Consider the following 288,358-nt stretch of genomic DNA (forward strand, 5'->3'; position numbering starts at 1 on the left):
AGTTTGAGGGAAATGGCCTTCACCCCACAAAAAATGGACTGTGACCACAAAGAACCTTCCCTGGAAAGGCCACCGGGTGAACTAACTCAGCGTGAGTTGCTCGATGCTGGCCTAGCAGGAAAAATGCACGCTATGGGTTTTTTTTGGGGGGGTTACTCCCTTGTACGTCTCCTCCTAGACAGTAAGTTCCTTGAAACAATTAGCTATGCATTTCGGTGTACATTTTATTTAAATCAGATCCATTTAACTAGGCAATATATAACTACCAGTTGCTATAGAGTTCATTTTCACTGGTGATACCCCCCTTGTGTCCAAGTAGAACGGAGCTCCGTGTGGTTCTTCAGTGGCTGATGTTTCTGAAGACAATCATTAGGCCATTCCCCTGAGGCGCCTCTGAGTGAGCTTGATACGCTCACTTTTTGATAGTAGCTGAGCAGCTTAACTGGATGCACCACCAAGGGACAGGAAGTACATGTGAAAACCCAACTGTGATTGAACAAGAAGGTAAATAGTCGCCTTCCCATCCCTGCTCCCACCCCCTACCTTTACCTCTCCAGAAACAAGGCTATCGTCTGTCTCTGGAGAGTCCCAGTCTAAATCATTGTGGGGTCCTCTTCAATACTTGCCCCCCCAGGCTCCCCCCACCCCAGGCTCCCTTCCCACTTCTCCTCCAGCCCCTTTCCCCTTCATGGCCACGCGTCATGCCCAGCATGGCTTCTTTGGAGGCAGAGTGGGCTCCCTCTTTAATGCCCAACATACAGTCCTCTGGCATCAATGACTGACAAGAGAAACTTAGTGGAAACTAATGCAGAGACACCCTCTGACAAAGGACACGTGGCAGAATCTGAAGAACTGATCAGATTCGTAAGATGGCACAGTAAGAAGGACTGATCAGACTCGTGTGAAGACAAACACTGTCAGGGGCTGTATCTGAGTGGCAGCTAATAAGGAGGTGTGGAAGTTCTTTAATTTTACTTACTTTTACTCTTAAAAAGGCTTAAAATAAGTGTAATCCTTAATTCAAGTCCTAACCTAAGAATAATTAGTTCTTATGACACAGTCCTGATGGATGCTCACTCTCATGAAGAGATCACGGAAGATATGGTGTTCAAGCAAAGCGTGGTGAAGAAACTAGATGGTGCTCAGCTATCAGAAGGAATAGCATCTGGAGTTTTGAAGGCTCGTCTTCAAACAAGCAGACATCTACATGGAGCATCAACTCAGTCAAGATGGAAAAAGCACACCAGATTGTGTGATCCAAGGATTGTACAAATATAATCCAAATCTGAAGGAGGGAATGGCATTAGAGCTTACATTGCGAACACCTAGTTTGCAGAAGGTTGACAGAAGATGACAGTGAAAACCCAAAATCGATTTGCAGCACCCACACATAGATGAAGCCTCCGGTGAATGCCCTCTGAATAGTTAAGGGGTGTGACGAACCCTGTCAGTAGACAGAGAGCATTGCAAAGTGGATTATGGCAGACGTTGTCAGGTGAAAATTTAATATCATTTGATCTCCCTTTCGATCCATTCTAAACTTGTTTTAATTAAAAACAACATGAATGGGAAATACACACGGATGAAGCCCCTGGTGAACCCCCCTGACCGTCACAGAGCAGCAATGTGAATAACTGTGCTACCATGCAGGATGCACGGAGAGCGGGTCACTGCAGATGGAGTTAGGCTAAAATGTAACACCTTCGCACAAATAGAGAGAAAATGCTTTGAAAACGATGATGGCAACATATGTGCAAATGTGCTTGAGACCATGGATGTATGTATGGCTTGTTATACGTTGTATGAGCCCCCAGTAAAATGATTTTTAAAACATAATTTAAAAATAAAAAAATTCAACACCTTGTCATTTTATCTCTCTTATGATCTATTTTAAATTTTGTTCTAGTTTTTATTATGTTCTGCTTTCTCTTTGGTTGAGATTTTTATCTGTTTTCCTTTGTTATTGCTATTAGTTTGGTTGTTGCCTTTGGTATGTTTTTCCTGTATGTGAAATCTAATATTGGCAAATCTGTAGAGGCAGCAATGGGATGAATGGTTTCTTGGAGGTATGGAAAGGGGAGGTTGGGGGGAAATGGGGAGCTAATACTGATGAGCACAAGAGTGAAGAAAATGTTCTAAAATTGTGGTGATGATTGTTGAACGTTTCTTGATGTTATTAAATTTGATGTCAGGCTGGGTTGACCAGAGAAACAAATACACACACACACACACACACACACACACACACACACACACGAAAGAGCTTTATAGGAAAGAGTAATTGTATATTAAGAAACTATCCCAGTCTGATACAGATCAAATCCATAAGTCTGATAATAGTCTGTAAGTCCAATACTAGTCCAAAAATCCTCCTTCAGACTCACACAGTCACAGGCAATGATGCTGAATGCAGGAAGATCACAGGCTGGTGTGTGGAAAGTCTTGTGAATACAATGGCAGTGGAAGCATCTCTCAGTGCTGGTGCGGGTGGGTTTCCATGGCTACTGGATCTCTCCTCACGTGGATCTTCAACAGGAAGGGGAAGGAGAGAGAGAGAGAGAGAGAGAGAGAGAGAGAGAGAGAGAGAGAGAGAGAGAGAGAGAGAGAGAGAGAGAGAGAGAGAGAGAGAGAGATGCATGCTTGCCTCCAGGGAAAAAGAGGGAAGTTCCCAAAATTCTCACGAGAAGGTCATGCATTCAAGGAGGCGTCATCAGGCTGTGACCGGATTGACAGGCTTGACTCCACCCCTACACTTATTTATCAGGTATTCATGAAACTATGTAACTACCACATTCTATGATATGTGAATTATATGACAAAAATCAAATGAAAGAAGTGTAATAAATGTATGATTAAAAAAACATTCTTTAGGGCCAATGGGAAATTTTCTCCAACTCAGGCTTCTTCTGGAGTCTTACCTACAAAGAAAAGAAAACTAAAATAAAAAACCCCAAATCAAAAAGCCAACTGCCACGTTGGTTCCCACTCACAGAGACACAGAGTAGAAAGGCACTTGTGGATTTCCAAATTTGTATCTGATTTTTTTTCTTTAATATTTATTTTTTACTCTGTCCTCTTTCATTTTCAGAAATAAATTCATATGAGGCAAAGCTATAAAGGAGAGCAGCAGAGGTGAAAATATCATGAGAAAGGCAAGCGATTTGACTAGTAAACTCATCGGATTGAGACTGGTGTGAAAACTCATTACAACCTGAATTTCTCACACACTTCGGTTTCTCCTTCCTCTGAAAACTTTCTGATAGAGACATCTCCTCTTTCTCTCAGTGAGCGGCTGGGGGTTGCGAACTTTTCGTCTTGCTCTTACGGGACCAGAGAGTAACCCGCTACAGGAGCATGGCTGGTTAACAAAAGGACATTTAAATGCCAGCGGACTGTTGCTAATGATGCGGTAGGCGGCTGCCACCTGGCGGACGAAGATAGAAATGCAGCTCCCACTTTGCTGTCTCCTGAAGGCTCCAGTGTTTTTCTTTTTTCCAACTAGGGCTTCCTAGACTGGGGAATTCCCTTAGCTCCTGAGCGACCTTGGAGGAAAATCATTTTATTGGGGACTCGTACAACTCTTATCACAATCCACCCATCCATCCATTGGGTCGAGCACATTTGTACATTTGTTGACATCATCATTCTCAAAACATTTTCTTTCTACTTGAGCTCTTGGCATCAGTTCCTCATTTCCCCCATCCCTCCTTCGCTCTCACTCCCTCACGAGTCCTTAATTATTTATAAATTATTATATTTTCATGTCCTACACTGTCTGACGTCTCCCTTCACCCACTTTTCTGTTGTCCGTACCCCAGAGAAGGAGTTATATGTAGATCATTGTAATCGGTTCCCCTTTCTGCCCCACCTTCCCCCTCCCCTCCTGGTATCTCTACTCTCATCATTGGTCCTGCGGGGTTCATCTGTTCTGGATTCCCTGTGTTTCCAGCTTTTATCTGTACCTGTGTACATGATCTGGTCTAGCTGGATTTGTAGGGCAGAATTGGGATCATGATAGTGGGGGGGAGGGGAGAGGAAACATTAAAGAACTGGAGGAAAGTTTTATGTTTCCTCATGCTCGACTGCATCCTGACTGGCTGTCTCCCTGGAGAATGTTTCTGCTGGGTTTTCTCCTGCTTGAAGGCGGTGTTCTGTTTGGTCTTCTCTCTGCTAGCAGGTCCAGGGCAGAGAAGTGGAATGGAAAGAACACACTGTTGTAATTCATAACTGCTGCAATTCAGAACTGTGCACTTGGGTCCTTGATCTTCCGGGGCCTCAGTTTTCTTGCTGGTAAAATGACAGGGCTGGATAGAGAGGAAATGGCAGGATCTCAGCCCTAGGTGGCTGTCACTGATCCTACCCTGTTGATTCTGAGTCCCATGTTTGGAATGAAGTCCAGAATCTGAGTTATTAGCATTTTAAAAACCTTTTCTTGGGAATTAGGGGGAGGCTTACATAACAGACCAGCAGTTTTATGTTCAACGCTTCATATGCATTTTCTTCCAGCTCCCCCCAGTGTACCTCCAGGAACCCCGCTTCCTCCCTGTGTTTCCTGCGTCATTTCCTCTTCTTTCCTCTGAACTTGTTTTTCAGATCAGTGCTGCTGCTTTGACCTTGATTATTTTATCGGGGAGGGGAGTAGCAGTCCAGACCTGAAAAGTGGCTAAGGACCTGAGGGGACCTCTGGGAGTCCCATCAGACTTTGGGCTCTGAGTTTTTTAAAAGCTGAAGAATCAGGTGAAGAAGATGGGACTGAATGACAGAGTCCAAGCACAACTGACCGTTTCAGTGGAATGAAGCTCTCTAGTGGAGTCAATACTAACTAAGAGCCACCTTATACATCAGAATAGAACTCGCCTGGTGGGTTTCTGACAATGTACCTTGTTATGGGCAGAGAAAGCCTGGCTTTCTCCTGAGGGACAGCTGGTGGTTTTGAACTGCTGACCTTGCAGTTAGCAACCCAATGCATAACCACCAGGGATCCATGAATGAAGCTCTCCCACTGTTGTATTAGTTATTGGCTGAGGATAAGGTTTGTTTTTAAGGCAGTAAGATCTTTGAGGAACCTCTGAGGTTAGTTGGTGCTTTCAGAGGCAAGGCAGAGGGTCAGAGAGAAGGGTGGAAAGCTGGGTTTGGCTCTAAGGATCTTATGCAAAACCAGACAGCAGACAATGTACAGAAAGAGATAAATTGGCCAATAAAGAAATGGAAAGTGTTCAACATTACTAGTAACATAAATGTGCAAATCAAAGAAGACATTTTTGGATATCAATCCAGCAGAAAACAATCTCATTATGCACCACGTTGACAATGGGTAAAGAAGGGGGCTTCCCATACACTATAATCAGGAACACAAATTGGTGTAACCAGAAGGCCATTTGGCAATATACATCACAAGCCTTAGAACTTGGGGATCCATTAACACCCCCCCCAATTAAGTTTCTTAGAATTCACCAAGGAAAGGATCAGAAATAAAGGACACATTGTCTACCAATTTGCTCCAGCAGTGTCATTATAATTGTTTCCGACAGCCCTTGTATCATTCTTTATAAATTTTGCTGTTTGTGATGGTGGTAAATTGGAAACAACAAGGTTTAATGGACTGGAAATGGCCAAGCTAGGAAGCTGTGCAGTGACGAGAGTGCTGCCCGCAAGATGTTTCATGGCATGCCACATTGCTTGCTGTAAATTAAGGGAAAAAAAGCAAAATATACTTTCTATTATTAGCTGCGCATCTAAGACATGTACTCAGATTGTGAGGATATGTGTCCTCTACCCCCTAATCCAAACCCACTGCTGTTCAATCAATTCCAACTCATAGGAAGTCTATAGTACAGTGCTCTCTAGTATACTGCTCTGTAGTACAGAGCTCTATAGTATAATGCTCTAGGACAGTGCTCTCTAGTACAGTGCTCTCTAGTACAGTGCTCTCTAGGACCCTGCTCTCTAGCACAGAGCTCTATAGTATAGTGCTCTATAGTACAGTGCTCTCTAGTACAGTGCTCTATAGTACAGAGCTCTATAGTAGAGTGCTTCTAGTACAGTGCTCTCTAGTACAGTGCTCTCTAGTACAGTCCTCTATAGTATAGTGCTCTATAGTATATAGTGCTCTATAGTATTTAGTGCTCTATAGTATTTAGTGCCCTCTAGTATATAGTGCCCTCTAGTATATAGTGCTCTATAGTACAATGCTCTCTAGTACAGAGCTCTCTAGTATAATGCTCTAGTACAGTGCTCTCTAGTACAGTGCTCTCTAGTACAGTCCTCTATAGTATAGTGCTCTATAGTATATAGTGCTCTATAGTATTTAGTGCCCTCTAGTATATAGTGCTCTATAGTACAATGCTCTCTAGTACAGAGCTCTCTAGTATAATGCTCTAGTACAGTGCTCTCTAGTACAGTGCTCTCTAGTACAGTCCTCTATAGTATAGTGCTCTATAGTATATAGTGCTCTATAGTATTTAGTGCCCTCTAGTATATAGTGCTCTATAGTATTTAGTGCCCTCTAGTATATAGTGCCCTCTAGTATATAGTGCTCTATAGTACAATGCTCTCTAGTATAGTGCTCTCTAGTACAGAGCTCTATAGTATAGTGCTCTATAGTGTATAGTGCTCTATAGTATATAGTGCTCTATAGTATTTAGTGCCCTCTAGTATATAGTGCTCTATAGTACAATGCTCTCTAGTACAGAGCTCTCTAGTATAATGCTCTAGTACAGTGCTCTCTAGTACAGTCCTCTATAGTATAGTGCTCTATAGTATATAGTGCTCTATAGTATTTAGTGCCCTCTAGTATATAGTGCTCTATAGTACAATGCTCTCTAGTATAGTGTTCTATAGTACAGTGCTCTCTAGTATTTAGTGCTCTCTAGTATTTAGTGCTCTATTACAGTGCTCTCTAGGACAATGTTCTCTAGTACAGAGATCTATAGTATAGTACTCTATAGTACAGAGCACTATAGTATAGTGCTCTCTAGGGCAGTGCTCTATAGTATATAGTGCTTTATTGTATATAGTGCTCTCTAGTATTTAGTGCTCTATAGTATATAGTGCTCTATAGTACAGTGCTTTCTAGGACAGTGTTCTATAGTACACTGCTCTCTAGTATTTAGTGCTCTAGTACAGTGTTCTCTAGTATAGTGCTCTTTAGTACAGTGCTCTCTAGGACTGCTCTCTAGGACAGAGCTCTATAGTATAGTGCTCTATAGTTTAGGGCTTCTATATTACAGTGCTCTCTAGTACAGACCTCTATAGTACAATGCTCTCTAGCACAGAGCTCTATAGTAGAGTTCTCTCTAGTACAGTGCTCTCTAGCACAGTGCTCTCTAGTATAGTGCTCTCTAGGACAGTGCTCTATAGTACAGAGTTCTATGGTAGAGTGCTCTCTAGGACAGTGCTCTATAGTATAAAGTGCTCTCTAGTACAGAGCTCTATAGTATAGTGCTCTATAGTGTATAGTGCTGTATAGTATATAGTGCTCTATAGTACAGTGCTGTATAGTATAGAGTGCTCTATAGTACAGTGCTCTCTAGTATAGTGCTCTATAGTACAGTGCTCTATAGTATATAGTGCTCTATAGTACAGTGCTCTCTAGTGTAGTGCTCTATAGTACAGTGCTCTGTAGGACAGTGCTCTCTAGTACAGAGCTCTATAGTATAGTGCTCTCCAGCATAGTGCTCTCCAGCATAGTGCTCTCTACTATATTGCTCTATAGTCCAATGATCTCTAGTATAGTGCTCTATAGTGCAGTACTCTCTAGGACAGTGCTCTTTAGTACAGAGTTCTATCATACACTGCTCTGTAGTACAGAGCTCTATAGTATAGTGCTCTCTAGGATAGTGTTCTATAGTACAGAGCTCTATAGCATAGTGCTCTATAGTACAGTGCTCTCTAGTACAGTGCTCTGCAGTACAGAGCTCTATAGTACAGTGCTCTATAGTACAGTGCTCTATGGTAGAGGGTTATCTTGTACAGAGCTCTATAGTACAGAGTTCTATAGTACAGTGCTCTGCAGTACAGAGCTCTATAGTATATAGTGCTCTATAGTATAGTGCTTTCTAGTAGAGTGCTGTCTAGGACAGTGCTCTCTAGTACAGAGCTCTCTAGTACAGAGCTCTATAGTACAGTGCTGTATAGTATATAGTGCTCTATAGTAAATTGCTTTCTAGTAGAGTGCTCTCTAGTATAGTGCTCTATAGCATAGTTCTCTCTAGGACAGTGCTCTATAGTACAGTGCTCTATAGTATATAGTGCTCTCTAGTATAGTGCTCTATAGTACAATGTTCTCTAGTATAGTGCTCTGTAGTACAGTGCTCTATGGTATATAGTGCTCTATAGTACAGTGCTCTCTAGGACAGAGCTCTATAGTATAGTGCTCTCTAGAACAGTACTCTATAGTACAGAGCTCTATAGTATAGTGTTTTATAGTACAGTGCTCTATAGTATATAGTGCTCTCTAGTAAAGTGCTCTATAGTAGAGTGCTCTCTAGTCCAGCGTTCTCTAGTACAGAGTTCTATAGTACAGTGTTCTATAGTAGAGAACTCTATAGTATAGTGCTCTATTGTATATAGTGTCCTATAGTAAAGTGCTCTCTAGTACAGAGCTCTCTAGTACAGAGTTCTATAGTACAGTGTTCTATAGTACAGAGCTCTATAGTATAGTGTTCTATAGTATATAGTGCCCTATAGTATAGTGCTCTCTAGTAGAGTGCTCTCTAGTACATAGCTCTATATTAGAGTGCTCTCTAGTATAGTGCTGTATAGTATAGTGCTCTCTAGGACAGTGCTCTATAGTACAGAGCTCTATGGTAGAGTGCTCTGTAGTACAGAGCTCTGTAGTACAGTGCTGTATAGTATATAGCACTCTATAGTAAAGTGCTCTCTAGTAGTGGGTTCTCTTATATGGAGCTCTATAGTACAGTGTTCTATAGTACAGAGCTCTATAGTATAGTGCTCTATAGTACAGTGCTCTATAGTATATAGTGCTCTATAGTAAAGTGCTCTCTAGTAGAGTGCTCTCTAGTACAGAGCTCTAGAGTGCAGTGCTCTGTAGAACAGACCTCTATATTCAGTGTTCTCTAGTACAGAGTTCTATAGTACAGAGCTCAATAGTAGAGTTCCCTCTAGTACAGTGCTCTGTAGTAGAATCCTCTCTAGTACAGAGCTCTCTAGTACAGGACTCTCTAGTACAGAGCTCTATAGTACAGAGCTCTCTAGTTCAGAACTCTATAGGAGTGGTCTCTAGTACAGAGCTCTATAGTATAGTGCTCTCTAGTACATAGCTCTCTAGTAGAGTGCTCCTAGTACAGTGCTCTATAGTATAGTGCTCTCTAGTAGAGTGCTCTCTAGTACAGTGCTCTATAGTATAGTGCTCTCTAGTACAGTGCTCTCTAGTACAATGCTCTCTAGTACAGAGCTCTATAGTAGAGTGCTCTCTAGTAGAGAGCTCTCTAGTACAGAGATCTCTAGTACAGAACCCCTAGGGTCTCTGAGACTGTCTATCTTTGCAGGAGCAGGCAGGCTGTTTTTTTCTTCTTGGGTCTGGCTCTCTGGCTCGACTAGCCAGGTTAATAATGATTTACCATGGCACCAGGAGAGCTTTTTTACCAGACTGAAGAAGGATATGAAATTTGCATGTTAGAATAAGGACCCGATTGCTATTTCTTTTAAAAAAATTTTTTTTGATTGCTACTTCTTTATACAGAAAATTAGCAGGAAATATGGCACAATATTAAGGAGATGGCTTATGAATAATTTCCGTTTTATTTGTATTTTTCTGTATTTTCCAAAATTCCTGTAATACTTCATTCATATAAAGTCACATACTTTAATTAAGTCTGTATCACCTCCAATAATATTTCCTGACAGAGTGCTTCCCAAAGATTGTGTCAGAGTGTCAATTTGGTGTCCGATGCCCAGTACCTTTGGAAATCAGAACGCTAATTATGCTAAACACTGCAGGTGATTTCTGCTTCACAGAATGGCAAATCTGCACTCTGACTCAACTGTGCTTTAAAACTCACAGAAACACGTTTGCAAACAAAAGGGTAGGAATTGGGAGTTTCTTCCAGTGTCCACAGTCAGAAAACGTTGGAAGTAACCTTGATCGCACCTGACATCTGGCGCCGAAAGGGAGGGGCTGCTGTGATTCTTAGTATCTGGGGCCTTATAAGCTCTTTTCTACTTGTATCCGCCCCCACCCCCTCACCCAACACACACACTCATACTTTTTAGCTTGGTTCCCCCCCCCCCCCCCCATGCTCCCCGGCCCCCATTCTTCCCATGACTCTCTTAGGCTCAGCTTGACAAATCTTTCAGGACCAGAATGTTCAGTTAGCTGTATAGAAACTAGAATCTCAGTTCAGAAACTCCAGGCTAGAAAATCAGAAGAGGGGGTGCCCCATGGTCCCACCCTGTTCTCCATGTGGTTTGGGGGATGCAGGGTTGTGCTAGGAACTACCTGCTGCGCAAGATACTTTGATGGAGGCTGTGAGAAAGAACAACCCCTAGTGCGCTTCCTTACGACATGTGGTAGGCGACTTCTGATAGGACTGAAATTTAATGCTGCTTCCTGATAGTCGTGCCTTAATTCAATTCTTTTCCTTAGAGTATGTACAGCCCCTATCAACTTACTTCGGAGATTAGGTTACAAGAAACAATGGCTTCCATCTTGCTTGCACTCTCTTCTCGCTCTTGCTTGGTCTGATGGTAGCCAGCTACTATGTTGTGAATAACCAGTGGAGAGTCTCACAGGACAAAGGACTGGAACAGGCCCTTCCTTTAGAAAGAAAGTGGGGCCCTCCATCTGATTGCCCACGGAATACTGACCCCTGCCAGTAGCTTGGTGTGAGAACTACTGGAAGTGAATCTTCTGAAACTGGCCGCCAGTCATGTGAGGGAACTTGGAGTTTGGCCAACACTTTGACCATAGCCTCTGAGGGACTCTAAGCTAGAAGACCCAGCTGAGTGCTGTAGACTCTTGACAGATACAGTGAGATAACAAATGATTGTTTAGCGATTCGTTTTCAGGGAAATTTGTTAAGCAGAAATAGGTAACTACATGTTCCTTGAGGCTAAGGATTTTATCTTACAAAGTCAGTAAGCATTTGTCAATCAATCATTCAATCAATCATTAAATGCGTGGTATCAGGCTCGAGATTCAAAGAAGAGTTAAGGCATGTGAATTATTACAGATATGCCAATAAAATTATTGGGGAAAAAAGAGTTAAAACTGCATCTTTGCCTGAAAGCCTTACAGTCTAGTGAAGACACCAGACACGAGTTTTAGGACCGCGGTACCCTCCTCAGGTTGGAGGCAGGAAGGTGGGCCGTAGCCTTGTCACATGCAATGTGGAGATAAAACAATGGCATCAAGTATTTTCATTTTTTTATCCAATTAGAAACCAAACTTCACTTGCGGATTAGTTATACATACTAAGGGGCTTCAAAGAGTTTGTGAAAGTGCCATGATCATTAATTCCATTTCCACGGACTTTCGGAAGTTCCTCTGTATAACTTAGTGGGTTACGAGTTGGGCGACAGTAGGAAACCACCAGTTGCTCTGCAGGAGGAAATGAGGGTTCCGCACCGGTAAAGAGTTACAGCCTCGCCGATGTACAGAATCCACCCCACCCTATCCTATGAGGGCATGGCAGTGAGCGAAGGAGGAGTGAGTGAGTGAGTGAGTGAGTCAGAGAGTGGTGGCACTGTTGGGTAGGCACTGGACTGCTAACTGCAGGATTGGCAGTTCAAACCCATCAGCCACTTAGTGGGAGAAAGACGAGTTTCTGCTTCTGGAAAAATTGACAGCTTCAGAAATCCACATCTGCTCTGTTCTACCTGTAAGACTGTTGAATTTGTATGATTTATGGAGAAATACTTGCATATGGCAGGGTAGTTAAAAAAATCTTTTCAGCTGTTTTATTAACATATAATCTGTGTATCATACAAGGCAATGGTTTGATTATATTAGAGTTGTACAATCATTAGTAGAACATTGCCATTTTTTGCGCTCATTGTTATTAGCTCCCCATTTTCCCTAACCTTCCCCGCCATAACTCTAAGAAACAATTATTTTAGTTACTGGCTCTATAAGTTTATCCAACTTGGTGCTGTAGAGGTTATGCGTTGTGCTGCTAAGCAGTTTGAAACCACCAGCCACTCCACAGGAGAAAAGGAGGCTGTCAACTCATAAAGTCTCAGAAACCCACAGGATCAGTTCTCCCCTATCCTACAGGGTCACTGAGTCGGAATCAATTCCATGGCTGTGAACTCTTGTTTGATAGCCTATATATCATATAAAGAAAACAATATAACCTCCCTGCCACCGCAATATAGCAGTAAAGCACAGAAAAACTTTAGTCCCAAGGAGAGCAGAGATTAATAAAAACAAGAATAAATTAAAAATGGGTCAAAAGGGAAAACAAATGTTAAGATATTAATTTAATTTAACTCTATCTGCATTGATTCACTTCCTGATGCACTCTGAGAGTAAACACATTCAGAGCCCTGAAGGAATTCAGTGGAGGCTCAATCCCTGTGGGGCCTCTGCAAATAGATGTTGGGTGTTCACTTTATTCATAACTTTCTGCTAACAGGCACTCAGAATGTAACTCTCATTCAATTCCCTAGGATTTTATTATTTACCATCCTTGAATCACCCAGGCTGGTGTGTTTCCATGTGGGCTTAGCTAGCACCTGAATTAGATGGCTTCTTGTTTTAAGGCAAGTTTTTAAGACCCCAGATGTTCTTCCTGATAGCCAGGCACCATCTGGTTTCTTTACAACGTTTTCCTATAGCGCCCATACCTTCAGTGATCCCTTTGGGTAAGTATCAAGCAGGGCTGCATCATTAGAAAGGATTTTTCTAAGATTAGAGTTTATGGTTAAGAGTGAGCTCAAAATTCATGAATCTATCTAAGGTTGGCATCTGTCCCTGTTCCACTTTCTGATGCATTAATTCACTTTCTGATGAACAATTAGGGTGAGGTTATTTACTTTCCTGGTCATTAGTCTTAGGGAATTACATGGAGGCTTAATCCCTATGTGGACTATGTAAATCGATTTTGAACTTTCACTGTCAACCATAGATTCTGCATAGTGGTAGCATTATCAGCCTTTGAAAGATAATATATGCAACTTCCATTGGGCCTTTGGTAATTCTAATAATAGTATCATTAAACTAACCAATCGTAGAGAATTTTAAATACCAATGAAATAGGGGGATCTTCCATTGTGAATGAGGGGAAATACGGAGTGGAGACCCAGAGCTCAGCTGTTGGCAACTGGACATCCCCTTACAGAAGGGCTGTGGGGAGGAGACGCACCAGTCAGGGTGCAGTGTAGCACTGATGAAACACACAACCGTCCTCTAGTTCTTAAAAAAAATAATTATATTAGGGGCGCATACAACTCATCACAACCCATACATACATCAATTGCATAAAGCATATCTGTACATTTATTGCCCTCATCATTCTCAAAACATTTGCTCTCTACTTAAGCCCCTGGCATCAGGTCCTCATTTTTTCCTCTCCCTCCCGCTCCCCACTCCCTCATGAGCCCTTGATAATTTATAAACTATTATTTTTTCATATCTTGCCCTGTCCGACATCTCCCTTCACCCACTTTTCTGTTGTCCGCCCCCCAGGGAGGAGGTCACATGTAGATCCTTGTAATCGCTACCCTCTTTCCAACCCAGTCTCCCTCTACTCTCCCAGTATCACCATTCACACCCCTGTCCTGAAGGTATCATCCCTGGATTCCCTGTGTTTCCAGTTCCTATCTGCACCAGTGTACATCCTCTGCTCTATCTGTACTTGCAAGGTAGAATTTGGATCATGATAGTTGGGGGGTGGGGGGTAGGGGGGAGGAAGCATTTAGGAACTAAGGGAAAGTTGTATTTTTCATCGTTGCTACATTGCACCTTGATTGGCTCGTCTGCTCCCCCAGAATCTTCTGCAAGGCGATCTCCAGTGGATGACAAATGGGCTTTGGGAACTCCCCCACCTCATTCACCATGGCAAGATTTTTTTTCGTTCTGATGATGCCTTACACCAGAGCCCTTCAACACCTTATAATCACACAGGCTGGTGTGCTTCTTCCATATGGACTTTGTTGCTTCTAAGCTAGATAGCCGCTTGTTTACCTTCAAGCCTTTAAGACCCCAGACGCTATACCTTTTGATAGCTGGGCACTATCAGCTTTCTTCACCACATTTGCTTATGCACCCATTTGTCTTCAGCAATAGTACCATGGAGATGCACACCCAATGATATGATTTTTTGTTCTTTGATGCCTGATAACTGTTCACAAAGGCTAGTGTGTTCATCCATGTGGGCTTTGTTGCTTCTGAGCTAGATGGCCGCTTGTTTACCTTCAAGCTTTTAAGACCCCAGATGCTAAATCTTTTGATAGCCGACCACCATCAGCTTTCTTCACCATATTTGCTTATTCACCCCCTTTGTCTTCAGTGGTTGTATTGGGAAGGAGAGCATCATAGAATGCCTATTTAATAGAAGAAAGTATTCTTGCATTGAGGAAGTACTTGAGTGGAGGCCCAATGTCCTTCTGCTAGCTAATACTAAACCTATAAATATATGCACATAGATCTATTTCTCCATCTACATATATAAATACATTTGCATATGTACATGTGTTTATCTAGACCTCTACAAATGCCCTTTGCCTCCCAGCTCTTTCCTCGATTTCCCTTGATTTTCCTACTGTCCCACTATCATTCTCAGTTCCCACCTGGGTTTCAGGAATTCCTCTTTGTTACATTACCCTTGATCATGTCCTACCAGGTCTCCCACACTCACCTCACCACCAATTTGGATCACTTGTTGTTCCCTTGTCCCTGGGTTTGTTAACACCACTTCCTTTACCCCAACCTCTCCCTGTCCCATGCGCCCCCCGGAACTGTTGGTCCCATTGTTTTCTCCTCCAGATAGTTCATCCAGCTTCTCTTATTTAGACAAACCTGTGGAGAAAATAACATGCACAAAAACAAGACATAATAAAACCAAGCAACAATATACAACAAAACAATAACAACAAATCACTGACAAAGAACAAAACAAAACACAATGAGAAAGAAAAGCTTGTAGTTAATTCAAGGATCATTTGTTGGCCTTTAGGAGTGTTTTCCAGTTCAGTCTGTTGGGGCACCACGCCCTGGCCCTAAAGTCCACCTTCAGCATTCCTTGCCACTACATTCCCTTGCTGTTCCACTGCACTCCCCTGTGCTTTGCCTCGATGTGGTGGGATGAGATCGGGGGAAATTCCCACACTGTGTCTCCGGTGCTCTCCCCCGCAGGGCCATGGGTCAGTGATGGAGTCATGTCTCATACTGGGGCTGGCCATGTGGTCCTCTCTGTGGACTGGCTGCTCTAATTGGTGTCATTGTCCTCAAGACCTGGTGGGCCAGGATGTGTTCCACTCTCTCCTCCTCCCCCTTCAGCTGCTCCTGTGTGCTCTGATCAGACATGTATGTCCCTCTCCTGGAGCTACAGATTCAATGCTGTCCTTTGAAATAAATTCTTCTGGGGGGAGGAGCAGGCATCCACTTAGTATTTGGGACTGGGGCCAGCCTCCCAGACCTCTCCACTGGTTCCTTATTCCACGCCAGAATGTTGCATTCACACCTTGGGGCACTGGGTTGAAGTCTGGTTCCTCTTTCCCTGTGGAGATATAAACAATACCCTCCCTTTGCGTGGGTCAGCGCCCCGTGTCCCCGCTACTTATTTGTTCCTTATTTTCATCAGTTTTTCTCTTTTCCCACCTCCTCCCCAGTTGTCTACCATGTGCATTCCTGCATTTGATCTGGTCCCTGCCATACCACATGGTCCTCACCCCAAGAATACAGTAGCTTTTTCCCTATGCCCCATTTGCATTTTTTAAATGCGTACCACAGCGGACTCATGTTGTTCTTGTCCTTTTGTGCCTGACTGACTTTGCTTAGCATGCCGTGATGTGCTTCATACGATCATCAATGCTTGTTAACGATGCGTAGTATGTATATACCACAGTTTAATCCAATCGTCAGTTGATGGAAATTTGGGTTGCTTCCAACTCCTTGCAATTGTGAACTGTGCCGCAATGAACTCTGGAGCACAGATGTCTGACCTTGGTTTGTTTCTTGGCTCTTCTGGGTATATGCCCAGTAGGGGGATTGCTGGGTCGTATGGTAACTCTATTTCCATCTGTTTTAGATATCGCCAGATCGATTTCCATAGTGGTCGTACACACTTACAAGTCCACCAACTGTGGATGAGAGTTCCTGTCTCCCCACAGCCGCTCCAAAACTTGTTGCTTTCTGATTTTTTGATTTGGGCTACCTTTGAGGGTGTCAGGTGGTACCTCATTGTTGTTTTAATTTGCATTTCTCTTATTGCTAAAGATTGGGAACATTTTCTCATATGTTTGTGGGCCATTCGGATTTCTGCCCCTGTGAAACTTCTGTTCAAGTCCTTTGCCCACCTCTCAAGTGGGCTATTAGTTTTTTTCTTTTTGGAAGCTAGCAGAGTATTGTAGATTTTTGTAATAAGGCCTTTGTGTGATGTGCCATTGCTAAAGATGTTTTCCCAGTCAGTGGGCTCTCTTGGTGAATACTTTCGATGCACACAGGTGTTTTATCTTCAGTATATCCCATTTGTCTGTTTGTGCCTCCTGTGTGTTTGTGTCCTTCCCTATTTCTGGTAGACTATGTATTCCGTGTGCCAAAATTTCTCAAGTTGGTCCCAATTCCCTCATTGATGGCCCTAATAGTTAGGAGTTTAACTTCAAGGTCTGTGATCCACCTTGATTTTATTCTTGTGCATGGAGTGAGATAAGGGTCTTGCTTCCTTTTTTATGCAGGTAAATATCCATTTTTTCCTGCACCACTTGTTAAAGAGGGCATCTGTTTCCCATTTGATATTTTTGGGGCCCTTATCAAATATCAGTTGTCTGTTTGCTGATACTTTTATTTCTGGATTTTCAGTTCTTTTCCATTGGTCTGAGTATCTGTCATTGTACCAACACCATGTGGTTTTGACTACTGTGGCTGTATAGTATGTGCTAAAGTCAGGTAAAGTAAGCCCTCCATTGTGTCCTTCTTCTTGAGGAGTTCTCTGCTAATTCTGGGCTTCTTCCCTCTCCATATGAAGTTGGTAATCAGTTTTTCCATTTCTTTGAAGAAACGTGAGGCTAGTTGTATCAGAATTGCATTATACTTATATAGTGCCTTTGGCAAAACTGACACCTTCACTATATTGAGTCTTCCAATCCACGAACATGGGATATTCTTCCATTTGTTGAGGTCACTCTTGGTTTCTTGTAATACTGTTCTATAGTTTGCCCCATATAGATCTTCTGTTCTTTTAGCCAGGTATATCCCTAGATATTTCAATTTGTATTTGGCTATTGTGAAGGGTACCCCCCTTTTGATCTCTTTTGATCTATTCTGTGGTCTTAACCAATGTGTATAACAGTCCGATGGACTTCTGTTTGTTGATCTTGTATCCTGCCACTCTGCCAAACTCCTCTATTCCTTCCAGTACTCCCCTTGTGGAACTTTTGGGATTTTCCATATATAAAATCATATCATCCACAAATAATGATAGTTTCACTTCTTTCTTCCAAAGATGAATACTTTTGATGTCTCTTCTTTGCCATATACTGTTAGCTAAAATCTCCAGCACGATGTTAAATAAGAGTGGCTACAAGGGACATCCTTGTCTGGTCCTCTTTTTCAGTGGGATTGTGTTGGTCTTTTCTCCATTGGCTACCACGTAGGCTGTTGGTTTTTCATATACAGCTTGTATTGTCTTGAGGAACTTTCTTTCCATTCCTCTCTTCTCAAGTGTCTTAAACAGGAATTGGTGTTGGATGTTGTCAAATGCTTTTTCTGCATCTATTGATATTATCATGTGGTTCTTGTAGTTTTTCATGTCAATGTGACGGACAATACTAATGGCTTTCATATGTTGTATCATCCCTGAATCCCTGTTATGAATCCCACTTGGTCATGTTGAATTATTTGTTTTATTTACTTTTGTATTCTGTTGGCTAGTATTTTGTTAAGGATTTTTGCATCGATGTTCATTAGGGATATGGTCTGTAGTTCTCAATCCTGTGGGATTCTTTCCCGGTTTTGGTATCACAGTTATAGTAGCTTCATAGAAGGAGTGTGGGAGTTTGCCATTGTTTTCTATGCTCTGGAAGATTTTGTGTAGGATTGGTGTTATTCTTCCTTAAATACTTGGTAGAATTCTCCAGTGAAGCCATCTTGTCCAGGGGATTTTTTTTGTTGGTAATCCCTTGATAAACTTTTCTATTTCTTCTATTGTTATGGGTCTGTTGAGATTCTTGATGTCCACCGAGGATAGTCTAGGGAGGGATTGTTTTTCCAGGAATTTGTCCATGTCTTCCAAATTGTTGAATTCATTGGAGTACAATCCTTCATAGTATTGTGTAACTATCCTTTTGATTTCATTAGGGTCTGTTGTAATGTCCCCTTTTTCATCCCTTATTCTTGCTATTGAAATTTGTTCCCTCCTTTTTTTGGTTAAGTTTGCCAGTAGTCTATCGATCCTGTTTATCCTTTCAAAGAACCAACTTTTTTTTTTAACCATCCTTCTGGTTTTATTTTTATTTATTTATTTTTTAAACATTTTATTAGGGGCTCATACAACTCTTATCACAATCCATGCATACACATACATCAATTGTATAAAGCACATCTATATATCCTTTGCCCTAATCATTTTCTTTCTTTCTTTTTTTTCCTTTCTTTTTTTACATTTTATTAGGGGCTCATACAACTCTTATCACAATCCACACATATACATACATCAATTGTATAAAGCACATCCGTACATTCCTTGTCCTAATCACTCTCAAAGCATTTGCTCTCCACTTAAGCCCTCTGCATCAGGTCCTCTTTTTTTCCCCCCTCCCTCCCTACTCCCCCCTCCCTCATGAGCCCTTGATAATCCACAGATTGTTATTTTTTCATATTTTGCCCTCTTCGGAGTCTCCCTTCACCCCCTTCTCTGCCGTCCATCTCCCAGGGAGGAGGTCACATGTGGATCCTTGTAATCAGTTCCCCCTTTCCAACCCACTCACCCTCCTCTCTCCCAACCTCACCCCTCACACCCCTGGCCCTGAAGGTATCATCCACCCTGGATTCCCTGTGCCTCCAGCTCCCATATGCACCAGTGTACAATCTCTGCCCTATCCAGTCCTGCAAGATAGATTTCGGATCATGGTAGTTGGGGGGAGGAAGTATCCAGGTTCTGGGGGAAACGGTGTTCTTCATCGGTACTACATCGCACCCTGACTGACCCTTCTCCTCTCCTAACCCCGTCTGTGAGGGGATATCCAGTGGTCGACACTTGGGCCTCGGGTCTCCACTCTGCACTTCCCCCTTCATTCACTATGGCATACACACACACACACACACACACACACACACACACACAAAAGGCAATGGCAGAAGATGTCCCGAACATAACAACATATATAAAAGAAGCAGACATTGAGCTGCCACAGAAAAAAAATTTCAGAATGCTGCTTGGAGTCATACAGGATATGAGCGAAACAATACAGAAAAGGGATGAAATGATACAGGAAATAAAGGCCATACACCAAAGGGAAATACGGGAGCTTAGGGAGGAGGTAACAAAAACCAGTCGCAGAAACACGGACCCCGAGAATCGACTGGAGGAAGCAGAGAACTGCATCAGTGACTTGGAGGACAGCCAAGCAGACTTTAACAAATGTGAACAAAAATCTAATAAGATCATCAGACAAGCTGAAGAAAACCTAAGAGCTATGTCTGATGCTATGAAGCAGAACAACATTAGAATAATTGGATTACTGGAGGAAGACACAACAAAGAAATCACCTGCAACAATAGTGAGAGAATTCTTGGAGGAAAACTTCCCCAGCTTAATGAATGAAAACCAGGCAACCATTCAGGTGACTGAAAGAACACCAACTAGACTGAATCCCAAGAAGTCACCAAGGAACATAATACTTAAACTATCCAACTTTAAAGAAAAGGAGAAAAACCATGAGAGCAGCTAGGGAAAAGCAAGCAATCACATATAAAGTGTCCCTAATAAGAATAAGCTCAGACCTATCAGCAGAAACTATGAAGGAAAGGAGAGAGTGGAGTAACATATTCCACAAATTGAAGGAAAACAATCCAAACCCAAGAATACTGTACCCAGTCAAATTATCAATCAAGATAGATGGAGAAGTAAGAGTCTTCCCAGACTCTGCTCTAGTTGTTGTAAATTTTGTGCTGCATATCAATCATGAATCTCTCTTCCTTTCTCATGTGTGCATGTATTGTTATGAAACTTCCGCTGATGACTGCCTTTGCTGTGTCCCATAAGTTTTGATACATCATGTGCTCATTCTCCTTGGTTTCTAGACATTTTCTAATTTCATCTCTGATCTGCGCCAGTATGCACTCCTTTTGCAGTAGAGAGTTATTCGTCCTCCAATTTTTGCTCTTGTTTTCTTTGTCGTCCTTTTGTTGATTTCCAGCCTTAACGCACAGTGGTCAGAGAGAGAGGTCTGTAGTATTTCAATGTGCTTAAATTTATGTATATTCACCTTGTACCCCAGCATATAGACTATCTTCAAATATGTTCTATATAGGCTTGAAAAGAATGTGAATTTGTTTGTATTTGAATAAAAAGCTCTGTAAATATCTATCAGGTGAAATTGTCTAATTGTGGTGTTTAGATTTCTAGCCTCCTTGTTGACTTTCTTTCCCTGTGATCTATCTTTCTCAGAGAGTGGTGTCTTGCAGTCACCCACTATAATTGTTGCGGCTGTGATTTCTTTTCTAATCTTTCGGAGTGTTTGGTTGACGATTCAGCCAGTCTCTCATTCGGGGAATATATGTTCACAATTCTTAGTGGTTCTTTGCCTACCATTCCCTTGAGCATTATATAGCGTCCCTCCTTATCTCCTTTTATGGTTTGCCCTTTGAGATCAATTTTATCTGAGATTTGGATTGCAACCCCTGTTCTTTTGAATTGCTGTTTGCTTAGTATGACTTTCTCCAGCCTTTGATTCACAGCCTATTTTGTCTGTGGCCTTAAGATGTGTCTCCTGTAGGCAGCAGATTGATGGGTTGTGTTTTCTAAGTCAGTGTGCTAGTCTCGGTCTTTTAATGCCTTAGTCCAGGCCATCGATATTCAGGGTTATTATCTTCATCTGCGGATTCTGTGATGTCATCTTATACATTGTGTTGGGAGTTTTCCTACTTTCCTTTCTCATCAGTGTGTTGTACATGTGTGTGTGTGTGTGTGTGTGTATCATTCTTGACTTATTTCCATCCTTAAGCCAATGCTATCTTGGGGTCTGTTTTCTCTTTGTTGCCCTCTGGGTGAGGTTGTTCTATGTGGAGGTCTCTTATTTATACTTGGTGTTCTTCTCCTGCCTATATTGGGTCGGCAAGAATCTTTTGTATGGCTGGATTTCTTCTAATGTATTATTTGAGTTTTTCCTTGTCTGGGAAGACTCTTACTTCTCCATCTATCTTGATTGATAATTTGACTGGGTACAGTATTCTTGGGTTTGGATTGTTTTCCTTCAATTTGTGGAATATGTTACTCCACTCTCTCCTTTCCTTCATAGTTTCTGCTGATAGGTCTGAGCTTATTCTTATTAGGGACACTTTATATGTGATTGCTTGCTTTTCCCTAGCTGCTCTCATGGTTTTTCTCCTTTTCTTTAAAGTTGGATAGTTTAAGTATTATGTTCCTTGGTGACTTCTTGGGATTCAGTCTAGTTGGTGTTCTTTGTCACCTGAATGGTTGCCTGGTTTTCATTCATTAAGCTGGGGAAGTTTTCCTCCAAGAATTCTCTCACGATTGTTGCAGATGATTTCTTTGTTGTGTCTTCCTCCAGTAATCCAATTATTCTAATGTTCTGCTTCATAGCATCAGACATAGCTCTTAGGTTTTCTTCAGCTTGTCTGATGATCTTATTAGATTTTTGTTCACACTTGTTAAAGTCTGCTTGGCTGTCCTCCAAGTCACTGATGTAGTTCTCTGCTTCCTCCAGTTGATTCTCGGGGCCCGTGTTTCTGCGACTGGTTTTTGTTACCTCCTCCCTAAGCTCCTGTATTTCCCTTTGGTGTATAGCCTTTATTTCCTGTATCATTTCATCCCTTTTCTGTATTATTTCGCTCATATCCTGTATGACTCCAAGCAGCATTCTGAAAATTTCTTTCTGTGGCAGCTCAATGTCTGCTTCTTTTATATATGTTGTTATGTTCGGGACATCTTCTGCCATTTCCTTTTGTTTCTCCTGTTTTTTTGTTGAGGTCGTTGGGGCTGATGGCTGTTTGCACTTCATTGTTGTAGAGGAGCCCAGTGCCATTTTCCAGGGAGTTGAGGAACACTGGCTCTCTCTGGGAGACTTGTAGGAATGCTTCTTTGAACTGCCTACAGATAATTTTACTATGGGATTTACCTATCACTTGATCCTCCTGTGGCTTCCCTCTCAGGGGAGTAACCCAGAAGCCTGGTAGTTTGCCTGCTTTGGTGTTGCGGAGGTTGGGCAGAGGTTCCTGCAACAGCTTGTAATGTTGATGAGTGTTGGTCGAGCTGCCTTATGCCCCCAGGTACACAGGCAAGAATTCCCTGTGAGAAGTTGGGCAGAGTATCAACTGGAGGGAAAGCAGGGCTCTCCCTAACCTTGGGTTACCTGCACAGGATGGAGCTCACCTACCTGGGTGTAGGGCATGCATAAATGCCCTAGGCTAAGGGGTAGGGTCTGGAGGTCAGCAGTGGAGTGTGAGAGCACATGAAAGAGACAAAGAGGAGAAAAAAAATGAAAAAGTAAGACCATTTAGACTGTGTTGGAATATAGGGAAGAGAGGGAAACAAAAGCTACTATGTCGCTGAGTCCCACTCCCCTCCCATGGTTTAGTCCCTGCCCTGAGGCAGCAGAGGCAAGCCACAGCTGAGCTCAGAAAAAGCCCCTGCACAGCCCTCAAAGACCATGGGGGACCGAGAGTAGAGATGTAAACAAAATCAACAATGTAGCTGAACCCGATCCCTGCCCGTGGAGCTGCAAGGGTTTGGGTTTAGTCCCTGCTCAGACACGGCGGTGGCAAGCTGTGGCTGTGCTGAGAAAAAGCCCCTGGGCAGCCCTCCAGGACTGCGGGGGAACAGAGAGCAGAGATGTATACAGAAGCAACAATGTAGCTGAACCCTGATCCCTACCCGTGTACCTGCAAGGGTCCTGTCCCTGCCCTGAGGCAGGCAGGGGCAAGCTGTGGCTGTGTTGAGACCAACCCCCCCCCCCCATGGGCTCCAAATGGTCCCTGATCCAGCAGAGACAGTGGAGAGGTCAAGGTCAAGCCCCAGCTGGCTTTCACTGAGGTAATCCCAAAGCCCCCAGCCCCTCAAAACCCCATGGGTCTGTGCCTACTTATCTTTATGATGCTCCTCCTGCGTTCCAACTGTTTTAAAGTTCCTTCTAAGCAACTCTCCTGGGTTGGATTCTGTGGAGTCCCTCTGGTATGTATCACTCCATTGCCATCTTCTTGGAAGTCTCTTTTCAGGTCTTTTGCCCATCTCATCAATGGGTTGTTTGTTTTTTTTCTTATTGTAGGCTAGCAGAGTATTGTAGACTTTAGTAATAAGGCCTTTGTCTGATGTGTCATTACTAAAGATGTTTTTCCAGTCTGTGAGCTCTCTTATTACTCTCTTGATGAAGTTTTTAATGGACACAGGTGTGTTATCTTCAGTATTTCCCACTTATTAAGTTGTGTTTCTTCTTTGTTTGTGGCCTTCTCGATTTCCAATAGCCTAGGTATTCCCTGCACAAAAGTACTCAGGTTTATCCCAATTCCCTCATCGTTGATCCTACTGGTTTGGGGTTTTACCTCAAAGTTTGTGATCCACCCTGAATTTATTCTTGTTCATGGAATGAAGTAAGGGTCTAGCTTCAATTTTCTGCCGATAAACAACCCTTTTCTCCCCCAGCACCACTTGTTGAAGAGGGCTTCTGCTTTGCTTTTGGGGGCCTTTATCAAATATCAGTTGTCTGTAGGCTGATGATTTCATTTTTAGGTTTTCAGCTCTTTTCCACTGGTCTGAATATCTGTCATTATCCCAGTACCACACTGTTTTAACCACTGTGGCTGTATAGTTAAGGCTAACGTCAGTTAAACCAAGCCCTCCAACTTTGCCCTTTCTCTTGAGTTCTCTACAAATTTTGGGCTTCTTCCTGCTCCACATGAAGTTGGTAGTCAGTTTTTCCCAATTCTTTGAAGAAGGATGTTGGTATTTGTAATAGGATGGCATTAAAGTTGTACAGCACCTTGGGCAGGACTGGCAGCTTTACTACATAAAACCTTCTGAGACACGAGCATGGGATATCCTTCCATTTATGGAGGTCACTCTTAGTTTCTTGTCATAGTGTTGTGTACTTCTCCTTGTACACGATTTTTTTGTTTTTGGTTAGGTACATCCCTGATATTTCAATTTGTGCTTGGCTCTTGTGAAGGGTACTACCTTTTTGATCTCTTCCATTGACTTGTCCAATGTATATAGTAGTCAGCAGTTTGTTGATCTTGTATTCTCTCACTCTGCCATATTCCTCAACTCAGTGAGTCTGGGTTGACTAGGGAAACAAATTAATTGGCACTCATATGTGTATACGAAAGAACTTTATATGCAAGAACAATTAAATATTGAATCTTGTGGATCCAGTGGTGGTGGAAGCATCTCAGTGCCGGTGTGGGTCTCCACATGGTCTTGTAGCTCTCTGGTTGTGGCTCTTCAGCAGGAAGATGAAGGCAGAGAGAGAGGAAGTTCCCAGAACCCTCACAAGAAGATTATGCCCAGAAGGAGCATCATCATCAGACTGTGACCTGATTGACAGGCTAGCCTCCATTCCTTCATTCTTAATACCTTCAAGTTGACACAAGATTATATAACTACCACATTGATAAACAAAGTCTGCTGTTCAGGTTACTATGTCAGGTCCACAGAGTAGCTTAATCGATAAAAGCATATGAGTTAGCACCACATCTCTGCCACATATTGCATGTGCCACCATGGGATTGTTGTTTAACCTCTTGCTGCCATCTTTAAATTGAAGATAATAATAGGTCTCACCACATGAGGTCATTTTGAAGACTGGGAAAAAATGATAGTGAAAGACAACATTTAATTGGGTTGGCTCGTTACATGTGCCAGGACCTGTTTAACTAGATTCTATACCAAACATTTATTAATGTGGTCCCTTTCTATGTGGAGTAACACCGTGTGCCATTGGTGGCGACCCAGATTGTGGTTCATGACATTGAAACGGAGTCTATGGTCTCCATAATGTCCACTCTTGTTGAGTCTTTGACAGAGCTTGTTGGCAATATTTTCTCACGTAACTTTTCAGCCACACTGGGAGACAGGCTTTGAGCCTTCCTATATCATAGGTCAGGAAGGTGAGACTGGGAGAAGTGAAGGGAAACAGCCTGGTGAGGAAGCATCAGAGAATTATTCCCAGACTTTGTGCCTTGAACCTTTTATAGATCCTCTCCAAGAGAGTCACAGGACAGAGGCCTGAGTGCTGACCCTTTCTCAGGAAGCAGGGCGGGAACCTTCATTTCTGGTCTTCAAAAGCCACCACATTTGACCTGACTTGGGTAGAACCTGACTCCTGCTGTCCTCTTCACAAGCTGTAGGCTCAAGGGGCCAAATGCCATTTATATAAACACAGCTGTGAGATTTAAAAGACTGGCCTTATAGAATTTGGAATGGGCCAAGGGTGCAGGCTTCATTTGCAGGCATTTAGATTATGGCTGAGCATTTAATGAAAATGTAGGGGAAGCTAATGACCAGCACTTAGGAGGCAGTGATATTAGCAAGAGGTAATTGTGTAGTGCCTCCAGAGAGAAGAAATTATGGAAGGAAACCAATCCAATACCTTGAGGTGAAAGGTGTTTGTAGAAAATAATGAAAAGGCATGTTTACTGGGGAAAGCAAAACTGTTTCTGGCTTGCAAGGGTGAGTTGCCTTGCTTTTTATGTCTTCCCTGGTTGTACTGTGACCTGACAATACTCTCTTGGGAGCTGATAGGCGCTATCCTTCTTAGCATTTGCTTGTCTGGGTCATAAGAGGCTCATGTATTTTTTCACTCATGCATTCATTCACCCATTAAATATGTACAGAGGCCTGAAGAGAGGCCTACTTCTGAAAATTCAGCCACTGCAAATCAATGGGACATAGTTCTACTTTTACACATGTCGTTGTGAATTGCTCTTCTGGGCCTGGCATAGTGTTAAGTGTCAGGATTCTCCACACAGTGTCAAAGGGGCATTCCCACAGGCTATCAGGTCACTTCTCAGAGATGGTATTAGGTTCTCCAAACATCTATCATTAACATGCATGTTTTTCTCTTGGAGGCATTACAAGAACCCTTTGAAGAATAAGACCTAATATTCTTGTTTTATACTAATGGAAAAGAAAATTTAGAGATTAACCTGCCCAAAGTCACTGAAAGTGGACAGGCCTTTAGATGACCCAAATGCTACAAATACTTCCCCTTCCTTCTCTGCTGCTAGCATTTTGGATTTCAAAACACACCATTGTATCTTGTCCTCTGAAGCCCAGTGGTAGGTTGAAGTAAGCAGCAGCGCTAAAGAGACGCAAATCCAGGCTAGTATTCTGAACTGCTGCCTCCCCATCTGATCAGGTGGGATGCTTGAATGGCACTCTGTAAAGTGAACCATGAGCATATAACTCTGTGAAGTGAACCATGAGCATATAACCCTTGTAATATAAGACCAGTTGGCAGCAGGTCCTCAGAGTGCCTCATCGATGCTGCAAAGAGAGGGGCGCACTTGTGGAAGTTTCCCATCCTTTCCAGAAATCTTCCTAACCAGAGGGGTTCACTCCGGATGGAACTTGTCCTACTGTACATAATAGGCAGTCCTAGGTTATGATTATCCCATTTACTGCTCAACCTGTGGTAACAATTTTTTTTTAAAAACCTGTCATGTTATAATTTTGAGGTACATATAATCTTTTATAATAAAAAATGGGTACTGTTTTGCAGCACATCTCAAAACACTTGTTATTACTGCATTGTTATTAAATATGTTTTTATGTATCTAGAAGTGTTTCTTTGATTTTTTAAAGCACAGAAATGTATACTTTAAACTATGATAAACATTTGGCTAACTGACATTAGATATGCACTGCACCTAATTGTTCTGATTTATGCATGCATTTCACTTAGATAAAGCATTAGGAAGGAATTGAAATCTGGAAGCTCCCTGTATCTGGTGAGTATTTAAATGACTCCTACCATTGTGTGCTGTGTCTTGTATATATTGCTTGATCAGGATAAATGAATGCAACCTTCATGAAGCAATTGGCACTACTGTGTGGAATTCTCGTCCCAACACTGGGTGAAAATTGGGATCTGGAGACAGGCTTTAAGGTAAACTGTTTGTACAATGCACACACTTGGCTGGGTGGGATGGAACCTCGGTCTGCTTAGTCCTCCTGTCGACTGAAATGTCTCTGTTGATTTTTAAGCATCAATCCACCAAAACACTTTTCATACTCATTTGCTGGTGCTGACACCATTACTCCCAAACTTCTTAACTCTCTCCCTTCACTGACTTTCCCTTTTCTTCAAGGCCCTGTGACTTCTGATAAGTGCTGGTGTTCTCATTTTTCCCCCCTTGAGTTTTGGTTCATCTCAATGCACCTTCTCTCTCCTATCAAGTCCATCCAGACCCATGGTTTCAGGTACTCCCGCAATGTGGAATTTCAGACTCCAACCTTATTTTTCCTTCAGACTCTATACTCTAGTGTTTGTTTGCCCGGCAGTCTGTATTCAAATATTCATCCCACCACTGGTCTCTAAATCCGACTCTTCTTCTACGTAATGTGCCTCAGTTGGTGTTAAGGGCACCCACTTAATTGCACAGGCTAGAAAACTGGGAGTCATCTCTGACTTCTCTCTCTCATAGCTCCTACACATCTGGTCACTCCTGAGATACTTTTTGACAGCTCCTGCTCTTATGGACTTGTTATTTCGTGCAGGACTCTAAACATCTCTAATGTGTCTCTGTCTAACCCCCTACTCTGTGACTGAGCAGAAAATAATCCCAGCTTCACCTTAAATTTTAACACACAAAATAAAGGCTCAGTCCTGTCAAAAGACACACAAGACCGCTACTTTCTTCATGTCTATCCACCTGAAGTTGCGCCTCTCATAATTATCTCCCTACTCAGCATTTAGGCGAAACTGCAGGTTCTTTGCATAGTCTCCCCGTCATGCTCATGTCTGAAATGTCTCCCCATTCTCCTGTGGTTTCTGGTTCATCTTTGAAGATCTAGTTCGCCTCTTTTCAGGAATTGCTCATCACCTCCCCACCCTTTGTTCTCTCGCTTGGCTGCTCTTGGGGGATAGGGGGTACATCTTTACCACTCTCATTGTTCTCCATTATTCCCTTACTTATTTATTTGTATACCTCTTACTGCTCTGGCCCAGAAGGAAAGAGATTTGGTCTTATTTACCTTTGATTTTTGCTACCTAGAATAACACCTGAGTAGCCCTGGTGGACTTCTTTCTTCACTACTCTAGGCTTTAATTATATGCTACCTGAAATGGTTGAGCACCAGCTACTTCTCTTTGGTGCAAGGACTCCTTGTATTCATCCCATCACCTTTTGATGCTGTCTGCATTGCTTAAAAATTTGCCCATAGAATTCCTTAGTATTACAACTCCAGGATGATTTTTTTTTTCAGTTTGAGCATGTTTTTCCTTTTTGGCTTTCTAACATATTTTATCATAATACTTTACTTTCTCTTCTTGATTGTGTTAGTCCACGTAGACTAGAGAAACAAATTCATAAACACGCATATGTGTATGAGAGAGTTTTATATAAAGGGTAATTTCACATTAAGAAAGCATCCCAACCCAGTCCAGTCCAAACCCATAAGTCTAATATTAGCACATATGCCTGATACCAATCTATATCAGACTCATGAAACACATGCAATGATGCCGAATGCAGGATGATCACAGGCCAGTGGGTAGAAAGTCTTTGGATACAGTGGCATTGTAAGCATCTCAGAGCTGGCAGGGGACTCCACCTGGCTTCTCCAGCTTTCAGGGGTGCATCAGGATAGATCCATGTGGTTTTTCCTCAGGGATGTCTCACAGGGAGTCAGCAGAGAGAGAGAGAAATGTCTCTTGCCTCCAAGGAGGAAAAAAACCCAGGAGTTCCCAGAATTCTCAGGAGTAGGCAACGCCCACACAGAGGCCTCATTGCTTATATCTTGATTGACAGGCCAGACTCCACCCCTTCACTTGTGATCCTCTCAAATTGACGCAGATGATATAACTACCACATTAATCTTCATATGATAGTTACATTGATATACAGCTTTTTTTAATTTTTATTTTTCCATTCTTTTTTTATTTTTTTTATTTTAACAATTTATTGGGGCTGATACAATTCTTTTCACAGTTCATACATATACATACATCAATTGTATAAAGCACATCTGTACAGTCTTTGCCCTAATTATTTTTTTCTCTTTTCTTCTTTTACATTTTATTAGGGACTCAAACAACTCTTACTACAATCCATACATATACATACATCAATTGTATAAAGCACATTCATACATTCCCTGCCCCAATCATTCTCAAGGCATTTGCTCTCCACTTAAGCCCCTTGCATCAGGTCCTCTTTCCCCCCCCCCCTCCCTCCCCATTCCCCCCTCCCTCATATGCCCTTGGTAATTTATACATCGTTATTTTGTCATATCTTGCCCTATCCGTGGTCTCCCTTCCCCCCTTCTCTGCTGTCCCTCTCCCAGGGAAGAGGTCACATGTGGATCCTTGTAATCAGTTCCCCCTTTCCAACCCACTCACCCTCCACTCTCCCAGCATCATCCCTCACACCCTTGGTCCTGAAGGTATCATCCACCCTGGATTCCCTGTACCTCCAACCCTCATATGCACCAGTGTACAGCCTCTGTCCTATCCAGCCCTGCAAGGTAGAATTCGGATCATGGTAGTTGTGGGGAGGAAACATCCAGGATCTGGGGGAAAGCTGTGTTCTTCATCGATACTACCTCACACCCTAATTAACCCATCTCCTCTCCTAAACCCCTCTATGAGGGGATCTCCATTGGCTGACACTTGGGCCTTGGGTCTCCACTCTGCACTTCCCCCTTCATTTAATATGATATATATATATATATACATATATACACATACATATATACATATACACATATATACACATACATACACACACTTATATCTTTTTTTTTTGCATGATGCCTTATACCTGGTCCCTTGGGCACCTCGTGATCGCACTGGCCGGTGTGCTTCTTCCATGTGGGCTTATTTGCTTCTGAGCTAGATGGCCGCTTGTTCACCTTCAAGCCTTTAAGACCCCAGACACTATCTCTTTTGATAGCCGGGCACCATCAGCTTTCTTCACCACCTTTGCTTATGCACCCACTTGTCTTCAGCGATCCTATCATGGAGGTGTGCAGTCAATGATATGATTTTTTGTTCTTTGATGCCTGGTAACTGATCGCTTTGGGACCACTCGATCACACAGGCTGGTGTGTTCTTCCATGTGGACTTTGTTGCTTCTGAGCTAGATGGCCGCTTGTTTATCTTCAAGCCTTTAAGACCCCAGTCAGTATCTCTTTTGATAGCCGGGCACCATCAGCTTTCTTCACCACATTTACTTGTTCACCCACTTTGGCTCCAGCCGTTGTGTCGGGAGAGTGAGCATCATAGAGTTCCAATTTAATAAAAGAAGGTATTCATGCATAGAGGGAGTGTTTGAGTAGAGGCCCAAGGTCCTTCCGCCACCTTAATACTTGACCTATAAATATAGACACATAGATCTATTTCCCCATCCTCCTATATATATTTGCATGTACATGTCTTTGTCTAGACCTCCATGAATGCCCTTTGACTCCTAGCTCTTTCCTCCATCTCCCTTGACCTTCCTCCTGCCCTAGTACCATGCTTCATCGCCACCTGGGCTAGAGTATACCTCTTCTCTAAGCAACCTTATCCTTGATCATTTCCCAGCAGGCCTGCCACTCCCCCTTCTCTACCATTTGGGGTCCCATGTTTTTCCCTTGTCCCTGGGTTTGTTAACACCACTTCCTTACCCCCCTACCTCCCCACCCCAAGTCCCCCTGGAACTGTCGGTCCCGTTGTTTTTCCTCCAGATAGTTCATCCAGCCTGTCCTATTCAGACAGACCTGTGGAGTTACTAACATGCACGAAAACTAGACAGAGGAAAACAAAGCAACAGTATACAACCAGACAACAAAACAACAAAAACAAACCACTGAAAAAGAGCAGAACAAAACAGTTCACAAGAGAAAAGCTTGTAGTTAGTTCAGGGATCGTTTGCTGGCCCTTAGGAGCGTTTTCCAGTCCAGTGTTGGGGCACCACGCCCTGGCCCCAAAGTCCACTTTCAGCATTCCCTGGGGAGCTTGCCGCTCCATTCCCTTGCTGTTCCACTGCACTCCCCCAGTGATTTGCCTCGGTGTGGTGGGGACCAGACTTCAACCCAGTGTCGCAAGGTGTGAATGCAATATCCCGGCGTGGAGGAGGGAACCGGTGGAGAGGTCTGGGAGGCTGGCCCCAGCACCATAAATTAAGTGGATTCCTGCCCCTCCCCCGAAAAGAATTTGTTCCAAAGGACGACATTGACTCTGCAGCTATGGGAGATGGACATAGTTGATCAGAGCACACGGGAGCAGATGAAGGGGCATTAGGAGAGAGTGGAGCACAGCCTGGCCCACCAGGCCGTGATGATGATATACAGCTTTTTAATGTAATAATATTTCCGCTTTCTTTAGCTACTCTATTTTTAAGAGTAAACTTCAGGGCCTCTTCTGATATACACTTTGGTATTTTCTTTCTTTCCTATCTTTTCTTTAAATCACTTAGTTGGGGGCTTTACAGCTCTTATTACAATCCACACATACATCCATTGTGTCAAGCACATTTGTCCATATGCTGCCATCATCCTTTCCAAAACATTTCCTTTCTACTTGGGCCCTTGGTGTCAGCTCATCTCTGCCCTCCCCGACCCTCCCTCCCTATGAACCCTTGATAAATTTATAAATTATTCTTTCCTGTTTTTTTAAATGATCTTTTGCCTTCTTCATACGATGCTCTTAATGTCATTCACAACTCATCTGGTCTTTGGTCATTAGTGTTCCACGAATCAAATCTATTCTTAAGATGGTCTCTAAATTCAGGTATGATGTATTTGAGGTAGGATTTTAGCTCTCATCGACTTGTTTTAATTTTCTTCAATTTCAATCAGTACTTGAATATGATCTATTGATGGCCGGTTCCATACTGGTCTCTTGGTCGTGTTTTGGCTTATGATACTGAGTGTTTCCATAGTCTCTTTCCATTGAAGTAGTCAATTGGATCCCTGAGTATTCCATCTTGTGAGGATCGCATGTATACATATTTTAAAAAGGTATTTGCAATCAACAGTTGTTGGTCTTGTAAAATTTGTAAATGTGATCCCTAGGTTCTTTTCTATCACCAAGGTCATTTTTTTATCCTTCCTCTTTGTTACCAGTTGATTCTTTTGACTTGAATATTTTCCCCTGACATTGTTTATGTTCACGAAACTGTGTGCACTTCAATTTAATTCTGTTTCTGATATTTACATTTTTAAATGGCTGAAAAATATTTTTAAAATAATGATATTTCATGACAAAAGTGATTTGAAATTGAATTTACAATGTCCAAAAGTGAAAGTATTTTGGAAAGCAGTCCCATTCATTTGTTTCTGCTCGGTCTGTGATGGCTTTCATGCGGTAATGGAAGAATGGAGTTAATGATGACTAACTGAGTTAACGTGACTGTGATGAGTCTGCGTGTCTTATCCAATCTGAAGCTAATTGTTGTTCACTATGAAGATATTTACTTTCTGGCTTCTCAAAGAAAAAGTATGCTGAATGTTGTGGAGTTGAAGGGACAAGGGTTTGATCAAGCTAATTTTTGAACTGTGTAATGATTCTGGAGCAATATTACGTAACCACTCTGATTTAATGAGAAATATGGGACAACCATGCTTGACCTGTAGGGTGGTTGTGAGGATGGAGAGACCCAGTGCCCTTGTGTGGCATAATAGACAATAGTAGGTAACTAAGGTGATGATTTTACAATGGTGTTGAGGGAGTTCCTTCACTGACAAGAGGTTATTAAGGTTCTAATTAAGACTATTGATAAAAATAGGTATTACTTCTAAAGTCAATAATAAAAAGAGACATTAAAATGACTCATGCTGTACTACATGTGAAATGCTTTGTAAGCTGCACAATTACATTATCCAATAGAACATTCCAGAATAATGGAAATAGCTCTTTTGTGCTGTTCAGTATAGTAACACCATCTACATATCGATATTGACAGCATACACTCTGACCCATGATTAAATAATTGAATATTAAATTAAAAAAACTTAACTCACAAAGCACAATACTATAACGTTAGTGCAACTATAACATATTAAAGGGAAAAGAGATGCAGGTTGCCAGGATTAAACATTTTCCAGGCTCAGTATCAAGTTCACCCATGCGTTCATTACTTAATGTCCATGATGTGCTCTGTGAAGTGTGATTTTATGTGGTTTGGGCTTTGTGTGGATGCTATATTTTATACAGGCCATCCCTGGATTGTGAGCAAATTCAGCCCTTAATCTATTTCTAAATCGAATTTGAACTAAATTGACACATTTATGTAGGGTTGATATCTAATGTCAGTTAGTCAAATATTTGTCTTATTCTATGTTTAAAAACACTCAAGAACTCAAGAAACATTTCTAGATACATTAAAATATCCATAACATAATAGAGTCAGAATAAAAATGATGATGATGATGTTTTGATATGGGCTGCAAAGGAGTTACTGTTTGCTATTATGTGGAAACCTTGATTTTTACTGGAGTTGGTTTTGTGGCTCTTGGACTACAGATGTATGTGTGTCAGGTGTTGACTAAATAGATGTCATGCAGCTCTGCTGCACCTGAGTGCTTTACTAGAAGGTCTGATTTCTTTGACTAGATACAAAGTAATAGGAAAATCAGAGAAAATGGGTCCCTGAATTTTATAACTCCTCACACCCCTACAGTTACTATTTATATTAAATTGCATTGAAAATTTGCAATTGCTTTGAAATTTCTCTCTACCCAAGCTCTTTTATAGGATTTTAGAAGGGTCTGTTTGTTTTTCTTTTATCTCAGTGTAACACATTTTAAATACACTTGAGTAGCAGTGTCTTCACAGCAAATGGAGCCTTGCCAAAAAAGGGAAAAAATCATTTAAATAAATATTTCGTGGAAAAAGCTGTAAAAGCCCCTTTATAACTCATCTCTAGCAAAGCTTTGCAGGCTGCGTTAGCTGAAGTGGCAAAAGTCTCCAGAGCATTTTTTTTTACTAAACCAAATTTATTTCTGCCAATTAAAAGGGGTGATGCCAAAACCTCGTTTTCATTTGGAAAAAACAAACATTAGCCTTGCAGATTTCCATGCGAGTTTTCGAGGTGCTGATCAATGCATCTAAATAGAGCTTGAGGAAAGGCTGCTCATGCGGCTTGAATGATGCTGTGGCTCTATTGGTTACGTTAAATCCGCCTGTGTGATGCCTGTACATTAGAGGACATTTGGAGGAGTCTCATCTGCTCTACAGCATTAGCTATAGAGGGCACTGCGACACCAGAAACCAGTTTCCGAAGGAGAGCTTTTGTATATTTATTTTCCAACTGTAAACATTCCTTTCTAGAAGGATTTTAAAATAAGTATGCATGTGGTTTATTGTCTACATTGAGTGAGAGTTTTTCAGGTTGGGGCATAAAAAAAATCAAATGTAAAAAAAGTAAAATGTCTTCCTCTTTCTCTTGATCTCTTTCTCTGTTGAGTTCACAGCTGGTAGTACATGCATGTCATCTAGAATGCTCAGTATAGGTCATCCGGGGCACATCAAAGCAAAGTTAAAAGAGAGCAGAGATGAAAGAATATCCTTCAACTTCCCCAATGCCCTCTGGTTAGCAGGGAAGCCGAATGATACAGGTATTTGATCAAGAGCTGCATGGGCCATCTCCCATGTACCATGTTGTTTCACCAAATGCAAGCAACTGAGAGAGGAACGTTAAATTATTAACTTGGGAAAAATGTTCATATGCTCTGTGCTGGTGCATTTCAGCTAACTGCAATAAATGACTAAAAAAAGGCGGTTGGAAAGAATTATTGGACAAAACGAATGCTTTATTTAAGCAACCAGAATATTGAACAAGCCCTTATTAAGTGTCTATGACTGGCCTAGCGCAGCATACGTTTCTCTGGGATATAGGATAGGCATTAAGATTTTATGGGAAGGGAAGACAGACTTTTGGGTGACCTGAAAAATATAAACCTGGTGAGCTCAGACACAGACTGGCATCATCCCCATCACTCTTCCCTGACCTTGAAACTTGACCCCATCTGTGGCGAGGTCCCCTCTGTCAAAGTGATTTTTAAGATGTGTGTAGACAGTGGGTACTGCATGCCTCATGGTCAGGCTCTCTACAGTGTGCTTGGCGGGCTGGGCTAGTGGATTGCATGGCCTGCGAGCTGACGCCTGCCTCCATCTTGGTGTTTCTCCTGAAGGGAGTGGACTCCTGCAATATCTGTCCTTTTGTGATTGACTAACTTCACTCAGCATAATGGCTTCCACATCCATTCATGTCATGCGGCGTTTCATCGCTGCTTTTCAGCGCTGCATGGTAATCCATTGTGTGTATGTACCAGAGTTTCTTTACCCGTTTCTTAACTGAAGGGCAGTTGGGCTGTTTCCAGCTTCTTGCTTTTGGGAACGGTGCTGTAATGAGCACGAGGCAGCACATGTCTGTGCGTATTCGGTCTCTTATTGCTTCAGGTATATGCCCACCAATGGCATTGCTGAGTCATATGACATTTCTATTGTCACTTGTTTTAGTGTTGTATTACTTTCCATACTAGTTGTATACATTAACAAGTCCACTGGCAGTGCATTTGAGTTTCAATCTCTGTACACCCTCTCCAGCATTTTTCTCTCTCTCTTTTAAATTGGGCTATCATTGTGGGGATAAGGTGCTGTGTCATTGTTGTTTTGATTTGTATCTACCAGTTGGCTAGTGATCATGAGCATTTCCTTATCTGTTTGTTAGCCAGTCGAGTGTCATCCTTCTGAATTGTCTATTCATGTCCTTCATCCATCTTTTATTTATTTTAATTAAAAATCATTTTATTGGGGACTCTTACAGCTCTTATAACATTCCATACATCAGTTGTATCAAGCATGTTTGTACCTATGTGGCCATCACCAGTTCCAAAATATTTTCTTTCTTTTTTTTTTTTTTGCCCTAATCATTTTTTTTCTCTTTTCTTCTTTTACATTTTATTAGGGACTCAAACAACTCTTACCACAATCCATACATATACATACATCAATTGTATAAAGCACATCCATACATTCCCTGCCCCAATCATTCTCAAGGCATTTGCTCTCCACTTAAGCCCCTTGCATCAGGTCCTCTTTTTTTCCCCCTCCTCCCTCCCCATTCCCCCCTCCCTCATATGCCCTTGGTAATTTATACATCGTTGTTTTGTCATATCTTGCCCTATCCGGAGTCTCCCTTCCCCCCTTCTCTGCTGTCCCTCTCCCAGGGAAGAGGTCACATGTGGATCCTTGTAATCAGTTCCCCCTTTCCAACCCACCCAAAATATTTTCTACTTGAGCCCATCATATAAGCTCCTTGTTTTTCCCTTCCCTCACCCATCCTTCTACCCTCCTGTATCCTGGATCAATTATATATTATTAATAATATTTTGTATCTTACACAGTCCTTTGTCTTCCTTTACTCACATTTCCATTATTTGTCCCCTTTTCGGGGTGGGGATGGAGGCGCTATATATCCAATCTTATGATGGGTTCCCTTTATCTTACCCTTCTCCCTCCCTGACCATGCCCCTACCCTCGTGATATTGCTACTCCCATTATTGTTCCTGAGGGTTTTATCTTTCTTCAATTCCCTGTATTGAGAGCTCTTATCTATACCAATGGGTGTTCTCCGGTCTAGCTAGATTTGTAAATTAAAATTGGGTAATGGTGGGCTGGGGGCCATGGAGATGAAGTATTCAGGAACTAGAGGAATGATGTGTGATTCATAGGTGCAATACTACACCTTGGTTGAATCATCCTTTCCTTATACCACTTCTATGGGGCTATATCCAATTATCTACAGATGGGCTTTGGGTCTTGTGATATTTATATAATTGTTTGTCAATTTGAGAGGATTAAGAGTGAAGGGGTGGATCTAGCCCACTAATCAGGTCATAGCCAATGAGGCCTCTTTGTGGCCATGGCCTTCTTCTTAGGATTCTGGGAACTCTTGTGTTCCTCATTGGAGGTGGGAGACACTCTCTCTCATTCTGCTCACTCTCTGGGAGACATTGCAGCTGACAAAGCATGTGGAACTATGCTAGTGCCATGAACTGGAGGAATCACATAGAGAGACCCCTGGCAGTGCTGTGATGCTTACAACGCCCCTGGATCCACAAGACTCCCAACCATTGACCTGTGATCTTCCTGCATTCAGTGACATTGCATGTGTTTTGTGAGTCTGAAGAGGACTTTATAGATTGGTATTGGACATATGGGCTAATATCAGACTTATGGACTTGATCTGTATTGGTCTGGGATGTTTTCCTAATGTATAATTATTCTTTATATACAACTCCTTCTTATACGAATGAGTGTCCATGAATTTGTTTCTCTAGTCTACCCAGACTAACACAGGTCTCCACTCCAACCCCCGTCTTTTGCGTCAATATAGTTATGTGTTTTGGATCTTTTGATACCTATTGCCTGATCCTGTGGACATCTTATGATTACACAGGCTGGTGCGCTTCTTCCATGTGGACTTATTGCTTCCCTGCTAGATGGCTGCTTGTTTAACTTCTAGCCTTTAAGACCCCAGATGCTCTATCTTTTGATATCCAGGCACCATCCACTCTCTTCACCACATTTGTTTATGCACTCATTTTGTCTTCAGCGATCACATTGGGAAGGTGAGTATAAAAGAGTGCCAGGTTACCAGAACAAAGTGTCCTTGTCTTAATGTAAGCCTTGAGTAGAGGCCCAAAGTCTGTCTGCTATCTTAATACTTTAACATATCAATCAATATATGCACATTGACCTCGATCCCTTTCATTATAAATTAGTATATTGACATATATACACACCTATAGCTATACCTCTCTATATATCTTTTCCCTACTACTTTTTTCCTCTATTTCCTTTCACCTTCTTCCTGTCCCACTACCATGCTCACCCTCCATTTGACTCTCAGTCTTTTCTCTCGTATACATCACTCTTGCTCAAACCCCACCCAGCACTATACGCCCTCCTCACCATAAATTTTAGATCTCTTGTTGTTCCCTTATTCCTGAGTTTGTTGGCTCCGTACTACCTCTCCCCACCCCCTCCTCTCCTATGTCCCTCTTGGAACTGCTGGTCCTGTTGTTTTATCCTGGGGATTATTTGTTCTGCCTAACTTATATCGATAGACACAGGGTGAGTGAAAAAGAAAACCAAAACAAACAACCACACATAATAAAACAAATACACACAAAGAAAAACCAAAATGAGGAACCCCCCCTCTCCAAAAAAAAACACAAACCCACCAATAGATAGTTCCAGGTCTGTCTGTTGACCCTTATCTTTGTTTTCTGATGAGGTGCCAAGCTCTGTCCCCCAAGTCAGAAGTCTATATTTAGGATTCCTTGGGGACTTGGTTACTTTGCTCCCCTTGCTGCCCAGTTGTACTCCTTTCGTATTTCACTCCACTGTGCATAGGGAAGACCAGGCACACTTCCCCCCAAATGTCTCCAGTGCTGTCCCCCATAACGTTATGGCTCAGTGAGGGAATGTCATGTCTTGTGGGGGAGCTGGTCCTACAGTCCTCTCTAATGCATTGGCGATTCTGAGCAGGGTGTTGTCCTGGGGCTGGGTGGGCCATGATGCGATCTACTCTTTTTCGCTCTCCCTCCCTCTTAGTTTGCTCTCATGTGGTCTGTACAGACTCACCTCTCTCCCTGGGCTATATCTTCAGGGCTGTCCTCTGTATTGCCGCCTCCTGGGTTCATCCACCTTTTAATTGAATTATTTTCTTTGAAAAAAAGTTTAATTGGCACTTTATCCACATATCATGAAATGCAACCATTCAATCATATCCAAAAGAGTTTCACATTTATTACTACAGTCAATTTTAGAACATTTTCTTCTTCCTTGTACTTATTGTTATTCATGCAATTTAAAAAAATTGTGGCAAAATATACACAACAAAACATTTTCCAATTCAAAAATTTCTACATGTAAAACTCAGTACCTTTATTATATTCTTCATGTTGTACAACCATTATTGATATTATTTTCCAAATTATTCCACTACCATTAGCATAAACTCATTTCCCCCCAAGCAAAACCTCTTCCTCTTTCACCCATGGGAACCATTGGGCAAGTTTTTAATTTTAATTAGTTTTCTTGATATGCTATTCACATCACATATGCTTTCATAGTTAAATTGCTTTTAAAAAGAGTTGTATATACATCATCACACTTACTTCTACATCTCTCTCTCCTCTCTCTCACTCAGTGTTTACTCCCCAGTCCTGCCTCTCCCCAACCCGTTCCTGATCAACCACTTCTTCCATTATTGCCTCTATGTGTCCCCTCCTTATGTGCTTCCTCAACTAGGAAAACCCACAGAGCCCATAGAACAAACACAAAACTAAACAGAGGGAAGAAAATAATAGTAAGAATATGAAGACAAAACTGAAAATCAAAACAAAGAGTAAGAAATAAAAACCACCACCAATTTTTCAAATGCCAGAGAAGAAATTTCTGTTGTGGGACAATAGAGAAATATTTGAGCCTAGAACCAATTCATATTGGGTCATGGGGGAGGTCACCTGACCAAGTATCATCTTGTGCCATGGTTGAATCCACCATAATCAAGTTCACAATCATCTCTGATAGGAAAGCTCTTCAAGTCCCTCACCTGTGGCTAGAGGGGATCTGTGAGAGACTTAATCTGACTAGAGAGTCAGCAGACAGAATTCGGACTCCCAGTGTCCTCCACAGATTGAACTGTGATACTTTCCCTTTCATTGTGTTTGGATTTTGTTATCATCATCTTTGTATCACATAGGCTGGTGTGCTTCTTCGATGTGGACTTCACTGATGCCTCACATAGATGGCTGCTTATTTGCATATAAGTATTTAAGACCCCACACACTATTCCAATTGATGGATGGGCACTATTTGCTTTCTTTACCATACTTTGCTGTAGCACCCTTACCTTCAGTAATTTCTTCACAAAGGTGAGTAACAAACAGAGCCATGTTATAAGAACTGACTGTTCTTGGATTGGGCCTACAATTATGTGGGAGCCCAGAATCCTTCTGCTTATCCATGGGCTATGAACAACTCTGGTTTACTTTGACGGTCATGTTAACCCAAACCAAAATTAACAAAAAAAAACGAATAACAAGCCCCTACCACCCCTGCACTAATAATAATAAAAAAAGCAAAAGGAACAAAAAGGGAAAAACATTGTCCATCACCCCCTGGGGTATAAGGCGATTGCATTGATGGCATCAGTAACTTATCCAGAAGCATAAAATTAAGGCACTGCTGACACGAGGAGTTTATGCACTGTCAGTCACTTCAAGCTGCAAACCATGAATTGTCACTTTACACAGATTGATTTCTTAATTGATTGAGCACTGTTTACACTGGGCATGGAGGTTGGTACTAGGGGAGAATATTTTATCATTTCTTACAAGTTCAGAACCTTGCTTATCAGATCAAAACCTGCCATATTAATGTGAGGGGAGCATCGAGGTACTAAATAGATGGTGATTCTGAGTCCCCTTTCATTGGACACCCACTAAGTCAGGGGTCCCACCCAAGGGAGTCCCACAGCCTTGGGATGGCCATCCTTGGATTCCTCTCATCAGAGCATTTCAGGCCTAACCCCAGAGTATAGATAATTTAGAGATAGGGCCCTGTTTGTTCAGTCAGGCTTCCACATTGGGTCCTTCTGGTGTGGCCTTTGGGGGATGCAATCTTCCCTGTAAGGCCAGTATCTAAGGTCATTACAGTGCTTGGTCCATGGCATGGTTCACTGAGGGTTGAGTAGATACATATTCAAACTGCTTATCCAGGAACATAGAACCGGCTTCTTCTCCCCTAACATTCCCTACAATTATTGTTTAGCATCCCCTCAGGATGAGAGGTGGTCTCTCCCCATTCACTCACTACCCCCAGCAACAGAAATGTCAGCAGCACCTCGGAAATGTAGATATTCTCTTCCCTGATTTTCCAGTAAGGTTCTGTCACTCCTGGGGAGGGCCTGTGGATCTTTTGTAGCTCTGCCTCAATGTTGTATAGCATCAAGTGAATGGTCTTCTCTCCTTTCTCCCTTATGGAAGGAGTGACCCCAGCCAATGTGAGGTCTCCTCTTTCAAGGTGATTATTAGGAAGTTCACATAGGGTATGATGTATGGTGCATGGCTGGTAGGCAGATATTCTATCCCTTTGTTTGGGAATTAGTCTGGAAGATTTGTTTAATTGGTGTTTCTCCTCATAGTAGCGGACTCATACCTTATTTGTCCTTTTGTGATTGACTAACTCCACTCAGCATAATGGTTTCCAGATCCCTCCATGTCATGTGGTATTTCATGCTTTCATCACTGTTTTTTAGGGATGGATAGTATTCCACCATGTGTATGTACCATGGGTTCTTTAACCATTCTTCCACTGTTGGACATTTGGGCTGCTTCTAGTTTCTTGCTATTATGAAATGTGCTGATATGAACATGGGAGAGAATACATCCACTCTCGCTGTATCTCTTATTTCTTTGGGGATTAGGCCTAACAGTGGTATTGCTGGATCATATGGGATTTCAATTCTCAGTTACTTTAAGTATGGTTTTATCATTCTCCACAGTGGTTGTGCATTTACAAGTCCACCAGCAGTGTATATGAGCTCCAGTCTCTCCACCGTCTCTCCAGCATTTGTTGTTTCTGCTTTTTTGAATTGGGCTAGCATAGTGAATGTATGGTGGTATCTCATTGTAGTTTTAATTGGCATCTTCCAGTGATCATGAGCATTTTTTTCATGTTTGTTAGCCATTTGCATTTTATCATTGGTGAACTGTCTGTTCATTGCTTTGCCCTACTTTCAATTGAGTCATTTGTTATTTTTTCATTCAGCTGTTGTAGAGTTCTGGAGCTTTTGGGAGTTAGACCATTGTCTGACTTGGTAAAGTTCCCCCCCCCCCCAGTGTTTGGGCTCTCATTTTACTCTTAAATGATGTAATTTCAGCATATCCTAGTCATCTATCTTGTCCTCTGCTGTGTGTACCTTCTTCATTATACTTGGTAGTCTATGTATACCCTACACTAAGTCCCTTAGGTTTGGTCCAGCTTTCTCACTGATGATCGTGATAGCTCTGGGGTTTCAAATTTAGGTCTTTGATCCATCTTGAGCTTGTTTTTGTCCACGGGGAGGGATATGGGTCTTGTTTCAGTCTTCTGCATATGGAAATCCAGTTTGTCTAACACCATGTGTTGAAGAGGTTGTTTTTGTCCTACTGGATATTTCTAGGTCCTTTTTAGAAGATTAGTTGCCTGTATGCTGATGCATTTACCATATATACTCGAGTATAAGCCGACTCAAATATCAGCTGAGGCACCTAATTTTACCACAAAAACGACATAAAAATGTGCTGAACAACTCAGCTTATACATGAGTATATACGGTTTATCTGGGTTTTCTCTTCTGATCCATTGGTCTATATATCTCTCATTGTACCAATACCAGTCTGTTTTGACTACTGTGGCTACTAGGTCAGGTACAAGGCCTTTGTGGTAGTTACATAATTTCATGTCAACTTGAAGATATATAAAAGTGTTGTGTTAGTATTCAACCTGTCAATCAGGTCACAGCCTGATGGCTCTTCCTTGTGGGTATGGCCTTCTCATAAGGGAACCTTCTCCTCTCCATCTCACTTGACCTTCCTGCTTACTGGATACCCTGAGAGCTGCTGGAGCTCTGCTATGTTTCCATTGACTGCAGATCCACACAACTTTTCACGCCCTGGCCGGATCATCCTGCAGTCTGCATCCTGGCACGAGGCTCTGTGAGTCTGAAGTGGGTCTTCGGGACTACTAATGAACATATGGGCTTGAGTTGGACAGGCCTGGGATGTTTTCTTAATATGTAATTAATTCTTGATATAAAGTTCTTTTTTACACAGATATGAGTGTCAATGTCACTGGATTGTTTTCTCTAGTCACCTTGGCCTAACACTTGATGGTGCCTGGGGAATGGGGTCCTAGAGAAATGGATCATGAAGATGGAGAGTGGAGGCTTGACTGAATGCTGCCTTATGGTAGTTTTTCTTCCTTGGCTAGCCATTGGCTGTCTATAGCCATGTTGTTTACTCAGGAGTTTTCTGGAAAGAACATGGGAAGTCAAGATTTTGATTCGTGGAGGTTGTCTTTGTTTATTCCTAACTGAAATGGCAAACATGAATGTGATGAATTTCTTGAACTTCTTTTAGGCTACGCTGCTTAGTCAAAATTGCAACAACAGTTCCAAGAAAAGAACAGCTGGTGTCTAGACCTTGTGCTAGCAGTTAATGAGGACTGTGTGGAGCAGAGGTTTTTTGAGCTGTTGGGGACGATATCTGGTAGTAAGTTGTTTTACTACTTGGTGGTGTTTAGGATGTCAGGGTGGGGTTGAGAGTAAGGCTGGGGGAATGATATTGGTGTCTGGTGTGGCTGATAGTCCTGTATTTTTATGATTTAGATTAATTATCTTAAAGGAATATTCTTCTGGTGGATGAGATCAGAAGGATGAGGTTGGTCTTTTCAGAGGATGGAGGTGACCAAGTGGGGATGGGGAGTGGACTCTAGGAGGGAGGAATGAAGCATTAACTTACTTAGAGGGCAGGTTGCTTATCTGAGTGACTTGAAGTGTTGACCAGGGGCCGATGTTGTGGGACAGCTGGTCAATAATCTAACCAGTATGTCATTCAGGAGCCACTTCTAGGTCCAGGGGCTTTGAGTCTTTGTCTCATGCTCAAACTCCCTTCCTATACTTTGTAAAACTGCAGTTTCAGTTTCTACTTGTATTGTTATATTAATATATTGCTAATAGGTCAGGTGTGTGTTTCTTTCCTAACCAAAGAAGTTAAAAAAAAACAACAACCTATGAATGACCATGCCTTAAGATGTGGGTGGGGGTGCTTGCAGAGCTGTACCTCAGGGATGGGGGCATGGGGAATTAGTTTTGCTGAATGGGGCTGGAGCTCCCCTGGCATGTGCAGAGAGTTAGTTATTTATACCCACACTAGGCTTCCCTGTAGAGTTTACTTCATTAGACTCAGTAGGCTGTGCTACCCCTGCGATTCAGGAGGCAGGACTATGAGGGTATGAAGGTGTGTCCGTCCAGGTGGACTAGAGAAGAAAAATTCATAGAGACACTCATGCATGTATAAGAGCTTTATATACAAGAGCAGTTGAATATTTAGAAAACATTCCAGCCCAACCCAGATAGTTTGTAAGTCTGAAATTAGTCCATATGCTTGATACTAGTTATTAATTTCTCTTCAGACTCATGAAATACATGCAGTGACACCAAATGCAGGAAGATCGCAGGCCAGTGGGTGGGAAGTCTTGTGGATCCAGTGGTGGTGTTAGCATCTTAGCACTGGCAGGGCTCTCCACATGGCTTCTCCGGCCCCCGACGTCTGGCTCCATAAGCCTCTCTCCATGTGTCTTCTCCACAGTGAAGACGCAGTGAGAGAGCATGTGCCCCACCTCCAGTGAGCTATTTATCTTCTTAAAGCCTCCAAATGAGGCCATCAAGCTACTACCTGATTGACAGGCTAGACTCCACCCCTTCATTCTGAATCCTCAAATTGACACCAGGTTATGTAACTACCACAGAAGGTATCAGACATGATCTTCCTTTACTTGGGCCAAGACCCATGCCTAGTCGTGCTTATATTCTCCCCCGGCTGGCCACAGAGAGCTATGTCTCTGCAATTCAGCCAGTCCCTCACTCTAGCTAGCTCCTGGACCAGGGAAAGGAGGTTGGGAGTGCTGGGGATCTGCACTCAGTGGGCTGATGACAAAGGGCAGTTTATTGTCAGGTGTTTCTACTCTTTTATTTTAATAAATCTCTGTCTACTTATCTTTATGTTGAGAACCGTGTGTTCTGGAAGTGTAGGATATCTACCTCTGTGGCCCTGCTGTCCTGGTTTCTGTGGAGTCCCTCCTGTCTGTGCTGTGGCCACCATCTTGCTCTTGATGTCTCTCTTTCATTTTTTAATTGTAGCTTTAACTATATCTTGACATTTTTGCCAATTCAATTTTTACAGGTGTATAAATTGTTGACAGTAATTACTTTGCACATCTACCTTTAGCCAATGTAATTTCTCCACTACCATAGATAAAATCTTAGTTTTCCTCATAATTCTCCTCATTTCCTCCTCCCTGTAGCTCCTGAAAACCACTAAAAACCCTAGTCTCTATACAATTGCCACTGTCATTTCGTAATTGCAGAAATGTGGGATTTTCTACTACTATAAAGAGTTATAGTCTCAGAAATTCACAGCGATAGTTCTACTTTGTGTTATAGAGTTGCTCCGAGTCATCATTGACTCAAGGGCAGTGCGTTTGTATTTTTGGGTCATTTTATAAAATATCTTTTTGTGATTGACTTATTTCACTCAGCATGATGTCTTCAAGTTTCATCAATTTGTAGCATTAATGGAGACTTTGTTTCTTTTACTGGCTGGGTGGTATTCCATTATATGTATTTTCTACACTTTGTTTATTCATCCATTAACAGAAGTTTATATTGGTTCCACCTTTCTGTATAGTACTAGAATAAACCTTAGTGTAAAGTATCTGTTTGGGCTTCTTCTTTGAAGTCCTTTGAGTTAGGAGTGAACTCGCTGGGACATGTGCTAGTTCTATTTTTAGTTTTTTTTTAAACTACCACATTTGCATCATTTAACTTTAATGAAAATTTAAGTCTAAACTTCTGTTTATGCTAGTGGTTACCGTATTAAACAGTGCAGGTCCAGATAAAGGTCATTACTCAATTCTTGTGGGTACTTGAGCCCACCATGGCAGCATGTCTTTGCATAAACTGTCTTCTTCGGCTAACTGTCCCTTAGCCTACAGTTCAGTCTGGTGTCCCCTAATAGAAAGAGCTTTATGAACCCCAAAGGTTGATAGGATGTCTGTCTGCAGTTTGCCCCTCATCTCTAGGACATATTTGACTGTGTTTCCTAGAATGGGTTACCATGGCCTGCTATGTCTGAATCTACTACACTGTGAACCCCAGCATAGAAAGTGTATCCCCAATACTGGAGACAGTGTCTGAACATAATAGGAACTTTAAAAATGGTTGTTGAATGAATAAACACAAATTTTAATAGATCTTATATATTTAGCAAAATCATTATTATCATATTCCATCACATGGAAACATGGTGTTTTTCTTAGTGTATGGTTTAGGTAATTTATTTGACCTCTCAAAGAGGCATTTTCTTCATTTGTAATACATGAATAATTCCAAAATTTTATTTATTCTGAGGATTGACACGAGAAAAATATGAACTGTGCATGACATATGGACACCTTTCTGTGTATGCTAGTAAATGTTTTTTTCTGCATCTTTTCACCTTCAGGAAGAATTTAGGCTATTTAGGAATCAGAATTTTAAAACATGAAACAAATGAGAAAACATTCACTTATTCACTCAACAAATATTTATTAAGCACCTTATACATGCTAGACAAGGTTCCAATCCTTGGGAAGACACTGGTAAGCAAAACATGTAGCTCTTGACCTTATAGAAGACAGATTCTAACCGATCAATCTAACAGATTAGTCAGGGAAGACAGGTGTGATAAGTAGGTTTATTGTGCCAATCTGGCCAACAGGAACACCTGGAATTAATCAGGTCCAAGTTTGATTGGAAAGCAAAGATATAAATGGCCCGGAAAGGCCATTTGCTCTCTGGTGAATGGGCCATCATGCTGCTGTTTTAGCTAGTTCTCTGCCTTAATACTTAATGAGGTACACTACCCGTAGGACAAGCTAAACCATGGATCCTGTTGCTAGAGCTTGAGGTTCCTTTGAGACCTGCTTCACCATGTTGCTGGTGTGTACATCACTAGAGCTTGAGGCTGGTGGATCCTATTTTCTTGCATTGCTTGAGTTCAATATCCCTTGTTAGGTCTGCTTCACTAAGCAGCTGAGTTGCTGAAGGTTGGTGATCCACCCTACTGTTTGCTGCCTGTGGGCAGAGTGCCTGCATTGCCTGAGGGAAGACTCAGCTCTCTGCTTCCTCATAAGTTGAAGGACTTCCAGTATATTAATTGTTCCATGGAAGTGAGTTGAATTGAGCCCTCTGTACTGCTGTGTGCACTACTTAGCTGTTATAGCCTTTGTGCTGTATAAATCTATCTATCTATCTATCTATATATCTATCTATCTATCTATCTATCTATCTATCTAGCTATCTAGCTATCTAGCTATCTAGCTATCTAGCTATCTAGCTATCTAGCTATCTAGCTATCTAGCTATCTAGCTATCTAGCTATCTAGCTATCTAGCTATCTAGCTATCTAGCTATCTAGCTATCTAGCTATCTAGCTATCTAGCTATCTAAATGTCCTGGTTTGGTTACTCTAGAGAACCTTGCCTAATAACACAAGCAACAAATATTATAAATAAGCAAATTTTATGTTTATATGCTGTGAAAAGTAGATTCTAACTTTGTAAATAGGATTGTAGGGGTAGGATTTGTTGAGAAGGTGAACACCAAGCAAAGACGTGAAGGGAAGTGAGAGAATGGTTCATGCAGATCAGGGGCTGGGGGGAGGGGGAAGAACAGGATTTCCACAAGAGGGAACAACCACAGCAAACCATTGGAAGCAGGAACATGTCTGCTATGTTCAAGGAGGAGCAGGGGGCCAGTTTGGCTAGTTAGGTGAGGGGGTAGGAGAAAATGAGCTTAGAGAAGAAATATCCCCAGATGAGGAAAGTATTGTGCCCATTGTAAAAATACCAGGCTTTGTTCTGAGAAAAAGGGAAAGTATTATAGAGCTTTAGCAATCTGATTACAGGTTTGGAAAGGCTGCTCTGGGTTTTATGTTTGAATAGACCATAGAAAGGCAAGGATGGACATAGTGAAATCAGTTGGGAATATTTTAATACAGGTAAACCACTGAGATATTGCAGGATTGGTTTCAGACCACAGCAATAAACCAAATATTGCAATAAAGTGGGTCACATAATGTTTTTTTTTCTCACACAAAAGTTATGTCAGCACTATACTACAGCCTTGTCAGTGTGGAATAGCATGATAAAAGAGTTTGAAATCTTGTGAGGACTTTCATGACACAGAGACATGGAATGAGCCCATGCTTTTAAAAAGGTGTTGACAGGCTTGCTAGATGAAGAACTCCCCAACCTTTAATTTGTTACAATCACATTATTTGTGAAGTCCAATAAAGTGCAGCACAATATGAAATATGCCTTTTATCTGGTTTGCATATGGGGGTATAACAAAAAAAATGGAGACAAACGAAAGCAGACTCCAAGGTATTTGACTTGACAAATGGGGAGAATGGAGTTGCGACTAAGACAAATAACACTGAGGGTGGAGTTGATTTAGTAGGGACAGGAGTTTAGTTTGGCGTCTTTTACATTGGCTTGGTAGGTGGAAACTCAAGTCTGTTGCTGAAGAGAGTGGTCCAGGCAGGAGCTATATTAGTATAGATCCATATTAGGTAGGGCAAAGATGAGGCTTTCACAGTCTTAGAAACCCACAGACCCAGTTGTCTTCTGTCTTGTCACATCGTTATGAGTTGGAACTGACTCAATGGCCATCAATTTGGAGTGTGTGTGTGTGTATATACATATATATATCAGGGGATGAGCTATGAGCCATGAAATTAGATGTGCCTCCACACCCCATGGGAGAGATGAGACTCCAGGATGAGCCTAGAATATTTCAGAACAGGAAAATGAGAAACGCTACTCTTGAAGTAGGATGAGTGTCATCCAGAAGAATAATGTAGTTCTAGGGGAATGAAAAGAGACAGAATCTATTGTTGAATTTAAAAATGTACACATGTAACCTTGATGGGAGCAGTTTCAATGTATAGGACAGCATAAGTATTCATAGCAGAAAGTTCAGAGAACTAAGTAATCATCTGCTGGGAATATAGAATAGCGATTTCTTGATTCGGATGTGAAGGACTATAGTTTCTAGGTGTCATTGAGTTGGTTCTGACCCATAGTGACCTATATGCACAACAGAATGAAATACTGCCTGGCCCTGCCCATCCTCCTGATGTTTCCCACCCTGAGCCCCTTGTTGCAGCCGCTGAGTCAATCCATCTTGTTGAGTGCCTTCCTCTTTGAGGACTACTAGTGATTGGTTATCTTATTGCTGTTTGTGTTTAAAGGAGAGGAAGAGGTAGATGAGAGGAATCGAGGAAATATTTTTATAGAGGAAAGGATTTGATGAGCTGCCCATTATATCAAATGCTCCACAGAGAGTGAGTAAAATACATTTATTTGAAATGGCAAATTAAACAACAACATTTTCTCAGAATTCTTTCCTGTTATGCCTGCTGTATCTTTCCCTGGAGGAATACTGTGTAGTAATGACTTTCTCACCCATAATTGATCCATCTATCCACTCCACTCTTTTGCCCACTGGCCGGTTAATCAGTCAATCATCAAACTCATTTTAACATCCATTGAACACTAAGGCTCTCTGGCAGAGATTAGGAGGAATGCACTACAATATGTCAAAGTGCTAAGGTTGCTGTTTTCTTTTAGCAAGCTTTATTTAGCCATCTCAATAAAAGTAGGTCCAGAATTGGGGAAGCAAAAGGGACAGTGAGAGCAAGCTTGGTAAATAGTGCAGCATCTCTCGTTCATCTTCATTATCTTTGCTAGTATTCTTCCCAAGATGTTCTTAGAAGCTATTACATTTTACTGTCTCTTTCATTTCCTCACAAGAAGTTAGAATCTGACATATACCTCAAAACGTGACCCCTATCTCAACACATTTATTGATAAAGGAATCATTAAAAAATTTATTTTTAGAAAAAATATTTTATTTTGTTGGGGGCTCTTATAGCTCTTACCACAATCCATACATATATCTATTTTGTCAAGCACATCTATACATATGTTGTCATCATCTTTTTCAAAACATTTCTGTCTACTTGGCCCCCTGGCATCAGCTCCTCATTCCCCACCCCCTTCCCCACACACCTTCCCTCCTCATGCCCCTTGATAATTTGTAAATTATTCTGTTTTCTTTTTTTTTCATGTCTTATTCCGACTGCTGTCTCATTTCACCCACTTTTCTGCTATCCGTCCCCTTGGGATGGGGGCCATAAGTTGATCATTGTGATCTGTTCCTTCTTACTCTACCCCTCTACCCTTACCCTCCTAATCTCACTCCTCCACTTATTGATCATGAGGTGTCGATGGGATCAGGTATCAGTCATCATAGACCCAAAATAAAACAAACAAGCAAAAAGAATATCAATGGGAATGAGAGGAAGGGCAGAGTGGAGAACCAAAGCCTATAAGTACTCAATTGGACACCCCCTGTCAGAAGGGCCACAAGAAAGAGAAGAGCCAGTCAGGGTGCAGTATAGCACCAATGAAACACACAATCTTCCTCCAGTTCTTTAATGCTTCCTCCCCTCCCCTGCAATACATGACCACAATTCTATCTTATAAATCTGGCTAGACCAGAGCATGTATACTGCTACAGATAAGTGCTCACAACAACAAGCAAATGTGGTAAAGAAAGTTGATGGTGTCTGGCTATCAAAAGATATAGCATCTGAAGTCTTAAAGGCCTGTCCTGACAAAACCCACATGGAAGAAGCACACCAGCCTGTCCTGACAAGATCACTGAAGACAAAGTGGGTGCATAAGCAAATGTGATGAAGAAAGCTGATGGTGCCTGGTTATCAAAAGATAGAGAGTCTGGTGTCTTATAGGCTTGAAGATAAATAAGCGACCATCTAACTGAGAAACAACAAAGCCCACATGGAAGAAGCACACCAGCCTGCGAGATCACAGGTGTCCAAGGGATCAGGTATCAGGCATCAAAGACCAAAAAAGTCATAGCATTGTGAATGAGGGGGAGTGCAGATTGGGGACCCAGGGCCCATCTGTGGGCAATTGGACATCCCCTTGCAGAAGGATCATGGGGAGGAGATGAACCAGTCAGGATGCAGTGTAGTAATGATGAAACACACAACTTTCCTCTAGTTCTTGAATGCTCCTTCCACGCCACTATCATGATCCTAATTCTAACTTACAAATCTGGCTGGACTGGAGGATTCACACTGGTACAGATAGGGACTGGAAACACAGGGAATCCAGAACAGATGAACCTCTCAGGACCAGTAGTGAGAGTGGCGATACTTGGAGGGTGGAGGGAAGTTGAGGAAGAAAGGGAGAATAGCATACAAGGATCTATATATAACCTCCTCCCTGGGGGATGGACAGCGGAGAATTGGGTGAAAGAAGAAGTAGGAGGATGTAAGATAAGACAAAATAACAATAATTTATAAATTATCAAGGGTTCATGAGGGAGGTGGAGTGGGAGGGAGGGGAAAAATGAGGAGCTGATACCAAGGGCTCAAGTAGAAAGCAAATGTTTTGACAATGATGAGGGAAACAAATGTACAAAAATACCTGACACAATGGATATATGTGTGGATTGTGATAAGAGTTGTATAAGCCCCAATAAAATGATTTAATTATTAAAGGAAATAAAAAGAGCTCACAACACAGGGAATCCAGAATAGATAAAGCTCTCACAACCAATAAGGGGAGCAGCAACAATTTTTCTTTACATAAATTTCAGGTGTGCAAGGGTGGAGCATCCTGCTTAGGATGGCTTGAGGTATATGGTCCAAAATCTTATCCCAAATATGTTTCCATATACTCTGGTTCTCTTCAAATCATATAAATCTTTTGCCTTTTACCAAATATGTTTCCAGATTTCATTTGTTTCATTTTCTAGGTCTGATGTTGCCACCATTGAATTCACACTCCAGAGACAGTCTGATCAAGTAGAGCCCTTATTCGGAAAGTGATATTAAAAAATAAAATAGGGCAGTGGTCTTACTAGGATTGGTGTCATCTGGTACAGTAACTAATTTTCTGACTCAGCCCCCTCAGCCCCCATGACCATCCTCCCATACTAGACTGTACAGAATCCATATTACTTTAGTTGTCAGTTTTAACCACAGAATAATATGTGCTAAATATCGTTATCACATAAGTAATATTTGATAAAGTAAACTGCCTAAACTAATAATAAACGTAGCAAGTCTCTTTCTACATTGAATACAACATTAATTAGTAATTGAATAGAACCTTTTTTATTTTTCTCCTCCTTTTCCTTGGTTGCATGGTGGTTATGCTTTGGATTGCTAACAGCAAGGTCAACAGTTTGAAACCACTAGCCACTCCACAGAGGAAAGAGGAGGCTTTATACTCATGTAGAGCTACAGTCTTAGAAACTCACAGGAGGCAATTCTACTCTGTGTTATAGTCTTATAGGTCGTCTGTGTGTCAGAATCTACTTGATGGCCATGAGTTTGGAGTGTAGAGTATTTTTTCCTTTAGATACCACTTTATTGTCTAAAAAGTATCGGCACTGGTACACAAACCCTAATTACCACAATATTGTGGATAAAACACCAGGATAGCCTATATCTTCAGAGACTATATAAAAAACTGTGTGTATTTGCACTGTGTGATTCCGAGTGTCATGGAAATTGAGTATGACTGGCACACACTAGAAATAAATTAAGTAACACAGTTTTATTCTTCTAAGTATATTAGTATACTTAAGCTAGGTATTTGAAAATTTTTCTTGTTATAACTAACTACGGGGATATTTTTAGAAAATATAATAATTTTCTGATGAAACCATGCACAAAATGTCATAGGCACCCCTTTTTCTGACTGTGTCATCTAGTGCAGTCCACACCTCCTGCAGCTGCCTTGGGGTACCTCTGCAAATGGGGCTTCTCGGCATTTGGTATGAAACAAGGGAACGCTGATGGAGGAGAAGTGGATGGGTTTTTCCCAGCTTTCTTCTTCTGTTTATTGAAGTAGACTGTCATTTACCACTTTGGAAAACCAGAGAGCTTGTCACAGCTCCATTTTGGATAGGAGAAAGGACTGTGAACAACTGCCCCAATATACTTATTGGGTGGTACGCCTGCCAAAGAAGCCCCATAATGGTGAGGTCCCCCGTCTTCCAGGCTTGATCCTACATTATGTGTTTGTCACACAACAAGAGAGGACCCAATACATTGATGTCTAAGTATGGAGATCATAGAATTAATTTTCCAAACTGCAATGGTTTTGCGAGTGAAGGAGCTTTATTAATACTTTCATTGGGATAACAGGTGAAACTTATTGCTTTGGGAAAACTGGAAGGTAAGCCCACTGTGTGTAAGCAGATGACAAATTACTAAGAAAACCCTAATCCTTTACATTGATTCACTTCCAACTCTTACCAACCCTGGATGACAGAGTAGAACTGCCCCTGTGGGTTTCTGAGACTGTGAACGTTTGTTGGAGAAGGAAGACTCATCTTCCTCCCACAGAACAGCTAGTGGTTTTGAACTGCTGACTTTGCATCTAGCAGTCCGTAATCCAATACCCCACTAGTGCTCCTCAGATTCCTAGCAACCAAGAGATATATAATTGGCAAGGGCACTAGATATGAGAGCTAGTTTACTGGTACATCCCCTCTGCCCCAAGAATGGCGCTAAAGATGGAAGTGTGGGTGTAGAACAAGAGGATTTGGGGTGGCACAGCCTTTAAGAATCATTTAATCGGGAGCACTTACAGATATCATACTCATTCCATAGTTCAAACACATCAAGCATTTTTGTGCAATTGCTACCACAATCAATTTCAAAACATTTTCTTTCTTCTTGAACTCCTTCATATCAGCTCCCCTTAATCCCCTCCCTCCCCAACCCTATAGGCCAGGAACTCTTATTTTATTTGTTGCTATATTTTACACCATCCAATATATCCATTCTCATAAAATTCTGTTGTTCGCTCCCCTTAAGTGGGGTTATATAGTAATCAGTACTATCAGCTCTCTCCCCCCAAGGTTATCTAGCTTGGCTTACATGAATCAAACAATCTTTATTTTAAAAAAAACCAATCTTAATTATATAAATGAACAAATACAAATATAACATGATTAAAGAGGTAAAACAACTAAAAACCATAATAGTAAGGGGGGCATTAGAGAACTAGAGGATAGTTGTGTGGTTCATCAGTGCTATACCATACCCCAGATTTATCATCCCTTCCAGGTGGCTCTTCTGAGAGGGACTGTCCAATTAACTTGCAGGTGAGTTTTGGGTCTCCACTATATCCCCGCCCCTGCACATCAATTGGGTTGCTTGTTTTTGAACTTCTCAGACTTCTTCCCATTGACACTTCATAAGCACACAGGTTGGTGTACTTTTTCCATGTGGACTTTGTTACTTCTATGCTAGATGGCTGCTTGTTTAACCACAAGCCTATAACACCCCAGATGCTATATCTTTTAATAGCTAGGCACCATCAGCTTTCTTAACCACATTTGCTTATTCACTCATTTTGTCATCAGCAATTGTGTCAGGAAGGTGAGTATCATACGATGCCACATGATTAGAACAAACCGTTCTTGTACTTAGGTAAGATTTAAGTTGAGGCCCAAAGACCATCTGCTTCCTTATTGCATTTACATATATAAATATATACGCTTATACTTATATATTTATATACATATCTATATGTATGCCTATATACTGTATATAGTTGAGTATAAGACAAACTGAACATCAGCCGAGGCACCTAATTTTACCACAAAACTGCATTAAAAATGTGCTGAAAAACTTGGCTTATACACGAGTATATACGGTATATACTTTTTTTCTTGCCAACTACTATGTCTATCTGTCATTCAATTCTCAGCAATTCCTTTCAGACACAATTCAATTGACCAACGTGACTAGAAAAGCTACATCCTCCTTGCCATCAATTTTAGTACACTTACTATTTCCCTGTCCCCATCATTTTTGGCTCACTGCTCCCTTCCTGGCCCCTTTCCCATGCACCCTCCCACCGCCCCACTCCCACTCCAGCTGCCGCACCTTCAGTTCTGTTGCTGTTTATATGAGATAGCTTATCCTGCCTATCTTGTATAGATAAACACACACATACACACACACACACACACACACACACACACACACACGGGGAGGGAGGGAGGGAGAGAGAGAGAGAGAGAGAGAGAGAGAGAGAGAGAGAGAATACAAATAGCCCAGGTCTAACAGGGATCTTGACACAGAATAGATGAACATCTGTTAAATAGCAAAAAGCACATGTTATAATCCATCAGCCCAGTCCCCTTTCTCTCCAGTTCCATATACCAGGACCTGCTTAACTAAGAGCACACACCCTTTTAGTCTGCCACATTTGTGTCCCAAAGGTGCATCCTAAAAGTCCCCATTGCTATTCCTGCAGTCGGGGATGGGGTGGTCTAGTGCCCCTCCCCTTACACTTTAAACTTTCGGCATAGCCCCCTGGTGAGTAACCCCCGGCCAGTTCACTGAGGTGCCAGAGCTGCTCCCTCAGCCAGAAGTCTACCATTGGGATTCCTTGGGACTTTGTGGCTTCATTCCCCTCACTGGTCTGCTGCATTCCTCTCTTGTTTGCCCTCATGTGGCCTGGTCAGACTTGCCACTCTCTCCTAGTTGTATCCTCATAGCTCTCCTCTGTAGCACTGCCACCTAAGGAGGGAGAGGACATCAGGTCTCCAATTGAGTCTGCAGTCATCTCTGGGAATGAGGTGCTCTGAGCAGGAACATTATCCTCAAGGACTGGCACACTGGAAGGACGTCTGCTCTCACTCTCCCTTTCCTGTGGAGATATATAAGCAATACCCTCCCCTGGGGTGGGTTAGTGCTCTGAACCCCCCTCCCCCCATTGCCATCATTTTTCTCTCCCCAACTTGATTTCCGTAAGTTTTAGATATCACCAAATCCCTTTCTTTTTTTTTTTTAAGCAGGCAACTAAAGTATTATTTCTTTTTTTTTTTTTTAATTTTAACAATTTATTGGGGCTCATACAATTCTTTTCACAGTTCATATATATACATACATCAATTGTATAAAGCACATCTGTACAGTCTTTGCCCTAATCATTTTTTTCTCTTTTCTTCTTTTACATTTTATTAGGGACTCATACAACTCTTACCACAATCCATACATATACATACATCAATTGTATAAAGCACATCCATACATTCCCTGCCCCAATCATTCTCAAGGCATTTGCTCTCCACCCAAGCCCCTTGCATCAGGTCCTCTTTTTTTTCCCCTCCTCCCTCCCCCTTCCCCCCTCCCTCATATGCCCTTGGTAATTTATACATCGTTGTTTTGTCATATCTTGCCCTATCCAGAGTCTCCCTTCCCCCCTTCTCTGCTGTCCCTCTCCCAGGGAAGAGGTCACATGTGGATCCTTATAATCAGTTCCCCCTTTCCAACCCACTCACCCTCCACTCTCCCAGCATCGTCCCTCACACCCTTGGTCCTGAAGGTATCATCCACCCTGGATTCCCTGTACCTCCAACCCTCATATGCACCAGTGTACAGCCTCTGTCCTATCCAGCCCTGCAAGGTAGAATTCGGATCATGGTAGTTGGGGGGAGGAAGCATCCAGGATCCGGGGGAAAGCTGTGTTCTTCATCGATACTACCTCACACCCTAATTAACCCATCTCCTCTCCTAAACCCCTCTATGAGGGGATCTCCATTGGTCGACACTTGGGCCTTGGGTCTCCACTCTGCACTTCCCCCTTCATTTAATATGATATATATATACATATATATACATACATATATACATATACGCATATATACACATACATACACACACTTATATCTTTTTTTTTTTTTGCATGATGCCTTATACCTGGTCCCTTGGGCACCTCGTGATCGCACTGGCCGGTGTGCTTCTTCCATGTGGGCTTATTTGCTTCTGAGCTAGATGGCTGCTTGTTCACCTTCAAGCCTTTAAGACCCCAGACACTATCTCTTTTGATAGCCGGGCACCATCAGCTTTCTTCACCACATTTGCTTATGCACCCATTTGTCTTCAGCGATCCTATCATGGAGGTGTGCAGTCAATGATATGATTTTTTGTTCTTTGATGCCTGGTAACTGATCCCTTTGGGACCACTCGCTCACTCAGGCTGGTGTGTTCTTCCATGTGGACTTTGTTGCTTCTGAGCTAGATGGCCGCTTGTTTATCTTCAAGCCTTTAAGACCCCAGTCACTATCTCTTTTGATAGCCGGGCACCATCAGCTTTCTTCACCACATTTACTTGTTCACACACTTTGGCTCCAGCCGTTGTGTCGGGAGAGTGAGCATCATAGAGTTCCAATTTAATAAAAGAAGGTATTCATGCATTGAGGGAGTGTTTGAGTAGAGGCCCGAGGTCCTTCCGCCACCTTAATACTTGACCTATAAATATAGACACATAGATCTATTTCCCCATCCTCCTATATATATTTGCATGTACATGTCTTTGTCTAGACCTCCATGAATGCCCTTTGACTCCTAGCTCTTTCCTCCATCTCCCTTGACTTTCCTCCTGCCCTACTACCATGCTTCATCGCCACCTGGGCTAGAGTATACCTCTTCTCTAAGCAACCTTACCCTTGATCATTTCCCAGCAGGCCTGCCACTCCCGCTTCTCTACCATTTGGGGTCCCATGTTTTTCCCTTGTCCCTGGGTTTGTTAACACCATTTCCTTACCCCCCCCACCCCCCCACCCCAAGTCCCCCCAAAACTGTCGGTCCCGTTGTTTTTCCTCCAGATAGTTCATCCAGCCTGTCCTATTCAGACAGACCTGTGGAGTCACTAACTTGCACGAAAACTAGACAGAGGAAAACAAAGCAACAGTATACAACCAGACAACAAAACAACAAAAACAAACCACTGACAAAGAACAGAATAAAACAGTTCACAAGAGAAAAGCTTGTAGTTAGTTCAGGGATCGTTTGCTGGCCCTTAGGAGCGTTTTCCAGTCCAGTCTGTTGGGGCACCACGCCCTGGCCCCGAAGTCCACTTTCAGCATTCCCTGGGGACCTTGCCACTCCATTCCCTTGCTGTTCCGCTGCACTCCCCCAGTGATTTGCCTCGGTGTGGTGGGATCAGGTCAGGTGCAATTCCCACACTGTGTCTCCGGTGCTGTCCCCTGTATCGCCCTTAGTCACTGAGGGGCATCATGTCTCATAGTGGGGCCAGCCATGTTGTTCTCTCTGTGGACTGGCTGCTCTACTCAGGAACATCATCATCACGGCCTGGTGGGCCAGGCTGTGCTCCACTCTCTCCTCCTGCCCCTTCATCTGCTCCTGTGTGCTCTGATCAAATATGTCCATCTCCCAGAGCTGCAGAGTCAATGTCGTCCTTTGGAAAAAATTTTTTTCGGGGGAGGGGCAGGAATCCACTTAATTTATGGTGCTGGGGCCAGCCTCCCAGACCTCTCCACCGGTTCCCTCCTCCACACCGGGATATTGCGTTCACACCTTGCGACACTGGGTTGAAGTCTGGTCCCACTTTCCCTGTGGAGATATAAACAATACCCTCCCCTTGGGTGGATTAATGCCCTATGACCCCACTACCCTTTTCTTCCTTGTATTTATCCTTTTGTTTTCCTTTCCCCACCTCCTCCACCATTGTCTACCATGTACATCCCTGGTTTTGGTCTGGTCTCTTTCATACTACCCCGTCTTCACTCCTAAAATGTTTGTATATAGTAGCTTTTTTCCCTGTGCCACTTTTGCTTTTTAAAAAAAAATTTTTTTTTAATTCTTACCTCAGCGGACTCATGTTGTACTTGTCCTTTTGTGCCTGACTTACCTCGCTTAGCATGATTTCCTCCAGTTCTTCCCATGCCGCTATGTGCCTCATACGTTCATCACTGCTCTTTAGTGATGCGTAGTATTCCATTGTATGTATATACCACAGTTTTTTAATCCAATCGTCAGTTGATGGAAATTTGGGTTGCTTCCAACTCCTTGCAATTGTGAACTGTGCCGCAATGAACATTGGAGCACAGATGTCTGGTCTTGGTTTGTTTCTTGCCTCTTCTGGGTATATGCCCAGTAGGGGGATTGCTGGGTCATATGGTAACTCTATTTCCATCTGTTTTAGGTATCGCCAGATTGATTTCCATAGTGGCTGTACGTACTTACAGTCCCACCAGCAGTGGATGAGAGTTCCTGTCTCCCCACAGCCCCTCCAACACTTGTTGCTTTCTGATTTTTTGAATTGGGCTACCTTTGAGGGTGTCAGGTGGTACCTCATTGTTGTTTTAATTTGCATTAATCTTATGGCTAAAGATCGGGAACATTTTCTCATATGTTTGTTGGCCATTCGGAATTCTGCCCCTGTGAAACTTCTGTTTAAGTCCTTTGCCCACCTTTCAAGTGGGCTATTGGTTTTTTTCTTTTTGGAAGCTAGCAGAGTACTGTAGATTTTAGTAATAAGGCCTTTGTCTGATGTGTCATTGCTAAAGATGTTTTCCCAGTCTGTGGACTCTCTTATTACTCTGTTGGTGAATTCTTTAGATGTACACAAGTGTTTTATCTTCAGTATATCCCATTTGTCGATTTGTGCCTCCTCTGTGTTTGTGTCCTTCCCTATTTCTGATAGCCTGTGTATTCCCTGCGCCAAAGTTCTCAAGTTGGTCCCAATTCCCTCATTGATGGCCCTAATAGTTTGGGGTTTAACTTCAAGGTCTGTGATCCACCTTGAGTTTATTCTTGTGCATGGAGTGAGATAAGGGTCTTGCTTCATTTTTCTGCATGTTGATATCCATTTTTTCCAGCACCACTTGTTAAAGAGGGCATCTGCTTCCCATTTGATCTTTTTGGGGCCATTGTCAAAGATCAGCTGTGTGTATGCTGATGCTTTTATTTCTGGGTTTTCAGTTCTTTTCCATTGGTCTGAGTATCTGTCATTGTACCAATACCATGCAGTTTTGAGAACTGTGGCTGTATAGTATGTGCCAAAGTCAGGTAAAGCAAGCCCTCCCACGGTGTCCTTCTTCTTGAGGAGTTCTCTGCTAATTCTGGGCTTCTTCCCTCTCCATATGAAGTTGGTAATCAGTTTTTCCATTTCTTTGAAGAAAGATGATGGTAATTGTATCGGGATAGCATTAAACTTATATAGTGCCTTTGGCAGAACTGACATCTTAACTATATTAAGTCTCCCAATCCAAGAGCACGGAATATTCTTCCATTTGTTGAGGTCGTTCTTGGTTTCTTGTAATAGTGTTCTATAGTTTTCCCTATATAGATCTTTTGTTTTTTCAGTCAAGTGTATCCCTAGATATTTCAGTTTGTGTTTGGCTATTGTGAAGGGTACCACCTTTTTGATCTCTTCTTCTGTGGTCTTATCTGATGTGTATAACAGTCCGATGGACTTCTGTTTGTTGATCTTGTATCCTGCCACTCTGCCAAACTCCTCTATTGCTTCCAGTACTCCCCTTGTGGAACTTTTGGGATTTTCCATATATAAAATCATATCATCTGCAAATAATGATAGTTTCACCTCTTCCTTCCCCAGACGAATACCTTTGATGTCACTTCTTTGCCTTATGCTGTTAGCTAAAACCTCCAGCACGATATTAAATAGGAGTGGAGACAAGGGGCATCCTTGTCTGGTTCCCTTTTTCAGTGGGATTGTGTTAGTCTTTTCTCCATTAACTACCACTTTGGCTGTTGGTTTTTCATATATAGCTTGTATTGTCTTGAGGAACTTTCCTTCCATTCCTATCTTCGCTAGTGTCTTAAACAGGAATTGGTGTTGGATGTTGTCGAATGCTTTTTCTGCGTCTATTGATATTATCATGTGATTCTTATACTTTTTCATGTCAATGTGACGAATAATACTAATGGTCTTTCGTATGTTGAACCATCCCTGCATCCCTGGTATGAATCCCACTTGGTCATGGTGAATTATTTGTTTTATATACTTTTGTATTCTGTTGGCTAGTATTTTGTTAAGGATTTTTGCATCAATGTTCATTAGGGATATCGGTCTGTAGTTCTCGATTCTTGTGGGATCCTTGCCCGGTTTGGGTATCAGAGTTATACTAGCTTCATAGAAGGAGTTTGGGAGTTTGCCATCTTTTTCTATGTTCTGGAAAAGTTTGTGTAGGATTGGTATTAGTTCTTCCCTGAATGCTTGGTAGAATTCTCCAGTGTATCCATCTGGTCCAGGGGATTTTTTTGTTGGTAATCCCTTGATAACCTTTTCTATTTCTTCTATTGCGATGGGTCTGTTGAGATTTTTGATGTCCACCGAGGATAGTCTAGGGAGGGATTGTTTTTCCAGGAATTTGTCCATGTCTTCCAAATTGTTGAATTCATTGGAGTACAATCCTTCATAGTATTGTGTAACTATCCTTTTGATTTCATTAGGGTCTGTTGTAATGACCCCTCTTTCATCCCTTATTCTTGCTATTGAGATTTGTTCCCTCCTTTCTTTGGTTAGGTTTGCCAATGGTCTATCGATCCTGTTTATCTTTTCAAAGAACCAACTTTTAGCGATATTAATTTTTTCCAAAGTTTTTTTATTTTCCCTCTCCTGAATCTCAGCCCTGATTTTTATAATTTCTTTTCTTTTGCTATTAGTAGGGTTGTCCTGCTGACTCAGCTCTAGTTTTTGTAAATTTTGTGTCAGCGTATCCGTCATGAGTCTCTCTTCCTTTCTCAGGTGTGCTTGTATTGCTATGAACCTTCCTCTAATGACTGCCTTTGCTGTGTCCCATAAGTTTTGGTACGTCGTGTGCTCATTTTCGTTGGTTTCGAGAAATTTCCTGATTTCGTCTCGGATCTGCACCAGTATGCACTCCTTTTGCAGTAGAGAGTTATTCATCCTCCAATTATTTGCTCTTATTTTCTTTGTCTTCCTTTTGTTGATTTCCAGTCTTATGGCACAGTGGTCAGAGAGAGAGGTCTGTATTATTTCAATGTGCTTAAATTTATGTAGATTTGCCTTATGCCCCAGCATGTGGTCTATCTTCGAATATGTGCCATGAGGACTTGAAAAGAATGTGAAATTTTTTGTATTTGGATGAAAAGCTCTGTAAATATCTATTAGGTCAAATTGTCTAATTGTGGAGTTTAGCTCTCTAGTCTCCTTGTTGAGTTTCTTTCCCTGTGATCTATCTTTCTCAGTGAGTGGTGTGTTGAAGTCACCCACTATAATTGTCGAGTCTGTGATTTCTTTCTTAATCTTTTGGAGTGTTTGGTTCACGTATTGAGCTGGTCTCTCATTCGGGGAATATATGTTTACAATGCTTAGTGGTTCATTGTCTATCATTCCCTTGAGCATTATATAGTGTCCCTCCTTATCTCTTTTTATGGTTTGCACTTTGAGGTCAATTTTATCCGAGATAAGGATTGCAACCCCTGCTTTTTTTGTGTTGCTGTTTGCTTGGTAGGTCCTTCTCCAGCCTTTGATTATCAGCCTATTTTTGTCTGTAGCCTTGAGGTGTGTCTCCTGTAGGCAGCAAATTGATGGGTTGTGTTTTCTAAGCCATTCTGCAAGTCTCAGTCTTTTAATGCCTGAGTTCAGGCCATTGATATTCAGGGTTATTATCTCCATGTGCGGACTCTGTGATGCCATTTTATACTTTTTGTGTTGGGAGTTTTCCTACTTTCCTTTCTCATTAGTGTGTGTTTTGTGTGTGTATCATTCTTGACTTCTTTCCATCCTTAAGTCATTGCTATCTTGGGGTCTGTTTTCTCTTTGTTGTGCTCTGGGTGAAGTTGTTCTATGTGCTGGTGTCTTATTTGTGCTTGGTGAGTGTTGTTCTTCTGCCCATACTGAGTCGGCGAGGATCTTTTGTAATGCTGGGTTTGTTGTAACGTATTTTTTGAGTTTTTCCTTGTCTGGGAAGACTTTTACTTCTCCATCGATCTTGATCGATAATTTGGCTGGGTAGAGTATTCTTGGATTTGCGTTGTTTTCTTTCAATTTTTGGAATATGTTACTCCACTCTCTCCTTTTTTTCATAGTTTCTGCTGATAGGTCTGAGCATATCCTTATGTGGGAACCTTTATATGTGATTGCTTGCTTTTCCCTAGCTGCTCTCATGATTTTCTCCTTTTCCTCAAAGTTTGAAAGTTTAACTATTATGTGCCTTGGTGATTTCTTCTTGGGGTCCCGTCGTGCTGGTGTTCTTTCAGCCTCCTGGATGGTTGCTTGGTTTTCATTCATTAGGCTGGGGAAGTTTTCCTCCAAGAATTCTCTCGCTATTGTTGCAGATGACTTCTTTGTTGTGTCTTCCTCTGGTAGGCCAATAATTCTAATGTTGTTCCGCTTCATAGCATCAGACATAGCTCTTAGGTTTTCTTCGGCTTCTCTGATGCTCTTATTAGATTTTTGTTCACGTTTATTAAAGTCTGCTTGGCTGTCCTCCACGCCACTGATGCGGTTCTCTGATTCCTCCAATCGATTCTCAAGGAACATGATTCTGCTATTGTGTTTCGTTACCTGCTCCTCAAGCTCCTGTATTTTCCTTTGGTATGTGTCTTTTATATCCTCTATCATTTCATCCTTTTTCTGTAGTGTTTCCCTCATATTCTGCATCGCTCCAAGCACCATTCTGAGAGCTTCTTTGTATGGCATCTCAATGTCTGCTTCTTCTATGTATGTTGTTATGTTCAGGACATCTTCCTTTGCCTTTTGTTTCTCTTGTTTTTTCGTTGAGGTCATTGGGGGTGATGGCTGTTTGCGTTGAGTTGTTTTTGAGGGACCAGGTGCCATTTTCTAGTCTCTCCCTGGAAGACTTATAGGAATTCTTCTTCGATCTGCCTACAGCTGATTTTGCTATGGGATTAACCTACCACTTTATCTTCCTGTGGCTTCCCTATTAGGGGAGTGCCCCAGATGGCAGATCAACTGCCTGCACCAGTGTTGCAGAGGCTGGGCTGAAGTTCCCGCTATTGGTTTGAATATTGATAAGTGTTGGCTGAGCTGCCTTATGTCCCCAGGTACACAGGCAGGAACTCCCTGGTTAGAAGTCTGAGGAGTATCCCCTGGAGAGCAAGCAGGCCTTACCCTAGCCTTGGGCTATCTATGCAGGGTGGAGCTCACCTAGCTGGGTGTGACCCAGGCGCAAATGCCCTAGGGCAATGGGAGTGCCCGGTAAGTCCGCAATGGAGTGTGAGAGAGCAGGGCAGGAACAAGGGGGGTGAGAAAAATCAAAAAGTGAGACTAGACTGTGCAGGGGTACAGGGAAGCGAGGGAAGCAAAAGAAACTATGTAGCTGAGTCCCACTCCCTGCCTGTGGATCTACAAGGGCTTACTCCCTGCCCCAAGCCCCAGCGGTAGTTCGCAGCTGAGCCCCAAGAAGGGTCGCAAGAAAACTGCTGAGCCGCCCCCAGAGAGCAGAGAGGGGGGACAGAGAGCAGAGATGTTAACAGACGCCGCCGTGTAGCTGAAGCTTGATCCCTGCCTATGAAGCTGTGGGGGTTTGGGTTTATTCCCTGCTCAGACCACGCGGCGTGGCTGCGGCTGCGGCTGTGCCTTGAAAAAGCCCCTGCGCAGCCCTCCAAGGCTGTGTGGGAATATAAAGCAGAGACGCAAACAGAAGCAACAATGTAGATGAACCCCGATCCCTGCCGGTGGAGCCGCAAGAGTCCTGTTCCTGCCCTGAGGCAGATAGGGAAAAACTGTGGCTGTGCTGAGACCAAGCCCTGCTACAGGCTCCAAATGGTCCCGGCAACTGGACTAGGGTGGAGCCCCAGCCGGCTTCCACTGAGGTAAGCCAAAAGCCCCTAGCCCCTCAAAACCCCGTGGATCTGTGCCTACTTATCTTTATGATGCACCTCCTGCGATCCAGTGGCGTTGAATTTCACTCTGAGCAACTCTCCTGGGCTGGATTCTGCGGAGTCCCTCTGGTGTGTGTCACTCCGTCGCCATCCTAAAGTATTATTTCACCAAATCCCTTTCTATAGTGGCTGTACATATTTACAAGACCACCAGCAGTGAATGAGAGTTCCTATCTTCCCCCTCCTCCCCCTTTCAAACATTTGTTGCTTTCTGATTTTTTGAAATGGGCTATCCTTGTGGGTGTTAGTATCTCATAGTTGTTTTGATTTGCATTAACTGGATGGCTAATGATCAAGAACATTTTCTCATTTGTTTATAGGCCATTCGGGTTTCCTCCTTTGTGAAACTTCTGCCATCTCTTTTCCCACCTCCTCAGTGGGGTATTCATTTTTTCTTGTTGTGAGATTGTAGAATATAATAAGACTTTTGTCTGATGTCCTTAATAAATATCTTTTCTCAGTCTGCAGGCTATCTTTTTACCCTCTTGAAGTCTTTCAATGTGCCCCAGTGTTTTTTACCTGTAGTGTGTTCCACTCATCTATTTTGTCTTCCTGTGGTTGTATATCCTTCTGTACTTTTGATAGCCCATGTAGTCCCTGTGCTAAGGTTCTTAGCTTTGTCCCACTTTTCTCATTGATGATTCTGATAGTTTGGGTTTTACTTCGAGGTCGGTGATCCACCTTGAATTTGTTTTTGTGTATGGAAGTAAGGTTCTTACTTCATTCTTCTGAAGATTGATATCCAGTTTTTCCAGTCGTTAAAAGGGCATCTGCTTCTAGTCTATCTTTATATTATATACCAGGCCATTTTTTCTCTTTTTGACCCAGCTTGTGTTTGGTCTTTAAGGAACATTTTAAAATTTGATATTTTCCATGATGTGTTGATATAAAAGTTATCATTACAAAATAATATATTGGTTTCTAAAATAGAGCACTGACAAAAAGAACAACAGCTTTCCATCAGATCGATGCAGAGACCTCTGTGTAGGGCCATTGACTGGTGAAGCGATATTGGAGCAGGATGGACTTTTGAAAATGTGGGTGAATTAGAAGGCTAATGAGAATGGGAAACATTACTGGTCCCAACTCTGCTAGAAACATAACCTCCTACTTAGAAAACAAGGTCAGTGTGTGAGTTGCATAGTAGACAAATCTCTTGATCAGAAGAGTTGAAAGCACGCCGGGCTTCAAGATAGCAGCGGCCACTTTGAGTGTATGTGGTTCCGCACAGCTTTGGCAGTAATCCTATGTCATGTATCAGGTATCTGAAAAGGAATTGAATTTTAAAATTTCAATTCTGTTCCAGTTTTGCTTTATTGGCCATGACTGAAGCAATTTGAACTGTTTTGAAGCCCTGGGGTGAAAGCAACAAATCTGGCTTCCTGTTAACTTCTCTCGATTACTTCCTCTTTCTCTCACTCTACCTACTCAGCCCCAGTCACACTGACCTTTTTACTACTTTCAAATGCACTGGGTACCAATCCCCCTAACCTGTTTCTCTGCATGGTTTCCTCACCTCCTTTGAATCTCTTACCACATGTCACCTCAATGAGCTCAAATCTTATTCAATTCAAACACCATCTTTCCTCTCATGATCATTCTCCGTTGTTCCCTCCAGCACTTATTCCCATCCAATGGAGTAAAGTAATGGTCATATTTGTTTATTGTCTCCTCCTCCGCCTTACCCTGTCTCCGTTCTCAAGTACGTTCAATGAAGGCCGAGTTCTTCATCTTTTGATTACGGGTATATCCCAAGTGTCGAAAACAGTCTCTGTGATGTAACAGGTGCTCAGTGAATACTTGCTGAATTGAACTGCATCGAATTCCATGCACTATCAAGGCCCTTTCCCCCTTTTTTCTCTAAGTTCTGTCATTGAAAACGCCGAGTGACATTTACGGTATCATCATTTAACATGCTGACAATTTCTAAAGTTATATTTTCAGGTCAGACTCCTCCCTGATATACATTTATACGTTTTACTGCCCCCCCCCCTCCAGCATCTCCTATTGCATGTTGAAAATGTCTTAAACACACATGTCTCAAAGTGAAACTAAAGTTCTTTATCTCAGACTCGTGTATTCATTTACCTCTGATAAACGAATGAGGCAGCTGGCCTCTAGTTACTCAATTAGAAGAAAGGAGCCATCCCTGCCTCTTTCTTCTCATGACACTTCGCAGCCAACTTTTCCCCTAGAGGTCAATTTTATAGCCATAAAAATGTTTCAAAAAAGCAGCTAAACCACGCTCCCTCTGTCATGTGGAATCCTCAAAGACTATATAATACCTTTAGATCTTGAATTAATTGCTCCTTCCCTCCTCCCCCATTCATTTTATTTTCCTGTAATATTCTCTAACACTTTACCACGTTTTATAGGGTCTCCTCTTGACTCAACCTTAGCACATGTGGTTTCTTTCATTGGAAAACTCATCCACATTATTTTCTTTATCCCCACCTCTCATCTCCTTACCCTGCAGGCTCCTACTCATGTTTTAGATGCTCTTTTAGTGTCTATTTTTCAAGGAAGACTTTCTTACCCCAACCCCCACCCCAAGAATGACCTAAGCTTCTGTTATAGACTCCAATGCCCATTGCACTGATTCTGACTCATAGGGATTCTATAGGACAGTACTAGTTCCTGGTAGGATTCCCAAGGTTTTATGGCAAGAGATCACAACATCTTTCTCCCAGGGAATACCATGTGGGTTTGGACTGCCAACCTTTTAGCTCTTTGTACCATTCAGGACCCGTTTGGTCATCAATATAATCCAGTGCTTCGATTAGTACTTACAATCTGTCGCGACCCAGTTAATTCTAATTCAACTTTCCCATAGGGTTTTCTTGACTATAGTCTTTATGCAGTAGATTTCCAGGCCCACCAGTGCTACTGTGAATGCCACTGTTTGGATTTGAACCACCAACCTTCAGATTAGCTGCCTAGATGAACTATTTATTCCACCCAGGGACCTCAGCACAGTAAAGGGACATACTAATTTACAATTGAATTATTAGTACACCAAAGTGCATAGATAGACTTTTCTACTGATTACTTTATATAAATATATTCCTATGCAACCAAGTACTTTTTGAAACATGATTTTCGTTATATGCACTGTATTTTATTTTATAGTAACCGACTTAATAAGTCCAAATTAGTTTGCTTTCATTTTTAAAGAAAATTATAAATATTGTGATGAATATCTTTATACATACATCCTTTTGTGTGCCTTTGATTTTTCCTTATTACAGATATGTAGAAGCTTTTAAATCAATGACATAACATTAAAAAGGTTTTTGATATATATTATCATACACTCTCTGGATTAAAACATGACAGCAGAGTATGGGAAGGTCTGTTTACTTTTTTCTTAAATGTTCATTTTATGAGAAAAGTAGCATTTTTTTGATTAAGTGTATGTGTGTTTCTGTTACTTCAAGGGAGAGTTAGTTTGTTGGTCATTTGTATTTATTTTTTTGTAAATTAGAATTGTTCTTTAAAACTGTTTTGAACATGATGATGGTTACATATGTATGAATATGCTCAAAATAATTGGTTCATGGATTTTTATAAGAGCTGTAAAAGCCTGATGAGGTCAATGAATGTGCAAATGTGCTTTTTACAATTGATGTGTGTATGGATTGTGATAAGAGTTGTATGAGCCCCCAATAAAATGATTTAAAAAACTAGCTGTAAAGGCCACCAAATAATATGATTTATTTAAAAAAAAAGAATTGTTCTTTATACGGTGTTAACTTTTATGTCGTTTTATGCTTTCACAGTGAGGGTTAGAGGGGAAAAAAGTAGAAACAAAAGGCATCCAATAGCTTAGGAGTGGGAGACATTGGGTCAAACTTGACTTTTCCAGAAAATCATGGCCCCCCCTTGGTGGCTTTCCCCATTTCTCGGAGTCCCTGTCTTCTCAACTAGTGATTATATCATGAGAAAGACAAGGCTTTCTTGTAAAGAGTTACGGTCTTGAAAACCCACGGGGGCAGTTCTACTCTGTCCTATATGGTTGTCATGAGTCAACCTTGATTTGATGGCAGTGAATTTTTTTTTGAGTGATTGTAATGGAGAAATCTTTCTGACTCAATGTATGATTGTTCCTGAGTGCTCCCCAGCAGAATTGTGTGTGAATTGGTCTGTTCTCTTCCAGGCAGTGAGCTCCTGGAAGGCTGGCCATGCATTTTCCTCCATAGCTCCACTCACAGCCTTGCCTGTCACTGTTGCTCAGTGTATAAAAGCAAATTATTCTTTTAAAATTATTTAGTTATAAGTTATTCTTAAGTACTTAAGAAGTAAACCATGTTCCAATTTCTTCTCCTGTTTCCACATGTTCATGCAAATTCAAATTTTAATTCACCATGGAGTGGAAGAGCACTTGTCCCATCCACTTGAAAATATGTATGTTTTGTTTGATCTTTGAATTTCTCAACCCCTTAGCTGTCTGGGATTGGAAGAGGGCCTCACCCAGTCATGCACCCCCTGCCCATGCTGTCACTCTCACCCTTTACCTATGAAGGTTGACCCGAATGTGCTTTCCTTGTAGTGAGGAAGTATGGCTGACTGTCCAAAGGAAAGGAAACCTCCTAGGTTTCCGGACTTCATCCAGTTGATTGACATGGCATCTGAGTCAGTTGGAGGAAAGGTGAGTGGGTTTCTATTTGCAAGAGCAAGTATTTAATGTACTTATGCCAATGATCCAGCCAACCACTGCAGTGAGCACAATTAGATTGGCAAGCATTAGGCTGAAGCCCATTATCTCAAAAGACTTCCAAGGAATTGATTTTTTCTTAAACTGGTGACACGTCCCACTAACTGCAGCCTTGCTTTATGATTTTAAAAGATTTAAAAAACTTTATAAGTACAAAAGTGAGATTTTGCACTTATAAAAACAACTCACTATTCTGTGTTTTTTTATTAGAGTATAGAATAATGGGTAGCTCTCCAACTTGAGCATGCTACCTGGGGATTCTTTTATCTATCTATCTATCTATCTATCTATCTATCTATCTATCTACTTATTTCACCTGGGGATTCTTATGAACCACAATTTGTGGGCTCTACACTCAGATTTTCTGAGTCTGGGTGGGGCCTGGGAATTTGCAGTCTCAACAAATATCTAGGACCACACTTTTAGAACCACTGAAACAGATGCTTCACAAAAGGTATCACCAGGTACCAACACTGTAAGGAGGCTGAATTCAAGACTGTGGCTCTATAGTTCAAGTTGATAACTACTTAATGAGTGTCTATTACATGCATCAAACGTTTGGCATAAAAAGCTCTCATGCATACCTCCATACAAGGCATGTGCTAAGTGCTTTGCCATTGATTTCCTGTGACTGTCATATAAACACCTGCATCGTCTTCATTTTTTGTAATGAGAATATTGTCTTCATTTTTATAAGGAGAATATTGAAACTCCGGAAATTAACTTTTCCAAAGGCAGAAAACGAATACATGATTTTCTTATCTTTTCAAATCTATGTTAAGCACTCTAAAATTTGACACTGTAGCTGCTAGATTAAGTACGTGTAAGTGCAGAGTTGTGTAGGTTAGTATGTTATGATGCTGCTTGTTTCAGCATCATATACATTTTGCTTACATTGGTTGAAGTACAATAATATATACATTTAGGGAAAAAAAAGAGGACCTGATGCAAAGGGCTTAAGTGGAGAGAAAATGCTTTGAGAATGATTGGGGCAGGGAATGTGCAGATGTGCTTTATACAATTGATATATGTATATGTATGGATTGTGATAAGAGTTGTATGAGTCCCTAATAAAATGTAAAAAAAGAAAAGAGGAGAAAAAAAGAAAATGATTAGGGCAAAGATGTGCTTTATACAATTGATGTACGTATATGTATGGATTGTGATAAGAGTTGTATGAGCCCCTAATAAAATGTTAAAAAAAAAAGAAAACAATACATACATTTAAAACCAGCTTTCTTTAACTGCATCTGCACAAAGCCTTGTGGGTTAATGTGACTAGTTGCCATCAAGCGGATTCCCACTCATGGCCACTCCATGTGAGCAGAGGAGAGTTTCCAAGGCTGCGACCTTTCAGAAGCAGATTCTGAGGTACCTCTGGCTGCGCTTGATTTTGTAAACTGTTGGCTCATCCTCATGCGCTTAACTGTTTGCACCACTAAGACTATTATAATTATCTTATTATATCATCTTTTTAAAAAGCCGCTGCATTAACGTAGACTCTGACTGCTTGCCTACAGTTTCTTTCCTGTCTCCTCTCTTGCTACCTAATGTACACCAATAGTCCCCAGAGTACGAAAGAGACTCACTCCTAACTGGGTCTGTAAGAAGTTGTTGGTAAGTCACACAAGTGCATACTGTTCTTACTTAGTTTTAAATGTACAATGCAAGAAAAACAATTGAAGCACTTTCAGTGATTTTAAAAGCTGCACCATATAAGGGGAGGTGGCTGTGATGGCAAATTTGTTTTGAGTAAGTACCAGTTCAATCATTTCAAATGAAATCAAATTTATGCAACTTTAAAGGGCAAAGATGAGTTGTCTGGACTTTGTAAACTAGGCATTTTGTAAACACACACACACACACACACACACAGCTTGCATACACATTGAGAAAACAGCCTGGGGGCCACATCTGACGCCCTTTGGGTACACAAAGGAGAAGGAGTATACAATCCACACCAACCCAAAGTTGATGGCTACGTGACTGGGGTCTGACTGCATCCACCCTCTCTTCCTTCTTTACCTATTCTGATACCAACCATTCTATCGCACAACGGCCACACAATTCACAGACAAATGCTCAAAATTATGAAGGCTTATTAGGTATGTAACAGGTTAACTCCAGGCAGGATCATAAATCCGTAAGGATACAGTCTTTTGTCCACTACAGGACCCCTCCTCAGGCAGCAGCCGTGACTCTCTCTGGTCTTCAGCCTCTCAGTCATGCAGTCCCTTGCCCATGAAGCCCACCTGTTGCTTCCCTCCAGAGACTGAAAGTGTCCATCCCGCTCCTCTGCTCTGTCTCATGGTCGCCTGGCTTGGCCTCTGCTTCCTCCACACACTTCAGGCATGGATTTGGAACATGCTCTGCTGTTGACTCTTTTCCTTTGGTCCCAGGAATTCTATCTTCCTGTTGCTGAGAGGCCTCATTTTTATTCCCCCTCATCCTCTCTGTTTGTGTTCCACACACCCTATTTGGATGCTCCCAGCCAATCAGTTGCTGAGAGTTAAAACGACATGGATAGTTGAGCCATTCCAAGTAATTTCACTTCAACACACACATATAATATATACATGTACATGTATATCCTCATATGCATTTATACATGCTTATATAATGTGCACAATCCACATGTATGTACAAGCATGTATGCATACATACCATTTCTATTTTTTATCAAGCTGTTTTCTGTCTTCTACTTCTAATCTTCACATTCTCCTTTGACAACAACTTCATGCGTTTCTGAGACCCCCAAAGTGGAACTAATTTCAGACTCTGTCCTCATAGCCCTAACCTCTCTCCTTCCAATCTCTCTGCTTCTGCTTCCTACTTACATGTCCTGTCCTTATCGTATATGTTTGTCCAAAGCTTCGCTTCTTTTCTTCCGTTATGAGTTCGCTCCATGTCCTGGGTGGGCTGTTTTGTTCAGGAGCTGTGCATATGCTGGTAATTCGTGTAAACATTTTGGGTGCATCTTGAGTGTCTTTGCCTCTCACACCAGGCAGTTGCCATGTCCCATTCATGCCATGGCCACATTGCCTCTGATGTCTACCCCTGCCTCTCCATTGTTTTGGTCTTTGCCTTGCTTTTTAGACTCTCATTACTTTTTGTTCTTATTATTGCAACAGCTCTTCAGGATTTCTCTCACTTCCTAAGTGATCCCAGACCATAACCCCAAACTTCCCTTTTGGGGAAGAAACCTCCAGTAATTTCAAATTGCCCAGTGACACTGCTGAGCCTGCCTGCTTCGTGGGTGGGACAATATGTAAAAGGCACTAGTAGAGAAGATGATGGTGAACAGAAGCATCTCTCTCAGCCCCGCCCAGCAGATGTGGGGAGGAGTCAGAGCCACGTCTAGATAGGGAATCTTAAAATAGGAGAGGGGCGTTGGCAAGGCAAAGGAAGGAGAGAGGCCGGTAAGCCTTGGAGAGGAAAGGAGTTTGCCATGTGGAGGCGCTGCAGTGTCTGAGGAACACGGCAGGTGTTTCTGCAGGGCGCGGCGAGAATGGGCCTGGCAGTTTCTGCTAGGGCTACAGAACAAGGGAAGAGCAGGACTCATAGGCTCACTTGCTGGCTGTCCTAGCAAATTCTCAGGGCACAGGGCAATCCCATTAGGACAAACTTTTCTTTGTTACAAACAGTAGCGGCAGCTTGAAAGCTGGCAGCTGGCCACACAATTAGAGGCTCGCTTGACTTTTAGGTTTCTTGAGGTAAAATCAGAAACCAGTCTAACTTGGCCCTTCCAAATCTGCAGAGACCAGCTCACCCTGCTTTGTAAGGGGAAAAAAATCCCAGTTGACACCTATTTTTCTTCTTCTTCTTGGAATACAATGAAGAGTCCTTCTTTACTCTCAAACTATTCTGCTTTGTCTATCAATTACCAGGTCAGCTTACTACCGGGCCTCTTGAGCTGCCTTTGGAAGGAGAACACGGAGACAGCCTAGTTACAGGGCTGACCCAGCGTGGAATTCTGCTATTGCTCCATGGTGTCAAAGGAAAGGCGCCCTGGTGACATCATGGGGACCCACCAGCTGCTCCACGGGGGAAAGCGGAGAATTTTTGCTCTCCTAAAGTTTTTGAAAGCCATGGCTCTAGTTCCACTCTGTCCCATAGGGTCACTGAGTTGAATTTGATTTGATGACAGTGAGATGTGGAGCAACAGTTAGGCTGCTAACCTCAAAAATTGGCAGTTCAAACACACCCAGAGGCTATTCATGGGGAAATGCTGGTGGTCTCTGTAAAGATTATAGAACCTTATGAGTCAGTTCTGCTCTGTCACCTCATGTCGGAATTGACATGACAGCACACAACATCACATTAAGGAAAGCATCACAAGGTCTAATGTTTTCAGTTTTGGGGGAAAAAAAAGTTGGTTTAATTTGCTTCCCAAATGTGAGATGTTAGTTAGCACTCTTGTAGCCAGATGGTAAGAGAGATTAAGGATAAAAGTATGGGAAGAAAAGAAGAAGGGGGAGGCAAGCAATGGAATCTAGCCATTTAGAAAGCATTGTGACTTAATTGCATATTGTTTCTCTTTCCCTAGGCAATTTCCCATTTTCTTTTTACTGCATCTCATAATGTTTCCCTAGGGAATGAAATAAAATGGTTTTTAATTTATGATGATTTCATCTTCTTTGTTTCTCTAGATTTTATTTGCAACAGACGACTTTTTCTCTCCGGCAGAAAACCTTTTAAAGGTATTGTAAATTGACATTCTTCTATTCAAAGTGTTGGCGTCGAAGTGATCTATGCAGCCATGTTAATTAAAATATATGAGAATATCTGAGATGGGAATGAGGCTGTGTGTACCAGGGAATTAGCAAACCAGAGCATTAGACACATGTACAGATGAGCACCAACACAGACACTTGTCAGAAGAATTTGTGACCACATTATGAGATCTTCATAAAGTGTCAGTAGTCTAATGTGGATTTTTGTTGAGAATAAAACTGACTTCTATCTTGAACATTTTTACAAATGTTTTACTCCTTTGCCTATAAAAGTATACATTTATTGAAAGTTCCTAAAAAAAACCTGGAAAGGAAATCGAAACTCTTCCAGAATACCTTGTCACAAAGAACTGTTGTGAGGGCTGAGGTCACAGGATACATATGTTCAAGATCCCCGTGCAGTGAAAGAAATTACAGTTAAGTTTACTTTATAACCACTTTCTATGATCTGTCACACGGCATATTGTCTTCAACTGTGATTGGGGTGTTACCTGGTCACTTGGGCAAAATGGCTACTCTGTGTGGAAGAACCAGCCCGTGCCCTCATGCGACAGTGTGCCAATAAATGCATTATGCAATAGGGAAAACAAAATAAACCAAGGAACAGAGATGTTAATTCACTTGTTCTGCGTCACACAGATAACAAGTGACAAGCCTTTGCCACCTTTAACAATTTCAAGTGCCCATCCATTGACTGAGCTTTCCCATAGAGTTAAAGTACTTGCACATGTAGGCAGAACTATACAGAAATATTCATTCTGAGATTGCTTAAAGGGAAAACAACCAAATGAAAACCAAAACACAACTCATTTATGGTCCACTAAGAAGGGACTAGTTGAAGAAATCATGAGCCTTCTAGATTATGAACCTCTACATAATTATTAGAAAGGGTAGAATTCTGCATGCACGGTCATAAACGATGCCTGTGACTTAGTACTACATGTGCATAAAATAAAACTTAAGAGGATGCACAGCAAGCCGTGAAGAGGTAGGTTTGGGAAAGGGGTGGGAGAGAATAAGGGACAGGATTATTTTGCACTTGAGTATACCTGCTAAGAGGAGATCAGAGCTATGGGTTTAGCCTTTGGCTGCTAACTGAAAGGTTGGCAGTTAGAATTCACCAGCCGCTCTGCAGGCGAAGATGAGGCGCTCTGCTTTCCTGAAGATTGCCGCCCTTGGGACCTACTGGAGGGAGTTGTGCTCTGTCCCACAGGAATGCTGTAGATGGGAATGAACTTGAAGGCACGGGTTTCAATTTCATATGTCACATTGTCTTATTTGATATTTCTTTATATTATTTGTTGTTCGTAGCAGCGGTGTTGAATCTAACCAGCGGCAACCTCTTATATGCACAGCAGAGCAGCTTCCTAGACTTTCCAAGATGATGATTCTATAAAGGCAGGTCATAAAGTCTGTGTCCCCGCTAACACTCCTTGCCACCGAGTAGATTCGAACTCAGCGACCCTATAGGACAGGGTTGAACTGCCTCTGTGGGCTTTTGAGCCTGTAACTCTTTACGGGAGTAGAAGGCTGGCTTTTCTCCAGTGCAGAGCTGCTGGTTTGAACTGCAGATTGCAGCTCAATGTGAACCAATGTGCGACCGGGCTCCTGGAGGCGCCTCAGGCTGGGTGTGAACTGCCAACCTTTCTGGTAGTAGTTGAATTCTTAACCCCGTAGGCCACTCAGAACTCTGATATTCTCTGTAAACTTTTATATAATATATAGAAACATGGATTCAACACTTAACATTAACAAATAATATGGACATTTTTACCCTCTTGGGAAAGTGTTGATAAATCAGAGGAGAGAATAGACCTATTATTTGTACACACTTTGGTATATAGTTCTTCCATACAGCCTCTACTCACACATGTGCATTTATAGACATTCATCCTGAATATATCACACACACTATTTACTCATCTTTTTGAAAAAGGAAAAATATTATAGATAAATCTAAAACTGCTTTACCACCAACTTTCGTGCCAAATCACATTTCTACATAGGGTTATGAAGATTGTAAGATTGGTTTTATTTCATTATATTGTTAAATAATTGTATGAGGAGCAAGTAGAAAGCAAATGTTTTGAGAATGATGATGGCAACAAATGTACAAATGTGCATGACACAATGGATGGATGGATGGATTGTGATAAGAGTTGTATGAGCCCCCAATAAAATGATTTAAAAAGAGCAGGGTGTGGTAGTCCAAATGAGTTTGCGACCTGTGGTTTAGAACATAGTTACTTTAACTACGGATACACTAGAATTACATTAACCTTTAAGATGAGATTTGATTCTTTTTAAAGATCACTTTTTTGGGAGCTCTTACAGCTCTCATCACATTCCATACATCAATTATATCTAGCGTATTTGTACACACATTGCCATCATCATTTTCTAAACATTTACTTTCTATTTGGGCCCTTGGAATCAGCTCCACGTTTCCCCTTCCTCTCCCACCCTCCGACCCTCGTGACCCCTTGACAAATTATAAATTATTATTATTTTCATATCTGACAGCAACTGTTGTCTGCCATTACCTATGTTTCTGTTGTTCATCCCCCCTGGGGGAGGGGGTTATGTGTCCATCATTGAGATCGGCTTCCCCTTCCTTCCCTCTTGGTATTGCTACTCCCATTTCTGATCCTGAAGGGTGTATTTGACCTGGATTCAGTGTGTCATGAGCGCTTAGATAAGCATGCACCAGTGTACATTCTCCAGTCTAGCCGGAATGGAAAGGAAGGACAGGGGTCATGATAGTCGGGGGTGAGTGAGCCTCAAAGTACCAGCGGAGTATTGTTTGTTTGATCGGTGCTGTATTAAGGGTCCCTTCCTTGTGACCCTTCTGTGAGGGGAGCACCTATTCTCCACAGATGGGCTTTGTGTCTCTGCTCCAATGCCCCTAGTTCTCAATAATACATGTGTTTGTTTGTTTGTTTTGTGTCTTATGAGTCCTGTTACCTAATCCCATTGATGACACCTCATGATCGCACAGGCCGGTGGACTTCGTCCATGTGGACTTGCGGCTTCTCTGCTTGTTTAAGTTCAAGCCTTTAAGACCCAAGACACTGTATCTTTTGCTAATCTGACACTGTTAGCTTTCTTAGCCATAGTTGCTTATGGATCCATTTTGTCTTCTGTGATTGTCCTGGGAGGGTGAGCATCACAGAATGCCAGGTTGTTAGAATAAAGTGTTCTTGTATTGAGGGAGGACTTGAGCAGAGGCTCCAATTCCATCCACTTCCTCAATGTATTGCCGTGTAAATATATGTACATAGGCCAATACCTCTATTTTTATGAATTAAAGTATTTACATAAGCACACAACTATGTTTATACCTCTATCACTAGCTTTGCTCCCTAGATCTTTCCTCTGTTTCCCTTTATCTTTCTCCTGCCCTACCAGATGTGATTTGATGATAATAAAATTCAAGATATGACAACTAAAGAAATACGGGGCACTAACTATGTGCCAGGCACTCTATAAGCCTCTTCATGCTCACAGTGGGCTTTGGAAGTGGCTAGATAGAGCACTTAACAGATGGGGAAACCGAGGCACATTTGCTATAGGCCACTTGGCTGGAGGAGGCTGGACTGAGTTGTGCTGCACACGCAGGCAGCCTGGTCCCAGAGTTCATGTACTGAGCTGCTACTCATCTGGGTCCTTGGCTAGTCTCATCTTGGAGAGGATGTCCTCGCGGTTTTAGTTGCTCCTATCAGGATTCACTCTGTGCGTTTATGCTCTTAAACACGTAGCATTTTTTTCTACTGAAGGCGATACAAAAGGCTTTTTCTGAGCAGTAACACAGAATTTTTTGCATGTATCCTTATTTGAAAAGAGAAACTATCTCTCATCCTTCCTTGCCCCCTATACACCAAGCACAAAGCAATTTGAACATCTAATTATTTTCATATTTTCAAGTATGTGCATATGACTTCAACTTCATAGCAAATCCTTCCAGGTATGGATCCACATCTCCACTGCTACAGATAGGAAACAGAAACTCAGTTATTTGTTTACTCAGCTGCAAGTGGCTAAGCTGACCTTCATACCCAGTTTCACACCATGCAGTTATACGAGGGTCCCTGCTTCCCTCCCTGTGGATTTTGATGGCACAGAGCCCTGAGTCTTAAGTGTTTAGCTTAATCCTGAGCATCAGGCTTACCCTGAAAACAACTCCAGCTGAATTAATTGTGAAATAGCCCTTTTCTGAGCTGTGTTGGAAGTTTAATAAACAGCTCTTCCTTTGCTCCAATGATGCGTTAGTATCATACTAGATTGCAGTTGGTGGTTGCATGGCTCCAACTGTGAGGCCCCTGGAATGACTGGCAATGTTATTTTACGCATTGCAATATCAGGGATTACCGGTAATTCTGTATGCTGATGCTAAGGGAGTAGAATTTCTTTCCGATATAGATGGGTTAACTATGCATCAAGGAAAGAGCAGAGACTCCTCTGCCTGCTAAGAACCCCTCTAGAATCCCTATTTGTATTATTCATCTGTCCCTTTGGGACAAGAATTAATATATGGGAAGTACATGCTACCACATGGATGCTAACTATCAAACTCTTATACATCTTTGCTTTAGAGTGATGCCCCACATTTTAAAGAACACGAATATACTGAATTTGGAAAATGGATGGATGGATGGGAAACTAGATGGAGAAGGATTCCAGGTAAGTCGATAGTGACTCTGTTCCATAATGGTAAGCTTAAAAATAGGGTCTAAATGGATGTATGGATTGCTATAAGAGCTGTAAGAGCCCCCAATAAAATGATTTTATTAAAATTAAAAATATAGGGCCTATCACAAAGCTTGTGTGTATTTTAAGAAACCCATCTCCCATGCAAGGAGCGCTGGTGGCGTAGCGGGTTATGTATTGAGTTGTTAACTACAAGATCAGTGGTTCAAAGCCACCAGCTGCTCCTCATGAGAAAGATGAGACTGTCCTGTAAAGATTTAAAGACTCAGAAACCCCACAGGGCAGTTCTACTCTGCCCTATGTGGTCACTATGATCAGAATTGGCAGTGAATTTATCTCCCTTGGCTGTCCATTTTTATAAATCTGTGGAATGCCCTGTAATGTTGGATGTTCCTACCTGTGTTAGTCTGGGTAAACTAGGGAAACAAATCCACAGAAACTCATATGTATAAGAGAGAGTTTTATATAAAGGGTAAGTGTACATTAAGAAAGCATCCCAACCCAGTGCTGCCCAAGCCCATAAGTCCAACCTTAGCCATGTGTCCGACATCAATCCACAAAGTCCTCCTCCATCTCACAAAACACACACTATGATGCTGACTGCAGGAGGAAAGCTGAGTCAGTGAACGTGTAAGCATCTCAGCGCTGGCAGGGGTCTCCACACAGTTGCTCTAGCACCCAGGGCTGCATCAGGGTAGGTTCATGCGACTTCTCCTCATGGACGTCTTGCAGGAAGTGAGTCTTGCAGCTGAAGCAGGGAACTGGCTAAGGCAGCTACACCCTGGTCTGACCATCACAAGCAAGAGATCTGAGAACTAGAAAGGCGAGGCTCAACGAGCCATTTATCCCTCCACCCTTTAATTAACCCCACATGTGTTTATCCGATCGGCCAGGTTGGCACAATAAATCCTAACTATCTCACTACCAGAGAACCATCCCTGAGAAGTCAGGAATAGGTACCATCATCAAGAGAGGGTGGAAACATACAGTTAGGAAAAAGAGAATATTTTGGTGCAGGCCATAGCTGGAGAAATAGAGCAAATATTTATGGAGAAATATTGCAAGCATTAAATGATAAGCCGATTCTTAGAACAACTCTCCTAAGTAGTTGCTCTTATTTCTATTTAAGAGTCGAGGAAACAATTCATTAACTTAGCCTATATCCTGTAACTAGTGAGAGAAGGCGGGAATTGAACCAAGGTCTGCCCTACGCCCTTGCATACTTGGTCTCTTATGCCATCTTAAGACGCTATTTCATTCATTGTTATTCAATCAAAACACACTTTTAAAAGTAGAATCACTGCCTATAAAACAGAAACAATCCAGGTATTGAGAGCTGATTTTGTTTTTGCTCCTGCCTCAAGCTCTTGGCAGTTTCTCGTTTCCTTTATTCCTATTATACTGGAGCCATCACTGAATTCTATTAAACCTATCATTTTACAGTTGGCTTGTCCATGGCAGCAAGGAACCAAGAACTGCGTAGTGGCATACTGACTTCAAGAGTTATTACACTCTGACATACCCAAGGGAAGGTATCCTTGGCAGGAGGGCAGAAGGGAACAAGCCCGAGATGACAAGAAGCATGAGGCATCCAGAAGAACCACCACTTTATTGAGCACCTTCAACTGGCAGCTGAGATTTTATGTACCTCCCCTAGTTACTTCGAAGCCAATCCATATTGACAAAGGTAGACAAAAAGACACAGGAAATTCAAACATGTTTTCAAGGACACAGCTTAAAATACGGAGTCAGCCTCAAGTTTCTCTGAATCCAGTGCCTCTACCTTAGGTCTGACTAGCGATGAGGATTCCCGCGGAGGAATGGGGGTGGTCGGTGCGGAGCGGCCTTAACACAATGCTAGTTGAGAATTAAGCTGTATACATTTTTCTGGGATGGGGAAGGTGCTCCTTTATTGCACGCCGGTTTTCTTTTATGAATGCTCAGTCTCTAAAAAGGACTCCTGTGGTTTATGCTGCGCAGGCCATGACTGGTGTATAATCAAATTGGGAATACAAGGAATTATCCGAGGCTTTGACGTGGACATTTCCTACTTTGAGGGAAATTATGCTCCCCGAATGTCAATCCAAGCAGCAAATTATCCAGCAGGTACTTTTGGAACTACTGGCTTTCCTCCTAGAATAATTGTAAGACTCATCTGAAGGAGTGCTGGTGGCACAGTGGATTAAGCAGTGTGCTGGCTGCATGGTTGGCAGTTCGAACCCACCAACTACTCCACTGCAGAAAGATGAAGACTGTCGCTTCCAGGAAAGATGTATGGAGGAGCAGTTCTGCTTTGCTCTGTAGGATCACTATGAATTGGAATCCCCTTGATAGCAATGGGTTTATTTATTTATTTTAAAGTTCATCGAAGGAGTGGTACAGTGTTACAGCACTCAGCTGCAGCTCCACTCCGCCCGACAGGGCCACTATGAGTTGGAATAGATTATCTGACAATGGTTTGGTTTGGGTTTGGGGTTGTAGTCATTACACCTTGGGCTGTGATCACATGGCTGGCAGTTCGAAACCAATAGCATATTCGCAGGAGAAAGACTGGGCTTTCTATTCCCATAAACAATTACAGTCTCAGTAACCCAGAGAGGGATTGCTATGAGTTAGCAATGACTCATTGGCAGCAAGTTTGGTTTGGTTTTCTGCTTTATTCCTTCAGATCAGATGCAGACAAGTCCAGCTACTTATCCAAGACCACTTCACTGTGACTGAACTTGAGAACTCAGAGCTTTGGATTTTCAACAAGCATGATCTCTGTTTTTAATTTCTATCTATGTTCTTTGGTCCAGTACAAATTTCATCAGTCCTAAATACCTCAAAGCTACCCAGAAGCACAACCTCATGTAACGTTGAGGTTTGCTAAGCAGGTAGCAGGGCGTGGACTTTGTCCTAAAATAATCCGCATGGTCTGGAACCAGCTATGGGTCCGCCAGCTAGAGGACAATCTCCACCAGCTCCATTTCTCCCACTCTCCAGTGTGCGCAGCAGCGATGATGTTTATAAAAGAGGTTCCTTTATATATATTGGAATCTGGGCTTTGTGAATCCTGCAGGGTCTGTAAACTAGATCTATGGTTTTATTCCTTAAACTGTCACCATCTGGTACTTTCTGTTTCTGTGAAAAGTGACAGTCTCAGAACTGCACAGAGACAGTTCTACCCTGTCCCACAGGGTGGCTATGAATCAGCACTGATGCTATGGCAGTGAGTTTGCTGCCTTTTTTTTTTAATGGTGGTTGGCCCTAGAATTAATTTTAATGGTGGTTGGCCCTAGAATTAATTTTTCTTCAACAAATGCACAAATACATGTGTGTGTATATATTTAGGAGCACTGGTGGAAGAGTGGGTTGCACATTGGACTACTAGCATCTAGGTGAGCATTTTGAATCTATTGGTTGCTCCAAAGGGGAAAGGCATGGCATTTTACTCCTGTAAATAATTCCAGTCTTGGACACCTTCAGTGGTGTTTCTATCCTGTTCTATAGGGTGACTATGAGTCAGATTTGATTAATAGCAGTGACTATACATATCTATATCTATCTCTATCTCTCTCTATTTATATATATATAGATATATAAATCATGTCACCTGGCAAATTTATACTGAGAGCTCTGTGTGCACAGACCTGTGTCAGCCTCTGTGGAAGTGAAATGGGTGGGTCTTTCTCCCAAAAGATAGCTCTGATACCCTCAAAGTGAAATGACTATATAAGAGATGCAGCCAGAAATAATTAATGGGAAATGAGTGACAAATGGCTAACATTCTTTGGGCAAGCCCATCACTCACCCATGAGTGTTTCTATTTCTGAATTGCGAAGGCATAGAATCTAAGGTTGTCTCTTGGGGAAGCAGAGTTTCTGGAACTAATCTTGAAATATTCTTAAACTTGAACTTGATTGATCCAAATTTTACAAACTCTAGTTATGTGATCAATTTGTTAAAGCCTTGACCTAACTTAGACATTTCTTATTTTGGTAAGCAAATGTATTATCAAATATGTTGCACAAATTTAAAAACTGCTCTCAGTAATTTAAATGTTGAGGAACTTCAACATGTATTTCTATTACTCTGATTATCTGGTACTTTGCATTATTAATTAACTGTTACGCTGATATTTGACAAAATGGTAATCACATTACCGCCCGTTTAGTGTATTGTCTTTGATTTTGATCTTGATAATCGGTCACTCTAACTTTAGATAAACTACCAGAATTACCAGAAAGAGGACCCAGATTAGGAACTGCAGCCACAGCTGAGGAATTTGAAGCTATTTCTGAGGTATGCCTCCAAAGATGTAACTGATTAAAAAAATCATTTTATTGGGGGCTCATACAATTCTTATCACAATCCATACATACATACATTGTGTCAAGCACATTTGTACATTTGTTGCCCTCATCATTCTCAAAGCATTTGCTTTCTACTGGGGCCCCTGGCATCAGCTCCTCAGTTTCCTCTCTCCCTCCCTGCTAACCCCTCCCTCATGAACCCTTGATACTTTATAAATTATTATTTTGTCATATCTTACATTGTCCGATGATTGTTTTAAGTGATTACTGAAACAACAATGAAACATTACTTGGCACACCATGCTCTGAAAAGAAACCCTTTGATATAAGGAATCCTACCCTGTCTTAGCTCATTCGCTCATGCACTTATGACCCTGAATATATTCCAGTCAGAGTTTATGGAACTCTTGTTTGAGGGAACTTCCAAGCTCCTAAAAGAGCAGAGTAATCTTTCTCAAAGTGTAGACTACTCACTGGTGTCCATCAGTAGCTGTTACTCGTCCCTGATGAGAGAACCAGAAATTGACAGTCAGTGTTTAAATACTTTTGATAATAATCACAATGTGCCTAAAGGATGAAATAATAGACACTTTGGGCTAATTTTTGTACATTTTTAAAAGCTTCATAATTTTTACTGTATTCATAAAACCCTTGATCAGTGAAAGAGTCCTGGAGGCATAGTGGGTTATGTGTTGGGCTGCTAACATCATAGTTGCTGTGGGCAAAAGACCAGACTGCTCACCTAAGATTTACATGTTAGGAACTCAAGACAGTGTCTTTGAGTCAGTCAACCCAATGGCAGGGAGTTTGGGCCTATGAACCATCAGCGGAGTCCTGCGGGTGCGGCGGTTAAAATGTTCAGCTCTGACACAGCGTTGATGTTTGGGACGCCCCGCGCTCCTCGGGGGAAAGATGAGGCTGTCTGCCCCTGTGATGGCTGCAACCTTGGAAGCCCTACAGGGCAATTCTCCCTGCTTTGTAGCTTTGCTTTGAGATCAAGTCTCTGACAGTAGCTCATTATTTTGTAGTCATGTAGCCTGCTACATTTTAACTTCACGACAATTAACACTTACGTATTACACAAGCACTAGGATGAGAGAATCTACCGTTCCTCCCGTCCATCGCAAACATTCTGATATTTATTTCTAGCTAAAGTCTGAAAACTGGAGCTACTTGGTTCCCATTGCAGAGCTTCAACCAGGAAAACGAGGTTCCAGTCACAATTATTTTCCTGCCAATGTCTACCAAAGATGGACTCACATAAGGCTCAACATTTTCCCAGGTAAGTGCGATGCTTGTTCATTTCCATTTCTGTGACTTTTTTTTATATCAGCATGTTAAAAAAGCTACAGAATGAAATCACTCTTTCTCTCCCCCGATCTTGTTAGCTTTCTAGGTTATAATTTTTCCCTTTTGTGCTTTAAAGGAATCCTTGTTTTAATCCATGTGGAAATAAATAGGAGTCCCAGTGGTGTAGTGGCTATGCACTGGGCTGCTAATTCCAAGGTCAATAGTTCAAAACCACCAGCCACTCCACAGTAGAAAGACAGGACTTTCTACTCCTGAAAAGAGTTACAATGGCCGAAGTCTACCCGTCCTATAGGGCTGCTATGAGTCAGCATTGCCTCCATGGGAGTGAGTGAGTTTTTCTGAGTAAGTAGTTACTGAAAAACTATAGCGTAAGAATTCGGATGAGGAATCCTATTGGCTCATAGGATCAAATATTGGCTTGCTAACTGAAAGCTGGAAAATTGGAACCCACCAGATCCTCTTCAGGAGAAAGATGATTCAATCTGTTTCTGTACAGATTTGCAGCTGCAGACTCGATGGACCAGTCACTTCTACTTTGTCTTATAGAGTTGATATTCGTAGGAATTCCCTCAATGAGAGTGGCCTCTTTTTAAAAAAAATTAAGTTATGACAGAACTAGGCTGTATTAGTTTAGGTATCTCCAGAAATTTTCAGTTTCACTGGTTTATTTTACCAGCAGTTAATGTAGTATGTGTAAATGTTCCCCATTTTATTCAAAGTTTTTGATAACAGCTTCATTGTGATATAATACACATAACACATGCAATTAAAACATTTGAGGAGTATAATTCAATGATTCATAGTTCAGTCACAGATCTCTGTAAACATCACCACAGTTAGCTTTAGAGAAAAATTATTACCTCAACAACAAGTTCCAGAGAAGAAATCCAAGCAAATACTATTTCCCACAAGTAGAGTCCACCTTAATGACATGGGCGGAATAAAGCTTTCAGAATCTTCATTTGCTGATGGGGGATAACTTAAAATGAGAGGAAACAGCTACAAACATCAATTAGTAATTAGAATGTGGGATGTATGAAGTATGAATCTAGGAAATTCGAATATTGTCAAAAGTGAAATGGCATCCCTAAAGATCAATATTGTAGGAATTAGTGAGCCAAAATGAACTGCTATTTTGAATCAGATAGTCCAATACCTTACAATTCCGGGAATGATAAATTCAAGAGGAATGATGTTGCATTCATCAACAAAGAGAATATTTCAAGATTTCTCTTTATTTATATGGTAGGTATGGTTCAGCCACTGTTCATGAATATTATTGAATGTTCTGCCTTATCACCAATTCCATTTTTTGGTGTAGCGTTCAATAATTCCTGTTTGACTCATTTTTGTTTCATAGCTGACCTATACTTGTATAATTTCCTTTTCTTAACTAGGTTTTAAATTCGACACCATGGGCTAAATCAATAAAACTATCATGAGAATTAGCTTATGCTCTAGGGAGATGACTGATAATGTTCTCTAACAAAAAAAGTGACAATGATATCTCTAAGCTGCACCAGAGACATATACACACCAGAGATAGATGAAAAAATTTTGGACTCCCACTTAATTCTAGCCCAATCTAAGGACAATGATCTCTTATGACATGGGTCTGCTTGATACTCACCTTCATGAAGAGATCACTGAAGATATGGGTGCTATAGCAAAGAGTGGAGAGGCAATTAGATGGTCCCTGGCTATCAGAAACAAGAGCCTCTGGGTTCTTAATGACAGAAGACTTAGTTTGACACATTAAACACCAATGACAGAGAAGCCTAATGACGGGACCATTATACACGAAGAAATCAAGAGGCCATTCAGAAGACAAGAAAGAAAGAAAAGATCAAAGTGGACAGCAGAAGATTCTGAAACATGCTCTTAAATGTAGAGTATCTAAAGAAATTTATGAAGTACTAGATCTGAAGTGAAAATTTCAAAGCATGCTTGAGACAATGGATGGAATGCATAGAATCACTGTACCAAAAAGAATTGGTTGACATCCATTCAGTCAATTCAAGAGCTAGCATATGATCAAGAACCAGTGCTATTGAAGGACAAAACCCCAGCTGCACTAAAGGCATAAGTGAAAACAAGGCACCAAGAAGTGATGGAATTCTAGTGGAAATGTTTCAGTGAACTGATGAAGCACTGGGTACATTCATTTGTCTGTGGCAAACTATTTGGAAGAAATACCAGGCCAACTGACCGGGAGAGATCACTATTTGTGCTCCTTCAATAAAAAAAGTGACTCAACAGAATGTGGAAATTATTGAACAATATCATTAATACTACATGCAAGTAAAATTTTGCTGAAGATAATTCAAAGACAATTTCAGCAATACATGAACAGGGAGCTGCCAGAAATTCAGGTCAGATTCAAAAGAGGAAATGGCACAAGGGATATCATTCTGTTAGATGACTTTTAGCTGAAGGCAGAGAACACTCAAAAGATATTTGCTTGTGTTTTATTGACCATGACAAAGACATTATATTTAGTGCATCATTACAGTCGATGGATAATATGGATAAGAATGAATTCCATGACATTTCTTTGTGCTCATGTGGAACCTATAGATGGACAAAGAGACTGTTTTCCCACAGAAGAATAGGAGACTACATGATTTAAAATCAGGAAAGATATGCATCAGGATTATTCAATCTGTATATTAAGCAAATAATTTGAGAAGCTGGACTGTATGAAGAAAAGCATAACATCAGGCTTGGAGAAATGTTCAAATGAGAACCTGAAGCACATATTGATGAGGATGAAAGACTATGGCCTTTAGTATTGGTTATACCTCAATGCAAAACACACAAACAGACCTAGAAATATTCACAACTAGAACCATAACCATTCTGATAAACAAGGAATCAATAGAAAGTTCCATTTTACTTGGATTCACACTTAATGCTCAAGGAAGCAGTGTCAAGAAATCACAGTCTTCAAAAACCCCAGAAAATAATAAACACTGGACAGGATGTGGAGAGAATGGAATGCTCATACATTGCTGGGGGGACTGTAGAATTGCCCAACCACTAGGGAAATCAGTGTGACACTTCCATAAACAAATGCAAAGGCAATTGCCCTATGGCCCTGTGATTTCTCTTGTGGATGTAAAAGAATACAACACAATAGATATACACACCTATGTTTTTTGCAGAAATTTCCATAAAAGCAAAAAGATGGAAACAAACAGAAACACCGATTATAAAGGAATGGATACACAAACTCTGGTACACTCTGGCACAATAGAATATTCTGCATCAATAGAAAACAATGATGAGTCTCCTAAACACCAGAGGCCATGGTGAAAACTAGAGAATAGTATGCTTAGCAAAGTTAGTCAAATTCATAATGACAAATCATTAATGACACAATTATTATAAGGAAAAGAAAATGGAAAGTTTTTCACACCAAGTGATATAGGATTATAAGAACTACAAGGAGACCAGGGACCATGGGGAGCAGTGAGAAGGGAGGAACAGAAGATTCTGGAGAGAGGAAGGAAGGATGAGAAGAGGGAAGAAAAATCACAGGGCGGCCATAACTATTTTTTAGTTTATTGGATCTCCATATTATGGATTTGACAAGTTGAAAATGCAAGTGAAACAATTCTTTAATTTGTTCATACAACAAATATGCATTGATGTATAGAGCTCTCTGAGCCTAACACATGGGTACTTATCATTTTGTCCCTGTTGCTGTCAACTTGACTCCAATTCATGGTAACCTTAGGTAGAGCACAATAAAATGTCACATCCTGCATTATCTTAAAAAAGAAAATAAAATCACAAGCATTTCTGCATTGGACAAAAGTGCTAAGGAGCAAATTAACATTTTAATGTCACTTTGAAGGCTAAGGTGTGCCTGAACCAAGCCATGGTATTTTTAATGAGTTTTCATGCATTCAAATGCTAGACAAAGAACAAGGAAGGCTGGAGTGCATCCTATTGATAGGCTTGAGTGGTAATGACCATGAGGGGAGTGAGGTGATAGGTACCTATCCTGAGAAATCAAAAAATACTCGAAGAGAGAGAAGAAAGAAGAGAAAAACAAGGAGGCAAAGGGAGAGGGAGAACTAAGAGAAAGAAAGAAAAGACAAAAATAGCAGCAAAATACTGGTGGAACTGCTAGCTTCCCAGTTTGGCTGCCTGAGACCCCCACTTGCTTTCTGGGAGTGTGCCCTTCTGACTCCGGATTGGACAGAATGGGTTCTGTTAACCGCTTTGGGGTGTGTGTGTGTGTGTGTGTGTGTGTGTGTGTGAGAGAGAGAGAGAGAGAGAGAGAGAGAACTCTCTTCTGGATAGAAATGCAAGGGACGAGGAAGGGGAAAAAAGGAAAGGAAAACAGAAAATGGTGGGAGAAAAGGGAAGAACTAAGAAGAAAGATTTTAAAAGAATTCGGCACAGCACGGGCGTTCAGGTGTTGGGCTGGTAAGGGGAGACAGGACTGTGCCTACAGTCACTGGGTTGTCATGTAAGTTGGGGGTGGTGGGTTGTACCTTGTTGATATTCTGCCTAATTTTACCCATTATTAAAAGTGGGATATCAGCCTGGTAAAGGACATTATGCTTGGTGGATATCATGCCGGGTGGACATCATGCCTGGTGGACATCGTGCCTGGTGGACATCATGCCTGGTGGGCATCATGCTTGGTGAAGTAGATGGGTAATGAAAAAGAGGAAGGCCCTTCGGAAGATGGATTGACAGAATACTGAAACAATGGGTTCAAATCTAGGAAGACTTGTGAGGACGGTGGAGGACTGCACAGTGTTTTGTTCTACATGGGATCACTGCAAGTTGGAAATGACTGGGGGACATCTAACACCAAAAAGGGTTTTGACTTGTCTATGTTGCTCTTATTTTCTGTCATTTTTTTTGCTTCTAAAGTGCTCCTCATATTTTTGACTTAAAATAAGAACAAAACCTCTTTTGTCCAATATTTGTACAGCTCATCCATTTTAAATATTGTTTCTGTTGTCATTATATAACTTTTCTTTCCTATTATTTTTAACCTATTTGTGCTTTTGAATTGTTAGCATATCCCATGGACAACATGTAATTCAATCTTGTTCTTTCCTCTTTAAATCTGTTTACACTCATTGTTATTAGCAATACAGTTGGATTTACAGCCGTGTTTGATAGCAGTGTTTGATATTTGCTCTGACTCATAAGTACGCTGTTTAGTTGCCATGTCCCTGATTGTCTTCTGTAAATTGGTTACTCTACAGTTTAGTCTATATCTCTAATAAATCTACAAAGCTTCTCTCAATTGCTTTTTGCCACAATCTTCATTATTATTATTTACAATTTAAAAATTATTTTATTTAATTTTAACATTTATTCTTTATTGGGAGTTAACACATATGTCATATCATCCCCTAGCTCAATCACAACTGGCAGTATTGTACAATTGCTCCTGCAATCACTTTCCAAACATTCTTTTCCGTTCTGAAGTCCTTGATACCATCGTAATTTTACCCCTCCCCCCACCTCCAATGTACTGCTTCCTACTCCCTTCCCCAAACCTTTGTTTTATCTGCAGTCCCTATAGGCTCATCAGTCTTCGGTTTCAGATACCAAAACCCAGAAAGACATATAACATGAACTCAGTGATGTCACACCTCTGAGATAAACCCTACTATGAACAAACAAAAACCAAAACAAAACGTAGCAAAAATATAGAAAATGTTGAAAATGAAATCAAGTTCAGCGTGTTCTAGTCTTTAATATTTCTGCATTAAACAATAATTTTATTAAGGCATAATCTAGACTTCTTACCATTCAATAGTTCACGCATATCAAGCAGTGTTGTACAATTGATACTTAACAATTGTCAGAACATTTTTTCCTTTGTATTCCTTGATATCAGCTCTCCATTATGCCCTGCTCCCCTGTAAAGCCTCCCACCAAACCCATTATTCCAGTCATTGTCTCTATAGATTCAACTAACATGGGTTTCAAATACTCAAAAATATAGAAAGATATAAACATAGAGAAGCAAGAACACTACTAGCAAAAACAAAATACAAGAGATAAACTCCAATTTGAAAACAAACACCCCCCCAAATATTAAAAACTAGATCAAGCTCAAAGTGTATCAAAAGAGAGATCAAATGACAAGGTTAACCATTCAAGTCAGAGTTATCATTTTAGTGTACTATAATCTCTTCAAGGTTCTCTGTATGCTAACCAGGTTGTTCTCATCCATCAATTATGGTCACAGGAGAATCACCAGAGGCTTATTCCATGTGTAGATCCTGTTAATGTATTTTGGGCTTCCACTGTCATCTGTAGCTTTCTGAAAACCAGAATTTCACAATTAAAATTCTGTACCATTGCTTCCTCAGATTTGGATCTTTGGATCACAGATGTTGGTGTGCTCCTTCCACGTGGGCTTAGCTGATGTCTCACTTAGATGTCTACTTGTTTGAAAACAAGCCTTCAAGATCCCAGATGCTATTCTTCCTGATAACTGGGCACCATATAATTTGAAATTAGTTTATCTGTCTGATTAACCAAAAACCACACTCATTGCCATTGAGTCGATGCCTATTTATAGAGACCTTATTGGGTTAGTTGTGAGGAATTTTGTTTTCTTTATAATGAGTCATAATCCACACTGAAGACTGCCGTCCTTGATCTTCACCAGCAACTGTTTCAAGTTCTCCTCACTTTCAGAAAACAAGACTGTGTCATTTGCATACTGGAGGTTGTTAATATGACTCACTGATGCCATGTTCTTCTTCATCTAATTCAGTTTCTCTGATGATTTGTTCAGCAAATGTCATCCATAGCCACTTGAAAACTGGGTGTTCACAATTTAGGCTCTGATACCATTCCTTCCTTCTGATTTGGATTTTATTATTTGCAATCCTTGGATCACACAGGCCAGTAGCCTTCTCCCATGGGGACTTAGTTGACGTCTCACTTAAATGGTTCCTTGTTTGAAGACACGCCTTGAAGGCCATGATACTAGTCTTTCTGGTTGCTGGCATCATCTGGGTTCTTCATCACACTTTGCTGTAGCACGCATATCTTCCACGTCTCCTTTGTGAGGGAATGTATCGAGCAGGGCCATGTTGTAAGAACTAATTGTTCTTAGATTAATAATCATTTTTAAATTAAAAATTAGTTATAAAACAAAATAGTTGGTTTACATTTCAGGTAATCAACTTTGTATTCAACAGTTTAAATGTCTTATCAAGGCCACCCCACCCCTCTTGGTTTGCGCTTCACCGCTCCTTGATTTCTCTTCCTCTTGTGGACTACCATCTTCCACGTCAACCAAGTCAAAACTGGCCAAGAGTCTAGCCATTGATTTATCTCCTCCTCTTTGCCCTTCTCACCATGATAATCTCCAAAGTCTGTTCCCTTTGGTATGAAAGTCTTTATTTTGTTGTTATTTATTTCACACTTACAAGTGGTCTTCTATACTATGTGTCCATTTGTGATGGGTTGATTTTGCTCAGTATGTTTTCCAGGTCTGTCTATGCCATGGTTTTGTCATTTTTGAGAGTTCTCTTAGGCTTGAACTTCCCCATACACGGTGGCAAATTAAACCAGGGACTTTTGATCTGCCTCTTTCCTTGGCAGAGTTTCTGAAGCTGGCAGTATGGTTTGGAGTGAACTTGAGGGAATTGGGGCTGACTAACAACAATATGATGATGAGATAACAGTGTTATACAACTATTTATTGCAGCTGACACATTGATAGTTACAGGTGGTGAATCACCTCCCCACACAGCAGGGATTTTGTCAGAGGCAATCTTTGTGCCACAAGGAGAAAGAGGACATGAACAGCACTCGGGGGAGAGGCAAAGGGAGGTGTGCTTAACTACATCTTGGTACCTACTGTTTACTGTAGCAAGGCGGGGAGTCTCTTGGTCAGAGAGGCAACAGGGGGTCCTTATAAGTATTGGGGTTTATCTTTAGCAGATGCTGGGTACAGTTTCTTGGGATATATATATGTATGTGTGTATATATATATATAAAGTTGAAAGGCACTAAGTGGCTAATAGTCTGCTCATTTGGGTTGATTTTAAAGTAACTCAGTGGATTTTTTTTGGTGAATAGCATCAATTTTCTAGAAAAAAAATAGTTTTTTCCTTCACCCACTTTTTGCAGTGTGGTTTTAATTGTTGTTAGTAGCAAGATTTTTACTGTTCTACAGAAATTTCTTCAGATCACTGTTACACCAAAATTTTCATATAAAAATATATAGCCTTAAAGGCTTGAAGATAAACAAGCTACCTTCTAACTGAGAAGCAACAAAGCCCACACGGAAGAAGAACACCAGCCTGTGTGATCATGAGGTGTTGATAGGATCAAGTATCAGGCATCAAAGACCAAAAAAATCACATCATTGTGAATGAGGGGGAGTGCCAAGTAGAGACTCAAAGCCCATCTCTAGGCAACTGGACATCTCCTTACAGAAAGGTCGCAAGATGGAAATGAGCCAGTGAGGGTGCAGTATAGCACCAATGAAACATACAACTTTCCTTTAATTCTTTAATGCCTCCTCCTCCCCACTCTCATGATCCCAATTCTACCTTACAAATCCAGAAAGACCAGAGGATGTACACTGGTACAGATAAGAGGTGAGTAATAATCAGTTTAAGAGCCCTGGTAGTGCAGTTGGTTACTCATTGAACTGCTAACTTCAAGGTCATCACTTAGAACCCACCAGCTGCTCCTCAGGAGAAACATAAGCTTGTCTTATCTGGTAAAAATTTATAGCCTCAGTAACCCAAAGATGAAGTTCTACTCTGCCCTAAAGGGTCATTATGAGTTGGAATTGACTCTATTGTAGCAGCAAGTGTTTTATTTTAGTTTATTAATCAGTCTTTGGAGAGCTAGAGGAACTTGATCCAGTACAAGCAACTAACAAATACAAAGGTTCCGAGGCACATTGGGCATGTTAGAAGACAAAAAGGAGGTGAGTATGGCTGGAATCTAGGAAATGACATTAGAGAAGGAAGCAAAATTCAGATTACACCGGGGTTGTGTTTTACTGTGGACTGACAGCTACTTTTCTAAACAAAAGTAAATGAGACAGATTTTTCTTTTCAGATGGTGGAATTGCACGTTTTAGAGTATATGGTACTGGACAAAAAGACTGGACTGCAACGGATCCCAAAGAAGCTCTAGACCTGGTGACCATTGCTAATGGGGGCATCTGTGTGGGGTTCAGTAATACATATTTTGGTCACCCAAACAATATCATAGGTAAGTTGATGTTTCTAGGTTTTATTCATAAAGTCTGGGGTATCAGGATTAAACGTCTTATTTTGGGGGGGATTTTTTTAAAGGAAGGATTCATTTTAAAGCATAGGAGTAGATGAGATTAATTGTTTATATATACAGTTTGATGCATATAAAACTTGTCATAAGCCAACAGTCACAATTGTCCTTCCATTTTGGTTTAAGTATATGTTGTAACATTTGGTAACATTTGGTTGAATGTAAATTTACTAAAAATATTACCTTTAATAAAAATAATGTTTATAACATGCTTAGTTGCATAGAATCTCTAATTATAGAATGCTAATGATAGATTCTCATATTTAAAATAAAATCACGTGATGCACAGTTAAATTATTTCTCTTTTTTTAAAATTTTGTAGGTGTTGGCATAGCAAAGTCTATAGCAGATGGCTGGACAACTGCAAGGAGATTAGACAGACCACCAGTATTAGAAGTAAGAAATTACAAACAAAAAAAGTATAAATTTTTTTGGAAAAGTATACTTTAAATTTATTTTTAAGCCAAGAAAATGCTAGCTTACTTTAGAAACCTCTTAAGTATTGTTCTAAATGTTATTCCTTGCTTCCAGTGTTTCCAAATTTTCATTATAATATCAATAGGTTGAAACATAACAGCAACTGTGAAGATGGCAAAGGACTAAGAAGTGGTACATTTTGTTGTACAGAAGGGGCTAGTAACTTGATGGCACCTAAAACTGACAACAACAATAGCAGCAGCAGCAACAACAACAACAACACTATAATATCAGAGCAAAGACCCAGAATATCAAACACTAGCTATTTTCAAGTACTCTAATGTATTTTGGGACTATTTCTCTGTTTCTTTAGTGAAGAAGTAAGAGTCATATGATGGCATAGTGGGTTATGTGGCCTTGTTTTAATTTTCTCCAGCTTTAACCTGATGTTGTACTTGCAATTGGTGATCTGTTCCACAAGAGCCAAAACATGACCATAAGTCGATCCCACCTGAATTTCAGGAACATCACAAAATTGACTTGATGCGTTGAACGCCAATGACAGAAGACCTGAACACCACTCAAAAAGAAAGTAAAGGGTTTTGAAAAGACAGAATAGATCAAAGTAGATGTCAGAAGAGATTCTGAAATTTGCTTTTAATTGTAGAGTAGCAAAGGCACATGGAAGAAGTGATGAAGTCAAAGAGCTGAACAGAAAATTCAAAGAGCAGCTTAAGAAGACAAAATGAAATATTAGAATGAAATATGAAAAGTTCTGTAGTTAAAAAACAAAAAAAGAATAACAGACTCAGCATATCTTAAGCTGAAGGAATTCAAGAAAAAATTCAAGCCTTGAGTTGGAATATTGAAAGCGTCTATGGAATGATATATGAAGCATCAAAAGAACATGCTGAGAATACAGAGTCACTTTACCAAAAAAGGACTAGCCAACATTTCATCATTTCGGAGGTAGGATATTAGCAAGAACTAATGACTTGTCAATGTCAGAATAATTGGAAGACAGCTGCTGAGCCATCTGACTGGAGGAGATCCACATTTGTACCCGTTTCAAAGAAAGGTGACCCAACAGAATGCTTAAAGGAAATTTTATAGGAAAATATCATTGACATCACATTCAAATAAAATTTGTTGAAAATCATCCAACAATTATTACAGCAGTACATTGGCAGGGAGCCTGACAGAGTTTCAGGGTGGATTTAGAAGAAGCCATAGAACGAGGGATTTAATTTCTGATGTCAGATGGATCTCAGCTCACAGTTGAGGATACCAGAATGATGTTTTTTTCTGTTTTATTGACTATGCAAAAGCACTTGTGTGCATCATAACAAACTGTAACTTTTAAAAGAATGGATATTTCATAACATTTCGTTGTACTCCTGAGGAACTTGTACATGGATCAAGAGTCAGTTGTGCGAACAGAACAAGGGAATACTGCATGGTTTCATATCAGGAAAGGTATTATTCAGGTTTGTATCTTCTCACCATACTCAGACTGTATGCTGAGCAAGTGATTGGATAAACTGGATTATATTAAGAAGAATTCAGCATCAGGATTGGAGGAAGATTTATTGATAACCTATGATATGCAGATTACACAACCTTTCATGCTAAAAGTGACTAGGACCTGAGACACTTGCTGATGAAGAACAGAGATTGCATCCTTCAATATGGATTCAATTCAATGTAAAAAAGACCAAAATCCTCACACCTGGACCAAGGTAACATCATGATTAATGGATAAATAGTTGAAGTTATGAAGGATTTTGTCTTATTTGGATCCACGGTTCATGCTCATGGAAGCAGCAGTCAATTGATCAAAATATGCCTTGTATGGGGTAAATCTGCCTCATACGACCTCTTTATAATATTGAAAAGCAAGGATGTTACTTCAAGGAATAAGATGCAGCTTACTCAAGTGTGTTAGATTAGGTAAACTAGAGAAACAAATCCAGTAACACTCATGAATGTATAAAAAAAGAGCTTTATATAAAAGAGTAATTGTATATTAAGAAAACATCCCAGCCCAGTCCAGATCAAGTCTGTAAGTCTGATATTAGCCCATATGTTGGATACTAGTCTATAAATCCCTCTTCAGACTCGTGCAACATATGCAATGATGCCTATACAGGAAGATCACAAGCCCTTGGGTGGAAAGTCTTATGGATCCAGTGGTGGTGGCAGCATCTTCAGGGCTCTGGCTGCCATAAGCGTGGTTCTATGTGGCTTGTCTACAGGAAGGTGAAGTAGAGAGAGCGTGACTCATCTCCAGCAAGTAAGAGAGGAAGCTCCCAGAATCCTCATGAGAAGTCCACACGCAGAAGGAGGGACCATCAGGCTGTGACCTGATTGACAGGCTGGATTCCACCCCTTCATTCTTTATTAAGCTGACATGAAATTATGTAACTAACACACCAAGTCATGCTATCTTCAATGGTCTTACACGCATGCGTAAGTTGGACATTGAATAAGGAAGCCTGAAGAAGAGGAATCGATGCATTTGAGTTGTGGTGCTGGTGAAGAATATTGAAAGTACCATGTAGAGACAAAAGCACAAACTTGTCTTGGAAGAAATATGACCATAGTGCCCCTTAGAAGCAAGGATGTCAATACTTCATCTTACGCACTTTGGCCATATTGTCAGGAGAGACCATGTCCTTTACCCTGCTTGGTAAAGTGGGGCGGGGGGCAGTGTAAAGGAGGAAGGCCCTCAATGACATGGATTGATGCCACGGCTGCAGCAATGGTTTTGGGCACAGGGACAATGGTGAGGATACAGTTAGACCAGGCAGCGTTTCATTCTGTTATGCGTAAGGTCACTAGGGGTTGGGATTGATTCATTGGCAAATAACAGCAACAACAACAACCACGGCAACAACAAATCAGCAGTTTAAAACCACCAGCAGAAAGATGAGTTCACCGTCTCAGAAACCCACTGAGGTAGCTCTGGTTTGTCCGATAGGCTCATTGTGAGTTGGAATCCACTTGATGGCGGTGCATATCATTTCATGAAATGAAAGTTACAAGTATATTTGTTGGTAGATCTAGATAGAAAACGCCTAGCCGTATCTAAATGTGTCTGCAGGTGAGTAGGTGATTTTGTTCCTGAAAGGACTTGTACTAACTCAAGATCAAGACCAAAATGAAAGCACACGCAATGAAACATCATTCAGTGTGTAAATCTCATAGAAAATAGTCTCCAACACCCTTTGCTTGGGTTATATTTCAAGCCACCCAATGCTTCCAGGTATAAATGAATTAACCAATTTCTCTTGAAAATAGGGCACAGCAGCATAGACTTGGTATAGATTTGAGCAAGAAAATGCCTATTTTGAATGTTCAAAGCAGATTAGAGGACCTATGATTTGGATTAGATAAACATTCTTTCTTGTATACATGAAGCTACATCCAACATAAAATAATTTTAAATGTATAAAAAAATCTACTGAGTACCAACACACTTGCTAGTCAGCCCAAGGCACTTAAGAATAATAGCAAGAAGGCAATACTTGCCACAGAGTTTAGAAATCAAGTCTTAGGAAATATTTCTTTATGGTAAGTAATTGCATAAGTACAGCATATAAAAATTTTTCAATTGCCTGTTTTCAAGATTTGCTTCTTGAATGACTCCATGTTATGTTATCTTTTTAAATTTTTTTCCATTCCAGAGAGATGAGAATGGCATTCTCCTGGTTCCAGGTTGTGAATGGGCAGTGTTCCGACTAGCACATCCTGGGGTCATAACTCAGATTGAAATAGATACAAAATATTTCAAAGGTAAGTGTAAAGCCATTCCCAAGTGTTCTATAGCTAATGTACTGTCTATGAATGCATCATGGTCCTGTGACATAGTAGGAAGGATAGTTATAGTATTCAGGACAGTTGACCCCTGGCCTTGGCTTTCCCACTCACTAGTGTGCAGTTTTAGATAAGCTCCTTCAACTTTCCATACTCTAATGTCTCAGTTTGTAAGATACCGGAATAGAAAGTCATGCCTGCCCCTCTTCCCATCCCCAGACCCGATGCTATGATGCTATAAGACTCTTCATGAAAGTATCGCTTAATCCACCTTGGGAAGAGCTTATGAAGTATTTCTTGATTGGGTTATGATAAAAATCATATGAGGATTATTTTGATTAAAAATTTTTGATGATTATTTCTTGCTTAGTGGTCCTAAGCAGATTGATGCAAAGTGACTCTATCAGAATTGACTTTTGAATGAAATAATCTAAACATATTTAAAATTGTGCACTCATATTAATAAAGAAAAAACATCTTGAAATGTACCATTATATTCTTTATTTGCTTATTTATTTATTTATTAAATCATTTTATTGGGGGCTCTTAGAGCTCTTACCACATTCTACACATACATTCATTGTGTCAAGCATATTTGTACATATGTTGTCATCATCATCATCACTTCCAAAACACTTTATTTTCTATTTGAGCCCTTGGTATCAGCTCATTCCCACCATCTCCACCCCACCACCAACACCCCCCCTTCCTCATCAACCTTTGATAATTTATAAATTATTATTTGTTTCATGTCTTACATTGACCCCTGTATCCCTTCACTCACTTTTCTGTTGTCTGTCCCTCCTAGAGGGGCTTATATGTCAACCATTGTGATCTATTTCCCCTTTGTCTTTCAATGTTCCTCTTACCCTCCTGGTATCGCTATTCTCATTATTTGTCCTGAGGGTTTATCTGTCCTGGATTCCCTGTGTTGTGAACACTTATTTGTACCAGTGTGCATACTCTGGTCTACCAGATTCGTAAGGTAGAATTAGGGTCATGATAGTGGGAAGGGGACACTCAAGAACTAGAGGAAAGTTGTATGCTTCATCAGTCCTATATTGCACCCTGATTGTCTTGTCTCTTCCTGTGACCCTTCTGTAAGGGGATTCCAATCATCTACAGAAGGGCTTTGGGTCTCCACTCTGCCCTCCCCCTCCTTTATATTGATATGATTTTTTTGTTCTGGATCTTTGATGCCTGACACCTGATCCCATCCACATCTCATGATCACACAGGCTGATGTGCTTCTTCCATGTGGGCTTTATGGGCTAGATGGCTGCTTGTTTATCTTCAAGCATTTAAGACACCTGATGTTGTATCTTTTAATAGCCAAGTGCTTATATTTTTCATATGAAATTTAGGATAAGTAAATATATAGTGAAATTAGCTGGATTAATAGTTTTTTGGGGTTTGGAGGGTTTATGCCAGGGGAAGTTGGAAGCTAATAATAATGAGTGCAAGAATGAAGAAAATGTTCTAAAATGTATTGTGTTAATAATTTCACAACTATTTTCCCCAATAGTATTATTGAGATAATTCACATATCATACACTTCCATAATTCAATTGTACTTAAAAAGAGTTATATATATGTATCACCACAAGCAGTTCTTAATGTCCTCTCCACTCCTGTACTCAATGTTTGTTCCTCATTACCTTCCACCCACCCCCCTCCTGTGTACCAGATAAGTCATCACAGCTGTTATTATCTCTATCTATCAGTCCCTCCTGTGTTTCATAAACTGGGAAACATACAAACAAAACAAAACGAAAACACAAAGAAAGAAATAAAAGACTGAGTATGATAAAATGAGCCAGAGGGAAAAAACTGCTGTTGAGAAAAAAAAGTAAGAAATATTTAAAACTAAAACAGATCCAAAATAGATCAAGAGGGTGATCAAATGACAGGTATCACGTTATAACCAAGTTCCAACTGCACAATCAAGTTTACAATAGTCTCTGTCTTATAGCAAGGTTATTGGCTTCCCAAAATTGTGGTCAGTGAGGATCTACAAGAGGCTTTATCCATGTGGGCACCCTGCAGACGGATTTTAGGCTTCCACTGCCATCCATAGCCTTCTGAAAATTGAGTGTTCACAATTTAAACTCTGATACCTTTCCCTCCTTTGTATTTGGATATTGTTATTTTTCATCCCTGGCTCACACAGGAGGGTGTGCTTCTTATTTGTGGACTTAGTTGACACTTAAACCTAAATGGCTACTTGTTTGAATATAAGCCTTTAAGACCTTAGACTCGATTTTTTTGATAGCTGACATCATCTGATTTCTTCACCACACTTTTCTGTATCACCTATATTTTCAGTCATCTCTTCATGAGGGTGAGCATTGAGCAAGGTTATGTAATAAGAACTAAGAGTTCTTGGATTGAGACTTTTCCCCCTTAAAGATCATTTTATTGGGGGCTCTTACAGCTCTTATAACAGTTCATATGCCAATTGTATCAAGCATATTTGTATATATGCTGCCATCATTATTTTCTAAACATTTTATTTCTATTTGAGCCCTTGGTATTAGCTCCTCTTTTTACCTTCCCTCACCCCTCCTACCCTTGTGATCCCTTGATAAATTATAAATTATTATTTTCATATCTTACACTGACTGCGGTCTCCCTTCCCCCATGGTTTTTCCCCTTTCCTCTCCCCACCTTCTCCCTACTCCCCTGGTATCACAATTTCCATTTCTGTTCCTGAAGGGTTTATCTAACCTGGATTCCAAGGGTCGTGAGCTCTTCTGTACCTGTGAACAGGCTCTGGCTTAGCCCACAGTGAAGGTAGGATTGGAGTCATGATAGTGGGTGGTGAGGAAGCCTCTAGGAACCAGAGGAATATTGAGTTTCATCAGTGCTATATTTCACCCTGGTTGACTTCCTTGTGACCCTTCTGTGAGGGGATGTCCTATTGTCTACAGATGAGTTTTGGGTCTCTGCTCTGATCTCCCTCCGTCTTCACACTATGTTCTTTTGTGTGTTTGTTTTGGGTCTTCTGATGCCCGTTACCTGATCCCATCGACCATCACGATCACACAGGCTGGTGTACTTCTTCCATGTAGACTTGTTTCTTCTCTGCTAGATGGCCACTTATTTAACTTTAAGCCTTAAAGACCCCAGACGCTATATCTTTTGATAGCTAGGCACCATCAGTTTTCTTTACCACATTTGTTTATGTACACATTTTGTCTTCAGCGATCATGCCGGGAGGGTGACATCACAGATGCCAAGTTATTAGGACAAAGTGTTCTTGCATTGAGGAAGGGCTTGAGTAGAGGTCCAAAGTCTGTCCACTTCCCTCATTATATTGCCATCTAAATAAATGTGCCTATGCCAATAGCTCTATTTTTATGAATTAATATGTTTACATAAGTACACACCTATGTTTATACATCTATCCATAGCTTTGCTGCCTAGATCTTTCCTCTGTTTCCTTTTACCTTCCTCATTTCGCACCATCACACTCGCCCTTCTTCTGCCTCTTAGTAATTCCTGTCAACTAGATTGTTGTTGCTCCAACAGCCCAGGATCTCTCTGTCCTCCTCATTGTTTATTTTAATTCCTTAGTTGTTCCCCTGTCTATTGCATTGTTTGCTCACTGCTCCTCCCTGCCCCCCACCCCTGCCTCATCCTCCCCCAAGTCCTTCTGGAATTGTCGGTCCTTTTGCTTTCCCCTCAGGCTTGCTTCTCATGCCTGTCTTTTATACATAAGCAAACCAATGTAGACAATGCAAAAAGAAAAACAAAAGTTGAATAAAGGAGAAAAAATAGCTAGTACCCCCACCCACCTCCCCACAAAAGTATAGATAATTCCAGGTCTGTCCACTGACCTTATGACTATCTCCCCACTGGTCCAGGGGAGTTCTGGTCCTGAAGGCTATTTTGGGGATTCCTCAGGGGCTCTGTGGCTTGGCTTTGCTCCCTTTGCTCATTTGTTATGCTCCTTTTATGGTTTGGCCCACTGTGGGGTTTCAGACTGGACTCACTCCCTGTCATGTGTCCCAGTATTATCCTCTGTTGCAATCAACTCCAGTGAGAGGTCATCATGTCTCCAGCTGGTGTCAGCCCTTCAGTCCTTTCTGTGCCTTAGCAGCTCTGTGCAGGAATGATGGCCTTAGGGCTTGGTGTGCTGATATGGGGTCTAGAGCCTCACTTTCTTTTTCTTTTTTGGTTTGCTTCTGTGTGGGCATGGCAGACTGGCTTTTCTCTCCAACCTGTAGGGACCTGGTCAGTTTGGCTCTGATTGGGATGGGTCCTTTAACCTATTCTGTTTATGGGCTGCTCCTCGTGGTTTCATTGATCTCAAGGTTTGGTGCACTGTAGTGGGTTTTGCACACACACTCCCAATTCTCTCAGTCATGATTTCAGGAGTCAGGCAGGTGGATTGGGGCTTTTTAATTGGGCCATTTTTTATTCTGTTATTAAACTGTTGTAGAGTTCTATAGATTTACTGGTTAGACCCTTGTCTGTTGTGTCATTGGTAAAATTTTCCCACCAATTTGTAGACTCTTATTTTACTCTTTTGATGTGCATGTGATTGATTTTCAATAGGTTCCAGTCTTCTATTTTGTCTTCTGCTGAGTGTACTTCCTTTGTTATGCTTGGTAGTGTATGAATGTTCTTCAATAGGGCCCTTAAGTTTATTCCAATTTTCTCATTGGTGATCCTGATAGCTCTGGGTTTCCATTTAGGTCTTTAGTCCATCTTGATTTGTTTTTGTTCATGGGAAGAAATATGGATCTTGTTTCACTTTTCTGTATATGGAGATCCAATTTACCCAAAACAATTTGTTGAAGAGGCTGTCTTCAAACTCATTTAAATCGTTTTTGTCCGTTTGTTGCCTGTAGGCAGATGCATTTACACATGTGGTTTCTGTGTTACACCTGTGTTCTACTCCATTGGTCTATGTATCTATCATTGTACAGTACCAGCCTATTTTGACTACTGTTGCTATATAGTAGATTTTAGAACAAGACCTCCTACTTGGTTCTTTTTAAGAACTTCTTTTCTTATCCCAGTCTCTTCCTTCTCTAAAGGAAGTTGGTAATTAGTTTTTCCATTTCTTTAAAAAATATATGGGATTTGGATTGGAATTTTCTTGTATCTGTAGATTGCTCTAGGGAGTACCAACATTTTAACAATATTATATCTACCTATTCATGCACATGAAATATTCTTCTATATATGTAGGTCTTTTTTGGTGTACAGGTCTTTTATACTTTGGTTTGGTTTATTCCTAAATATTTAATCTTTTTTGAGGTTATTATGAATGGTATTGTCTTCTTAATATCTTTTTGTAGCTCTTTGTTGCTAGTATACACCTGGGGTCCAATAGATTTTTGGTTGTTAATTTGTAGCCTGCTACTTTGCTGAATCCCTCAATTTTTTTCCAGCAGACTTTTTGTGGAGACTTTTGAGTTCTCTCTCTATAGGATCATATCATCTACAAATAGTGAGTTTCACGTCTTCTTTGCCTATTTGTATTCCCTTGATTTCTTTTTGTTGTCTGATGTCTTTGGCTAAGGCTTCCAGTATGATATTGAATAACAGTGGTGATAGGGGGCATCCTTTTCTGGTTCCCGGTTTCAGGGAAAATGTTTCTAGCTTTCCCCCATTAAGCATGAGTTTGGCTGTTGGCTTTTTGTATATGGCTTTTATTATGTTGATGAATTTCCCTTCTATGGTTACTTTGAGTGTCTTTTTAGTCACAACTGGGTGTTATTATATTGTCAAATACCTTTTCTGCATCTATAGTAATTTAGTAACTACTATAGACCACCCCTTGTCAAATTGACACCTTTACAAGACTCTTTAGCCATACATAACTTTTAAAGCAAAGAAAATAGTAAAATCATATTTGTGCATCACCCGATAAAACCCAAATGCACACAACTCAAAATATTCCAGCTTCATTTAAACATAATGCTGTATTAGTGAGCAAAACAAAATATTCTATACTTAACAATTGCAGTGAAGTGAACACCTACACCACAATTCAATCAAAATATTTCCTCATCTATGAAAGTTTGCAAGCCATCCATGTGATGCCTTTATCCTCCCCATTTTGTGCATCCAATTTCTATACTGTTCACTTATATCAGCACAGTGCTCTAAGGAGACAAACATGCTTTTGAAAGAATCCTCATTCCAGTTGGAAGCTTGAGTATGCATCCATAAGCACAATCAAATCAGGACAGGCCATCCATAGATTCAGCAGTAATATGAACCAATTCACAGGCTCAAAATCTTCTCTTCATCTGGTTGGGCTCTGGTCAGTGTGCTCTGGTTTGTTTATCTTCACCAAGGTGCCCATTGGCTGCTTCAACTTTCAGTCATGGCCCTGTCACAAATCCTCAACAACCCTAGTCCCCTTAGGCTAGGTAATGTCATAGGCTCAGGTTTCATACAACTCTATGAACTTAAGACCAGACAACCTGCTTGCATCTTCTCATTTAGTCCCTGTAAGCCAGGTCGATGGGTGTCAGCGGCCAGACTCAACCCATCACTCTGTTTCTGTGTTTCTCCCACTCACTCTGTTGCTGCGTTTCTCCCACTTCCACTGAACAAGTGGATCCAGGTGGTCACTTAGGGTGAAGGCTGGGTGAAGGTTTCCTTTAGCATCCAGTTCCAAAGAAGAGAATCTATTCATGGCTTCATATTTTTCCAGCTTCAGGAGTCAACCCACTAGCTAAAAATTTAAAAAATGAAAAGGATTCTTTTTCAGTTTGTCAATATCTCTTAGCAAGTCTTTTAAAAAGCAAATGTACAGAGTACCCAAGGCACTGGGTGATGCTTATCTTTTCTATACCCATTTAAAAATCTAATTTAATAGCTGAAGGCAATAGGTTTAAACAAACACTCTATTCATACTTCCCAATAATCATTTCTACCACATATTATATCAATAACAATAAGCAGAAGAAATCAGTATAAAACTAGTACCACCAGATCTTAAACTTAATTCTTAACACAATCAAATTCGATCCTTATTTAAACTACCCCATTCATATGCAATATGGCTTTAGGTATCGGGTTGCATCAAGCTAGGGTAGGGCCTTCTGTCAACCATTTGGACTAAGCGGCATGGTTTTAGAGAAGATCAAGGGGGCATTTTACCCTCTGAGTTCAAATTAACATTTATCACATTCATTTCCCCTCACCATTTCAAACAGGAATAGCCAAAGACAGTTTCTAGAAACTAAAACCTTCACTTCCCATGTCCTTTCCAGAAAACTGCATGGCTATACCTGACCTCTGGCTAGCCACAGAAGAACACCTGAAATAAGGCAGTAGAAAGACAAGCCTCCGCTCTCCATCTTCCTGATTTGTTTCCCTGGTACCTCATTCCTGGTACCATAATGCATTAGGTTGAACCGAGTAGAGAAACAAATCCAGGGACACTCATATATCTGCAAGAAAGACCTGTGTATCAAGAGGTCATTATTCATCAAGAAAACATCCTACCCAGTCCAAATTTAGTCCATCAGTACAATGCTAGTCCATACGTAAGTTCCTCTTCAGGCTCACACAGCTTCATGCAATGATGCAGAATGCAGAAAGCTATCAGGCCCGTGGGTGCAAGGTCTTGTGGATCCAATGGCAGTGGAAGCATCACAAAACTCTGGCAGGTTTCAGCTGTGTGGTTCAACAACAGGAAGGTGAAGCAGAGAGAGATAAGAAGTTCCTAGGACCCTCCTTATGAGAAGGAGACACCCACTAGGAAATACCCTCAGGCTGTGACCTTGTCCACAAGTTGAGTCCACTCTTAGACTTCAAGTTGACATGAAATTATGTAACTACCCAAGTGCATTTATATTAATTCAGGTTATGTCTTCTTGGACTGTTGTTCCTTCAATCATTATATAGTGTCGTTTCTTGTCTCTACTTACATTATTTGTTTGATATCTACTGTTTACAGAGATTAATATTATTGCAACTGCTTTGTTTTGATTGCCATTTACTTAGTATACGTCTGTCCAGCTTCTGATTTTTAGTTTATTTTGTCTGTTTCTGAGGAGTGTTTCTTGAAGGAAACATACTAATCAATTTTTGTTTTCTTATTCTTTCTACTAATTTTTGTCTCTTTACTGGTGCATCTAGCCCATTAACATTTGATGTGATTATTGATATATATGGATTTGTTAACTGACATTTTGCTTTGCACTTGTGCTGTGTGTGTGGTGTGTTTAGTTTCTTTGTTCTTCCTGCATTCATTGTTTTGGATGCTGCTCTGTGTGGCTGGTTATTGTGAGTAAATGTTTTGTATTTTGGTTTCAGGTTTGTGCTGTTGATTTTGTTGTTGTTATTCTTGACCATAGTACTCTATTTAGTATTTTTTTGGTAGAGCTTGTCTTGCTTTTGAAAATTATTTTAATTCCTCCTTGTCTGGGAATGCTTTTCATTTTCTATCATATTGAGTGATATTTTACTGAGTACGAGATTCTTGGTTGACAGAATTTTTCCTTTTAAGACTATATGAAAATAATTAAATATTAAGAAAATTAAAAAGTAGAGAATACCAGGAAAAAAGAAGAAGAAATTAAATGAAACTAAAAGTGGCCACAGACATCACGATGGGGTTTCGAGAGCAGAGCAAAAATTGATTTACCCGAGTAAATGACTTTTGGGGAATGATTATTTATGTCTCTAAGACTTCTTATATGCGCTTTCCCTTTTCTAGAACGTTCTGTAAGATTCAGTTTAGGCCTTATTTATTCTATTAAAAGCTTCTTAGCCTTCAGTGACAGTTTAGTAGCCACAGTTATGCACTTTAACATAACAATCTGTCCTCTTCAAAACCTTAATTGCATCATTTTCATCTTCCATTTTTTTGGTTTGTTTCCATGCTAAAATCTATTATTTTTCCAGATTGGTCTTCAGTTTAGGAAACTTTTTGTTGATATTTTTGTTTAATAAAGGTTTTCATGATTAAAAATTCATTTTGTTAGGGGCACATACAACACATCACAATCCATACATACATGTGAAGCACATTTGTATATTTATTGCCCTCATTCTCAAAACATTTGCCCTCCACCTAAGCCCCTGGCATCAGTTCCTCATTTTCCCCCTCCTCCCTGGTCCCCCTTCCCTCATGAACACTTGATAAATTATAAATTATTATTTTGTCACATCTTACACTGTCCAACAGCTCCCTTCACCCACTTTTCTGTTGTATATCCCCCAGGGAGGAGCTTATATGTAGATATTTATAATCAGTTTTCCCTTTTCACCCCACCTTCCCAGTATTGCCACTCTCACTACTGGTCCCAATGGGTCATCTGCCCTGGATTTCCTGTGTTTCCATTTAGTTTAGGAAACTTTTTTCTATAAAATTTTTCTTTTTTCCCCAAAGTTAACAAACTGTGTTTTTTCCAAGGATACATTTTTTCATATGTATCCATCATATACTGTACCAAAAACACAGCATACATGAAATTAGAGAAAATAAATTAAAAATCCATAGCACAAATAATGAGGATCTAGTATGGAGCTAAGCTAAGTTCATCATAAAAAGGCTTGAAAGTTTCTTTGATAAGCATACCTACTATCAGCTAACTTGTATAGAGAACTGTGGAACCCCCACGGTTGTGGCCCTTAGTCACCCTTCAGAGCTGCAACTGAAGTGTTTCAGTTTCCAATCAAACACTAGACTGGTCTATGAAGGGAACAATAACACCAGTGAAGTGCTCACACGTTAGAATGATGAGCCGTTTAAGATCAGAAGGGCAGGGTTTATCCAAAAACAAAGTTCAGAAGGGTTAGGAAAGAAAGAGGAGTGGAGTCAGTAAACACAGGAAGGAAATAGTATAAGTGATGTTACATTGTGAGGATTGAAACAAAAGACTATATGTCACTCCATTGTCTTCTTGTCTGCCTGGTTTCTGCTGAAAAATCTCTTTTTATTCAAATTGCTGTCCCTTTTTATGCAACTGTTCTTTTTCCTTGTTGCTTTTAGAACTGTTTCCTAGTTGTTGATGTTAGACATCTTGACTACAATATATCAGGGGTTTTTCTTTTTGAGGGTCTCTCCTGATTTGTATTCTTTCGGCTTCCTGGATAGTTATTTTTTCATCCTCCATAAAGTGAGGAAAAAATTCTCCCAGAAGTTCCTGGACTGTTCGGATATTTGTTTGTACATTACTTCCATTTCTGGAATCCCTATAAGACATAGATTGTTTCTCTTGATTGTAGCTTTTTACAGTCTTCTTTCATTTTTGTTGTTTGTTCTTCCTTTAGATTGGAGTCTAGAAATTTATCTTCCAACACACTGATTCAGATGTCCATCCCTTCAATTCTAGTTCTCTCTTCTCGAAAGTGTTTTGAAATGCTCTTATCATAGTGCTCAGCTTTTGTTTTTCTCTTTGGAGTTTTTCTTGGAAAGCTTGCCATGTAAAGCTTGTCCTATAAAGCTCAGGATTTTCTATTCTCTCCTTTTTTTCTCTCTCAGACTTTTTCCCTATCTGTTGTATGTGTGATACATCATTATTTTGCATTCTTTTTCTTGTAATTCCATAGCCTGTTTCAGGCTTTAAAATTTTTTTTATTTTAGGTCTGGGTGTTGTTCACTACTTGCGTCTGTTTCTCTCTCTGTTTTCGTGTGTATCAATATTTTCTGTTTTTCACTTGACATTTTGGTGTAGCTGTTAGGGGTTGAGTTAGTTTAGTGTGCCAACCTGGCCGATAAACACATGTGGGGTTAATTGAAGGGTAGAGAGATAAATGGCTCGGTGAGCCTTGCCTTTCTAGTTCTTGGGTCTCATGCTTTATGATAGTCTGAGCAGGGTGCAGTTTCCTTAGCTAGTTCCCTGCTTCAGATGGCAAGGCTCACTTCCTGAAAGACATGCCCAAGGAGAAGCCTCATGGACTTTACTCCGAGACAGCCCTGGGTTCTGGAACACCGCATGGAGACCCCTGCTAGTCCAGAGATGCTTACATGTTCACTGGTTTGGCTTTCCTCCTGCAATCAGCGTCATAGTATTTGTTTTGTGAGACAGAGGAGGACTTTGTGGATTGGTGTCAGACATACGGGTTAATGTTGAACTTGTTGGGTAGCACTGGATTGGGATGTTTTCTTCATGTGCACTTAACCTTTATATAAAACTCTGTCTTATACATGAGTTTCTGTGGATTTGTTCCTCTAAAGTACCCAGACTAATACAGGGGTGGTAGGGAAGTGGGGTTGTGTAGGGGTAGTTCTGTGCGGTAGGTGTTTTCGTGAAGGAAGTAGACCCTTCAGATCAAGCACTGGGGGAAGAATGTTAGAGTGAGTGCTGGGACAGAGATCAGAGTGTGGAAGAGAAAGTACTGGAGAAAGGAGAATGAAAAGTAAACAAAAAAGATGGATCGGGTAGAGTTAATTGGTGGTTTATAAGAAAAAATATTTTTAAAAAATTTACTTGTTTTGCAAGGATGAAGGAAATTTAATAATGAACGAGGAGGGGAATATAAGAGTAGTATCAGATTTTGTTTTTAAGACAATGAGAAGCAAAAAAATATTTTAAGAGAAGAGACAGATAGATAAAAACTACAGTGTAGAAATTTAAAAATCAAAATTATAAGAGGAAAAGAATAAGAGTAAAAACCTTTAAATAATAAAAAACATAATAATGAAACAGGAAGTGGAAGAGCTATTAATGTGTTTGTTTGGGCTTTAAGCTTTATTGCAGATCTGAGCAAAAGAAATTTGTGCTTCTCGAACACAATGTGTTTCTTGAAGAATGGGTGAGGAGTTGGGTGGACATTGGACCTGTGCTTGGAGCACAATTGCATGAGGATCAATTGAGCAGGTTATATTCAGTGTTTATGGGTGGGTGATTTCTCCTGGTCAGGGACTTATGGTGACTGGAATGTGTACAGGTTTTTCAGTGTCCTGCATTGGGTGTAATGGAAGGATATGGATAAGTTTCTCTAGGCAGCCTTGGGCAGAGTGGATGTGATTGGATGGGGCTTAAACCTTCCAAGAGACAGGGGTCTCAGAGAAACAATGTGTGTGTGTGTGTGTGTGTGTGTGTGTGTGTGTGTGTGTGTGTGGAGGAGAGCATAGCAGGACTGCAATTTGTCTTGTGGATGGAATGGGGTGGAGGGTGAGTGGTCTAAGGTGACAGGCTATGACTTTGAGCTGGCTCAGACAGTATAGCATGATTTAAATGACATGTTAACTGAGAGATAGGGGTAGTGTTAACTTAGGGGTTGAAGATATGGTGAGGTCAAAAAGTAATCTTTTATGTAGACCAACAGATGGGGAAATACTGATTAGGAATGAGTTATGAGATAGTGCAAGACTGTTTTAAAGAAGGGGAGGATATAGATAGGAAAGAACACACACCATCACCACCAACAGTAGGAGAGTGGAGGTTTAAACCCTGTCCTTGGAGAAAGCAGGACTATGTGGACGCTCATGTCTGTCATGAGCTTGGTGCAGGGGGGGAGTGGTTGGCTTCTCCCCTTTCCCATTTCCTCAGCTTGTATTGTTATGCTAGCAAGTGTGCTGCACTCAGATGTGTGGAAGGTATTGGTAAACAATACAGGGGAGAAGAAATGCTCCCCACCCCCACTATCTCCCTGAAGCTTGGTCAGCTGTGTTACCTCAGGGACTGGGAAAAATCATTGTGTGGGAGTGGAGCGCCCTAGGTCATGGGAAAAGTTAAGCCTTTTTGCTGGTTATGTGTGGTCCAAGCTTCCCCCACAAATGTGTGGGGCAGGAGCAGAACTCTCCACCATCTTCATGAGGATACCCATAACAGAGGGAACACTGTCTGCTGGTGTTTTTACTCTTTCACTTTAAGAAACTTGAGTCTACTTATCTTTATGTTGAGGTTCTTGCCCTCAGGACATGCAGGATATCCTCCTCAGCCTAATTTTAATATGTTAAACAATTGAATTATCTAGTACGTGAATTATACAAGGAGGTACCCCCACCCCCAAACGGAAAAGGCTTCACTGGGCGGAACTTTTGTAGTACACGTTATTCCCACTAGGTGAGCATCTAGCAACTTTGAGTTAGTGCACCCAGTGGTGTCGCTGGGGAAGGTTTTCTTTGGTCACAGTGATTTTTTTTTTCCATAAAAGCAGTTTCGCTCAAACTTTACTTTTTGTGATGGTCGATTTAGGAGAACATCATGTGACTGTGAAATTCGGTTTCCTGTTCAGAAAAAAAAGTCTCAGAAATGGTTGTGATGTTGAACATAGCTTACAAGGCCAGTGCTGTGGGAAAAATGCAAGTGTACAAGTAGTTTTCTTATTTCAAAAAAGGTGAAGTGTTGATTGATGCAAACCTCATTCTGGATGTCTGTCAACTTCCTGAATGGACAAAAATGTCGACAAAATTCGTGCATTTGGGCTCGACGACAGTGAAAAAGCCTCGAAGGGAGAGGGACGTTATCTGGACTGTCCTGGAGCTCCTCCGTGCAGCAAATGTTAGAGGAAGATTTGGGAAAGAAAAGAGTCGCTGTGAACTGTGTGCCTCTGGTTCTGATTGACCGGGAAAAAGAGCATCGAGTGGGAACATGCTCTACTTTGAGAGATCAACTCTGAAGCAACCGAGGCTTTGTGTCCAAGGTCATTACTGATGACAAGACATGGAGCTATTCTTATGACCCCCCAAGCAAACATCAGTCAAACCAGAGGAAGACGCCATTGTCACGCTTGTCAAGAGACATCAACGCTTAAGATGATACCCCTTTTTTATGTGAGGGGGATAGTACGTTTGGAGTTTGTCCCACCAGGTCAGACTGGTAATCAAGCTTTCTATTTAGGGGTTCTGAAAAATTGCATAACAGTGTGTGACAAAAAAGACCTATTTTGTGGCCAGTTTTGTCACATGACAATGCACCTGCTCAGGCAGCCATCTCAGTGTGCAAGTTTTGGCAAAAAGCAGCATGACTCACATATGCTTCACACATCTTACTCACCTGACCTTGGTCCATTCAACTTCTTTTTGTTTTTTGAATGAAGAGGGTCACGAAAGGACAGTGATTTGATGACGTAGAAGAGGTGAAGAAAAAAACCAACGGAGGTGCTGTCACCCATCTAAACTGATGAGCTTGAAAAATGTTTCCAAGAATGGAATTGCAGATTTGAAAAATTTATTAAGTATAATGGAGAATACTTTGAAAGTGCTAAGGTTGTTTTATTAAAAAAAATTAAATACATAGCTTTGAAAAAAAATCCCGTTGTTTTTGGGATACCCCCTTGGATATCAATACAACTGTTCACATTAAAAAGAGATAGATACATATGTTATGAAGAGACTTTAAAAGAGGCTCCTAAATTGGGTCAAGCTTAGGAACAGTTGTGAGGGTGGCACAGAATCCTGCAGTTTCCTTCTGCTCTGTATTGAGTTGCTATGTGTCAGAACTTACCCTATGGCACACATCAACAACAGCAGCATCAACATTTTATCACTGTTAGATGAAATCATAATAAGCACTGGATTAGGTATCATACTTGTTTACTGTCTCTGAAAAAATTACCACACTCTATATTCGCATTTTGAACGCTTGATTTCTAAATATCTTGCTAATCAATATGGTTGGACTCAATTATTAATATTATCAAGACAAAATATATGGTTATGATGATGTTCATTGCCAATATTATTATTGTAGGAAGGTGCTTTCCAGTGGATTCTGACTCATAACAACCTTGTGTATAAAATAGAAAAGAACAGCTGTTCTGATGCCTGAGCCCATTGCCGCAGCCACGGTGTCAGTCCATTCCCATTGAGGGCCTCCCCTTCTCGCTCCTCTGCTTTACTAAGCGTGATGTCCTTCTCCAGGGACTGATCTCTCCTGAGAACCTGTTCAGAGTATTTGAGAAGAAGTCTGGCCATCCTTGCCTCTAAGGAGCATTCTGGTCGTACTTCTTCCAAGACAGAACTGTTTGTTCTTTTGGCAGACCACCATTCAAATGCATCAATTATTCTTCAGTCTTCCTTACTCGAGATCTAGTTTTCACATGCAGAGGAGGCAGTTGAAGAAACCATGGTTTTGAAAGTACTTATAGTATCATCCTTAGTACTTATAGTATCATCCTTGCTTCTCAACACTTTAAAAATGTCTGGTGCAGCATATTTTCCCAATGCAGGCCGTCGCTTGATCTCTTGACTGTGGTTTCCATCACGAATTCTAACTTCTTTTTTAAAAAAAATAGGTTTTTGGCATATATTTATCATTTTATATAATTTAATTGTTCAACCCCCAATCTCTGATTTATTTTATTTAGATCTGTAATTTAGATCTGATTAGCAAGCCATTGATTTTACTTTTAACAGGACTAAAGAGAAATCATCCTGAGTGGTAGGAAAATATCAGCTCTGCTATTTCCCTATTGTTTATTTGTACTTTCATTTTCATTATTAACTTTAATGGATTGTCCTTTACATGAATTGTTTGAAAGCATCTCTCCCCCCCCCCCCAAGAATAATTAAGCCTGAGATCACTATATGTACTGTATGACTGTCACGGGGAGGCCAGTGGTAGTGTCCATCTATAATAGCAAAATACCCAAAGTCTTCCAGCTGGGACACCTGGGTTAGTTTCCTAGCCAAGGTAGCTCGTGTGCAGCCATTACTTGTCTGTTAGTGGGGGCTTGTCATTTTCTATAATGCCAAACAGGTTTCTATCCAACTTCCATACTGAAACTGACTAGGAAGAAAGGCCTGGTGAGCTACTGAACAAAAACTCTGTGGACCACCATTGTGCATGGGGCTGCCATGAGCTGAGGGCTGACTATTGCCTCTGCAACAGCTAACAACAATTTTTATATGTATGCACACAAACGTATTTTAAGCTTTAGAAATGTTTGGCTTTTCATGAAAACCTCGAGGAGTGTGCAAGGTATACTCTGGAGACCCTATTTTAAGAGTTGGATCATAAACTGGTTGCATTAGAGCTACGTGTAGCTTTGTGTCCTAGGATTTTTAATCAGCAACTCTTTCTCTGTTTATCTCACTGCCTTGAGGAATCTCTGTAGAAGTTCTCAATGATTGTGTGACGCCTTCTCATCGATGGTTTTGTAGCCTCACTGGGCACACAACTTCTATCAAATCACAAAAGGAGAAGAGAAATTCAGGACCTCATATCTAGAGAATACATAGAAATCCTTGAATACAGTGCATTTGATTGGTGCTAAGTACTGGTTAACTTAGCTCAATATTTTTTCTTTATTGCCATGTTGCAAAATATAGTATCATAAGAAAGGCTTCCAGCTTCATATTAATTTCAGATTAGGCATATAGCAATATGCAAGCAAATAAAACTGCAGTTCAGGAAGTTTATCAAATATATTTGACTTTCAAAGTAAGAATACTAGTCATATGAATTCAAACATGGCAGTCATTAACATATGTTAGGACATTTCTGATACCTTTGAAAAACAAATGCTCATCCATTTTATGAGACAGTCCAATTCCATCAGAAACTGGTACATTCCTTCTTTCACATATTTCACACAATTGCCATTTCTTAGAAAGAAAAATGATTTGTTATTTATTGTATTTTTAAAAAATCTCATTCAGAAGTCTGATATCCCCTGAGTCTAGTTGTGCTAAGCGCAAGCAGAGTAGACAAAGTAATTATCTTTTTCCAAATAGGCAATTTTCCTGACAACTGTCAACTTGATGGTTGTATCCTAACAAGTCAAGAGGAAGAAGACATGATTAAGCAAAACTGGTCTCTTCCAGACCATAAATGGAAATCATTGCTCCCAGCTACAAAGGTTAGTGTGATACAGAAACCATTAGAAAATGTGTAGTCTGGCCCCTCTTCAGTTCTCTTTCACTCCAGATAGCTTTTAAATGACACAATACAAAGTGCTCTGCTTGGGAGACCCCGGATAGGGCAAGATATGACAAAATAACGATGTATAAATTACCAAGGGCACATGAGGGAGGGGGGAGAGGAGAGGGAGGGGAAAAAAAAAGAGGACCTGACGCAAAGGGCTTAAGTGGAGAGCAAATGCTTTGAGAAGGATTGGGGCAGGGAATGTATGGATGTGCTTTATACAATTGATGTATGTATATGTATGGACTGTGATAAGAGTTGTATGAGCCCCTAATAAATTGTTAAAAAAAATGCTCTGAGGAGGAAAGTCAAGGGAGATGGAGGAAAGAGCTAGGAGTCCAAGGGCATTCATGGAGGTCTAGACAAAGACATGTACATGCAAATATATATAGGAGGATGGGGAAATAGATCTATGTGTCTATATTTATAGGTCAAGTATTAAGGTGGCGGAAGGACCTTGGGCCTCTACTCAAACACTCCCTCAATGCATGAATACCTTCTTTTATTAAACTGGAACTCTATGATGCTCACTCTCCCGACACAACGGCTGGAGCCAAAGTGGGTGAACAAGTAAATGTGGTGAAGAAAGCTGATGGTGCCCGGCTATCAAAAGAGGTAGTGACTGGGGTCTTAAAGGCTTGAAGATAAACAAGCGGCCATCTAGCTCAGAAGCAACAGAGTCCACATGGAAGAACACACCAGCCTGTGTGATCGAGTGGTCCCAAAGGGATCAGTTACCAGGCATCAAAGAACAAAAAATCATATCATTGACTGCACACCTCCATGATAGGATCGCGGAAGACAAATGGGTGCATAAGCAAATGTGGTGAAGAAAGCTGATGGTGCCCGGCTATCAAAAGAGATAGTGTCTGGGGTCTTAAAGGCTTGAAGGTGAACAAGCGGCCATCTAGCTCAGAAGCAAATAAGCCCACATGGAAGAAGCACACCGGCCAGTGCGATCACGAGGTGCCCAAGGGACCAGGTATAAGGCATCATGCAAAAAAAAAAAAGATATAAGTGTGTGTATGTATGTGTATATGTATATATGTATGTATATATGTATATATATATATCATATTAAATGAAGGGGGAAGTGCAGAGTGGAGACCCAAGGCCCAAGTGTCGACCAATGGAGATCCCCTCATAGAGGGGTTTAGGAGAGGAGATGGGTTAATTAGGGTGCGAGGTAGTATCGATGAAGAACACAGCTTTCCCCCAGATCCTGGATGCTTCCTCCCCCCAACTACCATGATCCGAATTCTACCTTGCAGGGCTGGATAGGACAGAGGCTGTACACTGGTGCATATGAGGGTTGGAGGTACAGGGAATCCAGGGTGGATGATACCTTCAGGACCAATGGTGTGAGGGACGATGCTGGGAGAGTGGAGGGTGAGTGGGTTGGAAAGGGGGAACTGATTACAAGGATCCACATGTGACCTCTTCCCTGGGAGAGGGACAGCAGAGAAGGGGGGAAGGGAGACTCCGGATAGGGCAAGATATGACAAAACAACGATGTATAAATTACCAAGGGCATATGAGGGAGGGGGGAATGGGGAGGGAGGGGAAAAAAAAAAGAGGACCTGATGCAAGGGGCTTAAGTGGAGAGCAAATGCCTTGAGAATGATTGGGGCAGGGAATGTATGGATGTGCTTTATACAATTGATGTATGTATATGTATGGATTGTGGTAAGAGTTGTATGAGTCCCTAATAAAATGTAAAAGAAGAAAAGAGAAAAAAATGATTAGGGCAAAGACTGTACAGATGTGCTTTATACAATTGATGTATGTATATGTATGAACTGTGAAAAGAATTGTATGAGCCCCAATAAATTGTTAAAAAAAAAAAAAGAGTTACAGTCTCAGAAACTCACAGGGGCAATTCTCCCTGTCCTAAAGTGTTGCTATAAATTGGCATCAATTCAATGGCAGTGAGTTTTAAACTATGAGAAAATAAAGTTCCATTTATGAAAAAAAAATGCTCTGCTTGGTTTAATAAAGAAGAATGCGTTTTCAAGAACCATACTCTGTGTGTATGTGTTCAAACATTCATAGAAAAGTTCCATTATCTTGTCATTATACAATAATTTTCTGCTTTTGAATGTCTAATAATAAATTTTTGTTTACATATATAAAAATACACTTTTGGGGGGAAGTGCACAGCATGAATAAAGCTATAATGTGTGAAGCATGTTCTGAGATGCTACAGAAATGTCTTTTAACAAGTAGGATGGGGTGGTCATTTGCAGGTCATGAAGGTGTTTTACTTATCTATTTAATTAATTAATCACTGAAAACTACAAACATCATAGGAATCTGAGTATTCATGCCAGACGTAGTCATCATTTTCCAACTAGGGAATATTATTTATGTAGTAGCTTTTACTTCTAAAGTCATTTAATATAACTCAATCTGATAGGTCATGCTGTGTACAGAGTAATTCACAGGTATTGGGTATGTAGGCCTTGTGTATGAAGTCTATTTGGAACATGAATACCATGTTATAACTAAGAACTGCCACTCTCTCTGCCTTTCTTCCAGTTGCTACCAAACCAGAATAACCTGTTTGACAGTCTAACCTTGGAGCTCCAAGATGTCATCACCCACGCAAAGCTGACAATTGCCCCTGATGGAGGGGTCAGCCGTCTTCGGCTAAAGGGCTTTCCCAGCTCCATCTGCCTTCTACGGCCAAGGGAAAAGCCCACGTCGAGGCTTTCAGTGAAACCAGGTTTCAGAGCAAACCTTTAAACACACAACGGTTGTGCTACTTGAATATTAATAGCTATTCAGTAATGGTCTTCATTTGATTTGGTTCAAACATCCAAATCTTAATGTGTTTTGAGCAATGAATCTTTTAAGACCACAATTCCTGGCGATTTAATAAAGTGATCACTCTCACAAATTGAGGCCTGTTTTTAAGATTACTATGACACACTTGGTAGTTTAAAAATGGTCTCTGGTAGATTCTCTCTTAAGGAATGAAGCTTTTATTAAACAATAAAAATATTGACATTTTATAGCATCCATATTGTATACTTTGAGGATATAGGTTTAACAAATAACATAGTCTATTGTCTTTAAAAATGTGTTTAAGGCCAATAAAACAATTGTTTTAGGAACAATATATGTATAGAATCACCCATTGTCCTAATTCACAACAACTAGCCCTTCTCTACCCAGAATATCAATGCCAGTTGCGGCAGAGAGGATTTGCACTCATGATAATGTTTGAGTAGAACTGTGTTCCACAGGATTTTCAATGATGGAGTTTAAAAAAAGTAGACTGCCAGGACTTTCTTCGGATGCACTTCTGGAAAGATTGTACACGGCTGTTTATACCACTCAGAGATCCTTTACCAGGGATAGGGAATGCTTTCATGGTTACATGTTGGGCAGAGACTGGCAAGGTGAGCAATTTGAAACTACCAGCATCTCCACTGGAGAAAGATAGGTCTTTCTACTCCTGTACACAGGTACAGCCTGAAAACTCAAAGGGGCAATTCTACTCTGCCTGAGAGGGTTGCTATGAGTTAGCAGCGGCTCGATGGCTAGTAATTCCATTTTATCACAGGATCAGAATGATCCCAGGGAAAGAGACATGTCGCCAATGCTACGTCAGGGTCCTAGATGTGCTCTTTTTATTTGAACTGGTCAAACAACCCCTATTGAACAGAAGCGAAGAAAGCCCGAGCCTCTTCTTGCAGGAGTCACACACAGTTTGGGGTCTAAAACATCCATTTATCGGATTCAGAGACTTCATTCACCCTTATCTGCCCCAGCCCCTCTATACCCCTTCCACAGATGGCATAGCCCATACAGCGGGCACCCAAGTGGCCGGCTCTGCGGAGAAGGTCAAGGAGTGCTGTTGAAAAAAATGCGGTGGGAAGGGTTTGTTGGAGGGCAGAGGGAGGAACTGCCACCTCCCATCCATTCCCCAGCTGTGTTACCCTCTTCAAGTATCTCCTCCCAGCTCCCTGCTGTCTCTCTCCTCCGAGGGCCAGGCTCAAGACAGCGGTCATAATCGCCCGGAGGTCGCGTCAACACAAAGGGCCCATGCAGATGTCAGGAGCATCCTCTTGCAGGCAACTTCGCAGACGCCCAGGTGGTGGCAGCATCGCAGGCAGCTGACTGCGCCCCGAGGGCTCGAGAGCTGATTCCAGTCCAGCTGCATCCCACCTGCATGTGCCAGGGAGCTGAGGCCATCGGTGGCACACTGATTGTTGCCTTCTCGCTGCTGTCTCAGCCGGCACTCCAGGCTCGGAGACCCCGGAGAAACAGAATTCCAGCCCCAGCAACTGTGAAGGCACCCACCAGCCGCAGGTTGCTCACCTAACAGCAGCGCACAGGAGGCAGCAGGGGAAGGACGGGGGCGTCTAGACCCAGGCGCTAGTGGAGCGCCACCCTGTTGCCCTCTTGCCCGCGCCCGGTGCCATCATGGGCACCCACGGGACCTACATTCTGATCGACACCACTCCTGCCAAGACCATTCTGGTGTACCGCAACGGGGACCAGTATTATGTGGGCAAGAAGTTTGTCTTCAACCGGCGGCGGGTGGCGTCCTTCGAGGCCTTCTTGAACCAGCTGAACGAGGAGATCGAGGTGCCCTTCGGCGTGCGGCGCATCTACACACCCACCCATGGCCACCAGGTCCAAGATCTGGACACTTTGCAACAAGGGGCCAAGTATGTGGCCGCCGGTAGAGAGCGGTTCAAGAAGCTAGAGTAAGTGGCGGGCGCGTGAGGGCTGCCTCGGTGGGCAGTTTGTCCCTGCTGGGACTGGTTGCGCTATTGGGACTCCGGACATTCGGGTCCCTGGCTCGAAGACCCCTTTAAGTACTTTGGATAATTTTTTTTTCGTTGTATCGCTACACCTTTTAAAGTCATGGAACACTTTTTATTTACTTTTGTAGCCTCTGTTTAAACCAGACTAACCCCGAGGTGTCTGTGTAATGTATTCACTCTGAGCTACCTGGGTAGTGCTAATTTATGTTTCCTCCATCCAAAGATGTGCGCTGGCACTTCCTTCCTCTGGCCAAGAGCCCTACTCACGCTTCCACAGCGATTTACGTAACATGGAATCATTGCGTGCGCCTTTTGCGCACCTAGATGCTGGGGGAGACATATTCTTGGAGAAAACAAAACAAAACAAAAACCCCAAATAGAGAAAGGTTTTTGCTCTCTGGAGTTTACTCTGGGTGGGGGGAGGGGGGAAGGAAGATGATCTACAACCCATATAACATATACATTTTATAGAATGTTAGAAAGGAATAAAGCAAAAAAGGGCTTGACTATCAGTTGTGACTTAAAAATAGGGTGGTCAGAACAAGCCTCACTGAAAATTTGATGTTTGAAAGAACATTGAGAAAAAGGGTTAGCTGGGAAGATGAACAGTGAGGGAAACACAGTGAAGGGCCCTCATCAGGTCACTATGTATCCCACACAAGCCTGGTCGGACTGGGCATTGTGTGGTACCTGGACTATGTATGTATTCGCTTATCAAGACACCAAAGTATTTAATTAGTCTCTGTCAGTGTCTCTTGCTCTACACAGACAGATCCTGTGCCTATTAATTCCATCTGACGGGCACATCAAACAATGCTGACCTACAGTAGAGACCTTGAAAATGCTGACCGATGAACAAATAAATCTTATTCTCCATTTCTGCTTAGATCAAGATAGTAGCTCAGAAGGAATGTCATTTGTCCCGTGAAAAACCATTCACGGATAAATGCCAAAGCCACTGTGAAAATGGTAATGGAAATTGATTGGTCATATTCATGCTGTCAGTTATACTGAAAAATGTCCACTCAAAATGTCCATTTAATTATTTTTTGTTAAGTCTGAGCCTGTTATTGCAATCCTTTTGAATACATGATAGCACATGTAGTTATACAACACTTATGTTTATAGCTTTTCTTCCCAGGGATACCTCAGTTTATAATTTTCTCGAATTTCTTATAAACCCCATTAAATTGTCTTTGTAATCCAACTTGACAGGTTAAGTGCAGTCAATCAGCAGATTGTATACATCTTTGTGTAGGGCAGTCTTTAGGGGGTTGCAGGTGTTTCAAGGGCATTAGTGTAAGGAGTACAAATGACAAAGTGTTACCTATTATGACAGAAGCACAGATGAAATTTGTGTAGATCTTCCTTTACAGAATGGAAAACCTGTTGAAGCCAAGTTGATTTTAACTCATAGGAACCTTGTCTCATTCATAACTCAATGCCAACGAGTCAATCATGATTTGTAGTGAACCTATAAGACAGGGTAAACTAACCTTATCGGTTCCTGGGACTGTACTTTTTCATAGAAGTAGAAAGCCTCATCTTTCTCCTAAGCAGTCTTGTAGGACAGACTAAAAGCACCCCATAGGGTTCTCAAAGCTGAAATGTTCACCGAAGCTGACTGCCCTTTCTCCTACAGAGTGGCTCATGAGTTTGAACCACAGACCTTTTGGTTATCCTGAAAGTGCTTAATCAATGTACCACCAGGACTTCTTTACAGAATGGAATGGGCATAATGTGAGAATATTTTAATCTCTGAATCTTCTATGAATTCCTGATTCCACTAAATTAAAAAAATCATTTTATTGGGGCTCATACAATTCTTATCACAATCCATAATACATTCATTGTGTCAAGCACATTTGTACATTTGTTGCCATCATTCTCAAAACATTTTCTTTCTGCTTGAACCGTTGATATCAGCTCCTCATTCCCCCCCTCCCCGCTGCCCCCTCTTTCATGAATCCTTGGATTCCATCAATTTTTATCTGCTTTCAAAAGACATTACTTTTATATTCTTGCTAATCCCACCTAGTTTTATGGAGAAATGTGTCACATAGAGACAAGTATAGAAAATTATAGCTTAAAAATAGTAATAAATTTCTGTGTAACCAATTATCTGGATAATTGGGGAAAAAAAGACATTGCCAATCTTTTAAATGCTTCTACTTGAACAACCTACTCTTTGCTTATGTCATTGTGAGGTGCCGCTGAGTTCCAACTCATAAAACAGACAATGGACAACTGTCTGGTCCTGCACCCTCCTCACAACTGTTATCTTTGAGCTCATTGTTGTAGGCCTGGCGTCACTCCATGTCCTTGACAGTCTTCCTCTTGTTAGGCTGGCCTATGATGTCAAGCATAATGTCCTTGTCCTGGACTGCTCTTTATTGACCACCTGTCCAAAGTACACAAGTTCAATTCTGGCCATCCTTGCTTTTAAGAAGTGTTCTGGCTGCATGTCTTCCAAAATAAGACCATTTTTCTGACAGTCTATAGTAATTTTAATATTCTTTTGCTAACACCATAATTCAAATGCATTAATTCCTCTATGGTCTTCTTTATTCATTGTCCAAATCTCATGCATATGAGACAAAAATACCATGGCTTGGGTTAGGTATACCTTCAAAGTAACATATTTGCCCTTCAACATTTTTGTTCCAGTTTTATTACCACTTCACATGTCATACAATTCTATAATTCAATCATATCAAGTTGTACAACTATCACCACGTTCAATTCTAGAACATATTCTTCTTCATTGTACTCATTGTTATTAATTTAATTTTTTCTAATTGTGGCAAAAATGTACACAACAAAACATTCTCCAATTTCACAACTTCTTCATGTATAATTCAGTGGCATTGATTATACTCTTCATGTCATTTATTATTATTGATATACTTTCCTGAATGACTCCACCAAAATTAACAGAAACCTAATGCCTCTCAAGCAACAATTCTTTCTCTTTCACCCATGGTAACCATTGGTCAGGTGTATTTTAGGAGTTTTCTTGCTATAATGTTCACATATCATACACTTCCATGGTTAAATTGCTTTTAAAAAGAGTTGTATATAGATCTTCACAATCACTTTTATGCTCCATCCCTCAAGTTCTGTTTTCTTTCTTTTTAAAAAAAATCATTTTATTGAGGGCTCATACAAGTTATCACAATCCATCCATCCATTTTATCAAGTTTTACATCTGTTGCCATCATCATTCTCAAAACATTTGCTTTCTGCTTGAACCCTTGGTATCAGCTCCTCATTTTTCCCCTCCCTCCCACCCCCTCCCTCATGAACCCTTGATAATTTGTAAATTATTATTATATCATATCTTACACTGTCCAACATCTCCCTTCACCCACTTTTCTGTTGGCCCATCCCCCAGGGAGAAGGATCCTTGTAATCGGTTCCCCCTTTCCACCCCACCCTTCCTCCACCCTCCCAGTATCGCCACTCTCACCACTGATCCTGAAGGGATCGTCTGTCCTGGATTCCCTGTGTTTCCAGTTCCTATCTGTACCAGTGTACATCCTTTGGTCTAGCCAGACTTGCAAGGTAGACTTGGGATCATGATAATTGGTGGGTGGAAGAAACATTTAGGAACTAGAGAAAAGTTGTATGTTTCATTGCTGCTAGACTGCCCCCTTCTGTAGGGGATGTCCAGTTGCCTACAGATGGGTCTTGGGTCACCAATCTGTTCTCCCCCTCATTCACAATGATTTGATTTTTTGTTCTTTGATGCCTGATATCTGATCTATTCAACACTTTGTGGTCACACAGGCTGGTGTGCTTCTTCCGTGTGGGCTTTGTTGCTTCTAAGTTAGGTGGCCGCTTGTTTACCTTCAAGTCCCTAGATGCTATATCTTTTGGTAGCTGGATACCATCAGCTTTCTTCACCACATTTGTCTTCAGTGATTGTGTTGGGAAGGTGAGTCTCTTGGTATGCCAGCTTAATAGAACAAAGTATTCTTGCATTGAGGGAGTTCTTGAGTGGAGGCTGAATGTCCATCTGCTACCTTAATACTAAACATATATATATATATATATATGCACATAGATGTATTTCCCCATCCTCATAAATATATTTACATATGTACATACCTTTATTTAGACCTCTATAAATGCCCTTTGACTCTTAGTTCTTTCCTCTATTTCATTTTACTTGCCTCTTGTCCCACTATCATGCTCAGCGTTCATTTGGGTTTCAGTAACTCCTCTTGGTTACATTAGCCTTGATCAAGCCCTACCAGGCCTCCTACATTCTCCTCACCACGAATTTTGGATCACTTGTTTCCTTGTTCCTGGTTTTGCTAACACCACTTTCTTTCCCCCCACATCCCCCTTTCCCATGTCTCCCGGAATGGTCGGTCCCGTTGTTTACTTGTCCAGATTGTTCATCCAGCCTATCTAATTGTCCAGACCTGCGGAGATAATAACATGCACAAAAACAAGACAGAGCAAAACCAAGCAACAAAAGTAAACAACAAAAACAAAAAGCCAGTTAATTAAAAAAAAACCCTAACAAACAACACAACAACAAAAATTAAAAGCGTGTTCAAGGACGGTTTGTTGCCCTTTAGGAGTGTTTTCCGGTAGAGTTTGATGGGGTACCAAATCCTGGCCCCAATGTCTATTTTTGGTACTCTCTGGGGACTTCGTTGCTCTGTTCCCTTGCTGTTCTGTTGCATGCCCTTAGTGTTTTGCCTCGGTGTGGTGGGGTCAGATGGGGCGCAATTCCCACACTGTGTCTCCAGTGTTGTCCCCTGTAGGGCTATGGTTCAGTGAGGAATGTCATGTCTCATAGTTGGGCTGGCCATATGGTCTTCTCTGTGGCTTCGCTGCTCTTAGTGGGGATATTGTCCTCAAGGCTCGGTGGGCCAAGATATGCTCCACTCTGTCTCCCTCTCCCTTCATTTGCTCCCGTGTGCTCTGATCAGATATGTTCCTCTCCCTGAGCTGCAGCTTCTGAAATAAATTCTTCTTGGGGGAGGGCTGTTGTCCACGTAGTTGGAATTGAAGCTGTCTCCTCAGACCTCTCCATGCCGGTATGTTGCATTCATATCTTGGACACTCAGTTGAAGTCTGGTCCCTCTTTCCCTGTGGAGATATAAACAATACCCTCCCCTTGAGTGGGTTAGTGCCCTGTTTCCTCTACTCATTTCTTTTTTGTTATTCCTTTGCCACCCCCTCTTTAGTTGGCTACCATATGTATCCCTGGATTTCATCTGGCCCTTGCCATACTACCTGAAGCTCACTCCAGGAATGTTTGTATACAGTAGCTTTTTCCCTATGCCCCTTTTGCATATTTTTGTAAGCTTGCATCACTGGACTCATGTTGTACTTTTCCTTTTGTGCTTGGCTTACTTCGCTTAGCATAATTTCCTCCAGTTCTTCCCATGCCGCTATGTGCCTCATACGTTCATCACTGCTTTTTAGTGATGCATAGTACTCCATTGTATGTACGTACCACAGTTTGTTAATCCATTCATCAGTTGATGGAAATTGGGGTTGTTTCCAACTCCTTGCAATTGCGAACTGTGCCGCAATGAACACTGGAGCACAGGTGTCTGGCCGTCGTTTGTTTCTTGCCTCTTCTGGGTATATGCCCAGTAGGGGGATTGCTGGTTTGTATGGTAGCTTGATTTTCATTGTTTTAGATATTGTCAAATTGATTTCCATAATGATTGTGCATACCTACAGGTCTACTAGCAGTGGGTGAGTATTCCTGTCTCCCCACAGACCGTCCAATACTTGTTGCTTTCTGATTTTTTGGATTGGGCTGTCTTTGAGGGTGGCGTTGTTATCTCGTTGTTTTAATTTGAAATTTCTCGTATGGCTAGTAATCAGGATCATTTTCTCATATGTTTATTGGCCGTTCAGATTTCAGCCCATGTGAAACTTCTATTCAGGTCCTATGCCCACCTCCTCAGTTGACAATTAGTTTTTCTTTTTGAAGCTAGCAGATTATTATAGATTTTAATAATAATGCCTTTGTCTGATATGTCATTGCTAAAGATGTTTTCCCAGTCCATGGACTCTTATTACTCTCTTGGTGAATTATTTCAATGTACACAGGAGTTGTATCTTCAGTATATCCCACTTGTCCATTTGTACCTCCTCTGTGTTTGTGTCTTTCCCTATGTTTGATAGCCTATGTATTCCCTGTGCCAAATTTCTCAGGTTAGTTCCAATTCCCTCATTGATTGCCCTAATTGTTTGGGGTTTTACCTGGAGGTCTATGATTCACCTTGAGTTTATTCTTGTGCATGGAGTGAGAAAAGGGTCTTCCTTCATTTTTCTGTAGGTAGATATGCATGTTTTCAAGCACCACTTGGTGAAGAGGGCATCTGCTTCCCATTAGATAGTTTTGGGTCGCTTATCAAAGATCAGTTTCTGTATACTGATGATTTTATTTCTGGATCTTCAGTTATTTTCCATTGGTCTGAGAATCTGTAATTAGATCAATACCATGCAGTTTTGACCATTGTGGCTGTATAATTTGTGCTAAAGTCAGGTAAAGCAAGACCTCCCACTGTATCCTTTCTCTTCGGGAGTTCTCTGCTAATTCTGGGCTTCTTCCTTCTCCATATGAAGTTGGCAATCACTTTTTCCATTCCTTTGAAGAAAAACGAGGGTAATTGTATTGGGGATGCATTAAATTTATATAGTGCCTTGGGCAGAACTGACATCTTGACTACATTGAGTCTTCCAGTCCACGAGTGTGGTATATTCTTTCATTTGTTGAGGTCATTTTTGATCTCTTGTAATAGAGTTCTGTGGTGTTCCTCATATAGATCTTGTGTTCTTTTAGTCAGGTATATCCCTAGAAATTTCACTTTGTACTTGGCTATTGTGAAGGGTACCACCTTTGTGTTTTCCTCTTCTGTGTCTTATCCGATGTTTATAGCAGTCTGATATACTTCGGTTTGTTGATCTTGTATCCTGCTACTCTGCCATACTTCTCTATTGCTTCCATAACTACCCTTGTGGAGCTTTTGGAATTTCCATATATATAAAATCATATCATCTGAGAATAGCAATAGTTTCACCTCTTCCTTCCCCAGGTAAATACCTTTAATGTCTTTTCTTTGCCTTAAGCTGTTAGCTAAAACCTCCAGGACGATGTTAAATAAGAGTGGGGACAAGGGGCATCCTTGTCTGGTCCCCTTTTTCTGTGGGATTGTGTTAATCTTTTCTCCATTGACTACCATGTTTGCTGTTGGTTTTTCATATATAGCTTGTATTGTCTTGAGGAATTTTCCTTCCATTCCTGTCTTTTTCAGTGTCTTAAACAGGAATTGGTATTGGATGTTTTCAAATGCTCTTTCCACATCTTTCGATAGTATCATTTGGTTCTTATATTTGGTTCTTATAGTTTTTCATGTTAATGTGGCGAATGAAACTAATGATCTTTCATATGTTGAACCATTCCTACATCCCTGGTATGAATCCTACTTGGTCATGGTGAATTATTTGTTTTATATACTTTTGTATTCTATTGACTAGTATTTTATTAAGGATTTTTGCATTGCTGTTCATTAGGGATATTGGTCTGTAGTTTTCAATTCTTGTGGGATCCTTTCCCGGTTTTGGTATCAGAGTTATACAAGCTTCATAGAAGAAGTTCGGAAGTTTGCCATCTTTTTCTATGTTCTGGAAGAGTTTGTGTAGGATTGGTGTCAGTTCTTCCCTGAATGCTTGGTAGAATTCTCGTGTGAAACCATCTGGTCCAGGGGATTTCTTGTTGGTAATCCCTTAATAACCTTGTCTATTTCTTCTATTGTTATGGGTCTGTTGAGATTCTTGATATCCATCTTGGATAGTCCAGGGAGGGATTGTTTTTCCAAGAATTTGCCCTTCTTCCAATGTACAATTCTTTGTAGTACTGTGTAATTATCCTTTCGATTTTATTAGGGTCTGTTGTGATGTCCCCTCGATCGCCTCTCATCTTGCTGTTAAAATTTGTTCCCTTCTTTCTTTGGTTAGGTTTCCCAGCAGTCTGTCGATTCTGTTTCTCCTTTCAAAGAACCAACTTTTAGCAGTATTAATTTTTTCCATAGTTTTCATATTTTCTCTCCTGAACCTAAGCCCTTTTTATTATTTCTTTTCTTTTGCTATTAGTAGGATGGTCCTGCTCACTCTGCTCTAGTTGTTGTAAATATTGTGCCAGCATATCAATCATGAGTCTCTCTTCCTTTCTCAGGTGTGCATGTATTGCTATGAAACTTCCTCTGATGACTGACTTTCCTGTGTCCCATAAGTTTTGGTACGTCGTGTTCACATTCTTGGTGGTGTCTAGAAATTTCCTAATTTCTTGTCTGATCTGTGCCAATATGCACTCCTTTTGTAATAGTTATTCATCCTCCAATTGTTTACTCTTGTTTTCTTCATTTTGCTTTTGTTGATTTCCAGCCTTATGGCACAGTGGTCAGAGAGAGAGGTCTGTATTATTTCAATGTGCTTAAATTTATGTAGATTCACCTTATGCCCCAGCATGTAGTCTATGAATATGCCATGTGTGCTTGAAAAGAATGTGAATTTTTTGTATTTGAATGAAAAGCTCTGTAAATATCTATCAGGTGAAAGTGTCTAATTGTAGTGTTTAAATCTCTAGCCTCCTTGTTGAGTTTTTTTCCCTGTTATCTATCTTTCTCAGAGAGCAGTGTATTGAAGTCACCCATGATAATTGTTGAGGATGTGATTTCTTTTTTCAACTTCTGGAGTGTTTGGTTAACGTATTCAGCAGGTCTCTCCTTTGGGGAAATATATGTTTACAATGTTTAGTGGTTCTTTTTCTACCATTCCCTTGAGCATTACATAGTGTCCCTCCTTATATCTTTTAATGGTTTCCAATTTGAGGTCAATTTTAGCTGAGATTAGGATCACAATCCCTGGTTTTTGAATTGCTATTTGCTTGATATACCTATCTCCAGCCTTTGGTTCTCAACCTATTTTTGAATGTAGTTTTGAGGTGTGTCTCCTGTAGGCAGCAGATTGATGGGTTGTGTTTTCTAAGCCAGTCTGCTAGCCTCTTCCTTTTAATGTCTGAGTTCAGTGCATGGATATATTCAGGGTTATTATCTCCATCTGTGGACTCTGTGATGTCATCTTGCACCTTTTGTGTTGATGTTTTCCTACCTCCCATTCTTATCAGTATATTGTGTGTGTATGTGTATCATTCTTGACTTCTTTCCACCCTATGCAAATGATATCCTGGGTACTGTTTTCTCTTTGATCCGCTCTGGGTGAGGTTGTTCTGTGTAGCAGTCTGTTATTTATGCTTGGTGAGTGCTGGTCTTCTGCCCATAGTGCGTCTGGAAGGATTTTTTGTAGGGCTGGGTTTCTTCTAAAATATTCTTTGATGTTTCCCTTGTCAGGGAAGACTTACTTCTCCATCTATCGTGATAGATAATTTGGCTTGGTATTCTTGTGTTTGCATTATTTTCCTTCAATTTTTAGAATATGTTACTCCACTGTCTCTTCTTCTTCATAGTGTCTGTTGATTGGTCTGAGTATATTCTTATTTAGGAAACTTTATATGTGATTGTTTTTCCCTAGCTGCTCTCATGATTTTCTCCTTTTCCTCAAAGTTGGATAGTTTAACTATTATGTACCTTGGTGACTTCTTGGGATTCAGTCTAGGTGATCTTCTTTCAGCCCCCTTAATGGTTTTCCAGTTTTCATTCATTAAGTTGGGGAAGTTTTCCTCCAAGTATTCTCTCACTATTTTTGCAGATGACTTCTTTGTTGTGTTTTCCTCTGATAATCCAATTAATTTGATGTTGTTCCTCTTCATAGCATTAGACGTAGCTCTTAGGTTTTCTTTAGCTTCTCTGATGATCTTATTAGATTTTTTTATAACGTTTGTTAAAATCTGTTTGGCTGTCCTCTGGGTCTCTGGTATGGCTGTCTGCTTCCTCTGGTCAATTTGCGAGGTCTGTGAGTCTGCTAGTGGTTTTTGTTATCTCATCCCTAAGCTCTTGTATTTCTCTTTGGTGTGTGGCCTTTATCTCCTCTATCATTTAATCTTTTTTCTGTATTGTTTCCCTCATATCCTGTATAACTCCAAGTAGTATTCTGAAAATTTCCTTCTTTGGCAGATCAGTGTCTGCCTCTTCTATGCATGTCGTTAGGTTCAGGGAATCTTATGCCATTGCCTTTTGTTGGCCCTGTTTTTTCATTGAGGTCATTTGGGCTGATTGCTGTTTGTATTGCAGTGTTTGAGATGAGCCAGGTGCCATTTTCCTGGGAGTCGAAGAGCACTGGTTCTTTTTGGGAGACTCATAGGAATGATTCTTCAAACTGCCTGCAGCTAATTTCACTATGGAATTGGCCTACCACATTATCCTCCTGTGCCTTCAATCTTTCCATAGTCAACCAGTATCTGTTATTTGGAGAGAAAGTTGGATGCTCCTCTCAGGGGATGCTGGTTGGGTTATTGTGGACTAGGCTAAGGGGAGTGGTCTGGAGGTCGGCTGTGGTGTGTGAGAGAAAATGGAAAAGGCAAAGAGGGGAAAAAACAAACAAAAACTAAGCCTGCTGAGACTATGGGAGGATAGAGAGAAGAGAGGGAAATAAAAGTAACAATATGTGAGTCTTGATCCCTAAATGTGAGGCTGCAAAGGTTTAATCTCTGCCTTGATTTGGCAGCAAGCTGTGGCTGTGTTGAGGTAAAGTCCCTCCTGCAGCTCCAAATGATCCTGGCTCCTGCCGAGACAGGCGGGCCTTAGGTCAAACCCTTGCCAGCCTCCACTGTGGTAAGCCAAAAGCCCCAGCCCCTCAAAACCTTGTGGATCGGTGCCTACTTATCTTTATGATACCCCTCCTGTGATCCAGCAGTCTTGAATTTCCCTTTTAGTAACTATTCTGGGCTGATTTCTGTGGAGCCCTCTGGTATGTGTTATTCACCATCATCCCGGAAGTCTGCCCTTCAACATTTTAATTTATTAATTAACAACAATTTTATTGGGGGCTCTTACAACAATCCATACAGCATTTTTGTTAATATGTTGCCATCATCATTTTGTAAACATTTACTTTCCATTTGAGCCCTTGGTATCAGCTCTTCTATTTCCCCTCCCTCCCCTCACTACCATCCTCAGGACCCTTTAATGAATTATAAATTGTTTTATTTTTCATATCTTACACCAACTGCTGTGTCCCTTCACCCATGTTTCTGTTATTCATACTCCTGTTGGGGGTGGGGTGGTTATGTGTCTATCATTGTGATCTGTTCCTTCTTCCTCCCCTCTTCTCCCTACCTTTCCCATACCACTTCAACATTTTAAAGAGGTCCTTTGCAGTATATTTGCCCAAAGCAATGTTTTCTGTGTGTACCATGAAGTTGTCTATTAAGTCCAATTGTTAGGGTTTTGGCTTTCTATACATTATGTTATAATTCATAATGAGGATTGCAGCCCTTGATCTTCATCAGCAAGTGTTTAAGGTCTTCTTCACTTTCAACAAGGAAGGTTGTGTCATCTGTGTATCACAGGCTAAGCCACCCTCCAATCCTGATGCTTTATTATCGTTATACAAATTGAAAAAATTGAGGTGTGGTGTAAGGATCCACCCTGATTCACATATTTTCTGATTTTAAAATAAATAATATCTCCTCATTTTGTTTAAAGGGCTGTCTCTTGGTTCATCTATAAGTTCTACATGAGTACAGTGAAGTCTACTGGAATTCATATTCTTTCAATGTTATTCACGGTTTCTTATGATCTACACTGTCTGATGCCTTCACCTAGTCAATTAAACACAAGTAAACATCTTTCTGATAGTCTTTGCTTTTAGTCAAGATCCATCTTACAGCTGCAGTGATATCCCTTGTGTCACCTTCTTGATCTGTGTTGTTGTACTCCTGAAACTTTTAAATTATTTTCAGCAAACTTTTGGTTTTAGGTGACATTAATGATACCGCTTAGTTATGTCCACATTCTATGGGTCACCTTTTTGGAATGGGCTCCAATATAGATTTCTTCCTGTTAGCCAAGTAGCTGTCTTCCAGATTTCTTGGTATTAAATCAGTGGTTTATCAACTTGTTGAAATATTTCAAATGGTATTTCATTCATTCCTGGAATCTTTTTTTGATATAATAATGCTGTGTTCCTTCTGCCTCCTTTTTATGCTTCCTGCATAATTTAATATTTTGCTCATACAATCCTTAATACTGCAACTCAAGGCTTGATTTTTCCCCCCAGTTCTTTCAGTTTGAGTTCTGTTGAGTGTATTTTTCCTTTTTGGGTTTCCATATATTTATTATTTATATATTTGCACATTTCACTATAATACTTTGTTTACTTGTGCTGCCTTTAGAATTTTATATTCAGTTATTTTTCCCATCATTTCTTTAATTTACTTTAGCTTCTTTATACTCAAGAGCAGTTTAATTCTCTTCTGACATATACTTTAATCTTTTCTTTATAGTGACATTTTGCTTTTTTTATGTATGATGTTTTTGATATCATCCCATGGCTTATCAGGTCTTCTCTCATCAGTGTTTAATGTATCAGTCTGTTTTTGAGATGCTCTCAAAATTCTGGTGGCATATAGTCAAGGTCATACTTTGGCTCCTTATAATTTTCTTTAACCTGAACTTATGTACGAGTGTTTGATGGTCTGTTCCACAATTGACCTCTGCCCTTGTTTCAGCTGCTAATGTTGAGCTTCTCCATAGTTTCTTCTGGGAAATGTAGTTAATTTGATACGTATGTATTCCACATCCCGTGGTGAGATTGTGTTTACAGTTACTATTCATGTTGTTGGAGGGAAGAAAAGGCATTTGTAATGAAAAGTTTATTTGATTCACAAAATTTCTGTCATTCGATTTCCAGCATCGTTTCAATCGCCAGGCCTTATTTTACAACTATTCTTCTTTTCTCTTTATTTCCAACTTTTGCATTTCACTCACCAGTAATTATTAATGTATCTTGGTTGAATTTTTTCTCTTTCAGACTGAAGAATTTGGTAGAATTCTTTATCCATCGCCTTAGTGGTTGGTACAAATTTAAATAACATTTATATTAACTAGACTTTTTTGTGGGCATAAGATACGTGAGATAACAGAGTCAGCATTGTGTTTCAAGATAGATCTTGAATAAAAAAGTTTTTGATGGTGAATGTAACACGATTCCTCTTGAATTTTTCATTTCCTGCATAGAAATTATAAAATTATCTGATTCAGAATAGACAATGCCAGTCCATTTCAACTCACTAATGCCTCGGACAGTCATCTCTATATATTCATGTTTGATGACTTCCAATTTTCCTAGATTCTTACTCCATACATTAGATTGTAACAGGTTTTTCCTTTTTGATATGGGAGGCTGCCCATTATGTACAGACTCTTCAAGTTGGATCTGCAGCTTGAGAAGGGTGGGCGGTAAAAAAGAAAATTGCAAAGGCATATATTATGGAAGGTGTGAGGGCAATTTAGAGTGTTAAAACATAAGACTTCATATCAATTTTCATAACCATTTTTAATATCTATTTTTTCTTCAAATTTTGCGGTAAACATTTCAGAACCTATTTTAATATGTAGAAGCCAATGGATAAATCACATTAATTGTTTCAGAGGTGAGTTTGACTGAAAATTTCTTTATAAGAAAAATTCTAACTTTTCTTTTAAGAGTTTCTGTTCACATGTGAAGAAGTTATGCCATCTTATAACAAGACCAGGGCATTTTAAATTTTAATAAAGGTATTTGAACTCTAACATACCTATTTTGCATTTCAGAACATTCAAATCTCTACTTATTGTACCAAACTCACTACCAGTCAGTCAATTGCAACACATCGTGACCCTACAGGGCAGATGGAACTCCTGGGGGTTTTCCAGCCTGTCAATCTTTAGGGAAGCAGAAAGTATCATCTTTCTCTTGAAGAGAAACTGGTGGGTAGCAGTCAACCACATAAACCATTACACCACCAGGGCTCCTTATTTACTGTACAGTAACTCTTATTTCTGCCCCCTTATGGGAAATGCTCACTATACACTGGCTGAAACCATAGGCTTTAACATAACAGCAATTGTGAGGCTGACACAGGACTGAGTTATATTTCATCCTGTGTATATAGAGTTGCTATGAGTTGGAAGTGATTAGAGAACACTTAACAAAACAACAACAATAACAACAACATAGCTTAATGCGTCTATTCTCTCATCATTTTCATGGGTAGGAATTTGTGAGCAATTTAAATCAGAGGTTCTTGTTCAGATTCTTTCATAATGTTGCAATCACCAACAGTGATCCTGACTGCAGTCACCTGAAGGTTTGAGTGGTGTTGGTAGTTCAGTCTCAAGTTTGTCAGAGAAAGCTTCAGTGCCTTGTCTTGCGAGTCTCTCCATAGGAGGATCTGGCAGCTCCTTTCTGAGAGTGAGTGATGTGAGAAGGAGCAAGACTGCCACAGGTCTGCTACATTTATTGCTGTATCTCTTTTATGCTATCTTCTTGATCCGTCTAGTTTGGTGTGTGCTGAGCATTATATTTAAAAATTATTTGTACATCTATTGTGATAGATAGGATGATATATTGTGCCAAAGAAGAATTTTATGTGCTTAGTCAGATACTAGGAAGTAAAAAGTATCTTAATCTGCTATCACAGAGTGAGATAAATTGGGTCACCCAGATGCCTGAATGTAAGATACATCCTTCTCCTAAACTGCAGCTCACTGGGGCTCTAGTTTACCCTGGAGACGGTATGAGTGACATTTTGTTATTGGTGTGCCCACACAAGTGCGTTTGTTTATCAGCCATATTAAAAAAAACTCTCAGAATCATGGTTCAGCCTCTTTCCTACTCCTTTCAAATCGGCAATTACCAATGGGCAAAATGGCCCCTAATAATGAAGATATACCTTTGAATATGCTTCCTTTTCTGGTTATTGGTCTGGCAATTCATTATATTGTATTAGATGCCTCACATTTAAAAAATGTTTTAAATTCTAATTTTGTCTAATTCTATTGTTTTTCACAGAAGGGCTGATATGAATTATTTAGTTCACTGTTTATAGAATTGGAAGTTCTCTTTTTATATGTTTTCTCTGAATATTTTTTTGTTTGATTATGCAATTCTATGATGGCAGTTTTTTTCGTCCACGAAGGAAGCTTTTAAAATTGTATTTGGTTTAGGCAGAGACTCTCATGGTATAGCTGTCGATGTGTTGAACTGCAAGGTTAGCCATTCAAAACCACCAGCCACTCGGCAGAAGAAAGATGAAGCTTTCTACTTTTGTAGACAGTTACAGAGACAGAAACCCACAGGAGTAGTGCTATGCGGTCTGTGGAATTGTTGTACCCATTGGCAAGGAGTGTATAGTACATTGGCTTTGGAGTTGCTGTTGAGGTGTGAGCAATCATCACTCACTTCTTTGAATGAATTATGTTGTCGTTTTGCTCATTTGAAATATATTCTTTTTGACTTTAATTTATCATGGTCTTACTGTTACATCTCATGGTGAACCTATAGAGCAGGGTAGTTTCAACAGATTTTCCTTTTATGGTACTTATTTCCTGGTAAGTAGGTTTAGTTATTTTTGACTGTGAACTACTCATTCTATAGGAGTTTTATTTAAGAAAACTTATTGAGAGTTGAGATAAAAATGAATTTCTCTAGAGATAATTGCATCCCCCCAACAATTTCCTGGAAATACTATTAAATCTAAGAACACTCTGAATTAATTAAGAGCTTACATATTTTGGGATCACCCAGATAGTGTGATTTTGGGATGAGGGCTGATTCTTTGTCCAAATTCTTATGATTTTGATCATTTATCATGTGATCCCTGAGTTTACATAGAAAATTAGTTTTCAAAAAATATAATTTCCACACAAATTCCTCTGTGACATTGGTTGGAATCCCTGCAATGTGTCAACCCTCCCTCCTCTCTCCTTCCTGAGTTCCCTGACCCTGTGTGTCAGGCTTCTCTGTCCCTCCCTGCCTTGTCATCTTTGGCTTTGGGTAAATGTTGTCCTTTTGGTCTTACATAGTGGATTGTTCTGGAGCACTTTGTTCCTTGATTATTCTGAAAGCGCATTATGTGACTGAAAGTTGCACCCCAGAGGGTCTTCTGTTTCAAGTTAAAGGATTGTCTTAGAGTGGTAGTATCAGGAATTCCCCTTTCATCAATAAGACTGATCTTTTTCACACTTGAATTATGTTCGACATTTCCCCCCCACACTAACCTGGGTCTTCTACTCCTGGTCAGAGTGGTCAGTGGTGGTAACTGGACACCATCTGCTTCTGGTCCTTCTATGGCTCCTTATCTTTTGGATCGATTGCTTCTTGAAAGTTTAGTTTTCTTCTCTTTTGCTTCAGGTCAGAAGAGACCAATAGCTGCTTCTTTGATGGTTGCTTCCAAGTTTAAAGACCCTGGTGCCAAAATCTTAATGACATTTATCGATATGCAAATTCAACATCCTGTTGTGCAGTTCTCATAGAGAAAATAGATGTCATTGTTGATGTCATTGTTGATGTCATTTAATTGATGTCGTACCATTTTAGATGTAAATTTATTAGGATGATTATCTTGTTATATATCAGAATGCACTGGTAAGAACATATTATTTTTCTAGAAATGTAATTTTATGATTTCTTTCTGGGTTAGTGCAATGTTATAGTGGAGACTCAGGACTCCTGACAGTCTACCAGAATGTTGTATTCAGTGTTTTACAGTATTTTACAACAACAAATGAATATGTTTTGTACAAAAATCAGTTTTAAAGCCCTTTTCAATAATAACATCTCCTAAAATGTATGATTAAAAGCATAGTTTTCTCTAAATATTTCTTTGTAAAATTGGCGTATGTTAGCAAATGAGAAAGAAAGCTTTAGAAAGACCTGTCGTAATACCTGGAACCTGCAGTGCACGAGATGTTAACCTTTCCTCATCCCTGTAGGCCGGGGAGGTGGCTTTTTTTAAAAATATATTCAATTTTGTAGGGAATTTATTTTAAATGTTGTGGTTATGTGGCAAAAATATTATGAAAATTTCTGAAGTTTTTGTATTCCCAACTTTCCAGCTTTCTTAACATTCTATTATTTTCTTCAAGGAAGGCAATGTGAACCAGTTCATTGAACAGAAAGGGGATATGAGATTTTGATGTGGTTATTTTGTATAATCCATTGCTATAAAATAAATGGATAATACTTGTGCATGTGATTCAGCATTAAGAAACATTTGTATTTTATTTTCTTCATTACTTTTTAGGTCAATGAAGTATGAAACCTGAATCCAGATTTTGGTGAATAAAGCTCTGAAAAAAATTTAAGTCATTTTATTGGGCGCTCTTACAGATATTATAACAATCCATAATTCAATTAGATCAAGCATAATTGTACAATTACTGCCATCATTGTTTCTAACACATTTTATTTCTCTTTGAACATTTTGCTATCAGCTCCCCTTAATCCCCTCCTCCCCCACCCTACCCACAGGATCCCTTATTTTTTAAAAAACATTTTATTAGGGGCTCATACAACTCTTATCACAATCCATACATATACATACATCAATTGTATAAAGCACATCTGCACATTCCTTGCCCCAATCATTCTCAAAGCATTTGCTCTCCACTTAAGCCCTTTGCATCAGGTCCTCTTTTAGTTATCATTATTATTGCCACACACCATCCACTGTATCCACTTCAATACACTTCTGTAACTCAATCCCCAAGGGATTCATTGTTCCCATTACAATTTGTGATAGGTTTATCTATCTTGAAACTCATGAATCAAACAATCTTCATTATACAAATGAATATTTGTAGGTCTAACAAGCTTAATGAGGTAAAACTAGGACCAGCATATTAAGGGTAGGGAATATTAAAGAACTAGAGGACAATTAGCTGTTTTATCAGTGCTAAACTGCACCCTGAATATATCTTTCCTCCTGTATGGCCCTACTGTGAGGGACTGTACAATTATATTACAGGTGGGGTTTGGGTCTTCATTTTATCTACGCTTCTTTGCGTCAATTTGATTGCTTGTTTTTAAAATTCTGATACCTATTCCTGTTGATACCTCTTGATCACATGGTCTGGTTTGCTTCTTCTCTGTGGGCTTTCTTGCTTCCCTGCTAGATCGCACAGATGTTTAACCACAAGCTTTTTAGACCCCAGACGCTATCTCTTTTGATAGACGGGCACCATCAACTTTCTTCACCACATTGCTTATGCACCCATTTTGTGTTCAGCAATTGTGTAAGGAAGGTATCATGCAGTACCACATAATTAGAACAAATCATTCTTATAGTGAGACAAGATTTAAGTAGAGGCCCAAAGTGTGTCTACTTCCTTACTGTGTGTGTATTACTATATATGCATACTAATACACCTATTTTATATCTTCATTTATTTATATATATTCATTTCTATATTTATACTTATATATAAGATTATTACTTTCTAGTTCTTTCCTCCTGCCCCACTATTATGTTTACCTATCATTTATCTCTCACTTATTCCTCTTAGATACATTTCAATTGATCAAGCACTATCTGGAATGCTACACACTTCTCTCCATTGATTTTATATTCCTTGCTATTCCCCTATCCCTGCCATTATTGGCTCTTCTCTCCTCTCCCACACCTCCTCCTTTCCCATTCTCTCCTCCCTCTAAATCTTCAGTCCAGTTGCTGTCTCCTTGGGATTGCTTATCCTGCTTATCTTATATACACACCAAAAGAGGAGATAGAGATAGAGATAGAGATAGAGATAGAGAAAGAGAGAGAGAGAGAGAGAGAGAGAGAGAGAGAGAGAGAGAGAGAGATCATACAAGGAGTTCCAAGTATAACTGTTGTCCTGCCCAGAGTTTCTGAGTATCCCTCTGTTAAATAGCAAGCAGGCAGTTATAGTCCATTGGTCCAGTTATAATCCATCGGTCCAATCTCCTTTTCTTTCAGGGATCCCTTTCCCAAGACCTGATGCCCTTTAGTCCTAGATAGAGTTCATGTCCAAGGGGTGCACTTTCTCCAAGACCTGCCTGCTCTTCTTGCAGTCAAGGGTGGAGGGTGTATAATGTCCCACCCCCACCCTGTTACACTTTCTGTCTGCCCCCATTGTAAATCTCTGCCAACCAGTTCAGATGAGGTGGTAAGTGCTGCCCTCCCCACCTGCCTCCCTAGAAGTCTATAATTGAGCTTTCTCAGGGACTTCATGGCTTTGCTCCCATTGCTGGTCTGTTGCACTCCCCTCCTGCAGGCTGCACTGTGCACCTCTGTAGTGTTGTCCTCTAAGGAGAGGACATGTTTGGAGCAAAGGCCCGTCCTGCAGTTCTCTCTGTGATTGGACTTGATTTCTTTGAAATAAATAAACTAATGGAGCCTGGATGGCTCAGCGATCAAGAGCTTGGCTGCTAACAGAAAGGTCAGCAGTTCTAACCACCTTGTTGTAGAAAGAAGTGACAGCCTGCTTCTATAAAGAATACAGCACTGAAAACCTATCTAATTCTCTTCTGTCCTTTTTGCCATGAGTTGAGATTGACTTTATGACAACAGATTTTGAATCAGTGAACTAGTCCTTGTGGGAAATATATATTCTGTAATTACAAAGCTATTGAATCATTTAAATAGATTTTACCAAAAAATAAAATCTTAATTGTGCCTTCGGTAAATGAACTTTGATATGAAATCCAATGATATATTAATCATCTTGCAGCTCCTCACAAAAATTGCTGTGGGATGATAAATTGAAAAGACAAACAGAATAACAATCTATTTAATATCTAATCATTATTCAATCATTTCCTACGTTTTAAAAATAAATTAATTTAAAGTGAATAAAATGATTTTTCTCTATATTAAACAAAATGTTATAGGATGGTAATTTCTTTTCAAACAAACAACTGTATTAGTAAGCCTGGAATTGACTATTGGCGAAGAAAGCCATTCTTAAAACAAAATCTGGATCAGGGTGTGTGTAGAATGTGGCATGGTGGGGAGGAACATCTCAAATAATTTGAATTATGGTAGAGATATCTTAAGTTTTGAATTGTTTCTGTGATACAAATATGAAGGTGTTGTTCTACTCTGTCCTATAAGTCAGACTGATTCTCTGGCAGTGAGATTTAAATTAAACTGTCATCGTTATTCTATATCTTATCTGTGTTCTCAGATCTCCTTTCCCATCCATTTACACCTTGGGGAGTAAAGAGCAATAGGAAAAGGAGGGAAGTGAGTAGAAAGGCAACTGTGAGGGAGGAAGAGGGAATGCTAGTCTCAGAGTCAAGAGACCTGGGTTGAGTTGAATTTTGTTTTTTTCTATCTGAACAACATTTAGCAAATTAAGCCTTAGTTCCCTCACCAACAAAGTGGTATTAATTAATACTTATTCCACACTATTCTTGGGAGAAATAAATAAAGTAGCAAAATTCCTAGCATTGATTTTAACTGTTGGTGTTCTGTTTATTCTCTGAAGTAGCAAGAAGTGAACTGTCTAGTTTCTGCTTCAAATAGTATTTCCCAGGCCCATCTTCGAGCAAATTAAACCCAACCAATCAACTTTCCAAGAGCCTGCTCTAAAAATTCCAGCTCTTTGGATTTTTGAGGAATTCTTTCTATCCTCTATAGGTCTTCTGGAATGTATCCTACACCCTCCGGAATGTAACACTGAAACAAAATATAGCATTTTGTGTTTTGTAGACTCTTTTGAATTGATATTTTCCTTCATTTTTTGTTTACAGTTTCTCATTTGGTAGGTTAATGTTTATGATCAAATGTATAATTATGAAATTTTACCTCCCTGGTCTCTGTAGCATCTGAGTTTTGATTTATGACACTATATAGAATAAATTTTTCCAACTCAACTTTTTACAAGTATACAATTTATGACAGCAATTAAGACAATTTAAAGTGAAAATCTGCCCTTATGTAAGGGGACTTATCCATCAACCACAACTCCTCCCCACCTCCATCTCAAGTAACTAATAATACACGTTCGTCTGTTACATTTGCCTGTTCTTATTAGAGTTAAAAAACAATATTTCCCCTTCCATCTACTAAATAATTCTATCTTTTATATAATGCTAAAACCATGCAAAATGAGAACAATGTCCAGTGTATACATAAATATATACATGTATAATTAAAAAATCATTTTATTGGGGCACATACAACTCATCACAATCCATTCATACAACAGTTGTGTAAAGCACATTTGTACATTCATTGCCTTCATCATTCTCATAACATTTGCTCTCCATGTAGGCCCCTGGAATCAGCTCCTCATTCCCCCCCCTCCCCTCTATCCCTCCCTCATTAACCCTTGATAATTTGTAAATTATTCTTTTGTCATATCTTCCACTGTCCGATGCTCCCTTCACCCAATTTTCTGTTGTCTGTCCCCCTGGGATGAGGTTATATGTAGATCCTTGTAATCGGCTCCCCCTCTCCACTCCACCCTCCCTCCACCCTTCCGGCATTGTCACCCTCACCACTCATCCTGAAGGGATCATCCGCCTTGCATTCCCTGTGTTTCCAGTTCCTATCTGTACCAGAGTACATCCCTTGGTCTAGCCAGATTTGTAAGGTCAAATTGGGATCATGATAGTGGAGGTAGTGTGGGGAGGAAGCATTTAGGAACTGGAGGAAAGTTGTATATTTCAGCGTTGCCACACTGCACCTGACTTGTTTGTCTCCTCCCCACGGTCCTTCATTAAGGGGATGTTCAATTGTTTATAGGTGGGCTTTGGGTCTCCATCGTGCACTCCCCCTCATTCACAGTGATATGATTTTTTGTTCTAATGATGCCTGATATCTGATCCCTTCCACACCTCATGATCATGCAGGTTGGTGTACTTCTTCCATGTGGGTTTTATTGCTTCTGAGCTAGATGGCTGCTTGTTGACCTCAAGCCTTTAAGACCCCAGATGCTATAACTTTTGATAGCTGGGCACCGTCAGTTTTATTCACCACATTTGCTAATACACCTGCTTTGTCTTCAGTAATTGTGTCGAGAAGGTGAGCATCATGGAATGCCTGTTTAATAGAACAAAGTATTGTTTCATTGAGGGAATACTTGAGTGGAGGCCCAATGTCCACCAGCTACCTTGATACTACACCTATACATATATGCACAAAGATCTATTTCCACACCCTCACATATTTACATATGTATATGCCTTTATTTAGACTCTATATATGCCCTTTGCCTCCTAACTCTTTCCTCTATTTCCTTTTACCTTCCTCTTGTCCCACTATCATATTCAGCCTTCATTTGGGTTACAGTAATTCCTCTCAGTTACATTACACTTGGTCATGCCCTGCCAGGTCTCCTACACCCTCCTCACCTTTTTAATCAGGAAAAATCTTAACACCAGTTAAGAATATGTCTTAAGGTATTTATTATTATTAATTATTAAAAATAATTTCTAAAATAATATAGAAAACTGTCCACTTCAGAGGAATTAGCCACTGAAAACACTATGGATTACATGTAAACACTGTCAGTTACAAAAACTGAATGTATGTCAGCAAAACATTGTCAGATATAGTTCCAGATTATGAGACCTTAAGGTCAGAAATCTTTCAAAATATGACTGAAGAAGAGCTGCCTTCTCAAAGTAGAATCAGCCATGATGGCGATGGAATGAGTCAATCCTGTGGGTGTAAAACCTTCAGGAGCTTATTTGCTAATGGAATACAACTCAAAATGAAAAGAAACAGTGGCAAATATCCATTAATAATTGAAACTTGGTTGATTCTCAGCTAGGTCACCACTTGTTTTATATTCAAGTCTTTAAGACCCCAGATGATATATCATTTGATAGCCAGACACCATCAGCTTTCTTCACATTTGCTTATGCACCCACTTTGTCAGTGATCTGTCAGGGAAGGTGAAAATCACAAAGTGCCGTGTTCATAGAACAAATTGTTCTTGCATTGAGAGAGTACATGAGTGGAGGCCCAATGTCCATAATGCTTTATAAATAAATATGTGTGCATAGCTCTATTCCCCTGTCACTGTATACACATGTATTTACACATATACATGCCTATAATGTAGAGCTCTATAAATGTCCTATGCCTCCCAGTTCTTTCCTCTATTTTCTTTTACTTTGCTCCCATCCCACTATCATATTCAGCCTTCAATCTGGTTTTGGTAATTCATGGAAGAAACACACCAATTTCTGTGATCATGAGGTTTCGATGGGATCAGGTAGCTGACATCAAAGACCCAAACAAACAAACAAAAAGCTTATCAATGGGAATGAGGGGGAGAGCAGAGTGGAGAACCAAAGCCCATCAGCAGTCAATTTGGACACCCCTTGTCAGAATGGCCACAAGGAAGAGAAAAGCCAGTTCAGGGTGTAGTATAGCACTGATGAAACAACCTTTCTCTAGTTCTTTAATGCTTCCTCCCCCACCCTCACTACCATGAACCCAATTCTATCTTACAAATCTGGCTAGACTAGAACATATATACTGGTACAAATAAGAGCTTGCAGCACAGGGAATCTAGAACAGATAAACTCCTCAGGACCAATAAGGGGAGCAGCAATACTAGGTAAAGGTGGGTTGGGGTGGAGTAAGGGGAAACTGAACACAATAATCAATGTATGGCTCTCATCTCAGGGGGGCGGACAGCAGCAAACTGAGTTAAATGAGACAGCAGTGTAAGACATGAACAAAAACAGTAGTTTACAAATTACCAGGGGCATGGGGGAGGAAAAGTGGGGGAAGTTGGGAGGAAATGAACAGCTGATGCCAGAAGCTCAAGCAGAAAGAAAATTTTTTGAAAAAGATGATGACAACATATGTACAAATGTGTTTGATAAAATGGATATAAGTATGGATTGTGATAAGAGCTGTAAGAACCCCCAATAAAATAATAAAATTGAAACTTGGAAGGTACAAAATATGAATCTAGGAAAATTAGAAGTTATTTCAAATGAAATGGAATTCATAAAGATTGATCTTCTAGGTGCTAGTGAGCTGAACTAATTTCATTGTTGGATGATCAGCAAAATTTTACTTGCATGTTATATCAATGATGCTGTTCTATAAGTTGAGCAATCTGTTGGATCACCTGCCTTTGGAATGGATACATATATGGATCTCTTCCAGTCAGTTATTCATGCAGCTACCTTACAAATTTCTTGGCACAACGAGTGAATGCATCCAGTGCTTCCTAAGTTTGTTGAAACATTTCAGTTGGCATTCCATCAATTCCTGGAGCCTTGTTTGTGGCTAATGCTTTAGTACAGCTTGGATTCCTTCTTTCAGTATCATTGGGTTGTGCTCAGATGCTACCTCTTGAAATGATGGAATAGTTCTTGTTGTTACAGTGACTATTCTTTCCATCTTCTTTTGATGCTTCCTGCATTATTAAATATTTTTTCCATAGAATCTTTTGATATTGCAACTCAGAGCTTGAATTTTCCTTTGATTCTTTCAGTTTAAGACAGGCTTTGTGGGTTCTTCTGATTTTCTAACTCTAGATCTTTGCACATTTCTTTGTCTGCTCAAGGTACTCTTTGAAATTTTCTGTTCAGCTCTTTGACTTCATCATTTCTTCTATTTTTCTTAGCCGTTCTACAATTAAGAGTAAGTTTAGGATTCTGATATCCACTTTGATTTTTTTTCTTTCTTGTCTTTTTATTGACTTTTTTTCTTTTTGTCTCATGTTTTTAATGTCATCCTACAGCTCCTCAGATCTTTGATACCTCCTATTTACATGATTCTATTCACATGGGTACCAGGTACCTTGGTGGGCCACAAACACTTCACATTTACATAGTCCTGCCCAGTCATTTAGTAGGAATTACAAACACTTTATTATTTTTTAATTGTTTTATTAGGGGCTCATACAAATATTATTACAATCCATACATACATCAATTGTGTAAAGCACATTTGTACATTCATTGGCCTCATCATTCTCAAAACATTTGCTCTTCACCTAAGCCCCTGGCATCAGCTCTTCATTTTCCCCCTCCCTCCCTGCTCCCCCCTCCCTCTAGAACCCTTGATAATTTATAAATTATTATTTTGTCATATCTTTCACTTCCAACGTCTCCCTTCATCCACTTTTCTGTTGTCCGGCCCCCAGAGAGGAGGTTACATGTAGATCCTTATAATCGGTTCCCCCTTTCCAAACCACCCTCCCAGTATGGCCACTCACACCACTGGTCCTGAAGGGATCATCCTCCCTGGATTCCCTGTGTTTCCAGTTCCTATCTGTACCAGTGTACAGGGATGAACAGATCTTTAAAAAAATTATCATTTTATTGGGGGCTCATACAGTTCTTATCACTATCCATCCATCCATCCATCCATCCATCCATCCATCCATCCATCCATCCATCCATCCATTGTATCAAGCGCATATGTACAGTTGTTGCCATCATCATTCTCAAGACATTTTCCTTCCACTTGAGCCCTTAATATCAGCTGCTCATTTTCCCCTTCTCTCCCCACTCTCCCTATCTTATGAACCCTTCATAATTCATAAATTATTATTATTTTGTCATATGTTACACTGTCTGACGTCTCCCCTGCACTCTTCTCTGCTGTCCATCCCCCGGGGAGGAGGCTATACGTTGATTCTTGTATTAAGTTCCCCTTTCTACCCCACTATCCTTCCACCCTCCAGGCACCGCCACTCTCACCACTGGTCCTGGAGGAGACATCTGTCCTGGATTCCCTGTGTTTCTAGTTGCTATCTGTACCAATGTACATCCTCTGGTCTAGCCAGATTTGTAAGGTAGAATTGGGATCATGATAGTGGGGGGGTGGGGTGGAGGGAGTATTTAAGAACTAGAGGAAAGTTATCTGTTTCATCGTTGCTACCCTGAACTCTGACTACCCTTCAGTAAGGGGGTGTCCGGTTAGCTGCAGATGGACTTTGAGTCTCCACTCTGCACTCACCCATTACCCATGGGCTTTGAGTCTCCACTCTGCGCTCACACATTTACAAAGCTATGATTTTTTGCTCCTTGATGCTTGATACCTGGTCCCTTCAACAGCTCGTGGTCACACAGGCTGGTGTGTTCCTTCCATGTGGGATTTGTTGCTTCTGAACGAGATGGCCACATGCTTATTTTCGAGTCTCCAAGACCCCAGATACTATATCTTTTGATAGCTGGGCACCATCAGCTTTCTTCACCACATTTGCTTATGCACACGTTTGTCTTCATTGATCGTATCAGGAAGGTGGGCATCCATTGATATGATTTTTAGTTCTTTGATGTCTGATATCTGGTCCCTTCTATACCTCGTGGTCAGACAGGCTGGTGTGCTATTTCCATGTGGGCTTTGATACTTCTCAGCTAGATGGCCGCTTGTTTATCTTTAAGACTTTAAGGACACAGATGCTATATCTTTTGATAGCCAGGCACCATCAGCTTTCTTCATAACATTTGTTTATGCAAACACTTTTCTTCAGTAATTGTGTTGGGAAGGTGTGCATCATGGAATGCCAAATTAATAGAACAATGTATTCTTGCATTGAGTAAGTACTTGAGTGGAGGCCCAATGTCCATCTGCTGCCTTAATACTAAACCAATAAATATATGTAAGTAGATCTTGTTTTCCACCCTCCTATATAAATATATTTACATATGTATATGCCAGTATTTAGGCCTCTATAAATACCCTTTGTCATCTACTTCTTTCCTATATTTCCTTTTACTTTCCTCTTGCTCCACTTTCTTGCTCAGCCTCCATTTGGTTTTCAGTAAATTCTCTTGGTTACCTTGCCATTGCTGAATCCCTACCTGGCCTCTCACACCCTCCTTGCCACTGATTTTGGATCACTTATTGCTCCCCTGTCCCTGGGTTGGTCAGCACCACCACCTTACCCCCTCCTCCCCCTCTCCCGTGTCCCCCTAGAACCATTGGTCCCGTTGTTTTCTCCTCCAGACTATTCACCCAGTCTACCTTATCTGGATAAATCTGTAGAGATAATAATACGCACCAAAAATCAATCCATAGCAAGATAGGCGATGGCTGAGAACACAGCGATGACAACAAAAAAAGAAACCAGTTACCCATAGAAGAATAAATTCATTAAAAAAATTTAGAAAGAAAGAAAACCTGTAAATAGATCAAGGTCTGATTTTTGATCACTAGGTGTGCCCTTCAGTCAGGTCCCAAGGGGTACCATGCTTTTGCCCCAGGGTCTGTCCTTTGTATTCCCTCAGGGGATCCCTGCTCTGCTCCCACGGTTGCTCTGCTACACACTTTTAGTGGGTTGTCTCGGTGTCACAGGGTCAGTCTGGTCCAGTCCTGACACTAAGTCTCCAGTGTTGTCCCCGTTATGGCCCTGGGCCATCAGGGGACGGCGTGCCTCATAGTGGGATCGGTCATATTGTCGACTCTGTTCATTAGCTGCTCAGAGCAGGGATATCGTCCTCCAGGCCTGATGGGCCAGGATGTGCTCCACTCTCTCTTCCTCCCCCTTCATTTGCTCCCATTTGCTCTGATCAGTCATACCCCTCTCCCTAGCTGCAGCTTCAGTGCCATACTCTCAAGTAAATTCTTCTGGGGTGAGAGGTGGTTGTCCACGTAGCTGGTATTGGGGCTGAGCTCTCAGGCCCCTCCACTGGCTCCCCACTCCTTGCTGGCGCACTGCATTCATCTGGCACTGGCTTTATATCTGGTCGTCCTTTCCCTGTGGAGACACAAAAAATACCCTCCCCTTGGGTGGGTCAGTGCCCTATTCCCCCACCACACATCTTTCTTTTTTTTTTTCTTTCCCCTTTGTTCATTCCATCGCCTTTTTAGTTGGCTACCATATGTATTCCTGGATTTGGTCTGGTCCCTGCCATACTACCTGGACCTCACCCCTGGAGTGTTGTATACAGTAGCTTTTTCCTTGTGTCCCTTTTGCACTTACCTTTCTGTTCTCATATATATATATATATATATATATATATATATATATATATATATATATATATATATATATATATATATAAAACTTACCTCTGTGGACTCATGTTATATTTGTCCTTTTATGCTTGGCTTACTTCAGTAAGCATAACTTCCTCCAGTTCTTCCCATGTGACGATATGCTTCATGTGTTCATCACTGTGTTTTAGGGATGGATAGTACTCCATTGTATGTATGTACCACAGTTTTTTAATCCATTTATCTGTTGATGGGAATTTGGGTTGTTTCCAACTCCTTGCAATTGTGAACATTGGAGCACAGATGTCTGACCGTGGTTTGTTTCTTGCCTCTTCTGGGTATATGCCCAGTAGGTGGATTGCTGGGTCGTCTGGTAACTCAATTTCCATCTGTTTGAGAAATCACCAAGTCGATTTCCATAGTGGCTGTACATACCTACTGGTACACCAGCAGTGGATGAGAGTTCCTATCTCACCACATCCCCTCCAACATTTGTTGCTCTCTGGTTTTTTGAAATGGGCTATCTTTGAGGGTGTTAGGTGGTATCTCAAAATTGTTTTGATTTGAATTTCTCTTATGGCTAATGATCGGGAACATTTTCTCATGTTTATTGGTCATTCGGATTTCAGATTCTGTGAAACTCCTCTTCAGGTCCTTTGCCCACCTCCTCAGTGGGCAGTTAGTTTTTCTCTTATTGTAAGTTTTCAAAGTATTGTAGATTTTAGTAATAATGTCTTTGTCTGATGTGTCATGCTAAAGAGTTTTTCCCAGTTGGTGGGCTCTCTTATTACTCCCTTGGTGAATTCTTTCAATGTTCACAGGCATCTTATCTTCACTATATTCCACTTGTCTATTTGTGACTCCTCTGTATTTGTATCCTTCCCTATTTCTGATAGCCTACATGTATTCCCTGTGCCAAGGTTTTCAGGTTTGTCCCAATTCCCTCATTAATGGCCCTAATTGTTTGGGGTTTTATCTGAAGGTCTGTGATCCACCTTGAGTTTATTCTTGTGCATGGAGTGAGGTAAGAGTCTTGCTTCATTTTATTTTTTCAGGTAGATATCCATTTTTCCAGCACCATTTTTTGAAGGTGGCATCTGCTTCCCATTTAATATTTTTGGGTCCTTTGCCTGTATGCTGCTGTTTTTTGTTTCTGGGTCTTCAGTTCTTTTCTATTGGTCTGAATAGCTGTCATTATGCCAGTACCACACTGTTCTGACTACTGTGGCCATATAGTACGTGCTAAAATCAGGTAGAGCAAGCCCTCCTACTGTGTCCTTCTTCTTGAGGAGTTCTCTGCTAATTCTGGGCTTCTTCCTTCTTCATATGAAATTGTAATCTGTTTTTCCAATTATTTGAAGAATGTATTCCTATCAGGATAGCATTGAACTTATATAGTGCCTTGGGTAGAACTGACATCTTTTCTACATTCAGTCTGCCAATCAACGAGCATGGGATATTCTTCCATTTGTGAGGTCACTCTTGATTTCTTCAAGTAGTGTTTTATAATTTTACTCATACAAATCTTTCATTTTTTTAGTCAGGTATATCCCTAGGTATTTCAATTTGTGCTTGGCTATTGTAAAGGGTACTACCTTTTTAAATGGTCTCTTCTGTGGTCTTGTCTGATGTGTAGAGCAGTCCAATAGACTTCTGTTTGTTGATTTTGTATTCTGTCACTCTGCCATATTCCTCCATTGCTTCCAACATTCCGCTTGTGGAGTTTAAGGGATCTTCAATATATAGCATCATATTGTCTGTGAATAAGGATAATTTTGCCTCTTCCTTCCCCAGCTGAATACTTTTAATATCTTTCCTTTGTCTTATGTTGTTAGCTAGGACCTTCAGTATGATGTTAAATAGGAGTGGGGACAAAGGGCAACCTTGTCTTTGCCCCTTTTTCAGTGGAATTGTTTTCATCTTTTCTCTGTAAACTACCACATTAGTTGTTGGTTTTTCATATATGGCCTGTATTATATTGAGGATTTTTCCTTCTATTCCTATCTTCTTATTTGTCTGAAACAGGAATGCATGTTGGATGTTGTCGAATGCTTTTCCACGTCTATCGATATAATCATGTGGTTCTTATCATTTTTCCTGCCAATGTGGTGAATAATGCTGATGGTCTTTCGTATGTTAAACCATCCCTCCATCCCTGGTCTGAATCCCACTTGTTCATGTTGAATTATTTTAAAAATATGCTTTTGTATTCTTTTGGCCAGTATTTTGTTAAGGATTTTTGCATCGATGATCATTAGAGATATTGATTTATAGTTCTCGATTCTTGTGGAATCTTTGCCTGCTTTAGGTATCAAAGTTATACTAGCTTCAGAGAAAGAGTGTGGGAGTTTTCTGTCTTTTTATATGTTCTGGAAGAGTTTGTATAGGATTGGTGTCAGTTCTTCCCTGAATGCTTGGTAGAATTCTCCTGTGAAGCCATCTGGCCCAGGGGATTTTTTTGTTGGTAATCCCTTGATTACGTTGTCTATTGCTTCCATTGCTATGGGTTTATTGAGATTCTTGACATCCATCTGGGATAGTCTAGGTAGGGATTGTGTTTCCACATATTTGTCCCTGTCTTCCAAATTGTTGAATTCGCTATAATATAGACCTTCTTAGTACTGCGTAATTATCCTTTGATTTCATTAGGGTCCGTTGCAATGTCCCCTGTTTCATCTCTCATCCTTGCAAATGTTGTTTGTTCCTTCCTTTCTTTGGTTAGGTTTGCCCGAGGTCTATCAATTCTGTTAATTCTTTCAAAGAACCAACTTTTAGCGGCATTAATTTTCCCATAGTTTTCTTGTTTTCCCTCTCCCATATCTTGGCTCTGATTTTTATTATATCTATCCTCTTGCTATTAGTGAGGTTGTTCTGTTGACTCTGCTCTAATTGGTGTAAGTTTTGTGTCACTATATCATCCACGAGTCTCTCTTCTTTTTTAATGTGTGCATTTATTGCTATCAGCCTTCCTCTGCTAAATGCCTTTGCTGTATCCCACAGGTTTTGGCACGTCGTATTTTCATTCTCATTGGTTTCTAGACGTTTCCTGATTTCATCTCTGATCTGGGGAAATACCCACTCCATTTGCAATAGGAAATTGTTCATCCTCCAATTGTTTACCATTGTTTTCTTTATTGTCCTAATGTTAATTTCCAGCTTTATGGCACAATGATTGGAGAGCGGTGTCTGTATAACCTCTGTGTGCTTGAAATCACTCACATTCAAATTGTGTCCCAGCATGTGGTCTGTTTTTAAATATGTGCCTTGTGGTGTTGAAAATAATGTAAATTTTTTGTATGTGGGTGGAAACCTCTGAAAGTATCTATCAAGTCAAGTCGTCCAATTGTGGTATTTACATCTGTAGCCTCCTTGTTGAATTTCTTTCCCAGTGTCTGTCTTTTTCAGAGAGTGGTACATTAAAGTCACCAACTATAATTGTTGAGCCCATCATTAGGTTCATGATTTCTTCCGACATTGTCTTTTGTTTCTCCTTCTTCGTTGAAGCTGTTAGAACTGGTTGTGGTTTATGTGCTGTTTCAGAGGAGCCTGGAGCCATCTTCCTGAGTCAATGAACCCTGGGCTCTCTCTTAGGGTGTTCATATGAGTGTTTCAATGAACTACCTGCTGGTAGCTGTTCTGAGGGGTCAGGCTATTGCTATATCTTCCTATAGTTTCACTCTTATCCTAGCCATCTAGTATTCCGTTACTTGGAATGTGTGTTGGATATTCCTCTCATGTGACACTGGTCAGGTTGTTGTGGGTCCACGAGGCTGTCACTTCCCTGGTTGATCTCTAAGTAGGCTTCACAGTTCTTGGAGCACCTCGGCTGGCCTGTGGTGTTTTCTCTGCAACTGTAGTGCTGAGGTTGTGCGGGTATACCTTCCTTGGTGTAGAGCTCTGTAGCTTGAAGGGGAATTACCGTAGACAGAGAGATCGCCTTGGAGGTTGGGTAGATGTTCCCAGAGTTGCGTGGATCCCCACAAGTGGTGGTCAGGCATTTCCCCCAGTCACTTGTAGGACCTTAGGATTTAGGCTGGGGATATCACCACTTTTTGTAGGGAAGAACCCCCTGCTGCTTGTTGTGTGGAAGGGGACCGGTGTGAATTGTCCAAGCCAATAAATGTGGGTGGGAGCTTCTCCAGTTTGGACTTCAGGGTTTCCCAGGCAGAGGGGAGTGACCTGGAGGCCGCTAGTGGCTTGTAACAGGAAAGAGAGTGATAGGTGATAGGTGAGGAAAAAGAGAGAAAGGGGACTACAGACTGGATCAGTAATGCCAAGCAAACTGACAACCACTCACATGCACACAACTAAAATGCACAGATTAAAAAAAAGTGAAAACAGCAAAAAAGAAAAGAAAACTAAAAAGGAGAATTAAATCTGCTGAGGCTGTGGTAGAAAATAGAGAAGAGCTAGAAGAGGAGAAAAGAAGAAAATGTGAAAGAAGAACACATGAGAGAAAAAAGAGAGTAGAGAAAAGGAAGGAGGAGAGGGAATTTTAAAAATAGTTAAAGAAATAGCTGACCCTGTGCTCTGCTGTGTGCAGCACTGTCTTCGGGGTCAGTCTGCCTTCTGGGACAGTAGGGCAGTGTAGGGTCTGGGAACCAGCAGTAGAATGTGAAAGGAATGAGAGGGAGCAGAGAGAATCCTACAGAGAGAGAAGCAAAGATAACAGACAGAAGGAGGAAAGAAAAAAGAGAGACTAAAGAGAAATGGGAAAAAGCCCAACTGTGTTTATTAATATTGGCTGTGATGGTAAATAGGGAGGAGAGAGAGAAGGCAGAATTAAAGAATAAAGAGATAGCTAATCCCTGATTGCTTGGATTTGGGACCAGAGGGGTTTAGACCCTGCCCTACAATGGCAGGTTGGTGTGCCCCTTCAATGCTGGGACTCAGAGGTCCTGGGCAGAATTGCCCTTGATGACGAGATCACCTTAGAGGTCTGACAGAGGTTTCCTCATCAGCACAGCATGGTGTAGGTGTTTGTCCCAGCTGCCTTGTGTGGTGTACAGCACTCCCACGGAGGGCAGGCTGGAGTTTCTCCTGCTCTTTGGGTTGATTTGCCCTAAGCTGAGGGTAGTGACCTGGAAGCCAATAGTGGCATATGATAGGAGAGAGTGGGAGAGAATAGGAGAAAGAGAGAAAAAGGAAAAAAAAAGAGGGAAAAAGAAAAAAAGAGGAAAAAAACCCAATACGTCCCTCAGCTGATTGAAACTGATTGTGGTGGGAAAGATAGAAGGGCTTGTGAATAGAAAGAGAAGAAATAGAGAAGTAGGTAAGGAGATAACTGAGATTTGATCACATGTCTGTGAGGCTGGGGAATTCCAACTCTTCCTCAAGGTAGTGTACCTATTTGATGTAGGGTTCCACAGATCCTGTGTGAGATTACTTCAAAGGCAAGATTGCACCAGTGGTCAGGCATCAATTGAGTGCTGGTGTTCCATGGTGTACCTGCCTTGTGCTGTATGTAGCACTGCTGCAGGAGTGGAGGAGAGGAACTGGGGTGTTTCCTCAGCCCCGTCTAGGGATCCAGGACAGGCAGGGTCTCCTCATCTATGTGTAGAATCACTGAGAGGGAAGCTGGGCTTATTGTCCTATCTAGTCTGCTGGTGCTTACTAGATCAGAAGATTTTATTTTTACCCCCATGGCCAGCTAGAATCAAATCAAATGAAATTCTCTCCCTCACTCACTGGGCTGCAGCTCCTTGCTGTTTGAAGCTGACTCTTGCTACAGTGAGTCTTTGTTATGCAAAAAGCTGCCAGGCCCAGTGGCTGAGTTCTGGCGTTCCTTAGCTAGGTTTCTTCTTATGCTGATTTATGTTAAGGGACTCCCGCCTATTTGCTCCTTGGAGCTGAGCAACCAGACTTTGGTTTGAGTTTAAACCAATAATATATATTTCACCCTTTTTTAAAATTATGATTGTGATGTGCTCTGATTTGGGGGCTGTCAGGCTCCCAATTTTCTGGTCTGGCAGCAGGAGTTCCAGACGGATGAGTCCTATCAGGTCACGATTTCCCCCCAACTTCTACAAACACTTTAGAAGAGCTGTATTAAATGTGTACTTCATTTAGTAAGTTGATAAGGGGGATGGGTCATTTAGTTAGTTGATAAGCGGGCGATGGGTGTATTTTGATTTACATTCTAGCATTTACAGTGCTTTTAATTTTACTTTTTAATTTCTGCGGGCTCGTATATTAATGCTGTAAAGAAGTCATCTGTAAAGAGGGCTGAACGTTCTTTTGGAAACTTCTAATATATACTCCTTTTTTTCCTTTGCAGTTATTTTCACATAGTTCCCAGAAGACCTGGCAAGATGAGGAAACTCAAGGAAGTAAGTGTTCACCACTAACTACAAAGGATGGGCTAAAAGTGTCAGTTTGGTAAAAATGTAAATGTCAGTATTGAATAATTGAAATTTTACAAAACAGCATTTAGTTGGGAATGCTATCAAAGTCAGAATTCACTGTGCATGCTTGTCACACTTGTCAAAGCATTTGAGTAAAGAAATTGATGACGTTGGTAAAAATGTTCTAAGATGATTGGTAGAGAGATAGTCACCTTTCAGAGGCAATGTGTAATTATTCATTAAATTTTTTAACATTCTCTTTGGGGTTTTTTAAAAGACAGGTGTCAGGAAAAGTTATTTTAAGTTATGCAATGTTGAAGCTAATTATAACACTAAATTTAAGGTCTACCTCAAGTTCTCAACATTTTTGCCTTGATAGACACTTGAAAAGTCTACTTGATAGTCCCGTCCATCACCCAATTCACATCCTTGAATATTACAAAAAATATTTATTTAAAGTGTAGGTTAAAAAATTAATTGTTATTTTTAAAGCATTAAAAGTCCCTAGGGCTTAAGTGAGATATCATGCTGATATTCAGAATTTAGCATGGGTTTTTACTTTAAAACGTTATTTTGTGGTATATTACAAAGATAAGAATTTTTGAGGATATCTACTTTTCTAAGTAGTAGTTTTGCTGGTCTTAAATTTTCTTGTCCTGAAAATGAAGGGTATACAATCTTGACTTCAAAGGAATATTGTAAGGATTAAATTGTGGTAAGGATGAAATTGTATATGTATATATACACATGTACAATTAAATTTTAAAATGGGGCTTTAAAAAGTTTGTGAAAAAATTCCACCATTACCTTTTAATTCTACCTGCTCATGAACTCTTTGAAGCTTCCTTGTAAATAATATGCTTCATCCACACTTCCGTCAAGTTGCTTCTGGCTCATAGCCACCCTATAGGAGAGGATAGAACTCCCCCTGTGAGTCTCTGAGACTGTGACTCTTTATGGAGTTGAAAATTGATTCTTTCTCCCAAGTTTGTGCTAATACATATATAATTAATAAAAGTAAAAGATTATAATATAAACCATATATATGAAAAATGTACTAGCACTAGATAAATGTTGGCTTTCTGTGTACTTGCATTACCATCCTGGAGTCCAATCAAGAAGGATCTAGTTGCCCCAGCATTAATAACAAATTTATTACTTACCCATCTTAAATTACAATTTGTCAGCAAATTTCCAATTCTGGAAAGAATTTCCAGAAATCATTGAATTTTAGAATTACCCTACAAAAAAGAGTAGACAAATTATATATGATTTTTATAAAAATCCAGATAACTGAACTACCTATCTCCAGTTGAGGCTGGGAGTGAGATTAAGTATTAATTCTGAAAAATGAGAGTTATCCCTTGATAATTGTGAAAGGTCTATTCTGTTTTCCCATTGCATATTTCAGTGACTCAAGAATTGAGATGTAATTATAGAGTAATATTTAGCATCTTAGGCCTAAAAGGAAATATCCTTAATTTTGGTTTAGGAAGCTTTAATCCAGATGGAATAAATGACCTGCCTAATGGCAGGAAATATGTTAGAATTTGTGTACTTTTGTCCTAGACATAATTTGTTACATTATGCCTCAATAATTGTATTTTAAAGCACACATTTCAGGACTTAAACACGGATATGAGCTTTGTCAGTTCTTTAGACCCAAATGCTACATTTTATTCAAAGTAGTGAGTATGCATGCATCTTAAATTTAGACCCACTGCCAAATTCACTGCCATCAGTAGAGTCTGAGTCTACTCATAAAGCCGTTCTGAGACTGAAAGTCTTCATGGAAACAGACAGCCTTGTCTTTATGCTTTGTATTGGTTGGTGGGTTTGAAACTCTGACATTGTGGTTAGTAGCCCAATGCTTATCCCAGAGGATCACCAGATTTTAATTGCTCATTTCATTAAATCCTGAAAATAATTTCAGATAATACTCAAAGATCTAATCACAGTATAAAGTACCATTCAATCCTTCCTTTATTGATGGACATTCAGGTTATCCCCAGGTTTGTGGTGGGGGAAGGAGGAGTGCTATTAGAAAACTAAGCAGAATAAATTATAAGCTTTTGTCAAATTAAAATTCATTATATCAGGGATTTACTAAATTATTTAGTGATATGGCGACACATAGTAAGGTATCTATTTTTGTTAGACACTGTTGACTTGGCTTTCAATTGATGGTGAGTCCATGTGGCAGAGTAGGACTGCCCCAGGGATTTCTAGGCTTTTTGTGGGATCAGATCACTAGTGTTTTCTCACTCAAATCGTTGGGTGTGTTTTAACTGCCATCTTTTCAGGTACCAGCTGAGGGCTCGACCATTGTGCCACCACATATCTACCTAGATGTAAATTAATTTTTTCACAGAACATTTTAGTAAGCATATATATGATTATTATATTACATTGTACTGTTTTGATTTTATATTATTTGTATTTAATTTATCATGACATATTGTAATTATATAGACCATACAATTATAATAAATTATAATTATTAGAATATTTTATAATTTAATCACAATATGTTCAATTATATGATTTATATTTAAACATATTTATATTATATTATATATTGAATTATAATATATATGTTGTAAACCAGATTTGACTTGAAGGCAGTGAATGAGAGAGTGATTGCCTATTGTTGTGGAGTCCATTATGATTTATAGGAACCCTGTACCATACAGAGGCGAACTGATCTTGGTTCCAGGAGGACATCTTCATGCAAGCAGACAGCCACATCTTCCTCCTCAGAGCTACTTAGTGAGCTTGAACCACTGAGCTACCAGACCTCCTTTAAAATTAATTCGATACCATTGGGCTGCTAACCACAAGGCTGGTGGTTCCAGCCCTCTAGCTGCTCTTCAGGAAAAAAAGATGCAGCTGTCATTCATATAAAGATTTATAGTCTCAGAAACCCGAAGGAGCAATACTACTGGAGATAGGCTCACTCTAAGTCAGAATCTGCTTGATGGAAATGGGATTTTTGATTTACGTATACTTCAGACATACTTTCCAGTTCTTTTCTTTATAATTCTAGAAACCAATGATCTCACCTTAACTATGTCTTTCTATTGATCCTATATTCTGATCCTGTTATTCCAGTGGGCCTGTTCCTAAATTTCTTGGTCAGAACTACAATTTGAATGCAACAATTGCTATTCTGTCTTCCCTCCTGCCTACCCTATTGTCCACCTTTCGAATGCTTATGAAGTGATTGGGAAGGTCATGGAGTCTCAGTCCAGTGCACCTTAGTCATCAAAGGGACATTTTTTCTCTTTCAAATTTTAAAAAGATCTTTTACAGTCAATGAGGTGTACTACAGTAAGAATAGAATGTTCATATTGTAGAATAATAAGTACTGCATAATACATTAAAAAGATATTTTATTATAGATTTTCTCAAATGTCATCTGATTTCTTATGCACTCTGTTCATAGATGTTGATTGTTGGTCCAACTAGTATGAAATCATTGGAAATTTTAATTTATTCCTCATTTATTATGATAGTGTTAACTGGTCTAGTTGTTAAGAATTTCCTTTTCTTCAACTTCAGATATAATTTACACTGAAAACTGAAGTTTTAGACCTTCATCAGTAGTGCTTCAACTTGTCTTTATTTTTGGCAAGCAAGGGGATTGCATCATCTGCAGTTTAACAATAAGTCCTCCTTTATTCCCAATGCTTCATTTTTCTTTATATAGGCCAAATCCTTAGATTCTGTTGAACATACAGATTGAATAAGTGTGAAAGTTTATAATCCTTTCATACATGTCATACCCTTCCACTTTTGAACACTGCAGAATGGGACCCCTCAATAGCCCTCTGTTTTATTAGTACAACTGCTTTAATTTTGTGTGAATGATTCACATGAGCATAATGAAGTGATTTGGAATTTCCATTCCTCATAATATTTCCATAATTTCTGATAATCCACTCTCATTATTGTTTTTCTGTAATTGATAATGCACAGGAAAGCATCTTTTTAGTATTCCTACTCCTTTAGACTAAGATTAATTCAACATGAACAATGATGCCATTTGTTTCACATTTTCTTCTGAATCTGCTTTGAAATCCTGCATGTTCCCTGTTGATGTATGGCTGCGGTAGATTTTGAATTATTGATGCATCAGGATGGTGATGCCAACAAAGATAGTTAATACACTGTGCACTGCCAGAAGAACGAACAAATCAGTCTTAAAAAAAAAGCAACCAGAATCCTCATTAGAATCCCGGACAGTGAGAATTACTTTCTAGTTTATTAAGGTGGAATGTTAAGGTATTGAGTTGAGACGTGCTTTCTTTTCTGTAACTCTCAAAGCAGAGAATACCAGAAAGATGTTTACTTGTGTTTTATTGACTGTGCCACGGCATTTGCCTGTGTGGATCCTAACAAACTATGGATAACCTTGAGAAGAATGGGAATTCTAGAACACTTAATTGTTCTCTAAAGGCAGTTGTGAAAAAAGAACAAGGGTACTGCACGGTTTAAGATACAGAACGGTGTGTGACAGCATGGTATCCTCTCACCATTCTTGCACAATCTGTATGCCGAGTCATCAGAGCAGCTGGACTGTATGAGGAAGAATGTGGCCTCAGGATTGGAGGAAGGCTTATTAACAACATGAAATACTCATATGACAAGCTTTGTAAAGAAGACCCAAATCCTCACAACTGGACCAATAGGGAAAACCAGGATAAATGCTGCATAAACCTCTTTAGAGTATTGAAAAAACAAGCATGTTACTTTGAGGACTAAGGTGTGCCTAATCATGGTACACCCAATTGCCTCATCTGTATGTGAAAGTTGGACATTGAATAAGGAAGAACAAAGAAGAATCAATGCATTTGAATGATGGTGAAGAATATTGAACGTAGTATTGAGTGCCAAAAGGCCAAATAAAGCTGTCTTTTAGGAAGTAGGATCAGAGTGCTCCTGGAGAAGGACATCTTACTTGATAAAGTGGAGGGCCATTGAAAAAGAAGTCTATCAAAAAGATGGATTGTTGTGGCTGCAACCATAGGCTCAGGCATAGGAACAATTTGGAGGAAAGCACAGGACTGGGCAGTGTTTCGTTCTGTTGCACATAAGTTGCTGTAGGTCAAATTGGATTTGAAGGCACTTAACAAAAGCTTCACTTCTAATATAAGACTTTAGTGCTAGGTGTATCATCCCTACAGGGGCCCAATAAGACAGAGAAGAACAGCTCCATGACTGTATGGGCGCAGAACGTCTCACCTTTCTTCTGAGGAAGAGCTGGTGGTTTGTGTTTAATAGCCCAACATAAGCCAGTGCCAGTAGGGCTCCTCTTCCAAAAATTGGAATCTATAAACAGGGTCTACTTACCATTTTTGAAATGTTGGATTGTTGTTTTCATCCAGTTCAAAACACTTAAAACATTTTTTCTTTCAAAAAAATTAAATTGATTTATTTTAAAATGATTTCACCAACGTATGATTCATGCACTTTAAAATTTATAAAAAGTCTATTAATTATTTTGACATGTGCTATTTAATTTGAAGATATTTAGATATTTTTCAGATATTCTGTTACTGAATTCTAATATCATGCCATGGTGAAAAAAAAACCTAACCTTATAGTTTGCATGAATTGAATTCATTTAAATTTACAGAGACCCATTTTGTAGCCTAATTTCAAAATGTATTACCAGAAATAAAGTACATTTCATAGTGATAAATGTGTCAATAAATCAAGTGGCCATAATCATTCTAAATATTTACATATTGAATAACAATCTTCAAAACACATGAAGTGAAAGCTGACAGAATTTTGAGACAAACATATGAACCTAAAACAATAGTGAACATTTTCACTATTGCTTTCTAAAAGAGTAAACCATTTTTTTAAAACAAAAAACAATACCTTTGATAGAAAGAGTAAACAGAAAGGATATAGAAGATAGGTTTAATATTATCTTGAAAATTGATTCTTTACCATTGCAATGGAATATATACTAAGTCATGTCATGTTTTAGGCTCTTTTTGCTTTCTACATCCTCATTTCACCTCAATTCTCTTTGTAGACTGGGCTCCTTTTCTGGACTGGTCATAGAAGTTGTTTATCATAACTTGCCCCCCATGATCAGATGAAATCTAGAAAAAGTTTCACTATTCTCTTTGAATCAAGTCATGCAGGTTGTTTCTGTTGTTAGGTGCTGTTGAGTCAGTTGTGACCAGAGTGACCCCGTGTACAACAGACAAAAACCTTCACTGCGTCATCTTGTGGGCTTGTTCTTATGTTTGAACCGATTGGTGAAGCCACTGTGAAAATACATTGTATGTCCATCCATCTTGTCAAGGGCTTCCTCTTGTTCACTGCCCCTCTACTTTACCAAGCATGACGTCCTTCTCCAGGGACTGGCCTCTCCTGTCAGCATGTGCAGAGAGAGGAAGATAACATTTTGATTATCCTTGCTGCCAAGGAGCACTCTGTCTGTACTTCTTCCACAGCAGTACGTTCTCTTGGCATCCATAGTACTTTCAATATTCTTTGTCAGCACCATGATTCACATACATCATTCCTTCTTTGGCCTTTTTTATTCAATGCCCATTTTCACATGCATTTGAGATAATTGAAAATGCTCTGACCCAGCTTTAGAGAGGAGAAAAAAATAATAATTTACATTCATGATTGATTTTTTCAAGGTATGCAAAATATTAACCCTCAAATAATGTCCTTGATTTCAACACTTTAAAAGAGTCTTGTCCATCAGGTTTACCGAATACAAGGCATCATTTAATCTCTTGATTGCTACTTCTGTGATCATTGACTGTGGATCCTAGCAAGTTGAAATCCCTGAAAACTCCAATCTCTTCTCCATTTCTCATAATGTTATCTATTGATCCAGTTATGAAGATTTTGGTTTCTTGGTTATGGTCAAATTAATTTAATTTTTTTTCAGTTAACTTTGATAACATTTATACTATTTAAAACTGTACTCTTTTACGTCTTTTCTTTTTCCTCAATTTGCCACCACATTAATCTTATTCTCTCTTCTTCCTTTTCAATTATTTTATTCATACTGGCTATTATTAGAGACTATTCAGTTAATGTAAGTGATTAGCAAGAAGCCTATTGAAGTGGTTAGTCTCATTTGCTACTATTCTCCTTTTATGAAAGGAGTTATTGAAATATGTCCTTTGAGTATTGAGCTCACTCCAAGATTAATTCTTGGTTGACTAATTACTTTGCATATGTGTACTCTCTGCTGGTTGAGAGGCATAATATTGGTGAGGCTGTGATGATGATGAGGAGGAGGCAAGAGGGGGAGAAACTTAAATACACTGGATGTCAAAATACTTTGGAGAAGTAGATAAAACACCCTTTGATATATAGAAACAATCAAAAATAGGATTTGTAATATAAAAATTGCAATTGCATTGCTAATCAAGAAGAACAATGTTATGGAAAACACCATTGCCTGAGAATTAAGAGCACTTGTTTTTAGTTGACTCTGGTACTTCTTTGCTGATTGTAAGTGAAACACTAGTTGCCTCAGTTTTCTTGACAGAAGCATGAGAACCTTTGGTTTGGATGATCCCAAACTCCTAAGTTCTAGCAACTGCAATTCATGCCCTAGTAATTACTCAACTTAGGCACCACCTTAAAGAACAGACAGATGACAGGTATCTCAGGGAGGGCAACATAGGACTGACTGGGGCAAGTAGATGCTACCTGCTTCTTTCCTTACTTTGCAGAGGAGAAAAAAAGAATAATTTACATTCATGATAGATCATTCCAAGGTAAATAACATCAATTAAGTATACCATAAAAGCTCAGTTATAATTCTTTTTCCATGAGAAGTATTACAAATATTTCCCAAATGTTGAAAAAACAAACAAACAAACCACCTAATTTTGACCATAATCAAGAATGAGGAGCCTCCCATTCTCTAATCATGCTTCAGCCCTGCTTCCAGCAGGGGTCTTCAGTGCAGTATAATACTATTGTTGGGCTTCGCCCAGACCTGCTGCATTTGCATAGGGAATGGTACACAGATGGGTGAAGGGTGGCTTCTCATATGCCTGCCTCTTTTCCCTTCCTTGCATCACTGCCCTAAAATGAAAAATTCTCAAGACTCATAGAAAAACTTTTTATATTTTTGGAGAAAGGAGAGAGGAATATTGGATTTTTCATTGTTAGCAAATCCTCATTTTGCTGACAGCACCACAGCATAGGAAGCAGTTTTCGAGCCGACCCAGTGCAATCTCCTGGCTTTCAGAAGGAAACAATACAGACAGATACTGCTCTTTGGTGTGCCACCTTGGCGATTGACTATTGCTTTGTGATTTAGTAATTAAAATGTTTAGGTTCAACATCTCCTGTTAAGTTACTTAGTGAAGCCACTCTCTTCTAATTCACCTTTCATAGCATTGATAAGCTTGATAAACTCTATTGGCTCACTCTGACATTCTCCCCTTCAGGTACTTACATGGTGAGGTCGTTCTTGATAATTAAATAGTCTTGAGTCTTTTTTGTTTGTTTGCATAGAAAAAGCTATGACAATGTTGATGGTAGGCAGTTATAAACAGCATGATGACATGGCAAAAGTAGGAATTTTGTAGCCTAAGACCACCAATGCCACTTCTACCACCACCATCATCACCACCACCACCACCACCATCACCACCACCACCACCACCTCCACCACCACCATCACCACCACTACCTCACCACCACCACCACCATCACCACCACCACCTCCACCACCACCACCACCACCACCACCACCACCACCAACACCATCACCACTATCACCACCACCACCACCACCACCAAAAGCAACAATTATTTACAGTTGAGCTCTTAATATATTTCTGGCATCTTGTGAAGCACTTTGCATGCATTATCTAATTTGTGTTACTCATATGGAAAGCAGTGACACATGTGTTCATGTATTTCTGTTATCTGCATTGTATGCATGAAGAAACTGGTTTAGGGATGTTGAACTACCTCACCTTTATTACACAGCTAGTAAAGAAGCAGAGTCAGTTCAGGAATCATGGCTAATTCAAAGCACAGATGGTGCTAATGTAGGTTCAAATCGATATTTTGCTAACAACTCCAAATTTATATATATACATATATATATTCTTGACATTCATGTTATTATGCAAGGGAAAATTACTTAATGCTCTGATTCTTTGTTATCTGACTACTTTGCCTATTATTTTGAGGATTTGATATCAAAGTATTCTAATTTGAAAAGTCTAGTGCTTCATTATATAGAAGGCATTCAATAAATGAGAGCTGTTACTTTGGGAAATAAACCTATGATAATACTTGAGTGTCTTCAATTATTCTTTTAGATTTGTTTTAATTAGCTTGGGCTATTGGATAAAGACATCTAGAGCTCGTTGAGTCTTTCAGCCTTTCAGTGCTGATGAGTGACATGAGTCTGGTTCTGGCAAGTGTTAATGAAGTTGTCATCATCATTAGATAATGTCATAAAACCAGATGAGCTTAATACTTCTTAGTAGATTATTATTTGGAGTACAAGGAAAAAAATTCAGAGTCCTGTATTTAATTGCTTGAGTTATTTAATTAGGCAGATGATATCAGGGCTAATGAATCATTAACACATCAAAAGAGCAATTAGCTCATTGTATCCATAATTTTATGCAATCAAGCAGATAGCTGTTTCTAGGGTGCCTGTACTTTCACAGAAGTTTGCAAAGGATAATTTCAGTTGCTTTTTTTTCACTTTAAATATTATTTTAAGTTGTATGTTGGTTAAGCTTTCATGGAGTTTTATAATCTACCAATTTCAAAAATAAAAGAAACAATATTTTGTTTTCCTTGGCTGCCTCTTACACAATTGCAAAATGACTGATTCTGTAGGATCGTTTCTGATAAGAAGTCCGCTTCCATCTTTCATTTGAAGAATCATCTGCCTTCATGCATAAGTAGGGAAACAAGCAAGTGGTCATCCGTGAATCTGGGATTTACAGCCCTCACAAGTTTCAGACTGGAAAGGGGAGATTCCAATCTAGTTTCAGACTCTTGGACTTTCCTTTCAGGAGATAAATCCAGTGTCTAGGAATCACATTGAACTATACCATCTGTCATCAGCTACCCATCATCATCTATTAATCCTGAGAATGTCCAAATCCAAGTCCACTTGATTTTGGGGGGTGGCTCTGCAGCAGATGTTACCCAGGTTTCACAGTGCCGCACCTGTCCTGGCATGCAGGCTACTAAAGAACCAGGCCTTCTTCCCTCGGTGGATTCCATTGTCAACCAGCCCGCCAGATGCGAAAGAGAGCCAGTTGCTTTATTTTTAAAGTAGCTCTGTAAATTCACTCAAATGTTTCATTCTCAGGATCTTGACTTTTCATTGTTAGTATATAGGTGTATATAATTTTATATACAGTATGAAAATAGGAAAGAAATGGATATAGCTGGGTGTTACCATAATTTTTAATGATCTGTGATCATTCCTAGAGTTAGTGAGCTGTTTCACTTGCCATAAGTGTTCATTCATGTACCCATTATTTATTCATTCATCATTATTCAAAACAAGTAAATAAACACACAAGAAAATATTATGCAATATTAGTGCTATGAAGAAAATAAATCAAGGTGTGTTGCCTACTCAGGTGACATCTAAATCATCTTATGTCAAGAAGGAGCAAGTCATGCAAAGATCTGGAAGAACATCACAAACACAACAGTTTATGGGACCTGATGTTTATCGAACTGAAACACTCAGAAGGTCCAGCGTTTAGGGAGGAAAGGGAAGACTGGAGAGTGAGGAAAGCAGAGATGTAGACAGATGTCAGCTTGTGTTAGTCTGGGTAAACTAGGGAAATAAATCCACAGAAACTCATATGTATAAGAGAGAGTTTTATATAAAGCGTAAGTGTACATTAAGAAAGCATCCCAACACAATGCTGCCCAAGCCCATAAGTTCAATATTAGCCCATAAGTCCAACACCAATCCACAAAGTCCTCCTCAATCTTACCAAACAACGCAATGACGCTGACTGCAGGAAGAAATCAGAATCAGTGAGCGTGTAAGTATCTCAGCGCTGGCAGGGGTCCCATATATCTGCTCCAGCACCCAGGGCTGCATCGGGGTAGGTCCATGTGACTTCTCCTCTGGGATGTCTTGCAGGAAGTGAGGCTTGCCAGCTGAAGCAGGGAACTGGCTTAGGCAGTTGCACCCTGGTCCAAACCATCAGAAAACAAGAGACCTGAGAACTAGAAAGGTGAAGCTCACTGAGCCATTTATGTCTCTACCCTTCAATTAATCCCACATGTATTTATCAGCCAGGTTGGCACAATAAACCTTAACTATCTCACAGTTCAAATGGACCACATGGATGTAAGGAATGGGGAGGTAAGACTAAGAGATTAGCAGCAGTAGGAAACCAGATTGTGGAGAAAATGAAGGAGGCTTGGGTCAACATTCTAGTAGTAGAGATCTAAGATAGGGTTTGAAGTAGAATTGATAGATACACTGAGAGTTTATATGAAATGGAAGCAAAAGAAGGCTAAAAGATATTTCATGTATGTATTGTCCATATTTGTGCCATTTTCTGAGACAAGGAATACTTAAGGAGGATATGTTGATTGGGAAAATGAACAATTCCATCTTGATTATAAGATTGAGATGTTAAATGATCTTAGTCTCTTTCTTTCTCTCCTGTGTGTTAAGCGTTGCAAATATTTATTGGCTTGGATATTTTCCCTAGGTGATAGGTATTTCAGTTTGTCTTTTATAAAATGTTATATAATTTATTCTCATAAAATCCCTGACAGGAACTATTCTGTAAAGTAACCTATAGTGGTTCCGAGATGAAATAGTGTCTCTAAAGTCACATAGAAAATAAGTGATAGAGTTGAAATTTGAATCCAAGTCTAACCCAAAGAAGTGTGATATTTTCCCATCTACCAAGCTGCTTCCAAGATTTGCTCTGTTTAATCTGAAGCCTTTCACTTACTTTCCCATTGTAACTAATGGTGGTTCAATATTAGAGCCTGTTGCTGAAGGAGACTTCTCAGTATCAGTGCGCGCTCTCTCTCTTTTCTTATTCTTCTTCATCCTGAGCCCGAGTTGAGACGATTCCTCTCTTGTCTCCTTCAGAAGGTCCCGAATAATACATTTCCTCTTCCGCCTTATGTAAACAACCAACCGCAGGAAACCATGAGGTGTCCATAATTTGTTACCTCATCATAGTGTGTGATACCTTTTCTTTCCTCTCCTTATGAACATAGAGAGCACTGTATATGTTATTGCTGAAAAGAAACTTTCAGGTGATGTTTTACTCCACTTGAAATAATTCATAAGAGCTCCAGAAACAACAATAGAGGGTGAAGTGGAATTTTCTCCTTTTTTAAATGTAAATTTTCCTGTAACTTCGGATGAGCTTTCCCCCCTATTAATGTACTGGACATTAGCATTTTCTTCTTCCCTGGGGAACTGTCTAGTTGCCCCTTCCCCAGAACATTTGTATTGATGTGTCTGTCTTTTGTTGTTGTTAGGATCCCTTGCGTCAGTTCCGGCTCATAGAAACCATATGCACAACAGGATGAACCACTGCTGCCCTGTACCATCCTAATCAATGTTATGTTTGAACTCAGTGTTGAAGCCACTATGCCAATCCATCTTGTTGAGGTCTTCCTCTTTTATACTGCCTAATAAGCCTTCCTCAAATCCCGATGCCACATTCTTCTTCATTATTACTGGTTCAGCATTCAGATTATAAAAGAATGGTGAAAGGCTATTACCTTGACACACACCTTTCCTGATTTTAAACCATGCAGTATTCACTTGTTCTGTTTGCCTTTTGATCCATGCACAATATCCCCTGGAGTCCATTGAAGTGTTTTGGAATTCTCATTCTTCTCAAAGCTATCAATAGTTTGTTATGATCCACACAGTTGAATGCCTTTATATACTCAATAAAACACAAGTAAATATCTTTCTGGTATTCTCTGCTTTCAGCCAAGATCTATCTTCAATCAGCAAGGATTTTCCTTGTTCCATATCCTATTCTAAATTCAGCTACATTTCTGGCAGTTGCTGGCCAATGTACTGGTGCAACTGTTGTTGAGTTATCTTCAGTTAAATTGTATTTGCCTATAATAGCAGAGGTATTGTTCTATAACTTGAGCATTCTGTTGGGCCACCTTTCTTTGGAATGGGGACAACTATGGTTCTCTTCCAGTCAGTTGTCTAAGAAGCTGTTTCCAAATTTATTGGCATAGATGAGTGAGTGCTTTCGGTGCTTCATCAACTTGTTGAAACATTTCCATTGGTATTCTGTCAATTCCTCAGGCTTGTTTGGCGAATGCTTCTTGCGAAGCTTGAAATTCCTTTAGTACCATTGGTTCTTGAACATTTACTGCATCTGGAAATGGTTGAATGTCAACTAGCTCTTTTTGGGTGTGCAATGAATACTTTTAGGTACAGCGACTATACATTCTTTCCATCTTTGTTTGAACCTTTCTGCATCATTCAATACTTCAAACACTTCCATGGTCACCCAGAGTGAATAGGCTTCAACAGAGCTTCCAGACTGAGAATACACAACGAAGAAGGAATAGGTAGGTGTCCACTTCAGAGAAATTATCCATTGAAAACCTTATGAATAGCAAAGGAACATTGTCAGGCACTTAATACCTCAAGAATAGAAGCAGAACATGGTCAGAGACAGTACCAGAAGGTGGGACCTTCAGCTGGGAAACGATCAAAGTGAGACTGAGAAGGGACTGCGTTCTCAAAACAGAGGAGACCACAATGATGTGCATGGAGTAAAACCTTGGGATCTTCCTTTGCTGATGAGACATGACTCAAAATGAGAAGAACCAGCCTGAAGCATCTATTAATAATTGGATATTAGAATGTAATGACATGAATCCAGGAGAATTGGAAGTTAAAAAAATTAAATGGAACACATAATGACCTATATCCTAGGTGTTAGTGTGCTGAAATTCATGGGAATTGGCCATTTTGAATCAGGGTAATATGGTTTACTCTGCTGGGAATGACAGATTCAAGAAAATGGCACTACATACTTCATCATAAAGGACAGTTCAAGATATATCTTGGAGTACAGTACTGTCTGTGACGGGATAATAACTAATCTTCCACAAGGAAATCCAGTCAATTAAACCACTACTCAAATGTATGTACCAGCCACTAAAGTTAATGATACAGAAAATGAAGAATTCTGCCAACATCTTCACTGTGAAATTGATCATACATGCAAGTAAGATTTGTAAATAATTTTTGGCAATTGAAATGAAAATGTTGGAAACGAAGAGGAAGGAACAGTAGTTAGAATATATGGTCTTTGTGATAGAAATGAAGCTGAAGATCACATGATAGAATCTTGCAAGACCAATGACTTCCTCATTGCCACAACACAAAAGGTATCCCACAGGCGGCCTTCTCCTGAGGATATACTGAGAAAGCAAGTTGACTGCATTTATGTAAAGTGACGATTGAGAGGCTCAAGATCAGCAGCTATGGAAGCTAAGGGCTGCTCGTGGAGCAGACTATCCATTGTTCATATGCAAGTTCAGGTCGAAGTGAAGAACATCAAACAAGTCCACAAGAGTCCAAATAAAACATTTAGTTTATACAGCATCTTAGGAACCGATTTGACACATTGCACACTAATGACCAAGACCCGATGAGCTGTGGGAGGACACCCGGAACATCTTATACGAAGAAAGCAAACTATCATTAAAAATAGGAAAAAAAGAAAAGATTATGGAGGATGCCAGAAGACACTCTGCAACTCTCTTAATCTTACAGTAGCTAAAACAAATGGAAGTAATGATGAAAGCCCAGAGCCGAACAGAAAACCACAAAGTGTGGCTTGGGAAGAGCAAATAATTACAATGAAATGTGCAATGACCTAGGGTTAGAAAATCACAGAGGAAGAATATACTTAGTATCTTCAACTGAAAGCACAAAAGGAAAAAAATCAAGCCTCAGAAGAAAATATGCCCATGTACTTCGGAAATTCAGTCCTTGAAAACTCTGTGGTGCGTAGTTTTACTTTGATACCTGTGGAACTGCCGTTAGTTGGTTGACTCTCTGGCAATTGGCTGGTTTGGGCACCTCTGTCACTTTCACTTTTTGCTGTGCCAGATGAATTTTTTCCTCCACTGAGAATTCCTGGCCCTTTACTGCAACACCACTATTCAGGGAATTCCTTGGAATCCTATCTGCCTTTCATGTACCCCCATCCTTTTTCTGAATCCTTCCTTATATGTTCTCCGAGTGTCTGCCCTCACCTCCTTTTACTTATGTTTTAGGCCAGGGTATGCTGTGTGTTTTTAAATTTGAACTGAATTATAAGACTTATTTTTTTTTCTTTTTACAGATCAAACCTGTGGTACACTGTGAAATGAATGTACCTTCCCGGTGGCGAACATATAATCGAATATCTCGACATATCAAGTGAGTACAATATTATTAAAACTGAAGGTTAGCATTGCTCCTTGTCTTAGTTTCTTTTTGTTGTCAGGTGCCATTGAATCCAACTCCGAGTATCCTTCTTTACAACAGAGCGAACGCTGTTGGCTCTGTGCCATCTCACAGTCTTTGCTGTGCTTGTGCCACTCACACTGTCATTGTTTTAAACCATCTTTTTAAAAAAGGTTTATTGGGACATAATCAACATATCACACAATTCAATAGTACAATCATATCAAGAATAGTTGAATCATTATCAAAATAAATTTTAGAACATTTTCTTCTTTTTTCTTCTCATTGTTATTAGCTCATTTCCCCCCCAAGAAACCATTAATCTAGTTACTGTCTCTATAGATTTACTTATCCTGGATTTCATGTACAGAAAAATGTACAAAACCAAAAATGAACAACAATAACAAAATAAAACAAACAGAAAACCTCATTCTAAAAAAGAAAGTAGAAAATATTAAAAACTAGAACAACTTTAAAATGGGCCAAAAAGGAGATTAAATGATAAAGTGTTAAATCCTAGCCAAACTATTCATGCTGCCCTCCACTTTCCCATGCTCTCTGCGTGATAGCAGAGTATTCACATCCCTGGTCTGTGGTCAGGGGGGATTCACTGGGGGCTTGATTCATATGTACTTCCCCTTCATGTTTGATCTTAGACTGAACCAAATTTAAAATGGGTCAATGGCAAATAAGAGGTTACACTTTAGCCTAACTCTGTCTACCACAATTGCATTCACGATGCTGTCTGATAACAAGGCCAGTCACATCCTTGACAATGGTCAAAGGGGATTCACCAGAGGCTTAATCCATCTATGGACCCTGCAAATACATTTTGCTCTCCACTGTTATTCACTGACTTTTGTAAACCTGGTGTTCACGATTTAAACTCTGATGCCATTCCCTCCTTCAGATTTGGATTATATTTTTATAATCCTTGGATCACATAATCTGGTGTGCTACTTCCATGTATACTTCACTGATGCCTCACTTACAAGGCTGCTTGTGTGACACTTTTGGCTTTGAAGACTCAACTCCAGATACTATTCTTTCTGATAGCACGGGTACCATCTAGTTTGTTTCAACACTGCTGTAGCACCCATACCTTCAGTGATCTCTTCTTTAGGGTGAGCATCAAGCAGGGCATGTCATAAGAGATCATTGTTCTTAGATTGGGACTAGAATTCAGTGTGATCCCGAAATCTGTTCATATAAATCTATGGTCTATATATGTCTATGGTTCATGTTAGGGACATCATTGTCATTTTATGAAATAATATACAGAAAATTATTAGTCATCTCCCTGGGGCATAAGTTAATTCTATTAATAAATTCATTGATATAGCCAATGACATAGAATTAAAAACACATTTTAGAAAAGGAAATTATACAAGTATAGGCTGGCTGTGAAGGGAAAGAAATGAATTGTTGACTTGTGTAGATTAACTCCTATGACTGGATAATGTTTATATAAATAATGAAGGTTGGTCATAAGACAAAGCTTTCAATAATATTTATTAATAGTGGCTGACCCATGCCTACCAGAAGAATACATATATCATAATAAAAGCAAAGAGGGAATTAAAGTAGTAAGTATATGGTTGTCCCATCCCATAACCCGAGGCAAGTTATCTGAACCAAAGCCCAATGACTTCCAGTTCTTTATTCTTGGCTTCTTCTCAAAGTAGGGCGTTTCAGTTTTAAATGCCAGGGCTACAGGTGAGTTTGAGGGCGAACCCAGTTCACTTAGTGGGGTCTCTACATCAAGTCATTCTGGTACGGCTTATGACATATAGTGTCTGCCTTGAAAGAGCAGCATTTAAAGTCCCAGTAGTTTATAGCACATGTCCTGGGTCACCAAGGACTGGAAAGAAACTAGGTCAAAAGTGACATAGTACTAGGCATGTTCTCCCCTTGGGTTCTATAGAATATGGTTAAGCATTTTTACTGATGGGAGGTTGTTTCCCCCCAGTATCCTACCAACACCTGTAATTACCTACTGTAAGATATGCATGCTCCCCTCCCACCACCCATCTTGACTCGAAAGTTAGTAAGTATATCTGTTACAGCAGCACTAAGAAATGAAAGACAACATGCTTGGTAAAGTAGGTCAGCGAAAAGAGAAAGAAGTTTGGCAAGATAGATTGACTTCTAACCAGATCTACCAAGTAATATGTCCTAGCATTCATGAACCATACATCAATGACCGAGCGCTCATGAACCGTGAACCAATCACATCAAGCAGCATTCCACCCTCCATATGCACATCTTGAAAAGCACTTGGACAGAGCAGACCTCAACTCAGCAGAGGCCAGTTGTTCAAGATCCGAGAAAGGGAGATGACCATTCCGGTGCTGCCATACCAAGGTGTGCTAGGGTCACCCGAAACCAACAGACACTCCCATCACAGGGAAAGTTACTACCAGTGGTTGATTGCCAGAAAGAAGTTTGGCATAATCAACTAAGAAAACAAAAAGTTGGAAACAATACAACATGCCTTGTTTATGTAATAGTAATAGCACATGATTAATTGTGATATAAAGCATAAAACTTTGTTTCTGTGGTTTGTTTGGGAGCACTGTTGTAATTATGGAAGGAGTTGGAGTTTAGGTTGATTAGAAGTCTCTTTTGCCCCAGATTTTGTGGCAATTATTGTTGAGTTTAGCTTGTCAATCAGGTCACAGCTTGATGACCTCATTTGGAGGCGTATAGAGAGAAATAGCTAGGAACACATAGAGGCTCTGTGAGACATTCCTATTGACAAGCCACATAGAGCTATGCTAATGGAGCCAGAGTCCCGGAGCTGGAAGATCCACATGGAGACCCACACCAGTGCTGAGAAGCGTCCACCATCACTGAATCCACAAGATTTTCCACCCACTGGACTGTATTTGGTGTCTTCCTGCATTTGGCATCATTGCCTGTGTTGCGTGAGTCTGAAGAGGAATTTATAGATTGGTATAGGACATATGGGCTAATATTGGACTTAAGGATGTGATCTGGATTCGGCTGGGCTGTTTTCTTAATATACAATTACTCTTTGATATGAAGTTCTCTTATACACCCATGTGTGTCTATGAATTTGTTTCTCTAGTCTACTCAGACTAACACAGATTTCCTATCAGAGACAACTCATATTTTGTTAATTATGTTCAGACATGTTAACTTAAAAATAATATTTTTACTTAAAAATTTGTCCTTTTCAAATTCTGAATTATTTGAATTTAAGCAGAAACAACAGAATGGCAACAAATATTAATATAAAAATAACCAACTGGAATTATAAAAGTGAGCTCATATGTTAATAACTGATATCATTAATTTTTTAGACTTAAAAGAAGTAAACCTCATATTTTGTATCTTAATATGAGTTTTAAGAGTTTAAAACTATTTCCAAGTGACTTTGACTAATGTGGTACCATTTGATTAACATTAGTGAACTGATTTTTTATTGAGTTTTGAAATAAAATCTACAAATGCTCCTTTTGTCCACTCAAACATACAGAAATAATAAAATAGGCCCACCAAAATCATGCCAATTTCCTTAAATCTGTGACAGTGAAATCAAATGTTTCTATTATTTTTTAGAAGGATTACACATTATTTCCTTTGGCTGCCCTCCTTTCCAAGGGAAAATAACTCTATTCCACCCCCAACTTTATTGACGATTCTTACAGATATACTATTCTATAGTCCAATCACAGCAGGCGGTATTGTACAATTACTAACACAATCAGCTTGAAAACATGTTCTTCTGTCTTGAACTCCTTGATACCAGCCCCCTCTTATGCCCCCGCCCTCACTGCACCCACTGTACCCCCAGGAACACTTCTTATTCTACTTGTCTCCATAGCATCATCAATCCTGGGTTTCATAACTGAAAACAGAACACATGTAACAATTCAAGAGTGCTGCCTTCCCCAACATCATCGCAATGTCCCCAAGCTCTAAGATGTTCCGTGCAGCTTAATAAGGACAGCCTGTTATGGCATGGCATTTATTTGAGCAAACTTTAAAATCGTAACGCATTTTTGTTATAGTTCTATGAGTATGCATTTTTTCTTTGAAATTTTATTACCCTACATATAATTTAAGGTATTAATTGGTTCTCTTTTTATTCCTACAGTGTTTTCACAAATGGAAAATTACTTATTCCACCTGTAAAAATAATTATACCCAAATTCAGTCTGTCAGATTGGAGTAATGTGCTGGCCATTATTGGAGAAAAAGTCTTCCCCCTAGGAGGTGTGCGAAAGTAAGAAGACTCCCAAATTTATGTTTTTGTACTTCTATGGGAAATTATTCTGCTTAGACCACCAAGGTCTAAAATGATTAATTCACAATAAGCTGTGCATTCCAACTTTAATTTCACTAAATTACTTTAATTCTTCAAAGATGGCATTGTCTAAATCTTGATATTATGCTTTTAAAAATGAGTTTCATTTATTCAGTAAAGCTTATTGAACATTTGCCACATGCTAGGTATAATGAATGGTGGGACCAATAGTTGAAGTTTAATGAGATACTGTACTTGGTCTCTGAGTGTGGTTCACGATGGCTGAGAGGCCACATGAGAGAGCATCAAGAGAGATTAGTGGAGAAATAAATTCCGTGGGAGCACAAAAGTGCGAATAAAAGAGGCTTCTGCTGTTGGTAAGTTCTGATTCATAGTAAATCTTTGTACAGCAGAACAAAACCCTGCCTGCCCTATGCCAGCCTCACAATTTTCATGTTTAAACCCATCGATTCAGTCATTGTCTTTGAAGATCTTCTTTTCCACTGCCCTTCTAGTTTACCCAGTGAGTTAGTTTATTGTGCCAACCTGGCAGATAAACACACGTGGGGTTAATTGAAGGGCGGAGAGATAAATTGCTTGGTGAGTCTTGCCTTTCAAGTACTCGGGTCTCTTGCTTTGTGGTGGTTGCACCAGGGTGCAGCTGCCTTAGCCAGTTCGCTGCTTCAGCTGGCAAGGCTGACTTCCTGCAAGACATCCCCAAGGAGAAGCCACATGGATGTCCCCGTGATGCAGCCCTGAGTGCTGGAGCATGCATTTGGAGACACCTGCCAGCGCTGAGATGCTTACACATTCCCTGATTTGGCTTTCCTCCTGCAAAAGGCATCATTGTGTCTGTTTGTGAGATGGAGGAGGACTTTGTGGATTGGTGATATGGGTTAATGTTGGACTTGTGGGCTTGGACAGCACTGGGTTGGGATGTTTCTTGATGTGCACTTAACCTTTATAAAAAGCTCTGTCTTATGTATGATTTTCTGTGGATTTGTTTCTCTATAGTACCCAGACTAACACACAAGCATAATGTCTTTCTTTAGGGACTGGTCCCTCTTGATAATATATTCAAAGTATCTGAGATGAAGTCGACCATCCACACTCCAAAGTGCATTCTTGCTATGCTTTTCCAAGAAAGCTTTTTATTCTTAATATTTAAATATTTATACTTAATTTTCTTTACTAACACCACACTTCAAAGATATCAATTCTCCTTTGGTTTTCCCTACTTATTCTCCAGTTTTTGTGAGCGTATGAGATGATTGGAGATACCAATGCTGGGTCAGGTGCACCTTATTTAAAGTCTTCAAAGTAACATCTTCGCTTTTCAACAATTTAAAGAGATCTCTCGCAGCAAATTTACCCAGTGTAATATGTGATTTGATTTCCTAATTGGTTCTTCCATGGGTATTGCATGTGGACCCAACTTAAATGCAGACCTTGACAACTTCAGTAATTTTCCGTTTATTATGGTTTTGCTTATTGGCCCAGTTGTGATGACTTTTGTTTTATGTATGCTCTAATCCTAATTGAAGGCTATAGTCATCGAGCTTCATTAGTAAGTGCTTTAAGCCTTCCTTGCTTCCGAATGCAGGGTTTTCAATGGGTCTTTTTCCAACTACAGTGCTGTTCTTTTTTATATAGTCCTGTTTCATGGTTTATTTTCACGGCATACAGTTTGGATCAGTATGGTGAAAGGAGAGCCCTGAGACACACCTTTTGTACTGTTTTTTTTTAAAATCTTGATTTCTGTTATTTATTTTATTCATTTTATTGGGGGCTCATCCAACTCTTATCACAATCCATACCTCCATCCATTGTGTCAAGTGCATTTGAATATTTGTTGCCATCATCATTTTGGAAACATTTTCTTTCTACTTGAGCCCTTGGTATCAGCTCATTTTTTACCAACCACCCTCCCTCATGAACCCTTGATAATTTATAAATTATTAATTTTCCATGTCTTACACTGACTGATGTATCCCTTCACTCATTTTTCTTTTGTCTGTCCACTTGGGAGGGGAGGGGTTATATGTAGATCATTATGATTGGTTCCCCCTTTCTCTCCCCACCTTCCTCCTACTCTCCTGGTATCGCTACTTCGGTCTTGAGGGGCTTATCTGTCCTGGATTCCCTGGGTTTCCAGCTCTTATCTGTACCTGGGTACATGCTCTTGTCTAGCAAGATTTGTAAGGTAGAATTCAGGTCATAACAGGGGGAGGGGGAAAGGAGCATTAAAGAACTAGAGGAGAGTTGTATGTTTTATCAGTACTATACTTCACCCTGACTAGCTTGTCCCTTCCTTGTGTCCCTTCCTTGTGACCCTTCTGTGAGGGGATGTCCAATTATCTACAGATGGGCTTTGGGTCTCCATGCTGCATTCCCCCGCATTCACAATGATATGATTTTTTGTTTTGGGTTTTGATGTCTTATACCTGATCCCATTGACACCTCATGATCCCAGAGACTGGTGTGCTTCGTCTGTGTGGACTTTGTTGCTTCTCAACTAGATGGCTACTTGTTTTTCTTCAGGCCTTTAAAACTCCAGATGCTATATATTTTGGTAGCCAGGACCCATCAGCTTTCTTCACCACATTTGCTTATGAATCCATTTTGTCTTCAGCGATCATGTAGGGAAGGTGTCGGGAAGGTGAACATCATGGAATGGGAGGTTATAATTAGAACAAAGTATTCATGTGTTGAGGAAGTACTTGAGAGGCCTAATGTCCATCTGCTATCTTAATACTAAACCTATAAATATATGTACATAGGTCTATTTACCTATCATTATATATAAATATATTCACATATGTACATGCCTGTATTTAGACCTCTATAAATGCCCTTTGCTTCATAGTCCTTTCCTCTATTTCCTTTTACTTTCTTCTTGTCCCACCATCATGCTCAGCCTTCATTTGGGTTTCAGTAATTCCTCTATGTTACATTTCCCTTGATCAAACCCTACCAAGCCTCCTACACCCTCCTTGCCATCGAATTTAGATCACTTGTTGTTTCCTTTTCCCTGGGTTTATTAAGACTTACTTCTTTTCCCCTGCCTTACCCTGTTCCATGTCCCCCTGGAACCATTGGTCCCATTGTTTTCTCCTCCAGATTATTTATCCTGCCTGTCTTATCTAGATAGACATTTAGAGATAATAATAAACGCAAAAGCAAGACAGCAAAACAAAACAAAAAATAACCAAAAATATTATGACAAAAAAAAGCCTATAAACAATTCCAGGTCTGTTTTTTTTTTTTTGGCGCTTAAAGAGTGTTTTCTGAGTCTAATGCATTGCCACACCCTGCCCCCAAGTCTATTTTTGGTATTCCCTGGGAACTTCATTGCTCTGCTACCCTTGCTGCTCTGTTGTATGCCCTTAGATTTTCACCCCAGAGAGGTAGGGTCAGATCTGACACGATTTCAACACTATGCCTCCAGTGTTGTCCCTCAAAGTGCTATGGATCAGTGATGGATGTCTTGTCTTGTGGTGCGCCTGGCCCTATGGTCCTCTGTGGGCATTGGTTGCTCTGAGCAGGAACATCGTCCTCTGGGCTTTGTGGGCCAGAATGATTCCATTCTATCTCCTTCCCTCTTCATTTGCTACTGTGTGTTCTGATCAGATGCACCCTCTCCCTGAGCTGTAACTTCTAGGGGGTAGGAGGGTGCCCACATAGTTTGGTTGGGGCCAGCTCTGCAGACCTTTTTATTGGTTCCCTGCGTCATGCCCATTTATACATTTACATCTTGGTGCACTGAGTTGAAGTCTGGTCCCTGTCTCCCTCTCCTGTGGAGATATAAACAGCACCTTCCCCTTGGGTGGGTTAGTGCCCTGTTCACTTGCTATCCATGTTTTCTTTCTTTTATTTTCTCCCCCTTTTTAGTTGGCTACCATATGTATCCCTGGATTTTGTCTGACTCCTGCCATACTATCTGGACCTCACTCCTGAGATGTCTGTATACAGTAGCTTTTGCCCTATGCCCTCTTTGCATTTTTAAGCTTATCTGAATGGTCTTATGTTATATTGTCCTTTTGTGCTTGGCTACTTCACTTAGCATAATTTCCTCCAGTTCTTCCCATGGGGTGTTGGGTGTCATACCTTCATCACTGCTTTTTAGGGATGTGTAGTACTCCATTGTATGTATGTACTACAGTTTTTAAATCCATTTGTCTGTGATGGAAATTGGTGTTGTTTCCAACTCCTTGCAATTGTTAGCTGTGCCGCGATGAACACTGGAGCACAGATGTCTGGCCAGGGTTTGTTTCTTGCCTCTTCTGGGAATTACACTCTTCTAGTAGGGGGATTGCTGCGTTGTATGTTAGCTCAATTTCCATCTCTTCTAGATATGGCCAAATCGAGTTCCATTATTGCTGTACATACCTACCGGCCCACCAGCAGTGGACGAGAGTGCCTGTCTCCCCACAGCCCCTCCAACACTGTTGCTTGCTGATGTTTTGAGTTGCGATGTCTTTGAGGGTGTTAGGTGGTATCACCCTTTAATTTGCATTTCTCCTCTGGTTAAAGGTCGGAAACATTTTCTCATTTGTTTTTTGGCCATTCAGATTTCTGCCCTTGTGAAACTTCTGTTCAGTTCCATGGCCCACCTCCTCAGTGGGCAATTTGTTTTTTTAGTTTTGGAAACTAGCAGAGTACTGTAGATTTTTAGTAATAAGTCCTTTGTTTGTGTGTCATTGCTAAAGATGTTTTCCCAATCTGTGGGCTCTCTTATTACTCTCTTGATGAATTCCTTTGATGAACACACGTGTTTTATCTTCAGTATATCCCACTTGTCAATTTGTGCCTCATCTACATTTGTTTCCTTCCCTATTTCCAATAGTCTATATATTCCCTGAGGCAAAGTTTTCAGGTTTTTCCAATGCCCTCATTGATGACCCTAAAAGTTTGAGGTTTTGCCTCAAGGTCCGTGATCTACCTTGAGTTTGTTCTTGTGCATGGAGAGAGGTAAGGGTCGTGTTTTATTTTTTCTACAGGTAGATATCCACGTTTTGCAGCACCACTTGTTGAAGTAGGCATCCACTTCCCATTTGACATTTCTTGGCCTTCAATCATCTAGATGGTGTTCTTTTGGCTTCCTGAATGGTTGCCTAGTTTTTATTCATTAAGCTGGGAAAAATTTCCTCTGAGAATTCCCTAGCTATTTTTGTGGTTGAATTCTTTGTTGTGTCTTTCTCTGGCAATTCAATTATTCTGATGTTGTTTGTCTTCATAGCATCAGACATAGCTCTCAGGTTTTCTTCAGCTTCTCTCATGATCTCATTTAACTTTTTTTCATGTTTGTTAAAGTCTGCTTGGCTTTACTCTAGGTCCCCTGTGCAGTTCTCTTCTTCCACAGGTTGGAGAAGTCTGTGAATTTTCTACTGGCTTTTGTTTTCTCATCCCTTAGGTCTTGTATTTCCCTGTGGTCCATGGCCTTTATCTCCTCTGTCATTTCATCCTTCTTTTCTATTGCTTTCCTCACATCCTGTACGACTCCAAGAAACATTCCCGAGATTTCTTTCTGTGTCAGAGCAATGTCTCCTTCTTCTATGCATGACATTGGGTTCAGCACTTCTTCCGACATTGCCTTTTGTTTCTTCTGTGTTTTTCATTGAGGTTGTTGGGGCTGATTGCTGTATAAGTTATGTTTTAGAGGAGCCCGGCAATATTTCCAGAGTCTAAGATAACTGGGCTATATCTGGGAGGCTCGCAGGAGTGCTTCTTTGAACTGCTTGCAACTAATTGCACTATGGGTTTAGGCTACAGTTTTTTTCCTCCTGTGCTTTCACTCTTTCCCTAGCCAACCAGTATTCTGTTATTGGGAGAGCAAGTTGGATGGTCCTCTCTGGGGACACTGGGTGGGTGTTTGTGGACCCATGAGGATGGTGCCTCCTGGGATGATCTCACAGGAAGCCATGGCGGTGTGACCCATGTAGGCATGAGGTGCTGCAGAGGGCCCGCGGGGGTGCCTGCTACACTTGAAGTGGCTGTGGAAGGAAGTTGGTGTGCCCGCTTTGGTTTAGAGCACCGCAGATGGTGGGAGAGAATGTCCTAATCAGCTAGATTGCTGCATAGTTAAGCAGAGGTTCCTGCAGCAGTGTGGAATGCTGGAGAGTGTTGGTGGAGCTACCTTAGGCTGTGTGAGGCACTATGGCAGGTGAGAGGATGTTTTCTCAGCCAAATGGGACTGCAGAGCATGGTCAGGGGCTCCCCCAGCAAAAAGCCTTTAAGACCCCAGACACTATATCTTTTGATGGCCGGGTACCATCAACTTTATTATCCCCGTTTGCTTATGCACCCATTTTCTTCAGTGATTGTGTCAGGGAGGTCAGCACACAATGATATGATTTTTTTTTTTGTTCTTTGATGGCTGATCCTTTAGGTACCTTGTAATCACACAGGCTAGTGTGCTTATTCCATGTGGGCTTTGTTGCTACTGAGCTAGATGGCCGCTTGTTTACCTTCAAGCCTTAAGACCCCAGACATTATATCTTTTTATAGCCAGCACCATCAGCTTTCTTCACCATATTTGCCTATGCACCCACTTTGTCTTCAGCGATTGTGTCAGCAAGGTGAGCATCATGGAATGCCACTTTAATAGAATAACGTATTCTTGCATTGAGGGAGTACTTGAGTGGAGGCCTAATGTTCATCTTCTACTTTAATACTAAACCTATAAATATATGCACATAGATCTATTTCCCCATCCCCATACATAAATATATTTACATATGTGCATGCCTTTTTTTAGACCTCTATAAGTGCCTTTGCCTCCTAGTTCTTTCCTCTATTTCCTTTTACTTTCCTCTTGACCCACTCTCATGCTCAGCCTTCATTTGGGTTTCAGTTATTCCTCTTTGTTACATTACCCTTGATCATGCCTTGCCAGGCCTCCTACACGCCCCTCACCACCGATTTGGATCATTTGTTCATCCCTTGTCCCTGGGTTTGTTAACATCACTTCCTTTCCCCCACCTCCCCCTTTCCCATGACCTCCCGGAACTGTCAGTCCCATTGTTTTCACCTCCAGATTGTTCATCCAGCCTATCTTATTTAGACAGACCTGCGGAGATAATAACATGAACAAAAACAAGACAGCAAAAGACAAAACAACAACAACAAGCCATGACAACAAAACAATACAGAACAACAAGAAAGAAAAGCTTGTAGTTAGTTCAAGGACTGTTTGTTGGCCTTTAGGAGTGTTTTCCAGTTGAATTTATTCAGGAACCAAACCTTGGTCCCAAAGTCTATTTTTGGTATTCACTGGGTACTTTGTTGCTTTGTTCCCCTTGCTGTTGTGTTCCATGTCTTTAGTGTTTCGCCTCAGTGTAGTGGGATCAGATCCGGCAAAATTCCCACACTGTGTCTCCAGTATTGTCCCCTGTAGGGCTATGGATCAGTGAGTGATGCTCTGTTTCATAGTGGGGCCAGCCACATGGCCTTCTCTGTGGATTGGCTGCTCTCAGTGGGAATATCATCCTCAAGGCTTGGTGGGCCAGGATGTGCTCCACTCTCTCTTCCTCCCCCTTCATTTGCTCCCCTGTTCTCTGATCAGACATGTCCCTCTCCCAGAGTTGCAGATGCAGTGCTGTCCTCTGAAATAAATTCTTCTGGTGTGAGGGGCAGGTGTCCACATAGTTGGGATTGGGGCTAGCACCTTATACCTCTCCTGTGATTCGCTACTCCATGCTGGAACGTTGCATTCATATCTTGGATCACTGGGCTGAAGTCTGGTTCTTCTTTCACTGTGGAGATATAAAAAATACCCTCCCCTTGGGTGGATCAGTGCCCTGTGCCCCCACTACCTATTTATTTTAAATTTTTTTGTTGTTTCCCCCACCCCTTTTTAGTTGGCTACCCTATGTATCCCTGGATTTGGTCTAGCCCCTGCAATACTACCTGGTCCTCACCCCCAGGAATGTTTGTATAGAGTAGCTTTTTCCCTATACCCCTTTTGAATTTTCTTAAAATCAGTACCTCATGTTGTTCTTGTCCTTTTTTGATTGGTTTACTTCACTTAGCATGATCTCCAGTTCTTCCCATGCAGCGATGTGCTTCATACATTCATCAATGGTTTTTTGCGATGCATAGTACTCCATGGTATGTATGTACCACAGTTTTTTAATCCACTCATCAGCTGATGGAAATTTGAGTTTCCAACTCCTTGCAATTGTGAACTGTGCCACGATGAACATTGGAGCACAGATGTCTGACTGTGTTAGAAGTAGAGGCAATTGTATGTAGTAGACAAATGTGTAAATTTTTGAAAGAGGCCAGGAACAGTAGTATCACATATAGAATGATAATTATGAAAGTAAAAGAGAATATCCTGAAACAGGAGCAGTAAACAAGAAAATAGGACATTTTGAAGGAAAATAGGACATTAGATCAATAGATATTTATTTTCCCCACTTGGAACTTAAATTCTCTTTATGATTAAGCTTTAAAGAGAAATACTACTCATTACCATCAAGTAAGTGCCAGCTCACAGAAACCCTATTGAGCAGGGTAGAACTGTCCCTGTGAGTTTCTGAGACTACTTATTTATGAGAGTGGAAAGCCCGGTCTTTCTCCCAAGGAATGGCTGGTAGTTTTTAACTGGTGGTCTTTCAGACCACAGCCCAATTTGTAACCATGAAGCTCTTCTTTACGGATAGAGTTTGTAAATAAAGTGTTACTTAAAAATACAAATCCTGAATAACAGAAAGGTGGGTGAAAGGAGACAGTAGATATGAAAATTATAATTATAATATAATTTATCAAAGGTTTATGAGGGTGGGATGGAAAGAGTTGCTGATACTGATGGCTCACGTAGGAAGAAAATTTTTTGAAAATGATGATGGCCACATATGTACAAGTGGGCTTGATAAAATTGATGCATGGTTTGTTATAAGAGCTGTAAGGGCCCCAAATAATATGATAGAAAAAACCCCAAACTTTAAAGTTTGATATACTAGGTCCATGTCAGATTAAAGAAGTAGCAATGTCTAAGATCTCTTTGAGTGGAATCTATAGCTAATAGTCAACATCCATTTGTGAAGTCATTTGTATTTATAATTTCTTAGACAAAGTTAATGTTGCAGCCACACATTCTCCTTGTGAGAGTTAGAAACGTAGGCAATTATTCATAACCCCTGCAGTTGAGTTGATTCTGACTCATAACAGCCTTTAGGGAAGAATATAAAATCCCTTCATGGTTTCTAAGACTAATTCTTTATGGGAGAAGCCAATCTCATCTTTCTGTAGTGTTTAGCAGCTCAGCACTTAACCCACTACACCACAAGGCTTTTGATACCATTAAAATTGGTTGTTTTGCTGGACACTTTTGAACTTCAATATATATGGATTACACACACACGTACAAACACACACACAAGCTATGGGGAAATATAAAAACGTGGCATGAGTCTGTGTGAGAAGTTATTATAGAGCTTGGTATTTTCCTCGCTAAAGGCAGGAACTAAAGAACTCACCACACTTAGTTTTCTTGTGATATCCAGCATCAAGAAGACTACTTTGTATTGGAATTACAGCTCTTCTTTATAAACCTTCATGGCTGCTTCCAGCCTTAATACCCATAATTTAGGTGACAGTCATACTTTGGATGGGTCGCAGTGAAAACTTTTGCCTGTTTTAAATAACTGGATTATGAAGGAGAATGGTGCTCATTTGAAGTCAGAAAATGGTCTGAGAGAGGCAGAGTAAACTGTTACCATGACAGCAGATTTGCCTCCTTAGTTGATGGCATAATCATGATTAAATTGATGGTACCTTGAGCCAGCACCAGCACGAGCCGTTCATCTTGCTAAATTCAGTAAGTTACCTAGTCTTTGCGTGCATAAAATATATGATGCATGCCATGCATATCTTGGGCTGCCTAACCCATAAACAAAAGCGATTTTTGAAGTTTCATGTTGTAATTAACATCTCTTTATTTAGCCATTCAAAACACAGTTGCTGAAAATCTTCTGTGTTCTTATAAAAATACTAGGGTGAACATAACAGGCATTGCTCTTGTCCCCATAGAGCAGGTATCCTAGCGCATTAAACATGCAGTAAGTAAGGAGGCTATCAGTAGTAAACTGCAAGGTAATGATGGGTCCTGCAAAGAGAAATAGAATATAATAGGGAGTTGAGAATGAAGACCTGAGATAGGTAAGAATGGGGATATTTTTGAAAAGCTTGTCAGGAAAACCTTCTCCAAGAAGGAGGCATTGAAGAGTATGCCTGAATGACAGAAAGAAGAAAAGCATGCAGTGATTTGGGACAGAACATGTCACACAGTATGAATCATGGTCCCAAGGGTTCTGAGATGGGAAGTATCTCTGTTTAAATGTTTAAAGAAGAGCCAGGTGATAGGAGTTTACTAAGGAGAGTGGACCTTAGAACCATAAGAAGGAATTATATTTTGAGTGTGAGGGGAAACCATTGGAAAGTTTGAACAAGGAATTATTATGACTTGGATAATGGGGTATGTATATGTGTTGGGAGGTCAGAATGGCTCATTTCAAAGTAGTCATATTTCAGTGGCTTATGTGGTAGAATTTGCTGTATGGAAGAAAAAATGAAATAAAGCAGGAGAGAAGTTAAGGATCACTCCTAGCCGTTAGGATAAGAGTGATTTGATAGTGCCATTTTCTGATATGGACAAAGTAGAGGAGAGATGTTTTGGGGGAATGAAAAATTTATTTTTGGACACGTCTGGCTTGATATGTCTATAAATTGTCTGAATGGTGATATGCCAAGTTGGGTTTATGAATTTGGAGCTCCAGGAAGAGAAATAAAGTAGGAATATATCTATGTAATAGATGATATTTAAAGGACACACTTAAGATAGTTCTAGAGAAGAGAGCTAAAGACTAGTCTTAGGGTCTAAATTCTTTGACTTTAAAATAAATTTTTTGGTGTGATTTGAGTGACAGTTTATAGAGAAAATTAGTTTTCCATTCAACAAGGCATACTCATTTTGATGTGAGACATTGACCAATTGCAGTCCTCACCAAGTAGCTGCACTCTTCTCGTTTCTGCCTAGTTCTCCCGTGACCATAAATCCTGTCTTCTCAAGTTCATCTTTGGGTAAGTGCTGCTGTTTTGACCTGTTGGGGTTGGCTGTTTTGTGGGGTTGGCGTCTATCTGTTGTTCATGCATACCGTCCAGGTTGGCTTCTTGTTTGGCTGAAAGTTGAGCCACTGGGGTGATTTCAGTTCCAGGCTTGATGGTTGTCAAGATCAGGAAGCCTGTTAATTTTTTGCCCCACTTTTTGAGTTTTAGGAAAACATTTCTGTTTTACTTGATTAAAATTGTTTTAAAATTGTGATTGGCTGAAGTTTACAGTGAAGACCAGTAGTTTTACATTCAGCAACTCATTCATATCTATTTTGTTTTATATCATTTATTGCAATTCCCTCAATATACCATGACTACCCATTTTCTTCCTGTATTTTCTCTTTCAAGTTTTCTTTCTTAATACTTTTCTCAATAGTTGGGTTTTCTAAGGTGTGCATGCTTCATTAGTGTTATTGTTCTTTTAATACATGTCTATTTTGTTTTGGGCTGAAATCGAGCCACCCATTTGCAGACCTGAGGGGACTAAGGGCCACAGTTTGGGGGGTTTGATCACTCGATTTCTGATCAGTAGCCCTGCTCTTTCTTCATTGTTCTAATTGTTTCCTCACATCTTTGTTTCCTGCACTACTCTTGGCTCTGGTTAGGCAAAGACTAATAGTTACACCTTAGATGGATCCTCACAAAGCTTTTAATACCCTAGGCACTGCGTACCAAATTAGGATGTAGAACATTATCTCTGTGAACTGTATTATGCCAGTTGTCATTGATGTATGCTGAGATTATGTTCCTGATCTCCTAGGCTCAGCAACTCATTCCTTTAAGGTGTTTGGCTATCAACTAAGGCATTTTCTTAATTTTGTAGGGTATACTTTCTTAAGGTAACTATCTTATTCAACTCTGATTTTGTACTTTGTGAACTTGTCACATCTTCCCTATTATGTATTAGGTTTATTAAGTTTGGGATTAAATCTCTATTTTAAATTCCTTAATAGGGAAAAGCCAGTTGATCTGTTCATTGGGACCTATAAACTGTTAGGAACTTTGTACAACTGTGCCCAAGGCCCGCCTTTCATATATAAAGATTTTGAAACCTCACTTGAAAATAAAGTATGTCTTTTAAAAGTTACATACATTTTCTTACCAAAAATTTTTGTTAAAGGTTTTGAAATATCTTTAGGCAGGCTGTATAATTATTTATTTTAAAAATTTTGTTAATACATCATTTTATTAGGGGCTCTTACAGCTCTTATAACAATCCATACATCAATTGTACCAAACACATTTGCACATATTTTGCCCTCATCATTTTCAGAACATTTTCTATTTAGCCCTTGGTATCAGCTCCTCTTTTCCCCCTCCCTCCATTACCCTCTCACTCTCATGAACCCTTGATTTTTAAATTTTCATATTTTACACCATCTGCTGTCTCCCTTCACCATGTATCATTATTTTGAGAACACAACAAAATTGTTTTTTTCATTATTTGTAAAATAAGAGGATTTAAAAGAAAGCTATAGAAATTTAACTCTGTTTACTGTTATACCCAAATGTTAAGGTGCTTTAAAAAGTATTTAACAATTGACATTTGTGGAATGATTTTCCAGTTTACTAAACAACTTTACACATGGTTGTTTTATTTAGTATTTATATCTTCTGAGATAAATATAAATAACTTTTCCTCTATGTATTCAATTTTTTTTAAATAAACAGTTTTATTGGGACTTCCTTCACATATAATATAATTCAATAGTTCAACCACAACAAGAAGACTTGTAAATTTTCCTCACAATCAATTTTAGAACATTTTCTTTTTCCTCCTATACTCATTGTTATTCATGTAATTTTTCCACCCATGTTGACAAAATATATACAAGAAAATAGTAATTAATTCCACAACTTCTACATGTATAATTCAGTATTCTTTGTGCTTTCCAGGCATTGCTGTTATCCCTCTCTAAATTGCTCCACCACCATTAAGATGAACTCAATGCCCCCTAAGCAAAGCACTTCCTCCTTCGCCCATGGCAACCTATGGTCGAGTTTGGTTTCTTTCTTTCTTGTTAAAGTCATTTCCTTGATATCATATTCACATATGGTACACTTCCATAGTTAAACTGCTTCTAAAAAGAGGTGTGTGTACATAATCAGAATCAACTCTAATGCTCTCTCCCCCTTCCTTGTATCCACTGAATGCTCCCCAATTCCCCACTCCCTCCCCTCCCTTCTGTATTTTATTTCTTTATTCTTTTCTGCTTCTTTCAAGAAGAGTTTCTCAATCTAATTTGTATTTGTGTTCATTTTCATAATTTTTGCTTCAACTATTCTAGCTTCAAATCAGTGTTTCCATACAGTTCTTGTTACAATTTACTGCTCACGTGTTATATTGACAATCTCTCCCTTTATTTCTTTCACAACATGTTTGATGTTTATGTTAAATTTTTAGTCCATCTGTTCCAGTACTTCTGTAATCAATGGTATCTCCCAATCAACTTTTGTCTTCAGAGCCTCATTGTGTCCAGCCCCAGCAGCAATAGTTCTGGATAGCAGTTCTCTTAAATTGTAACTTGTCAGTCTCGCTATTTCCAGCAGTTCCTCACCTGATGAATACTCCAAAGCTTGTACATATCTATGATCACTTCTGGGAACACATGCCCTCGTTGCCATAAGTCAATCAACTGAACATAGGCACTCTTTGACCCAAGAAAATCATGGGGGGCTCAGTTACTTGTCTGGTAGAAGTGTTCTTCACAGCCACTCGATCCCCACATGGGCTCAGCTCTACAGTGGCTGTGCAGTTCTGCAATGACATTCTTCTTCTGTATTTCCTTCAGGACTGACCAAGGGAAGTATTTCTCCAAATATGAGCCAGGCACAAGCTAAGAACTTGATAGAAATGAAATATTTGAGTCTTATCCATTATCTGTTGAATCAGAGACTTTGAGGGTAACACCTAGCAATCTACATTTTAAGAAACCTTTCAGATGATCCTGATTCATGCTTTTAGTTTGATCTATAGGAATGGATAAATTCTATAGCTTCTACCCTTTTTAATGCCACCTGAATCAGTTCTTAAGTACACTATACCAAACTCTTGCCAAAGTTTTCCAAATCTCTTTTGTCTTTGTTCCATCCCATACACAAACACCTCTTCTATTCCTAAAATATGGCTCTCATTCTAATGTTCCAGGGAAATATTCATTAATTCTGATTTCTCACTCACACTTACTCACTCTCTGCCATAGAGTAATTCTAATTCATAGCAATTCTTTAAGGCAGGGTTGAATTGCTCCTGTGTGTTTCTGAGACTGTAAACATTTACAGAAAGGAAGCCTCTTCTTACTCTCCAATAAGAATGTAAACTCGGGTGTAATTAACTTCAAATGCTTGCCCTGGAACTCAGATCTCTTTAGAAATACTTGCTAATTTCCATTTCACCCTTAGGGACATTCAAATCCTTCGTATTCCGACTGGCCAATGTTTCCACTGCTATACAAAATAGTCACCAATCCTTCAAACCCCACTCACCCGCTGGATCAAGTCTATTCCGAACTCACAGTGAAACCATATAGAGCTGTAAAGGACTGAGAGTAGATAACTTAATCTGTCTCCCATGGAGTAGCTAGTGGGTTTGAACTGGTGACCTTACAGTTAGCAGTCCAGTGTTTAACCCATCATTCACAACCTATGGTGAATTCTTTAACCTTTGTGAAGTCAGCATTTGAATGGAATCTTTCTCCTCTTGGGACTCTCAGCATTTTGCCTTTTCTTGTTTTATTTATCTTTGTAGATTTTGGTTTATTTCTTGCCTTGGGAAAGCAGTGGTTTTTTTTTTACTGATATTTTTATCCAATTCAATACCTACTTCATTGCCATAAGCATAGTATGTGTACAGAAGTAAATGAATTGAGTTATTTATTGAATAAACAAACTAGTAAGTTAATGTTTCCCAATAATAATGAATAAAAAGTAGACTTATAATAGTTCTTGTTGCTTATAAAAGGCACATAATTTTCTAATAAATACTGGTTTGCTTTCCAAGTGTCGTTACTACAATATAAACCAATTTGTGTTAATTTTAGCTGTTAAATGTTAATTGTAATTGAACACCAACCAAGAGTTTAAAATGTTCTCGAGGGCCTCTGAGGACTTGTACATAATCAAAACTATGCTTTAATATTTAAAAGTCTAAAAATGGAAGGAAAGCCGAATGCTGGGGCTCACTTATGTTTTTAACGAGTCCATTTAGATTATGTTTACTTACGAGTATATGATTTCTACAAAAGGTCAAGAGTTGATTCCAACTCTTAGCCATTCTGTTGGACAGAGTATAATTTCCCCATGAGCTTTCCAAGGTTATGAATTTTTTGGAAGCAAGTAATCACATCTTCCTTTTGCAGCATAGCCTTTGGGTTCCAACTGCTGACCTGACTGTGGACCCTTTGGTGAGCAGCGGTGCATTCTAATCATTTACCACCAGGGCTCCTTCCATAAAGATTGTAGCATTGGGAATCTCCTACGTGTGTGCGTGCACGCGCGCTACAGGGTCACTAAGTGTTGGAATTGGCTTAATGGCAGTGGGTTTGTATGTTTGTCATTTGGGTTTAATTTTTATAGCTACAGACCACCACATTTTCCCCCTGAGGAACTGAACTTTCAGCTAGAAGTTGAGTGCTTAACTGGTGTTCTACTAGGGCTGTTTGTTGTCAGTATTTTATAATTTAAAAGAACTCTAAATATTACTAGTCTTAATATTTATAGTCCGTATTTTATAAAGAAATAACATTAAATAAATCTTTATTTACAGATTATTTACAATGAATGGGCATCTTTTGGAAAACTCGAATGAATTGCAAGATAATAATTTTTATGTTGCAGCAGGATTGGAGAACTTTAAACGTTTTTCTTATTGGAAATCCTCAAAAGTTCCTAGTGACGTCCAACAGTAAGCATATTATTCATTTTTCCGTCTTGTACATTTGTAATATTAGTCTCTTTTGGTCTTCTCTCAAATTTGGCCAGTTCAACTATTTGTTATTCTTAGCACTAAAATTGGACATTTTAATTTTTATGAAACAACTTAGGATGTTTAAGATTAGAAATGGAGTAGGTATTTCTGGATAGCAAGATCTCATAATCTTGACCATTTCCTCTGAGTGAGAAGGATCCTGTGAGCATCCATGAGTTCCTAAGGCCTGCAGATGGTGCATCACCAGCAGTTTAGAAGAAGGAGAAAGAAGTGCCTGGTATTATTACTTTTGGGATGTCCTCATTAGAGATTGAAATTTGTGAGCATCATTAGAGCTGATCCAGATAAGACAAACAGAACATCCCAGTTGCCTGCAGTGCCCTAAGGACCAAAGAAAATGACCAAGGCTCAGGAATCACTGACATTCAATGATGTGGCTGTAAAGTTCACCTGGGAGGAATGGCAGCTCCTGAACCCTGCTCAGAAGACCCTATATCAGAATGTGATGTTGGAGAACTATCGCAACCTGGTTTTCATTGAAATCCAGAAAGAAGATCATTTGCTTGATCACTTGCAATGTGAAAGATGCATGGACAGAACGGAATGGTGCTATAAATGCAATACATTGGAAAGTATTGTTTTTCAGCACAAAAACAATTTTCTTCCAATGGAAAATTATGAGATGTTTGGCTTACATGAAAAAATCGTAAAATTAGATTTAATCATTCTGGAATCAAATCAGAACAGAAGGAACAAAATACACAAGTCAGTTGTGCTCAGTGAAGATGAGAAAACTTTTCTCCACAGTGAACAAGAGCAGTTTTGTACTGAAATGAAATTCCCTGAGTGTGAACCCCCCAGGCTCATAAAGTCACAATGCAGTCAGCATCAGGAATCTGATGAAATTGAGAAACCACACACAGGCGATAAATGTGGGATAACCTTCATCGAGGACTCTGTGCTCTATGAGCAGCAGATTATTGGTATATTAGATAATAACTATGAATGCAGTCAATGTGGGCAAAAATTCAAGAAACCGTTCAAACTCAATGCACATTATCAAAGAAGTCATGGAGGACAAAAGCTAGGAAATCATTGCACTGTGGAAAAAGTTTTCACAGTGTATTCATACCTTAAGGGACATCAGGAACCTCATGTGGCAGGAATGTCCTGTGTATGCAGTGAATGTGGGAAAGGCTTCACCAGGAAGAGTGATCTCACTGCTCATCAACAAACTCATACTGGAGAGAAACCCCATGTATGTCGTGAATGCGAAAAAACTTTTATCCGGAAGAGTAAGCTTACTGTTCATCAGCGAACTCATACTGGAGAGAAATCCCATGTATGTGGTCAATGTGGAAAAGCCTTTCTCAGGAAGGATGCTCTCACTGTTCATCAGCGAACTCATACTGGAGAGAAACCCCATGTATGTGGTCATTGTGGAAAAGCCTTTCTCAGGAAGGATGTTCTCACTGTTCATCAGCGAACTCATACTGGAGAGAAACCCCATGTATGTGGTCATTGTGGAAAAGCCTTTCTCAGGAAGGATGTTCTCACTGTTCATCAGCGAACTCATACTGGAGAAAAACCCCATGTATGTGGTGAATGTGGCAAAGCCTTTATCAAGGAGACTGCTCTCACTGTTCATCAACGAATTCATACTGGAGAGAAACTCCATGTATGTGGTGAATGTGGCAAAGGCTTTATCCAGAAGACTTCTCTCACTGTTCATCACCGAACTCATACGGGCGATAAACCCCATATATGTAGTGAATGTGGCAAAAGCTTCATTCATAAAGGAAATCTCAAAACTCATCTACAAATCCACAGGAGAAAAACCCTATGTATGTGGTGAGTGTGTTAAAGCTTTCAGCCATATGTGATGCCTTACAGCACATCAGAGATTTCACAAAGGAAAAAAGCCCTTTGCATGAATTAAATGTGGAAAATCTTATATGTAAAAGTCTGAGTTCGTTAAATATGAGAAAATTCCCCACAAGAAAAACTTTCATTGGGGTTAGTGTAACAAAGGTTTTAAAACCGAGGAAGAGGTGTTAGAGTTTGGCCTGGGCCAAGCATAGGAACAGACAATTGTGACTTATGGGGACCCATGTTCGGCACTGCTGGCATGACCCAACTTTGTGGGGAGAGGATCTTCCAGACTTCTACAGGGTACATGGGTACATCATTTCTCTTCCAGCTTTCAGTGCCCAGAAGAGAGCTGAACCTGGTGTTTCCAGATCACAGCTATACCAAGAAGTAGAATGCCCACCCTGATTCCACTTGAGCCTTCCCCACCTGCATGCTCTTTGATGTATGGGAACAATTAATCCAGAGGATGAATGGACCACAACAAACCTCAGCCTCCACAACCCTGAAACCAAAGAACTAGATGGTGTTCAGCTTCCACTACTAATTACTCTGAAAGGGATCACAAAAGAGGGTCCCTGAGTCGAGTGGGAGAAAAAAGTGGAACAAAACCAAAATCATAAAATAGATCAGGCTTACTGGTCTGAAGGAGACTTGGAATCCGTAGATTATGGCCTTTAGTGGCCATTCACTCTTGGACCTGCACTCACTCCTCTGCTTCAGCTTTCAGCCAAACAATATACAGGCTTGGAGAGGAAGAATAACATCAAAGAATAACATGCACTCCCTGGAAGGTGAACTGTACAAAATCAAAGGAACAGCAGTTGCTTATGGATCAAAACTGTTGAACAAGAAGGAACAGGAAAGAAGGATGAATAATATAAAAACTAAGGGAGGGTGGAAGTGGGAAGAAGGCTGATATATCTTGGGGAACACAGTCAATGTATGAATTGTTGAATTGAAACCAATTTACTCTGTAATGTTTCAAATCATAAAAAAAATGAAGAGTTCAAAAAAAAAAAGATCTCATAATCTTACATTTTCTCTAGAGATACTGGGAGTCTTAGAAACCAAGAATCCATGTGTAATTTTGCAATGATCTCTCTCCCTGTAGTGGGTCTCAGGAAATCAAAGATGTTTGGAACTTGATCATACTATTTTTATTTGCTCTTAGTTTTTATCTAGCAGCTTTCTAAATGTTCCTGCCCAAAGTTCTCCAAACCCTGATGTTATGTGTCTTAAATTATTATAATTATCCTTACTGTTTCATGATATAAATGCCCATTAAAATAGTAATAGAAGGGAAATTCTTCTATCTGATATATGGCATTTATGAAGAAATTCACTGCTAACATACTTAATGGTTATAGATGGAGAACTTTCCTCTTAAGAGAGGATGCACACTCAATAAGAACTGCTATTCAATATTGTTATTCTTAATTTGAATGTTCCTTAAGCTTCGAGAATGGCAGTGGAAAGGAGGCTCTGGAGGCTTCTAAAAAGTTCTGGAGTTTCAAGCCATGCTACTCTTCAATTTTTTAAACTATGCAAATATTCAGATATGTACATAAATACTGGAAATTAATTCATGAATTAACTTCCAAATTATTCCAGTTCACTAATATATGAGGAGCCTTCAAAAAGTTTTCAGAAAAATGGAATTGAAAGATAATGGAATCTCTCCACAAACTTTTTGAAGCCCCCACTTGTCTCCTTACCAATTTTTTTAAACATACTTTAATTCTAACATATATTTTAGCAATAAATACTTCAATATCTATCTCTACAAGTTAAGGATTACTTATTTTGAATATGTCATGATCATATTTAACAAAAGTATTAATTATATAATATTATCTAACACATAGCCTGTATTCAAACTGCCCTTACTACCTTCAAATACATTATACAATAAACTTGTTTGAATAATGTTCACATGAGGTTGACACAGGGCAATTGGTGAACATGGAAATTGAGTTAGTATAATCTACTGGTAGGCCGGTCTGATCAGATCTGGGACTCTGAGCCACGTAAGGGGAATATCCTGAACAGTAAGTGAGAGGTGAAGTCTGGGTGATTGTTTTGAAGAGGTTGTCTTCCAAGTCATTGAGCAAAAATGAATCCATCTTTGGGATATGCAGGTTCATCCTTTATAGTTCTTGACGAATGAAACAGAAGGAGGGAGGAATTAGATTGATTAAAAATTATTCTGAGTAAGTCTTATCCCTACTTCATTTATCTGCCATGATGCCCACTGTCTCTCTCTTCACTCTAGCAATTTGTATTGTTGGTACAAAACTCCAGAAATGACTTCTCGTCATGTCTTTTGTATTTTGATAAACAATGACTCTCTGCGATTTCTGTTTGTGCTTGTCTTGTGGGGATGGTGGGTGGCAGGATAATTTATTTATTGTTATTGGATCTTTCTGTGAGTTTTTTTGAGGCTCTCATATAAATTGTTTTCTTTGGGCTCAGGATATAAAAGCCTGTATAACAAAAATGGATAGTTTAGGGAGGGAATAATTTTGCTTAAGGAACTTTTTAGTAGTCTTTCTTTAATTTGAAGGAAAAGTGTATGTGTCTGTGTGGGGGTGGAGTTGGTCTGATTTATGGTTTGAAGGATAGAATTTCATTTGATGTTGTCTTAATAAGCTTCATAGTGTCCCCCCTCTTTCATAGTATTTCCTTCTTCACATATCAGTGGGACAGTAAATCATTCAGAACTAATAACTTTTCTTATATTGCATTGTATACCTATAGAAAACTGTTAGTCTGAGACCCTCAGCAGTTACAACTACTATTTGTGCCCATGTAGCTTTGATGTTATGGATGATTGTAGGGCCAGGCTCAGTGGTAGGTTAAAGAAGGCAGCAGAAAGAGGGCAGAGCTTTGGAATTTGGATTTCAAAAATTTGATTTAATTTCTGTTCTTATGTCTATTGCCTATGTCCCCAGAACCCTTTATTTCTCCTGTTGTAAACAGTCAGGTTGTCCTGAGGAAAATGAGACCATAGATGAGAAGACAATGTACATATTGTAAAGTGTGTCTGAAATATGCTATTGTGATGCCATTCCTTGATATAGGTTCAGAGGTATACATTTATGCAAATCCTATATATATTGTTGTCTGTTTTAAAGGCAAGTGTCAGCATTGGGGTTGAGGATGAGCTTGTTCGCCTTTGTGACCGTGAGGTAGAGTTGTGGGTGCTGTAGGTAGGCTTCAATGCAGAACTTAGCCTACATGGTGTGTGCCCTGTGGCCACATTGGTGAGACCTTGACCTGCTCTTCCAAGTCATTTTACTTTTCACTTACTTTGAAAGGCAGGGCTTCTCATTTTGACAAGCCAACCAGGCCACACTTTGCTCGTAGTAGGGATGAGTAACTGCCTGGAATTGCCTCCCTTCAGGTCGATAGATGTAGCTGAAATGTCCCTTTTATTAGTCCCTGTCATCTACAATTTAAAAAACAGACATTGACCACCAGCTCATCCACTGATGGGTTTTCTCGTCTTCAAGGCCTTGTTGAAATGAGCATTTTCTATAGCTACTCTTGGGGATGGTACACCCTTGATTGTTTAGTTCTTATTGGTGCATTTGTAATCTATCTAGTGTAGGAAAAAGTATATAAGGGTTTACTACAAAACTTCCCTGGAGCTATTTCTCTGTCAAGGTTTTTAATGGTCATTATTTTGAGGAAAGAAAAGGAAATGCCATCTTTCATCGAATGTTGAGTAGGTCCTTTAGTTTTAAGTGGTGCATTTTATTGACAGAAAACACCGGGGAGCGTGGTCTGCCTTCCCTCCCCCCAAGTTTCATAGCACAGATTGAGCATTTCTGTAGTCAGACAACCTGAGACGTGTCTGTGGGCGCAGGCTCTATGGCTGACCTCATCTCTGTTCTGGTTTATATGCTTTACGTTTTCTTTTCTGAAGCCCGAGGAGGGTCCTTTGACCTCTCTGTGCATGTAGAGCCCTAGAGCAGTTTGATATCCAAACATAGAGTTAGAATTCTGCCTGCTTGCTTGTCTGGAAAGCATGAACATTTCTTGATTTTATCAACTTCTTGATAACTGCTAATGGTAACAATTATTCTTAACAATTATTTTTAATGGTGACTAATCATTCTTAATAATTGAAAATAGTCCTGATGGTATCGTGGGCTATGTATTCCATTTGGAACAGCTGAGTTGACTGGACTAGTACCCTCTACTTTATTTCCATTCTTCCCTAAATATGTTTCTCCTCCTTTCAATGAGCTGTATATTTCCCTATTGTCCATTAATCTGTTGGCCACTGAGCAGAATCCATCAGTTGGCTAAAGATCTTCTTCCTCTGCCAAAGAAGTGTAGGTTTAGGATGAGCAGGAGGTTTCCTATAATCACCAAGAGACCAGAACCTTTTAGCACTAATGAATAACAATGAGGTCCTTTTTTGTTGGAGACTCATGTAGTAGACCATCCAAATTTGCATAGCAATTATTGGAGAAAGTCTTGCTAAAGAAGCAACAGAAACAAAAGGTACCTGTGTTTGCACTGTTGTTAAGCCTAGAAAGTATAGGTGGCAGACAAGAACTCTGTGATATGGTTTAAAGAGAATGCACTTGGTTTTGAATTGGATTTAGAACTCAGTTCTTCCATCAGTTAGCTGGGGGACATTGTATAAAAATATCATTTCCCAGAGCCTTATTCTCTTTGTTAGTGTACTGACAGCAATCCTACCTGCCTCCTGGTTATTCTGAGAGTTATGTGAAGGAACTATGTTGGTAAAAGTGATTTACAACTATCAAAATGTTTCAAAAATTAAAAAAAAAATCTTCTCTATTAGATAAAAAGGAACCACAGTGGTATAGTGATTGCAAGTTAAACTACGATCTGCAAAGTCTGCAGTTCAAAACCACTAGCTGCTCCTTGGGAGAAAGACTCTACCTTCTACTCCCATGAAGAATTACAGTCGCAAACTCTCAGGGACAGTTCTACCTTGTGCTATAGGGTCACTATGAGTCAGTATTATTTGAGGGCAGTGAATTTGGTTTTGGTATTTATACAAAAGAATCCCTTGTTGCTTACTGGTTACATATTAACTTTCTAACTGCAAAATTCGCAGTTCAAAACCAGCGGCTGCTCTTTGGGATAAAGATGGGGCTTTCTACACTCCTGAAAAGTTACAGCCTCACAAAATCATAGGAGTAGTTCTAGCCTGCCCTATTGGGTTGCTGCAACACATCATTGAATGGCAGTGAATACACACACAGACACACAGACACACACACACACACACACACACACACCTGCAGATACGGCACCCTTGATAAGGCAACAACCCTAATAATGAGAATATTTGATTTTCAACGATCTTTAAAATACTTTAGCACACTTCTTTGGATTCCTCCCGAGTACTGAGCATGTGACAAACACTTTATTGACATGAGTCTGATCACTGTGTACACAGTAAGCTCTTGGTCAATGCCCTTTCTGAAAAGTAAAGAACCCAGATTAAATTTCTATAAGGATGTGTTTGGGCTGTGTTTTAAAAATTTCAATATGACTTTCTTTTGTCTTTCAGAAAGTATGAAGAAATTGAAAAACATCCACAGAAAAAGAAGAATGTAAGTAATTTTTTTCCCCAAGGAAAAGGGCTACAATGGTTAGTACTGAATTTCGATCTATCTCAGCAGTAACAGGGTGCTTGAGTGGAGTTGGAAGAAGGGCACCTTGTCATAGAGGATACCTGGGACAAGAGAGAGAGGTCAGAAATTGGTGTGTGTGTGTGTGTGTGTGTGTGTGATTGCAACACAGTAGCTAGAGAAACAATGTTAAGGAATAGAGGCTACAGGACTAGATGAATATCAGTAAAAGCCAGACCTTGGAGGATCTGTGTTTGTACCCCAAGTCATGTCATAAAAACAGTATTTTAGTGGTTTCTTAAAAAGAAAAATAAACTTATATACTTGGCTGACAACTCTAGTGAAAATAGAGCGGTCATACTACGCATCAGTGTATGGACTGTGAATGGCATGCTTCTAATGTTTTACTCCTAACAATGGGCTTAAAAAATCTATTTGGAATACTCAGTACATTTTGAACTTTTTTGGTGTGGGCTTTATTCCGTTTCTCAGGTTAAGATAGTCCTCCTTTATAATTTGTTCAGTTATTTTCCCCTTAATAATGAATGGAATTGTATTTCTCTGCTGTAATAAATGATTTTGATGAATTTTTAAATTTTTCTTTCTCCCTTCATTTGATCTATTAATGTGGTGGTGAGTTATACTGAATTTCTAATGTGTAACTATCCTCTCATTTGTACATATATTCCCATCATCATTTTCAAAACATTTTCTTTCTACTTGAGCCCTTGGTTTCAGCTCTTCCCTCCTCCATCATCCCTCCCTCACGACGGACCAGACCTCAACCCTTACTTTGCTTAGCATAATTTCCTCCAATTTTTCCCATGCATGATGTGCTTCATGCATTCACCACTGTGTTTTAGGGATGCATAGTACTCCATTGTATGTATGTACCACAGTTTTTTAATCCATTTACCTGTCGATGTAAATTTAGGTTGTTTCCAACTCCTTGTGATTGGGAACTGTGCTGCAATGAACATTGGAGCATAGCTGTCTGGCCGTGTTTTGTTTCTTGCCTCTTCTGGGTATATGCCCTGTTGGGGAATTGCTGGGTTGTATGGTAGTTTGATTTCCACCTGTTTTAGATATTGCCAAATCAATTTCCATAATGGCTATTCATATCTACAGGTCTACCAGCAGAGGATGAGAGTTCCTATATCACCACTGCCCCTCCAACACTTGTTACTTTCTGATTTTTTTGTATTTGGCTATCTTTGAGGGTGTTAGTTGGTATCTCATAGTTGTTTAATTTGCATTTGTCTCATAACTAGTGATTGAGAACATTTTTCATATGTTTATTGGCCATTTGGATTATTGCCCTTGTGAAATTTCTGTTCAGGTCCTTTGCCCACCTTATCAATGGGCTATTAAGGTTTTTTCTTGTAAACTAGCAGAGTATTGTAGATTTCAGTAATAAGGCCTTTGTCTGATGTGTCATTGCTAGAGGTGTTTTCCCAGTCTGTGGACTCTCTTATTACACTCTTAGTGAATTCTTTTGATGTACTCAGGTGTTTTATCTTCAGTATATCTCACTTGTTAATTTGTGCATCGTCTGTGTTTGTGTGCCCTTCCCTATTTAACAAAGTCTGTGTATTCCCTGTGACAATGTTCTCAGGTTTGTCTAAATTCTCTCATTGATGGCTCTAATAGTGTGAAGTTTTCTTGTGCACGAAGTGAGGGAAGTGGCTTGCTTAATTTTTCTGAAAGTAGATATCCATTTTCCCCCCAGCATCACTTGTTGAAGAAGACATGGGTTTCCCATTTGATATTTTTGGGGTCCTTATCAAAGATCAGTTGTCTGTATGTTGATGATTTTATTTCTGGGATTTTAGTTCTATTCCATTGGTCTGATTATCTTTCTTTATATCAGTACCACACTGTTTTGACCACTGTGGATGTAGAATAGGTACTAAAATCAGTTAAAGCAAGCCCTCCAAATTTGTTCTTCTTGAGGAGTTGTCTGATTCTGGGCTTCTTCCCTCTCCATGTGAAGTTGATAATTAGTTTTTCCAATTCTTTGAAGAAAGATGATATAGTATTTGTATTGGGATAGCATTAAACTTACATTGTGCCTTGGGCAGAACTGACATCTTTACCATATTGACTCTTCTTATCCATTAGCATGGAATATTCTTCCATTTGTGGAGGTCACTCTGGGTTTCTTATAATAGTGTTCTGTAGTGTTCCTCATACAAACATTTTTTGTGGTCAGGTATATCCAATATGTATAGCAGTCTGATAGACTTCTGTTTGTTGGTCTTGTATCCAGCCACTCTGCCACATTCCTCTATGGCTTCCAGCACTCACTTGTGGAGCTTTTGGGTCTTTCCATACATAAAATCTTATCATCTGCGAATAAGAATAATTTCAACTCTTCCTTCCCCAGACAGATACCTTTCTTGTCTTTCCTTTGCCTTATGCTGCTAGCTAGGACCTCCAGATCAATGTTAAATAAGCATGGGGACAAGGGGCATCCTTGTCTGGTCCCCTTTTTCAGTGGAATTGTTTTTGTCTCTTCTCTATTGACTGCCACTCTGGCTGTTGGATATTTATATATAGCTTGTATTATATTTGAGGAAATTTTCTTTCATTCCTGTCTTTGAATGTCAAACAGGAATGGGTCTTGGATGTTGTCGAATGCTTTTTCGGCATCTATCAATATTATCATGTGATTCTTATAATTTTTCATATCAATGTGTCAAATAATACGAATGTCTCTCATATGTCAAACCATCCCTGCATCCCTGGTATGAATCCCACTTGGTCATGGTGAATTATTTATTTTATATACTTTTATATTCTATTGACCAGTATTTTATTAAGGATTTTTGCATCAAAGTTCATTAGCGATATTAGTCTGTAGTTCTCTATTCTTGTGGGATCATTTCCCAGTTTAGGTATCAGAGTTATACTAGCTTCATAGAAATAGTTTGGGGATTTTCCATCTTTTTCTATGTTCTGGAAGAATTTTTGTAATATTGGTGTCAGTTCTTCCCTGAATGCTTGTTAGAATGCTCCTGTGAAGTCATTTCATCCAGTGGATGTTTTGTTGGTAACTCCTTGATAACCTTGTCTATTTCTTCTATTGCAATGGGTCTGTTGAGATTCTTGACGTTCATCTGAGCTAGTCTAAGGAATGATTGTTTTTCCAAGTTTTTGTCCATGTCCAAGTTTTTTAATTCATTGGAGTATAGGCCTTCGTAGTTCTGTATATTATCTTTTTGGTTTCATTAGGGTTGTAATGCCCCATTTCATTTCTCATCCTTGCTATTGAAATTTGTTTGTTTTTCCCCCCCTTTTTTTTTGGTTAGGTTTGCCAGCGGTCTGTTGATTCTGTTAACCCTTTCAAATAATCAATTTTAGATGCATTTATTTTTTCCATAGTTCTTTTTTTTCCCTCTCGTGTATCTGAGCCCTCATTTTTAGCATTTCTTTTCTTTTGCTATTACTAGGACTGTCCTGTTGACTCTGCTCTAATTGCTGTAAAATTTGAGCCAGAATATCTTTCATAAGTGTCTATTCCCTTTTTATGTGTGCATGTGTTGCTATCACACTTCCTGTGATAATTGCCTTTTCTGTATCCTAGTGGTTTGGGTATGTCATATTCACATTCTCGTTGGTTTCTAGAAACTTCCTGATTTCATGTCTGCTCTGGCTAGTACCCACACTTTTTGAAACAGAAAAGTTATCCATCCTCCAATTGTTTGCCCTTGTTTTCTCATCACCCTTTTATTGATTGCCAGACTCAACTTGTGTCCTAGCATGTGGTCTTTCTTCAAGTATGTGCCATGTGGGCTTGAGAAGAATGTGAGATTTTTTTTTTAATTTGGTGGAGAGTTCTGAAAATATTTAACAGGGCAAGTTGTCTAATTGTGAAGTTTAGATCTATAGTCTCTCTGAGAGTTGAGTATTAAAGTCATCTAACTATAATTGTTGAGCCTGTGATTTCTTTATTCATCATTTGGAGTTTTAGATTGACAGATTTCACAGATCTCTCATTGAGCATGCATACATTTATTATGCTTACTGATTCTTTGTCTACTATTCCCTTGAACACTACATAGTACATCTCCTATCTCTTATTATAGCTTGCACCTTGAGATCATTTTTTATCTGACATTAGGATTGCAACCCCTGCTTTTTTTGATTGCCATTTGCTTGGTAAATTTTTCTACAGCATTTGATTCCCAGCCTATTTTTGGCTTTAATATTGAGATGTGTTTCCTGTAAGCAGCAGGTTGACGGGTTGTGTTTTCTAAGTCAGTCTGCTAGTTGCTGCCTTTTAATGCTTGAGTTCAGTACATTGATATTCAGGGTAATTAATCCATCTATTGACTCTGTGATATCATATTGTACTTTTTGTTTTTTGTGTTTTCCTACCCTTTCTTATCAGTGTGTTTTTTGTGTGTGCATTTCACTCTTGCCTTCTTTCCACTGTTGAGCAAATGCTATTTTGGGGCCTGTTTTTGCTTTGTTAATCTTTACATGGAGTTCTATGTAGTAGTCTCTTACTTGTGCTCGGTGAGTATTGTTCTTTTGCCTATACTGGGTCAGCAAGGGATTTTTTTTTTTTTTGGTAGAGCTGGGTTTCTGGTAACATATTCTTTGATTTATTTCCTTATCCAGGAAGAATCTTACTTCTCCAACTATCTTGATAGATATTTTTACTGGATAAAGTATTCTTGGGTTTGTGTTAATTTCTTTCAAATTTTGGAATATGTTACTCCACTCTGCCCTCTTCATAGTGTCCACTGATAGGTCTAAGCATATTCTTATTTCAGTGTCTTTATAGATGATTGCTTTTTTCCTCCTAGCTCCTCTTATGATTTTCTCCTTTTCCTGATAGTTGGGTTTTTAAAATATTAATTGCCTTGGTGAGTTCTTATTGGTACGCAGTCTAGCTGGTTTTCTTTTGGCTTCCTGAATGTTTGCCTGGTTTTCATTCATTAAGCTGGGGAAATTTTCCTTTAAGAATTTCCTCACTATTTCTTCTTTTGACTTCTTTGTTGTATCTTGTTCCAGTAGTCCCATTATTCTAATATGGCTCCTCTACATAGCATCACACACGGTTCTTAGGCTTTCTTCAGCTTCTCTGATTATCTTGTTTGAGTGTCTTGTTTGTTGAAGTCTTCCTGGTTATACTCTTGGTCACTCGTGCGATTCTCTGCCTCTTTAAGTCTATTGGAGAAATCTGTGAGTTTGCTCCTGGCTTTTGTTACCTCATCCCTTAACTCTTGTATTTCCCTTTTGTGTATTGCTTCCCTCATATTCTGTCTGACTTTAAGAAAGCATTGTGAAGACTTCTTTCTGTGGCAGGTCAACATCTACCTCTTCCATGACTGCTGTTAGGTTCCGGTCATCCTCTGACACTGGATTTTATTTATCCTGTTTTCTTGTTGAGGTGATTGCTGTTACATGCCATTATGGAGAAACTTGGTGCCATTTTCCAGGAGTCAAAGAAACTTGGGCTCTCTTTATGAGCTTGATATGAATACTTCTGCTGGTTTCCTGTAGCCAGCTGCTCTGTGGAGTTGTACTTTACCGTTGTACCACTGAGGTTTCCTTCTAGCCCCAACCTACCAGTAATCTGTTGTTTGGAAGTAAGGTTTGATGGCCCTCTTAGTCATCAGGCTCTGAGGTCAGCCTGCATTGCACTCTAGTAACACTCAATCTTCTATTGGGGCCCGTTTGCAGATATGCACACTTCGGTCTGAAGAAAAGTGCTGGCCTGGTTATGGGAGGGCATATATGTGGGGCTGGGGATGGGCTAGGGTTGGTAGTGGTCTGTTCCCATCTAGAGGCACTGTGGATAGGTAGGAAGGCAGGAAATAGGGCCTTGTCTGTGAAGCTCTGCAACTCAGAGCACAGAGGTTAAGGGGAGCCCCAGGCAGAGCAGGAAAGGTGGACAGGAGAATGCTGTAGGAGGGTTTTGCCAACAGGCAGCAGGAGGTCCCTGTGCCATTTGGAATATCAAACGTGGCTGCATGAGTCTCTGCTGGCTGGCTGGTGTGCTTGGGGTACTGTTGCTGGAATGTGGCCACAGCAGTGCGAACAACTCAAGCTTGGCCAGTTCCTGCAGCAGTCCTTGGTCCTTGGGATTCCACAGTGGGTGCAGGAGTTGGGGTGGAAGTCAGCTTCTGGTTCAGGGATGTACTCTGGGCTGTCGCAGGAATTTAACCAGCAGCCTCAGAACCCCTACTTGGCCCCCAAATCTTCCCATTCACTGAACTCCACAGTGCTCTCAGGATGAACAGCCTACCTGGTTGCCATCCTGCCACCTTATCTCTCTCTTTTTTTTAAACCCAATGCCAGTTCTGAAAATATAAAGATGAGTTGAATGTTTTTGTTAGTATATTGGGGAAGGAAGGCACAGCAAAAGGATATCAGTCCATATTAAATCCTATTTACTGTTTATGCCCAATCCTAGAAGATCTTCCTGATTCCATGAGCATCAACCCATCCTCACTACTTCAATCTCAATAGATCAGTAACATTTGTTCTATTTAATTATTTAATTCTGTCTATATCTCTCTACTAATACTGCCTAATAAAGTCATATGAAACAACTAACTAGCTGGAAAGGAGGATATTGAAGTTCTTTTTGGCATAGTGACTATGTTGTCTTTCTACTGTTTTTTCATGCTTTCTGCATCATTCAATACTTTTTCCATAAAATCCTTCAACATTGCAATTCAGAACTTGAAATTTTTCTTCACTTATTTTGGCTTGACAAATGCTGCATATGTTCTTTCCTTTGGTTTTCCATTTCCAACGTTTTTTTTCCATTTCCAACGTTTTTTTTCCATTTCACTATAATACTTTTTCTTCTCAAGCCTCCCACACAGTAAGCACCAGCATGAACATTTGCCGATTGGGTAGTGGCAGCCTAGGAAGAAACGTCTACAGAAAACAGGGCACTCTTTTCATATTATATGGGAAAGCACAAACACCATTGTTCAAGTATCACTGAGTCAAACAAGACAACAAACCACTCCCTACCCCAAACACCAGTGACAACAATAACTAGAAATAATTCAGACAAGTCAGTCTCCAGGTGAGAACATCTTGGAACACCTAAGCAATTTAGTTCACATCTATTTTCCTTTTATGTTCATATATGATACAACTCTTTGTCCAAATAGTTTGAAAAGGGTCTTTTCAATTAGTAGAAAAGTGAAATCATAGCTAATACATAGAACTATATATGTCACAGTTTAAATGGTAGCTTAGTTTCTTCCTCAGTGGCACATACAATAACCACACGTATAATAGTGCTTTGATGTCAAATAGGATTTCTTGCATAGCAGAAGACAAATGCTCTCTATTTGTCTGGGATAATTAGGTGGATTTTTTTAAATGAGTAAAATGATTATTCTTCTCTGGATTCAGCTGAATGTCTAGGAAATAGATAAAGTCTCTCTGTGCATTATGATAACAATTTTTCCTTTTAATGAATTTATTATTGTCCTCAGAGCAAAGTGATTTTGTTACAATTTTTGAGTCAGACTTTTTCAGTGGGAATCCTGGCTGTTTTTGGTGGATTTGTAACTTTAATGTCCTTTGTAATCTCTTTGACTCAGATCATGAACATCGGTCTGCTTTACCGTTAGCATTTCTTACCCCATCTCCCTCCAATGGATTTCTGTTATGAGATTGATTTTAAAAGAGTATGACATTCTGGTTTAAGTTACAATTAAGTACCCAGTGCAGAGTTTAAAAAATTTTTGAAACAAGATAGTTGTGTGCTTTTTGCACCTAGATTTCCATTCTGAATGGAATGAATGATTATATCTTCATTTACCCAAAAGAAGTTATAACTGAACTATGAAGCATGTACATTCCCTAATAAAATGGCAGAAAGTTATTGGTGCAATTTTATTGATTAGCAGATTTGAAATATGCTTTGAAAACAGCCAGAATTATTGGATTGGTTTAGTCCATTAGTCCTTCAAATATTTGACCCTTTTAAGATATGTCATTATGAGTCTGTAAATGTCTTCTACAACACAATTAACTTGAAGTATGACTTTTTTTAATCTAATGAAAGTTATTGAATGAATCTACTCTTAATGTGTTATATAAAATCCAGTTTCACAGAAACTGCATTTACTGTGATTTTAATAGATATTGCCTTCCAAAGAAAAGTAAGGCTAATTTAATAAATGTTTAAATTGCATTCATATATTAAATGAATATTTTATATTGCAAGCCTCTGAAAAATCAGTAAATAGTTAATAAGCATTGTGTTTATTTCACATCTGCCTTCAACATATTAATATTACATATTTTTGAGCTTAGAGCTAACAAGGGGTGGTAAAAAATAATGAAAAGGGGATAAAGCATTGGTGTGTGTGTGATAGATAGATAGATAGATAGAGAGAGAGAGAGAGAGAGAGAGAGAGAGAGAGAGAGAGAAGAAAACAGTTTAAAGCCTCGTACAATATGAACCTGTGATTCATGTATATAGTAACCTAATCTGATCCATAAAATGCAGAATGAAATAAGTATTTTTGAATTGACATTTTCAGGCTAACACTGTCAAGGCCATATCTGGAAACAATAGAGACAACACTCATTGTCATCTCTTAGCAGTCAGAAGATGGAACAGCTAGGCCCAAGTGTTAATTTATCTTGTCTGTTTAATAAATATTGAAAGCAGGGCTTGGGGCATTGATGGATGACCTTGACCTACATTGGAACTAGAAGATGCACACAGGACACCAGTGAAATTTTATGCTTACAAGACTATAGTCACTATAGTTGTAATTATTCTTCAATTAGGCAAACTGTCTAATTCAGCCTAAATTACCTTGGGAGGCTGACTCTCATGTGCTTGAGCTAGATAAGATGTTACAATAGCATTAAAATACAGCTGAACTGATTGAAATAGGCTCTGGAGAAACATAAAAATAAATACATCCAATGTTTTTCAGGTTTATTTTCTGAAAATTTTTTTAATAGGAGGCAATATTAATGAAATTGAAAATAAGAACCTGTCACTCTTATAAATAGAGCTTTAAATGATTTCATGGGGTCTTGAGACTTAGGCACAGAGAGAACAAGGATCGAAGGTATGAGGTTTCTTTGTGAAAAGCAATGGTTTTTCTGTTTTCCCCTTTAATCCATTCTTTACAAATAAATCAAATAATCCTAGTGGTATAATTAAAACATATTCAGAGCTCCTTCTTTCTGCCAAGCAATGTGCCAAGCATGGAGTATGTGAAGAAAAAGGCCATGTCTCTGCCCTAGACAGCTTACAGGCCAGAGGGGTAAATAGACATATAAGTAAAATAATCCATGGTGTTGCAATAGTACAGCTATTCAAAGATGGTCTGAGAACAAAGAAGAGTAGTTTTGTCTTGTTAGGGGAAAGAAAGATGTAGCAGCAAGATGACATTGGACTTGGGTCTTGTAGGATTGATAAAGCTTTTCAGGTTGATGAAGGAGAGGTGGCTACTCTAGGAAAAGAAAGGATTAAAAAGTATTCATTAGTCATTTTATTGGGAGCTCTTACAGATATCATAAGATTCCGTAGTCCAATCACATTAAGCAGTAATGGATAATCGCTACCACAACCAGTTTTAAACCATTTAATTTCTTCTTGACCTCCTTAATGTCAGCTCCCCTTATCCCCTCCCTTCCCCCCCTAGCCCCCAGGAAATCTTCTTCTTTTCCCCTATAATAGTTGGTCATGAGGTGTCAAGGGAAAGAGGTATCAGAAGTTCAAAAACAAGCAACCAAAGCAATGTGAAGGGGCATGGATGTAGTGGAGACCCCAAACCCACCTGTAATTGGACAGTCCCTCTCAAAAGGGCCACAGGGAAGGGATGATAAAGCCAGGGTGCAGTATATCACTGATGAACCACATGATTATCCTCTAGTTCTTTAATAATTCCTCCTTTTACTATTATAGTTTCTATACATTTTACCTCATAAATCATGTTAGATTTGCATGTGCATTTACATTTATATATTTAAGATCATTTGGTACATGAGAGCTGAGATAGATAACCCCTCAGAAACAGTAACAGGGATAATGGTTCCCTGAGTACCACAAGAGAGGGGTGGAGGAGGGAGGAATAGGGAGCAGATAACATTGATGACTATATAACCCTACTCCATGGGAACGAACAACAGAATTGTATGTGAATAGATATATTGGATTGAGTAAGATATGGCAAAAGAAAGAAAGAAAGAAACAGGATTTTTGAAACATGAAGAAGCCTGACATATCAATGGATGCAAGGCATGTGGTAAGGTGAAGAATGAGGGGGAGACTGTCTAGATGGCAGGCTGGGCCACACTGTGAAGGCTTGTATGTCCTAGAAAATATACTGGAAGAAGTATAGCCATAAAGTGACTTAGAGGCAAGGACAGTGAAACTTCATTTCATGTACTTTCAGCATGTTTTCAGGGGATACTAGTACTGGGAAAGGACATCATCTTGGTAAACAAAGGAGCAATGAAAAAGAGCAAGACCCTCATCAAGATGAATGACACAGTGGCTGAAACAATGGGCTCAAAATAAGAACAATTTTGAGGATGGCTCAGGACTGGGTGGTGCTTCGTTCTGTTGTATGTAGTGTTGCTATGAGTCTCAACTGACTCGATGGCACCTAATAACAGTGTTTGTCTAAAAAGTGAGCTCTAGGGGTAGGTTCAGTTTCAAGCCTGCAGGATGTCTAAGTGCAATAGTGTCTGCAATTCCACCAGTCTCTACCTGATCAGTGAGTTTTTTTTTTTAATCATTTTGTATCACATTTTTCACCCACTCATTTAGGACCATTCAATGTTATTGCTTTTCAGAATGCTTGGTAGTGGTTGCCAGGTACTATCCAGTTCTTTTGGTTTCATTGTCTGAAACCATACCCTGAAGTTTACATGATCTGCAAGTCCATTGGACTAATTTATTCCTATATGTACTCAATGTTTTTCTTCTTCATTCTTCTGAATGGGAAGAGTCCAGTAACTGTACCTTGGATGATCACTCACAAGTTTTTAAGATCTTAGTCGCTTCTCAGTAGGATGTCTTTGTAGACTATATTATGCCAATTCATCTTGATGTCTTCCAGATCTACAGTTCTGATCTCCTAGATCCAGCAAATCATTCCCTCAAGGTGTCAGGTTATGGCTAAAGATCCCTAGTACTCTTTTGTTGTTGTTGGGTTATGGCTAAAGCCCCCAATCCTTCTGTATCTGTTCTTCCTGGAATAGAATACTACCCAGTGCATACTTATTGAACATAAGGGTCATGTTTTCTTGAAAAACTTTCCTGACCTTTTAAACCCAAACCATTGTCATCAAGTTGAAATCCTCTTCGTAATTATTCCCACGCGACAGAATTGAACTGTGCCCAGAGCATTTCCAAACCTGTACATCATCAAGGGTGTGGAGCCTGATGTTTGCACTGTCCACTAGTCCTTTGGACTAATTGTTTCCACGTGGCTGGATCTCATCTTCCTCCTTGTTTCTTGACATGGATCACACCGACTTTATAAGTTGATACAATTTATTTTATGTTCTCTATAAAAATTGAGCCCTGCATGTAATGTCTGTTTTCATTTACTGGGCACTCTGTTTAGGAGGGTGGGGATATGTTTTCTCAGGGTCATCATGTCACTTTGGATGCCCTTTCACTGTGGTTAAAAGAACATGAATTCACAGTCCTTCTTGGTAAGCCATGGTGTTAGCGGGAAAACAGGATGCATTGCATTCATGAAATAATTTTAACGAACAGTGTGCCGTTGATCTTCATTTCGCTCTGTGATCATGCTTCAACGAGTGATCACTGAATAAGTGAATTCACTCAGCAGAGCTTCTCTGCAAATGCTAGTGAATACTACAGCTCAGCCATGAGAAAAGTGGTATAAAAATTCCATTCTACTGTAGAGAAACTTCAGAGATGTCTAATCTGTTATCAAGGTAGCTTACTACAGCAAACAGACTTCTAGATGACTGGGTTAGAATTACAGTATTTTCAGAAAAAGCCTGGACTTAATCATCAAACATTTACTTCTGTTATATTGTACTAGGAAGTTGTAAATATGGTATGAATATGTAAATATTCACAAATATAACTTAAATATTTCTGAAATACTTTGGGACTAGATATGGGAAGAACCTAGGAAAATTAAATTCATACCAAGATTGTGGGTGAATGATTCGATGTATTAAGCTTTAATGAAGTGTTTAGGGTTTAGATGATGCTTTCCCTCATTTTAAATAGAACTATACTAACATTTTGTTTATTTTTCTTTATATTTCCAATTTATATTATATTTTAGGATTTTAAAGAAGTTAAGATATTTCATACAAAAAATTAGATTTAGTTGAAAGTATAGTGTAAAGCTTGATTAGGACAAGACATAAATACAAAATTTTTGGGTTGGGAAAGTTTTATAAGGTAAAAACTTATACATTTAAAAAATTCTTAAAAAGTTCTAGAAGTTTTGTAGGATATTTATATGTCTTATAATTATTAGTTGAAAATGAGAAAGTGCACTATAGAATAGAAACAAATAGAAACACTTTGACTGCAAAATTAGTTTCTGAGACTCTAATTGTTTACGGGATTAGAACGTCCAGTCTTTCTCTCAGGCAGAGCTGTTAGTGGTGTCAGGCTACCAAGCACTCAGAATGCAGCCCTACGCAGAACAACTGCACCAACAGGGCTCCTGCCCAGGCATAGTGAGGGGCAGGAAAACGTTCATGTATTTTCAGATAATGCCAAGAAAGGTATGAAGATATAGAATTCTAGTCAAGGATTGTTATTATTAGGTGTCGTATGGTTGTCTCTGACCCTATGTAACAGAGTAGAATATTTCACAGAGTTTCTAGACGGAAATATTTACCGGAGCAGATGGTTAAGTCTCTTCTCTTGAGGAGCAACTGCTGGATATGAACCACTGACCTTTGGGCTAGCAGCCAAGCACTTAACCTTTGTACCACCACTGCCTATCTAATTATGTCATAACAGCAGACAGAGCTTAACTTAGAATCTTTTATTAAACAAAGCAAAGCAAAACAAAACAAATGAGGTCTTTATTTCTTAAAATATCAATGCTGTGAAAGATAGTGACAAATTAAAAGAGACCAAAGGGACTTGTATTCAAATGCAATATATGATCCTTCACTGGGGTTTTTACCTGTGGAAAAATTGCTAAAAAGAACATTATAGGACAATAGACACATTAGAATATAGATGGTAGGCTCAATACAAATACTGTATCAAAGTTAATTTCTTTAATTTGATGTCATTATGTAAGATATCTCTTATTAAGAGACAAACATTAAAGTATTAAATAGATTTTATGCTTTTAATATTAAGTATACTATTATGATGTATGCAACCTACTCTCAAAAGAGTTCAGGAACAATGGTAATGTGATATATATCCATCCATGTGTACATACATTTCTGTGTATGAAATCTTTATTATTAAAATAAGCACTCTAGCAACTCTTCACCTTTCCTTGTCTGAAAAATGTCAGATTTTCAACTACTCTCTTCAGTCTTTTCATACATCTTCCTACTCATTTAATTAAATCAGCAGTGATGTACTAAACAACAATTTTTAAAAATAAAAGAATACTATATTAATAAACTGTATGATTGCCACCTAAAATACACAGATGAAAAGGTCTGTAGTCTGGTAAGGACGTGTCCTGGTGTAGGAACACATGAAAGTGAGCTTTGAGGTGAAATTTAATTGAATTTTAAGGATGGGCAGCAGTTGGTTAGGAAGAAGGGAGCAAGGGAATTTCAGATGGAGGTAAGCTGTAATTAGAAAGGCCTGGCATTTCTAAGTAGTTGGCATTTCTACATTGAAAGTGGGCCTGAGGGTAGGACAGAAGGTGAGTTAGGGCCTCTAGTAAACCAAAGCACTGGCACATTATCTGTGTTAATCCAGGAAGACTAAAGAAACAAATTCATAGACACTCATATGTGTATAGGAAAGATCTTTATATGCAAGAGAAATTGAATATTGAGAAAATATCCTAGCCAAGTCCAGATCAAGTCCATAAGTCTGATATTAGTCCATATGTCTGATATCAATCTATAAAGTCCTCTTCAGAAACATGCAATGACGCTGAATGCAGGAAGACCACAGGCCAGTGGGTGGGAAGTCTTGTAGATCCAGTGGCATTGTAAGCATCTCAGCACTGACAGGCGTCTCCACTTGGCTCCTCCAGCTCAGGACACTAGCGTAGTTCCATGCATCTTGTCAGCTGCAGTGTTTCTCAGGGAGTGAGCATATAGAGAGAGTGTGTCTCCTACCTCCAAGGAGGACTACAGGAGTTCCCAGAATCCTCAGGAGAAGGCCCTGCCCACACAGAAGCCTCATTGGCTATGACCTGATTAACAGGCTAGACCCACTCCTTTACTCTTAATACTCTCAAATGGACAAACGATTATATAACGACCACATTATCCTAAAAAATGTTGCCTTTAAAAGATAGGGAATGATCATATTTATACGGGCACTACTTAGTTATTCTCCTAATATTTGTTGAACTCCTAAAATGGGGCAGGAGCCCAGGAGATGAAACTGTTGAGCACTTGGCTGCTAACTAAACGTCCAGCTCTCAGTGTGAGTTCATGTCGGTGATTTGTGACTGCAGAGATCACCGAGGAGCCAGCATATAGGGCAGCTTTATTCTGTCACATGAGGCTTCTAAGAGTCAAAAATTAACTCTGTGGCAACTAGCAATAATATAAACAACAATTATGGTTCAGAAAAATGCTCTAGACTAGGCTCTGGGAATTAATAAATTAACATATAGCCCCACCCTTGCAGGGCTTCTAAGATTCTAGTACTGAAAATTAAACATTAAATATCGCAAATAATCCAAAGATTACACAAAACAATATGATAAAAATATGGAGAAAGTAGAAGTGGATGAAATATGGCTAGCCTTCTCGGGAGTTCTGAGCAAGTGGTATTGGAAGCAAGGCTTTACAATAGGCCAAACCAGTGCTGCTCTTAGATATCATTAATAAACCAAAAAAAACCCCCAGAATTTACAAGAAACTCTAAGACTGCAGGAAAGAATTGTATTAGAGTTTAAATTCTTAGGACCCAATGTGCAAAAGCTATGGATCACAGTGAAAGCCGCAAATCCACTTGCAGAGTCCCCACACGGATCAAGCATCCATTGAATTCCCTCAGACCATTGGCCAGGGATGTGAGACTCTCAGAGGGAGTGCATCAGAAAATGCATTAATGCAGATTTACTGAACTTAATCATAATATCTTATTCATTTTGCCCTTTGACCCATTTTAAATTTAGAACAAATTATTTTTTTATAAAAAAACAAATTTTTATTATTTTCTGTTCTCTGTTGGATTGCAGTTTTTCTGGGTTTTATTTTGTTGAGATTTTTTTTCTTTGTATGATTTTCTTTATATGAAATTCAGAGTAGGTAAATCAATAGGGACAGGAACTAGAATAGTTCCTTAGGGTTATGGCAGGGGAGGTTGGGGGAAATAGGGAGCTAAAACAATGAGTGCAAAAAGAAGAAATTGCTCTGTTTGATTGTGGTCATGATTGCACAATTTTTTTAACTCACTCAAATCATTTAATTACACGGTATATGAACTGTATGTCAAAGGACTGTTGAAAGTGCCCCACTTTTCCGTCAGATGCTTAGATAAGAATAGGGAACAAACAAACAAACAAAACAAACTGGTTTTAATGTCATCCTCCTGTTTCTTCTGGCCACACATTAAAAATGAAAAAGCTTATTCCAGAACACGCATCTATTATGGAGGAAGTCCACATGCACATCCCACGCCCACCCTGAGCGAATGGTCGAGCGCCTTCCACAATAGTGATTTAGCTGCTTCCTTCATAAACAAAAGGAATGGCTGTGCCATGTTAGATATATCGCTTGTTTCCCTTAATGGAATTGCAAACTTTGGACTGTCCTTAAACCTGGTAATAAGCTTCTGGAACTGGCCATTACTGATTTTAAAATTCTTTGGTAAGTCGTATCATTTGCTACAGGAGCTTTTCAGATCTCATCCTCATGCCCTTTCCCATTTCTGTTATTTCAGTCGCAGTTCATTGCCATCAGTTGCTTGCAATACATAGAGTAGAACTGCCTTCGGGTGTCTTTTAGTAGAGAGCCTCATCTTTAACCCATAAGGTGGCTGGTGGTTTTGGACTGCTGGCCTTAGGGTTAGCAGCCGCACGCATAACATACAAAGCTATAACATGATCTTCTATTATGTAGAGCTTTTACATTTTTACAATTAAACAAGTTTTGTAGGATGCAACTAGATACTTTTTTCCCTGAAAGTAGCAAATTTCTCAAAACATTGCTTTCTTTATTTGAAGAGTTTAAAAGTCATTCAAAATATTCCTTTGGTTTATTGTTTTATGATGGATATTTGGTATTACAATGTTTTTCGGTTGGTCTAAAAAGACAATTTAATCGTCAAATTAAGCACCAACGTTTTTCCAGAGCATCATTGTATTTCAAAAATGATTCCACATATTTCTTTTTCATGTCAATATATGTGCCCTAAACCCAGTTAGTGAAAATTCTTCCACATTGTCACGAGTATCTTCAGTCACCTCACATGTATGTGAATATTGGACAAAGAATAAGAAAGCCTGAAGAAATGTTGATGTATTTAAATTAGAAAATTGGGGAAGAATATTAAAAGTACCATGTATTTCCCAAGAATAAACATACCTGTTTTGGAAGAAGTACAGCCAGAATCTGCTCCTTAGAGGCCAAGATGGCAAGATTTTATTTCACATACTTTGAACATTTCAGGAGGGATCAGTCACTGGAGAAGGGCATGATTGGTAAAGGAGATGGGCAGCGACTAAAGAAGAAGGCCCTTAAGCAGATGGATAGACACACAGCTGCAACAAAGGCTTCAAACATAAGAACAATTTGAGGAAGGTGGAAGAACCGGTGGTGGTTTGTGCTGTTGTACATAGGGTCGATATGAGTTGGAATTGACTCAATGGCACCTAACAACAAAAACAACAGTTTCTGTGGCATTTTCCTGAAAGGGGAACAAGATTTCATAGCTGCACACTGTTCTCTTAAATCAGCCATTACAATGAACGAGGTTTGAGTGTGACTGCTTTTACAAAAAAATTCACTGTGACCAGAGAGAACCTTTGCAGGTGATGCCACTGGGCACACTAACTCAGAGCGAGTTGCTTAGAAGGAAAAATGTGTATTATGCAAGCTCCACTCTACCCAGAACAATACCAATTATTGTTTTTGTAACCCCTCATATACTATATATTATCTATTAATATATTACATATAATAGAGAATATTTATATATATTATACAAGAATAGTCATCACAGCTTTATTTATAATAGGAAATAAGGGGACAATAACATAAAAACTTGGTTATTAATAATCAAGATGAGGTATACATTTTAAAATACATACAACTACATGGATACCATGGAAAATTACAATTCATGTTTTCAAATATTTACTCACATGCAAAATATTCATATGAAAGTTGGGACACAAATAGTGTTTACTTTTTGGTTAACATTTTAAAAATATATACAGATACAGAAAAATATTAGGCTGATTTGTACTAAAATGACAACCTATTCTAAATATCTGTCTTGGATTCATCACGTTTGATTTAGACTCTTCGTATTCTATGTTTTTCCCATATTTCAAAATGTCTACAATGAATGTGTATTATTTTTCTAATTTAAAGACAGTAATTTTGCTAAGCCCAATATTTATCTGTAGCAAAGTGACCTAGCCACGCTACTCAATTTTCTTTTTATTTCTTCATTTAGAAAAGCATTCAGCATCCCAGAAATAACTCCTAAGTAGTTTTTCAGATATATTATTTTATAAAATAAGAGGACATGTGTTGCTAATCTCTGACTCCTTCCTGAAAGTCAGAATGAGATCTCATAAATGAAGAGTGCTCGAAGTCCACAGAATTATTGTGGACAATATATCTAACTCAAGTTTCCCATCTGTATGCAACTGCTGAATGCTTACAGGCTTTGCCAAGTAATTAACTAAAACCAAGCAGACTGAAAATTAGAGGGCCAGCATAAAAGTAGGGAAAAATTTTGTAGGCCCTTGTTATTATATTTATAAATATGAGAGATGAGTTTAATTATTAAAGAAAAGCTCAGATTGTTTTATTCTATTGCTCTTATTGAGGCATTATTTCTGAAACATGCTATTAAAACTATGATTAATTGGAAATTAATACTCATCATCTCACTGCATAGTTCATTCACGTCCAGAAGCCTTGTACACTTGCTACCACAGTTCCCAAACTTCCCTTTTCTACATGGACACCTAGTCACCGTCTCCCCTTCATCCCATCCCCTTCACTGTAGCCCTCCCCGACCCCTTATTCTACTTGTTATCTCTATAGGCTCATCACTACTGGAGTTCATGTGCCCCCAAATGAAAAAACGTATGACACAACTTCAAGAGGGTGACTCTCGACGACTCTAATGTGTACAAACCCAAACCAAACCAAACAATAGAAGCCGAAAAATTTAGAAACTAGCTAAGGTCCAGCATGCATCGTAGGTGGGAATCTACTGACAAGTTTAAAATTTATGTCTTTGATTTTTTTATACTCAACTCGAATGCACTCTGCCGTAACCACTTTCCTCCTATCCCTCAATTGTGGACAGAGGGGGTTCACGGGAGGTTTATTTCCTGTGGAGTTCCACAAATGGATTTTGGGGTCCTACTGTCATTGATAGCCTTCTGCACACCAGATTCTCACACTTTAGGCCTTTATGCTAATCCCTCCTTCGACTCCAGATTATGTGCTTCACAATTCTTTGGTGAGTGATGATGGTGTGCTTCTTCCAGGTGGATTTAGCTATATTAATGGCACACGTAGTAGTTTTTAATTTGATAATTTTAAGTGATAAAGATTGGAGAGGAATATCTATTTCTATTCTATGTTCTATTGCGAATCCTCTGAAGTTGAAAAAGGACATTCTAAAAAGTTTATATTATAGCTGCAATTTATAGAATAGCATTGCAATGATAATCATTTAATTCTAATTTAATGTTTACACTGCGATCCAATTATACTATATTACTGTCTATGTTTTAAAAAATTGGAGTTACCCTGATAAGGTTTTAGGCATCAGAAGACCCCAAACATAAAAATATATCAATGAAAATGATGGGGGTGAGAGTGGAGACCCAAAGCCCATCTGTAGACAATAGGACATTCCCTCACAGAAGGGTCACAAAGAAAGAACAAGACAGCCAGGGTGCAGCACAGCACCGATGGAACACGCAACAATCCTGCAGTTCTTTAATGCTTCTTTCTCCCCACTATCATGGCCCCAGGTTTACCTTACCAATCTGGCTGAACCAGAGCATGTACACTGGTACAGATAATAACTCTCAGTACATGGTATCCAGGACAGATACCACCCCCTCCCCCGCCCACCCTCAGGAACAGCAATGGAAGTAGCGATACTATGAGGGTAGGGGGAAGGTGGGGAGAGGAGGGGGAGAAATGGGGAACTGACCACAATGCTATATAACTCCAACATGACCCCTTCCCCGGGGGATGAACAGCAATAATGTGGACAAAGGGTGACAGCAGGTGGTGTGACATGTGAAAATAATAATTTATAACTTATCAGGGGAGGGCGGGTGAGGGAGGGAAAAAAAGAGCTGATACCAAGGGCTCAAAGAGAGAGAAAATATTTTGAAAATTAAGGCAACATATGTACAAATGTTCTTGATACAGTTGATGTTACAATGGGTTGTAATAAGAGTTATAAGAGCCCCCAATAAAATGATTTGCTCATAATTAAAAATCGGAGTTATCCTTTATTGAACAGCAAAAATATACCCTGCTACATCTTTATTTTGATTAGAGGTGTTCATTCTATTAAGCAGGTTCATCAGGAATAGGTTGGCAATTGTTGAAGCAGTGATTTTTATTAGGCTTTAAAAAGTGTCTCTGAACAGTCAGACAAATCTGTAACTTGTTCATTCCCTTAATGCAATCTCAGTATTTTATTAGGTAATCAGATGTCCACCTAAATTAAGAAGTGTATTGATCCTCCCTCCTTTGATGGATTCTCTGGGTCAGTGGTTCTCAATCTTCCTAATGCCTTGCCCTTTCATACAGTTCCTTATGTTGTCATGACCCCCAACCATAAAATTATTTTTGTTGCTACATCATCACTGTAATTTTGCTACTGTTATGAATTGGGCAATCCTGTGAAAGGGTCGTTTGACCCCCAAAGGAGTCACGACCCACAGGTGGAGAACCTCTGCTGGGTGGTAATAGGTTTAATACACTTGACTGTTAACTGAAGGGGTGGAAGCTGCAGTATGCCCAGGGGCACCTCAGAGGAAAGGCTGGAAATCTGCTTCTAATGAAACTGCCATTGAAAATCCAATGGGGCACAGTTCTCTAACAGCGGTTGGATCTCCTGGGGTTCAGAGTCACTCAATGATAACTAGTTTCCTTTTGTGATATGGTACTTCCAGGCTGCCCCTAGCAGGGAGAGAGGAGTTAATAATAATAAATTATTTTTATATCCTTTTATTGGGGGCTCGTACAACTCTTATTACAATGCATTCATCCACCCATTGCGTCAAGCACATTTGTTGCCCTCGTCATCCTCAAAATATTTTCTTTCTATTGGGCCCTTGGTACCAGCTCCTCAATTTTCCCCTCCCTCTCCCACCCTCCTTCCCTCATGAACCCTTGATACTTTATAAATTATTAATATTTTTTCATGTCTTACACTTTCTGACGTCTCCCTTCACCCACTTTTCTGTTGTCTGTCCTCCAGGGAGGGGGTTATATGTTGATTATTGTGATCAGTTCCCTATATCTCCCCCACCTTCCCCTTCCCCTCCTGGTATGGCTACTCTCATTATTGGTCCTGAGGGCTTTATCTGTCCTGGAATTCCTGTGTGTCCAGTGTACAGACTCTGGCCTAACCGGATATGTAAGGTGGAATTGGAATCATGATAGTGGTGGGGAGGAAACATTAAATAACTAGAGGAAAGTAGTATGTTTCATCGGTCTTATACTGCACCCAGACTGGCTCGTCTTCTCCCAGTGACCCTTCTGTAAAGGGATGTCCAGTTGCCTACAGATGGGCTTTGGGTATCCACTCTGCACTTCCTCTCATTCACATTGATATGATTTTTTTGGTCTTTGATGCCTGATCCCATCGACATTTCATGATCACACAGGCTGGTGTGTTTTTTCCATGTGGGCTTTGTTGCTTCTCAGTTAGATGGCCATTTGTCTACTTACAAGCCGTTAAGACCCCAGATGCTATACCTTTTGATAGCCGGGCACCATCAGCTTTCTTTACATTTGCTTATGCACCCACTTTGTCTTCAGCATTCTTGTCAGGAAGGTGTGCATCATGGAGTGCCGGGTTATTAGAACAAAGTGTTTTTGCATTGAAGGAGTACTTGAGTAGAATCCCAATGTCCATCCGCTACCTTAATACTAAACCTATAAATATATGCACATAGATATATTTCCCAATCATTATCTATAAATATATTTACATATGCACACACCTGTATTAATACCTCCATAAATGCCATTTTCCTCCTAGTCATTTCCTCTATTTCTTTTTACTTTCCTCTTGTCCCACTATCATGCTCATCATTCATTTGGGTTTCAGTAATTTCTCTTGGTTATATTTCACTTGATCAAGCCATACCAGTCCTTTTACACCCTCCTTGCCATTATTTTGGATTACTTGTTCTCTGGTCTCTGGATTTGTTAACACCCACTTCATTTCGCCCCAGAACCATCAGTTCTGTTGTTTTCTCCTCCAGATTGTTTATCCTGCCTATCTTATCTAGATATACCTGCAGGGATAATAATATGCACAAAAAACAAGACATTGCAAAATAAAGCAATAAAAGAAAACAACAACAACAAAATGACAGAAAAAATTTTAAAAAAAGAAAGAAAAGCCTGTAAATAATTCAAGGTCTGTTGACCTTTAGGAGTATTTTCTGGTTGAGTCTGATGGGGTGCCATGCCCTGGCCCCAAAGTCTTATATTTGGTATTCCCTGGGGGCTTTGTTTCTCTGTTTCCCTTTTTGTTCTGTTGTACACCCTTACTGTTTTGCCTCACTGTTGGTGGGGTCAGATCAGGAGTCATTCCCGAATGGTCTCCAGTGTTGTTTCTGGTAATGCTATGAGTGGGTGAGGGATGTCCTGTCTTGTGGTGGGGCCGGCCCTATGATCCTCTCTGTGCTTTGGCTGCTCTGAGCTAGAATATCATCCTCAGGGCTTGGTGGGCCAGGATGTGCTCCACTTTTTCTTCCTCTCCCGTTATTTGCTCCTGTGTGGTATGATCAGACATGTCTCTCTCCCTGAGCTATAGCTACAGTGTTGTCCTCTGAAGTGAATTCTTCTGCATGGAGACTGGGCCTGTCCTCATAGTTAGGATTGGGGCTGGCCCCTCAGACCTCTCCATTGGTTCCGGTATGTTGCATTCACATCTTGGAGCATCGGGTTGAAGTATGGTCAAGAGGAGATAATTATTACTGTCATTTTACACATATTATTGAAGGGAAATGTAAGGATTAGTTTATATTGTGTTAGAGGTCTGGTTTCTTTTGAAGTATCTGAATTCCAATCTGCTGTTTAGCTTAAAGAACTTAGTGTCTCTTCTGATAAAACAGAATAATGGATAAGGCTCACTTCCTGATATGCTTGTTATGTTTTATTTATACCGCAGGAGAATTCCAAAGGGAACGAACCTAATAAACATGAAGGCATACCAACGGAAGCACAAGATTCTGTTTTCTATGCAAGAGAAGGAAAGCAACACTCTTTGGTAGAACCTTCTGGGGCAGGTCATGTGAAATTCCATTTTGCTGTAACCAAAACTCAAACCCGTTGTCACTGAGTCTATTCTGACTACGAGCAACCACCTAGGGTTTCTGAGACTCTAAATCTTTGTTTTTTAAAACAGTTTTATTGGCACTTAACCCGCATGTCATACAACTCAATAATTCAATCATATCGAGTGTTCCACAATCATTGCTCTATCAATGTGAGGACATTTTCTCCTTTGTTATTCTCACTGGTATTTATGTAATTATTTTTTAAATTATGGCAAAAATATAAACAACAAAACATCTTCCAATTCAACACCTTCTACATGTACAATGCAATGCCATTGATTATACTCGTCATGTTGTACAACCATTATTTATTCCAGCACAATAACATAAACTCAATGCCTCCTAAGCAACAATTTTTCTCCTTCACCCATGTTACTCTTTTTCTTTCTTAGTAGTTTTCTTGATGTAACATTCAGACAGCATACACTTCCATAGTTAAATTGCTTTTAAAAAGGGTTGTACAGACATCATCACAATCATCTGTAATGCTCCCTCCCCCTACCACATCCATTGTTTGCTCCCTAATTCCCTTCCCCCTCTCCAAAACCCGTCCCAGTAAACCATTGCATCAGTTATTGTTTCTGTGCATCCACTCCTTCTGTGCTTCATAAGCTGGGAAACCTCACTGAAAGCAATAAAAAACCCAAACATAATGATACAAAAGGTGAAAATGATAATCGTATAGAGATAAAAATAACAGTAAAGAGTAAGAAAGAGAAGACCCCCAACAATATTTTAAAAGCCAGAGAAGAAATTTCTGTCACGGAACAAGAAAGAGATATTTGAGCCTAGAGAAAATTCAGGTTGGGTCAAGAGGGTGGTCAACTGTCCAAGTATCATATTATACCATAGTTCGATTTACAAAAATCTCTGTCCAGTCGTGAAGCTGTTTGAGTCCCTCGCCTGTGCCTCTAGGGGATGGGACTGTAACTCTTTAACAGGAGCAGTCAGCCTCATCAATGGGACCATATTAAGAATGCGTTTTTCCCAAGTAAATTTTCTACTGTGAAAATATTGTAAATACTGTAAAATTGTAAATACTGTAAAAATATTTAAATGTGTAACTATTTTGTTTCATAGAGATCTCACATGACAGAGGAGATCTGCCCCAAAACGAGGGAAGGTTGCCAGGTTTTTCTCCCTCAGAGCTGCTCGGTAGGTTTGAACCATTGCACCACAAGGGCTTAGTACTCTAGGGTACTGGAGTACTAGAGTTCTAGCATGGAAGCTTAAACAAAGGACAAGGGAACATTAAAGGAGAGCGTGAGCGCCCCTGGGGTGGAGTGTGTGTCTGTGATGACAGGGTCAGATTGCATCCTTGGTGGCACAGGAAGCTAAAAGAATATGAAATTTTGCTTGCCTCTATTGCAACTTTGATTTTCTTAGGCCAGAAACACAGCCTACTTTTGTTTTCAATGGGTTGAACTAACCCTTTTCTTATGTCTCAGAAGGTGATGTGTATAAAGCTCGGACTGCTAATGCAGAAACCCAAGGGGCCCCAGACGTGAAAGAGGACCAGGATGTGAAAGTGGAAGTGCCCGTGGATCAGGTACAGTAGTGCATGCGTGGAGAATTGGGTGAACTAGGACTATATTCTTATCCGCCTGCTTCCGAGTAACTCACACTTGTGAATACTGCCCTTTGATGCTTTTCTTCCTGAAGACCTTAGTTCTGCTCCATCAGTCCCTTGCTTGCCTTTCCACTCTCATCTTCAACTTCCTCTCCCCAGAAGTTATCCTCAAGGCTCTATAGTTTCTATAATGTCCTCTTGACCCTCTAAAGAGCTATTCCTTAATCATCAACTCCTGTATCAAACATTTTTCTACATGACCATTCTCTTGTTAAATGGATCATAACCATAGTTTGTGATAGTACATTTAGTTTTTTTAAAAAAAATTCCCCATACGGTCTCTGAAAATGGAGTTAGGATTGCGCTGTCATCCATGTTATTGTCTTAGGTGCGGTCAAGTTGCTTCTTACTCATGTTCATGACCCTGTAACAACAGAATGAGGCACTGGCTGGTCCTGTGCCACCTGTACAATTGTTCTTAGGCTCGAGTATATCAGTGCAGCCACTGTTCATCTTGTTGAGAGTCTTTCTCTTATTAACCACCCCACTAATTCACCAAACTGGAGGTCCTTCTCCAGGGACTGGTCTTTCCTGACAAGCCCAAAGTACCGGAGACAAAGTCTCTATCCTAGTCTCTAAGGAGCAATTTGGCTGTTGTTTTTCCAAGACAGATGTTTGTTCTTTTGGCAGTCCATGGTATGTCCAATATTCTTTGCCAGCACAATCACTTAATGACTTGATTCATCCTTGATCTTCCTTATTCAATGCCCAATTTCCCCATGCATATTAGGCAATTGAAAATACTATAACTTGGGTCAAGGTGTACCTTAGACCTCAAAGTAACTTCCCAGCTTTTCAACACTTTAAAGAGATCTTTTGCAGCAGATTTACCCAATGCAATGTGTTGTTTGATCTCTTGTCTTCTGAGAGCATTGATTGTAGATCCAAGCAAGACAAAAATCCTTGACAACTTCAACCTTATCTCCATTTCCCATGATGTCACTTACTGGTCCCATTGTGAGGGTTTGGGTTGTCTCTATATTGAGTGTAATCTCTACTGATGGCTCCTGTCTTTGATCTTCATTACTAAGTGCTTCATGTCCTTGCTTTAAGCAAGCAAGGCTTTGCCATTGTTAAAAAGCTCACTTCCAATCTCAATACTGCCTTCTTCATCATCTAAATAGCTTTTTAATTATCTCCTCAGCATACAGATTGAAGCAATATGGTCAGTGGATACAACCCTGGTACAAACCTTTCTTGATTTTAAACCATGTTCTATTCTTTATTCTGTTTTCACCATATGAGCACAATGTGGTGTTATGAAATTCCCATTCTTCCCATCCATAGTTGATTATAGTCCACCCAGGCCAAGGCCTTAGAGTAGTCAATAAAACACCTTTCTTTAAACATGTTTTTATAAAATCATTTTATTGGGGCTCATACAACTCATATCACAATCCATACATGCATTCCGTTTCATTTTTTCACATCTTCCAATTTTCCTAGATTCATACTTCAGAGAGTCCAAATTTATTAATCTTGCAATTGTTTCTTCTCATTTTAGTTTTGCCCCATCAGGAAATAAAGTTCTCGAAGGCTTTGCTTCCACAGGCTCTCCTCCATATATGTTATTGTGGAGAACTGTACTCTGAGAAGGCAGCTCTTAGTAAGTTTGAGGGCCTTGAAACCTGTGGGGCTTCCCTTCTGCCTCTATCTCCGACCATGCTCTCTTTCCATGAGGTTTTCAGTATCTGACAGTGTTACTATTGTATCCAGAAGGTTTCCAGTGGCTGTGTCGTGGGACGTGGACAGCTGATTCCTTCTTCGTATTCTATTCTTCGTCTGCAAGCCTGTTCACTGTGGAGGGCCCAGCTGGCATTTGAAATACCAGTGACAGAGGGTCAAGCCTCATAGCAACAAACAAGCCACCACAAAATGACAAGTGGTGGACTGTCATCCATAGCCTCTGCAAACCAGTTCCTCAGAATTTTAGTTCTAACACAGTTCCCTACTCTGGCCTTTGATTTTATTGTTTACACTTCTTGGAGCACACAGACTGATATGCCTCTTCTGTGTGGGGTTAGCTGAAACCTTTCTTAGATGAATGCTTGTTTTAAGATAAGCTTTAAGACCTCAGATGCGATTCATTCTGATAGCCAGGTAGCATGTGATTTCTTCACCACACTTTACAGTAGTTCCCTTATCATCAGTGATTCCATCATGAGGGTGAGCATTGAGCTTATCACTCTTAGTTTAAGGTTTGCAATTAATGTGAACTCGAAATCCATTCATATACCTAAGGTGTGCATATATCTTTGTTCAAGGTGAGTGGCAGCATTATCAGTTTATTTGAGGAATATTTTAAGCAACCTCTATGGGGTCTTTATTAATTCTAATAACTCCCTCCAAACCAAACTCACTGCCATAGAGTCAATGCTGATGCACAGCACCCACCCTGTGGGTTTCTGAGAAGGGTAACAGTTTAGCTTACAGGAGTAGAAAGCCAAATCCTTCTCCCACAGAGCTGCTTGTGGTTTTGAACTGCTGAACATGCAGACTGCTCCCAATGAGTAACCATTACACAATCAGGGCTCTACAGTATCATTAAATTAGCCACTGGTATAGACTTTAGGATATTGTTGAGATTGGGGATATATCGGTACATGAGAAAGCTTTTTAGACTAAAATAACTTGGGTGCTTTCTTATACATCTTTAAAACACAACTGATTGAACACTATGTTGTCTAACAATGAGGATTAGACACAGGGCATACAGTTAAATAAGCACTTACTAACTACAGCTGAAGTATGTCGACAGAGTGAAACCAGCATCGTGTTATAATTATTTTACTAAAGCTCTTCCCCCACCATGCTATGCACGCCATAAAGAAAGAGACGGGTCTGTTTCTCTTGCCGCAGTCACATTGCGCCTAGTAGATAGCGTACCTAGGATGTAAAGCAAAACCGAAGCCAAATTTGTTGCCTTTGAGTTAATTCTGACTCATCCTTGTATATGCATTTGGTGAATTTATTCTTGTATTAGGACCTAGGTCCTGGTGGACACTAGGTCACGGTGGATACTAGGTCACGATGGATACTAGGTCACAGTGGACACTAGGTCACGGTGGACACTAGGTCCTGGTGGACACTAGGTCCTGGTGGACACTAGGTCATGGTGGACACTAGGTCACGGTGGACACTAGGTCACTGTGGACACTAGGTCACGGTGGACACTAGGTCCGGGTGGACACTAGGTCACGGTGGACACTAGGTCCTGGTGAACACTAGGTCACGGTGGACCTAGGTCATGGTGGCACAGAGATGACACTTGGTGACACCGACACAGAGTGCACACTCACTCATACTCCCCAGAGTGGACACTCAGTCATATCGCACAGAGCAGACAGTCAGGCTGGCACAGGGTGGACACTCAGTCACACTAGCACAGGGCGGATACTTGGTCACACCAGCACAGAGCTGACCATCATTCACGCTGGCACAGAGCAGACACTTGGTCACACTGGCACAGAGTGTACACTCATGCTGGCACCGAGTCGACAGTCGGTCACACTGGCACAGAGTGACACTCACACCGCACAGAGTAGATACTCAGTCATACTCGCACAGCGTGGATCCTCAGGTACACTAGCACCGAGTGGACATCATAGACTCCTTCCTCATGCCTTCAGAGGACAGTGAGAAGGAGCACCCTACGAAGGGCCCCGAGGGCAAAGGGGGGAATAAATGAGGTTGGAATGAGGAGAGGAGCAGAGGAGAATGAGAAAGGCATGCTGAAATGAAGACCCGCTGAACCGTGTCTCTCTGGAAGCACCCTGGAAGGCCAGTGGAAAAGCAGAGTGAGAATGTGTTGTGCCGAGGAATGGTTTGGCACAGAACTTCTTAGTACGATGAATGATGCCTGAGTCAGAGGAAGGGAGACACCTGGCTGAGGGACACCAGCACAGCGCCGAGGCTCCGCGGTCTGGTTTCAGGCCCAGCTCTGCCACCGCTGGGCACCCGAGGACGTCTCCAGAACACTCTGGCCACCAGTCATCTAGGGAGAGGCGGCACCACGTGGTTTCATTTTCACTTTCTCCCTCCAGGCACAGAAAGTATGTTGCAAATTGTTTAGAGAAAAAATTCCTACTCCGTAAAGGTCAATTTAACATTTGAGTCTCATTTTAATTTCTCCTTAATAGATCAAGTACCAACAGCACTCACATAATTACAAAGCACTGAATCCTGGGAACCAACAAGCCTTTTTTAGACTCCTTTTTCAAAAATCAATCATTCTTACATGGATCACCTTATTTTTAACTTCTCTTTTCTTTCCTGTCGAAAGACATTTTGACCTTCCTTCTATTTGTCAGATATATTTTCTAAATTAATAGTAGCATTATTTACTACTTCACTTGATAGTAAAATTGACCCCCAAATTTGTATTTCTCCAAAATCCTATACTAATAGCTTAAATATTTTATTATATAATTAACAATTTGATAGTAACAGGAACTTAAAACATTTCAAGACAGTGACTCATGCTCAATTTATTGATGTGTTAATGTGTTTCTTCTGGATGGAGACAAAGGGTTCCATGCCAGTTGTGAACACAGGCAAAGGCTCAATACAGCACATACGATTGCTATAATATCCGTATGACAAATCTATTGATAAGTTGTAGTTGCGAGACTATGGAATTTCTGTGGATTTGAGATTGTGGGGTGAATAAAGTTACTCCATATTGTCAAGAAGAAAGGAGAGAAATAATGAATTCGAGGAAGTTCCAACAGTAAGGACTATTTGCCAGAAGCAGACCCAAGAGGGGCAATGGAAGGTGGTCAGGGGCATGATGCTACAGTGACTAATGGAGGAAAAGGATTTAAGAAAGGGACACTGCCATGGTGTGCTGCTTTCTTTCTAGCAATTCTTCACCCTTAGGTAGTGCTCATGTTTCTGTAAATGGACACTTTTGAGTAATCCAACGAGGAGCATGAGTGGTGCAGTGGTTAAGTGATGGGCTGTAACCAAAAGGTCAGTGGTTCAAACCCACCAGCTGTTTCAACGGAGGAAGATGTGGCTCTGCTTCTGCCTTGTCAATCCTTTGAGGAGTTCCATAGGGTTTCTGTGAGTGGACATTGCGACTGACTTCTCCACAGCAGCATGTTTTGATTCGGTAGGCTAGTGACAAGATTAAAGGGAGAGTCCTATGACTTGGAGAGTTCTAATGGCCCCTAACTGTGACTGCTTCATTTGGCATAAATACTTTGAGGGCAAGTTGGTTTAGCAATTCTTCCGCTGTGTCACAATAAGAGTCTGATGTGTGATCAAATGAGAGAAGGCTCTTCAGGCTGCTACCTGGTGTGTCAGAGATGAGGGGAGGTGGGAAAGTTGAGTACTGGGGAAGAACCTTCACGCATAGCATACCTGGGGTAAGGGAAATGTCTTGACTTACCTTCTTATCTCTCACCATTCCATTATGCAACACACAGCAGGCGTTCAACAAATGTTTATTACATCAGTTTGGATTGGATACAAGAAATCCCATGCGATCAGATAAGTAGATACAAAGCACAATAAGGTTAAATTGAAGTTCAAGATCATAGACCAGTGTCACCAAAATTGTGCTCTGTGTCATTGGAAAAAGTTTCTGGAGTCAATTGCATTTGAGAAACCCTGCCTTTTGAAGCTCTCTGTTGGGGGCGTTGCCATTCACATTAGCATATTAAAGGTTTTTGAGAAGTCTCAGAATAAAAACAATTTAAAAGTTTCTAGTTAACAATACAGTGCTTGAGGGACTCTCTTCTGCATGGGTGAGGGAAAGTAGAGGTCATGTAGAGCAGAGAACATGGTTTGAGTTTGAGGAAACTCAGAGGACCCTTCTGCTTCTGGGGTAGAGAAGGGTCAGATGGGTGTCTACACTAAAGAAGCTCATAAACGTAAGGAACCGAGTGCGATGTGGCGGCAATGTAGGCCGAGTCAGTTCTCTGTGCTGTGTGCGTACTTCTGGTGCTCAGAAATGCCCTCCCTACATTCTAGTCTATTCATGAAGGTTGTTTAGCCTTAATATTATGACATTCAAGTATAGTTCTGACTTTGGTGATCCAGATAAGTTTTTCACCCCCCGCCCCCGAGTATTTAAATTTAACTTTGTGTGTTAGCCTGAACATCTTACATGCATTTCTTTTAAAAATAATTTTATTGGGAGCTCATACAACTCTCATCACAATTCATCCATCCATCCATTGTGTCAAGCACTTTTGTACATTTGTTTCCCTCATCATTCTCAAAACATTTGCTTTCTACTTGAGCCCTTGGTATTGATGGTACATATTGTTGTTGCTCCATGTCTACCTGGAAGAGATAGGTGGGATAAACAAGCTGAAAGAGAAAACAAAGGAATGATAGTTCCAGGGGGACATGGGAGAGGGGGAGGTGGGGGAAAGGAAGTGGGTGTTAACAAACCCAGGGACAAAGGAACAAGTGATCCAAAATCAGTGGCAAGGAGGGTGTAAGAGGTCTGGCAGGGCTGGATCAAGGGCAAGGAACTGAGAGGAATCCTGAAACCCAAAAGAAGGATGAACATGATAGTGGGACAAGAGGAAAATACAAAGAAATAGAGGAAAGAACTAGGAGGCAAAGGGCCGTTATAGAGATCTAAATACAGGAATATACAGGTGTAAGTATATTTATGTATGACGAGGGGGAAATAGATCTCTGTACATATATTTATAGGTTTAGTATTAGAGAAACAGACAAACAGTGGGCTCCTGCTCAAGCACTCCCTCAACACAAGAACACTTTGTTCTGACAATCTGGCAGGCTGAGACGCTCACCTTTCTGGCACGATTACATGCATTTCTTATTACATCTGCAGCATTATGCTTCCTCTATTTGGCATGTAGACACAATGCCACAGAAACCTTCCAAAAGATAAATTTCTGAATGTAAAGTCAGACCTTCTAGAATGAAAAAGAACCCCAAGAACTAAGGATCTGCTGAATCCCACATAACAGGTGTGTAGTTGTTGATACTTGCTGACATAACAGGTGTGTAGTTGTTGATACTTGCTGACATAACAGGTGTGTAGTTGTTGATACTTGCTGACATAACAGGTGTGTAGTTGTTGATACTTGCTGACATAACAGGTGTGTAGTTGTTGATACTTGCTGACATAACAGGTGTGTAGTTGTTGATACTTGCTGACATAACAGGTGTGTAGTTGTTGATACTTGCTGACATAACAGGTGTGTAGTTGTTGATACTTGCTGACATAACAGGTGTGTAGTTGTTGATACTTGCTGACATAACAGGTGTGTAGTTGTTGATACTTGCTGATCATGTCGGTCATGTTAACCAAAGCGCACACCAATGAGTAGTACTTACACTAGAAGACATGTACATGTTTTTCATGTTGGCATCGGTGTAAGATGTTAAACCCCACTTATTAAAGGAAGAGTGGAAATGAAGGTGTTGATGACTAGTCTGTGAAGGCTTTCCTCTGCTTTTGCTAAGTGGTTTCATATCACCATTTCTTGTGTGATAACAGAAAGGACAGTTACTGTAGCCTCCTTAATTATTGCCTTTTCTTTATTTTAGCACCAGTCTCTCAAAGCTTTATCCCCAACATTTTAAAGTCTGTTCAAGAATTTCTTACAGAGAAGAGAGAATAGCTATGTTGGAATATGGGCCAGGGAGTATCAGAAACTTCTGTTACAGGGAAGTTCAGTTACTTTGAGAGCAAGCATTCCCAATAGTCAAGATGACTATGAATCAAGCATTTTAATTTCTAAAACAATATTTTGTATTTTTGTTTTACCATCCAGTTTTCCCCCCATCTACTCAAAAAGTGATTTACATTTTCAAAGATGTTGTTAGGCACCACTGAGCCGGTCCCTACACATAGCAACCCTTTGCACAATACACAAAACACTGTCCAGATTGGTACCGTCCTCACAATTGTCCTTCTCATGGAGCCCGTGGATGCAGTCACTGTGTCAGTCCCTCTGGTCGAAAGTCTTCCTCTTTTTCAAATATCTCTGCCCCCTTTTTATCCTCCAACTTCAGGCACTTTGTTTTCTACCAACAAAGATACCATGCTGCCATCTTACCATTTTTGTTTGATTTCTGTATAATCCTAAATTTCTTTCCACATTTTGTCCATTTTATTCTTACAAGATGCTTGTAGTAAAAGCCTGTTATTTAAAAACAAACCTAAAAAAAAAACCAAAAAAAACAAACAAACCTAATATTAGAGCTTTACAGAATTCTGTTGATACTTGATTTTGGCTCATAAGATAATCAAGATAAGGTGTGCATGTTAGAAAAGATGCCCCTCAAATTAATTGCATAATCTGTTACCTGTATTATATCATAGTAGTGAAATTTCAAAGTCACCGAATCCTATTTGTCCTGAACTAAGTGGCGAGTGAATAGGATAGAAGCCTGAGTTGTGTAAAATATAATACAAGCAAAAGGGAAAGTGTGCTAGAGATGGACACTCTGGGCCTTCAAGAGAAAGTACTCTTTCTATGGTCATGACATTGATTGTGATTGATCTTTAATTTACTTTTCCTCTTAGGCTGAATTTTTCCTTTCTGAATTTATTTAAATACAAATTGTATTTTTTTTTCATGCTTTTGATTCTTTTTGAACAGAGGCAGAGTTGTCTCTCCCCCACAGTGTTTCTACTAGCATTGTTTACTGTGTAGATTAGCAGAGGCATACAAGGTCAATCAAGTAAATGATCATTTTCATGAAATTTTAAATTAGTTTTCATTTGACTTATTCTTAAATGTAAAGGAAACCATATTTTAGCACTTAAGATCTGCACAAAATGGTACCCACAGGTTAAAGCACTGACGGTCTAATTTTGGTAATACACATTTGTGATTGTTTTTTCAATTTATTTCATACATTCTAATCACATAGTAACAGCAGTAAATAAAACACTTGGAAAAATAGGCAGGTATCCCCTATATCTGGAAGAAAATTATGTCAAAGTATTCTACATGATAGAAGGGAGATAGTTGTTGATGTCCATGGCTAGACAATTTGAGGACAAGTTGGAAAGTTCTAAAGCCATTTCCAAAAAAATCAATGACAACAGGTTGAAACACAGCTATGTCAGGGGTGAACTGTCTGTTCTACATCGGTGTTATTAGCAGGTTTGGGTTGCACCTGTATATCTTTAACCTTAAAGGAAAAGAGGAAATCTTTTCAATTTGCACCAGGTTGAAGTAGTTCTGAAATAAGCCTCCCTTTAAATGGATTACTACAGTACTCATTCACACGAGAGAGTTCATACATGTAGTAAAAAAGACAAACAGAGGATTTCGTGGTCAATTTTTTTGGTTGATTTGGTTAATTGCATAAAATGATGGATAAATACTCACAAGCACAATCTGTTTCCTAAAACTCTTGGTGCACCAGAATGCAAGAACTCTGAAATGACTGATCACCAGGCAGATGAGGTTAAAGTTCACCTGAGTCTGCCAGGTTCCCCCCACTTTCACAGCCTCCTGTGGAGAGCTATCCACCTACAGCCACTGGCACTAGCCCGAACACCTCGTGGAAAGGAGCCACAGAAAGGCAAGACATTCTGATAAAATGCTCCTACAGTGTTCAGGTGAGCCATTTTACCATTAATAGGAAAGGATCAAGTGCTCTTGCTCAGCCTTAGGGAGGGAAGCTACAGTCAGGTAGAGGGAGAGAGGAGAGCTCTTTAAATACCTAGCTACCTCTCCACACTCTTAAATTAGATCCACTCCCGCCGTTCTTAGGAAGCATTCCACGCAGTCATCCAGCACAGTCGCTCAGGTTTGCTTCTTTCACAGAGCTGCATTCGGATAGACTCTAGATGAGGAATGTTTAGAAGAAGAGAAACATGGATACCCGGAATTTATACTCTTCCAAGTACTCTTTTAGTCTTGTTGGTAACGGCAGTCCCCAGATGGTACCGGTACATTTGTTAATGGTGAGTCTGCAGAGATGGTGCAGGGATGGTGCTGCCGTGTAGAGTGGTTTGGTCCGATAGAGGTGAACAGTGCCGATGGCGGGGGTGGGGGTGGGGTGGGGGGCTTCCGGGCCACTTCCCTTATCCTTGCACATCTGAACATAGTAGTCGATCACACTCTTAAACTGTGTTCAGCTTGGACTTGACACATATGATTGAGTCCAATCTGCCCATCTTGGTATTCGATTCACAGATTAGTTGGTCCAGCTGATGTTTTAACAGATATTGTTAGTAGGTAGTCTGAATGCGAACCATCTCTAATCAAGAACGTTCCTTCTGGCGCCTCTTTTATTTCTCTTTGGCTTCGTTAACAGTCATACCTCCCCAGTCCCATCCTGTTTGAGCTCCCGCAGGGCCTTCGTCAGACGCGCAGCCTCCGGAGCCGGCTCTTCGCCCGACCCCACGGTACCCTACTGGCTCCGTGTCCCCTCGGCACCATTCCTGGAGGGTTCGAGGCAACGCAGGGTCATGAACTCACCAGAACAAAGACAGGGTGTCGGCCTGAGCTGGAATCAGAGAGGGGCATGAGTCCTTCCTTGAAGCCAGCGGGAACCCCAAAAAGAGTCCCTGCGGGATGTCCAAAATAGAAGCAGAGGGGGAGGGGACACAGAGCTTCCTGATCTTGCTCCCCAGGGCTGAGCAGGCAGATAGGAAAGTCGCCCGCAGGCACGGTCACCCACAGTTCCCCTGCACACACGTGCGTCACAGGGCAGCGGGCCTCAGGCTGCGCGGTCTGGGAAGGACTCGGCTCCGCAATTTCCCAGAGGATGAGCACCTTGGTACCAGGAATATAGAGGGATCTCAGCACCTCTTTCTGACCAGGGGCCCTCACCTCCTCCCACCCCCATAGATGCTGCCAGGCCTTCGTTGGAAACTTGTCTTGCCTACCCACTGCCCCCCAAAATGTGACCTAGTTTGAATGTGACCTTTTAAAGCATTCACACTCATGGGAAAACCAGATCCAAAATTTCGATAACTATTTTTTCTTTGAAATACTACTCTGCTGCATCACCGCTCAAAGCTTGAAAGGTCAATGGCCACTTTAGTTTAAGCGGTGCTTGTGGAGGAAGTTGGGTTTAGAAGGGGTAGTTTTTTTTAAATACAGAAAAGTGATTATAATTTCAGGCAGTGCTTAACTGGAGTCTCTGATCTTTGAGTCCTTTTTTGGGGTTGGGAGGAATATACTTTGGAATTTGTGTTGTTGAAAAAAGAAATTTGCTATTTAACAAGTCCTGCTTATGTAAAATTCTGTCATGCAATCTCTAGGTTCATTTCTATCACCACGTCCGTATTTTTCAACCACTATTACTTCCTCGGTGTTTCCAACTTTTGCATTCCAATCACCAATAAGCATTTTGATCGACTGATCAATTTCTGATAGGCGTCATTGGTAGAATTCTTCAATTTCATCATTAGCTTTCGTGATTGGTGCATAAAGTTGAATAATAGTTGTAGGGATTGGATGTCGCTGAAAGCAGATAGCTATAATTTGATCACAGACATGGATTTAGCAAGGTCCTTTCTGACAATGAATGCTATGGCATTCCTCTTGATTGTATTATTCCTGACTTATTGGCTCATATGAAATTCTGATTCAAAGTGGCCACTATCAGTTCATTTCTGTTCAATAATGCTTACTGTATTTACTTCATGCCTTCCACTTCATTTTTGAGTCCTTCCAATTTTTCTAAATCCATACTCAGTACATTCCAAGTTCCAGTCAGTAGAAGATTTTTCCGCTGTTTCTTTTCACCTTGAGTTGTGCTCCATCAGCAAATGAAGACCCCCAAATATCCACTCCCACAGGCTTTACCTGACCTATGTCATCACGGTTGACTCCCTTCCAAGAAACCAGCTCCTGCTCAGTCGCATTTTGAGTACGCTCAGACCTGAGGAGCCCATCTTCCGGCAATATCTCAGACAATGCTCTGCTTCCTTTGCTTAGGTTTTCAGAATTTGAAAATGCCTTGAAGCTATGCATCAACTTTTCAGTGGTTTCTTCCTCCAAAGTGGGGAGCTGAGTCCTTCTTCATAGTCTGTTCTTAGTGTGGAAGCTCCACTGAAACCTGTTCACTTTGGGTGACCCTGCTGACATTTGAAAAACTAGGGACATAGCTTCCAGCATCACAGCAACACACACATCACCACAGTATGACAAACAGAAACACAAAAACACAAATATAAACAAGGATTTCCCTAGATGGAATCCAGTGGACCACATCTGTGGGAAGACGTGCTGGAGAAGCCCAGCATCAGCAGCTAAAACCAGGCCAGGGGCTGACTGTGCAATGGACCATCAATTGCTTATAAGTGAGGTCAGGATAACGTGGAAGAAAGTGAAAATAAATCTACAAGAGTAAAAATATGATCTTGAGTCTATCGCACCTGAATTTCAAAGAAAAAAAAATCTCAATAACATTTAATGCATTGAACACCAATGACAGAAAAACGGATGAGCCCATGGGAGGATATCAAAACCATCATTCAGAGGAAAGCCAAAGGCCATTAAAGTGATAGGAAAGAAATTAAAGATCAAAGTGGATGTCAAAAAGTCTCTGAAATTTGCTATTAATTGTAGAGTACTGGAAGCAAATGGATGAATGAATGAAGTCTAGAAGCGGAATAGAAAATTTCAAAAGGCAGCTTGAGAATGGATAGAACTAAATGTGCATGCACCTAAAATTGGAATACTGAAAAGGAAGACCAGGCTTAGGGTATGTGAAACTGAAAGAACTCACAAAATTGAAGCCTTGAATTACAATTTTCAAAGACTCTATAGACAAAATGTTGAATGATGGAGGAAGCATCAAGGGAAGATAGAGAATACACAAGGCCACTGCACCACAAAAACTAGACAGCCCCCGATTTAGGAGGTAGCACAGGGGTAAGAAACAATGGTGTTGAAGGAAGGCATTCAAACAATACTTAATGTACTAGCCAAACATCAATTCCAAGAATTGATGGACTACCATGGAAATGTCACAGAAAGCTGAAGAAGCACTGGAAACTGTCACTTGGCTACGCAGGAAATTTGGAAGACTTTACCAAATGACTGGGAGAGATTTGTGCCCATTCCAAAGAAAAGTGACTCAGCAGAATGCTCAAAATACAGATGAATAATTATACAAGTAAAATTGTTGCAGCACTGACAGGGAACTGCCGGAAGTTCAGACCAGATTCAGAAGAGGACTTGGAACAAGGGATATCATTACTAAAGTCAGATGGATCTTGGCTCAAAGGAGAGAACACCAGAAAGATGTTTACTTGTGTTTGACTATGCAAAGGCTTTAGACTGTGCTGGTCATAATAAACTGTGGATAATCTTGGGAAAAATGGGAATTTCAGAATACTCCATTGTTCTTTTGAGGAATTTGTACATGAATCAAGAGGCAATTGTGCAAACAAAACAAGGAACAAGAGACTACTGCATGGTTTAAAATAAGGAAAGGTGTACGATAAGATTATATCCTTCACCATAGTTGTTCAATCTAAGTGCTGAACAAATCATAAGAAGTGGATTGTACGAAGAAAGTGCAGCATCAGGGACAGAGGAAGGCTTCTTAACAACAAGCGATATGCAGATGACACAACCTTCCTTGCTGATAGTGAGGAGGAATTGAAGCACTTGCTTATGAAGATCAAAGATCAATGCCTTCAGTATAGATTGCAACTCAATCTAAGGAAGACCCAACTCCTCACAACTGGATCAAAGGTAACATCATGATAAATAAAGAAAAGTTTAAGTTGTCAAGAATTTTGTCTTACTTGGATACCCGATCAATGCTAATTGAAGCAGTAATCAAGGATCGAATGATGTATTGCATCAGGTAAATCTGCGGCCCAAGACTTCTTTAGAGTACTGAAGAGCAAATATGCTACTTTGAGGACCAAGATGCACCTAACCCAAGCCATGGTGTTCTCTGTTGCTTCATATGCATGTGACAGTTGGACATTGAATAAGAAAGACAGAAAAATAATTGACGCATTTGAATTGTGGCACTGCAGAAAAATGTTGGAAAGTCCCACGGACTGACCTTTATTGGAAGAAGTAAGGCCCAAGTGCTTCTTTGAGGCAAAGATGGCCTGACTTCTTACTTTGGCCATATGGTGAGGAGAGACCAGCGTCCGGAGGGGAAGGACATTAAGTTTGGTAAAGTGGAGGGAGGGGTGGCGCAAAGCAGGAAGGTGCTTTATGGAATTGATTGACACAGGGGCTGCACCAATGGCCTCTGGTGCAGGAGCACTTTTGAGGATGGTGCAGGGCTGTGCAGTGTTTCATTCTGTTGTGTATAGAGTCGCTATGTCTGAGGCAGACTCGATGGCACCTAACAATGATAACGGTTTTGAATTTGCCCTCTTCAGAACCAATCGGTTTTGGTAGAATTGTTCTGTCCTTTCCTAAAGGATGAAACTATTTTTGAATAAATCCTAGGTCTCTAGGTGATGCACGAAGAGAGTGGATTGACTGAAATCACAAGGATTGAGTATAGTTTTGACCTTTACTGAAATTCGGTTGCTTTCATTGTCCCAAAGCGTTAGTTAAAGAAAGGGGCGAAATACACCTCAGGCAGCACTTCCCAAGCGTTTATTACATTTTACTTTCGAGAAAGAGGTAAGTCGGTAACTAATGTAAAACCAAAATAATCTGGACTCATTAGGCAAAGGTCAGTCTACATTGGCCTAATCTCTGAATTGTTTAATTAGAAAAACATAATGAAGCTTTAAAGCTTTAGTACTTTCAGGTACATAGAGTAACTCTAACTAAGTTAACAAAGGTCCTTAGGGTATCTGCTTTAATGAATAAATTAAAAGTATAATTAGTGTCTATATCTGGTAGGGTGTTTTTACCTGTAAAGAATAGAAACCTAAGTAGAAGTGGCTTAGACAATGAGGAACATTTATTACGCCATGGAAGGGGAGGTCTAGAGGTTGTCTCAAGAGTTGTCAACTCAGATGCAATTTAGGGCTCAGTTTCTTTCTAATTTTTCTTAAAAAAATTTTTTTTTCTTTCTAATTTTTCATCCTCACTTCCTTAGCACATGGACTTTTGTCCTTCGGCTATCTCTTCATTGTTTCAGGATAGTGGTCGCAGACTGGGTAGTACCTTTAGACACATTAATGCTGAGCAAAGGCACAGCGATACTTATTTTTCCCAGGAGTCTTTTTGAAGGAGTCCCTGGCAGTGCAAAGGGTTCATCTGCTAACTGAAAGGTCCGAGCTTCATGTCCACCTGAAAGCACTACATAAGAAAGACCTAGTGGTCTGCTTCTAAAATCAAAGGCCAGTGAAAGCCCTAGCAGAACCCTCAGCCCTACTCTGACGTACGTGGGGACACCATGAGTTTGAAGGGACTCATGGCACCCGGCTGGTTGGCTGGTCTTTTTGAACGAGTGAGATGAACTCCGTTTATCATGTCACCTTTGATCCAGTTGTGAGGAGTTGGGTCTTCCTTACATCGAGTTGCAATCCACACTGAAGGCTGTAATCCTTGATCTTCACCAGCCAGTGCTTCAATTCGTCCCACTTTCAGCAAGCAAGGTTGTGTCATCTGGAGATTGCCAGCAGATGTATTGTGGTTATTTTTATTAAGAAAATTCAGCATATGTTTATGCCCATTAATATTTATCACTAGGGAAAGAGAATTAATCTATGGTGACTTAGATTACTGGACATTTTCTTTAATGTATGAAGAGAGGCCCGGACTCCCCTGAATTATATGAATAATATCTGTAGATTGGGGTTTTTTAAAGCAAAGAACAAAGGCAGAGGACTGCTTTGAGGATTAATAAGTATCAGTATCAGTGTTGGATTTTGGTGCTGCGGTGTGAATTTTGCCTCTTGGACATCCTGACTGACAAAGTAGAAGAACCCCATAGATTTTCCATTGCTTGCCTTCATACAAGCAGCTTGCCAGGTGTCTACGACCTGAACATTTGATGTGTCAAGCTTCCCCTTCTTCAAGACAAAAACATCCATCCTCCTAATTTGGTTGGTTTCTTTAATGATGCTTTCTATCCAACCCCCTCATAGCTTCTGTAGGAAGAGACAGTGCAGAAGATCAATCTCAGTAGCTAAAATCAGGCCAGTGACTGATTCTGGAACAGACCATCATCTATAGGTTGATCATATATGAGGTTGCGCAGCAGTGCAGATTAAAGCTGAAGAAAATTAAACTAAATCCACAAGAGCCAAAATATGGCTTTGAGTCTATCCCACCTGAATATCGAGAGCAGATTTGCTGCATTGAACACTGACAGAAAACCGTATGAGCTGTGGAAGGGCACCAATAACACCACTCATGAAGACAGTAAAAGGTCATTAAAAGGACAAGACAAGAAGGAAAGATAAGACTGAATGTCAGAACAGATTTGGAAACTTGTTCTTTTTTATTTTAAAAATTTATTGGGGGCTCCTACAATTCTTATCACAATCCATACATGCATCCATTGTGTCAAGCACATTTGTATATTTGTTGCCATCATCAGTCTCAAAACATTTTCTTTCTACTTGAGCCCTTGGCATCAGCTCCTCATGTTTCCCCCTCCTTCCCTCCTCCTCCCTTCCTCATGAAACCCTGATAATTTATAAATTATTATTTAATCATATTTTATACTGTCCGACGTCTCCCTCTTTTTAAAAAATATTTTTAATTTGAAGTTAATCCATACATCACAACATTGTATAGTTCAATCACATCCAGCAGTATTGTATAATTGCTGCCACAATCAGTTTCTAAACATTATTTTCCTTCCTGGACTCCTTGACATCGTCTCCGTTTTACCTCTACATCCTCATCCCCACTTTAATCATGGAATAGCTAAGGCACATGGAAGAATGATGAAGTCAAAGAGCTAAACAGAACATTTCAAAGGAGATCTCAAGAAGAGGAAGTAAAAGATTAGAATGAAATGTGCACAGTCCTAGAGTAGGAACCCAACAAGGAAGAGCATATTCAGCATATCTTAAACTGAAAGAGCCCAAGACACAATTCAAATCTTAAATTTTAATATTGAATGAGTCCATGGGCAAATTGACCCTTTGCTGTTCAATTCCTCTTAATGGCTCTCTGCTGTTTTTGGGATAAAGCCCAACAAGGGCCTGCATGTGGAAATAAGGTGCTTTGTGATTAGGCCTTGGTCAGCCTCTTGTTTTGTTTGCCTTTCCGTATTTCACTCTTGGCTGGACTGTTTGTTACTCCCCACCCTTCACTTGGCTTTTCCGTGTGCCTTTGCTGATGCTGTTCCCCTGCCCTAGACTGCTCTTCCCTTCCTCTCCTGAGAGTTACTCTGACATAGATGAAAAACCTTGGCCAATAGATTCCACGTGGCCACCTACCTGCCAGTATTTCAAATACGCCCAGTTGAACACGTGTGAAACACTGAACTTGAAAAGCGTAGTTGATTCTGTAGGATGGTGCCCTGGAGCCGAGTCATACCCAGAGCAGATATTTAAAACAAATATTTTGTAAATATATGTCCTTTTTGGAAATTGTTATAGTATAATGTATTTCCACAAGGATTAATAACATTTTTCATTTTGAATAAAAGTAAAAATCACTCACTTATTTTTCCTGAACTGAGACTTGTGCACAACAATGTTCTGTAGCAGTCATGTCTGAGACACTCTGCACTCTAACAGCTCTGCTTCCAAGACGCTTCCACGAGTCCCTCCCTCACACATCTCTCTGTGCATTACTCTCCCAATTCCCTTGCCACATTACCTATACATCCTCATGGTACTCTGCACTGGCCACTTTCTGCCTTGTTCCCACTTCTAGGCTGTGAGCTCTCTGAGCTCAGAGCTTCTCTCTTATTTTGTACCCTCAGATTCTCACACAAATTCAAAGCTAAATAATATTAATTGAATTACAAAAGAAAAATGAAAGACTGCTGGCGGATTGGTCCATGCAGCAAAAGGATGTCCACATGAATTGTGTCCAGTGTGGGGTGGGGAATACAAACCTCTAAATGTGTTTGCAGCTGTTTGCTTCTGAACTCAGTGTCCAGTACAGTCCTTCAATTTTTACTCTTAGACCATTTAAGTTATTACCTTATGAGTAAATGAAGTTTTAAACCATTGTGCTACAGAAAGACAACATAAAAGGCTGAAGCAACACAACTCCGAAAAGCCAGTAGTCACAGTCCAGGGCCTGACGAGCGTTCCCTGCGCAGGGGTCATTCTGTTTCCCACTTGACTCTTCTCACGAAAACTGCAGCTTGGATCCAAGGGAGGAAGGCAGCATGCGCCTTGGCCCCACTGCTTCAGGTCTTAGTCTGCCCCTGCCTTTCTCAGCGGCTGAACCGATCTGGATAGGGCAGGGGTCTGCCCTCTGGCTTTGCAGATCTCGCCTGAGATTGACTTTGACTCCTCCAGGTGACGGCTGTTGTACTTCTGGCAGGCTAGCCTGGGTCAGGTTCTAAACTGCTCTGACCTTCAAGGATCAAAGTAAGCATGGGCTGACAAGTCTATGGTAACAGTTTCACAAAATTCCCATCGCCTGTCGTGCTGAAATGAATGTAAAGGTTCACAATAGATTAGTAAGTAAACACAAGCTCTTGCTTACCGTGTTTATGGGGGGATCCGCACCTGTCCAGGAAATAACACAAACTGGAAAATAATAAGCAAGAATAATAAAGAATCATGGGGAATGAAATATGCCAGGTTGTGGAGGCTGTCTCCTGAATCTAGAAAACGGGGTGCCCGAATTGACAACCTTGAGGTGCACTGAGAACGATGACGTCACTTATTAGCTGCTGACCAGGGACACATGGAGTCACCGAGCCCTCTTGACCACCTTCCTCCCCTCCCCCCCCCCCCACACACACAAAAGAGACGTCTTCAGCAAATGTATCAAAGAGGTTAGAATTTCCTCGATTGGGCCAAAGGTAAGAATGTAGAGTATAAATGGATATCGTGACTTTTAAAACATAACACTTGTTACTGTGCAGTAGGTGGAGCTCTGGTGGGATAGAGGGGCTCCATGGTGGGCTGCTAACTCCAAGGTCAGTAGTTCAAAACCACCAGCTTCTCCGTGGGGAAAGACAAGGTTTTCCCTTCCCATAAAAACGTAGTCTCTGAAACCTACAGGGGCAGTTCTCTGTCCTGTCGGGCTGCTATGAGTCAGCACCGCCTAGATGGCAGTGAGTTTGGTTTGGTTTTACGTATCAGATCATCAGCTTCGTATTCAAAATTTAAATTTCTGATCGTTCTCCCCACCCCCACCCCCACTGTCATATTTACTCTTCACTGGCCCCTGGTTTCTCTTTTCCCTCTTGTGCACCCCTCTTTTCCATTTCACCTAAGTTCCCTCCCTTGCTCCCCTACCCCTGAAATCTTCAAAGTCTGTTCCCTTTGCAAGGAAAGGCTCTCCCCGTCCATAGAAAGAGCACAACGTGGAGAGAGCAGTATTCTGCATGTTTAAAGCACTTCGACACAGGTTGGCATGACTAAATTTAGAACGCCATGTATTTTTCTCCCTAGACACCAGCTGAGACAGTCAAAGAAGACGAAGAGAGCTGTGATAAAACGTCAGATTTGGAAGGCAGCGAAGTGAGTTCCTTTTATTTTGTATTGCACGGCTCGGGTCTATGTTATCGGATCACTGTTGAAAGCTGAGGGAGCTCACGCTTGGCGGTGAACCGTTAGACAGTCACATGTATGTGAGAACACAAATCAGTCTCTGCTTAGAAACTGTGTATTTTGTTGGTAGCGCTTATTGTAGATCAGGCCTTTTGTGTGCCAGAAAAACCACAAAAGTAGTTGAAGTGGATTTTATACTTGTCCCGGAGAGCCTGTTGCTGTGTCGCTAGGTGCCATCAGTGGGTCCTATGCACCGGAGCTCTGCGCCAGCCTCACAATCGCTCACGTGCTTGAGCCCATTGTCGTTGCCGCTGTGGCAGCGCATCTCTTTGAGGGACATCCCCTCTTTTGCTGCCCCCCACCCTGCTTTACCAAGGTCTCCTGGGTGATGGGAAATGAAAAACCGGGGGCGCACTCTACCGAGAGACACCTTGGAAGAAAGACTTTTTTTTAAAGAACACTTTCCATTTTATTTCCTTGCAGGTTTGTTTTTCTTCAGATTCTAATCTTTACATAGGCTTTGGAAAATTAGGTCGTGGGGCAGCACCTGCAGGTCTCAATCGAGTTGGGTGGCGTGTGTGTGTGTGTGTGTGTGTGTATATGTGTGTGTGTGGTCCATCCTTCAGGTGACTGCTTCCTAACCACCTTGCTGTGAATGGCACAACTCTCACAATAACGTAGGTTCACATACAACTTGGGGAGCACATTTGCTTCCAAGATGCTTATTTCGGAAATGCCTGTGCTGACTGCGGCTTCCACTACGTTTCTGTTGACGACTTTCTGAATGGCCTTGTCTTTGGGCTCGCGCTGATGAAGTCCATGCTGCGAAGGGGCTGCCGGTGGTCGTTGGTGCGCCTTTTCTTTGTCCTCTTGGATGCACGGACACGCGAGAAGAGAGGAAGGCCATTGTCAGGGAGCACAGGTCCACGCTGATGTTCTGGGTCTCCATGAGTTGGAATGGACTTGAGCAGAGTCAGTTTACTTTGATACTTGTCCTTCTTCCCTTTTACTGTACTTCTAGTCACACACTTGGAAATTTTCCCTGAGCAAGGCTTAAGCTGTGTGGAATTAGAGGAGAAGGTTTGGGGGAGAAATATGGCAGCAGGTGTGTAGATGGTTTCATTCTAGCATACAACCTCTTGTGATTGCCAGGGTAGTGTAAATAGCATGGTTCGTTGGGGCAAATAAGAAGGATGGACATATTACCTCCTCCCGGGAGGACGGACAACAGAAAAGTCGGTGGTGGGAGACGTCGGACAGTGTAAGATATGACAAAATAATAATAATTTGTAAGTTATCAAGGGTTCATGAGGGAGCAGGGAGGGAGGGGAAAAATGGGGAGCTGATGCTGTTTAAGTGAAGAACAAATATTTTGAGAATGATGAGGGCAATGAATGTACAAATGTGCTTTACCCAATGGATGGATATATGGATTGTGATAAGAGTTGTATGAATCCCTAATAAAATGATTTTTTAAAATTAGCAAGGGTTCATCAGGGAGGGCAGGCGGGGAGGTAGGGGGAAGAAATGCGGAGCTGATATCAGGGGCTCTGGTGGGAAGAGAATGCTTTGAAAATGATGGCGGCACATGTGCAAATGTGCTTAACAGTAAGAGCCCTCAATGAAAGTATTAAAACTATTTTGCAGGAGGATTTGCAAATATACAATATGTGGAATAATAGAGAAAGAAAAATGTTGAAAAAAAAAGAACGCCTACTGTGTATGCTCTATAGATGGCAGCATAAGCTAGCACAAGGCGTTTCTGGGCAGTGTGGTCTCCGCTCTCATCCCTAGTCAGGCATTAGACTTATTGCCCACACAGGAAGCAGGTTTTCGTCGTATTCTATGAAACTTTGTGATGGATCTTATCCCTAAATATATACACATCGGGAAAACAAGGTTTACTCTAAATATACAATCATGTAGCGAGGAAATAGACTTTTTTTTTCTTTTCAAAGTTCTGTCTATAGATGTTTTTAAGGTGCGTTTAGTTTGTTTGCTTTATTTTTAACTTTAAAATTTTAGCCCAGGGCTGGAAGTTGTTTAATAAACCTGGGATATCAAGTCTCAGTGGGTTCTGGTGCTAGTACTTCATAGCTAGAAATAAAGTTGGAGATACAACAGTTACGCACACACTCCTTTCCTGTTCTTAACCCTGCCTTGCTGCTTCCTTCTTCTTTACTTCAAAGTTCAGGCACCTTGAAGGAGAAATGAGGCCAGGGGAGCTTTTGAGAAGCCACAGAGATACTCTGAGAACCCCCTCCCCCCGGTCGTCCCCCCCACCCCCAGCTTCTTTGCCCAACTTGGAAAGGGCCGTTTGGGGTACAGGTTAAAAAGAGCAACAACAGCAAAAACATCAACAGGACTATGCTCTAAAACAGACTGTCAACAAGAATAATTCCTGGAAAACATTGATCCCGCCTCCCCGCCCCTCCCCCCCCATTCCTTGCTTTCTGAGCTACGTTTGACTTGAAGATCGTTTATCCTGACAGGTTTCCAGTGCTTGGTCTAGATGAGTAGGGAAGACTTTCAGAGTGAGGAGGAAATGTCGTACCCTAACTCTTAGAGGACGGATCGACGACGGTGTTCTAAGAAATGGAATGGCCGTGGATGAGATGTTTGTCCCAGAACGTTACAGAAAGAGTGGCAAGAAAAAGAGCTCTTGCCTCCACTGGGGGAGCAAAGGAAAGGGTACGATTCTAGTTCATCAACAGCTTGAAGCTCATATTTTAAAAGAAGTTGGACAAAGGCATTTGACTACACTGAGTTTAGGATGTTACTTGAGTATTTTGCAGACTGGCCTTATTGACTTGTTATGTAAATCTGCTTAGACCTCTGGGAGTAGTAATGTGTATTAGTAACTTGATATCAGTCAGTTTCAGATTTAATTTCTCAGAGTGAATCAAAATATCTTAATGTAAGGAATATTACTGGAGTAATGGCAAAATGAAGCATAAGGATCTAAGCCTTTGGGAAAGATAGTGTGTGGAACAATCAAACTTCCATTACTTGCCCACACATTCATACCATAAAATAGAGAATGGAAAGGCTGGAGAAATCAAACATATTATTGAGCTTTTGTATGTGCCAGATGCCGGGTAGTCCTTTTTATAAGTGTTATTCCATTAGCTCCTCCCATTCGCTCTTCAAGGAAAGCGTTAACACTCCCGTTTCATAAGAAGGAAAAGAATTGGAAAGCTGAAGGAACCTTTTAATATCACATAGGGAGTGGTGAAGCATCCGTTTGGAACTCCAGTTTGATTATTTCAAAGGCTGAGTTTATCTCTTCACTCCCCACCAACTGAAGCATGCTGGCTAGCATAGACTTCCCCAGGAGAGAGATTTACTGCATCAAGCTTCACAGCTTATCCTCCATTTAGGCAACTGGTTTGCTATCATTATGCATTGCTTAAGTAATCTGAGATGTCTCAAAATGTTTCATTGTATTAGGCCATACTCTTTTTAAAAAAGTATCTTTTAAAATTAGTTTATTTTTAGCAATTTCACTGGTGTGCAATCCATGCATCATAACTTCAATAGTTCAATCACATTCATGGCAGTTCTGCAGCCATCACCACAATCACGTCACAGACAAGCCTTCCTCTTCGTATTGCTGTCTAGCTCCCCGTTGCCTGCCAGCCTCTGCTGTCATGTCTTTTGAATTTATCCAGTTACTGCCTCAATAGGTTTACCTAATCTGGGTTTCATATAAATAAAATCAAAGCACAATAAAAGCAAATGGCCAAACAGAAATGATTCAATCAAATAAAGAAAAATCTAAGTGGGAAACACGGTAGAAGATTTTCAAAACTAGAACAATTATACATTGGGTAAAGGGGGAGAGAGATCAATTGAATAACAGGCTGTCATATTTTGACCTAATTAGAACTGCAGTAATTCACCCCACAATATATTCTGTCTGGTAACAAAGGCCTGCCCATCTCTGGTCCATAGTCAAAGGGGATTCACCAGAGCTTTAATCGGCATGGGGAACCCTGCAAATGGATTTTGGGCTTTCACTTTATCCACAACTGTCTGCAAGCAGGTGTTCAGAACTTAAGTTCTAATACCTTTCCTCTTCTGGGTTAGGAGTTTATTATTTACAATTTTGGGCTCACACATGCTGGTGTGCTTAACTAATACCTCACTTAGAAGACTGTGTTTTCGATGATGAGCTTTTAAGACCCCAGATGCTATTCTTTCTGATAGCTGGACACCATCTGCTTTCTTCACCACACTTTGCTTTAGAACCTGTATCTTCAGCAGTCACTTCATGGGGGTAGGCATTAAGCAGGGTCATGTCATCTTCTTAGATGGGGTAGGTACGTACTCCTATAAATTTGTTTCTAGGGTAGCATGAACAAAACTTTGCTGTTTGTTCTTTCTTCATTGCCATGTACTATTCCTGGGAGTTAAAAGTTAGGTTGTTTGGTGGCTTAGAAAGTGAGAATGTATATTCTATATTATAATGATAGCCATTAATAATAATTTTAAGGAGTGATGCTCAATTATTATTTCCTGTTCAATAGGCTACATTATTCATGGTCTGCTCTCAATGAACTGTAGTTTCACTTGGCATTTCATTTGTACATTCATTTGACAAATTTTTCATAAGACATTTATTTGGTATTGATTATATTAAAATTTTGACTTGTTAATCTCCATCGCCTCTCACCCTGTGTCAGATAAGATTGTTAAATTCATAAGAGGCTGATATTGTGTTTCACAATCTTTTATGTTTTCAGTGTCTTTCACAGTGCCTTGTATGTAGTGTATGTTTAATAAATGTTGTGAATTTGCTTTGAGTTACCTGTGGCTGGGTAAACTGCTTAAACTTAAATATATAATCCTGGGATAATTGCCTTGAAACTTTAGCAGGACATATTATTATGATAATTATTTCAAAAACATGTATATTACGTATCTCAAATGTGTTCAGAAGGATTTCTGTTGTTTTTATAGGACATTTAGTCCATCGCAGTCTTGTGTAGCTATTTAATTGTAGGCATTATGATCAGATCTTTCCACCCCCAAGGCTAGGAAATTAGGGACAAATATGCTTGTTTTGTCATTGTGTGTGTCAGTGACAGAGTGAATGGAATCAGAATCAAAAGTAGAAATAGAACTCTGCTTTAACAGGATATTTCTTCATTCTCAGAATTCTTTCACTAAGTCATTATGCAAATTGTGACAACACTTGATAAAATTTTAAAAAACATTTTATTAGGGGCTCATACAAGTCTTATCACAATCCATACATATACATACATCAATTGTATAAAGCACATCTGTACATTCTTTGCCCTAATCATTTTCTTTTCTTTTTTTTACATTTTATTAGGGGCTCATACAACTCTTATCACAATCCACACATATACATACATCAATTGTATAAAGCACATCCGTACATTCTTTGCCCTAATCACTCTCAAAGCATTTGCTCTCCACTTAAGCCCTCTGCATCAGGTCCTCTTTTTTCCCCCCTCCCTCCCCGCTCCCACCTCCCTCATGAGCCCTTGATAATTTATACATTGTTATTTTGTCATATCTTGCCCTATCCGGAGTCTCCCTTCCCCCCTTCTCTGCCATCCATCTCCCAGGGAGGAGGTCACATGTGGGTCCTTGTAATCAGTTCCCCCTTTCCAACCCACTCACCCTCCACTCTCCCAGCATCGCCCCTCACACCCCTGGTCCTGAAGGTACACTTGATAAAAATTTTATCAAAGTGCAGCATTGTAAAATATTATCAAAAATATTTTTATTATTAAAATGGAATCTACCAACATTTATTAATTGAGAAGCTCTCTTGTGAGATAATGAAGGTGAAATAATATTTTTTCTCTACCTATTTCAAGTAATGTTCACTGCACACAATTTTAAATAAATTGGATTCTTGAGAACCATTTGAAGCAAGATATATTGGAAATATTTGGCTTTAGTTTTTAGTGCTTGAATTATTTTAATTGATAGTAAAAATATCATGTGTAACCAGTAATTTTAAATTTAATATAAAAGACTCAAAGCTTCCTTTAACAATGATTGTGGGAGAAAAGAATGGCCATGCTAATGGGGCACCCACAGATGATTTATTTAGAGCTCTCTAAAAGTAGGTTTGATTGTGTGGATCATAAACAACTAATCAGAGAAGCTGGATTATATGAGGAAGAAGCCAACATTAGGATCGCTAGCTGAAAGTGAGGAAGACCTGAGGAACTTGCTGATAAAGATCAAGGATTTCAGTCTTCAATATGGATTACAACTCAAAGTAAAGAAGATCCAAATCCTTGCCACTGGACCAGTAGGTCACATCATGGTAAATGGGGAAAAGGTTGAAGTTGTGAAGAATTTTGTCTTGCTTGGATCCAAAATCAATACTCAGGGAAGCATCAATTAACATATCAAAAATAACTTTTCTCTTCAAGGACCTCTTTAGTGTATTGAAAAGCAAGCATGCTACTTTGAGTACTGAAGTGTGCCTGACCCACATAATGGTACTTTCCATTGCCCCATATGCATGCGAAAGCTGTTTAGTGAATAAGGAGAAGAGAAGAAGGATTCATGGATTTGGATGATGGAGCTGGTGAAGAATATTGAAAGAACTATGGCTGCCAAAAGGAAAAGCAAATCTGTCTTAAAATAAATATGACCAAAAAAGAAAGCAAAAGGAAATATGACCAGAGTGCTCCGTAGAGGCAACAATGGCAAGACTTCACGTCACACTGTTGTCAGGGAAACCAATCTCTGGAGAAGGGCATCATGCTTGGTAGAACAGAGGGGCATTGAAAAAGAGGAGGGCTCTCAAGGAGATGGAGTGGCACAGTGGCTGCACCACTCGGCTCAGGCAGCGGAGCAATTGTGAGGCAGTTGCAGGACCCAGGCTATGTTTTGTTCTGCGGTGTATTAGGCTTGCTATAGGTCGAAACTGAGTCAATGAAACCTGATGACAACAACAACACAAATCGGTTAGTCAGCCTCTCCCTGACCTGAAAATTTTAAGTGTATTCTGTATGGCAATTCTTCAGGGATGTTTTAGAGAAGATTTATTACGGCACGATTACTCTGATGTCTGGAAGGCCAGCCTTTTAATTGTTTTTTAACTTAATATTCTTTGAAAGGACTATATAAAAGTTTCATGGGCAATTCTGTGTGCTCTATGAAATCGAGAGAGAAAAGAGAGAAACTAATATTTGGGTGACATTTGTTTCTTTCTTCGAGTATGCTTTGTATTTAGCTGCCTCTTCGTGTGTTGTCTGGTTGCTGAGAATGCCCCCTGCCTAATCTCTGCCTTTTCAACTTTCACTTACCCTCCTAGGCTCCTTGTAAATGCCGAAATCTTCAGTAAGGCTTTCTGGATCCTTTACCAAGAGGTATTATCTCTTCCTCCCTCGATTCCCAATGTTAGTTTGTTTACACTTCTTTCATCATCTAAATTATACTTTGGCTTTTGTGTATCTTTGTGTTTCTTCTGATACTGTAAGGTTTGGAACAAAAATCCTATGATTAATTCATTTTTAGCACATCTCTTATTACCCGGCCAATGGGAGTAGCTGTTCTTGAATTTGATAAAGAACCTTGAAGATATTAGGCATCTATTAGATGGCTATGCTGTCAGAATGGGGCAATTTAAAGAGTTCTGGTGTGGTGGTGGCAAAACCAGTGCTGAGAAGTGGTTCGGCAGAGAGAGAACTAGAAAGGAAGTTGAACGTCCCCCTAAGTCTCAAAGTCTTGTCTATATGGATATTAAACTCTGGTGTTTAGAATATACCATAGAGTCAAAAATTAACCAAAATATAAAGGAAAATATTTGGGGCACAAATTATACTTTTAAAATTTTACAAATTAATCATATGCCAATGCAAATATATCTGAATAAAAACACAGGCAAATGAACAAGTAGGAGATTCTAAGACAAGAAATATATTTTTCAAAATGCATATGGAAATATATTCACATAATTATTCAATGAAGAAATGCAAATAATAAAATGAGAATTATCAGACTGATAATGTTTAGTGCTGGGGAAGATACAGGAAATCAGAATGCTTCTTAACAGGGTAACAGGGTCAAAGTATACATTGGTATACCATTTTGGAAAGAAGTTTTGCTTCCCATTAAAATAAAATTATGCACTTATTTTTGAATGGGTTTCCTTATATTATTTTGTTTTTATTTATACACACATATGTTAGGGGACTTTAAAAGTTTATGAAGAAATTCCATTTTTGCATGAGTATTTCTTTAGCTTTTTATTCTCACTTTTAAAATAGTTCTATCTATATAGAATTCACATATCATATACACACTTCCATAGTTTAGTTGCTTATTAAAAAGTTGTATAGACTTAAACAGAGTCAGTTCTAGTGTATCCTCCATCCTCCCACATTTTTTATTTGCTCCCCAGTTCTCCTCACTCTCTGCCTCCCTCATCCTCAATAACTATTGCATCAGTTATTGTTTCTATGCACCCACTCTTTCTGTGAACCCACCCTTTCTGTGCATAACAGAAACAATGAAATCCAAACAAACAAACAAAAAAAAAGAAAGAAAGAAAATAAAAATGAAGAGGAAGAAAGAAAAGACCACCAGCAATATTAAAATCAGCCAGTGAGCAAATTTCTGTCAGGAAACAAGTGAGATATATTTAAATCTAGAAGAAATTCAGGATGGGTCAAGAGGTAGGTCAACCAACCTGGCATTATATTATACTAGAGTTCCATCCACCATATTGCGGCTCACATAGTAGCTGATAGCAAAGCTGTTGGTGTCCCTGACTGTGGAAAGAGGGTATCTGCCAGAGACTTAATCCAATTAGATACTCTGCAGATGGATCTGGGGCTCCCACTGTTCCCTATACCCTATACCAATTGGGTGTTCCCAATGGAAAGTCTGATGCTTTTCCCTTCATCACATTTGGATTTTGTTATTGTCATCTTTGGATCACACAGGCTGGTCGCTTCTTCCATGTGGACTTAGTTGACACCTCAGTTAGATGACTGCTTGCTTGAATACAAGCCTTTAAGACCCCTAGATACTATTCCAATTGATACCTGGGCACCATCTACTCTCTTAGCACACTGTGTTGTAGCGCCCTTATCTTCAGTGTTCACTTCATGAAGACGAGTATCAAGCAGACACATTTTAAAACAACCAGCTGTTCTTGGATTGGAACTAGACATTGGTGAGAGCCCATAATCCGTCTGCTTGTCTACGGGTTATGAGTGACTCCGGCTGAATTTAATGGTCTTATGATCACTTTATGACCAAAACCCCAAAAAGAAGCAGTATCAATCATCCCTTTTTTGGGGGGGTTAATGCAATTGCACTTATAACATCAACCATCTATCCAACAGTGTAGAGTTTAAGGCGCTCTTGAGAAAAGGAGGTTATGTGTGTATAGTCCAGTTGTGAATTTCAATCCATGAGTTGTTGCTTTGTACAGATTGAATACTTAAATGATTGAACTTTCTTTACACTGAGCATGGGGGGTTGGTGCTAGGGGAAAATTCCTTTTAACATTCCTTGCAAGGGTAGATCCTTGCCTTTCTGGTTAATATATGTCATATTAATGCAAGGAGGGCATTGAGTAATCACCATATAGTAAATATCTGGTGATTCTGGGCCTCCTTTCATTGGACATCCCTCCTAAGTTGGGAATCCCAACCAATGTCCAATGACCACCACTTCCACAGTCTTGGATGCCATCATTTGCTTCCTGTTCCATCAGGAATTGCACCTGGTTTGCAGTTAGAACTATCGTACAGATATGCTAATAATTTTAAATTTGTAGGGATCTGGTTGGTTAGTATATGTTCCATTCATGCAGTGCAAAACACTAAAGGTACAAAAGCATTAAGGTGGATCTGTTTGTACTGAAAGTCTAGGATTGCCACATATTTTAATAAGTAAAAATTAAAAATCCAGATACAGAACAGAAACCATGATATGCTCTACTTAACAAGATATATATATATATATATGAATAATAAAGGTTCAATGCTTGACAAAATGCAAGAAAACTATGAGAATCAGGGCAACAGAAGTATTGGCAAGGATAAGGTGAAAAGGCTTAAGCGGAACTATCGAACAATATCTACAATAAGAAATGACTTGATTTAGCCAAAGATGTGAGAGAATATAGGAGAAATTACAGATTAGTTTTACAGTATTTTTCTTACAGGTAATTGATTACTGTATTTATTTTTTTAATAGGAAAAAAAAGATGAAAAGCTTTTTGAGGATAATGAAAGAAAGGTTTGTACCAACGGATTTGGTAGCTTTGTGTTTCCTTTTTTGAAGACAGACATTTCAATTACTAATCTAGACCTTACAGTATAATCTATAGGTAGCAACGTCTGGGCAGATATTTTTTCAGGAGCATAACCTCTCCACCTTTGTCTTTTATGCCATAGCTCTTTCCCCAGAGTTAGAAAACAAACTTAGAGGAAAAGAGGAATTTCAAGAGCGTGCGCTGACCCACTCAAAAGGCAAATAAAAGCTATGGTAGTGGACACTCATTTGGTGCAGTGCATTAGACGACTCTATCCATAAGTTATCTGTAAGCAGACACCTGGAGACACTCACTTGTGTTTTTCAGGCAGTCCTAAAAGCTGCACTTTCAGACTTTGGCCATTAAGCTGAGGATAAATGTGTCAGCTTAGTAAGAGCTTAGAAAGAGGACTCACTCCCCCAGAACCCACGAAGCTTATAGGCCCTCTGGGACAGCTAATGGCTCTAGCTGGGCAGCTGTTCCCTAAGGTGGCAGGTGAATCGTGGGTGAAAGCAATGCCTTTTTTTAGTACTGTTCTACTTGATGTAGCTCTATCCTAAGTAGGATTAAGTTTTAATTGTTATTTGGTAAATGACTAAGTGTTGATAATAATTTCTGAGTACAAAAATTTTTTTATTTATTTAACTCGGCTCCTCATTGCTCTCTAAAAAATGTGGGCCATAAATAGAAATATTTGCCAAGTCTACCTAATCAAAACCAGCAAGTGAAAACCACCTGGGAAGAAAGTCAAATCAATCTGGAGTTAACTGCTTGAGTTTGACTTTACCTCAACTGTTGCATGACCTTGGGAAAATCACTTACAGTCTCAGAGCTTCAATTTCCTCATCTGTTTAAAAAATTTGTTTATAACAAATCAATCTTCAGGATTATAGATAATGTGTAAAATATGTTCACTGTTACTATTTTTTAGTTATATCAGAAATAGCTGGATTGTAAGACACTATCAGTATTCTCTGGGGGCTGGGTGGTACGTACTTAAACTAGAAATCATAGTCCTGTTGTGACCTGCTAAAAGAGCAAGATGCTGACCCTTCTGTGAACGATGGAGGGCCTCTTGTTAGAAATTGAACATCTCTGCATTGTGGGTTATGCGTCAGGCTGCTAATCACCAGGTTAGCAGTCTGGACCTGCCATGTGCTCCACAGGAGTAAGTAAGGGCCGCTTTCTACCGTGTCCCATATGGTCACTGTGAGCCAGAATTGACTGGATAGCAGTGAGTATTTTGTGAGTAGTCCAGTCATAGCAATAACAGTTGTTGAACATGTTTATGTTTACTTCCCTCTCAAGACTCATCTGAGACAAAGAATTCGAAAGGTTGTGAAAGCATAAAATATCCATGCTAAAACAATGTTGGTATTATTATACTTAAATAGAGCATGAAAATACAAGTTCTTTGGTTTGAAATTAAACACACAGGCATTCCCATTCTCAACTGTCATCTAGCATTTTGTCCACTGACTTTCAGTTGACAAATTTACCTGCATGCTGCAGGTACCATAGTAACCTGTGTTTGTAATAATTCTCTCTAAATATACTTAAGTACTATTCAGCATTCAGCTTGGTTTTCAGTGTCAAGTAATTTTTTGGAAAGTATTATTTGCCTGGCATACTTGCTACTTTCTTTCTCTCAGAATATTCTAGTAAACACATAGAATGAAAACAATTCAAATGTCATCTTCATAAAAAACTCTGTGTCCATGAAGACAAAGTTTCACTCTCTGAGTCTCAGTTTCCTTATCTCTAAAATTGCTATAATTCACCAATATTTGTGAATATTATAAATACTCATAGAATGCCTACACAATACTTTGGGAATGAATTATAGGCTATTATTATTATTATATAATCTCATGGTTTTGAGCAAATGTTAAAATCGTTAAAAGCTGGGATTACAAAATAAATAGATAAATAAAAATGGGAATTGAGTATTCATCACACACACACACATATACATACTTTTCTCAGTATTTGACTTATGCAATGCCTAATATATTGTAGGCATATGTTTTAAATTGTGTGCTATTCTATACTACCTTACATTAATTTTAAGATGAAGAATAATTTATCAAATCACAAGCAACCTAATTTATTATACTGTAATAAGAAATGACAGGAAAAAAAGAAAAGTACATGACTCCTCTGCTCAGAATCTGGTTTTCCTTTTGTGTATGTTATTCAAGATGATTTTCCATCCTATTATTTAGTATATCTTAAAGATATCATGACTTTCTGGCTATTCAAAAGCTATTTTTTCCAAAAACGATTTTTAACATATACCATGAATCAATATTGAGACTACTTAAAAATTTTTGAATTTTATCCCAGTATACTTCACAATGTTGACTTCACTTATTTGAAATCGATTTAAATATTTTGAGCCTAGCTGCCATTCCCATGAATACATAGAACAAAGCAATGCATCCATCATGTGGTTAGTGGAGTCATCCAGAGTCAAGTACCAAGTGTTGCTTCTTGCCTTTTCTCTTTCCCGAACATCTCATTTCACACCAGGGTTGGAAAGGTATGTTTTACTTGTCTTTTATTGCAGTGGAGGTGATTTCTCAGTGGATCTATTTTGTGTGATGATAGTGAAAAATGAAGAAAAACTTGACAGTGAAAAATACACAGATGAAATTAATTATCTTGTAATAATTATCTTGTAATTATCTTGTAAAATAAAAGCTAAAGAAAATTAAAGTATTTGTTAAACAATTCAATTAGGTGCATTTAATTTCCTTTATCCTTAAAATTTGTGTGACATGGTTTGTTAACACATATCGTGAATTGAAGTTTTTGTAAATGTCTGCTACTGTGCTTTGTAAATATTATGTCTAGGATTTTAAAAATATTTTATAATAGTTTTGTACCAGGAAGTCTATTGAAAACAAATGGTGGTGATTTAATGAATTAAATTCATTAAATGTAAATTTAGGAACACTTGAACACAAATAGAGATTGGGAATTAATCTGGATTAAAATTGAATCTTCAACCTTAAAAAAATAAATAACAAATAAAATGGAGGCTAAAATTTTAAATCATGAACCTATGTATTGACTGTCCATCCTATATCAGACTGATAATAATTCCCTGGAAAAAGACTATTCAGAATTTTGAAAACTGTGTGTTCAGTTTTTAAAAAATTTATAGTATATGTAATATGTATCACCTCTAATTTCTAAATATCAAGGGATATTAGTAACACTGACAATTTCCAAATTCAGACTACATAATAAGATAAAATAAAAATTGTAAATTTTTTCAAAGACTAAACAAATCAATTATAATTTAATTATGTTTGCTAGTAGTAAAAACACAGACCATATAAAAGACATTTTAATTTTATATTTGTTAATTTATGAAATAGACTTCTTAGAGGTGTGTTTACATTGGACCATCATTCAAATCCTGATGAACAGCATGCATTAAGCATTTTAAATCCTGTGGAAAAACAGTTAGTTTTTCTGTGCCTTTATATTTTAGTCCTTAAAGAAATAAAGATACAGTTAAAGAAGACAGAAATCACCAAGCATCACATAAAGAGATTTTATGTTCTGTTATTTAATATTTTATTTTGTTCATTATTTAGTTCTTTTAGAATGCATAAGACATATGTTAAATATGCATTTTGAGTGTCACTTGCTTTGATGTAATGTTTGTGTTTATAAACTGAAACATGTAGACTAAAAGCATGCAAGTGAGATTCTTTTCTCTCTAGTTTCCAGTTGTTCATTTATGCACTAAGCAACATTTTTGTTCTTTTGTCTAGATTTGCCCTAGGCTAGTATTAATAGAAGACCTCATTATGTGGCAAGACTTGTATCTTCTGTATTAGGGTTCTAATATATTTTGGCAAGTTTATGATTTAGCTTTTTTGATGCAGAAACCTCTGTAATAGTCCTGGGACTTTTAACAGTATCCAGGTGTAATGTGGTGGCAGGTGTGTCATTAGATGGTACTGTTGTCACAGCTGTACAGATGTATGTGCCATTGAATGTCACAGCCAGTTTTATTTTTTCTTTTCTTCTTCCCAACCTTCCTTTGATTTGGAAATGCAGGCCTAGTTTTCCTCTTGAAGAGATTCATTACGGTATGGCAGTATTTTCATCTTATGGGCAGATATTCGTCCTTTCTCCAGTGCCTTGCCTCCAATTACTTTGAGAGTCAGACTCATCTCTTCGCAGAAACTTTTAAACTGCCCATGTGGTCATTCCTTGATGCTCGCTGGTTTCAGCAATTTTGCATACTATTTTAATGATGTCATTTTCAAATATTCTGCCTTTTCCTATTTAACCTTATTTTATGTGTGCATTCGAGTTTCCAACAATCTATTGAATGTCTTGTGGTTATCTTTTTTCCCTTCTACAAACTGGTCCATTTATCTTTTGCTCATATGCCTGCTCCTCCTTTTCTGTAAGGGAGCTCTATTTACTCAAAATAAATAGCTCAACTATGACACCCTAGGAAGAGAATTTGTTATAAGAAAGAGAGATCAGCACTCTCACAGCTTAGTCTTCAAAGTTTCATGTTGCTAGCAGTGAGTAATATTGAACCAAAAAGCCCAAAAGAGGAAGATTCGCCAAGGAGGTGGATTGGCATAATGGCCACAACATTGAACTGAAATGGTAAGGATCGTGAGGTTAACACAGGCCTGCAGTGTTTTGTCCTAGTGCACATAGGCTCTCAGTGGGTTGGAGCTGACTAGATCACACCTAGAGCAACAATAAGCAAAAGCAACAAAACAGGAGTTATGTGCTATTTGTTGTGTGCTTATTGCCATTTTTAAAAGAAGAGATTGATGCTCTACTTTGTTTTTTTTTTATCATTGAGGATCGAAATCACAAAGGATGGAAAAAGGGCTTTGAAGAAAATATACGCTTCCTCCTTCTTGAACCGAATCTTTCGAGTCCTCTCGTCCCCGTCTGTTTGGAAGCCACGTGCCTGTTGCCAGTGCTGGCGCAGAGAATCTAGGACGAGATCAAGGACAGAGAAAATAAGTAGATGATGTGCTATTAGATATAAAACCAGCAGTGAAACAGTGAAACTTTAAAAAAGGGATAAAACTAGTGAACTAACTCAATTACCATAAATAATATTTAAAAGATTTGAATACATAATAAATGCTAAGTGCAGAATATGATTCATTTCTCTTGCCTGTAGCGACTGATGAAACATCCTTTAAGGATTTCTCTATAGTAAAGTGCATATGCAAATCCATAAGGGTACTTTACTCTTGTATGCTTTATCAGTCAATCAGTAGAGGATTTTCACTAATTAATGTTGCCAGTACTGCCAATAGAACCAGGGTTTCTTTGGGATCTAGCACTGTCTCTGACTTGGGATTTTGTGACAAAATGAAAATGCCATTGATTCTTTAATTGATTTTTTAAATTCATTGCCTACACAGGATCTTTATTGCTTTTTCTTTTTATTATCTTGATACTATTCCATCACCACCACCCCAAAGTATTGTATTGCATCCCTAAGAAACAAGGTCAATATTGGAGTCTCAAAAGCTACATGTAAGTCATCAATAATGCTAAGTGGGATCATGGTGAATTAAATACTAGGTCATGACAAATTTTGGACAATTACATGTTTCTAGAAAAGTGTAACTTGAATTCTTCTGTACTTAGCAGGTTCATTTGGGTTGAAATCGAAAGGGGATTTTTCACTTTAAAATAGAAAAAATGCTGTATTTTCAACACAATTCAGGTATATTTTCTGTGACATTCAGATTTATTTTCACTAAAGCATAAGGTATGTCATTGGTGTTCTTTATTAGAACAGACACGGACAAACCTATACATCTTTCTTAAGAAGAACTTCATTTCAATAGCTTGTTGTAATCATGATAACTTTAGAACTCACAGCTAGGGTTTGGAAAGAAGATATGAAATGGCTTCAACCTAGTCTTGAGAATTAGTGGTAAAAGAACTGCCAATAGAGTTCTCATCATCCTACTTTCCACCTACAAAGTATTTCAAGTTGCAGATTTAAAATTCCATCCTCCTCATCCTCTAGTTGATGTGGAGTTCCTTCATGGTGGTTTGACAATCCCTTGACTTCTCCCAGCTCCTTATTTATTGTAGCCACACGGGCTGCATTTCAAGTTCATGGCAAGGGCTTTCCTGTCCTTTCAACCAACTTTCTTCCTCTCTTAGTTGATGCCTCTGAGCAGAATTCAGAATCAAAGTAACTCCGCTTGGACGCACTCACTGAGCTGTCTGTCTCTCAGCTGCATCCCACTTTCCCCCTTTTTTGCTGACATTGTGCAAAGGAGAGGAAGTGAAATTTAACCCGATGCACAGAGATACTCTTCCTCAGCAATTTTGGTATTGTCATCCATGTATTGGTTTTCTTCACTCACCAATTGTTCACAATGTTTTTTGTTGCAGAAAATGGATTTGAACAATTAACACTTTAAGACATAGACAAAGAATAGCAATGAGGGTTTTCTGTGAACAACTCAATTAAAAACTACTGGATGGTGTCAGTCTCAATATCTTTCAAGACATAAGAATAGAATAAAACACTTTATATAACTTTATATATCTGACTTGTAATGCCTAGATAGCAGAGATAGAAGACATAAAGAAAAAAGAGAAATGAACCTTCTTAGCTCAGCTCGACTGTCTTATTCTGTGGGTGTAGAATCTAGCTCCTCACAACTGGCATAACTGAATCCATTTCTCTCTATGGAGGGGGCAGTCTTAACACACTGCTTGTGAGTCTCAGGTTAACAGATAATGATTAAAGTGTGACCAAATGAAACAAAAACCATTGTATCACAAAAGGAAGGCATTTGTTTGTATTTATGTGGCTTTCCACCATAATCACATGACTTACAGAGATGCTATCTATAATTCTTTATACATATGAGTTACTCTTAATTATAAAAACGTAGTTAATTTATAATGCTTCTGTAAGGTAACAACTTGGAGTTTAGGTACATTTGCCATATACATAGTCATAAATATAATTTCTGGACTTAAAAAAAGTGGTGCTTACAATATTTCATTTCTGGGAAAGCTTTCTGAGAAACCTGTATTGGCTAGCTACACTACACTCTGTGAAGGGACTTTTAGGTGAATTTATTATTTAGTTACCCGAGATTGATAGTCATACTTTGGAGGCAAAATATCATTTCCCTTGAGTAGTTTTGAAGGAAAAAAAAACAGAATCATGGGAGGAAAGAGGCTTTGAAGGTCCACAGGCACTTTGAATTATGAAATTAGATTGTACAGGAGTCCTTTTTTCTTTATTCCACATATCTTCTCTGAACTTGTCAGCCTTTCCCCAAGGGAAAGTCAGGATGAGAGAACTAGAGCTGTAACTCAGACCTGAGATGTGCCATTACGATTGCATAAAGATTCCACAAGCGACGCCATAGGATATAATTCAAGTTGAGGAATTAATTTATTCACTTTTAAGGTCTTTCTACATTGGTGTCTTAAGGAAAGGGATCATGCAAATGTATTCCATAAATAAATGTTCATTTTCTGTTCATAAATAGAATGAGCAGGACAAAATATTTGAAGTTTTAATATCAAAAACAAAATGTGCACCTTGCACCAAAATAAAAATCAAGAATATATTTCAAAATTGGTAAAAATAGTGTGGTCACAGAATGCATTTGAATTTTAGTGAATCATATGTGTATTTGAGGTTGGAGTGAAAGAAGTGCTAAATGTTCTCTTGTCACAGCTGTGCAAACATGTAACACCACTTTCATGTACCTGTGGAGATAAACCTGTGTGGAACTAGCAGCTGTCTCTCTGGTCAGTCCAACAGTAGACTATCATGCATAAATGTTAACTTAAAAATTTTGATGCAGAAGCACGTGGAGAAATTATTACGGAAAAGGAAATGCAAGCATCTCTTTGGCTCTCTTAGTTTGGAAATTCTTAGTTTTTGTTATTTTTTGTAGTGCAACAAATATTTTAAGCCAATTCCAGGTAACCAGCGAGGGCATATTGTCTTCATGCCTCTTCAGCTGTGCAAGGTGCCCAGTGTGACATAAAAAGACACGGACGCTGTCTTCCAAGCTCCAGATTGCTTTGCTCCTCAGAGCCAAGCGCTGTCCTGAAAGGCTGCGAGCACATGGAAGGAGAGACTATGGTTATGGGAAATGGCGATTTAAGATGATATTTTCCAGGCAATGCACCTCTTCTTACTTATGATGTATTAATATCTACAATTAAAATAGAAATTAGACTTAAAAAATTAAAACTATAAAAAGCCACCTAAATAGGTGGACCTGGGAGCTGCTTTTTTTTTTTTTCCAGTGAAAAGAAGAAAAAGCATACCGAAGCTCAGAAATACTCCCTGCAAATGAGGTGTGGGAATTGTGGCTGTTTTTATTGTAGGTCCTTGTGGGGCTCATGTATAAATTTTAATACTATTAGAATGAAGGTATAAGCTTTTTCCTTTTATAATATGCTAGATCAATTCAGTGGTACTCTATATATATTTTGATAAATGTTTAGAGCAATGTTTCCCAAACTTATTCCTTTCAAGTTTTGTCCATATTTTTAAATATTATCAAGGACACCAAAGAATTTATTTATGTTGGCTACATCTATCAATATTCATTGTACAAGGAATTAATATACATGCAAAGACATTTAGCTTTTAAATCATCAAAAAATGGTAAGTCAATTACACGTTTGTACAAATGATAGTATTTTTACCAAAAAACTATATTTTTCAAAACCAGATATGTCAGTGAGTAGTGATATTTTAAATTGCTTTATTGGGGGCTCATACAACTCTTATCACAATCCATACATTCATCCATTGTATGTCAAGCACATTTGTACATTTGTTGTCCTCATCATCCCCAAATATTTGCTTTCTACTAGACCCCTTGGTATCAGCTCCTGATTTTTCCTCTCCCTCCCCGTTCTCCTCTCCCTCATGTACCCTTAATGATTTATACATTATTATTATTTTGTCATATCTTACACTGTACGACATATACTTTCACCCACTTTTCTGTTGTCCGTCCCCCAGGGAGGAGGTTATATGTAGATCCTTGTGATCGGTTTCCCCTTTCTATCCCATCTTCCCTCCACGCTCCCTGAATCACCACTCCCACCACTGGTACCGAAGGGATCATCTGTCCTGGAATCCCTGTGTTTCCAGTTCCTATCTGTACCAGTGTACATCCTCTGATCTAGCCAGATTTGTAAGGTAGAATTGGAATCATGGAGCAGTGATATTATTTTACATTTTTGCAAATCTCTTTATTTCATGACTGACAAAAGACAACTGAATTCTCACATTTGCTTTTGCATCACTTTTTTGATATGTACTCCCCACTCCCTCACCCCCACAATTAAGGGGGGTTACTAGGGAAGTTAATAGGTTACCACCAGTCAGGATCAGCAAATAGTAAATCAGTGATCCACAGCAACACAACTCCTTGGCCAGCAGCCAAGTCTCTTTCCATTCCTCAGCCTCCATGGGCCAGGAAGCCAATCTACCTGTCAATCTGTCTCACAATCCCATAGTCTTGGGCCAGAGGAGGGGAGAGTTCCCCATAGTCTCCGCACTGTCCCTCCATGCTACTGTCTCTGGTGTATCTGCCACTCTGATAAAATATATTGGCTGTGCTATTCCAAATGGTCCTGTATTCTCGCCAGTATGTGCTATTATGATTGATGTAGGAGACAAAGTAATTTTGACTCCAATAAACACATACTTGGAAAAGAGAAGAATAATTTAAAGGGATTTTTGCCACAGATAATTGTGGATTTTCTTTGATGTTATACCTCGGTCCTTTGGAAAATTGGTTCACTGGGTTGTACAAATGTTGATACATTTAATAATATAATATTAGAAATACAGTATTACTTAGAAGCCTTTTAGTATTAGGAAATGGAAAAGTTCATGCATACAAATACTATATGCTTTTTCATTCTCAATTTTTTTCTTAGACCATAAATGCTTATTAGTTTCCTTTGAAGTTATGGGGCTCCTATTTCCAAAAGAAAATTTCTGTCAAATTTCAGAAACAACTAGGTATATTTTATTTTTTGTTCATTCTTTATGTTAAATAGTGTTCCATGAATAAAGTGGCTAGTTGAGCTGGCAACTCAATCACTTAAGTGCTTATTCTGAGACAACTGGAATACTCTGATTTTCAGCAGGCATGTTGTGTTTATTTATGATTCCTTACAGACTATTTAAAAGACATGCACTCAATACCAGTATTTAGTAAAACTAATAATATTCACTGATTCATAAGCGATATTTTAAGGAAAACTGGCAAGTTCATTACAAAAAAATAATAGAAAATGCATTGCATTGAAGCATACAGTGACTTTAAATACCACTGACTTCAAGTTCCGTTTGGTGACACTGTCTTTATTTGTGCTAAAATGTCAGGAGTTTTACTCAGTCTTGTTTTTCCTCTAGCAGTGAAAATGTTAACACAATGTTACAGAGCTCAGCCACCTACCTACAGCTTGAACTTCCCCTGTTAAATTATCATTTGGCTTCTGAACAGAGTATCCACTAACTTCATATGCCATTTCTCCTGAGACTGAATTGAATCTGTTTCATAACTCTAGTCTTTATGTATTGACTTCAACTTGTGCATGGTGTATCCACTTTTGGTAATAGTTCCTTAAATGCATTCAAAAGTCTGCAATCAGTGGTGCCCTTTAATTGGCAAACATTGGACATCACTCCTTTTAAGAATTCATTGCACATTAAGCTGGCCCATGAAAGGGCAGGATGAACTATTTGATCTCAGCAAATTGTTTCCTATATCAATATAATAATATTCTTTAAGCGCAATATCCCTAATTGCTTGCTCAGATATGCTATCTGAGATTAACTCAAAAGAATTTATATAGGAATGGTACTACACTTCATTTCATCCAATGGATCTGCAGTGATGTGTTCAGATTAATACAACTTGGTCTTCAGAAAGTCATGCTTGGCTTTTTTCCAGTGTTCATAATCTCTCCAAATGTGTTAACTTGGGTGCTGTCATCTTTTCTGTATCGTAATCTATACATTGTAGGACTGACCCTATTTATTCCTTCTAGTCATGCCATCCCTTTGACCTGTAATTAGCCAGCCCTAGTATTCTAGGAGTACATTAAAGTGACTCTTCAATGGTTGCTTGTAATTGCACAGATGTCTGGCATGGAAATAAAATATTATACCTTGGAATGAAAGCCATGTAGATATAAGGTTTAAATACCTGGAAAAGCTGTGGTATGACTGCTAGCTCAACCGTCCAGGGACTATTCATCTTTCTAGTTAGATTCATCTTTCTAGTTAGATTCATCTTTCTAGTTAGATTTCTGGGTTAAGTCCTAGAGGGGAAATGATTGGTCCTTCTTTCAGAAATGAACCTATTCCCCACCCTTTTCTAAAATGTAACCCCTCATCCCTTGAGGGACCCTGTGCTTACATCTTCCTATCAGTATTAATCTTTACCTCTTTCTTAGAACTTTTGTTGTACTCTCCGGGATGCAGAAACATTATCTGTGAAATGTTGTTCCTGGAATTTCCAGCACACACAGCTACATACCTTGCCTATACTCATTTATTAACCGAAAACATTTCATTATAACTTGCTTTGTGGATAATTTCATGTGGCAGTTGCTATGGTTGCTGTTTCTCTCAGTGTTTACATGCTAATAACTCCACAATGTGTTACGCATTGGTCTGCTAACCACAAGGTCAGCAGTTCAAAGTCACCAGTCTTTCCTTGGGAGAAAGAAGAGGCTTTCTACTTCTGTAAGAATTTAGTCTGAGAAACACACAGGGGCAGCTCTCCCCTGTCCTTATAGGGTTGCTATGAGTCAAAATTGATTTAATGGCAGTGAGGGTCTGTGTGGGTGCATATGTGCGTGGTTTGTTTATTGGTTTTGTTTTGCATTAGTCCCTGGAAACATGGTTCTACCCTCAGTACTCTATGTTTGCTCATCTCATAATCATTCACCTCTTACTGATACATTTCATTTGCTCTCTCCCTGGAAATCCCTGGAAGCAACTTCATTCAGTTTCTGTCTTTTCACTGGCTTGCCTTTTCACCTCGGTCTGAGCCCCAAGCAAAGAGAGTCATATTCAGTTCTCTCTCAATGCTTCTCTCTATTGTTTCACTTCACAGATGCGTTTACACGACTGAGTCCAAAAATGATTTAGGTTGTCTTGTCTTTCCATTCTATTTCCAAGCACCTTTCCAGTTATATCTCTTTAAGGAAACTGCTGAGGAGTTCAGTTTTCACCAGGTTCTTCTTTTAAAACCTTCTGTTTCTACCTCATGATCTGTATGAACTACTGCTTTAACCTTTCCAAGAAAAATATGTTCTAGAACTACCAGGTGGATTCTTGTTTACCTGTGCCAATGACAGATTTGTTCCACTTGTGAATTAGACTCTAAGGCAGCAGGAGTCTTGGTTTTACTTTTCCCTTTGCTTCATGCTCTATTTCAAGTCAGTAGTCCAATGATTTATAGAATATTCTCTCTCAGTGCTCACAGATTCACTGTTATTCAATGTGTGCCCCCACACTGTTATCCCAAGTCTATGTAGCCCTGCACATATTACAGTCACGGAGAACCCAGGGGTGCTAGGAAAACTGCGCTCCATGGAGTTTTCAGTGGCTGGTGTTTGAGACCCAGGTCACCAAACATATTTTGGTGACCTGGTACTTCTGGATGAACTGGAACCTCAAATCTTTTGGTTAGTAGCTGAGACCTTTAACAGATTAATTGTGTCACTGTTGTGTTTAAAACCTTTATTGTTTCTCTAATTCCCTCTCATGAAACCCATGCCAACAATATCTATGAGCTCTTTGATCTCCAAAATATAGCGATATCTAACATTTTTCCCTAACAGAGATTCTGCTGTGTTCAGACTAAACTCTGCGGTATTCAAATGCTGCCATAACCTCAAGACTCAAAACTCTTGTGTGAAACTGCCTTTATCCATTAAAGAGTTCAGTAATTTCTAAAATCTTGCCCAACTTAGTCCTAATATAAGTATATTTTAATAAAGATTTGCTGTAATCATTTGGTATTCATTAAACATTTATTAATTAGTTATTTAATATAATTAATATAAATAAAAATTCATTGAGTCTAAGACCCTGTTTTACATCATCTGGGTAGTCTGTAAGAGTGACTGATAGAGTAATGGGAAAACAAGAGTGGAAAGGATATATATTGTTTCCTGTTTGATGCTTCCTGGAAATAGGTATTTTTAAAAAAGGACTGTCTCTCTCTCTCTCTTTCACTCTGTGGGATAAAACATGCTCTCCATTTTAAGAGAGGAACTATTTTTTCCCTTTTTTCTTCCACTATGTAGATTTTCCATTTCACTTAACTCCTTGTCTATTATTTACCACTTTTGCTTTTCTGGTTTCTGATTTTCTTTATTGTTTTTCATTTTATTGGGGTTCATACAATTATTATGACAGTCATACATACATCCATTGTGTCAAGCACATATGCACATTTGTTGCCATCATCATCCTCAAAGCACTTGCCTTCTACTTGCGCCATTAATCAACTGTAAGGATAACTGTAAGGGTAACAGAAACTCTATGAAAGGATAATGGTTTATTTTCTAGGAACTTTATGTCATTACCATGCTTGCACTTGATTTTCCAGATGGTCACACTTTGAAATTGTCTGCAATATTTCCTGAAATTTCATAGTTTTAATGTAAATAATGTTGGTATAAAATATGAATTTGTTTTAGAATATTTTATTTATTCTGGTGAAAATAGTCTTTTTTGTAGAGAAGGATGCATATATGACTTAAAAGTATGAGTTTGGTTTTTACATATATTTTTAATGATTTAAGTATTATTTCAATGTACTATGCAAGGGTTACACTTATAATAGAAGTAGTGTATATAGTAAAAATTTAAATATAATATTTTTCTCCATTCTGGTTCCTTAGAAGAAGTTTAATGTAGGTTGAGGAAAAATTTACTCTCTATGAAATCTTTCTTTCTAATCCCTTTTTTTCCAGTAGTTTTGTTGGCATTAATTTGCATATCATACAATTCAATAGTTCAATCACATCAAGAAGAGTCATACAATCATCAGCACAATCAGTTTTAGAATATTTTCTTCACGCTTGTACTCATCATTATTAGCTCCCCATTTCCCTCCTAACCTCCCCTGCTATACCCCCAAGGAACCATTATCCAGTTAGTTTTTCTATCAATTTACCTACCCTACATTTCATATGCAGAAAAACATTAGACAAACAACAAAAACTAACAAGAAGAGCAACATTAAACATAAAACGTCAATGGAAAAGAAAGCAAAAATATTAAAATGTTAAACATGAGAGAAAATTTAAATGATAGGGAGATCAAATGATAGGGTGGTAAATTTTAACCTAACTGCATCTGAAATCCACTTTCCAATCTACTTTGCATGTTAGGAAGGTATGCACATCTCTGGTCCGTAATTAGAGAGGATTCGTCAGGGGCTTAATCCACGTGCATTTTCCCTTCACTTAACAAAAACGGAAGAAATTGAATCAGCTTTAAAATGGGCCACAAGTGAGATCAAATGATAAGATCTTACATTTTGACCTATGTCTGCCGTAATCGACTACAGTGCTCTAAGTGTGATTACAGGCTATTCACATACCTTAATAATTGGAAGGGATTCACCGGAGGCTAAACCCACACGTGGACCTTGAAAATCCTCGACAACTCCAGCTATTCTTCACTTATCATCATGTCACCTATTGGTCCAGTCCTGAGGATTTCGGTCTTCTTTACATTGAGTTGCAATCCATACTGAAGGCCACAATCCTTGTTCTTCATTAGCATGTGCTTCAAGTCCTCCTCAGTTTCCACAAGCAAAGTTATGTCATCTGCATATTTCAGGTGGTTAATAAGACTTTATCTTATCCTGATACCACATTCTTCTTCATGTACCATATATACTCGAGTATAAGCCAACCCAACTGTCAGCCAAGGCACATATTTTTACCACAAAAACTGCATTAGAAGTGTGCTGAAAAACTTAGCTTATATGGGAGTATATAGGGTAATTCAATTATTCTGATGATTTGCTCAGTATACAGATTGAACAAGTATGATGACAGGATGTTATCTTGCCACACGCTTCTTGATTTTGTACCATGCAGTATGCCCACCACTTGCCGGTCACCACATTTGTCTGTCAGTTTATCCTACTGCGGTGGCTTGTGTGTGACTGTTCTGCTGGAAGTTGTCATCGCTATTTCAAATGGCAGCAGGGTCATCCAAAGTGAGCAGGTGTCAGGAGATCTTCCAGACTGAGCAGATTATGAAGAATAGGCTGTCCACCTTTGAGAAATGAGCCACTGAAAACTTATGGACAGACACAACTGTCATCCATAGCCTTCTGCAAACTGGGTGTTCACAATTTAAGGCCTGATACCATTCACTCTTAGCACTGGGATTTTATTATTTAAAATCCTTGGATTGTACTGGCTGTTGTACTGCTTCCATGTGGAGTTAGTCGATGTCTCACTCAGATAGATGTTTCTTTAAAGACACGGCTTTCACACCACAGATGCTGTTCGTACTGATTGGACACCATCTGGTTTCTTCACCACACTTTACTATAACATCCATAAATTGGCAAGCACCATTTCTTTTATTCTTTGCTCATTCCAGAACAGATGTGGGGGAGAGAGAATAGAAATTATGGGCAATTGAATCCAGGAGTGGCATTAATGCAGTCAGAGTAAATTAAGGATGAGTTTAGGGAGAGATGATATCTTTATGCTGGGATCTTTATGCTGGGAGCAGTTTTTTCCCCATTTTGTCATACCAAAAGCCAAGGCAAACTCATTGCCATTGAGTTTATATGCTGATTCTCTGTAGAACTTCCCAGTGACTTGTTGAGACACAGGAGTAGAAATCCCTGTCATTCTCCTGCAGAGCTGGCTGTTGATTCTGAACTGTTGACTTTATGGCCAGCAGCCCAAAGCTTAACCATTAAGCCACTCGGATTCCTCCATGCTACTATAGGTTTTAGATAACATGAACGAGAACCATCATGGTGGAGAAAATATCAGAGCTTTATTCACAGTAAATAAAAAAAATGCAGAGTTTCAATTTTATTATCTCACATCTATCCCTGGAAAAGGACATCATGCTTGGTAAAGTGGAAGGGCAATGGTAAAGAAGTCATTTGACAAGATGGCTTTACACAGTGGCTACAACAAAAAGCTCCAATATACCTATTGTGAAAATAGACTGTTTCAGTTTGTTGTATGAAGGGTGGCTGTGAGCAGAAACCAACTGGAAGGCATATAAGAAGAACAATAACAACAACAACAACACCTTGTGATCATATGTCCAGAGTGGGTGTTTTGATAAATCCCTTTCTTCAGTGGCTGTGGGAACAGTAAGATGCCTTTTTCAGTGGTCCCTTGTAGCAGCTGCCACAGACCCTTAAAACCATCGTAAACATTGACTGTGTCTTGTAGTGCCTATATTTCCAGCCCGGTGCTTCTGTGAAATGTTTTGGAAATGATTTAATGATTTTAAAAAAAGGGTTTGTTGTGTTTTAGGTGGAAGTTTACATAGCAAGTTAGTTTTTCATTCGACAATCTGTATAGAAATTGGTATAACATTGATTATATCCCATGTGTCAGAACTCTCCCCATTGCCACTCAGACTTACTTAGCCATTCCTCCTATTTCCTTGACCCCTTGCCTTCTTTTTAAAAAAATCATTTTATTGGGGGCTCATACAACTCTTCACAAATCGATCCATTGTGTCAAGCACATTTGTACATATGTTGCCATCATCATTCTTAAAACATTTGGTTTCTACTTGAACCCTTGGTATCAGCTCCTCATTTTTACCCTCCCCCCTTCACCTGCCTTCTCCATGAACCCTTGATAATTTAAAAATTATTATTATTTTGTCATATCTTGCACCATCAAACGTCACCCTTCACCCACTTCTCTGCTGTCCGTCCCCCAGGGAGGAGGTTATATGTAGATCCTTGTACTCTGTTCCCCCTTTCTCCCTCACCTTCCCTCCACTTTCCCAGTATCGCCACTGTCACCACTGGTCCTGAGGGGTTCATCTGTCCAGGATTCCCTGTGTTTGCAGTTCCTATTTGTACAAGTATACATCCTCTGGTCCAGCCAAATTTGTAAGGTAGAATTGGGATCAAGAGAGTGGGGTGGGGGGTGGGGATGGGGGGAGGAAGCATTTAAGAACTAGGGGAAAATTGTTATTCTTCATCATTGCTATACTGCACCCTGACTGGCTCATCTACTCTCCACAGCCCTTCTGCAAGGTGATGTCTAATTTCTCACAGATGGGCCCTGGGTCCCCATTCCACACCCCCGCTCATTCATGACGTTATAATTTTTCTTCACCACATTTACTTGATGCTATACATGATGCTATAAGCTTTCTTCACCACATTTACTTGTGCACCCATTGTCTTCAGTGATTGTGCCAGGAAGGTGAGCATCTCAGATTGCCGAATTATTAGAACAAAGTGTTCTTGTGTTGAGGAAGTACTTGCGCAGGGGCCCACTGTCCATCTGTTTCCTTAATACTAAACCCCAAAATATATGTACTTAGATCTAGTTCCCCTTCATCATATATAAATTTATTTGTATCTGTATATGCTAAGAGCAGCAATGCACAGAGACAACCACAGGGCCGGCCTAACTATGGGACACAGCATTCCTCATTGACCCATAGCACCATTGGGGACAACACTAGAGACACATGGTGGGAATTGTGCCCGCCCTGAGCTCATTACTCCAAAGCCAGCCTCTGGGTGCATGCAGCAGAGGAGCTAGGGGAGTGGAGCCATGCAGTTCCCAGGGATAGATGTGGGGCCAAGGCATGGTACGCCATCAGACTCAACTGGAAAGCACTCGTGAAGGACCAAAAATAGAACCTGAACTATTTATAGTTTTTTGTGTGCTGTTGTTGTAGCTATTTTACTTTCTATTGTTGCTTTGTTGTACTCAGTCTTGTGATGGTACATATTGTTGTTGCTGCATGTCTACCTGAAAGGGATAGGTGGGATAAACAAGCCAGAAGAGAGAACAATGGGATGGAATTTCGGGGGACATGGAGAAAGAGAGGCAGGGGAAAGGAAGTGGGTGTTAACAAACCCAGGGACAAGGGAACAACAAGTGATCTAAAATCAGTGGCAAGGAGAGTATAAGAGGTCAGGCAGGGCTGCATCAAGGGCAATGAAACCAAGAGGAATTCCTAAAACCCAAATGAAAGCTGATCATGATAGTGGGACAAGAGGAAAGTACAAAGAAATACAGGAAAGAACTGGGAGGCAAAGGGTAGTTATAGAGAGCTAAATACAGTATTTAAAGATATTTTAAAGGTAATGACTAGGTGGCTGCAACTAAGTTGTTAGTGTTTAATTGTAGAGATGGTGATAAGGATTTATAAATTGTGTATCACAAGTTTTTAATGACACTTTGTGTCAATCTAAAATATTTAAGTGATAATAGTTTAATAAAAATGCAAATATTGTAATGCTTCATTTTGCCCCATATTTTTACAAAATGATGTGTTTTGCAAACATGGATATTCTTTATACATGTAGTATCCCTGGTTAAACCACAATACCTTGAATTTCTTTAAATTTGTTTCCTGATAATTTAATCATTGTTTTGCACATAGCAAGTCTCTTTGCTGTGTTGTGTGATGTTTTCAGAGCAGACTGAGACACGTAGAGTTGTGCTCGTTGCAAAATGGCTCTAACCTGCTGTGCTGTTTAATTCTCTTGTTGGCGTTTTATAGTCTTCCTCCGTCCTTTCTCATTACTATACTTAGAAGCCACTTCTTGTAATCAGAGTGCTTCTAGCAGTGCCCTCACACCTGTCTAACACATGGCTTCTGTTCTTTGGCAAGGAGGGAAGTCAGAGAACAAAACTTGTTAGAATTTTGTTACTAGGGCCTGCACGAGGAGCTTAGGGCTCTCCTATGACACTGTGCAGAACGTTCAACATGTCCATTTTTTAATTTAAAAAACCTATCTCTAGCTTTTAGCGATGCTATGTGTAAAGGATGCCTCTAGGCATTGTCGCTTCCAGATAAACGGAGCGCCGCTCTAGTGCTCCTGGTGAATTCTGTTCACATGCTGCTCTTTCCTCGTGGTTATTCTAGTTGACTATAGTTGTGGTAGTTTTATGCAGACTTAGTGTCTGTTCCAGGAACTGCTTTTCATAGGCTAGTTCCAGAGTATATTATCTTGCAATTTTTTTCTTCATAAAGATATAGAGCATCCACTCCCTCCAAGCTCCCCATGTCCCTTGTAGTGTACCATTTTTCCTTACTCCCGCTCCCATGAGCTGGTAGCCACTGCTCTGGTTTTTAATCTTATGTTTTTGCATGCAATCATATAGTATGCAGTCATTTGATTCTGCCTTCTTTCCCTTACCAAATGTAGCTGAGATTCATCCATCTGGCTGTACATGCCAACGGTCTGTACCTTTTAACTGCCCAGTCTTATTTCATTTAATGAATAGAATACAGTGTGATTATTCTTTCAGCAGCTGAAGAATATTTGGATCATTTCCAGTTTGGACCAATTTTGAATCAAGCTACTATAAAAAAAATCATGCATTCATTGTGGCACCCCTACGCTGTAGTTGAGTTTGTGGGTCATGTATTAGTGTATATTTAACTTTTAAGGAACTAACAAATCTTTCTAAACAATTGTATAACATCTCTATCCCAGCACCAGTGTATGAGGTGCCAATTGATTTACTGCTTAGACAGTAAGTTTTCTTGCCAGGCTTTAAAAAAATTATTTTAATCTTTTGCAGTGGCACCACATTTTATCTTCTGTTTCCTGAAGAACTAATGTTAGTGAACATCTTTTCATGTGCTTATTTGGAGAAGTGTCTGTTCAAATGTGTTTCCATTCTATTTTGGTGGGGGCTATTATTATTTGTTTTGAGAGCTCATTCTGTGCATAAAATATGAAGGAGCTTCAAAAAGTTCATGGGAAAATGAAATTTTTAATTAAAATTTAATTAAAAATTTAATTAAAAGGAGCCTTTTAATTAGACATGTGATCTTGAAAATATCTTCTCCCCAAACTTGGTTGCTTTTTCATAGTACTTTGAAAAGCAGCAGCTTTAAATTTTGATGATGTCCAGTTTATCATGTATCCCCCTTCGTGGCTTGTGATTTTCTGTCGTATGTCATTTTCTGTCGTTTAGGCCTAACCCAAAGGCTAAAAGATTTTTACCCATTTCTGTCTAGCACATTTTATTTTTTGTTAATTAATGCTTGTCTTTGGTGCAATAATTGCCACGAGTTTTCTTTTTTCCCATATAGCTTTTTAATTGTTTATTAATCAACCATACACGTAGCCAGTGTCTGAATTCTTTCTTTATTCTATGTGTCTTCCTTTTTGCCAATGCCAAACTTTCTCAATCATAGTACCTTTATAGTAGATCTTTGAAATTAGTTTGTATGAGGTCTTCAACTTGACTCTTTTAAAAAAAACCCATTGTTTTAGGTCATGCTAGATGATTCCCCCTTCTAAATAAATAGTAGAATCAGTTGGTTGATTTCTGCAAAAAGTTCTTCTGAAATTGATTTGGATTGTATTAATGTGCAGATCAATTTGGGAAGAATCTACATGTTAACAATAATGGGTATGAATTACAGATCACGCTTACTATCTGAAAGTCGATTATTTCTATAGAAACCCTTCATAAAGTGAGGGAGCAATTCCCATTAATCTACAGGGGGAGCATTTGAGTGTTCTCAGACAGAAAATAACCTGATAAATAATACCACATAACAGTCAAAACCTAAAACAGCACTTGCAGATGGTGATCACAGACAGTGTAAAAATGCTTGGTGGTGTTCTTGACTCAAAGCATCTCTTTGAAACGGAGTCAACGTGCCCCACAAAGTTTCCATCTTTACAAAAGCAGATTACCTCATTACTCTCCCACAAAGCAATGGTTGCTTTTGAACATTAAACTTTTTGATCAGCACTTCAACTTAACCACCTGCCACCACTGCTCAGAGCACCTCTGCTGTTGGATAGGAGTTTTGGCAGAAGCTTTGTTTGTTACCTGATTTTAAAGGGAATATAGTCAGATGCTCACCAATACGGATGAGGTTAATTGTGTGTGGGTGTACACTGTGTGTGTACTTGTGAATGATATTTATCAGATCAAGGAAATTGCCTTGTAGTCCCACTTTTCTGAGAATTCTGCCATGAATGAATGCTGAAGTTTTCAGATGGCTTTCCTCCATCTACTGAAATAAAAACACAATCTTTTTTTAAAAGACTCTTTAGATAGTAAATTGCATTAATGGATTACAAAGAGTGAACCATAGTTTATTCCACGGATAAATCCATTTACTCATAATTGTCTTTTTTACTCACACTTATCTTTTATCTATATCATTGGATTCAATTTGGTAGTGATCTGATTAAAATAGTTGTGCCCATGTTTAAAAATATTAATTTATAGTTTTATTTACTTATGTCTTTATTTATAATTACTTTGATATTAGAAGAATGCTGCTCCCTTAAAATGTTTCCTAATCTGGGCTTGACTAATGACTTTCTCATTGGAGATGGGAATTAAGGAGGTTTAGAATGTAACAGAGGGCAAGTGCTCATCTTGTTGCATGATGTGACTGGACACACGGCATCCCTTTATGAACTTAAAGTTCATCACTTGCTTAAGTAAGACTTACTAGGTGGTTTCACTGTACATTTATTTATTTATCTGCCCTATTCTTTGGAACGAAGTAATAAAGCTGCCCTTCACAATGGAAAATTAAGCTCCACTTCCAGAAGGAGGGATTATTTACCCATATTCTTTGATAGAAAAATTTATTTCTTATCGATCATTTATTCAGTCATGTTTACATCAAACTGACTCATATATTTATTTTAAATGTTGGTTATATCTAACCAATGATACATAATAATTTTATCGAAATTGTTCAAGTTTTGATCATTTGCAAGTCTTTCTGTTTGACTTCTATATTTCTTTGAATGTTCTCATCTTATTATTTTTTTATGTATGTCTTCATTTTTTAATCTTAGAAGATGCTCCAAGCTCACCTGTATATTTTCTGTTTCATTCCTAGAATCTATCATTTATCAAAAGAATTTCCTAGTCTCTTTATTGAAGAATGATATTAAAAACAAAATCTTTCTTAAATAATTATGGAGATAATCATATATTATAAAAAGAGTTGTGAACTCCTCACTACAATCAATTTTAGAAAAAAATGGACTATTTTAAAGTACAAAATTCAGTATATTTTAGTGTTTTCACAGAATTAGGCAATAGTCACCACTCTATAATTTTAGAATATTGTCATACCCCAGAAAGAGTCTCATACTACATCCTGGAGACTACTGATCTACTTTCACTTTCTAAGGATTTGTTTCTATGAATGTTTCATGTAAATGAAATCATATATGTGACCTTTTGTGATTGGCTTCTTTAATTTAGTACATGGTTTTCTGGTTCATAGTTGTTGCATCACATATTAATACTTTATTCTTTTTAGGGCTGAATAATAAGAATTTTAGGATGAATATTTAAATATGTTCCAAAATGACTGCTAGAATTTGGTAGGGATTACATTGAATATATATAGGTCAATTTGGAGAGTTTTGTCACCTTAACAATATTAAATCATCAAGGGTAATGTAACTGAGAGGAATTACTGAAACCCAAATGAAGACTGAGCATGATAGTGGGACAAGGGGGAAGTAAAAGAAAATAGAGGAAAGAAGTAGGAGGCAAAGGGCATTTATAGAGGTCTAAATAAATACATGTAAATATGTAAATATATTTATATATGAGGATGGGGAAATAGATTTATGTGCATATATTAATAGGTTTAGTATTAAGGTAGCAGATGGACATTGGGCCCCACTCAAGTACTCCCTCAGTGCAAGAACACTTTGTTCTATTAAACTGACATTCCATGATGCTCACCTTCCAGAGACGATTGCTGAAGACAATGGGTGTATAAGCAAATGTGGTGAAGAAAGGTGATGGTGCCCGGTTATTAAAATACATAGCATCTAGGGTCTTAAAGACTTGAAGGCAAACAAGTGGCATCTAACTGAGAAGCAACAAAGCCCACATAGAAGAAGCACACCAGCCTGTGTGATCATGAGGTGCCAAAGGGATCAGTTATCAGGCATCAAAGAACAAAAACTCATATCATTGCATGCTCATGCTCACCTCCCTGATATGATCGCTGAAGACAAATGAGTGCATAAGCAAATGTGGTGAAGAAAGCTGATGGTGCTCAGCTATCATAAGACACAGCATCTGGAGTCTTAAAGGCTTGAATGTAAGCAAGTGGCCATCTAGCTCAGAAGCAATAAAGCCCACATGGAAGAACTACACCAGCCTGTGTGATCATGCGTTGTTGAAGGGATCAGGTATTAGGCATCAAAGAACAAAAAAATCAAATCATTTTGAATGAGGGGGAGTGCAGATTGAGGACCCAAGACCCATCTGTGCGCAAGTGGACATCCTCTTACAGAAGGGTTATGGGGAGGAGACAAGTCAGTCAGGGTGCAGTGTCACAATAATGAAACATACAACTTTCCTCTAGCTCCTCAATGCTTCCTTCCCCAACCCATACCCCCCAACTATCATAATCCCAATTCTACCTTACAAATCTGGATAGATCAGAGGATGTACACTGGTACAGACAGGAACTGGAAACACAGGAATCCAGGGTGGATGATCCCTTCAGGACCAGTGGTGAGAGTAGCGATACTGGGAGGTTTGAGGGAGGGTGGGGTGGGAAGGGGCAACAGATTGCAAGGATCTACATATAATCTCTTCCCTGGGTGATGGACAACAGAAAAGCAGGTGAAGGGAGAAGTCAGACAGGACAAGATATGGCAAAATAATAATTTATAAACTATCAAGGGTTCATGAGGGAGGGGGGATTGGGGAGGGAGAGAAAAAATGAAGAGCTGATACCAAGGGTTCAAGCACAAAGCAAATGTTTTGAGAATGATGATGGCAACGAATGTACAAATGTGCTTGATACAGTGGATGTATGTGTGGATTGTGGTAAGAGTTGTACAAGCTCCAAATACAATGATTAAAAAAACCCCAACAATATTAAATTGTTAATAAGTGCCTTTCAACTTATTTAGATTTAAAATATTTTCATTTTTTTATAATTTAATTAACTGTTTGCTTCTTTTTTTTAACCTGGGAAAATGAAATTTTTTCCTGCTAGACTTTGTCTTTTATTTTTTTAGCATTTTATTAGGGACTCACACAACTCTTATCATCTTATCACAATCCATACATGTACATACATCAATTGTATAAAGCACATCTGTACATTCTTTGCCCTAATCATTTTTAAAGCATTTGCTCTCCACTTAAGCCCTTTGCATCAAGTCTTCTTTTTCCCCCTCCCTCCTCGCTTCCCCCTCATGAGCCCTTGATAATTTATAAATTATTATTTTGTCATATCTTGCATAATCTGGCATCTCCCTTCAGCCCCCCTGATAATTGTCAATTATTTTCCTAGCACTTTATTATTGTTTTTTACTCATTTTTACAAGAATTAGTTTAATTTTGATTTTCATGCTGTTCTGTTGCTAGTGTACCGCAATAAAATTGATTGTTGTACATTGATCTTCTTTCCAGCAATCCAGGGCTATGAGAAAGGGTGATGTTTTTTTATTACTAATTCAGTCTCCTTCCTTGTTCAACTAGAAGAAGGAAAAATCTCAACAAGATTTTCTATTTTTTATTGCATGGGTTCCTTCAGTTAGTGCTTTTGTCAGAGATTGTTCATTTCATATTTAGTTTACTAACATACAATTGTTCATAACATTGTCTAGTAAGTTTTTTTCTTCCTGTAAGGCATGTCTTCTTTTAATACTGACTTTATTTAATTTGAGTAATTTTGTTTTGTCGTTTTGGTGGGTGTGTTAGTCTGGGTAAACTAGGGAAACACATCCACAGAAACTCATGTATGTATAAGAGAGAGTTATATATATATAAAGGATAAGTGTACATTCAGAAAGCATCCCAACTCCATCCAATCCAAGCCCAGAAGTCCTACTTAGCCCATATGTCTGTCACTGATCTACAAGTCCTACTCAAACTCACAAAACACACACAATGACGCTGACTGCAGGAGGATCACAGGCCAGTGGGTAGAAAGTCTTTGAATCCAGTGGTGGTGTAAGCATCTCAGGGCTGGCAGGGGTCTCCATGCGCCTTCTCCAGCACCTAGGAGTTCGTCCATGTGGCTTTTCCTCAGGGATGTCTCCATGAGCATAGCTGAAAACGTATTATTTTTATTGACTTTTTCAAAGAACTAAGTTTTGAATAGGATTTAGCTCTGAAAGTTGTGCATCTTCTGCTACTCCCTTATTTAGGACACTTGAATAAATCTATGGAGAATTTAGTTCAGTGTTCAATATACCACCAGCTTCAAATTCCTCAAATAGTACCCAGAATTAGTGTAAGAAATGGGTTAAGATTTTTGGTTTTATATTATTGTTCTACTTTCAGCTTTATGCTTTCTAGCTGCCCTTGAGAGCAGCTTTCCCCCAAGCTCTTCTCTCTCTTCCAGCCACCAACTTCCGATACCTGTTACCTGTTTTTTGGTAGACGATATGTGGAGGCTGGGGGCTGAGTTCCCCTTTTCTAAGCTTGAGCCTTAAGTTCAGGCAAGCTCTATGTTCCTGGGCCTTGGGGAATAGGAATTTCTTAGTGATTCTGCCTTTTCCTTAGTGGTTATATATATATTGGTGGTCTGGGTCAAGAACTGTTTTCTGCCGCCAGAGGGAGAAGTCTTCTAATTGCTTTTCTACCTGCAAGGGGTCTTCATTAGGACTCTCTGGGTACCAGAGTTCTAGGCCCCATGTTAGAGGGACAGGGTAGGGCTCTTGCTTCTCCTCTAGCACTGGTTGCTCCCCTTCCCAGCTGACCTCACAAGGAGACTTTGTTTTGTCCCCTGCCGTGTTCCTGGCCTTTCCTGTGGCCACACAGTGAGCTCTGTGCAAAAGAGCCTGGGAATGGACGTGACCAGTCCTCGGGTCTACATTAATCAGTGACTCTATTCTCTCGCACTGCCCTCACACATCACACGTTTTACCCATTTGTACACCAGTCTTTCTCTGCACACAAGCCATTGCGAACAGCCGTGGGAGTCTGTCTTTCCTTTATTTTAGGCTAGTTGATAAACTTGTTACTGAAACTCTCCAATAGGTTTTCTGGTTTTTTTTCTTTCTTGTTAGTAGGGTGGGAGTGATGCTCTGGTCAGTTTTCTACATTTCAAACTAGAGCTATGCCACTTTTGTGTTATTTTTGATACAGACAACCTTTCTGAGGACAGGATAGTGGTAGAAAACTTGGAGTGACTCATGGAATTCACATGAACTATGTTTTCATGTCTCGATCTCCAACTTGGCCCCATGGAATGCACTGGTTTCAGAGTCTGGCAGGTGGGTCTGGATTCTGAGGTCAGACTAGGGATGCTTGTTTGGGCAACAGTGGTCCCATGAGCTTCATTGATCAAGGTTCCCAGAAGGGTCTGAATGCGATTGACTCTTGCCTTGACCATGAAGGGGGCAAAGGCTTTCCAGCACTGCCTATCACATGTTGGCAATCCTTCTTGGGTGCATTGATGTTGTCAGTGGATTAACCTTTGTCACAAATCTTATTTCTCAGGATCCAATTGTATCTGATTTATTCTAATCCCAAGGGCTCTTGTTCAGAGGAGTATCAGTTGCTAACACTGGTGGTTTCTATTTCAGGAAGACAATTCAGGAATGTCTTTTAAGAAAAAGTTTCCTTTAAGATACAGAGAAAAGAGAAAAGGTATGTCATGTAGATGTTGAAGAAATATAATGGTATATTTTTATGCTATTTCAATCATGATTAGAATATTGTAATATTCTCTTGTAAATAGTATAATCACGTCAGTGAGAGTCCCTTGGTAAATAGTTAAAATATTCAGAGATTACTTGATAGAGAATAGGTTTTGCTTCCTTACCACTAGCCACTCAAACTTCACTAGTATTTAGCAATTATGGGAATATTTTGGTGTTACAAATTCCTAAAATGTTATGATTATAAATTCATTTTCTCAATTTTTTCACAACTATTAATAACAATAATCTTTTATACTTACAGTTTTAAAAGAAATTAACAAAGTATAATTTCATATATCTATCTTTCTGGTTAATTATCCCTGTGTATAGATAAATAACACATATTAAATCATATAATAAAGTGCTTTGCAAATAGTAAAAGTCCTTAGGCAGAATGTCTTTTTATTAAGTAAGTGGATATTTTTACAGATGAGGACATTGAGGTAGTAGAGGCTAGGAATCCTGACGGAGATCACATGGACAGTTTCTACATTAAGTACTCTATTTGGAATATTGAAATGAGACACCCTAGTGGCACAGCGATGAAGTGCTCAGCTGCTATCTGAACTGTTGACAGTTCAAACCCACCCAGCCACTTGATGTGGCAATATATTTCTGTTAGGATTATATCATTGAAAACCCTATAGAACTGTTCTACTTTGTCCTATAGGGTCATTCATTATGAGTTAGAAGCAACTCATGGCATTTTTTTTAAGTTGAAGTCAGAATTCACTGAGCGAATTCATTTATTCTATATGTTCTATATTGGTGGGTAGGGTCAGAAAATTGGATACCTCATTTGGAGTTTAGATCTTTCTCATTAAATTTGGTGCTGTACAGTTTCAAAATAAATTCCTACAGTGCAGTTTTCAAAGTATGCTAATTAAGATTTCCGAGTCCTATGACTAATAAACAAAGCAATGGTTGTGAGGATGGTGTAGATTGGGTAAAGGTTTGTTCTGTTGTACACAGATTGCTTATGAGTCGGGGCTGACCGAATGGCAGCTAACAACCACCACGGTGTGAGATTATATAGGAGGAAGGGTTGTCTATGTAAAACAAGAATTGGTCAATGGTTGGTCATTTCTGGAGGTAGGATGATCAGGAATCAATGGGATTTAAGAGAAAAAGTTCAAGCGGCCCTGAAGGAATTGGTGAAAAACAGAGCTTCAGGAATTGATAGACTACCATTTGAGATGTTTTTGCAATGTTGGTAGTGCTAGAAATGATCACATATTTATGACCCCAAAATTAGACGACAGTTAACCTGGCCTACAAAGGCCCATATTTGTACCAATTTCAAATAAAGATGATCCAATAAACTCAGAAATTAAAAAAAAAATTTGGGCAGGTGTATATTAGTCGACAAAATGACATGCTTATTCTTTAACAATTTAACAGAGGTCTTGTGTAAAAAAAATGTAAAAGAGGCTTTTGGCAGCTGATTTACCCACTGTATACTTCGTTTGATTCACTAACTGCTGCCGCCATGAACACCAACTGTGGATCCAAGGAAAACGAAATCCTTCACAATGTCAACCTTTACTCTGACCACTCAGATGCTCTTTCATTAGTGTTGAGTACATCAAATCTGTTTTGAGATGTTCTGGAAATTCAGGTGGGACAAATTTAAGGTCATTTTTTGGCTTCTGAGAACTTGTTTACTTCTCTTCATCTTTATCCTGACCTCACACATGTTCCAACAATTGGTGGGGTAATCCCCAGTCTGTTTTTAGCTGCTGATGCCGAGCTGTTCCATCCCATCTTCTCATATCTGTAGTCAATTTCACTTCTACGTATTCCATCTGGGGAATTCCATGTGTTGTTGAGAAAGGTATTTTCTATGAACAAGTTGGTTTTGCAAAATGCTATCATGTGGTCTCTGGCTTCATGTCTAACACCAAGTCTATTTTCCTCTTGGTTTCCAATTTTTTTTATTCCAGTCACCAATCACCATTAGTGCATCTTGATTGCCTTTTGGATACATTTCCAACTGAAGTCATTGGTAGAGTTCTTCAGTTTCTTCATCATTAACTTTTGGAATTGGTGCATAAATTTGAATTGTAGTTTTATTGATTGGATCTCACTGAAGGCAGATAGATAGAATCTGATCACAGATTGCACTGTAATTAGGGTTAGGTTTAGCACAACCCTTTCTGACAATGAATGTTACACCATTTCTCTTGATTGTGATATTCCTGGAATAGTAGATTATATGATTTTAATTCAAAATGGCCAATACCAGTCTGTTTTAGCTCACTAATGCGTAGCATATTGATTTCATGTGTTCCATTTAATTTTTGACCACTTGCAATTTCCCTTTATTCATACTTCACACATTCCAAGTTTCAATCCCTAGAAGATTTTTGTAGTTGTTCCTCTTTACCTCATTTTGTGCCCCATCAGAAAATGAAGACCCCCAAATATCCCACTGGCTTTACTGGACTCATATCACCAGGGTTGACTGTCTTCTAAGAAATCAGCTGCTCTTCAGTCACATTTTAAATGTCCCCTAACCTGAGAGGCCCATCTTCTGGAGTATCTTAGTCAATGTTCTGCTTCCCTTGTTTTGGTTTTCTGTATTTGAAAATGCTTCAAAGTTATGCATAAGGTTTTCAGCAGATTCTTCCTCTGAAGTGGGGAGCTGAGTCCTTCTTCATAATCTGTTCTTAATCTGAAAGTTCTGCTGAAACCTGTTCTCTTTGGGTAACTCTACTGGCATTTGAGATACCAGTGACATAGATTCCAGCATCATAATACCATACAAGCCACCACAGAGTGACAAATTGACAGATCTGATAAGCTGTGGGAGGACATCAAGACCATCATTCACAAAGAAAGCAAAAGATAATTAAAAACATAAAAGAAAGAAAAGATCAAATTGGATATCAGTAGGGACTTTGCATCTTGTTATTAATTTTAGTGTAACTAAAGCAAATGGAAGACAGGATGAAGGCAAGAAGCTTTTAAGGGGCAGCTTGGGAAGACAAAGCCAAATATTATAATGAATGTGCAAGTAATTAAAAACCCAAAGGAAAGAACACAGAATATCTGAAACTGAAGGAAATAAAAAAGTTCAAACCTAAAATTGCAATTTTGAAAAATTCTATAGGCAAAATATTGAGGTAGGATGCATCAAGAGAAAATGGAAAGAATATAGTTACTTTACCAAAAAGCACTAGTTGACAGTGCATCACTTCAGGAGGCAGCACATGAACAAGGACCAATGGTTCTGAATGAAGAAGTTCACACTACACTGAACACATTAGCAAAAAAAAAAAAGGCTCTAGAGTTGATGGAATACTGATTGAAATGTCTCAGAAAGCTGAAGGAGCACTATAAATACTCACTTATATATGCTAGAAAATTTGGAAGACAGCTACCTGGCTAACTGATTGTGCCCATTCCAAAGAAAGATGATGCAACAGAATGCTCCAACTATAGAACAGTAGCACTGATATCACACACCAGTACATTTTTGCTTGAGATCATCCAACAACTGTTGCAGCAGGGAACTGCTAGAAACTCAGAGCGGATTCAGAAGAGGGCATGGAACAAGAGATGTCATTGCTGATGTCAGATGGATCCTGGCTGAAAGCAGAGAATACAGAAAGATGTTTACTTGTGTCTCATTGACTATGCCAAGGCATTCGACTGTGTGGACCATAAGAAACTACAGATGACCTTGAGAAGAATGGGAATTCCAGAACACTTCCCGTGCTCATTAGGAACTTGTACAAGGATTAAGAGGCAGGTGCGGGAACAGAAAAAGGAAATACTGAATGGTTTAAAATCAGGAAAATTTTGCATCAGGGTTGTATCCTCTTGCCATACTTTTTCAATCTATATGCTGAGTAAATTATCAGAGAATTTGGATTATATGAAGAAAATTGCAGCATCAGGAATGGAGGAAGGCTTATGAACAACCTTAGGTATGCAGATGAGCAACCTTGCTTGCTGATAGTGAGGAGGAAATGAAGCACTTGCTGCTGAAGATCCAAGATCAATGCCTTCAGTGTGAATTGCCACACAATGTAAAGAAGACAAAAATCCTCACAACAGGACCAAAGGTAACATAGTGATAGATGGGGAAAAAGTTGAAGTTGTCAAGAATTTTGTCTTATTTGGATCCGCAACCAATGCTCATCCAGATTGATCTTTTCTTTTCTGTGTTTCTAATGATCTGCTTTCCTTTTGAATGATGGTCTTGATGTCTTCCCACAGCTTATCATATCTGTCAGTTTGTTGTACTGTGGTGGCTTATGTGATACTGTGATGCTGAAATTCATGTCACTGAATTCATGTCAAGTGGACAGGTTTCAGTGGAACTTTCACCAAAGTTATATTGCATTGTATAAAATTGCTGCACAAGCAAAGATGTTCCTTTGAGGACTGACTAAGGTGCGCCTGACCCAAGCCATGGTATTCGTCATTGCATCGTATGCATGTGACAGTTGGGCATGGAATAAAGAAGACCATAGCAGAATTGATTCATTTGAATCATGGTGCTGGAGAAGAACATTGAAAGTACCATGCACTGCTAAAAGGGAAAATGGATATGTATTAGAAGAAGTAAGGGCAGAGTGCTCCTTAGAGGCAAGGATGGTAAGATTTCATCTTACGTATTTTGGACATAATGTCAGGAGAGATGAACCCCCAGGGAATGACATCACGTTTGGTCAAATGGATGGCCGGTGATAAAGAAGACACCCCTTGATGTGACGGATGGGCACTGTAGCTGCATCAAAGGACTCTGGGAAAGGATTAACTGTGAGGATGGGGCCGGGTTGTGCAGGGGTTTGTTCTGTTTTGCATAGGGTCGCTATGGACTTGAGCCAACTCCAGGGCACCTGACAACTGTAAGGATTGATTTTATATTTTGCATTGAGTTGTAATCTATATAGAAGGATGCAGTCTTTGATTTTCATCATAAAATGGCTCAAGTCCTCTTCATTTCTAGCAGCAATGTTGTGTCATCTGCATATTGCAGATTGTTAATAAGTCTTCCCCCAAATATAATGCTGACTGCTGCCTTCAATATAGACTTCTAAAACAACAAATCGTTCTTATTCAGGAGAAGTATGGGCAGAACGCTCCTTAAAAGTGAGGACAGCAGGGCCTTGTGTCACATAGTTTGGACATGTTATCAGAAAGGACCAGTCCTTGAAGTGGACAGCAGGCATGAAAAAGAGAAAGGCACTTTCTGAGGATTCACACAATAACTGCAACAGTGGGCGCAAACATGGCATCTATTGTGGGAATGGTACAAGACAAGTTAGTGTGTCTTCTGCTCTGCATTGTGTCACTATGAATCAACTTTGACAGTACCTAATAACAAAAAATCCACTATCTTGACCTTGTGTTTTTCTTCATATTGTCTAGTTTCTCACATGATTTGCTCAGAATATATATTGAATAAGTATAGTAGAAAATGACAACTTGATGTACACCTTTCCTGACTTTAAACCAAGCAATAACCCCTTGTCTATTGAGTCATTGCCTCTTGGTCCATTGACAGGTTCTGCATGAGCACAATGCATTGTTCTGGAATTCTCTTTCTTTGCAATGTTATCCATAGATTGTTAAGATTTTATGGTGGTATTTAAATGCTATTTGATATAAAATCAGGAAAGGTGTGCATTAGGGTTGTGTTCTTTCACCATACTAATTTATTATGTATGCTAAGCAAATAGTCCTAGATTTTGGAGTACATGAAGGAGAATTTGGTAGTTACATAATCTCATGTCCATGTGAGGATATTAAGAGTGAATGGATGGGGTCTGTCAATCAGGTCACAGCCTGATACCTCCGTGTGTGCTTGGCCTTTCTCATGAAGATTCTGGAAACTTCCATTTCTTCCTGCAGGCAAGACACACTTTTTCTTTGTTACACCTTCCTGTTGACAAGCCACATGGAGCCATGCTAATATCAGCCAGAACCCTGGAGATGCTTCCATCGCCATTGGACCCACATTACTTTTTTTCTCATTGGCCTATGATCTTCCTGCATTTGGCATCATTGCATGCGCCACATGAATCTAAAGAGGAATTTATGGACTAGTATTGGACATTTGGACTTATGGATTTGACTGGGATGTTTTCTCAATATGCAATTGCTCTTTTATATAAAGCTCTCTCTCACACACAAATGTGTGTCTCTGGATTTGTTTCTCTAGTCAACTTGGTCTAACACAAAGAATATATCATTAGGATTGGAGGAAGATTCATTAACAGCCTGTGATATGTAGATTCACAGTCTTGCTTGCTGAATGTGGACTGGCTTAAAGCACTTACTGATGACTAACCTTCAGTATGAATTGCACCTTCACAGAAAGAAAACAACAGTTCTTAGTTCTGGACCATTAAGCAACACGATGATCAATGAAGAAGAGGTTGAAGTTATCAAAAAACTCATTAAAAAAACCCCTTCATTTTACTTGAATCAACAATCAATGCTCATGAAAGTAATTGTCAAGAAATAAAATATATTGCACTGGACAAATCTGCTGCAAGAAGCTTATTGAAAGCATACCAAGAACATATATGTCACGTTGAACTAAGCAGCTAAAGACTCACACCACAGTATTTTCAATGGCCTCTGATACATTTCAAAACTGGACAACGAATAAAGGAAGACAAAAGGAAATTGATGCCTTTGAAATTGGCAAAGAATATTGAAAAATATGCATACTGCTAGAAAAATAGAAAATCGATCTTGGAAGAAGTACAGCCAGAATGATCCTTAGAAATGAGGACGATGAAAGTTTCCCCTTATATCTTGGATGTGTTGTCAGGAGGGACTGATCCCTGCAGCAGAACATTAGGGCAGGTAATGGGTAGAGGGTCAGGGAGCCGGGTGAACACAATGATTGCAATAACGGGCCTACATGAACCAACAGTGGTTAGGAGGGTCCACATCTGGGCAGTGTCTTCTCCTATTGTACATAGGATTGCTATAAGTTGGAACCAACATGACAGCCCTTGAGAATGCAGCATCAGCAGAAACAGCAAAGAGATACCTAGCAGCCTTAGCGGCACTGTGATTAAGTGCTCAGCTGCTAACCACAAGGTTACAGGTTTGAACTTAGCAGCTGCTCCACTGGAGAAAAATACGACAGTCTGCTTTTTTTTTCTTTTCTTCCAAAACCATTTTATTGGGAGCTAATACAGATATCATATCATTTCATAGTTCAATCTCATTCAGCAGTATTATATAATTGCTACCACTATCAGTTTCAAAACATTCTCTTCTTTCTCAAACTCCTTGATATCATCTCCTCATTAGTGCCCTCTTCCCCACTGTACCCCTGAGGATCCCTTATTCTACTTGCTGTCTCTATAGAATGACAGCCTTGAACATTCTGCGAAGCAGTTTTTCTTTGTCCTATACAGTTGCTCTGATCAGAGCCCTGGTGGAGTAGAGCTTACACACTGGCTTGCTAACCTTGATGTCAGCAGTTCAAGTCCACCAGCAGCTCTATGGGGAAAAGGCAGGGCCTTCTACTCCTATGGAGGGTTACAGCTTCAGAAACCCACAGGAGCAGTTCTGCCCCATCCTGTAGAGGCGCTGCGAGTTGGAATTGACTTCATAGCAGTGGGCTTTTAGCGGGGTGGTGGGGGTGGTATTGCAGCTTTATGTCCACGACAGGTGTCTTTCCTTCCTTCCTTTTTATTTCCCCTTCCTTTTAACAGATTTCTTTTTCTCTTCTCCCTACTATCCTTCTTTAGTTCTTCTCTGATGTTCTACAATCATTTTTAGATGGATTGCTATGTGCAAGGACCTGAAGCTTCATGATCTATTGAGGAAAATCAACAAGAGTCTTTGCCTGAGAGATTTAAGGACGCCCTGCTCCTTTCTAGCCAGGCGGAACAACCGCAACTCCCTAAACTTCTGGGCTTTATTAATTATCACATGTTACTACTGACTTCTTTAGCAGCTATAAACCACACCCAACCCGCTACATTGAATTTCTTCTGACTCATCACGAGCTTGTATATGGGTTCTGAGATGATAAACGTTCACATAATCACAAAGTCTCGTTTTTCTCCTGTGCAGCAGTGAACTGTTGATCTGGCAGTTAGCAGCTCAACTCCGAACCCACTGAACCTTAGCATTTATATGTGGAGAAAAGTAGATACATGAATCCTAAAGGGAACCTTGAAGGGCGGATAGACCATACAAGCACAACCTGAAGGCTATTTGTGGAAGCGCAGAGTACGGGAGGTCTGGTATGGCCAGGAGGCAAACCAAGGGACTGTGGCAAGTGTTTCTCGCATGTGCCAGAAATGGCAAAATGCTGGCTAATGATACTGGGTCAAAGTAGGGGTCAAAGTGGGGAGTTTGGTTACAACATGGTTGCAGTTCTTTGTGGGGGGGTGAACCTTGAGAGGGTGAGAGGGTGAACCTTGAGAGGGATTTTCATGCTTGGATTAGAAGGAAAAAACAAAACAGCTGTTAAGGAACACAGGCTTAATGGGGGCTCTTTTCAGCTTCAATTTTTATTACAAGTTTTATTACAATTGTTGATATTCCCTCGTCCAAAAAAATCTATAAACAATAATTTTTATTCAGTGTTTGGGAAATATAACTTCCATTGGATGTCGCAAAAGTTTCACTTTTTAATCTTCTATTCTTCCTGGGAACTTAAAACTCATCATCCAATATGCTAAATACCAACAAGATTATCAGAGAAGCTTTTTTTATTTTCAAGAAAAGACATCAATACCCTGGATTCCCCAGATATTAACATTTGAAGGTGGTGTTTATACCACTCTGGCACAGAAGTACATTTTGACCCCAGACCGCCACCTAGTGACCAGACAAGAACCCATGTGGAACCACAAGTAAGTCTATGGTGAAAGTTGTCAGTTGTGTTTTAGAATATGAATTTTGCTTACTACTTTTCTATTTGGCTTTTGGTTAAAGGATGTCCTTTAGGAGAAAAATATCAGAGTGCTAAATTTTGCCAAATCTCCCTCTTCTCAGATCTTCCACTGTTTTTTTGTAGTCTCGCTCTTGGGTGTTTTTTAACCCCCATAAATTCCCGATAATTTGATGGAGCCCTATGGATACCTAAGCGTGTATTAAACCATATGCTGCAACAATGACTTAGAAATGCATAGTATGTTATGGAGAGTTTCTATAGCTGTTTATGTGGTGTCTACTCTGATCCTATCAATCTAGGCAGATGATGGTAGTTTGAATAGGATAAAATGGAGCACTTTCTTTCCTGTCTCTTCATTGGTAACAAAGGTGATAAAATAACAGGGAAGAAATTCAAACACACTTTCCTTTTCACTAGACCCCATTTCCAACAAGCCATGGGTGTTCTGAGCTGTGGTTTACCTTGCCCATGAGACTGTCCTTTAAACCTGGGTTACCTGGGCATGCATCCATTACCTGGGCACCCAGTAGCCAGAGGAAGGTTGCCAAGACTATTAAAGTTGTTTCCAAGTGCTCAGGTTGGGCTCTGCCCAAAGGCTGCCCAATGTCCTCAAAAACCTCTAAGCACTTTTTCACCAAAGTTCATCACTGAGCACTGTGCGAATTGCCCAGCCAATCTGAGGCAGCCAGAAATTGTGGTTCAACACAAAGATTTATTTGGGAGGA

At 39.8% G+C, this 288,358-nt stretch overlaps 2 protein-coding genes and 1 pseudogene across 2 annotated transcripts; 2 read left to right on the forward strand and 1 right to left on the reverse strand.

Annotated features, from left to right (window-relative positions):
- The first annotated feature begins 69,698 nt into the window (after positions 1–69,698).
- On the forward strand, positions 69,699–117,977 carry ALLC (allantoicase). The gene is made up of 11 exons (XM_075555675.1): positions 69,699–69,788; positions 74,504–74,554; positions 79,180–79,267; positions 81,275–81,400; positions 83,499–83,578; positions 84,739–84,871; positions 93,976–94,131; positions 94,529–94,602; positions 98,310–98,418; positions 115,043–115,167; positions 117,771–117,977. Exons 1-11 carry the CDS (start codon positions 69,699–69,701, stop codon positions 117,975–117,977), a joined length of 1,239 nt encoding a protein of 412 aa, XP_075411790.1.
- Positions 117,978–119,663: 1,686 nt separating this feature from the next.
- DCDC2C (doublecortin domain containing 2C) lies at positions 119,664–231,643 on the forward strand. Its single transcript, XM_075557177.1, has 9 exons — positions 119,664–119,950; positions 154,147–154,198; positions 169,582–169,658; positions 173,809–173,937; positions 189,839–189,976; positions 197,430–197,472; positions 220,226–220,343; positions 221,843–221,943; positions 231,479–231,643. Exons 1-9 carry the CDS (start codon positions 119,664–119,666, stop codon positions 231,641–231,643), a joined length of 1,110 nt encoding a protein of 369 aa, XP_075413292.1.
- Positions 231,644–231,831: 188 nt separating this feature from the next.
- LOC142455399 (suppressor of cytokine signaling 2 pseudogene) lies at positions 231,832–232,446 on the reverse strand (annotated as a pseudogene).
- Positions 232,447–288,358: the final 55,912 nt, after the last annotated feature.

Source organism: Tenrec ecaudatus, chromosome 8, assembly GCF_050624435.1.
Source record: "Tenrec ecaudatus isolate mTenEca1 chromosome 8, mTenEca1.hap1, whole genome shotgun sequence".
Taxonomy (NCBI): domain Eukaryota; kingdom Metazoa; phylum Chordata; class Mammalia; order Afrosoricida; family Tenrecidae; genus Tenrec; species Tenrec ecaudatus.

What these genes read in the sequence shown, in the direction of transcription:
- ALLC (XM_075555675.1), top strand. Translation starts at nt 69,699, where the DNA reads ATGGCTGACTGTCCAAAGGAAAGGAAACCTCCTAGGTTTCCGGACTTC. An exon ending in TCACCCAAACAATATCATAG is followed by an intron (nt 94,132 to 94,528) that starts GTAAGTTGATGT and finishes AAAATTTTGTAG; the next exon opens with GTGTTGGCATAGCAAAGTCT. An exon ending in ACAGACCACCAGTATTAGAA is followed by an intron (nt 94,603 to 98,309) that starts GTAAGAAATTAC and finishes TTTCCATTCCAG; the next exon opens with AGAGATGAGAATGGCATTCT.
- DCDC2C (XM_075557177.1), top strand. Translation starts at nt 119,664, where the DNA reads ATGGGCACCCACGGGACCTACATTCTGATCGACACCACTCCTGCCAAG. An exon ending in GAGCGGTTCAAGAAGCTAGA is followed by an intron (nt 119,951 to 154,146) that starts GTAAGTGGCGGG and finishes TTTCCTTTGCAG; the next exon opens with TTATTTTCACATAGTTCCCA. An exon ending in TGGAAGTGCCCGTGGATCAG is followed by an intron (nt 221,944 to 231,478) that starts GTACAGTAGTGC and finishes CCACTTTCACAG; the next exon opens with CCTCCTGTGGAGAGCTATCC.